This window comes from Patella vulgata, chromosome 2, assembly GCF_932274485.2.
Source record: "Patella vulgata chromosome 2, xgPatVulg1.2, whole genome shotgun sequence".
NCBI classification, from domain to species: Eukaryota; Metazoa; Mollusca; class Gastropoda; family Patellidae; genus Patella; species Patella vulgata.
Genome location: NC_065880.2, coordinates 13,551,712 through 13,795,504, shown reverse-complemented (window position 1 = coordinate 13,795,504; position 243,793 = coordinate 13,551,712). Strand labels below are relative to the sequence as shown.

At 35.7% G+C, this 243,793-nt stretch overlaps 6 protein-coding genes and 2 long non-coding RNA genes across 13 annotated transcripts; 6 read left to right on the top strand and 2 right to left on the bottom strand.

Moving 5' to 3' along the window:
* Positions 1-296: 296 nt before the first annotated feature.
* On the top strand, positions 297-31,864 carry LOC126809739 (cadherin EGF LAG seven-pass G-type receptor 1). The gene is made up of 26 exons (XM_050534488.2): positions 297-571; positions 2,094-2,208; positions 4,326-4,448; positions 6,454-6,747; positions 8,347-8,652; positions 8,922-8,987; positions 9,772-9,876; positions 11,207-11,316; positions 12,717-12,866; positions 13,102-13,203; positions 13,551-13,758; positions 14,259-14,411; positions 15,110-15,179; positions 15,397-15,511; positions 17,109-17,158; positions 17,663-17,786; positions 18,307-18,416; positions 22,023-22,122; positions 23,643-23,811; positions 26,161-26,227; positions 26,484-26,544; positions 27,228-27,313; positions 29,250-29,376; positions 30,587-30,628; positions 30,976-31,089; positions 31,438-31,864. Exons 2-26 carry the CDS (start codon positions 2,151-2,153, stop codon positions 31,540-31,542), a joined length of 3,015 nt encoding a protein of 1,004 aa, XP_050390445.2. The 5' UTR covers positions 297-571; positions 2,094-2,150; the 3' UTR covers positions 31,543-31,864.
* A 1,440-nt stretch (positions 31,865-33,304) lies between these two features.
* LOC126810410 (mannosyl-oligosaccharide 1,2-alpha-mannosidase IA) lies at positions 33,305-63,538 on the bottom strand. The gene is made up of 11 exons (XM_050535460.2): positions 62,867-63,538; positions 55,219-55,431; positions 54,536-54,616; positions 52,471-52,565; positions 47,607-47,730; positions 47,049-47,142; positions 42,608-42,723; positions 40,983-41,091; positions 39,812-39,916; positions 38,573-38,745; positions 33,305-36,873 (listed from the first exon to the last, which is right to left on the bottom strand). The coding sequence occupies exons 1-11, from the start codon at positions 63,521-63,523 to the stop codon at positions 36,664-36,666; spliced, it is 1,977 nt and encodes a 658-aa protein (XP_050391417.1). The 5' UTR covers positions 63,524-63,538; the 3' UTR covers positions 33,305-36,663.
* A 2,660-nt stretch (positions 63,539-66,198) lies between these two features.
* Positions 66,199-123,689, bottom strand: LOC126810414 (beta-1,4-N-acetylgalactosaminyltransferase bre-4). Of its 2 annotated transcripts, none has more exons than XM_050535469.2 (8): positions 123,596-123,689; positions 87,549-88,126; positions 82,394-82,626; positions 79,727-79,914; positions 75,064-75,186; positions 74,448-74,552; positions 72,199-72,337; positions 66,199-71,750 (listed from the first exon to the last, which is right to left on the bottom strand). In XM_050535469.2, exons 2-8 carry the CDS (start codon positions 87,952-87,954, stop codon positions 71,745-71,747), a joined length of 1,200 nt encoding a protein of 399 aa, XP_050391426.1. In that variant the 5' UTR covers positions 87,955-88,126; positions 123,596-123,689; the 3' UTR covers positions 66,199-71,744. The 2 variants fall into 2 exon arrangements, with proteins under 2 accessions (XP_050391426.1, XP_050391425.1); XM_050535468.2 differs by lacking the exon at positions 123,596-123,689 and adding an exon at positions 97,531-97,623.
* LOC126810421 (uncharacterized) lies at positions 82,387-100,187 on the top strand. The gene is made up of 3 exons (XR_008786043.1): positions 82,387-82,467; positions 87,489-87,607; positions 99,966-100,187. It is a non-coding gene; the product is annotated as an uncharacterized LOC126810421 (long non-coding RNA).
* Positions 103,963-127,045, top strand: LOC126810418 (uncharacterized). The gene is made up of 3 exons (XR_007675213.2): positions 103,963-104,211; positions 108,829-108,979; positions 126,900-127,045. It is a non-coding gene; the product is annotated as an uncharacterized LOC126810418 (long non-coding RNA).
* An 8,675-nt stretch (positions 127,046-135,720) lies between these two features.
* Positions 135,721-140,311, top strand: LOC126810413 (uncharacterized). The gene is made up of 2 exons (XM_050535466.2): positions 135,721-135,841; positions 138,195-140,311. The coding sequence occupies exon 2, from the start codon at positions 138,269-138,271 to the stop codon at positions 139,517-139,519; it is 1,251 nt and encodes a 416-aa protein (XP_050391423.2). The 5' UTR covers positions 135,721-135,841; positions 138,195-138,268; the 3' UTR covers positions 139,520-140,311.
* A 56,705-nt stretch (positions 140,312-197,016) lies between these two features.
* Positions 197,017-223,345, top strand: LOC126810412 (cytochrome b5 reductase 4). Its single transcript, XM_050535465.2, has 15 exons — positions 197,017-197,204; positions 198,528-198,859; positions 200,310-200,410; positions 201,375-201,459; positions 202,316-202,366; positions 204,815-204,872; positions 205,445-205,596; positions 206,142-206,174; positions 207,676-207,801; positions 208,728-208,868; positions 210,285-210,437; positions 211,220-211,370; positions 213,454-213,543; positions 214,477-214,641; positions 215,411-223,345. The coding sequence occupies exons 2-15, from the start codon at positions 198,613-198,615 to the stop codon at positions 215,463-215,465; spliced, it is 1,608 nt and encodes a 535-aa protein (XP_050391422.2). The 5' UTR covers positions 197,017-197,204; positions 198,528-198,612; the 3' UTR covers positions 215,466-223,345.
* An 8,155-nt stretch (positions 223,346-231,500) lies between these two features.
* LOC126810415 (uncharacterized) lies at positions 231,501-235,622 on the top strand. 5 transcript variants are annotated; one of them, XM_050535472.2, is made up of 2 exons: positions 231,501-231,555; positions 233,390-235,622. In XM_050535472.2, the coding sequence occupies exon 2, from the start codon at positions 233,403-233,405 to the stop codon at positions 234,429-234,431; it is 1,029 nt and encodes a 342-aa protein (XP_050391429.2). In that variant the 5' UTR covers positions 231,501-231,555; positions 233,390-233,402; the 3' UTR covers positions 234,432-235,622. The 5 variants fall into 5 exon arrangements, with proteins under 5 accessions (XP_050391429.2, XP_050391427.2, XP_050391428.2 ...); XM_050535470.2 differs by having other exon boundaries at positions 231,522-231,646; XM_050535471.2 differs by lacking the exon at positions 231,501-231,555 and adding an exon at positions 231,580-231,711.
* Positions 235,623-243,793: the final 8,171 nt, after the last annotated feature.

Genomic DNA, 243,793 nt, shown 5'->3' with positions numbered 1-243,793 from the left:
CATAATTAAACTGTCAAAGAAAAACAAAATGAGTTGGGCGCCTTCTATCCGGCCGAAAATTCTTTTTCCTATATTTCGGTAGACGTACCCTCTCCCCTCCCCCTTGCTCAATCTCGAACGTATGCCTTTTTTTAAAAAAAAAAAATCCAACATCTTGTGGAACTCTTACGGTGACAAATCTCACAACTTAGGCCCCAAACCTTGCCACAAATGCCGTCCCCGCCCTCCTCCCTGCTACCCACATTCAGGCTCACCAACGAAACACACTTAATCACGCTACTGCTCACGGTTTCCCGCCTTGACGTTTCTATGATGAAGCGGTACCGACTTAGACAGTTATGTACCCCAGCGAATAAATGGATGCGATCGATCGTCTGTAGAAACATGCGCATTTACTGAAGAATCCTGACCAGAATCTATGTATTGGTGAATGTGGATCGATTGTATATGGCACCATTATAGAAATAGGCGAAGAAAAGTCACCAAATGTCACCAGAGATGTTTTAATTTTACGTTCGTAGCATTAGTCTCATCGTACGACGTCTGGTCTCCGTCCTCGCTATACATAAAGGTAAGTAATCAGTGTCACATAAATACAGGCACATTAGATGGAATCCTATAAATTATTAATGACCAAGTCTGCCTCAACGGTTCCAGATATGTAAGACGTGTTAAATTTACACTGTAAACACACAGTTCTACATAGTGAATCTATTTCGACCCCAAGTCTGAGCCATGTTATACGTTGGTAAGCTATTGCAGTATTTTTAAGCAACGCGAGGTGCATAATTTTGATACATGATATTATCAGCTTAGAATTGTATTTGTAACGATTGCCCGAGAGCTTTACATGTATGACATCAATGGTGTATTCTATCGACTTATAAAAAGGCTATGGACACTCAACATTAGAACCTATTGGGCTTATCCAAATATTGAAATGGTGGATCTATATTTCACATTAAACTTAACAGCACTTATTCCATAATTTATATGAACTCTTTGCTACTCGATATGTGTTTTTTTTGTTAAAGATGCATTATGTAAGAGCTAAATCTACTTATTTGCAGTTCTTTATTTTGGCTTCAAATGTTATATAAACTATTATTTAGACATTTATTCACATGACAAGCATATAATCCACTCACTAGCTATATAGACCATTCGATGACTGAGATTTAAATAGATTAAAACACCATCAAGATTTAAAAGTTTAATGATAAAATGGATAATCGTGACTTATTATGTTGCTACGATAATAGGGGGGTGGATGGCCGAATGGTTAGCACGTGCGCGGTGTATCATATAGTCTGTCATTGAGTCAACTGACGTGGTTTCGATTCCCCGGTTGTACGTGACAAGGACCCCTATGTGCAAGAGAATTATGGAAATAAAATTGAACCATATGTTAGTCCCGAAAGGACCAAGTTTATGTCTGGTGTATGTTAAACCCCATCTCTCTCTCTCTCTCTCTCTCTCTCTCTCTCTCTCTACAATAATAAACAATCTACACAATAATAAACAATCTACACTTCATCCTTAGACAGTCATAACATGGCCCAGAACAAGTAATTTGAATAAAATGTTCAATATATCCATTTTTTCATTCAACTTTTTCACACTAACACTATTTATGGAATAACAATTACTTGTTTATTAACATGCAACGTTATATAACGATGATACTCTCGACTTTATCAAGCAAATGATAACATATATGTAAAACATTTAGTATTTATATACAGTAAAAAGAAGCCATAAATATAGACATTATATATAACAAGCACTGATCAAAGCGTTGATGACAAACCCTAAGTAGTTACATTTGCTTGATAAATATGAGAGTATCATCGTCGAAACGTTGCATGTTAATAAACCAGTAATTATTATTCCATAAATAGTTAGTGTGTTACTGTTCAGTTACTTAAAGAAATTCAGCTCTTTATCCAAATCTTACTTAATGCATCTTAAAAATAAGGTTTTTAATTTGTAATGATTCGTTAAAATAATGAATACCTTCTCCTACCCCCAAATTGCAGCAATATCATGGTAGCATTTTATTTTACAGCTCTTTTATGTGTATTTTTTTGCAGAGAAAATGTTGTTGAGTTTGTATGAGATTGCCAGTGTGAAATGACCAGATAGAAAAAATGTTTCAAATTATATTTGTTGTATGTATGATAGGCTGTGTAACTGATTCTGTACTGGGTAAGAATTTTTTATTTTTTATGGAGATATTTTCTTTTAGAGTCTTTATCATTACCCCAGGGAATTGGAACTATTAGGTGTTAGCAGTGAAGAACGTATGAAAAAAGGGTAAGGGGGCGGGGGCAACCCTGGGGTCCTCCGAGAAAATTTGGAAAAATTGGGGTGTCAGTGGTGATAGGTGGCACGCATCAACATTTCAACAGCTACATCACCCCAACAAACATATATTCTTTAAGCGTGGCGTATGTGTGAGGGTGAGAAGTGTCCCGAGGGTCCCCTACTTGGATCCGCTACTGGGTGTTAGATTAATCAATATGTTTAACCAATATCTTGATTAGCTGGTTTGGGGGAGAAAAGTGGGATGTTAAACCCCAGTTCATTCATTTATATATACATGTATCAGAATCATGTCAGGGAGCCACGGTGGCTAAGTGAGTAAGATGCTGGCTTCGTGAGCCTGGAGGTGGCAAGTTTGCTCCCGAAATTGGCCAAGAAAATTCATCGGGATTTTCGGGTGTGGTTTCCCCTTGTCAGTGGTGCTGGATGGAGGACCTGACAAGGACAACTGTCTAGTCGTTTGGATGGTATAAAAAATGGAGGTCGCATGCATGTAAGAGATCCCTTGGAATTCGATATAAGAGTTAGCTATAACGCCGTGGTCCGGGCAAAATTTCCCTCATAGCATGTTGCCTGGCGTATGCCCTTCTTCATTAGCCCAATCAGAGCAGAACAGTAGGACGTTAAACCACAATTTCATTTCATTTTTACTAGAATCATGCCTGTCTTCATTAGCCCAGCCGGAGAAGAACAGTAGGACATTAAACACCATTTTTATATATTGAGATTTTTGTATATAAATGTCAAGTGTGTTAAGATATCAATTGTAGGTGTTAATACAAGCTAATATCTTCATACTACAAGGTTTATAGTATCACATTTACTAAATTGATATTATCCTAGTATGGGAAATAACACAGCAGGATAATTGTTTGATGAACAGGACTGGTTTAAGACCAATAGAGGCTATTAACAATAATAAACCATAAGATAAATTTTGTATTTTTCAAAATAACGTTTTATACTCGTCAAAATTAATTGAGACAAAGAAGGCAACAGTAAGGAAGGAGAAAAACAATAAAAAGCTCATTAAAAGTTCTTTATTAATTTTTATATTTTAAATTTGTCCTCTAACAAAGCAGGTGGTTCACCCCCCTCCCAACGACCACCCATTATGCCCTAAGCATGTGCTTATTTAGCTTATTGGTTAATGCAGGCCTGTCGATGAAGCAAAGATAGAATACACTGTATACAATATACAGAAAATATACTATATTCACAACTTACATGGGTGCCTCATAACAGGTTAAAATTGTAATGAATAAATTAGTGATATGATGATTTTGGAAGTTGATATATTGTTATTCGAGACCATGCCTACTCATAATCTAATAGGTAGTTATGATATCTTTTTACAGGGGATTAGATGGCCGAATGGTTAGCGTGTGTGTGCTGTATCATTAGGTCTGTTATTGAGTCAAATGGTGTGGTTCTATTCCCCAGTTGTATGTGACAAGGAGTAGGGTTGCCTGTCCAACCTCATGGTTTTTCTCCGAGTCCTCCGGTTTCCTCCCACTGTTAAAGACGACCCCTACACGCAAGCCAATTATTGAAATAAAATTGAACCATATGTTAGTTCCGAAATGACCTAGTTTGTGTCGAGTGGATGTTAAACCCCATCTCTCTCTCTCTCTCTCTCTCTTCATCATTAGATTGCTGTTCAATTCAGAAGATAATTTTGCCAGGGCAGCTACATTACTGTCTTCGCTTTCCAACAATAATTTTGTGCATTAGATCTTGCTTTCTTTCAGTGCTAAATTAGAAATCATTAATGTGTTTATCTGTTGTACAAAGTGTGAATCTATCTGTATTTAAAACATGTTTAATCAAAATAACTCATCAGTTCTGTCTAAGTTTTTCTACCTGATAGATACTTTAAGACAGGTTTCCTGAAATTCAAGATGATAACAGGTGAATTTAATTATATAACGAAGCTAATTGAGGTACGCTCACTCTTGTTTATCTCTTCTTTATAACCCATACAATCCTTGTTTTCTCAGGTTTAAGTCCACCGTATAAATGTCATTCCACATATTATACTGATCCTAAATGTATTGATCACCCAGATGGCTATGGATGTGAATGTGGACCAGGATTTCACTGGAATACCTATATGTGCATGTGTAAGTAACATTAATATGCAATAATTTTTTTTTGTATTAATGTAGTCTGCACACCATAGATTACAAATCACAATTTTGCTATTTTAAGACTACCAATAAGAAATTTATCAAATTTTTGTATTTATATGAACTTTCTGTCAAACATGGTAAAATTTCTGTCAAATACCTCACCGACAGAAAAAAGTTACTACTGAGAAAAATGAGCAACGAAATCTTAGTATGCTTAGTATGCATTTTGGAGAGTAATAAGTAATTTATACAAAAATATGATTTGATTAATAAGCCAATAAGAGTCATATGACTTGTAGTGTTATTTATTACATAAAACACCCTTTTCGGGCAGAATGTAAATTATACATTTTATGCATGAAAAATACATAAAAAGTGGATGAAAAATATATGAAAAGTGGATAAATAATACATAAAAAGTGGAAGAAATATACATGTATATATACATTTTAAAGAGAGTACATGTATGTACAAAATATAAACCAAAGAATTAAGTACGTCATAGTCGTCTGAGCTAAACACGATAAAGAGATCTTTAGATTGTTGGTTATTTTTTAGTTTATATAGAAATAGTTAACTTAGACCAGATATTAATACATTTTAATTTGTTTAGAAAGGTTTAAATATAAATAAATAGCACTGCACTATCTTTATTGATTTCATCAATCAATGTTTCAAGATGCATTTAAATATTTCTCAAAATAGAATTAAATTTTTTTTAATAAGCTAGTGCTTATTTTTTAGTTAAATGTAATTCATTTTTCAAATCAAAATCAATTTCCCATAGCTAATCAAATATATGTAATCGTTAAACAGGAAATTAATGAAAGCAAGAAAAAGTGTGTTAAAAGCCAGGGTACTTCAACAAGTAATCAGAAATGTCCTCATATAACACTGTAACCTGGGTATCATTTAATCTTGTGTATTTAGCACTAATTTCTTTCACATTCATTCAATATCAAATCTTTGTTTAATTACGGTGTATGTAATAATTAATTTCTCTATCACTGTTAAAAGACAAACAACCCAATTGATTATTGATGTATAATGACTAATTTTTGAACAGGAAATTAAATACCGGTACTTGTAAATTGGATACTCATTATCAAAATTAATCAGTCAGCTTTAAACTGGACACAAGTACAAATTAGATAATTTTAAATGATTTTTATGAATTTTTAAACAATGATTTGATATTAAACTAATGTGAAAGAAATTAGTGCTAGATACACAAGATTAAATGATGCCCAGGTTACAGTTTGAAATACCCAACAAACAACAGACTAACCAAGTTGATAGACTAACCAAGTTGATAGACAAATTAAAGCGATAGACTATTTAAGTTGATGTACTTAATCATTGTGGGAGGCTTGGATGGCCGAATGACTAGCACGTGCGGCTGTATCATAAGGTCTGTTATTGTATCAACTGGCATGGTTTCGATCCCCCGGTTGTACGTGACAAGGAGTAGGGTCGCCTGTCCAACCTTGTGGGTTTTCTCTGGGTCCTTTGGTTTCCTCTCACTGTCAAAGACCCCTACACGCAAGCGAATTATTGAAATAAAATTGAACCATGTGTTAGTCCCAAGAATTACCAAGTTTGAGTCGAGTGGATGTTAAACCCCATTTCTATCTCTCTCTTTAATCATTGTGGTGGAAAATAGATGTTAAAACAGCGTGCTTATCTAATGTAATTAAATGATACCTGGGTACAGTGTAAAATACCCAACAAACAACAGACTAACCAAGCTGATAGACTAACCAAGTTGATAGACTAATTAAATTGATAGACTTAATCATTGTGATGGATAATACAGCGTACTTATATAATGCAATTAAACTAATGTATTACTAATAACATGTTCATTTTTATTTTTAAAAAGTCAGTTGTAATTATAGAAAAAAAGATATGGCAGGTTGCATTAATTTTGTTGCTCATTTATATCAACCTCATTAACTTCATGCTTTACAGTATTTTATGCTTTAAATTATTTCAGCATCTGCTATTGACTCAAGGTTCGAATTCAAAGCAGTTGATCCACCAAGATATACCTTGCTGTTGAATAAAGCTTTTCCTAAATTAAAAGATTTTACCATATCTTTCTGGATTAATGTCAGCAATCCTGTTCTCCCTGGAACCATCTTATCCTATTCTCATAGTACGGAAAACTTAGTTCGTATGATGAGTGGACCAACTTTACGGTTTGAAGTTTTTAACCGAATGAAAGATACAAATATTAAACTAATACCACATCAATGGTACCATGTCACATGGACTTGGACGTCTACAGGTAAGAAATTCTATATATATTTTTCTAACTTTATCTAGAGGTGTTGGAATGAGGTAGGTGAGGAGATTGGATTGTGAATGGTTCAAGACTTGATCGAATGTTCCTTTGTCAGTTGATCACATTATAAGACTACACATACTTTACAACTTCATAACCTACAGTGGTGAGTGCTGTCTTACCAGAGGGCTACATGGGAACTTACAGGGGCTCATTTCACAAAACATATGTAAATTTACGAAAGCAGAGTTGTGTTATTTGATGTGGCTTACATGTGCTTTGTGAAACTGAACCTAGCTGAATACCCCATTGCACATAGTCGATAATATCAAATTATGTAGGGGAATTTATAATTAATACTTTTTGGTCGAGCAACAAGCCGACCTATACATATATGGTCTACATAAAAAAAACCCACAAATTAAATCAGCTCCAATTGGAAAAATAAAATTCCTTCAAATGACAAAATGTATTAAATATATATGTTGTAGTTGTGTATAGTTAGATGTGGATATTCAGGTAATTTTGGTGAATGTTGGATTGTTATCTGTTACTGATAGATAGATCATGTCACGTATTCTTCACCCTGATGGGGATCCAATGAAATCAGTTGGTCCAAGGGATCTGAGTTACCCAGTCCACCCCTGATTTAACTGCAAAGAGTTCTTATGTGTAGGATAAAGGCCCTCGACCTTGGTTATGCTGGAGAAAGAAAGACTGAAGAAAATAACCGCAGAAAAGAAAAAACGAGCCCAACAGGTTTTTCTTTTGAGGGTTTTTTCTGAAGTCTTTCTTCCCCAGCATAACTGAAGTCGAGGACTTTATCTTGCTTATAAACCGTCTATGTTTACATGTACGTAAAATGAGAATATCCCAGAATTCTCGTAAGAAAAACCATATTTAATGTTTTCTTATGGAAAAAAAAACCTACCTTGGAAGAAAAACCTGTAACAGGTTTAAAGAAAAACTTTCAGAAGAATAACCCAAAATTCCCATGTAGATATCCAAAGCCGCCCCTAGACCGCAAGTTATTCCCCACAGATCAAAGAGATTTACGGTTATAGGTTTATAAATTATTAAATGAGATATGATAAATGTTGTGCCTTCATCCTGCCAGACAGGATGTTTTCTTCTAAAATACCAATGACCAAATCAAGACATTATATGTCAATAGTTTTTAACAATTTTATTTATTCTTTTACAAATAAGTATTATTTAATGTTTGTGAGATGGGTGCTTGGAATAAAAAAGATAGTTTTGGGGTTTGGTTTGTGTTTAATGCATTTTGGAAAAATTATTCTTCCTTTGTTTTAATTAAGGTATGTCATTGAGTCAAATGGCATAGGTTTGATCCCACACTTGTATGTGACAAGGAGTAGGGTTGCCTGTTTTTTTCAGGTCCTCTGGTTACCTCCCACTGCTGAAGAACCCTATGTGCAAGCAAAATATTGAAATAAAATTGTACCATATATGTCCATATATGTGAGTCAGGAAATGAATTACTCTCTCTCTCTTTCTCTCTCTCTCTCTCTCTCTTCCCCCCCCCCCCAAATTTTTTTTTAGAATTATTACTACTGTTATGATTATTGATTATTACAATAGATGGCAGATGGGTTTTCTACATCAATGGTGATCAACGTCAGAGTGGATATCTAAATCGGACATTGAAGCCTATACCGTCTGGTGGTCAAGTTGTTTTAGGCCAGTCACAACCATTTGAAATAGCAACTGCCTTGGATGGAGATCTCTCTCATCTCAACATCTGGAACTATGCTATGGAGAAAGAGGAAGTTAGAAATATAACTAAATCTTGTAATTTTATGTACTGTGGAAATGCTGTTCAGTGGGTAGAATTTCGAAGTGGTACACGAGGGGCAATGAAGATTAGATGGCCATCTGGAATTTTTAGTGAGTTTTTTAAGAATACCTTTTAATCTAATAAGTCGATCTAATTTTTAAAGAATTTATTAACAATGCTTTGTTTTTCACACCTTTATAAACACCAAAGTAAAAACCGATTTCCACTTTCTTCTTCACATGATTAAAATATCAGATTAGATGAATACTATTCATCACAGGTTTAACTTCTTCAAATGATAAATTGTAGAATAAACTAATTAGATATATATATGTTCTGTTTGGGTTTATAATAGTATTTCTATAATTTATCTATTCAGCTGATCAGTGTTTTACAGAGAAAACTGCTGCTATTTCTTGTGATACGTTCTGTAGTGATCTGATAGGTTTGTGCTTATTATACCATTTATAATACATTGTTCCTCTTATACCCTTACATTTACAATACATTGTTCCTCTTATACCCTTACATTTACAATACATTGTTCTTCTTATACACTTACATTTACAATACATTGTTCCTCTTATATACACTTACATTTACAATATATTGTTCCTCTTCTACACTTACATTTACATACATTGTTTCTCTTATACCCTTCCATTACAATACATTGTTCTTCTTATACATTTACATTTACAATACATTGTTCTTCTATACCCTTACATTTACAATACATTGTTCCTCTTATACACTTACATTTACAATACATTGTTCCTCTTTTATACACTTACATTTACAATACATTGTTCCTCTTATACACTTACATTTACAATACATTGTTCTTCTTATATGCCTATAATGTGGTTCTATATTGTTGTCAGCGCTGTAATAATTCATACATCATTTTGGAATTGATATAGGTTGCCTCTCTCAATGAAATGAAGATGTCTACATGGCCACCAAGAGAATTTTTATGTTTCAGAGCAAAATAAATTTTGAGGGCCTCTTATGTTTGTATATATCAAGCCTCAGGGGCATAAAAATAAAAGACAGTTAAAACTTTTATGTGAAGAAAAATATTCTTGATTCAGTTTTAGTGCATGTTGCTTAAAAACAAAAATCCACTAACTTTTAATTAAGTTGCACCTAAGATGATTTGGGCAGATTCTTTTAAACCTATGTTTATAAACTCAAATTATCTTTACTGCTTAATTTATTTAAAACAGGTGCACAATGTAATGAAGAAATCAAAGAAAACATTAAATGGAATAGAACAAAAGCTGAAATGAATATTAGTGTTGACTGTCCAAGACAGGGTGATAACTCAACCGGTATTGAAGGGTTCAAGTTTTCTTTCCATTAAAACTGTGCTCTTTTTTGTTTTTACTCGCATCTTGGTTATATGATTTGAGGGTTGGCCGATTGGTCATATACATGTATATTGGTCATGTATTGAAGATCATATATCTATATTCCTAGTTCTCTAGCACCAATGAAAGATGGGCGAGGGGGGGGGGAAAGTTTTTTTTTCTTACAGGTAAGACAATGTGTATGAAAACATAGACCTAAACCCGAAAATCGAAGAAGACCATCTATTTGGTTGCTTATTTATTTTGGAGACATGTTTAATTGCATTGATGACAAATAAGTAATGAAATGGGTACCATTAATTTGGGGTCTCAGGTCTTTGTCCTAAAAGGGGTGGTGGTGGATGCACGAATGGTTAGTGCGTGCACGCTGTATCATAAGGTCTGTCATTGAGTCAGCTGGCATGGTTTCGAATCCCTGTCCAACCTCGTGGATTTTCTCCGGGTCCTCCGGTTTCCTCCCACTGCTAAAGACCCCTACATGCAAGCGATTTATTGAAATAAAATTGAACCATATGTGACCTAGTTTGTGTCCAGTGGACTTAAACCCCATCTCTCTCTCTCTCTCTCTCTCTCTCTCTCTGTTCCTAAAAACAATAAATCATATTGATGTGGCATAATGAAAGGATTAAGGTAGTTGACATTGTTAAACAAACCTCATCTAATATGCTACTGCTCTGACAAATTTCATTTTAGAAATATTGAACATGGTTGATAAGTAAAAAGAAGGAAAACTCTGTAATACAGATTTTAAAAAGGAGGTTTTTAAATAGCACCACACTGGCAAACATCTCATAATTATTGCTCAAATCTGAATTGAATAAATATATAGTTAAATAAATGAAATGAAATGGGGTTTAATGTCCTACTGTTCTGTTCCGAACTGGGCTAATGAAGACGGGCATACGCCATATAGTGTACTATGTACTATGACGGAAATTTTGCCAGGACAGCAGCACTACGGCGTACTCTTATATCGAATTCAAACTGTCAAGGGCTCTTTTATGTGCACGCCAATGTGTACACAGGGCCTCGGTTTTTCATCCTATCCGAATGACTAGACAGCTGTCCTTGTCAGGCCCTCAGTCCTGCATCACTGACAGGGGAGAACCACGCCGGAAAATCTGGGTGAATTTTCTCGGCCGATGCAGGGATCGAACACCCGACCTCCAGGCTAGCGAGCCAGCGTCTTACCCACTTAGTCACCGTGAATTCCTATAGTTAAATAATCTAGGACCTTAGATGTGTTTAGTTTAATATAAAATATTAATACTTATATTGTTAACATTGATAGGTCATGCTGTAAGGGTGTGTAAATTAAGAGAGAATGCTAATGATGGAATATGGGCGGAACCATTAATTGATGGCTGTATATCAGATCGCTTGTTAGAGATCAAGAATAAGGTAAATTTACATGTGGATCTTAAAACTTTAAAGCCTATATCCTAATTGAAAGGGGTGGCCATTTTGTTTGTATTCAGATGCACGCTGTATTGAATCAACTGGCGTTATTTCAATTCCGTGGTTTTTTGTGACAAGCCTGTCCAACCGCATGGGTTTTCTCTGGGTCCTTCAAATTCCTCCCACCGCCACAGACCCCTACACGCAAGCGAATTATTGAAATAAAATTGAACCATATGTTAGTCTCGAAATGACCCAGTTTGTATCGAGTGGACTTTAAACCCCATTTCTCTCTCTCTCTGTTTTATCTCATATGGTGATCATTTCCCTAAGACACTTTTAATTTAAAGGGTATCATATGCCTAGAAGTAGTTTTGCATTCAGGAGGATGTGTTTCCAGTCAGGGTCATCTTTTTTCCAATTTTCTGTTGACTACTCTATTAACAAATTTATTCCATGTTTGCAGTGAGAAAAATCCCAACATTTACATTTTGAAAGTCATACAATTACATGCCATACTTTTTATATGCCACATTTAATGTGGATGTATATTGTTGTCACCCCTGTCTGTCCATGAAACCAGTCAATATTAGCTAGTGAATATGTTGGAGTTTACAGTTTTCATCCACTTGTTATTGCTTTATATCCATAAGATCTCAATTATCCATGAATCTATAACAGCCCTTCACTTAATTCAATTCATTCTTCTTAATTATATATTCAGATAGTTGCGAAAACTAGCACCTCAAACTAGTCCCAGTTTGATTTCTCCCATGTCTCAAACCTTCAAGTTGGTCACTTTGTTTTAAACTTCGTGGGATTGATCATTAGGAAATATCCTGTTAAAATTGACAAATTATCTCCCTTTTTATATTTAGACTATTACAGCTGGAACTGACAATTTTGCTTCTGTGATGGGACTTCGCAAGTTGTGATCTATGATTTTGCTTGAAGATTACTTAAATAATTACCATATAAAGCAGATTGAACATATTAATTAAACATACATTATGCAAGAGCTGAAATGTTATCTAAATTATTAATTAGACGTTAATTAACTTATCCAGACCATAATCAACTCTCAATGTCATCGCTAGCCTGCGATATTTTCTGGATTAGAATCCCATCTGCTGCTTAATGCTCATTGATAATTAAATCAAAAAATGGATAATAGAGACTATGTTTTTTATCGTACCGACTTTAGTAATGATGATCGAGGCTAGACCCAAAATTTGATCGCTAAAATCTCAGTTCATAGTGGATCAATTTGACTGTAATTTTCAGCTAATTCCCTTTACATTATCTAGTTTTTAACTATTATAGTGAGAACTGCCAGCTCTTTATCTAATCTCACTTAATGCATCTTTAATTTATCTATATACAATAATAATTTATTTTTCTAGTTTCGAAGTATTGGTCAAGATGATATGAATGAGATTATGATACTACAATTAGCTGATGAACTGTTAAATCATACAGAGAATAATAGTTATACCAATCCTATAGATATAGCAACTGTTATAGATTTATTACAAATCATGGTCAAAACACAGGTAGGTTTAATAACTCTTACCCTTGTCAGCGGCGTAGGGTTTGGCAAAGAACAGCATCGATTTGTTTGGATGGGACAAAAAACCAATACAAGGTCACTTAAACACATTGGCGTGTACTTAAAAAAAGAAAACTGTTTTCACTTTATATTTTCGAAGTAGGAAATATTTTCATTATTTTTATTATATTCAAGTCTATTAATAATTTTAATATTAACTGATCTTTTAATTTCCACAGGGTGTAGCACCAAAAACAATTACATGGCAAGATGGTGGTATCAAGTTTGCTAGTGCCAAAGAAGTTTATCCTACATTTGAACAAACCAAAACTTTCAGTCAGGTTAGAGATATTTCACTTTTAATTCTCCATTAATCAAAATATCACACAAGATAACCTCAACATTAATTTTATTAATTTTAAGACTAAAATGATATTACTTCATCTTAAGAGATCTTATATATATATATCACACTTTTCAAGAAAATATATGTAAATAGTTTTGAAACATAACCTCAGACCTATCCTATTGTTGAAAACCAAGCATCTACTTCATTAGCGTAGTGTATTTTCACAAACGTTTATTTTTTTTTTTTTATTTAAAGTGAGATGCATAGGTATTAATCCATAGGTATGGAATATATTTTTATGTCTTATTTCATGATAAATATATAACCTTTTGTGTTTAGATCCTGGGCACCATTATAGATAATCTTTTGAGTTCAAAAAATGATGCAGGATGGAATGCTACTCAACCTGCTGGAGTAGAGGGAGATAACCTTCTAGTGGTTATGCATTTGTTTGCAGACGTAATATCCCGTAGTCTTGTATATCATGTAATAGATGGACTTGTCAGCTATAAAGATGCTGTCATCACGGTTTTTAAAGAAAATATAGGTTAGCTAAATTATCATCTCTCATTCTGTAGGTTGTCAAACCTGTATTTCAACTTTCCTAAAACATATTTTATAATATTTTTATGGACTTTTTCTAATTTTTTATCTTGCATGTCATACGACAACATATCATAACGCACATGATATCCAGAATTTTAAGATAATATCAGAAAACTAAGACATAATTTGATGGCTTATGCGTGTGGTCTTATGTTAGGTGACAATAAAAAAAAACTACCAATAAACATTTAAGTAAATTCCTGGGACCTGTTTCACAAAATTGTAACTAAGATAAAATCCAAATTTTAGTAATTTGATTGGATAATATTAAATTGATTTTAGTGCTTAGCCAATCAAAATTGAAGTACCGGTAACTACTAAAATTGGATTTTATCTTTAGTTAAGATTTCAAGAAACAGGGTCCTGTTCATCAATAAGCAATTTAAAATTTCCTGAAGTAAAGCAAAAAAAAATGTCATTATTGTAAAATTTTAATTATAGAGTTTAAAATAGAAACTTATTGGATAGAAGAGTTTTATGGATCATCTTTTCCAAGTCCAGAAGATCAGAAACATTACAAATTAGATAAGAATAACGGTTTCTTGAGGATAAGACGTGGTGTTTTAATGTCACAGAATGCATCTGAACTCCCAGGTAGGCTACACAACTTTATTGAAATTGCAACACGAAATGAAATGAAATGAAATGGGGTTTAACGTCCTACTGTTCTGCTCCTATACTGGGCTAATGAAGACGGGCATACGCCATACAGTGTGCTATGAGGGAAATTTTGCCCGGGCAGCGGCACTATCGCCTACTCTTATATCGAATTCCAACTGCCAAAGGATCTTTTACGTGCATTCCAATGTATACACGGGACCTCGGTTTTTCGACTCATCCGAAGGACTAGACAGCTGTCCTTGTCAGGCCACCTGTTCTGCACCACTGACAAGGGGAAACCATGTCGGAAAATCCGGATGAACTTTCTCGTCCAATGCAGGGATCGAACACCCGACCTCCAGGCACATTAATAACACTCAGGTACACAACTTCATTGAAATTCACCTAAAAATTTTATCAGGAATTACAGATTGAAAAATGACATTTGATGTCACTTTAATTTCTTAATCAGCCATTCCTAGAATTTTCAAAATCTATTGATATAGTTATAATCTCATCAGAATGTTTGTGGCATAATTTTTTAGAATTAAAGTTATATGTCAAGTTTTGATGCATTTAAATTATTTGAAACTTAGCTAAAGCTTTTTTAGAAGAAAAAATAGAGCAAAACTGATGGTGAGGTGAACTTTTCTTAACTTTGGGAATTTTTTTACATTTATTTCTTTTAACAGTTTTTATTGGAGTGTCCAGTTTCCGGTACAGAAAACTGGCACAGAATGTACCAAATAAGGTTTGGAAAGGGTAAGTATATTATAGTCAGATTAAGATAATTGTGCCAACCATTTTTATACGCCCACAAGGAAATGTGGTCCTATATTGCCCTTGGTCCGTCCGCCATCCACAATTGCTTGTGGACGCTCTAGAGGCTAAAGTTAATATCTGATTGACTTTAGATTTATACACAGGATTAAGGTCACATTATAAACTGTCGATAATAATAATAATATCTATATTGTAGACGTAAAGAAGAAGATCTTGTTAATACACCTATAATGGCTGTATATTTACATATTGGAGATTTTGCTGTGAACAATTTATCCTCACCTATTTTAGTAGATCTACCTATAATAGATGTAAGTATAACTAGACTCATAGGCGTACGAGCTGGGGGGGCTGCCGCCCCCCCATTTTGGGCACCAAATGCTGGAAAAATTTGGGCACACAATTGTACTTTGTAAAAGTTGTATAAAAGAATATTGTGTTCTTGAATGTGTCCAACAGCGAATTTAAATTCAGAGTGTCTATAGTTAGGCAGTTAAATTGAAATCTTAAGACTCGTACCCTCTATTGTTTGGAGTACAGTAAACCACAAGTTACAGTTACATAAACAACTGTTTTTAGTTGTGTATATTACAAGTAAATAAAATTTAGTTCTCTTTTATTGATGATTTAGAAATTAAGAACTTATTCATCGCAAAAGAGATATTATTATTATTATGTAACATACTAAGAACCTAACTACATTTTTTGGGCACCAACCACCACCGCCCCCCCAGTCAAAAATTTCCCCGTACGCCTATGACTAGACTGTCATGAAATATTTATCTACCTTTATTGTTCTATTGATGAACCCAAATTAATAGTTTGATAAAATAAGCATGTCAAGAAACAAAATTTTTTGGTTTTTGTTGATCTACTATAGAAGGAATGTATTACTAATTTTTTTATCAGTTGCCTGTTCTGTTTCATGTTTAATTTACACTTTTGTTGAGTATTATAGTGGTATAGAATTTCCAAATTTTTAGAATTAGAAATTGAATATTCTAATGAGAGGTGGGAACATGTCTGTATCTTAAAGATCAGGACTTTTACCAATTTAAGTAATGATGTGTCATTTTGCTAAAATATCAAATTTTTAACAGTTTAATCCACGCTAATATGTACCCAGATTATTGAACATTTAATTAACAAAATCCAATGTAAGATAATGTCCTTTTTGGATTCAAACGGATTTAAAACAGGTCTACCAATAAATTTTGATCTATACTATATACCGGAAAGCACCGGAAAACAACCGGAAAACACCGGAAAACTACCGTAAAACACCACATTATAATGAATACCGGAAAAACACTAAATACCGGAAAACACACTAAATACCGAAAACCACCCTAAATAGGTAACCCGGAGAAGGGCTATACTATAAACCGGAAACTAACCCTAACCCAGGCACACAGAGGACCAGGCTCCCGGTTACCTATTTAGGGTGCCAGTCTCCGGGTTACCTATTTAGAGTATTTTCCGGTATTTAGTGTGTTTTCCGGTATTTAGTGTTTTTCCGGTGTTTCGGTATTCAGTATAAACTGGTGTTTTCCGGTTGTTTTCCGGTGTTTTCCAGTGCTTTCCAGTTGTTTTCTGGTGTTTTCCTGTGTTTTCTGGTATATAGTATTGCCGTAAATTTTCGCAGATAACAAAATGGCGGCGGTCTTATTACCTAGCGAACAGCATAGATCAATGAAATTTTGATTCCTGATATCTTTATGAATTTATACTTAACGAAATTGAACCATTTTTGGACCGATATTCGTATTAGGGATCCATTTTTCACCATATTGTAATGTGCAAGTGATTCCTATAACACTAAAATGATGTATCAAGATTTACCATTCTTTATAAATAAATTTCTATGATATAGTTCGATTTTATGATACACATATTGGTTTCTTCCAGACATTTAATATATCAAATCCTGAATGTGTTCGAGTTGTTCACAAACAAAGGTAAAAATTAATTTATTTGTTGATTAGTAAAGTAAAGGTGGACCATATCTCACAAAACAAAGAAAGACAAACTCTAGAAAATCACAAGACACACATATTCACCATTGAGATAAAGATATCAAAGAACTGTCAATAGATCCTTGGGCAGACTTGGGCATTCACTACGCTGCACAATCAGGGCTCGTACATTTTTGATGACAATAAAATATCTATAAAAAATATATGCTACTTCCAACTTAAGAGAGAGAGAGAGAGAGAGAGAGAAATGGGGCTTAAGGTCCACTTGACACAAATTAGGTCACTTCGGGACTAACATATGGTTCAATTGTATTTCAATAATTAGTTTGCGCGTAGGGGTCTTTAGCAGTGGGAGGAAACCGGAGAAAACCCAGAAGGTTGGATAGGCGACCTTACTCCTTGACAGACCTTATGATACAGCGCGCAGGTGCTAACCATTCGGCCATCCAACTGAAGATGTAAATATTATATGATGGTTTATTATAGATCTAATGAATGGTATTGGTCCAAGTTAGGATGTAGATTGTTATATTTTGATGGTAAATCTGGTACATGTGCTTGTCACATACCTGGTGTATTTTCTATAACAACAGATATGTATGATGTTAATGTAAGTACTATTACTAAATACTGTTCTGCGAGAATGTCATTATGCAGACAATTTTGACTTTTAGTAAAATTAAGTGGCATGTGGAATGTATTTATCGTTGAAGGTAGAAGTTATTAACTGTTTTATAATAACTCAACACATACTAGGTCATTTCGGGATTAACACATGGTTCAATTTTATTTCAATAATTCGCTTGTGCATAGGGGTCTTTAGCAGTAAGAGGAGACCGGAGGACCCGGAGAAAACCCACGAGGTTGGATAGGCGACCCTACTCCTTGTCACATACAACTGGGATCAAAACCACGCCATTTGCTCAATGACAGACATTATGATACAACGCGTACATGCTAACCATTCGGCCATCCAACCCCCATTTATAATAACTATTATTCTAATTCTATCTTATGTTGCAATAAATCATGCATATTTTACTATTTCTAGAACACCTGATATCACTTATCAATCCCATTTCAAAATCGGGCACATCCCTTTTTTTTGTTATTGTTTGGTTTATTTCTAGTGGGATAAAGGAGATAAGAGACCTCACCTGATGAATTTTGCTTCATATATTGGTTGTGCTGTTTCTGCAACATTTTGCCTCATGACTTTTATTGTGCATGTTTATTTAAGGTAATCCCTTATTTTTTTTAATATATTTATTATAAAATCATAATGATAATATGGACATTTTAAAAACACAAACATTGAACTTGTGTTCATTATCAGAATTCTTACAGTACTACATGGATATGAGGAAATGAAATATATATATAAGAAACTGAAAAAGTTAAGAGTTCTTCTTACAAAAAAGGTGCAGTTATGAGTCTCTGATGTGTTAAATTAATTTAGCAAACAGAAAGGAAATGATGTTCTGGAGTTACCTTCTCAAAATGGATGAACGTTGTTGATTTGGAGCATCCTAGTACTTTCTGTTCCCGAGATATAATTATGTATTCGGAAAAGCTTGTGAATGTGATATAAATTAGATTTCTTATTGGCATAAAGGATCATTAAAGATGCATTATGTAAAATTTGGATAAAAAGCTGATAGTTGTTTCTATAATAGTTTAAAAATAGATAATGAAAAGTGAATATATTGAAAATTTCAGCCAAATTACCTCATTTATGGCTGTTTGAAGAATAGCGGAGTCTCAATTGTCATTGCTACCATTGATACGATAGTAAACAATATCTAATTATCTATTTTTGAATTAAATTATTAAATGACGGTCATGTTTCAATCCATTGAAAATCACAAGCATCTGATGGTCTAGAGAGTTGATTATGGTCTTGCCATGTTAATAAGTGTTTTATTAATAATTTATATAACATTGAGGCCAAAAGAAATATCTGCAATAGGCAGATTTAGCTCTTACATGATGCATCTTTAACAGAAATTGTTGAAGAAAACAGAAAGGTTTAGAATAAGAAACCTGTTAACGCTAGTACACCTAACAGCAAAACCAGTTCCATCTTAGATTTACTGAATCTTACTCAACCTGTTAAGTGTAAACTTTTACTTGGAAATGTCTTGATTGATGAAATTGCCAAATCATACAAGCAAACAAAGAAGAAATCTTCTATTTTGAAAGTTTATGTGGGGAGAGTGGTTAAGATCAGTAGGAAGTTGTTACAATACATTGTTAAAGCGTGGTCCTAGAATTTTTTGACAGAACGGTAACAACCTAACAAATCCTGGCAAGAAAGACTCAAAGAAGATTGAAAATTGTACATGACAGCAGACGAAAGTATGGACTGACCATTTATCGAATCTTGCTGAAAACCCTACATACATGATTTCTCTCACAACCTTCTGTTGCATGCGTCCCAGTAATATATAGACTATAAAGTTTACCAGCAGACTTCCATGTTTTGTGTATCAGACACCAAAATGCATCCCTGAAGATTCAAACACTGAAAATACCAATAAGTGATTGTAGTATGGTGAATTTAATTAATGTTTTATAATTGTATATTATATTGTAAATAAAGTGTATATAATATATGGTGTTGGTTTTTATTTCTGTTCTATATCCTTGTCTTCTAGTTATGTTGATGGCTACCCAAGATATATTATCCAGTCTTGTAAATATGTTCGCTGAGTTGTTTTAAAAGGACAGGTTCCTGAAAATACATTATTGTATATAATTAATGTTTTTGTCCATTGAAAAAATGATATTAATACTTTAATCATGACTTTATATGAAGATACAAATTGGTAGCGAGCACTGACATTGTATCCAAATGTGTGACGTGATAGTGCACTACTCTTGCGTCACCTAGTCAAGACCTAGTTCACTTACCATAAGAAAAGTGTGCTAATCAAGACTTTTTATCCAACTGTCAATTAACGATTTCCTGCACACAACTCTCATTAACGAAAATTGCGATTTTAGCTTGTTGACCCTCTAGATATCACAATTTTTATCTGATTTTGATAAAACATAAAATATGTGTTTATATTACAAAGATCTCAGTTCTTTTCAACATTTGCACATATCAGACCTTAACTCCCTTGATTTAGCTTGTTGAACCTCTGGAGTTCACAATTTTTATCTGATTAAAAAAAAAACCTTTAAATATATCACCATCACACCCTAATGATGGTTGAGTTTGAATTCTGTGAAAACTGGACAAAAAATGCCCCTCAAAATGGCTGATTCTTGTACGCAAATTATGTAAAAGTATGTAATACGAAGGTTGTGGAACCTCTTGAAGTCAAAATTTTTATCCAATCTTGATGAAACTGAAAATATATGTTTATATCCAAAGATCTTGGTTCCTTTTGATATTCGTGCATATCGGGCCGTAAATTCCTGGATTATGACCCTGATTGTGCAAAAAATCGCATTTTATTTTATCTTGTCTGGCAATCGCTGGTCTAATTTCCAGGTATTTTATTTTACTTTAGTAATTTGCCAAAGTTGTATTTATTTATTAAGCTGTATAGCTTCAAATAGGTCCTTCTGTAAATATATGTATTTAGTTTATTTATTTGGTTTTCCTGTGTCCTGTTGTTCTGTTGGCCATTACTTATTGTGGTGTCTTTGTTTTCTTGTAGTTTTATAGAAGTGTTATGATTTAGACTTATTTAGTCTATTTATTAGAAACACCTCAAAGAGGGTATGTTTCATTTATTTCTTCATTTTAAGTTCATATTATTTTATGTTCCTTTTATTTCTGTTCTGTCTGTCTTTTTCGCATTGAAAACATTTGTGATCCTTAATTCAAAGCCCCAGGGAACAGTTTCCTGAAATTTTAACTAAGATAAAATCCAAATTTTAGTAATTTGATTGGATAATATAAGATTAATTTTAGTGCTTAGCCAATCAAAATTGAAGTATCTACTAAAATTTGGATTTTATCTTTAGTTAAGATTTCAAGAAACAGGGCCCTGGTCTCCAGCTACATGATAATCCTGCATGTTCTCTTAAATTCCATGAAGAGATATTCCAGACAATAAAGAAATAATTTCTGATGATTGGAAAAGAGTTGTCTGTGATAGAACTTTCAAGAATATTAAGATTGTTATATTAAGGAAACATAACATCAAGATCAATTTATTCCAAATTTGAAAGTAGAATGGATGAATTTGTAAGCATGTGTATAGGATGAAAGAACAATACAAACAAATGCAACATCTGAAAGAGCATCCTCAAGCAGACCACATAATGGACTTCACAGAGAATTATACATGTCGGTCTATGGATGATATTCAGTATTGGCACCAGACATCAGTAACAATGCATCCCAAAGCCATTTATTACAAGGACCTCCTTATGTTACCTTTCAATCTGATTAAAACACAGAACCTATATCATTTTGTTTTTATAGTTCAAAATTTCGTTTTACTTGTCTTTACTACACTAGGATCTAAAAGAGTTGTTATATTACTGGCGTTCTGGTTGAAGTGAGGGATTAGCCAATGAAACGGTCTGTTACGGCGTGTTCTTGGCAAGTGATTCATGGAACTGTGGGTAAACCACTAGAAACATCAACTCTGATTAATGAGCCAATGTCTGACTTCATAGGGTCAAAAGCCGCTCGTACAACCAACCTTCCAGTACAACCGGTCAGATCTTCATGTAGTGAAGGCCATCGAAAGTATAAAAAACGAAACGAAATATAGATCTGTATTTTAATCAGACTGGTTACCTTTTATTCACAGGAAAAGATGGCTGATGGATGTATGCATGTCTGTAAATAAATATTGATAATTAATTTTCTTTTCTTCAGAACATCATCTGCTTCTGCTGCTTTGCACAAAAATCTCTCACTGTCTATCAGTTGCAGTCAGGTTATATTTATGTTTGGCATTGATAGATATGATCAACCAGTAAGTAAAATATATTAATCACTGTTAACAAGTAAAATGGAATGAAATCTGATCAACCTTCTGGGTTAATGAAAACGGGCATATGCCTTATAGTGTGCAACAATAGAAATTTTGTCAGAACAGCCGCTTTCTTCCAACTCTTCATTAAATTCCAACCTCCAAGGGTTCTAATATGTGCACGCCAAGGTGAAGACATACGCTTAATAGTTTATCCTTCCATTCGAACAGCTACACGTTGTTCCTTGCCAGGTTCTCCGTCCTGCACTACTAACAAGAAAAAATCGTGACAAAATTTCTCAGTGTCTCCTGGCTAGTGAAGCTAGTGCCTTACTCACGGAACCAATGTGCGTCCGTTATTGACAAGCGTCTGAAATATTAATATAATAATATTAGGCATAAGCAAATGTTACAGAACTAGTAGTTTTATCTTGCCTGGGTTTGTAGTACAAACTTTGTACCTATAAAACATTCATCTCTCCCAAGAATTCTCACAAGAATTTTAGAATTTGTAAACTCCTGAAATAGTTTCCTTTGCCATTTCAAAGAAAAATAGATCTAAAATCTTGAACAAACATAAAAATAAATATTTGTGCCTAAAATATATTTTATTCTCTCCTCTGTTATCCCTCTCCTATAGAAAGAAATGTTTATTATATTCGAATTCCAAAGACACAGTGCTTGTCACATTCAAACATTGCTGACCACTGTAGAGATTATCCTGATCTGTGTCAAACTCTGAATATGCAACCACCTTGGGATGCTTCGGTGTGAGTTCAATATAAATAGGAAGTATTGAATGGGTTGTAGAATTTTTTTATATCTTAACTTTGTCTTTGGTAACAAACTACAAACTGTAGTTCTAGATTAAATTTTACTTATCCAACTTTACCCCAATATATCGGTACACTGTCTTACGATACAAATTAATCTTCAGTACTCATATCATTTTTAAAACATTTTATTATTATTATTACAATATATTTATAGTGTACCCTTTCATATAACATGTTCAGGGACACTTTACAAAGTGACAATGTAATCATAAATAAACAACAAGATTATGGACATGTTAACAGTTGTATACAGTGTCAGTTAAAAGCCTGATTAAATAAGGGGGGTTGGATGGCTGAATGGTTAGCGTGCGCGCTGTATCATAAAGTCTGTCATTGAGTCAACTGGCGTGGTTTCGAATCCCCGGTTGTACGTGACAAGGAGTAGGGTCGCCTGTCCAACCTCGTGGGTTTTCTCCGGGTCCTCCGATTTCCTCCCACTGCTAAAGACCCCTACGCGCAAGCGAAATTTTGAAATAAAATTAAACCATATGTTAGTCCCGAAATGACCTAGTTTGTGTCGAGTGGACATTAAACCCCATTTCTCTCTCTCTCTCTCTGATTAAATAAATGTGTTTTAAGTTTGTTTTTAAAAAAGAATATAGAGATGTAAAACGGAGTAACATTCTCAAATTTGATTAAAATTTCACCTAAATAACAAATTATCTATGAAATTTATTGCCTCTGCAGGCTGTGTGTCAAGTGTTTGCTGTTCTTCTGCACTTTTTTTTCCTGTCTAACTACGCCTGGTTGATGAATGAAGCATTCAATTTATATATTGTTATAACATATTCAGCACATAATCAGACAGATTTAAATGATTCTGGTTCCATGTTAAGATATCATATTTTAGGATGGGGTAAGCTTTCTTTTTAATTTAATCCACAGAATTTAATTGTTTATTTATTATTTTGTTCATCATGGTAGAGTAAAGGCAATATTATACTACACACTTTGAAGTTTTTAATGTTAGTATGCATTCTAAATTACATTGAGGCATTGTTGTCGCCATCATCTCTGGCCATTTTGGGCCGCCTAGCTACAAGTAATGATTGGTGTTGTGCATGAGTCAGAACATCGGATATCACTTGCCACAGCCGTCCTGTGGTAGATTCACATATGTTTTATTTTAACATTAAGGTTAATTTTGGCAAGTGTGTATCATGTTTTTATTATTTTATGTTCATATTTGGATTGTATCTGTTGTTCTGTATTGGGAAGTTAGTACAGCACTGTTTGTTAGAGTGTACATTGTTTCACTGATGTTTAGTTTTATGTGTAATGCCTTATTTATATAAATGCATCCAGAATCAACATTTATCACTGGGGAATCACATTGATGGTGTTGATTAGTTGAACTGTCTCTTGTGTGTATCTGTTAGCTGCTGCAGAAATTTATATGAATCAATTTAGAATGAAAGATAAAAGATGAGAAATTGGTTGAGAATCATGACCACTTCAGAGCATTTAATTGAAGTATATGCTTTGGGGATTTTAAACTTATGTATTAACTTTTTATCGTAGTATATTTATAATATTGCCTTCCAACCAGTGATGGGATTTCAAAATTTTTCTTGTCGGACATTTTTACCGGAAATAAAGGGGCATAACTCTTATCATTGTTTAAGCAGGCGGTTCAGACCACAATTAAAAATCATGTGTCAACAAAATATTCAAATTCGTACGTAATAAAAAAAATAGGTGCGCCTCATTATTTTTCATATTTAATTCCAACTCCCTTCCCTCAAAGTGCACATACCGGGTATGACCTGGCCCAAAGTTCACAAAGCATTCTCACCTTATTTTAACTACTATATAGCCCTTTTTATAAAACTTTTTTTGTTTTAATGTATCAAATACATCAATAAAAAACTACAGTATGTGCAACGTTTTATGTTTCTGGATCAAAGATATTTCTCATAAACAGTGATTTAAAGTTGAGTAAATTTTTACTTTAAGTCTGAGAATGATTTGTGAACTTGGGGCTAGTTCTTACTAAAAGAGACCCATGTCACAGTCTACGACTCACAGGTTCCTTATTTGAAATATGGCACAAAATGTAAAAAAATATTTTCAATACAATTTTCAGTTTCCATCATATTTTTCTATAAACCTGACCTGATATTTATTTCCTCAGGCCACACCTTACCTCAGTTGCACAAAATTTGCTGGGTTTTTTTTTTTGGGGGGGGGGGGGGTTGATATGGAGTCTGGATTTGTAAAAATAACATTATGTTTTTTTCAACTTCATAGCTAAATATCTTGACCATTTTTTAAATTAAATGTATATGTTACTTGAAATGTCTTTCAATACAGAATTTAAATTTATACATAGCTGTGTTTGGGTTTTTGACCATTTGTCTGATTTAATAAGTCTGTCATATCTACCATATTCCTGTGAGTGGCTGCTTAATGCAGATTCTACTGTACATAAAATGAACAATTACCAAATAAACAGAAACATAAGCTTCTAACAAACCTGGATCTGTTAAAGATATATGACCTCAGTTTGGGATGTTGTCACTGTTCTCGTGTTGATTTGACCAAATATAGTTTATCTTGACAATACTAATGGTACTGTCATTTCTTTCTGGAAACGGCAGTTGGAAGTCCTCGACTCTACTCCTTTCAGTAATCCAATAAAAATATCTAGTGTGTCACAATATGAATACAAGGAAACTTTCTTACACTAGTCTCACATCTCGACAATGATACCAGATTAACAGACCAAGATTCAAAACTACATGGCTATAAATTTACTAACCTTACAAAGATGAAGTCTACATTTTCTGTAAGAAATAGACCGAGAATTGATGAAGTCAACATTTTCTGTAAGGAATAGACCAAGAATTCGTGAAGTCTACTTTTTCTGTAAGGAATAGACCAAGAATTCATGATGTCTACTTTTTTTTGTAAAAATTAGACCAAGAATTGATGAAGTCTACTTTTCTGTAAAAAATAGACCAAGAATTGATGAAGTCAACTTTTTCTGTAAGAAATAGACTGAGAATTGATTGGTTATGTTTGGATCTAGTGCCGTAGTTGTGCTTGTCACACAACACAATGTACTTCAATGTCACCATTTCATAAATACCCGCCATAATCCAATTCAAGGTAGATAATTCCCATATTGTAGATCTTAACATGCAGTAAAACCTGGTTTTGCTTTTGTAACAGTTGCCTTAATTATATTCTACTTAATTTTTAGTTATTCCTGGAATTTTAGTTGGAGCGTTTATAGGAACTAATTCTGATACCTATTACGCTGAAGATATGTAAGCTACTTTCATTTTTTTTTAACTTTAAAATATTGAAATCTGTTTTCAAAGTAAGAGGAAAAGAATTGCCTTCTATGAAAAACACGTACATTATCCCATATAAATACGTGAATTATAATTTAGACTAAATCTATCGAGAATTCCACGAGGTTCATGCAGAAAAGTGGGATGTTAAACCCTGTTTCATTTTATTTCTAAATGGAATTTCATGAAGTAATAAAACATATATATGAATTTTGTCTATTTTAAAAAGGTGTTGGATTTCTTGGGCCCATTTTTGGTTATTTATTGGTCCTGCTGTTGGAATCATTGCTGTAAGTATAAACGGAATAATCTGTTTTATATTAGTAATTGGGGGGTTAAATGACCGAATGGTTAGCGCGTGTGCACTTTATCATAAGGTCTGTCATTGAGTCAACTGGTTGTACATGACAAGGAGTAGTTTTGCCTGTCCAACTTTGTGGGTTTTCTCCGGGTCCTCCGGTTTCCTCCCACTGCTAAAGACCGTACGTGCAAGTGAATTATTGAAATAAAATTGAATTATGTGTTAGTCCCAAAATGACCTAGTTTGTGTCGAGTGGACGTTAAACCCCATTGCTCTCTCTTTATGTTAGTAATGAAGGATGTTCATTAGCTAGTCATCCTTTTGAAACTTATGTGGTTAGGGTTCTAGAGAGGGACGGGGAGGTGAATTTGGACCAGCGATCCATATGGAGAACAGCCGCAAATTTAAACGTCAAAAGAGCTCAACACAGTAGTTGGCAAATTTCTGTATGAGCATGGGATAAACGTAGGAAAACTTTTGTTATTTATTTTGCCGGGTATTGTTATTATTCAATGATTGGTTTATGTAATTTATGAGGCAAATAGATGACCATTTCAATTCAAACAAATGCTTTTTTCGTATGTGCAAAACATAGCCATTCCAGAATACAGGGGATACAAATGGAACTTTCTTTTTGTTTTTCTTTTTGTACAAAAATATTTTCCTTTCCAGGTTTCAACACTTGTGTTGATTTTCACTGCTAAAGAACATAATGAAAATTCTTATACTAAAAGTGAAAAGACCAATAAAATCATCATGTAAGTTTACCAGTAATTCTCTTTTAACTAACATTCTTGTTAATACAAAAAACACACAACTCTAAAGCGAACGGAAGTTGTGAAAATTTTAACAAATCCTATGGTTTTCCTGTGCTAGGTAATGGAAATCGAATGTTGACCTTTTTATACGCCCACATTTTCATGTGGACGTATTATGCCGTCGCCCCTGTCCGTCCGGACGTCCACAATTGTTTGTGGACTCTCTACAGGTCACAATTCTTATCCAATTTTGACAAAACTTGAAATATAGGTTTATCCCCAAAAGATCTCGGCTGCTTTCGATATTGGCATGTATCGGATCGAAACTTCATGGATTATGGCCCCTGATTGTACGAAAAATCATGTGTTTAGCTTGTGGACCCTATAGAGGTCACAATTTTTATCCGATTTTTTTGAAACTTGAATTGTAAGTTTATAACCCAAAGATCTCAGTTCCTTTCGATATTCGCGCATATCGGACCGTAACTTCCTGAATTATGGCCCCTGATTGTACGAAAAATCACGTTTTTAGCTTGTGGACCCTATAGAGGTCATAATTTTTATCTGATTTAAAGAACCGTATTATTATATCACCGTTACACCCTAAGGAAGGTTGAGTTCAAATTTCGTGGAAATCGGCCCAAAATTGACAGCAAAATGGCCGCCGTTCGTTCTCAAATAGCGTAAAAATATGGTGTATCAAGGTTGTGGACCCTATAGAGGTCACAATTTTTATCCGATTTTGTTGAAAATGGAAATTTAAGTTTATAACCAAAATATCTCGGTTCCTTTCGATATTCGCGCATATCGGACTGTAACTTCCTGAATTATGGCCCCTGATTGTACAAAAAATCACGTTTTTAGCTTGTGGGCCCTATAGAGGTCATAATTTTTATCCGATTTAAAAAAACGTATTATTATATCACCGTTACACCCTAAGGAAGGTTGAGTTCGAATTTCGTGAAAATCGGTCCAAAATTGACAGACAAAATGGCCGCCGTTTGTTCTCAAATAGCGTAAAAAATATGGTATATCAAGGTTGTGGACCCTGTAGAGGTCACAATTTTTATCCGATTTTGTTGAAACTTGAAATGTAAGTTTATAACCTAAAGATCTCGGTTCTTTTCGATATTTGCGCATATCGGACCGTAACTTTCTAAATGATGGCCCCTGATTGTACGAAAAATCGCGTTTTTAGCTTGTGGACCCTAAAGAGGTCATAATTTTCATCCGATTTAAAAAAAAACGTATTATTATATCACCGTTACACCCTAAGGACAACTGAGTTCAAATTGCGTGAAAATCGGCCCAAAATTGACAGACAAAATGGCCGCCGTTCGTTCTCAAATACGTAAGAATATGGTATATCAAGGTTGTGGACCCTATAGAGGTCACAATTTTTATCCGATTTTGTTGAAACTTGAAATGTAAGTTTATAACACAAAGATCTCAGTTCCTTTCGATATTTGCGCATATCGAATTGTAATTTCCTGAATTATGGCCCTTGATTGTAGGAAAAATCACTTTCTTGTTAGCTTGTTAAGAATATGGTATATCAAGGTTGTGGACCCTATAGAGGTCACAATTTTTATCCGATTTTGTTGAAACTTGAAATGTAAGTTTATAACACAAAGATCTCAGTTCCTTTCGATATTTGCGCATATCGAATTGTAATTTCCTGAATTATGGCCCTTGATTGTAGGAAAAATCACTTTCTTGTTAGCTTGTTCTCTATCCATCTCTCGAAAATGTGGGCGTATCCTGCCTGGCAGCCGCTGCTATAAAATTTCTATAAAACTGAAATTTTATACTTATAATTACAGTATAATTATGTGTATATGTAAAGATAATTACAAGAGACAGGATAATGTTTATTGATAAGAGTTTTTTTGTATAGTAGTTTAAACATTAAACATTGATATATGTTTTGTTTTAGGATTCATATGAAGGGGTTGTGGACTCAAATAATTCTTGTCACTGTTTGCTGGGCTTTTGCCTTTATTTCAATCAAAATGGTGGATCAGATATTGAAATATATCTATGCTCTATTTAACTGTTTACAGGTATATATAACATAATAGCCTAAATGACAAGACTAGTCCAAGACCAACATTCACATCGATAATCCATTTATCATAACAAATAATAATAATGATATTTGTATCTTGCAACTATTCAATCCACTAGGGAATGCACTAGGTGCTAGAAAATGTTCTCACTTTAGAGTGTTAATGACAGTAACTAAACCAAGTTTTCACTTTGGATTTAAAAACTGACAGTGTATTCCAAACAATTGATGCGCTGTATCGAAAAGTTCTAGATCCAAATGATTTCAAATTATAGGCAGGTACATCCAACAATAGTTTCCCTTCTGATCTTAATGATCGTTTAGGTTGATACAATGATACTAGATTTTGTTTATCGATCAATAGGTTAACGATAAGATTTTAAAGTTGATCCTTTCTTCTCCTAGTTTGTACATCTTAGTTTTAAAAAGCAGATTACTTGTAGCCAAAATTATTGAATTTCTGCACTAATTAAATTATATCTGAAAACATATTTTTTTTATCATATTTGACAAATGAATATAACTAAATATGTCAAGTATAAGACAATCTTCCCTATTGGGTATGGCGGGGTATCGGTTTCAAAATGCAATCTAGAGTGAAAAGCAGAAAGTCAACAGTAAAAAGTAGAAAAATCTAAAGTAAACGGGAAAATTCTTATCTAAAAGGGTATTTTTATGGTGAAAACCTATAAATTTATGTACTTTGTCTGCAGAAACATCAAGCTTTTCAACTTTCATGGACATAATTTCTACTTTCTATTATCAACTTTTGACTTTCCGCTTTCTACTGTCAACTTTTAACACTCGACTTTCCACTTCAGATTTTCAACTCACGATTTTCTAACGCAGATTTTCTCCAATACTATGGTGGCTGATAGTGACCATGTAATTTTTCGCCATTTTCATAACCCGTCAACACGACATAACGACAGTATTAGTGAGAGCATACATCAAAGTAGACTTGGATATTAGAGACTTTTGGCAAGCGGAATCTTGCAGACAAAGTACATAAATTTATAGGTTTTCACCATAAAAATACCCTTTTAGATAAGAATTTTCCCGTTTACTTTAGATTTTCTACTTTTTACTGTTGACTTTCTGCTTTTTACTCTAGATTGCATTTTGAACCCGATACCCCGTCATAATTGGGTCATATGCTAACAAGGAATAATTGCATCATGTTCAATCTGTTTTTTTTATTTCAGGGAGCATTTTTCATGGTGTTTTATCTGTTACTTCATGAAGAGGTGAATATAGATTTTTCAGACAGTGCTCCTGTATTATACACATTCAGGGTGTCATTGACAAATCTTAAAATCAGAATGACTATTATCATACTTACATGTGCATCATACTTACATGTTTTCAAATAATGGAAATAACCATAACAGATCTTAAATGATAATGTTCCCAGGATTGACTGACTGAGAGAGAAAACAAACATGAGAAATGTTGAATATGTTATTAAACCAAACCAATTAAATAACCATATATTGACAAAAAGTGCAGCAAAGTCTGTTAAATAACAGCACTTAAAATTGATGGTGATAGATGATGATGTATTAATAAAAATTGAAACTGTTTAATATTACAGATTAGAGAGGTGTTTAAAAGTCAAAAGAAAAAGCAGACATTAGTGCTACAAGGCTATGATTTTCCTGATGAACATTCCTTGGATTCCAGTGTTTCCAGTTGTCTACTGGATAAGGTACCATTCAGACATCATTTATAATTTTAACGAAAGTAAATTAATCATTACTGAGATCTCAATTTGATAATTTTTTTAAAAATAAATAAAAGAGCACAATATACTTGTTTTGCTTGGTCACCATTGAGCAACAAATTCTACACACAACAAATGCATAACTAGATTGAGAGTAGACAAATTTGTTTTTTGAATTCAACATAAAGAAAATTGAGATGAAGTTGGACTATCACTAAATAAACTATGAATGGCCAATATTTAAATTTTGCCCCAATAGTCATTATGTTATGAGACTAATTTGTTTATTAATGAAAGCAAATTTAATTTATTATTTGGTATTTCTGCTTGTAGGACAAAGATTCTAGAAAAAAGTCGCATTATTTACGATCTCTTAAAAAGAGAACTAACAACGAAGACGATAAAGGGTCAGACTGTGAAATGATAACTTCCGTCTAAAAAGTCAATTCATATATATTGAAAATATATTATTGGTGTAATTAGTTTGCCAGCCTGTTTAGAAATATTTTTACAGATGCTAATTATCTCTGTGTAATTAATGAATGTATTAGATAATTGTGTTTGTTGAAAGTAGATTAGTTTGAATATCTGTGATTTAATCTATTTATTATAAGACATTTTGATGTAAATAAATAGTTACGTACTGGAGAAGAATTATTTGGACAATTTCATAAACAGTAGTAGTACTGTTGTACATCATGGTGATTGATTTTGTGAGATTTTCCAATCGCCTAACTTGAGACCAAATCTTGTGAGATTTCCTTTTCCCATTTGCCTAACTTGAGAATTGTATTCCATAGAATTGTGACCTGTATATTCCAGTTCAATTACTAAATGTCATTGAAACAATTTAACTTGAAACTAGTTACAGTACCATACATGGACAAATAGTGAAATGAAATGAGGTTTAACGTCCTACTGTTCTGCTCCTAACCTGGGCTAATGAAGACGGGCATACGGGCATACGCCATACAGTGTGCTATGAGGGAAAATTGGGCCCGGACAGCGGGACTACGGCCTACTCTTATATCGAATTCCAACTGCCAAGGGATCTTTTACGTGCATGCCAATGTGTACACAGGACCTCGGTTTTTCGTCCCATCCAAACGACTAGACAGCTTTCCTTGTCAGCCCCGGACAAATAGTATTCTCTTAGCAACATCATAGAACACAAGAACTACAATTTCATATTTTCTAAGAAAGTCAAAACATAATTATTTCTATGTCTTTTGCTCAATAGCTTGTGAACTCACTATTATACGATCATAGGTTATCTTTCTCACACTTAAAAATCTTCACACCGGAAATAATAACACAATTACCTCCCTTGTTTTCCTATTCTCCACTATGGAATAGCTATCTTCAAATGTTTGAATTTGAAGTTGAAAATGATATTTTTGCCAATTTCTCAACTGGCAATAGTGAATTATAGGATTAATAGGATTATTCTTTAACAAGGTAGGACTGTTTATAGATACCATCTATTTTAGGGCTTTATTTTAATACATTTTAAAAATATGAAATTGTAACTTTAAGTGCTATTAACTTACCTGCTGTTATGAGATGAGATAGTACATATACTTTGTGCTTAAAAGGAGCTAAACCTCTGATTCAAGTCAAAATAAAGTATTGAATTTGGTTTATCTGATGTGTTAATTCGATTAGTGATGGGGAAATCTGTATTCAATTAAGCATAAGTCGACTTGTTTACTAATTTTAGTTTAAATTTTGGCAGTATTGTCACTAGAAGGCAGTTAGCTACTGTGGCTCTGTAACTACAATAGTGGCTTGCTAACCCGGTCTTAGGTTAGCCCCTGGTGTTGGCCTAGAAAATTCCTCTTGATTTTTCCGGCATGGTTTTCCCTCATCATTGTCAATGGAGGGAGGGCCTGTCTAGTTATTTGGATGGGAAAGAAAACCGGGGTTCCGTGTAGACATTGGCGTGCAAGTAAATGAAGCTTGACATTTGAAATAAGAGTAGATCGTAGCACCGCTGTCCAAGCCAAATTTCCCTTGTAGCACACTGTATCGGGTATGACATCCCAGTCAGTGTAGAAAAGTAGATTCCCCCCCCCCCGCTTTCCATTTCATTTCACTGGAAGACAAAATCAGGGATATCTCAACACTGGCTTTGTCTATAGACATAAAATATTTTCAACAAAGACGGTTGCCATGCCACAAAACAAATCAACACAAAAAATCCAATGAAATCAACAATTTTATTTAAAGGCAGCACGCAGCTTGCTAAAGGGTATATTATGATCTGTGTAAAACTGGCTTAGTAACAATGATTTGTCATTAGGCTTGCTAATTCTTTAAAGAAATTTTATTGTTCTGCACCTACACTGGGCAAATGAAGATTGGATTTTTGATTCAACCAAAAGGGGATGCATTGTGTGTGAAGTTAACACACAAGAGTTGAAAGTCCTTGTATTACGCCCAATTTTTTCATCAATAGTATTGACGTCAAATTATTTGACATGTTTTTGATTGTGTATGGGGGTGATATTGACGGTCTAAAAGTATTGATGTCAATATATTGATGGAGCTGTTCTACATAGATATTTTTTGCTTAATCCATCTATAAGGCTAGCGCAACAGCCAACCCAGTTGGTCCGTCCCTTGTAACAGTTGGGCTCAAACTAAATATTGCACAATATATATTGAACACGTTGGTCAATACTATTGATGAAAAAGTTTGTGCGTGTATGGGACGCTTAACAAGTTCTGATCAAACTGGTTTTTTTTTTTCAATTATTTCTTTTCTTTCTTTTTTATATTTTACCAGACTCAGTTTTACTCTACATCTTGTGCAGTGTAAAATATCAGAACCATATCCACCAAACAAACCAAATATAGGCTGGAAAGATTATTTTGTTGAGTGATTTAAAGTAACGATGCCCCATTTGCATATTTCATTTAAATATAAAATTTCTCATGGCTTAATCAACACTATGTACTCAGATTTATTATTTAACATTTAATCATAAAAACAAAATCAAAATATCAAAGCTAGATCATGTCCCTGCTTGGATTCAATCGCATTTAAAACATGCCTATTATTAAATTTTGGGGGACAACAAAATGGTGATACAGAACTGCATAGATCGATGAAATTTCAATTCCTCGTATCTGATAATATACTACTATAAATAAATGATTACAATAAGTCAGCATCAACCTTTGTTACTATGGCGATGAGCTGCAGTAGGTGTATAATTAAAGGCACGATGCATCATTTACATTTTTGGCTAAAATATCAAATTTCTCATGGCTTAATTCTTGCTAATATGTACTCAGATGTATTAATTAAGATCATTAAATCAAAATACCAACGCTAGATAATCTCCTGGCTTGGATTCAATATGATTTCAACTTGACCCATCAGGTTTCTCAGCTTCCAATCAAAGATGGCAGCGTCATAACTTTGTACACACTTAATGGAATTTAACCATTTTTTGACTGATATTCCTATTAGAGATTCATCTTTCACAATATTGTAGTTTGCAAGTTATCCCTATATCACTAAATGACGCATCAGGACTTTAACATAAGTACAAGTTTTGATCTGCAGATTTGACTAATTGTAACAATATAACACAAACCCACCCCTTATCTATTTCAAAATAATAAATCAAGAAGGAATATTTTTGACTTTAAATGAATTTAAAATATCTGAAATAAGATTCATCAGTCAGATATTAAAATGTTACAGATATAAGCTAAATATATAATTACATTTAAATGTAGCCATAACAACATTTCTCTGATAAAAAATAAGTACAGCAAACAGCATACTTTTGTATTACTGTATTAGCTTGACAACATTGAGAGAATACTCTTCGAAACATCACCCAAATAAATAAGTAGCTGTTTTTCCATAAGTATGTGTTATAGTTTACTAGCAGAATGCCCAGCTTCGCTCAGGGGTCATAACTCTGAAACCGGAAGTGGTAGACTAACGCCACCTGGCCTATGTTACTCCCCGGTCCGAGCTACCCCTATACCCCAAATTTCAGACTCGGGGCAGACCTAGTGTAGCCGCCAACCCCGAACAGACAGACAGACAGACAAACAAACAGACAGACAGACAAACGACAGTCACAAATATTAGTATAGATAGCATGTTTGTAATTGTAAATTTTCGGACAATATGAAATTTCTCAGGCTTAATATGTACTAAAATTGATTATTTAATATTGAATCAAGAAAAACAAAATCAAAATATCAATGCTAGATCAACTCCCGAATTGGATTCAATTGGATTAAAAACAGGCCCATCAATTAGATCTCGCGAAACATAAAGAGAGAGAGAGAGAGAAATGGGGTTTAACATCCACGACACAAACAAGGTCATTTTGGGACTAACATATGGTTCTATTTTATTTCAATAATTTGCTTGTGCGTAGGGTCTTCTTCAGTGGGAGGAGACCCACGAGGTAGGACAGGCGACCTTACTCCTTGTGTTGTACAAACGGGGAATCGAAACCATACCAGTTGACTCAGTGACAAACCTTATGATTCAGTGTGGACGTGCTAACCATTCAGCCATCCAACCCCGCTCAATGCTAGATGAACTCCCGCCTTGGATTCAATCAGATTAAAAACAGGCCCATCAATTAGATCCTGAGAAACACGAAGATGTGGTGTTGGGATTATTTACATAGCGAGCAGCATAAATCAATGTAATTTTAGTTTATCATATCTTTGTAAATACAGAATGGGGATTGAACCATTTTTGGACTATTAAAGATTCACTTTTAACCAGGGCTTGCAAGGGATTCCTATATCGCTCAAATCACACCCAGAGATCTGAAATCCGTAAAATTCCAGACTAAAAGGCAAATATAGACTTTCACACAATGTCTTACCAAAAATCTCTTTTATTTAAACAATATTACAATTTATCAATCTGATAAAAATACAGATCTATATTTCGTTTCATTTTTTTATACCTTTGAAGGCCTACACTACATGAAGATCTGACTGGTTGTACTAGAAGGTCACGTCAGAGGTCACAAGAGCGGCTTTTGACCCTAGGACGTCAGACATTTGATTAACCAATCAGCATTGATGTTACTGCAAAACATGCCTAAAGCTTGCCGTAACAGACCTTTTCATTGGCCAATTCCTCACATCATTCGGAACATATCAATGATAACAACTCTTCCAGATCCTGGTGTAGTAAAGACAAGTAAAACGAAATTTTGAACTATAAAAATGAAACGAAATAGGAGCTGTGTTTTAACCAGATTGACAATTTATCAATATTAAGGTAAATCTTGCTCATCTAAAGTTCAATTTGTTATTGAACTCAAACCATTGTTTACCAATTATAATATGACTAGTAAAAAAAATAACTAGGTTTTGTATATTTAATAAAAAATCAATATTTTTATAGACAGAACAAGTTAAAGTTTACATATATATTTATATACAATACAGTTGAACAAATAATAATATAAATTTTGTGTAACAGATAAATTAAAAATATGACAATTAATAATATTTACATGTTTACATGTATAGTGTGTGTATATTCTAAAATTGGTATTGACTTTATGACTTGATAGGTAATGGATGTGCTTCTGTATTAAAAACCCATTTATGTAGAGGTATGACCGAATCTTCAGAAAAAATTAAATATAGATACTTTAATGTCTCTGCTAAAAAGAAACTTTGTTGAACATCATCTTTATTAGGATTTAATTGATAAACATCTCGTATTCCTGTATAACCACTTTCTACTCTACACCACTTCTCTAAAGCCTGCAATAATAAATACATAATAATCAGGCCTGGAAATAACGGTTTTAGATGTACCTGACAAAATGTCCAGCACTAATTAAATAGTATCTGACATTTTCAACTTAGTGCCAGACATGTATTAATAATATCAATAAAAAAGACAAATCAGTGCCGGACAAAATGACAGGTGGCAGAAGTTTTGTGTCTGACAAAGTCTCAATTTGTCTGTGACAGGTGCCTTATTTCCAGGCTTGGTTTAGTAATAATTGCTCAAAATAGACTTCCATACAGTAGGTCAAATAGCGCGCTGATAACTTTGTCTGTCTCCTATAACCTGTTTTCATTAGCTGTGTTGGTGTTAGAACAGTTAAACCCCCTTTCATTTCATTACTCTCTTGTAATTGTTTTTCACATTTTTAATAGAAGTTTTCACTAGGGACCGGGTATCATTCAGATTTGATGAAAAAAGGAAAGAAATTGAGCTTACCATCTATAATCTAATACACATATTCAGTTAATAGATTGCCATCCAGAAAGTGTTAAATACCATCAAGATTCATCAAAAAACGTCCAGTTTGTGCTACCGTTTAGTTTGACATCGGTTGTCTAGTTTATGAAACGAAATGGTCATAAACTGGATGACCAATATCAAAACTAAACTAAATGGTCATAAACTAGATGATCGATGTCAAAACTAAATGGTGTTTCTTAAACAAAACGGTAGCACAAACTGGGCGTTATTTGATACTTTCTGCATGGCAATCTATTAATTGAATATGTGTATTAGGTTATAGATGGTAAGCTCAGTTTCTTTCCTTTTTTCATCAAATCTGAATGATACCCGGTCCCTAGTGTTTGAATACCATTTAGATGTTGAAATCGGACTAAATTTATTGCTCAAACTTTTTACATTTGAAAATGTGCAACAATTCAAACTTCCTTTAGTATAAATTTTGAATATCATTTAGATGTTGAAATCCGACAAAATTTATTGCTCAAACTTTTTACATTTGAAAATGTGCAACATTTCAAACTTCATACAAATCTGTTCTTACGTGCACTTTAAACATACTTTTTAATAAACCATTAAAAAATGGCAGGATTTCTCGTAATTTAAAACATCAGTTGTACTTATCTTCTTGCTATAATCACTAACAGTTGGGCACCCGTAATAACAAAATTTCGGAATCTGCTTCAATTTACCCAGATCTTATTTAAGAAATGCTACTCATATCATTAAATGTTTAAGTGTTTAATTCCAATAAAGCAGCTGTTAGCTGTCAACTCATTGAAAAAATTTCAAATTTTAAAGGGACAATAACACTCTTGCTGGCTTGAAAGCTCCAGAAAATAAATAATATCTCTATCTTAGTACTAGATGTTTAAGTGTCCTAACTGTTGTGTAAATTATCCATTACATCCTATTTTACTTGTCCAGAGGGTTCGAAAATATTTTTAAATCCAAGTTTCATTTGAAAAGGTTTACGTTAGACGTTTCAAACCATAATGTTGAATTTTTCAAAATTTTTAAATAAGGTGTGTTAAGATGAAATTTGTATCATTAATTAATTGAAATATTCCAAAATAGTACAATTTGTTGACCAGAATAAAGATTGGGACATATTATTCAGTTACAACAAGAGTGGTATTGAGCATTTAAAGTTGAATCAGCAGAATATTTTTTCTCAAATACATATCTACAAAATCAATGGTACAGTACCTGTACAGCTTCCCAAGCCCAGTCTCTGTATTTTTGCTCTTTGGTTAAACGCCACATATAGAAATATGTTTCTATTACTTCTGGGCGTAAGATATAATATTTTTCATTCTGTCTCGTTGCTTTGGCTTGTGTTGAATCATCAAAACGAAATGCTTCAGGTCCCAATTTCGTTGCTAAAAGGAAAATAAAAAGAACATTTAAATAATATAAATCAACTGTGTTTAAAGTATGGGTTCCATGTTGGCCATATATGCCGGTCGAGACCAAGGGCTATGGAAAATGACCAAAACTAGATCTGACCCATTGGTCATTTTACACACCGGAAAAATAGCACATTTTTTAAAAATGTCAAGACTACGATCGGCCTCCGCTATGTAACTATAAAATTCTACAACCTGTACAGAACAATGCACACGTATTGAGTGTTGTGTTGATAATTTATGAAAGAATGTCTGGTAGTAGAACACTAAAAGTCAATTGTTGTGTGAGAACTCCGAACTACCCTGTACACATCATGACGTCATAGCCTTTGACATCATAAAAAAACAGCATATTTCAGCCAAAAGAGAGAGAGAGATAGAGTTAGAGAAAGAGAGAGGTTTAATGTCCACTCCACACAAACTAGGTCATTTCGGGACTAACATATGGTTCTATTTTATTTCAATAATTTGCTTGCACGTAGAAGTCTTTAGTAGTGGGAAGAAACTGGAGGACCCATAGAAACCCGAAGAGGTTATACTCCTTGTTACATACAACAATGTTTTTTTGTTCATGCGCTTTTTTGATAAGATAAAATTAATTCATCGTTTTTCTTCACAAATATGGATAAATATTATCGAATGCATCACAATGGTAGACAGTAGTAGTAAGCGGTCAGTCGTGAAAATTCCCTTGGGTGGCTGCTTAATGCAAATTCTACTGTAATGGATTCAGGAAGAAGACGATATATAACGAGATGCAACCCCTGTAACCAGTGTAGATTTGACGAACTCCATGGTTAGAATAAACAGGTTTATTGAATAGACGTATCGGACAAAAGGTGTCCTTCTTCAGTAATTCATGTCCGACATTGTCCGTCTGTACTGGTCTAAGTATAGAATTACTTTTTTTGCCAGGGGTTTATATTATAAGTTTTCTTTTAATCATGCCATTAAATGTATTCATATAAAATAAATCTTCTGTTATTTGGTACATAACTTCCATTCAATACACAATAATTTGGGTATATTTTTGACTGACCTGATCTGTCATATGACTCATGACATGTTCTGGCTATTTCAGCGCCAAGGTGTAAATATTTAGTAGGATTTGATGAACCATTAGCTCCCAAAGCCATCATTCCACCTGGATAAAAAAAAAAAATTTACTTTCTCATTTGGACTGTGTAGTTTATGAACTATATCCAAATTAACAAAAATATATAGGAATAAAATATTTTGTAGCAAAAGTTTAAAGTTCTCATTGTATATATACAATTTGAGAGAGAAAAAGAGAGAAATACGGGTTTAACGCCCACTCGATACAAACTAGGTCATTTCGGGACTAACATATGGTTCAATTTTATTTCCATAATTCGCTTGTGCGTAGGGGTCTTTAGCAGTGGGAGGAAACCGGAGGACCTGGAGAAAACCCACGAGGTTGGACAGGCGACCCTACTCCTTGTCACGTACAACCGGGGATTCGAAACCACGCCAGTTGACTCAATGACAGACTTAATGATACAGCACGCACGTGCTAACCATTCAGCCATCCAACCCCCTATACAATTTGAACATTTATACATATATACAGTAAACCTAGCATAAGTCAGATTCGTATAAGTCGGATCTTTGCTCAATTCGGACAAAATCATTTGGACCCTTTAATTGATCCTGCTTGTTTTTCTTATTAAATTTCTGCGCCTAAGTCGAATTTCCTAAGTCAGAGCTTGCTCAACTCGGATCAAAATGTTCGGTCCATTTGATCTAATTCTGTCTTTTTTTCCTTTGCTTAAGTCGGATCGACTGTATGTTCAGAATTTGACTAAGCCAGTTCCGTACCCATGGTCTAAAACGCGGTTAGGTATTCCATGCACAGAGCCCCAAAATACTTCCCCCATCATTTTGACTCAAATCAGCCTATTTCATGCGACGAGACACTTTCCGGGCCAAAACGGAAGTTATCTACTCGCACACACGAACAAAAGCTTGAAATGTGCCTTTGAATTAATTATTATCCGGCTCTTGCAGTTTATTTTTAATCGGGCTAAGATTGAATTTCGGTCTTCGGCTAACTTGGATCTTCGCTTAACTCGAATAAAATTGGCCAGTCCACTTAGATCCGACTTATGCAAACTTTACTGTAGTTCTATTACAGATATACAGTAACACTGTGAACTAACTGTAAGAGTGTACAACGATTATAGATCTACCTGAAAAGCAGGCAAGATGATCCATTTTATGTTCTAATCTTCCTGATTTATACTCTGCAAAATATTTAAGACCATCTTTTGAAGTTTGTAACATTTTATCCTCCATAGCCTGAAAAAAAAGAAGAAAAGTTTTTGTACAGTAATTCAAATAAAACACATTAAGGTTAAAGCCATACAACAGTTGTTTTGTATCATAGTATCCATTTTCTTTACCCATGAGGCGAGAGAGGAGAAAGAAATGGGGTTTAAAGTCCACTCAACACAAACTAGGTCAATTCGGGACTAACATATGATTTTAATTTTATTTCAATAATTCACATGCACGTAGGGGTCTTTAGCAGTGGAGGAAACCGGAGGACCCGGAGAAAACCCACGAAGTAGGACAGGCGACCCTACTCCTTGTCACATACAACCAGGGATTCGAAACCATGCTAACCCTTCGGCCATCCAACCCCCCCTTACCCATGAGGCACATAAGAACTGTTTATAAACAATTCTTATGACAGTATAATAAAACTGTGGTATAAAGATTAGATGGTGGCAACAGAAACTAATGTAAACCTCAAATGACTACAGTCTATGTTTGGACTGATCAATTTGGATAAGTTTTGTACCAATACATTTCCTATCAAAAACATAACAACTATTCTGCTTTAATAATACTTAAAGGCTCAATACCACTCTTGTTGTAACTGAATAATATGTCCCAATCTTTATTCTGGTCAACAAATTGTACTATTTTACAGTATTCCAATTAATTGATGATACAAATTTCATCTTAACACACCTAATTTAAAAAATTGGAAAAATTCAACTAAATGATTTGAAAAGCCTGACGTAAAGCTTTTCAAATGTGACTTGGATTTAAAAATATTTTTGAACCCTTTGGACAAGTAAAATAGGATTTAATGGATAATTTACACAACAGGTAGGACACTCATAGCCGTACGAGCTGGGGGGGGGGGGGGGCTGGCGACTGCCCCCCCCCCCCATTTTGGGCACCAAATGCTGGGAAAATTTGGGCACACAATTGTACTTTGTAAAAGTTGTATAAAAAAAATATTGTGTTCTTGAATGTGTCCAATTTAACAGTGAATTTATTATTATTATGTAACATACTAAGAACCTAACTACATTTTTTGGGCACAAACCACCAATGCCCCCCAGTCAAAAATTTCCACGTACGCCTATGAGGACACTAACATATCTGGTACTTAGAATAAGGCTATTTTTTATTTTCTGGAGCTGTCAAGCCAGCAAGAGTGTCATTGTACCTTTAAATACATGATTTGTTATTTAGCACTAATTGAAAGTTCATCCATCTATGTTCCTCTTTTATTGGTAGCAGAGTTGAAATCATATTTAATCCAAGCCAGGAGATTATCTAGCGTTGGTATTTTGATTTAATGATCTTAATTAATCCATCTGAGTACATATAAAAAGAATTAAGCCATGAGAAATTTGATATTTTAGCAAAAAATGTAAATGATGCATCGTAGCTTTATACACCTTTTGCACCTCATCGCCATAGTAACAAAGGTTGATGCTGACTAACTATAATCATATTGTACGACATTTATTTATAATAGTATATTTATTACAACAGTTATCAGTAATAACTTTACCTGTATGGCTCCATCATACATAGTTCTAGCATCTTTATCTGTTTTTCCTGTTAATAACCATGTTTTTAATAGATATTCATAGAAACTATCTCCTAGAGCACCCATAGATACATGAGCTGTAAATGATAAAATATTCTGCATTACAATTTCATTACACTTAATTATTCTTTTTCCTTACACTGGAATGTCAATCAAATGAAACATAATCTATCAGTACATCTTATTTTAAGTAGACCTACTTAATTTAATGAGTATCTTCTTCCATGTACAGTTATACCCGTGTGTAGGGACAATGCATAGTCACTCGGATAGCATGAAAAAATTGTGGTACTGTGTACACGTTAGTGTGCACCTAAAAGAACCCTTGACATTGAGAGAGAGAAATGGGGTTTAACGTCCACTCAACACAGATTAGGTCATTTCGGGACTAACATATGGTAGGGGACTTTAGCAGTGGGAGGAAACCGGAGGACCCGGAGAAAACCCACGAAGTTGGAGAACCCTTGACAGTTAGAATTCTACATATGTTGTAGTGCCGCTGCCTGGACAAAATTTCCTCATAGCTACTGTATGGCATATGCCCGTCTTTATTAGTCCAATCTGTGCAAAAAGGTAGGACGTTTAAACCCCATTTTCCATAATATTCGTAATTAAAAACACAAATTAGAATTTAATATTGATCAATTTCAATCCTTATTGATGTTATCTTGTCGTGAAACTATAAGATCCTAATATCCAATATTTAAGATGCAATTAACATTTTATAATCAGTACACAAGTCGTGTATTCTATGGTTTCGGGTGCCATTTTGTAATGAACAAATAAAAACATATCCTACAACACAATGTGGAAGTATTAGTAAAGGCTGATTCACAAACGACAAACTCAAAATTTAATAAATGAGTGGAATCGACTAAGGCGAAAACAACTGCTGTTCAATTTGAACTCTTAACATACATGTATTTCACCGAACTTAACTGATTAGAAATTACAATATTTTTTTCAAAAATTGAATATAAATCACTTTACATACATTCATATTACATTCATATGTGCTTTTAGAACCATTTTTGTCTATTTTAAGATTTAAAAAAATAGAGTCATACGCCCTTTCAGGGGAATCTGTGTGATGACATAAGTCTAGACTAAATGTGGACATTTAGACTTTCCCACGATTTTTTAATTTTACAAGCCTTACATTTAGCAATGGAACCATAGCTTTTCAGGAACATTAATTTTAAAACGTCGTCTTTCTAATCAACAGAGTAAAAGTATGTGACAAAAATTGGAAGCTGTGGATTATTTAAAATATTAACAGTACACATATATATATATTAATCTACTTATTAATAACAGCTTATAACAAGCTGTTACATTTTTTACATCCCACTTCTACTCGTTGCCACTGGCAACCTTTGATAAAACTGTCCTGTTTAATTGCAGTACATGCAGAAAAGTATCCGTGTATCAGAAATGTTCAGAAAGAGTACTGTTCATTTCTGATACACGGATACTTTTATACCGTTTTAGATACCTATCAAGCTACTTTCAAGCAATAAATAGCGGACGTTTAGTCTGACCCAGATCGCAATTGATAACGACGGCTCTGTACAATGTCCACGTAACGACTAGTCAAAATCATAGTAACAAAACAAAATGGGGGGAACTACATGGCAGTTCAAAAACATATACAATGACATTAAATTAACATAACAACATATTACAAAAATCAATTATTATACATACCAATTGGCATCTATTTCATAATTTGGTTTGATTTATATTAATATGCAAAATATATAAATTAGAATATTGAATAATTATTTTAATTAATTGTGATGATAGAAGGCGCAGTTCTCTTGCTGGACACTTCACAGGCATTGAAAATAAGCAGGATGAAAAAAAAACGCCTAGAAAGTCATAAACTTTATTACAAATAAATTTCAACGGAAGAACCATCCGCCGATGCATACTTTCACCAGGAATGACCCACGTTTCGCATTTCCTTTACACTACATTTAATAATATCGCAGTCCTCTACGCCATAGACAAGTTTGTTTTGACGATGTGGCCTAAACAAACACGTGAATGTTTTACGCTCCGAGTATCATAGCAAGACGCACGTGTAAATACTACTCAGGTCGTCTCTCCACTGCGAAATCATTCTACCATGAAATGTAATGTGAGGCTCATAAAGGGATAAATAATGAAAGAGCAGAAAGTATTTGTCACTTTTCGGTTGAAACGACTCGATAATAAATACTATTTTTCACATTTTGCTTCACAATACTCGATAGAAATGTGATGTAAGTAACTTATTAGCACCTTTCCTCGGTGTATCGGTGAATATCAGGACAGTTTTGGTCGGGAGCCGCCACGGCTCCACCTCGGCTGGGCCCCTCGACCAAAACTGTCCTGATATTCACCGATACACCTCGGAAAGGGTGCTAATAACTACTACATACAAGTACCTATGTAAGTGTGTTTAAAGATTTGTGTAGATATTATGGGCCTTGTACTGTACATGTATATATATAATCATTAAAGATACACTTTGCAAGAGCTAAATCTACCTATTGCAGGTCATTTTTCTGGCTTTAAATCTTATATAAATTATTATTTGGACATTAATTCACACGGATGGTCAAGATTTAAATGGATTTGAACGCCCCCCCGAGATTAAAAAAATGGATAATTGAGGCTTAGTCTCAGTTGTCAAGTACCATTGCTATGATAATAAACAATCTACACTACATCTTCAGACAGTCATAACATAACCCAGAATAAAGTAATTTGATTGAAATTTTCAATAGATCCATTTTTTCATTCAGCTCTTTATCTAAATCTTACATAATGTATCTAAATCTTATCTAAAGATTTAGATAAAGAGCTAGCCATTTTTGCTATAATAGTTCGAAAATAGATAATGTAACATGAATAATTTGAAAATTTCATTCAAATTACTTTATTGCGATACTAGCCTTTAACAACTTGACAAGACGTGTGCAATAATTTCAACCACCGTACTGGTTGTTCAGAGTTAAGTCTCGCTTCTCCATTTTTAGCTTAAATCAAAATATGGCTGAACTGTTCTAATCTATTTAATATCAGAGAAATTAATTAATAATTTAGAAAACATTTCAGGCCTAAAAAAAGACCAATAGGCAAATTTAGCTCATGCATAATGTATGTTTAATACAATATTTATGGGGAACAATCACAAGTTCTATTGCACAACATTTTAACACGTATCATTATCAAGCACAATGATTACATATATAATCAACCAAGGGGCGTTAGGGTCGCCTGTCCAACCTCGTGAGTTTTCTCCGGGTCCTCCGGTTTCCTACCACTGCTAAAGACCCCTACGCGCAAGCGAATTATGTAAATAAAATTAAACCATATGTTAGTCCCGAAATGACCTAGTTTGTGTCGAGTGGACGTTAAACCCCATCTCTCTCTCTCTCTCTCCAAGGGGCGTAGAGACTCATGACTTTGCATGAGGAATAAGATCCCGTCCGGGCCCAAAAAAACAATATTTATATGTTAGTGCAGGGGGGGGGGGGCTCCCAGTGCAGCCAGTGGAACATGCTACAGTCGATTTGTAGCATATCTGACCCACGGTACATGTTTGACACTGGTTGAGCATTATGATTATGATTATAATGTTGAAACCGCATGATTTTTTGTCATTTGTGAGGGGAAGCAAAAACTCAAAACCATGACACAAAGCTTGTTACTGCATCCCTCTCACTTAGCCCCCTGTCGATCTGTAGCATATCTGACCCATGGTATATGTTTGACACAGATTGAGCATTATGATTATAATGTTGAAAACTGCATTGAAACAACGTTATTTTTTGCGATTTGCAAGGGGCCACAAAACTCAAACCATGACGCAAAGCTTGCCACTGCATCCCTCTCACTTAGCCCCTGAATCAACTTCGTTTCATGCACATACTGGTACTACTTTTATGTGGTTTTTTTAAGAGTTCACTGTGATTTAACTTGTCATCAAACTACAAAAATGGACATGACCAGTCCTTGGTATGAAAGTATACAGTCTGAAATAAATCTATTAATATTAAATCTGATGGTTGGTGGTATAATCTCTCAGCCAATTTTGCAAATTAGTCATCGTCAACATATAATAAAAAAACACATGATTTATATGGTAAAGAATCACTGGTTTGTAGCATGACGTTTCGACAAGAGTTCTCTTATCTTTATCAAGCACAGAAGTGTATTATCCAATGAATGTTTTTCATATAAATTGTGTTGTGTCATTCACTGTGTTCAATCACTAAATGCCACTCAAGGATTACAAGAGACAATCCATGGTGTGCCCTGGTCTTCACTGAGATTTGGTTATATGTGAAAATATCTGTTGTATTAGTAATCCCTTTGTATATCATCATCTATATTACTTGAAAATACTTACTTTGACACCATTTACCAGTTCTAGGATTTAAATAATTTGGGTATAAACCTTGTGGTTTTTCAATATTTTGTATAAAGTTACGAATTTTCATCACCTGTAACATAATAAGTAAATGAATTAAGTTATTTCCTCACGAGAGAGAGAGAAAAATGGGGTTTAACGTCCACTCGACACAAACTAGGTCATTTCAGGACTAACATATGGTTTAATTTTATTTCAATAATTCGCTTGCGCGTAGGGGTCTTTAGCAGTGGGAGGAAACCGGAGGACCCGGAGAAAACCCACAAGGTTGGACAGGCGACCCTACTCCTTGCCACATACAACAGGTGATTCGAAACCACTAATGTTTTATCAATTTTACTTTACTTTGTTTGGAACTAAGCCAAGGTTGAGTGGTTATTACAGAACATTTAAGCTCTATAAACATGGAAATTAATATTATTTACAAGAGACTTAAAATGATTTAAGTGCAGTTCATGTCCTGTTCCTATTATCAATCCATAATGTAAACAACCATGATTAAAGGTTGATCAATCAGCCATGTTGGTTTATACATACCTTATCCATATAGATTTTATCGCCAGTAATTTGAGATAAATATGAATATTCTAAATGTAAAGAACCAAATTCTGATAATATAGAACATCCACCAGATGCCCAACCCCAATTACGACTACTACCACTGGAATAAATAAAAATGTATGATAAGTGCAAGCATATATACAGTCATTTAAAGATGCACTATATAAGAGCTAAATCTGCCTATAGATATAAATTATCATTTCAGTCTGATTAAAATACAGATTTATATTTCATTTCATTTTTTTTTACTTTCGATGGCCTACACTACATGAAGATCTGATCAGTTTTAGTAGAAGGTCGTGTCAGGTGCCATACGAGCAGCTTTTGACCTTATGACGTCAGACATTGATTAATCAATCAGCTTTGACGCTTCTAGTGGTTTACCCTAAGTTCCGTGCAGCTCACGCCAAACACTCGCCGTAACAGACCGTTTCATTGGCTAATCCCTCACGTCATTCAGAACACGGCTACACGGGTTATATACCAACTCTTCCAGATCCTAGTGTAGTAAAGACAAGTTAAAACGAAATTTTGAAATATAAAAAACGAAACGAAATAGGATCTGTGTTTTAATCAGATTGTTATTATTTAGACATCTATTCACATGACAAGCCCATATTAGAGTTTCTAGACCATCGGGTGGCATAGATATTGAGTGGATTAGACAATGTCACTGTCAGTCATATCTTTGTTCAACATCAATATAAACATTATTCACAGAAACTGCAGAATGAACGACTTGGCATCGTGGCAATGGTATTGGTGCTTGACAATCCAGACTATTTGCTCAGAATAAAATAATTTGTCTGAATTTTCAATATATTCACTTCTCATTTTCTATCTTTAAACTATTACAGTAAGAACAGCCAGCATCTTTAATATAGAGAAGAGTGCCTAAAGGGTACAGAAGTAGAGTTAAAACTTTGTGCAAATTTTTTCATCTGGCTTTACAGAAGATTTGGTGCATGAATAATTTGCCTAGGTATATTGAACCACCTAAGATTTCAACATCATTTTCTTCATCTTTATCAGGTAAATGTTCAATAATGAAATGAAACAAGATAAAGATCTTTAATCTCTTTATCCTCACAGCAATTTCAATCAAAAACTGTTATTTTTCTATATCCAGTTTATGACAAAAAACAAACACATATGAAATGGTCTAATATGTGCAACCGGCTATGTATGTTGAATCGAGGAGGGGGGTGGGGTGGGGGAGCGGATACCAAAACTTGACTGACTAGTCCAACAAGTTGCAGTATATACAACACTTAATTTTAAAATAACTTCAACAATATTAATTTTGTACATGCAATACTTAATACATTAAAGAAGTTATTGATTCAAAAGTTTGATACTTTTAAAACTTTTAAAAAATTTCCTTGTTTCAAATTTTGTTGAGTTGAAATTCTAACCATTGTTACCCAAACAGCTATTAAATTTACGACAATAAAAATTATTTTCTTTGTTGTTGTTCTAATCTTATTCTCGAAGGAATACATCTTCAAAACAAATTTTTTAAACAATGATCTTATCAATATAGTCCTTAAAAGCTAGATATCAATAATCATGCTTGGTCGCTTTTTAATAATAGGGTTTACAATAAAACAATCATTACAATTATCAAGGCAGAACTATCACGGGAAATCTCTAGATGTCTTCTATAAAATTTAAACAATGTGAATATACACTATTCAATAATAAATTTAGACAATATCTTTAAAAGCTCAAATAACACACTATTTATGGATAACAATTACTATGGTTTATTTCACTGCGATGTTTCAACAAGATTTCACAAATCGTTTTCAAGCATATAACACAAATATGTTATATGCTTGATAATGACTATTTATGGATAACAATTTCTATGGTTTATTTCACTGCAACGTTTCAACAAGATTTCACAAGTCGTTATCAAGCTTATAGCATAAATATGTTATATGCTTGATAACGACTTGTGAAATCTTGTTGAAATGTTGCAGTAAAATAAACCATAGTAATTGTTATCCATAAATAGTGTGTTATTTGATAATGTTCCAATTACTAAATGTCATTTAAAGAATCTTTAGAAACTATTGTGTGCACAAATCTTCATAGTTAACAAGGGACATACATGTAAAAATAATGCCCAAACAGTGATATAAATCAACAAAAATTATGCAAATTCATGAGTATTTAATTTAAAAATATTGTTTGCAGTGGGGCTAACATCCACGTAAGTAATTCAGCCGAAAAAGAATGAACATAACTTTCCAATATTATCAAAAGGCATTATCAGAAAGCATTAAAATAAATGGACTTATATGTTTCACTTATTTAAAGAATGAACTCCAAGAATGTGATAAATTAACTCTCTACTTAAAGTACAATAAAATGGGTGACTGAATCTCTGGTACCTGATGACAAGAATGGATCCAAGTGATACCGTTGGGATAGGAAGGAAGGAATTTTCTGCAAGTAATCCATTAGTAGTTATCCCCAGTTATTACCCATGCATATTTTAAATAATGTATACAAGTTTAACAGTGGATGAAAGACTGACAGGTCAATGGAGTGAGAGTGAGAAATGGGGTTTAACGTCCACCCGACACAAACTAGGTCATTTCTGGACTAACATATGGTTCAATTTTATTTCCATAATTCCGCTTGCGCATAGGGGTCTTTAGCATGTGAGGAAACTGGAGGATGCAGAGAAAACCCACGAGGTTGGACAGGTGACCCTACTCGTTGTTACGTACAACCAGGGAATCGAAACCACGCCAGTTGACTCTATGAGAGACTTTATGATACAGCGTGCACATGCTAACCATTCAGCCAAGGTGTACACAGGACCTTGTATTTTTGTCCCATCCAAATGACTAGACACTAGCCTTTAGAGCTTCCGCTAGAATCAATGTGGATGTAAAAAATCAAATTCATATATGTAGCTTTACGTCAAGTTAATTTTAAATGTATTGTGTCATAATTTGTCAGAAATAAAAAAAAGTAATTGCCTCTATTATTATGGTATAAAAATCCATACAATATTAGCACAGGAATGTTATATACTGACTATATTCACGGATATTGTGTCAATATTTTTTATAAGCTTGTGAATATAGCTCAATAGTTCTATAATCATGTTTCCTAGAAATCAATAACTGAATAATGTATTATTAATTCATACAATATATGCTACTTAAATGCATGAAAAGTACAGTATTAGTACATGTATATACATTGTATATTCCAAAACAAGAAATTTAAGGGACTATCCTGATTTGAACAGAGCCTCAAAAATAAAAGTCAGAGTACGTATGAAATTTAAACGCTCAAATATAGAAGAATGGTGAATTTACCTTGTCTCAAAATTTCAGCTCAAATATTGAGTCATATGGATATGAACGTTATCCGGACACGTAACCCTTTTAAAATTTTGGGTCAATTTTTTCGTTGGGTGACCTGATAATCGATTCTCGTTTCTTTAGAGGTCTTTACAGTGAATGACCCAAGTGCTGTACTTCATAACGAAGGGTAAATTTCACCTACACATTACTTTTATAAAATAAAAGTCTGGTTTTATCCAAACACCATATAATACAGTTTGGACAACGGTCTCCATTTCCAGATGAAGACAGGCAGGTTTAAATTGTTCGAACATGTATCAGAAACAGTGAGTTAGTTACTCGGCTCTTAGGTAGAGGATTTTAGGGGATTTTAACACAAAATTAAGCAGTTTTATTCTCCAAAATATTATTGGGATTGGCCCTTTAAAGGGAGAGAGAGAGAAATGAAATGTGGTTTAACATCCACTCAATAAAAAGCACAGTATTAGTACTGTATATACATTGTACATTCCAAAACAAGAAATTAAAGGAAGAGAGAGAGAGAGAGAGAAATGTGGTTTAACATCCATTGATAAAATATCATTTTAGAACTAATATTTGATTCAATTTTATTTCAATAATTTGCTTGTGTGTAGGGATCTTTAGCAGTACGAGGAAACCAGAGGACCCGGAGAAAACCCATGAGGTTGGACAGTCGACCCTACTCCTTGTCATGTACAAGAAGGGAATCAAAACCATGTCATTCTCAACTTTTGATCTTAGGATCTAAAGTGTATGCATTTAGTCACTGAGAAATTCATGTGATTAAGAAATTAATGTCTTAAATGTGATCCTTCACTGGTCACATTAATTGCAAACCCATTTCTATTCTTAAAGAAAACGTAGTGAAATATGGGTAGTTGTATGAGTAAAACAGAAATGTCAACAACATCACACTCCTTAAAACATTAATACATATATCCCCTTTCAATTGTACAACTCGGATACTGTGAATACATTCCTGTACATATATAATCAAAATTTTTTCACTGAACGAAAGAACTGCAATGTAACTCTACTATTTAAAACAGTACATTAAATTTCAATAAAATATCCCAAAGTTTCATCTAAAACATTTCGGAAAACCTAATTTTCATTGATTTTAAGTCAATAAATACAGGGTCATAATTCAGTAAAAATTAATGAAATTTCACGAAACAGTAAATATATGTACAGTAGAGTACCAACACTTGATTCAACCTAACATAATTCCAGAATTTTCATTATTTTAAGTCAACATAGGCCTATAATTCAGTCAAAAAATAAATGGAATCCTATGAAATTAAATTGTAGCTCTGCTATATACAGTAGTGTATTAAATTTCAATCAAAGTTTCATTTAAAAAAAAAACATCTGGGAAAAAAATATGTCAGATTGAGAGAAATCCTATTGTTCCATTCTGTTTTACTGGTAGTCAACTAAAAAAGTAACCAGTGATGAATAATTAGTTAAACATAGAAAGTTTTACTTACGTTTTTACATTCACCATACTTTGTGGTATACCTGTAGGTGTATTAAAGGCTGGCATTAGTTTATCTGCTATCATTTTAGCTTTATTTTTAAACATCTGAAAAATTAAAATTAGGTTTATTTGATTTGTTTTTTTAACATTTTATTCAATTTTTTATCTGAGACTGGTATATGTTGTAGTTATGGCATCATACTCTATCAACATCATATGTTTATATTCAGGTCTTAAATATATATGTAATTACCGGTATCATTTAGGATAGATTCTGGATGATTAAATCATGCTCTCCCCAGTAGGATTTTAGCCGAAAGTTTCATAGTGGATGACAACTTTTACCATTGTGGACCAAAACAGAAACTATTTCCTCTGTGCAATTAACCTAGAATTTTACCATCAAAATTCAGCAAACCAATACAACAGTCAGATGAATAGTCTGCCAATCCAGATGAATAGTCTGCCAATCCAGATGAAAAGTCTGCCACTCCAGATAAAAGGTCTGCCAATCCATATAATAGTCTGCCAATCCAGATAAAAGGTGTGACAATCCAGATAAAAGGTCTGAAAATCCTGATAAATACTAATACTAATTCAGATGAAAAGTCTGACAATCCCAGTAAAAGGTCTGACAATCCCGATGAATAGTCTGACAATCCAGATGATAGTCTGCCAATCCAGATAGTCTGCCGATCCAGAAGAATAGTCTGCCAATCCAGATAAATAGTCTGACAATCCAGAAGCATAGTCTGCCAATCCAGATAAATAGTCTGACAATCCAGAAGCATAGTCTGACAATCCAGAAGAATAGTCTGACAAACCAGATGGAAAGTGACAATCCAGAAAAATAGTCTGACATTCTAGATTATTAGTCTGACATTCTAGATAATTAGTCTGACATTCTAGATAATTAGCCTGACATTATAGATAAATAGTTGACATTATAGATAAATAGTTGACATTATAGATAAATAGTCTGAAAATTCAGATAAATAGTCAGAGAGATTTCTGTATGAATTGTTATTTCTATAAATATCACATTAAGGCCACATTAAGGCAAAAGCACATTTTCAAGTGAGGAAAGTTTAAAAACCTGTTGTTGTACATTAACTTTTTGGTTAATTAGATAAACATGTCAATAAACAAATATAACTTTTGGGTTAATTAGATAAAAAATTTTTATATCTATAGCCCAACAGGATGTAAATTAACAAATATCTGTTCAGTCGATTAAATTTGGAAATGCAGTTGTTTCAAAATTTATATGGGTTAGGGTGACATTTTCACATTTTCTTTCATCAGCTGTTAATTTTTTCCCTTTATTTTACCATATCACCATGCATTATATCTTAACAAATATGGTAGTGCTTTACTGTGGGTAGGTATTGATTGTGTCTTATGTAAATATATATGTTAAATTATTTATCTTTCTAACAAGTATGTTCCACAATGGGTTAATACACTGTAAAGTTCTATACTGGTGATCTTATAGCTCATGCATGCTGACTTTACAATTGGAAGCAACTGCTTTCAACTAGTTACAAGGCTGCTTATGTAGATCAAATCATTAACTGATCAACTTATGTCGACTCGGACCCAATAGTGATTACACTTAACGCGTAATCAAAAGAAATGGTGAATGCATTAGAAGATGCAGCCCAAAGAGAGAGAGAGAGATGGGGTTTAACACAAACTAGGTCATTTTGGGACTAACACATGGTTCAATTTTATTTTAATAATTCGCTTGCGTGTAGAGGTCTTTAGCAGTGGGAGAAAACCAGAGGAGAAAACCCATGAGGTTGGACAGGCGACAGCTGGTTAAGATGAAGAAAGTTAACCATGGGCAACTGACTTCAACAGACTGAAAATATTTGCTTTAGTTATAAGAGGTACATGTACTCTGGTCGAAGATTTTCAGTTGAAACACCAGTTCTAAGGTCTACATAAGCACCTATGTACACTCCACGCTAGTCAACCCATTGCAAAATTTTGATTACAAATAAATAATGTGATTTCAATCGAGTAAAAAAAATATAATTTTAGCATCGTGTAATGATTATTACTGTACTTACCTCCTCTCCAGATAGAGCGTATGCTGATAAAAGCCCACCAATAAATCGAATATTTGTCTCAAATACAGACAGATCGGACGACTGTAAAACAAAATCAAGAAATATATTGGGCTATTATAATAATCAACAAACAAATAATATCACAACCAAATTAACCATTATATTACTTCTATACATTCATCTCAATCATATTGGTGCTTTTATTTCATCAATAATAAAGTCATTCATACCAATGAAATATGTGTGGAATATTATTTAAAGATAAATCTTGCATATTGTTTCATAGAATACATGGGTCACGGTGGCTAAGTGGGTAAGACGCTGGCTCGTTAGCCTGGAGGTCTGGTGTTCGATCCCTGCATTGGCCGAGAAAATTTCATCCAGATTTTCCGACGTGGTTCCCCCTTGTCAGTGATGCTGGACGGCCGGCCAGACAAGGACAGCTGTCTAGTCGTTCGGATGGGACGAAAAAAGAAGATCCTGTGTACGCATTGGCGTGCACGTAAAAGATCCCTTGACAGTTGGAATTTGATATAAGAGTAGGCTGTAGTGCCGCTGTCCGTGCAAAATTTCCCTCATAGCACACTGTATGGCGCATGCCCGTCTTCATTAGTCTAGTTCGGAGCAGAACAGTAGGACGTTAAACCCCATTTCATTTCATAGAATACATGTATAATACTTACTCCTTCAAACTTTAAATTTTTATCAATCCAATCTTTAGCTTTTTCAAACTCTTTTTTCATGCCCATAATGTAAAGGGTATCAATTGCATCAACAATTGTAGCACCAAGCGGAATGTTTCCAAATATACTGGCATGTCCATGCCTTGATATGGGTCGTAATTCATTGGCACCCCATGCGTATGTCTCGTAATTATCCCAGGAGTGTCTCATCATCTGCAAAATATAGAAAAAACATAATGTCTTTTAAAAGATAAAAGCTATTTTTATCTGAAAGTGTGATCTATCTAATGACAGTGAAATATCAAATTAGACCAATAAATTCAAACTACCTGTCAAGCCGACAGTAATCAAGATGACCACAGCATCAACATCGATAATTGACATCAACAAAACTGAAATTCAAAATCTTGATCCTTAGTAATCTTAGACAAAACAGAAAACAATTATTCATAGCTCTATGCCGACCAATCGTGTGAACCATTACCCAAAAAATTTCCTCCAGGACAGCGTTTAAATTCAAGACATGGACCAAGCCACTTCAAATACGGACATTACCTAGTTAAACTGGTATCTGCTAATTGCAAATTTCAATGTTGATCGTGTTACATGTACTCAGTACCTGTACAAAAACTGATGCAAAATTTTAAGGTTTCTAACATCAGAACTTTGATATAATTGTAGGCAGGATCATAGCCATTGGACATTGTTCATTTATTATTATGGATATTCATTTGCATTTCTGGAAAACATATTTTCTATAACTTAATCCATGTTAAAATAAACTCAAAATATTCTATCAAAATATTCCAATATATTATTCATTGTAAAATATATTTTTGCATACATGTATATTGATGTATGTGTATGTTTTGTATACTGTTCTTAATGGACGTAATATGCAAATAAAAAGTTGAAGTTGAAATAACACTCAAAATGGAAGGTCTACATGTATTGTCTCCTAATAGTTCTATTTGTCAAGCAATGTGAAACAGTTCCATGTTGAGCTCTTAATCTTATCAAGATAAAGCAAGGACAACAATATCCTGTAGAGTGTAGATAGAACACAGCCTTTATATCCCTTATCAAATTTGGTCAAACACTTTTTCCGGTTTCCTTGTAATAGAAAGCAATACTTTCAATGGTCTGCACTACATGTAGATCTGACCAGTTGTACTGGAAGGTTGCATTGACCCTATGACATCAAACATTGATTAATCAATCAGTGTTGATGCTTCTAGTGGCTTACCCACTGACCATTTCATTGGCTAATACCTTACATCAACTAGAATGCCTGTTATATACCAACTCTTCGAGATCCTAGTGTTGTGAAGACAAGTAAAACAAAATTTTGAACTATAAAAAATTAAACAAAATAGGATCTGTGTTTTAATCAAACTGAACAAAAAACAACACGATCACCATAATGATTTTTTTTACAAGCTAGTATTTGCTTACAAGACTAACAATAATCTTGGCAAAAGGTGTTTGAAAATAAAACTACAAACATAAACAACAACAGTAAAAGGTTGATATCCTCGCCTTCATACCCTAAATAAATAGATGGCACTCATTAAACATACATTATGCAAGAACTAAATCTGTGTATTGCAAGTCTTTATTTAGGCTTCAGCGGTTATAGAAATTATTAAATAGACCTTTATTTACATGACAAGCTCAAAATCAACTCTGGAGACCCTCAGATGGCTTGGAAACAGCTTGGATTTAAATAGTAGTCCATTTGAAATTAAATCAAGAAATAGCCGAGGCCGACCAAGATAACGTTTACTGTTAGTCACTGACGTCACTACAGGAACTGGTGATGAAAAGGCCTACCAAGTGAGGGTACCATAGCCATTGAGAATGTTGCTTGATAATAAAGAATATGTGGGTGGATTTATCGCCTGTCAATTAAACGATCGCCAATTCTCATAGACGGTGCGACACAGTCGATGGCTATTTCTAGTCCAAACTTTCAACAGTGACAACTCCGTTCAGAATAAAGTAATTTGACTGAAATTTTCAATAATATATTTTTTTTTTATCATCTATTGTTGAATTATTATAGCAAGAATGGCCAACTCTTTATTAAACTCTTAACTAATGTATCTTTAATTACTTGCACCAGTCACCTTTTATAAAGTCGCTGCATAAGAAAAGATAAGATTTTATTGTATCCAAACATCCATTGATTGAGGGCAGCATGTACATATATTTATAACAATATGATAAATAAAATAAATATTTACAAACAAGACAAATTTACTAACAAGACAAACACTATGATAATCATCTCAGAATACACATTTACCTCAAACTGGTCTGATAATGACACAAAATTCAACTTAAGTATGATGAATGGGTATAAGTATAAGCGTTGACATGGAAATATGATATAGGAATGCTAGAGGCATTACATGAATTGAGTAATGAAACATGGAATGAAATTTATCACCCAATAATACATGTACATTCTACAGTAGATATAGCTTGTGTGATAAATTTCATAATCTACTGTGATATCTCCTTAGGAGATATCGCTTTACATGAATTTGATTGGTCAGTTAAAAAGGAAGTACTTTCTTGTATTTCAAAGAACAGTTCATTTTTATTAAAAGTAACTCCTTTTTTTTTATTAAAAATGAATTATTTTTATTTAATTGACTTTGATGGAAACACTGGGTCAATATAAAGGACTTTGCAATGGTTGAATTGCAATCAAAAAATGATGTATCACTACGTCGTAATCAGGTTTTAAAAGTGAAGTCTATAGCAAAGAATTATATTTATTTATTTGTGCACGTAAGAAAGGATTGGGTGATAAATAAAATCTCCTACTCGTTTTTTGTTACTTTATCAACTTGTGTTGATATTTTTTGATATCAAAAAAGACTCATAGAAGATTCTCTATATATTAATACATGGAAATCTAGATAATAATTTTGATACAAAAAGGTAGTGATACATGTAGCTCTCAAATTGTTTATCTGTGTCTTTGATCTGGCGAAAAGTGAAAAAGGTGAATGACAATAATATGGAAAACAGGACTAGGTGGTCAGCATTTATTCATTTCCAGACTATTTTTTATTCTCTAATAATTCAAACTATTTCAACTTCACAATTGTTAATATAAATATCGCATTGACTTGACAATTATCATAATTTTCATCTGGCCCTAAATCGAGTTATTGCAAACATTTTGCTTGAAACTCTCTGGATTTGTGTTCCTAGTTAGTTTAGTAGGGAGGACCTTGTAGCGGAACATCACACTAGACATTTTGGCTGCAGGCCTATAACGTCAAGTCCATTATAAATCAGAGATTAAACTCAATTTATTCGGATGAAAGACAGTAACACCAGTCTTTTTTATGGGGTTTTGGGCTCTAAAAATATTTTTTGTGTTCAGTGTACCGGTAATGTTGGTAACAAAACAAAATATACATATATTACGTTAAAAATCACATTTCATGTGGAAGACAGTATCATTGGCCTATTTTATGGACTTTGGCTGTCACAACATTTTCTTTGGTCAATGTAATAGTATATATATTCAATTTTATCCTAACTTTAATAATTAATATAAACTCTATTTATATATCACAGCAAAAATCAAACTTCACCTGCATTAATGTATTAATACATTGTAGCTTCTCTGACTGATATTATAATAGATCAGTCAATTTATCGGAAAAAAGGAGTCGACCCCCGAAAATATCACTTACTGCTTTTGTATTTCATTTTTCATTTATATAATACACACATACACCATTAATTCTTTAATATTAACCAATACATATCAAATTGTAGTTTCAATCGATTAATAGTACAAATTCTATACACCATAAATATAGTAGCATTTATAGTAGTTTATTCTGTTAAATATTTATCAAAAAATTATAGTACAACATGTATATAACTGTACGTTAGTCAAATATGAATGTCTGTCAGTCATAAATCTATGTAATGAATTGTATGCTAAAAACCCCCAACTTGTCATCATTTTAACAAATATTAGTTTATGAAGTATGAAATGGAGTTTAATATCCTACTTAAAGGAGCCATGTCCCTAACTCAATATCATCCACAGTCTACGACATAGAAAACATGAACTGTTGGTCAATTTAAATCAACATTGATGCTGTTATCTTGCTGTGAAAGTGTGGGCTTCTAATTTCCAATATTTAAGACAAAATGAAAATTTTTGTAATATTCAAAGCTACTTTATGAATGCGGCTAAACATATCCCACAGGAGAAAATACTTACGATGCAGCCTGGAAAAACCAGATGCCAAAGATTGCCATTCAATTTGGACTCTTCACATATTTCGTGGAACATACATGTAACTGATTAGAAATTACAGTAAAAACAGAAGTGATTATAATGTAAATCAGTTTATATACTTTCTTATTACAGTATTACATGTACATACATGTACGTACAATGTACATGCATTGTGACCCATTCATTTGTGTCTATTTCTAGGTGCCCAAGAATAGCGATTTACATGTAGCTCCTTTAACCCTTTGAACTATAAGTGCTCACAGGGTTCTATAGGGTAAAATTGAAATTAACCGGCACATACAGTGTGCTACAAAATGTACATGTATTAGGGACATTTTGCCCGGAAAGTCTCTCCTGTCTTCTTTCTTTCAAACCCTGATATAATTTAAGAACAAAATTCCTGAATTCCTGTACATACATTTGTACATGTAACCCTATTTTAAGCAAATTCTATTATATTTCCAAACAGCGATTACCGGTAAAATATTTTGATTTGAAATTTTCAGAGAAGATACATGTAAATGGGCTATATTCTCACATTTTAGTGCTTGATTTTCATACTTTAAACCCACTTTTATTTATGCCTGTTTAAAACTTTGGACTTTCCCTTTAAATTTTCACAATTTTGATCAATTGTGGCTATTTCTACTCATAATATGCTTTTGAATAAATATTTAGAATTTTATTTTGTTATAACCACTTTGACATACCGGTAACTATTAAGCAGCATGTAATTGAGATAATTAAATCATTAACGGACATACATGTATAATGCTTGAGTGACATTAATAGCGACTTAGCACAATAAAAACACAACACAATTTACATGGAATACCAACCCTGGTTTATTACACATGACACAATATTTTGACAGAGAGGGAGAGAGATGGGGTTTAACGCCCACTCAACACAAACCAGGTCATTTTGGGACCAACATTTGGTTTAATTTTATTTCAATAATTCGCTTGAGCATAGGGGTCGTTCGCAGTGGGAGAAAACAGGAGGACTCGGAGAAAACCAATGAGGTTTGACAGGCTACCCTACTCCTTGTAACATACAACTGGGGAATCGAAAACAACGCCAGTTGACTCAAGGACAACTAAAAGCTAACCCTCTTAGTCTTTGATTTAAGTCTTCCAAACACTCTTGAATTAGGTGATGATCTGATGCGTTATTGCAATTAGTGGTTGGACAAGTTTTAAACGATTAAATTACTGTTTCATCAAAAGACTAACAGAAGTCAATTTATTTACAAATTTAGTTCTATTTTTGTCTTAAAGGAGGCAATATTAGCGCTACAATTGATACAGTCTAACAGGCCTTGCGCAAGTACAAATAGGTTCAAACGCATCAATTTCAACACATACATGAATCATTAAGAGTTTGTATTGAAATAGGTAATTCTATCATAGTGAAGACTGGACAACTAAAATAGTTAACAAACAGTTTTTCTTTGTTGAAATGCGCTCTACATTTTGAAGCGATATTTCTTACAATTTACAAATATCGCCAAAAAATCGCTTGCATTGACCCAGCCCATCGCTTCCCTTATAAGGCAGTGATACTAAGCTTTTTCACTATGAAAGCCATATGGAAAGTGACGTATGATCATGTGAAACAGAGTCCACATGCTATTTTTGGCTGGGCGGACATTTCAAGTTGGGTAAGAAATAAATTTCGCATAGCAGTTGGGGTTCATCGAATCATGCCGTACGGTTTCATATTTATTTCAATGAGAATTGGTTTATTATATTTTAAAGATACATTCCCGCGTACAAACTCGGTGATTTAATGGTATATATGGACTAAAAACATATTCAAACTAATTAATTTGTCATAATTTTGCTTCAAAATCCTTCTCAAACATTGTAATTGCGAAGGAATGCCCTGTTATAAAAGATCGATCAAACCAGGTCATGTTTACATCACGTGACTTACCTCTCTTGGAAGTCGGAGGAGAATTCATTGCATACATAAGACGATGTTGTCTTTAATCGCATACTATTTATTACAAATATCGAATCCTAATTAAATTCTCCGATTATCCACTACCCGCGTCTTTTTCCGTCATTTTTATCTCAGAAAGTGTTGTACGTCTAATATAACTCTTCATAAAGTTTATCAACTTATAAATCAAGAGCTCAATGTTCCCGGGTGACCTTTGACATCACGCGTGCAGAAATTCCTAATCGTCGGGCTGTCGATTAGGGGAACCCTTACATTTTTGTCCTGTATACACTCCATGAGTGTTTTTCGGGAAATCCAGTATTTTTCTACTAAGATTGGATATCTCTTCTTTCCATATACCAAAATTGCCATACTTTTATTGGAAATAACCACCCAATAAATACTTTTCTGGGAACCCATCTTTAAGCTATGTTTAGTACACTGGAAATTAAGGTGATCGAAATTAAGGGAGCTATAGGCCAGTAACATTTTTGTAGTCATTTGACTAAAATTGCTCAGAGGAAGTGCTTACTGTGGCTGGAGTAAGATGGAAAACATCAGTAGAACCATATCTACGGGTAGCAATTATAATATTAGGGATAATCAAATCATTAATCGACCTATTCCTGAAAAGTTTCAAATATATACTCTTCAAAAAAAGTAGGGGACAGAGGTTGCAGTGGATCAATTTCGAGTTGCGTAAAAATACGCAGACATTTTCTGCGTGTAAATTACACAACGTCCATCAATATTTGCGTTTATTTTGAAAAAAATGCGTGAAATACGTGGATTTTTGCGTGACTGCGATCTCTGGAAGGGGATATTCAGAAACAATACAAAACTGCAGAAATGCACTGCTGTTTTTATTAGAGGTAACCAGCGTATGTTAATAACAGGTCAATTGCCTACACATGAACATAAACAGTTCATATGGGGTGGCTTATCTGATGGCCCCATTTCACTCGTGAAGAGATACACTTGTGAAAATGGACGTTTTTGATTTTTGTCTTAATAATGAGTAATTGCTCCACCAATCCTCAGACATTCAGCAATTCGTCGTGGCATGCTCAATCTGACCCACTCCTCTTGCAGTGCCACGGCCAATTCTTGCGGGAAAGCAAACAAGGATAGATAAACCAGCACGCTGCAGTTTCATCAACCCTTCCTTGAAGTGTCAAATTTGACAATGAACCCCTCCCACATGTATGGCGCTATTGCGTGTCACATGTGTAGCTCAGTGGTTCTGTTGGGTTGATAAGTTCTTCATCTGTGAACATACTCTCAAAGCATGTCAAATGTCCATGACTATTTATCATATCACAACCTCTTGAACCTGCATAGGTATTTGCATTTCAATATCCCCTACTTTTTTTGAAAAGTATATATAAGCTAACTCAGTAAGTCTATGAATGGAATTCATACCTTTAATACGGTTTCTCTACGTTTTCCGGTTTCATCAGCAGTTGATTTGTCACCCTGTTGTTCCATTTTCACCACATCGCCAGTATCATCATTATTTATCTTTTTTGTTTTATCATCCTTTTGTTTATCATTTGACAGCTCTTTTAATTTATCATTTTTTTTGTCCAATAGTTTGTCACCTGGGACAACTTGATTATTAATTTCCATTTTTTCAACTTTACCTTTTGGCAATGGATCAACTAAAGAAGCCTTATCCATTTTATCTTGTTCCCACGCTGCTTCAATTTTGCCCCTTAACCTAACTTTATCATCTATTCTGTGAGGATCTATATTATATTCATCATGTCTTAATATTTTGGCTTTATCCGAAATTGGAAGACCGTCAGGTCCTATTCTCGCATGTGGGAAAAATATAACATTGCCAGCATCTCTCAAATGTTTTCTCATACCGTCCATAGAAACACGATCACGTAAATCGGGAAGAAAGAAAAATGCACCGAAACATACTGTACCGAATGTCAAGAGCACAAGCATAATAATATATTTTTCACGTAATCGTAGCATTTTACGTCCATTTGGAACGGGAACACCATTAATATAACGTTGAAAATTAGGCAATCCACTTTCGACTGCCATGTTGTTTTCCGGAAGTGACATGGAGGTATCTGTCACGACCTTGACCTTGTCACATGAAAAATGAACGTTACTTTTGCTCTCAACATGAATTATGTCTTATTTATGTATTGGAATTAGCACTTCATGGACTAACAGAGACTGTGGTTTTACCACGGAACTTATAATATAGCATTTTGTGTAACTAGGGACGTACTCGTAGTGTACATGTGTAGACCCTATAATATTAATAATAATACTCTCATTGACATTGCACACTTATGTAAATTAGGGTACCGGTAGGCCCGGCGCTACATGTTCATGTTGTATAAAATGCAAAAGTCGGTCACTTGTTCCGGCTCGTTACGATCCGTTATCTGCAGACAAGTCGGACCAAAGCTCACTCAGACAAATTAGACCAACAAAATGACTAGTCGAACTAACACAAAAGACAAGTCGGACCAAATTATTGCCCAAGACTTACTGATGCACTAATCTAATCTAGGCTATTTTTTTTACCGGTACCGGTATTATAAACAATATCAAATGACAAATGTATTTAAAAAAAAAAACCAAACACTATAAATATTTTACATAGTTTATTAAAACAATTATAGGCTACTTTCTTATTTCAAAAGCATATATTGGCCTGACGTGTCTTTTTCGTTGGTCCAACTTGTCCCGATGTGGCAATGTTATTTCATTTAGACTATATAATTAGACACTGATGATAATATATGATATATAGACTAGTGTAGAGTAGGCCTATATGTAGCCTACATGATTATCGAAAGGAAGATCTCTGTGGTTTTTGAACGATTTTTCAATAATAAAGTTCAGTCTCCTCTAATTTGGTAGGCTACTAATAAAAGTTTCACACCCACTTCCACTAAGGCTTAAGGGTGGTATCGCACAATATAAGTGAACGATGCACCTTAGACTACAATTATGATCTAATTTTCCTGAAATTTGTATTAGTTGCTTAAATACAGGTACTTCCATAGTTATGCCCCTTTGTTATGAAGTTTAGTCAACATCCATCTGTACGTTAGACGTATGTCATTCTTGTTTATGGACAATTGCAAGAAGCTACAATGTAATGTTTTGGAAACTGATCTGGGTTGTCCTATTGATTTTCAAGCTTTGTATAATCTACATGGGTCTACTGGAACCATGGTGGCTCATTGAGTATGACATTGGCTCACAATATAACCAGGAGATCCTAGGCCCGAGAAAGTTCCTCAGTATTTTCCAGTCTAGTTACCCCTTTGCAGTGGTGCAGGGCGATTCTATATATCTTGCATTTTATCATATGATGATGTCATTCTCTATATGTATGTAATTTTATCATTTAGACTTTTATGTACATTTGAATTTTATATTGATTCAATTTATGTTTTTGTAAAGCGCCTCTGAGCATTGCTCTGCAGTGGAAGTCGAGCGCTGTATAAATATCGTTTTAATAATAACAATAAAAGAGAAAAAGTGCCTATTAGCAAACAGGATAGGCCATCTTTCAGAAAATGCCATATATATATCTTATCACCACAAATCATCCAAACCTGAATGGTAAATCACACCATGGTGCTTAAGTCACAGGATGAAATGAAATTGAAATGCTAAAAATGCAGGACGGAGGGCCTGACAAGGACAGCTGTCTAGTCGTTCGGATGGTATGGAAAACCGAGGTCCTGTGTACACATTGGCATGCACGTAAAAGATCTCTTGGCAGTTGGAATTCGATATAAGAGTAGGCCGTAGCGCCGCTGTCTGGGCAAAATTTCACTCATAGCACACTGTATGGCGTATGCCCGTCTTCATTAGCCCAGTTTAGGAGCAGAACGATAAAAAATTCATCTTGATTATCCATTTTGACGTTAAATCATCCACCACAAAACGTATTCAATTCCAGTAAATATCATAGGCCAGCGATGGCATCAAGAGTTGATTATGGTCTGGAAATAAGTTAATTAATGTCTAATTAATAATTTAGATAACATTTCAGGCCTAAAGAAACACCTGCAATAGGCAGATTTAGCCCTTGCAAAATGAAATGAAATGAAATGGGGTTTAACGTCCTACTGTTCTGCTCCTAAACTGGGCTAATGAAGATGGGCATACACCATACAGTGTGCTATGAGGGAAATTTTGCCCGGGCAGCGGCGCTAAGGCCTACTCCTAAACTGGGCTAATGAAGATGGGCATACACCATACAGTGTGCTATGAGGGAAATTTTGCCCGGGCAGCGGCGCTAAGGCCTACTCTTATATCAAATTCCAACTGCCAAGGGGTCTTTTACGTGCACACCAATGTGTACACAGGACCTCGGTTTTTCGTTCCCATCTGAACGACTAGACAGCTGTCCTTGTCAGGCCCTCCGTCCTGCATCACTGACACGGGGGAAACCACGTGGAAAATCTGGATGTAACTTTCTCGGCCAATGCAGGGATCGAACACCCGACCTCCAGGCTATGTATGTTTAACATATGTGACTGTATAGACAGCCTATAAGACATAGATGGCAACGGCCATTCTTCAATATGGCCCAATGAACCCATTAACAACTATATTTCTAAATTTCAATAGGATCCAAAATTAACGGTAATCAAGAATTGGTCGCGAAAGTGATTGAACGTATTGTGGGATACCAACACAAAGGAGACTAGCTATATACCGGTATACGTTGATCCACTGTAAATGTTTGTAATTTGCTAAGAATGAAAATGTTAATTAAAATATTTATTCAGGAATGTACTTTACATAAACAGGGATAAAAAGATACATGTATATGAGCCAGTTAGTACCAATACATAGATAATGGGTTAATGTAATAAAATATACACAATGAATTAATAAATTATATCATTCTTCTACATGACAATGACATAAGCAATTCTTGAGGACCATAGGAAATAATTTTTCAAGCCCAGCCTTCAAATTGTAAGAGGTGGCACCTGTGATAATGACAAGTTAAAGGGTGTAGGACTCTATTTTTTGGAAACTTGAAATAGAAAAAATTGGTTCTAAAAGCACATATTAATGTAGTATGACAATCTCCCAAACAGAGTTGTCTTCCCTTGCAGTCCAAACAATCTCTGCTAACAGCTCATTTGACTACGCCACCAAGATTCTTGGTGTTGATGGACAATGATAAACAATACGATTTAAAACAAATAAATGATAATATATTTAATACTATTACCATATTTAAATAGAAATGGGGTCACGATTGCAAAGTAACAATGTATATACAAATATTACAGGGAACTCTGACTAAAACTCATCAAGTGTTTATAACCGCAGGAACTTTTCTGACAGATGTCATTTTCATCATGTAGTTAATCACTTGAACAATGACCTCTAGGTCAACCAGTTTACTGCTGAGCTTTGGACAGAGTCGAATGCTGGATAGCGAGACTTGTGTGGAGAGTGGTAGTATGCATGTATGTAAAGTGATAATTTCTAATAAATTATGTTCGGTGAAATACTTGTAAAGTTCAAATTGAACGACAATATTTTATGCCTGCTGAGTGCATTCTTATTATTTTGTTGTTTGTGAATCAGTCGTTACTAATTACTTCCACATTGTGTTGTAGGCTATGTTTTTATTTGTTCATTACAAAATGGCACCCGAAACCATAGAGTACACGACTCGTGTACTGATTATAAAATGTTAATTGCGTCTTAAATATTGGATATTAGGATCTTATAGTTTCACGACAAGATAACACCCAATACTGATTGAAACTGATCAATATTGAATTCTATTTGTTTTTAATTTCGAATATCATGGAAAATATTGAGTTAGAGACTTAGCTCCTTTAAGTGTGCCTTAGCAGTCCTTTGAATGGGACGTAATTGAACAGATTACAGATTTTCCATCCTATTCAGATGACTCGGCAGCGCACTCTTTCAGCCCCACACACACACCACCCAAAAAGTGGGAACTGGACATAAAAATTAATGAAGGATTTCCAACGACCACACTCTCTCCCCCTGCCCCACCCATTGGTCAAAAGATTTGGGTGTAAGGAGAATATATGAAGCTTGCTAACCATCTTTGAAAACAAGATTTCAAAATTAATCAGAAAATAAGGAGGTTTTGGTCACTATCTCAATTACGAGGGAATTATTCCTATATGAAAATAAATGATAGTAAACTATGAATAGTAGGAAGACCATACAACAAAAATGAAATGGGGTTTAACATCCTGACAATACAACAACATTTTAGCCTTAAATTTAAATCTATTTGCACAGATATTTAATTATTACTATCATACTGTAAAACATTAACAAATGATATGAGATTTGTCATGTAATCTTATATAAGATTCCGAAATTGCACATTAGTACATGTAATTAGTTCACAGTTTTAATATAATACAGATACATTTGCCAATCAGCAGTAACATCTACAAACAATTTGGAACATGAACTCTTTGAAATTTCAGGACTCTCACTTAAAATTAATATACAAGTACTGATGACTATTAACAGTAATTATGTACATTACCACTTCAAAAAATAAATTATCACATAATTACATAAATGAAGAGCCCTGTGGAAGAACGATCTAAGTCACTTTTTCAATGAACTCCAGTTAATGGCGCCATCTGGTAGCAAATTGTATAAGCTTTCTGTGGAACAATCTATTTCAGGTAAAAACAATTGGAGTCACATCGAACCAAGGCCCTTCTTAAATGGCTCCCAGACAAATACAAGTCCATCGTACCCTTTATTTAACCTTAATTTGCCTGAAAAGTTGAAGTCAGTTGTACTGGTAATTATGATTCGTATTAAACATCATTTTGAAGTTGTAATCAAACCCACTCGTCGTTCTGTTCCCATCAAACATTTTTGTCCAAAAGTCTGTTTTGCCTTTTATGCGAAAAGACAAAAATGTGACTTAGATCGTTCTTCCCCTGGACTCTTCAAATGTCTTTCACATCACAATGAAGACCACTAGGATCTGTTTTAACATGTAATCACCACATATATAATCACATAATTCTGTTCAAAAAATGATTAAGACCTACCCGTGTCTGTTTTGGCATTAAGTATCAACGGACTTGACGTACATTATAACTTTAAATAAGTAATCATAGAATTAGATAATTTCTTTTAAGATACAACTAAGACCAACCTGGATCTGTTCTGAAATTATGTATTCATTTAATAAATAGTTTATTAATCATTTCAATTAAATTTTAAAAACATTCATAATCCCTAATGTGATACGATAAATAACATTATAAAACATTAGTTATTTATAAATTGTTAAGAAAAACAATGGAATAATTTATTTATGCTTATACAAGTATAAAATATAAGTTTTCTAAAGATAAACGTTTATAAAAGTTCTATCAAAGATCACCGGAAAAGCTTCAAATTTTTAAAAAATAATGCAAGTAATTATGTCAACATATACTTTCCATAAGTATAACACGAACCCTAATGTCAATATTACCTGCAACAGGTAAATTTCAACATTAGTAATTTCCCCTGTTCTCCATGAGAAGTCGTAACTTTCCGTCAATAAACAATCTGTGACATCATTTTAGTCCTTCTGCTCATATTCTAGTCTATATTTCTATGAGCAGAAGGACTAAAATTACTAACGTTGAAATTTACCTGTTGCAGGTAAATTTAGGTTCATGGTAAACTGATGGAAAGGATATGTTGACTTAAAATAGAGATGGGACGTCATACTCTGATGTTGGCGTACCATTATTTCAAATAATGGTAGAGGCAATGTGCCAAGCATACATTATTTATACTAGTTGAAATTTTGGACTAGTGTGCCATTATTTCAAATAATGGTACAGGCAATGTGCCAAGGATACATTATTTATACTAGTTGAAATTTTGGACTCGTGTGACATATTTCATTGCAAAGCATGTGCGATTGTCTGTATTTTAAGGTGTTTAATGGTCTCGAGCTTAAGACATTGCGTAATATATTGAAACAACAGCTCAGGACTAACGTCCCTCATGTTGTTTCAATATCTCGCTCTTGACTATTAAACCACACATAATTACTTGCATTATTTAAAAAATAATTATGAAGCTTTTCCGGTGTCCTTTAAAGCTTATAAGTAAAGCTTTTGGATAATATTTAGAAGTAAGATAAATCAAAAGAATAGAATAGAAAAGCACAGCTTAACTGGACAGAATAGATTGTATTTCATCATTGTCAATTAAAAAGGTGTGTCCGCTTCACCGAAGCATTTGGCCGAATATAGAATTCATTAGCCAATCACCACTCATATCGAGAAGTCACGTGATAGATTGAAGACATAGACGCCGCCATGTTTAATCATGTGACGTGAAAGGTGATGCAATTGACAGGTTGAATCAGGCGAAGCATTCGGCTAGTTTGTCCACCCATTTGGCAGAATAAAATTTGTCGCTGATTGATTCGGCCGAATGATTCAGCTAATGTGTCCACTGCTTTAGCAACTATATTAGTTAATTACATTATTATTAATTAAGGTATATCAAAAACACTGTGGATCTTGTTTGTTACAAATTACAGTGTTCCTGCTTGGAAAATACAAAGAGAATAACTCTTACATGTAATGTAGAGGTCCCAAGTTCCCACTCCCAAGGGAAGACATGTTAATTATTTGGGCATATAATCTAAAAACAATTATAGCCCATAAAATACATAATTTTTGATTTTAAATATTAGTAGATTAAAATGCTAATAATGCTTAAAATACCATAATTCTGTTAAAACAATTTAAACAAAAATATATAATGCTTATCGGTTATGTAAAAGGGGGAAGCAAAATAAATTTTTACATCAGGAAAGGTAAATGTCATTATTTATCTTCCATTGTAATGGTAAGAATACTACATCGCAGCAATATTTGAATCCACCTCAGATGTCATCGATACAAAGCCACCATCAGAGTAAGATGCAGCCCGTTTGTTAAACTAACAATATTACAATATAATCCACATTCAATATGAGCATAGAAAGAAGTAATGATTTGTTCAATCAACATATATCTTACAAAGGTAGGTTGCCAGGCATCGAAACATACGCCCACAATGGTTGTCGGTAATGAAAATATTTACAGAACACTAGAAACTGATTAAGAGTAACATCTCATTAAGTAATTATCAGAAATCATTAGAATTTTGTTTGTTTTTTTGTATAAAAAACATGCGATATCATGAATTTTGCTGTTCAAGTTATCAGAAATCAATAGACTCTGTTGTCTCATGACCGTCAAGAGCCATAACTCTGGCAGTAATTATCGGAAATTGCTGAAAATCAATAAGATTCTTCCTCTCATGACCTTTTAAACAGGGGATCACGTGGGTAAGACGCTGGCTCGCTAGCCTGGAGGTCGGATGTTCGATCCCTGCATTGGCCGAGAAAGTTCATCCAGATTTTCCGCGTGGTTTCCCCCTTGTCAGTGATGCAGGACGGAGGGCCTGACAAGGACAGCTGTCTAGTTGTTCGGATGGGACGAAAAACCGAGGTCCTGTGTACAAATTGGCGTGCACGTAAAAGATCCCTTGGCAGTTGAAATTCGATACAAGAGTAGGCCGTAGCGGCGCTGTCCGGGCAAAATTTCCCTCATAGCACACTGTATGGCGTATGCCCGTCTTCATTAGCCCAGTTTAGGAGCAAAACAGTAGGACTTTAAACCCCATTTCATTTCATTTCACCTTTTAAACACTGTGTATAAATTTAAAGTCAATCGGATATTAACTTTAGCCGCTAGAGCGTCTACAAGATTTTTCAAAGTGATCAAGGGCCATAACTTTGGCAGTAATAACCGGAAATCGTTGAAAATCAATAGAATTCTTCGTCTCACGACCTTAAACACTGTGTATGAATTTAAAGTCAATTGGATATTAACTTTAGCCTCTAGAGCGTCCACAAGCTATTGTGGACGGATCGACGGACGGGGGATGACGATAATATACGACCACATTTCAATGTGGGTGTATAAAACGATGTTTTTTTGATATTGTATTCTATTAATTATTGTATATCAACTTATCTGAATATCAAATGCATCATTTTGACTTAGTCAAAATTGATCCCATCAAACAGTCTGTAATTGGTTTGTGTTACCTGTCTTTGTGGAAGTTTCTGACAAGCATTTTTGGATGCTGGACGGACGGACAGGGTTGATAACAATATACAACCACATTTCAATATGTACATATAAAAAGCTTCCTAATCAACTTTTAATATTATGATTTATCCTATCAAACTATTAAATATCACAGTTTCCATAAATTACCCCTGAAAAAGAAAAAAAAGTAAAATGTTACGTACCAAAAAAAAAAAGTTAAAAATAATTTTTTTTTTAAGAGGTAACTAATTTCATATATTCAAACAATTCATTGTATACATTTATTGAAAATATTTTTTCATGAGTGCTCACTATCTTTTTAAATATTGCTTTTCTTGAAAAAAAATTCAATACAACTTGTTTCAAGTCGACAAGAGAATCACTGTTAAAACGTAGCTTTAATAGAAATACAGTCATTGTTAACCATAGAACTGTTGTGTTTATTTTATAATGTGTTCAATTATTAAATGCCATTCAAACAGTATACAATATATATAGTTGTCAAGAATGGTATACTGATTACCGTCTGCTCATTCATCATAATGGCATTCACAGAATTACTTAAAATGGCGACGCTCTGGATGTATAGAATGATGATCATGATATAAATTAACTTACAGCCTCAACTTCTGTCTGATTAATTGTAGTTAATATGTATGTATATGTAGGTAAAAATTCTATTTTTTCCACTTTATATTTTAAACTATTGATACCATCTTTATCTTGACGAGCTTTACCTGTATTAATTAACTTATACCTGTAATAGTAATAACATTGACTGATATAATACCATAGGTCCTGTGTACACATTAACATGCATGTAAAAGAGAGAGAGAAATGGGGTTTAACGTCCACTCGACACAAACAAGGTCATTTCGGGACTAACATGTGGTTTAATTTTATTTCAATAATTCGCTTGCGCGTAGGGGTCTTTAGCAGTGGGAGGAAACCGGAGGACCCGGAGAAAATCCACGAGGTTGGACAGGCGACCCTACTCCTTGTCACATACGTACAACCGGGGATTCGAAACCGCATGTAAAAGAACCCTTGACAGATGGAATTCGAAATAAGAGTAGTGTCGTTGTCCGGGCAAAATTTCCCTCATAACATACTGTATGGCGAATGCCTGTCTTTATTAGCCTAGTCAGAGCAGAACTGTAGTACATTAAACACCATTTCATTTCATTTCATTTCTGATATAATAAATACAGTGTACTTTAATTTGCAGTTCTCTGCAATCTATGACTTCCAATAAACTCAAAGTTGACATAAACATAGTGATTTCCACCATTCTTCTGGGAAATAAGTTTTGATTGACTAGTCCTATTATATATCATGACCCAGGAGGGGTCAAGTTGTCTACAAATTTCACAAATCAGCTCATTTACAAATATTTTATTTCCTAAGTTATAGAGCACTAAACTAGTTTGAGGTTTTGTTATTTAACATTTACATTATTTATGATTTTGATCCAATCCAATTAAAATAGAGATATATATTTTATTTCGTTTTTTAATACTTTTGATGGCTTACACTACACAAAGATCTGACTAGTTGTACTTCGAGGTCACGTCAGGGGTCATGCAAGCGACTTTTGAACCTATGTCAGAAAATGATTAATCAATCAGTGTTGACGTTTCTAAGGGTTTACCCACAGTTCCGTGCAGAGCATGCCAAGAACTCGCCGTAACAGGCCGTTTTATTGGCTAATTCCTCACATCAACTAGAACACCTGTTATATAACAACTCTTCCAGATCCTAGTGTAAAACGAAATTTTGAACTATAAAATACGAAACGAAATAGGATCTGCGTTTTAATCAGATTGATTTTGATCCGTTTTGGAAATATTTTTACCCAATAAATTAATTCTAAATATTAAGAATTAAAATTTAATTTCAGATTAAATTTCCTATAACACGCTAAATGTTGAGTTAAAAGTGACAAAACTTTATTTTTACAATATATATTGTGGAATAGTTGCCGAGTTGACCATAGTTTAAGTTATATTAATAGCACAGCCTTGGGGACGAACTGTTAAGCCTATTAACGAATGAAATCGTACTATAAATGACTTGTAACATTGACCTGTCAAAAATAAAAAGAAGGCGGGAGAGAGATCTTCCTCATCAACCAATCATATTAATGTATGTGCATGCTAACACAGTCTCTTGTATTATTAAATGGTCTATCCCCTTGCTCTTGAATAGTAGTTCGGTGTGCTGAGGGGATACTGTCCATGCTGGCTATTATTGCATAGAAACCCACATCACATCTCTATATAATAGTCTTTTAGAGGCATTTAGTAACTGGATAGAGCAATAAACTATAACACATACTTATGGAAAAACCACTATTAATCTATTTGGGCGACATTTTGAAGAGTATTCTCTCTACGTTATCAATCTAATACAGTAACACAAAATTGTAAGGCAAATATTAGCTTGATAGCGCTGAGAGAATAGTCTATGAAACATCACCCAAATAAATTAGTATTGGTATGTGTTATAGTTTATCACTTCTCTATATGATTTCTATTATCATAAAAATCAACATCATGTTCACATTTCAAGTTCTTGGTGAGTTGAGTGAAAACCATGGTTCAACATATAGCTTGTTACATAACATCTGTGACATAACTTAAAGTAATGTCATACTGCTACATTTTCCAGCTTTAACTTCTTCATATATTAATTTGGTCCATATCCGAATTTCACAAACCCTCTCTCTTTAACTTTGTGATTTGTTTTTAAAATCTGATTGATTAAAACCACTTTCTGCTATATTAATGACCATTTACAGACATTAAAGAAGGCATTTGTATGAATAATGAGCATATCCAGCTACGGTGAGATGTAATAACATTTACCTTTTAGGGTTAACAGGGTTACTTTTTTCTCGTGTATGTTTAATCATCTTGTATCGAGCCACATCAACAGAATATCTTATAACTTTATAACCTTTCCGATGTATCCTGAAATATATAAATTTAGCTCCATTTCACTGGGTTCATGTTCATAGTAAACTCTGGAGCTGTGTGAAATAAATACCGGTAAATCTAGTTCCACTAAACTGGGTTCATGAAATCATGTACATGGCTAGTTCTGGAGCTGTATGAAAATTCTCAAAATTTTAGGAACCTTAGAGGGTTAGGAAAAAGGGACAAAAAAACAAAACAAACCCCAACAGATATTAAGGAAAAGTCAGACTAATATATAGTTCTAAAATATCAAAAAGGTTTTTTTAATTTTTCATAAATTTAATAATTTATTCCATATAATAAATAGAATGTACTTGTCCAGTGTCAAGTAGAAAACATCAGATATGTTATATGTTAAGAGTAGTGGTGGGAAAACCGTGTACCTGTTAGACTAGCTACCCTACTCTGTCATGTAAGTGTGTGAGCTATGACTTTGTGGGCTAAGAAAACCAAATCAGTAATTAATTAAGATGTTCTGGAATAAATTAAAGACACCATTTCATACCGTGCATTCATATCATCATCTTCACCACCCCATCCAAAATAAAGATTTGAATAACCATTGATTTTTAACATCTGTTCTTTTGTTAAGGCACTCACTCCACCAAATATACTTGCATATGGTAACCTATAAAAACAAATGGTAAAAAAAAAATGTTATCTAAATTATAAATTAAACATTAATAAACCTATCCAAACCATAATCAACTCTAGATGGCATCGCTAGCCTGTGATCTTTAGTGGATTATGAGCCAATTTACTGCATAACTTTCCTTCACGATTAAATGGATAATTGAGACTATGTTTTTTATCGTACTGACTTTAGTAATCATGATCGAGGCTAGGCGGAAATATCAATCGCTTAGTTCTCGGTTCATAGTGGAACAATTTGAATGCAATTTTCAGCAAATTGCCTTTCATTATCTAGTTTTTAACTATTATAGGGAGAACTGCCAATTCGTTATCGAATCTCCCATAATGTATCTTTAATATATTTATTATTGCAACTGTTTTTAACTAAAAAATCAAGGATGCATTTGAATCTAGACAGTGAATTTTTGAATTTGTCTTTGCTATCTGCTATCTTATATCTCCAAGCAAGAAGACGAGAGAACCTGCATTGAAACGTCACAAGAAATAAATTTCTAAGTAACTTGCATTCCATATAATTGTGTCATTAGTTAATCTTCAACATGTATGAAAGAGAAACATAACCTAGTTAGTCATTTCAGGACCCTATCATGGTATAGGGGTCTTTAGCAGTGAGAGGAAACCGGAGGACCTGTAGCAAACACACAAAGTTGGACTGGCAACCCTACTCTATCGGAGCTTTAAAATAAACACGATAGGCCAAAATTGATACATTTTTTTAAAAGTGACATCATAAAATTACATTTTATAAAAGAGTGCAAAAGTTTGAAATCAGGTCAAAGGTTGATGGCAAACGACTAAGTAGGTCATTTGGTGCTTTTTTTGAAAGTTTTATCAAAATTGTTCTGTGCAACTTTTCAAATGTTAAATCAGGAAATTTTGCCCAGTTGAAATGATTCTCTTTAAAATTCTTTTTAAGATTTTTGACAAAATCCAGGACCTGTGGACAATGAATATGAAAGTCTTCATATCTGCTTGCAGATCTAGTTTTTTTTTTAAGTTAAATTATGAAATCAACTTTTCATTTCTGTATAACAAGAAGTATCTGATGCAGGTATGTATAAATATTGTCACAGGTATGTTAAATAGTCGGCTCTTAAACAAAAAATTAATGTGTCATGAAATGCAGCAAACTGAGAGTATTGCAGCATAGTCTACCCTAGTCTTATGATATACTGGTAATTATGTGATTGTAAGGTTGTTAATGAGATGTAATCAATCACCATTGATTATTTTATTGCTTTGTAGGGCGTTGAGTTTTAATAACAGAAATGTGAAGGTAATATAACATGTCTATACAATATGTAAAATCTAGATAAAGAGCAGGTGTTTTTTTTCTATAATAGTTTCAAAATACAATATATAATAGAAAATAAATAAATTGAAAATTTCAATGAAATAACTTTATTCTGAGCTTAAAGATCCATTAGTTAAGATTTAGATAAAGAGCTGACCATTCCTACTATAATAGTAGGAAATAGATTATGCAAAATGAAAATATTGAAAATTTCATTTTAATTACTTTATCCTGACCCAATTTATGGCTGTTTGTAGTTTTGACAAGATGTGTGCATTGTGGTAACCAAAGCATTGGTATATTCGAGACTTAGCCTCGCTTTCCCATTTCTAAATTAAATTTTTAAACGACGAACCGTTCTAATCTAGTTAAAATCTCGAGTATTCGATGGCATCAAGAGTGGATTATAGTTTGGATAAGTTAATTAATGTCTAATTAATAATTGAGATAACATTTCAGGCCTAAAGAAAGACCTGTAATAGACAGATTTAGCTCTTGCATAATGTATGTTTAATTATGAATGTTTGAAGTTTTGACAAGATTTAGCTTAAACAGTCTCTATTGTCAAGTATCCTTGTTATGATAATGAACAAAATCTTGTTTGTTGTCCAATATAACAGTAACCGATTATTTTGCACTAATGGTCTAATCCAATTAATATCTAATCCACTGGATGGTCTAGAGATTGATTATATAACAATATGCAGATTTAGAGATTAATGCATCTCTAACTTAAATTAGATAATTCCAGAAAGAGATCCCTAGATACGACTCTACTCATTGCCATCTATCAGAGGTCAATTTTTTAATCTAATATCAAAATATCTCTATCATTAATTAATTAGTGGTTCCTTCAATACATTTTATTAGCTATTTCATTTATCTTCAAGTTAGTACAATAATTTTCAAAAGAAGATTTTAAAGAAACTACTTCAAACGCATCATGCAGGCAATATATTAAGATAGCTCTAAAGTGGTGGTGAGAGAGAGAGAGAGAGAAATGGGGTTTAACGTCCACTCGACACAAACTAGGTCATTTCGGGACTAAAATATGGTTCAATTTTATTTCAATAATTCGCTCGCGTGTAGGTCTTTGGCAGTGGGAGGAAAATAGAGGACCCGGAGAAATCCCACGAGGTTGGACAGGCGACCCTACTCCTTGTCCCATACAACCAGGGAATCGAAACCACGGCAGTTGACTCAATGAAAGACTTTATGAGACAGTGCATACATGCTAACCATTCGGCCATCCAACCCCCAGAAACTACTTCAACGCATCATGCAGTCAATAGATTAAGATAGCTATTAAGTGGTGTTTACCCTTGACGGAGGAATCAGACGTTAAACCCAAGCAAGTAGTAGTAGTATTATTACTAGTAATATCGTGTTTTCTGTTACATTTTAAATTGCTATCAGAACTTTTGCACCAATTTTTTGCTACAACAATAGCTTGACCTCATCATTATTCAAATGTGCAAAACTCTGGTAATTATTAAAGATGCATCATGTAAGAGCAAAATCTGCCCATTGCAGATCTTTCATTCGGCCTCAAATATTATATATATTATCAATTAAGCATTTATTCAAATGCCAAGCCCATACTGAACTTTCTAGACCATCAGATGTTTGTGATTTTCAACAGATTTAAACATGATCTAATAATTCATAATCTAATTTTAAAAAATGGATGATCGAGACTCTGTTTATTATTGTAACAAAGGTAGCAATAACAATCGAGACTACACTATTTTTCAAACGGTCATAACTTCGTTCAAAACAACCCAATTTGACTGAAATTCAATATATTTCTTTTTAATTATCTATTTTATAACTATTATGTTATGGCACAAAGTGTCAGCACTTTATCGAAATCTTACATAATACATCTTTAAGTTGAGAGAGAGAGAGAGAGAGAGAGAGAGAGAGAGAGAGATAAATGGGGTTTAACGTCCACTCGACACAGACTTGGTCATTTCAGTACTAACATATGGTTTAATTTTATTTCAATAATTCGCTTGCGTGTAGGGGTCTTTAGCAGTGGGAGGAAACTGGATGTCCTGGAGAAAACCCAAGAGGTTGGATCTTTATACTGAAAACCTATTTATGTTCTGTACAAAAGAAACCATAATATTTCAACTTCTATTATATTTTGTTCAGGTGTCTCACACTATTGTTAAACATATTATCAGTATTTTATTAAACTAAACTTCTCCCTTTACATTGCTATTGCATTGCATTTAATTTTTAATTATTTTCAGACAGGTTTTGTGGCTATAGTTTCGAAAGGACTAATGGAAGAATAATTACATAGGTTGTTTCATTATATAAAGATTTTTATTATTATAACACAATATTGTGTTTTAAAAGCACTTTATATGAACACCTTGAGCATAAGAAATGTGCTGCTGGTTTTTTTTCAATGGGTTTGTATCAGGGATCTTAACTGACCCAGGGGGGTTGGATGGCTGAATAGTTAGCGTGCGCGCGCTGTATCATAAAGTCTGTCGTTGAGTCGACCGGCGTGGTTTCGAATCCCCGGTTGTACGTGGCAAGGAGTAGGGTCGCCTGTCCAACCTCGTGGGTTTTCTCCGGGTCCTCCGATTTCCTCCCACTGCTAAAGACCCCTACGCGCAAGCGAATTGTGTAAATAAAATTAAACCATATGTTAGTCCCGAAATGACCTAGTTTGTGTCGAGTGGACGTTAAACCCCATTTCTCTCTCTCTCTCTTAACTGACCCAATTCTGGCTGATTCGTTTCAAAATAGATTGAGAACCCCGGTTTGTATCGAACCACTTCATTGAATACATTCAATAGTATGGTAATATTAAAAGTGAGTTTGAAATAGAGTCTTATTGATTGCAAGTGAACCAGCCAGATTTATCATGTAAAGAACAGGTAAGGTATTTTCAGGTTTATTCATATTAATTTGTTTATATTTATTCATTATTTATATTATTACATCAGATCAACACATATATTTAATATAATTACCATCTTTTAGTATCTTTATTCTCCTTCACACCTATTATTACCTCACAACCACTTTACAGTATATCACACAATAACTGTCTGCCATTTTAAATCGTAACATGTATCAAATCAGGACTGACTTAATGAAATGACAGACCTTATGATCTAATAGTAACATACATGTGTTAAATCATTCGGTCAATCAACCCCCCCTTTTACATAATAGATAGTAACTAATGCATTCTTACTTATACTTAAATTTATCTACAGCTACAGACATATGACGAGGGCTTTCTGGACATGTATACAAGTTTCTATCATTTTCTGGTATTAAGTCCACATCATGGAAAATAAAACACTGATAATCATATATCTTCAAAGCTTCCGCAAAACCTATATTCATTAACATCGCTCGATTAAAACTGGTTGGTAATGTCTGAAATAAAATATAAACTTAATTTCAATCAAAATAATCTAGGTTATAAATCTAGGACACATTAAACAAGCCAACAGTGAGAGGCTGATGTCCCCCGCCGAAATCCCAAAATAAATAGATGACACCTATATTCATTAACATCGCTCAATTAAAACTGATTGGTAATGTCCGAAATAAAATATAAAATTAATTTCAAACAAAAAAATTTAGGTTATAAATCTAGGATACAATAAATTATCATACAATTGGAAGTGTGCAAATGAGTCTCCTAGGAGGTTAAATTTTTTATGTTAGACATTGTGTGCATCTTTTGGAATAGGGGGATCACGGTGGCTAAGTGGGTAAGACGCTGGCTTGCTAGCCTGGAGGTTGGGTGTTTGATCCCTCCATTGGCCAAGAAAGTTTATTCAGATTTTCCAGCGTGGTAGGACGGAGGGCCTGACAAAGACAGCTGTCTAGTCGTTCGGATGGTACGAAAAACTGAGACCCCGTGTACACATTGGCGTGCCTTGACAGTTTGAATTCGATATAAGAGTAGGCCGTAGTGCCGCTGTCCGGGCAAAATTTCCCTCATAGCACACTATATGGCGTATGCCCGTCTTCATTAGCCCAGTTCGCAGCAGAACAGTAGGACGTTAAACCCCATTTCATTTCTTTTGAAATACGGTATAATAAAGAATACTGTTGAATGTATCAGTATAGAAAAAATATTCTAGTTAGACCAGATAATCCCACGTCAATTAAAATGCGAAGCATGACCCATTTTTATTTTAAAAAAATAACTAATAATACAAGCCAACGCTGAGGACTGATGCACCCCGCTGAAATCCCGAAAGAGAATACACATTAATTAATTGTATGTTTAACTTTTTCAAAAGTATCGAACAATCAAACTAATTATCAGATAGAACAAAAGTCATAGAAATTGCTTAGCTCTGCTTAACTTTAGCGGGAAATGTTAATCATTACATTCACCTAATGAACATCAACATCAAATTTAAATATTCCATCTCAATTAAAAGCGGAGTTGTTATGTTTCAAAGTCTTGACCAATCAAATTGTGTATCCCTCCTTAGCGTAAGCAGACAAGTCTCATCATCAAACTTAGTCAAGGTAATGATATAATGAATCTATACTCGGAGTGTCATAGCTCTCACTTACTTATAAGCAAAGACCCAAAGTTATTGTGCCCAAAAGCATCAACCAATCAAATTGCTTATCTCTGCTTACTGTAAGCAGACAATGTTCATCATCGAATTCTATCAAGACATTCACCTAATGAATACCTACACCAAGTTAGAGAGAGAGAGAGAGAGAGATAAATGGGGTTTAACGTCCACTCGACACAAACTAGGTCATTTCGGGACTAACATATGGCTTAATTTTATTTCAATAATTCGCTTGTGTATAGGGGTCTTTAGCAGTGGGAGGAAACAGGAGGACCTGGAGAAAACCCACGAGGTTGGACAGGCGACCCTACTCCATGTCACATACAACCGGGGATGTTGTACTACTGTAATTGGGCATATCTTGATGCGTGAAAAAAAATAGAGGATCTTTTCATGCGAGGGATAATTTTCTAAGTTAGATTTGAACATCATGACTTTTATCAATTAATACACCAAACTATAGACAGTCTGAGAAGAACAGAAAGCTAGGTTTTGTTTTATAGTTTTGTTGTTTGCGGGTAAAGATACTTTTGCCGGATTCTAACTTCACCTATCACAAGTACAGGTAAGACATGACTATACAATTTTATCAAACTTTAGGTATACTTTGTGAACCACCAGGGCCCCATCACCGATTTCAAATTATATCCTTCACTCCACCCACATCAAAATGTCTGTATCCCAACTGTTCGTGCAGCCAATTTTGAAAAAATCATTGCATGAAATTTTTTTTTTTAAAAATAGAGACTATTTCATATTTATTACAATATTGAAATTATTCTTTTGTGATTACTTTTGAGTTAGTTAGACACACCTATTCTTGTATCAATATAGAGAGAGAGGGAAATGGGTGTTAACCTCCACTCGACACAAACTAGGTCATTTCGAACTAACATGTGGTTCAATTTTATTTCAATAATTTGCTTGCGCGTAGGGGTCTTTAGCAGTGGGAGGAAACCGGAGGACCCAGAGAAAACCCATGAGGTTGGACAAGCGACCCTACTCCTTGTCATGTACAACTGGGGATTCGAAACCACGCCAGTTGACTCAATGACAGACCTTATGATACAGCATGCACGTGCTAACCATTCGGCCATCCAACCCCCCACCCCTGTATCAATATAGAAATAGAAATAGTTGTCATCTTTAGTCGGTTTCTAAAAATCAATTATTCAAAAGTATAATGCTGTGAAAATAAGCAAGCCAATACATTAAGTTGGCCATTTCATACTGAGTTAATAAAATCAATTAGAATTCTACATCTGTGTATTAATCAATACAATATGTTACTTTATTTATAAGAACTTTACCATATCAACAACATATATTCCATAATCAATCAACTGTCTCTCTAGTATAGGATGTAAATTCTGCAACAGTATCTGTAAGTGTGTTATTCTATCTCTATATGGTATAATAATGGCTACTTTATGTCTTGCTACACAATCTTTTGGTTTATATCTTCCACCAGGTTGTAAATTTGGACTGTTTTTCAATATTTCTTCAAAGCTGATAGCGTTGGTATAAGTTGCTAATGGTCCAACTAAAATCAAAATACAACAAATTATCTTAATTTGGAGAAAAATTATTAAGAATCATAAATACTATTTGAAGAGGTATCAGAAATCTTTAATTACACAGTAAATTCAGTTCTAGGGTGATAAATTAGGATTGATTGTAAAATATTTGAACAATTGGCCAATTAAAGATACTTTCCCACAAAAGCATGGGTAGTTATTTCCAATAGAAGTATGGCAAATTTGGTATATATGGAAAGTAGAAACATCCAATCTTACTAGAAAAATACAAGATTCCCTGAAAAACACCCACGGAGCGCATAGAGGACAACCAGCGGCTGCCAAGCAGGATATGCCCACATTTTGCAAGAGATGGATAGAGAACAAGCTAAAAACAAACAGGAATTTTTGTACAATCAGGGGCAATAATCCAGAAAGTTATGGTCTGAAATACCCAATAATCAAAAGGGACTGAGATCTTTGGGATATAAAGATATGTTTTAAGTTTCATCAAAATTGGATAAAAATTGTGACCTCTAGAGGGTCGACAACCTTCATATTGCATACTTTTACACAATTTGCGTACAAAGAGCAGCCATTTTGTCATGCAGTTTCATTTTGATTTTCCAGAAATTCGAATTCAACCTTCATTATGGTGGAATGGTGATAAATTTAAACGGTTTTTAAAATCGGACAAAAAAAATTGTGCAAGCTAAAAATGTGATTTTTCGAACAATCAGGAGCCATAATCCATTGCATACTTTTACACAATTTGCGTACAAAGAGCGGCCATTTTGTCATGCAGTTTCATTTTGATTTTCCCGAAATTCGAATTCGACCTTCATTATGGTGAAATGGTGATACATTTAAACGTTTTTTAAAATCGGACAAAAAAAATTGTGCAAGCTAAAAATGCGATTTTTCGAACAATCAGGAGCCATAATCCAGGCAGTTACATTCGCATATGCGCGATTATCAAAAGGAACCAAGACCATAGTGATATATTCACAAGTTTTTTTTTTAAATCAGATAAAAATTGTGACCTCTACAGGGACCACAAGCTAAAAACACGATTTTTCGTACAATCAGAGGCCATAATTCAGGAAATTACGATCCGATATGCGCGAATATCGATAGGAACCAAGATCTTTGGGTTATAAACATGTATTTTAAGTTTCATCAAAATTGGATCAAAATTGTGACCTCTAGACCAGATGTTATACACAATTTGCGTACTGGGGGCGTTTGGCCAGATTTTCACGAAATTCAATCTCAGTAAATATTACGGTGTAACGGTGATATATTCAAACGTTTTTTTAATCGGATAATAATTGTGACCTCTAGAGGGTCCACAAGCTAAAAACATGATTTTTCATACAATCAGGGGCCATAATTCAGGAAGTTACAAGAGGGTCCACAACTTTGATATACCAGATGTTTATGTTCCTTGAATGACATTTAGAAGTAGAGGTATAATATTCATAATAACACAACTTTATGGATTTACTACTTCTTAGTTTATTACATGCAATGTTTCAATACTCTTACAAGTATCTTTATCAAGCAATGATCAATAATGAATAATAACCTTACATTTATAGTACATCCATGAGTAAAAACAAATTAACAATCAAAACATAACATTAATAAGACTTATAACAACAACCATTTCCCTTTCAATATGACTTCGCTGTCTCTCTTAAATATACAGATTAATTAGGGGACTGAAGCCACCAACTAGACTAAAATTGCAGTTGTGTTATTATGAATACCAGATGTTTAGACTAATTGTGTACGAGGGGCGGCCATTTTCGTCCGATTTTCACGAAATTAAAACTCAATCAAAATTATGGTGTAACGGTGATATATTTGAAGTTTTTTTTTTTTTTAAATCGGATAATAATTGTGACCTCTCGAGGTACAAGCTAAAAACATGATTTTTCGTACAATCAGGGGCCATAATTCAGGAAGTTACATTCCGATATGCGTGAATATTGATAGGAACCAAGATCTTTTGGGTTATAGACTTACATTTCAAGTTTCATCAAAATCGGAAGAAAATTGTGACCTCTAGAGGGCCCACAACCTTGATATACCATATTTTTTACACTATTTGAGTACTAGGGGCGGCCATTTTGTTTGTCAGTTTGGGTCCGATTTTTATGAAATTCGAACCCAACCATCCTTAGGGTGTAACGGTGATATATTCAAACGTTTTTTTAAATCAGATAAAAATTATGACCTCTATAGGGTTCACAAGCTAAAAACGTGATTTTTCGTACAATCAGGGGCCATAATATAGGAAGTTACGGTCTGATATCTTTGGGTTATAAACTTACATTTCAAGTTTCAACAAAATCGGATAAAAATTGTGACCTCTATAGAAATGAAATGAAATGGGGTTTAACGTCCTACTGTTCTGCTCCTAACCTGGGCTAATGAAGACGGGCATACGCCATACAGTGTGCTATGAGGGAAATTTTGCCCGGGCAGCGGCGCTACGGCCTACTCTTATATCGAATTCCAACTGCCAAGGAATCTTTTACCTGCACGCCAATGTGTACATGGCCCTCCATCCTGCATCACTGACAAGGGGAAGCCACGCCAGAAAATCTGGGTGAACTTTCTTGGCCAATGCATGGATCGAACACCCGATCTCCAGGGACCTCTATAGTGTCCACAAGCTAAAAACGCGATATTTCGTACAATCAGGGACCATAATTCATGAAGTTATGGTGCGATACATGCCGATGTTGAAAGGAACCGAGGTCTTATTGAGATAAACCTATATTTCAAGTTTTGTTGAAATCGGATAAAAATTGTGACCTGTAGAGTGTCCACAAACAAATTTTGGACGAACGGACAAACAGCGGCGACGTCATGTGGACGTATAAAAATGTTTGTGTTTCCCTAACCGGCAACCCAACGATTATTGATGTCTGCTCGAGTGACGTCATTGGTTGCACGCGAAGATTGTCTGAGTTCTCAGCGTTAGTGAGCGTTTGATGTATATATTGATAAACTAGATGGTGAGCTTAAGCATACAACAGTTTCTGAGATAAAAACCATGGCGAAAGATGTGGACTGTGGATAATCTGAGAGTTTAATTAGGCTTCGATATTTATAATAAATGAATAGCAATTAAAGACAACATCGTCTTGTTTATGCAATGAGTTCTCCTCCGGCCTACGGATCTATTGCTATGTACCTCGTCAGCCAAGTCACGTGACACAAACTTAGCCTCTTTTAATATATATTTTTATAGCAGGGGTATTCCCTTGTGAATGAAATGTTTTAAGAAGGAAATGAAGCAAAATTTTGATAGATTAATTAGTTGAATATGTTTTAGTCCAAATGTATCATCAAATCACCCATTTTGTAGGCGGGAATGTATCTTTAATTTGTTAAGTCCGTTGCTGTCAATTTACAATATGTCCAAATTTTAGGTAGTTAATACCTTTCTCCTAAAAATATAAGTAAGGCAGTGCATAGATCCTATTCTTGTGAAAATATCTGAAGCTTTGTGGTACTTTTTCAAGAAATATAATCTTTTAGTTTTCATATGGGGTTGGCCATAAAAAATCCACATTTATCGCAAACTATATAAGAACTTCATGAATAATTCATAGTGATGAATGACCTTTGCAATTAATTAATTCTCCATGAGTGGTCCTTGAGAAGAACTTACCCTTAAAATGTTCGATTTTGGCAGATATTTAGCAGCTCTGAATTGGTTTGAACCATTTCAATTTTTTGGGAAACAATTATCTTTCAACATCATCTTCAGGTTTGTTATAGGCTATTATTATAAGGGATATTGCTAGATACTACAGGTGTGTTTTCGTTTTACAATCCGTTTTTCGTTTTCATTTGCCTTACATTTCATTTTTACCCCACATCTGACAAGTTTTATCAGTATGTTGTGTTCTCCCAGGGGAGTAAGACACTGGCTTGCTAGCCTTGAAGTCCCCCAGGGTTCGCTCCTGGTGTTGGCCAAGAAAGTTCATCTGGATTTTCCGACGTGGTTTCCCTTTGTCAGTGATGCAGGACGGAGGGCCTGACAAGAACAGATAACTAGTCATTCGGATGGGATGGAAAACCGAGGTACCGTTTACACAGGGGCATGCACGTAAAAGAATCCTTGGCAGTTGGAATTCGATATAAGAGTAGGCCATAACGCCGCTGTCTGGGCAAAATTTCCCTCATAGTACACTGTATGGCGTATGCCCATCTTCATTAGCCCAGTCGGAGCTATACATATTCTTTTCATTGTAAATCCTGAAATCAATAGTCAAATATCTCAAAGTCACCACAATGTCCCTTTAAAGGAGCCAAATCGCTAATATTTGGGATATAGAAATTGACACAAATGGGTTGCAACGGATATAATAATGTGATATGAATGTATAAAAACTGAATTACATTCAATCGTTTTGTTTTTACTCTAATTTCAAATCAGTTATTTTCCGTGAAATCAGTGAGAGATCTCAATCGAATGGCATTCTCTAGCATCTGGTTATTCAGTCTACACCGATAGTATTTATTGTGCATGCTCTCCAGATAAGAATATGGCGTTACCGTTTAACATGACTTGTGGAATATTTCTAGCCTTGTTCTTCGAGTCCCTTGTTACAAATAGCGTTGAAACACATTATGATACACGATTCGTGTACCAATGGTAAAATGTTTATTTTGTCTTAAATATTGGATATCAGAAGCCCATCTTTTCCCGGTAAGATCACAAGACCAATGTTGATTTAAATTGACAAATAATTCGTTTTTTCAATGTCGAAGACTTTGGATGATATATTGAGTTAGAGACTTATAGCTACTTTAAGTATTACTGTCTGGTCGCACCTTTAAAAAATATTTTTGGAACTTATTGCAGGTGCTAGCAATCGTAACTTGAATTTATCAACAGAATATATTGAAATGAAAATCAACTCACCTAGTTTTGGAGGTACTAAGGGACATAATGGCAGGGATTCATTTGTAACTCGTTCCTTGGTAAGTAATGATATGTTTGGTGATGTGGGTGCTGTTGTGGGTGATTGGTTTAAAGTAGTTCTGTTTATTTGGCTTGTATTTGAGGGAAACAAGTTTTTAACACTTTCTGAATAAGGTGGGATCACAGATACACTTTTATTAAAAGAACTAAAAGACTTGGACTGTTTACCAAACATTGGAATGTATTGAACTAATGATATGTTATGACGAAACATGAGCTCCATTCCAAAAAATCGTGACACATAACTGTAGGCAACTAAGTTGATCACATATTGTAATGTGACTAAAGTTAAACATGTTACCAGCAGAATTTTCAATATTTTGAGAGTATTGCACTTTGTAGTCATTCTTTTAATCTATAATGACTGTTTATATCGCGTTTTATCTTCAATTACTTTAAAAGATATGTAACCAAGTAACTGGAACATTTAAACATTGCTATGGCTGTTGGAAGACAAAGGGTGGGATCTGATTCTTCTCTTTGACACCTCCTTCGTATTCATCCATTCAAGCAATAATCTAGAAGAAAAATTATATGATTAAAAATTACATTCTATAACTTTTCATTTGTTTTAAAAAAATGTGGGTGTTCAATCTTGCCTCGCCAGTGGGGTAACTTTGAACAACACATAAATTTCCATTTAAAATAATTTAAATACATCAAAATACTTATAGAATTAACATTTCAACAAAATAAGAAAAAGTTTTGGTTTAAAAATATTATTTTTTTCAATTTTCAAGACAAAAAATTAAGGTGTTCAATGTTGCCTCAAAAGTAGGGTTACTTTGAACGGTTCATAAAATTGCATTCGATAAATTAACGAAAATTTAATAAATTTATCAAAATGCAACTGTAAATTCATTTGTTATAGATAATCAAATGCAAGAAACATAACAAATGTTGTGAATAAATGTCTTTTTAAAGACGTTTTACATTTTCAAAGTTGCCCCATTTTACTTTAAAAATGGTGTTATTATTAATATTTTTGTACTTAAATTTTTATTTATATGGTATTCTCGAACAATGATTAACTAATAAACTTAGGCTAACTTAGGCTAATAAAAGTTTATAAAAATCTTAAGTTTAAAATTTAGTCAGCTTTCCAGAATATGACTGGTCAGAAAATCAAATATTAAATCTATGATTAGCATTAATCTACTTTCGAAAATATGGGCCTAAAGGGCTAACAAGATTTTGAGACAAAGGGATATAACTCTGGGGGTGATTATCAAAAAATCTAAGTCCAATTCCACATAACCCTCTCTCAAAACTCTGAATTTTTAAAAACTATAATATGTGTATAGACATGCACTTCAGGCCATATTGACTGTTTAAGTTTCATAAAGTTCTTTCAGGTTTTGGTAGTTATTGAAAAAAAAAAAAAAAGCATGGGCCTTATAATACACAAAACTTTGTCAAAAGTTGACCATGTTAATCTATTATTTATTTGTCAAACAATCCCATTAAGTTTGAAAACAAAATCTGAAAAACTCTGACTTGTAATGTGATTATATGGTTTTAGTTAGAACTTAGAAGCAGGGCCAGGTTAACCTTGTGGGGGATGGGGGACGGTGCGCACGATTCAATGAGGGAATTACTGAATTAAGAAAACAGCATAGGGACCAGTTTAGGTCGAAGTACGAACCTTAAAATTTTGGAAAATAGATTTAATAGGGTGCATTCTGAGCTATATTCTGGATGAGTAACGCAAGTTAAATAAAATAGAAATATTGAACATAAGTTTCAAACGTCAATCAAGGTACAAATCCCTGCCAGTCCTCTTAAAGACAAACGGTCACTAATAAAAGACTATATGAGAAACCTTTAGCCAAAAGTCGATCAAGTTACTAACTTGGATAACTCCAGTCAATCGTATCAATTTTCCTAAAAATTGGCTCCACTATAAATATATATACTGAGCGCCATGGAAAACGTATCACTTAGTTTTTCGTATAACAAAATGATCCTGTAAACATATCTTATTTATTTTGCTTCTTATTGTGAACAATATTCAAATGGGAACACATCAATAACAACACATTTGTACACTTATGGATGTTTAATCTGTAATCAACGGTACAAAGTCAGAGGGGTCAAAACCAAAAGTACGACACAGATGTCAGTAGCGTGTGTGCCCTCCACAGGCTCTTACGCACGCTGTGCAGCGATGTCGCATGGAATTTACCAATGTTTGAAAGAAGGCCTGGGGCAAATTGTTCCATTCTTGGACAAGAGCAGCTTCTAAAGCAGCAATGGTGTGCATCTGTGGTCTCCAATACAGACGGCATCCAATCTCATCCCAGACATGTTCTATCGGTGCCATGTCCGGAGACATCGCTGGCCAGTCCAAGACATTGATGTTGTTAGCAGCCAGGAAGTCCATACTAAAACGGGCGACATGCGGATGTGCATTATCCTGTTGGGAGTGCTGAAGTTGTGGGTGCGCTCAAAACATCGGAACAACAATTGGTTGCAAGACATCATCACGGCAGGCTACAGCATTAACGCGACCCCTGCAAATGTTTAGGGCGGTCCGGTGATGAAATGTGAAGCCTCCACACCATTACACTTCCCCCACCCCATCGATTCGTTTCGAAGACGCAGCAGTCTGCAAGACGTTCCCAAGACGTCTCCACACACGTTGACTGCCAGTCTACTTTTCTCCATGTCTGGTGTCCTTAAGCCCATATCAAATACCGCTGACAGTGATGATCCCTGAGGATATCTCCAAAATAAGGTTGTCGTGCACGGAGTCCTACTTCTCTTAGACGACGTCTTACGGTGTTGGCACTTACTGGTCCTTGTCTTCTGATGACTGCTGCACTTGTTCGAGTCGCTGGGCGTACTCTGTTACGCAGATGAGTGAACCGGATGTAGCGGTCTCGAGCCTAGGTTGGACCAGGATGTTGATGGTCATGTGTTGATCCAGTAACTCGAACACGTTCCACCAACCTTACAATAGTGGACTGATGACAATTGAAGTGTCTGGCAATAGCACATGTAGACATGCCAGCCCTGGACATTCCCATGACTTCATTCCGTTGATTTTCAGTAAGTCTCGGCATTTCTAGCTCGATTCCTTCACCCGTTCAACAACAAATTACGACAGATTGACGTTTCACAGTTCATGTACTGCACATTAAGTTGAAAACATGCTTTTAAAGGGCTCACACACAATGTTGCACGTGAATATTGAGTTTTTCGTGTGCATCTCGTGCATTTTTTTTTTTTTTTGCACACGGGCCGATATTTTTTGCGTTAGGGAGCATTGTGTGAAACAATAGTTCATAGTATTGCATAATATTATACATACAAAACCACCTAGTAATAAAATATTTGGGAAAAAAAGTGATGTGTTTTCCTTGGCACTCAGTATAGATTCTTATCACCAAATTTCACAACAAAGTCAAAATTACCAACAAAACCCTTGTAGACCAAATGAGGGCCCAAGAAATGATCTATATATGTTCAAATCTAAATTAGAATCTCTCGGTCATCAAAGGAACTTTGGATTTTGTATTCAAACCAAAATGTGGGGGGCCTGGGACATTTATCAAACTTTTCCCCCTGTAGATCCAGTACTGGTTAGAAGGGAAGATTTGACTCCACAAATAAATAATTACAACTGTGTATCTTTAAAATAAGATTCATCCTTTAACAACCATTTCTAAACAGTCAAAGCAAGCATGTAAAGGGAGACCACTCTTGTTTTTAATAATTTAACAGTTATAAGGGTGTTTACAGTTGTAATATAAATGTCATTGTGAAACATTGTGATAGTTGAATCTATAAATAAATGGCATATCAGTCTGTATGTGGTAAAATTCTATTAAGTAATTTACAAAGGTATGATTAGATTAAATGAAAATTTGTCAACATGAAGCATCCACTGTTGATGATAAGCTTATGATATTGTCAAGAAAAGCCAATGCCAGTAAAATCTTTATATCGGCCTCTTTTTAATTTAAGGATACATTTTGGGAGATACATGTAGATAAAGGGCGGGCAGTTCTCACTATAATAGTTAAAAACTAGGTAATGTAATCCAGGAAATATGCTAGTGATGACATCGAGAGTTGATTATGGTCTGGATAAGTTAATTAATTTTTAATTAATAATTTAGATACATGTAACATTCAGGACTAAAAAAAGACCAGCAACAGGCATATTTTGCTCTTGCACAATGTATGTTTAAGCTGGGAGATTATGAAATGTTGATATTTTTATTTTGTTTTCTTAATTAAACATACATTACACAAGAGCTAAATCTGCCTATTGCAGGTCTTTCTTTTAGGCCTGAAATGTTATATAAACTATTAATTAGACATGTATATTAACAAAACAAGACCATAATCAACTCTCAAAGGCATCAGATCCTCGAGATTTTAACTAGATTAGAACGGTTCACCATTTAAAATTTAATTTAAAAATGGGAAAGCGAGGCTAAGACTCGAATATACCAGAGCCCTGGTTACCACAATGCACACATCTTGTCAAAATTACAATCAGTAATAACTTGGCTCAGAATGAAGAAATTTGAATGAAATTTTCAATATTTTCATTTTACATTATCTATTTTTGAGCTACTGTATTATAGCAAGAATGGTAAGCTCTTTATCTAAACCTTACATAATGTATCTTTAAATGTTAATAAATCAATAGGAGTACAGTTTAGTGTGTATTAAGTCGTAGAAAATTGATAATTTCCCAAAAATGCAAATGTCACATGGAGACTTTAAATGGGATTTTTTGTCTCCAAACCCCCCACTCTCATGTTGGTTGAAAGCAGGGCCTTGTTTCACAGAAACTCACAGAAACTTAAACATACATTACCGGGTACAAACTAGGCGATTTGATGATATATTTGGACTAAAAACATATTCAAACTAAATAATTTATCATAATTTTGCTTCAAATCTTTCTCAAAACATTGCAATTGTCAGGGAATAGCCGGCTATAAAAAATCGATCAAAAGAGGTCATGTTTGTGTCACGTGACACAACGGGTGCAAGGTCAGAGCAGAGGAGAATTCATTGAAAACACAAGACGATGTTGCCTTTATCTCTGAATATTTATTACAAATATCGAAGCCTAATTAAATTCTCGGATTATCCACTGCCCGCGTCTTTTTCCGTGATTTTTATCTCAGAAGGTGTTGTACGTCTAACTCTTCATAAAGTTTATCAACATGTACATCAAGCGCTCAATCTCCGCATGCAACCTTCGATGTCACGCGTGCAGACACTCCTAATCATTGGGCTGTCGATTAGGGAAACTCGTACATTTTTGTCCTGCATGTGCTCCATGAGTGTTTTTCAGGGAATCCATTATTTTTCTAGTAAGATTGGATATCTCTACTTTCCATATATACCAAAATTGCCAAACTTTTATTGGAAATAACCACCCGATAAATACTTTTCTGGGAACATAGCTTTAAGGTAAAATCACTCAAATAGATTTTAACTAAAATCAAAATGAAATTTTATTCGTTTCACGATGATCGATTGTAGCTTAAAATGTAATTTTAATAGATTTTAGTTAAAATTGCTTGTGCCCGCTCAGTGTACATTTCCGATGCGGGGTCTTGCGGGGTCTTACGGTGTAAGCAAATACACTTTGAAACTGAAAACTGTTGACAGGTTGAACTGATGGGTACAATATCAATGGGGAGAGTTTCATACGTTGTAGTAATGTTTGCACATGGTCAGACAGTCATAGCGAGGTGAAATAAATGAGTTTTTTACCTATTATTATTTGTTTCAAAATTTATCTGTGGGTTGGCCTTGAACTTGGCATTTGATTCGTGACCTTGGCATTTGATTAACTCACAGACTTTGATGTAAATAATGTGTATCGATAAAACTATATTAAATCGCTTGAATTTTGTAGTTTGAGAATTGTCACAAACATGTGATATTTCTGACTCAAACGATTAATCTAAACTGTAAATTATTGTCAAATTTTAAAAGTATTTAACAACTTTTAAACTTATACACGATGCCTAGATTTGAAATGTCAGTCCCGTGGACCCTTTCAATAATACTTTGAATAATACTTTGAAAATGCCAAAGTGCCACACCCTTATTGGATAATGCCTATCTATCTTACTAAATTAAAATGATTTTTCCCCAATATAAAATACCCTTGACTAGTTGGCTCCTATATAAAACTTTTCTGATTTACACTGTGTTATTAACAATAAATTCATGATATTAAAATTTAATTTCAAATAGGCCTATAAAAATGTTTCAATAAACACATTTAAGATTATTGATTATCTTTTTACAAATCATCATAACCTCAAAACCATATGAGTAAATACTTTGCATATGGCGTGTCTAGTATTATAGGACTGTAGGCCTTCTAATACCAAGAAATTGGCAATTTTAAACAAGTGAGTTTAGATTTTTATTTTTTTTGGGGGGGGGGGTCTATTAATTAATTCAAAATTGTATAATTTACACTTGAATTATATGGTAATATATAAAATAAAATAGTAACAAAATTTTTTGTTTACTGGGGGTTTGAGGGTATTTTTGTTCTTGGGGTTTTAATTTGGGGCGTCATCTAATTGCTTATATTGCTTACAATAAAATAAATGGGTGGGCCGCAGCTATATTTCCCATGCAATGAAAAGAAATTAAATGAGAATTATTTTTGTGAATGATAGTATGTAAAAATTATATGACCCGGGTCATTGGCAATATTATCATTATTTCAAATATATCTATATGTTGCAATAGATTTCAAAATGTAGCTTTAATCAATGTTTGTTAATGTTGTGATTTTAAGTTAGGAGATGGTGACGGCTATCCTAAGCTAAAATTGTTCCTAAAATAATTTTGTGAACGCCACTATTTTAAAGGAGCTAAATCGCTAATATTTGGAACCTAGAAATTGACAAAAATAGGTCGCAACGCATATAATAATGTAATATGAATGTATATAAACTGATTTACATTCAATCATTTCTGTTTTTACTGTAATTTCTAATCAGTTATGTTCGGCGAAATACATCAGAAGACTCCTGTGAATGGCAATCTTTAGCGTCTGGTTTTTCCAGTCTACACCGATGGTATTTATTGCGCATGCTCTCCAGATAAGAATAAAGCGTCACCATTTGACGTGACTTGTGGAATATGTCTAGCTCTGTTCTTTGAGTCCCTTGTTCCAAATGGCGCTGAAACACATTATGGTACACAATTCATGTACCAATGGTAAAATGTTTATTTTGTCTTGAATATTGGATATCAGAAGCCCATCTTTCCCCAGTAAGATCACAAGACCAATGTTGATTTGAATTGACAAATAATTTGTGTTTTTAATGTCAAAGATTTTTGATGATAATGAGTTAGAGACTTAGCTACTTTAAGTTAAGGTAAAATGTTAACTTACAATATTATTTTAGTGGATTTTATCTTTGTCACATGGAGACCTTAAATGGAATATGTTTGATTCCCCCGTCACCAAATGCAGGTAGGGGGGGGGTTGGATGGTCGATTGGTTTGCATGTACGCACTGTATCATAAGGCCTGTCATTGAGTCAACTGGCGTGGTTTCGAATCCCCAGTTGTACGTGACAAGGAGAAGGATCGCCTCATGGGTTTTCTCTGGGTCCTGGGCGCAAGCGAATTATTGAAATAAAATTAAACCATATATCAGTCCCGAATTCTCTCTCTCTCTCCAAATGCTGGTTGAAAGCAGGCCTATAGCAACACAGACTGGGGCTTGTCAAAAATAGGAAAGTCATCTTGAAAATCTTTGTCAACAAACCAATTAGAAGAGAAAAATATATCCTAGAAATGTGTTAAAACTTTCTTAAAATATTTCTTTACAATTGCACAGGGGCAGGGGCTTGTCAATCCTCCAATACGCCAATCAAATTCTTTCAAAAAACGTTGAAGACTAAGAGGTTCTGGGTGACTGAGACTAAGTACATGTAGATTGGAGCCCTTTAGTTTCACCTTGCAAAGCCATTTTATCTATTTATGCCCATAATCTTTAAAATAACATAACATTATACTATTATGACTAATTAACCATACCCAGCCCAATGCAGCGACATAACTTTTGCATGACTGAAAAATCTATGGGTTTAATTAACCAAGTGGACTTTTTCCCTACCATAATTTTATTGGCCACTGAAGTTCATTAGTGTGCACTCAAAAAAGCACTGACACACACACACCTCATACAAGCAGAGCTTATTCTGTTTATTCGTCAATGCCATATTTTGTCCTACCATTGTGACGTTTTGATGTGGAAATAAAAATGTCTGGCTGCAATTTAAAAGAGATGATTTAACCCTATGTCAAGTAGAATTATAGATAGATATTCATTGTATAAAACACCCTTTTTGGCCAATGGGCATCATGTAAATTATACATAATATTAATAACATGACATTAGGTATGAAAATACATAAAAAGTGGATGATATAGGCCTATACATGACGAAAATTCTTATGTTTGCGGCCGTCCAATTTCCATAATTTTCCGGGGAGGACCCCGATACCCCGTTTTGTCCCCCTCTGCAGCACGCAAGCTTATAGGCAGCAGCGAGGTAGGCAAGATAAAGTTACGGTACACAGTCGTTAATAGAGTCTCTTCCAACTCAGTCTGTCAAAGCTATTCATGTTTATTGCTGAATCAAACATGACCCAGTGCCCTTATTGTGCACACTAGTTGCCCGCAGATGGCCAATCTTTTACGTGCATGCCAATGTAGGCTATATACGGGACCTCAATTTTGCGTCCCCTCCAAAAAACTTGACAGTTGTCCTTGTCAGCCCCCCCCCCACACACACACACACTGCACTACAAACAAGAGGGAACTAAGTCGGAAAACATGTAAGAATAGTCCATTAATATAGAGCAAAGCTCTAAAGCATCGGATACACTGGAAGTGGATACACTGGGCAAAACTGGCAATGCGCATTCCAACTTTATGCGTCTCATAGATCCATTTCTATGACGCGTTTTTATTCAATTCTCACACTTTTTCGCTCTTTTTTTTCTAAACAAAGTAAATCATACAATTTGGATCTAAATTAAAATAAATGTGGAAAAACAAATTTATTTAACATTATTTGTATCATATGAGAAACTTAATTATAAAGGTTTTATATTTGACAACATCAGCTTCGCTCTACTCAGTCTCAGGCAATGCCTGTTCCATATTAAAGGAGCTAAATCGCTAACATTTGGGACCTAGAAATTCACAAAAGTGGGTCGCAACGCATATAATACTGTAATATGAATGTATAAACTGATTTACATTTAATGGTTTCCGTTTTTACTCCAATTTCAAATCAGTTATGTTCGGCGAAATAAGTCAGCGATCTCAATCGAGTGCAAATTTCTAGCGTCTAGTTATTCTAGTCTACAGAACTCCATTTGATTTGGTGCAATGTGTCTAGCCTCGTTCCTCGAGTCTCTCAATACAACTGGGGCTGAAGCGCATTATAAAAAAAAATTATTTTATCTTAAATATTGGATATCAGAAGCTCATCTTTTCCTGTAAGTTTACATCATCAATGTTGATTTAAATTGACCAATAATTCGTGTTTTCGATGTCGAAGATTTTGGAGGATTTTGAGTTACGGACTTAGGTCCTTTAATATCATGATGATGATTATCATGCTTACGACTCGTAGGGCAGGATGGTAGAAAGGCTTCCACAGCCTAATCCTTTACGCTTCTTAAATAAAGATATTATTATTATTATCATTATTAAGAATAGCCACGGCGTTGTTTTTATATAGCCTAGAATTTAGCAGAATTAGAAAGAGACTTGAGTTGTCAGTTGAACCGTAGTAGACTAGAGTTACCACACTGACTGTAATGACACGATATTATTGAACCATTGGAATGTGGGCTAATTCTCATATTAGAAAATGTTATATTTAACTGTCTGCTACTTACTTTAAGCTCCCTACATCCACAGATACCAAATTCTTCTATTTATTAAATACAATTAGACCTTGACGTCAAAATGGGAATTATTGATCGTCATGATTCAAGGGAAATAACTATTGTTTTATCATTTGTAGTCGAGGTTGTCCAGAAAACAACCGAGGCTATAAGGGTCAACAACGCTTGAAATCGACCCTTTACACCGCATTGTGTGCACAGATGGGGTGTCAAATAACAAGATGACATTATAATGATGTAAAATATATAAATATATAGATTGTCTGTATTCATGATTTAAATAACACATAAAACGAACACACGTAACCTATTAGTAAGTGCAGGATTACCGCACTAAACGCAAAACAAAAATCTGCAAGATAAACCTGCGGACAAGACAGAATGAGAATATAGACATTGCAAAAAATAAATAAATATCAAATCAAGTGAATGGATCCGGGAGAGGTAGGTGGGGGGGGGGGCAGTCGTGAGCGTACACTGCGTTGTACAGTTCCGGGGCTGATATGGTACATAGGCTTCACTCAAAATGAAAACAAATAAATGATTTACAAAAAAGACGTAACAGAAATAATGCATGGACACGCAAGCTAACTTTATATTTTATTGGTTTCATTGCCGTTTTATTCAGCACCAGAATTACAAAATATTTGGTTCCTTAAGAGGACCCCGGGGTGTACCGAAGGCGAAAATATGAGTTGCCAATGGGAAATAAAAAATAAACAATTTTTTAGAGCAAAATTGCGCCCAAACTTAAAAATTGTTTCGTGGGTTTCTGTTACCTAGACCCCGAAAGGATGCTTACTGATAGGCCTACATGTAGTCATGTAGCTAAGAACAGAACGAGCTGCAAACAATTTTAACAACAAAACCTATTCACAATCTTATTGACTATAGAATGATAAATATTTGGTTCCTTTTAGGCAGTTCTTCAAAGGCGAAATATGTCTTGTCATTGGAAACAGAATTTAAGCAAAGTTTAGAGCAAGGTTTAGGATTTTGTAGACGATTTTGCGGAAAAATTGATGTCTGGCAGATCTCCTTCCGATATTCGCGCATATCGGATGGTATATTCATGGATTATGGCCCTTGATTATAAACGAAAAATCGCACGTTTTTAGCTTGTGGACACTCTAAAAGTCACAATATTTGTACCCGATTTTGTTGAAACCTAAAATATAATAAATGTTTATATCCCAAAAATCTTGGTCCCTTTTGATGTCGCATTTTAGCTTGTTCTCTGTCCATCTCTTGCAAAATGTATCCGTATCTTGCATGACAACCGCTTGTTCAAAATCAAATTAAAGTTGTGGCATGTCTGAAGAGGGCCCACAAGCTAAAAACGCGATTTTTCGTACAATCAGGGGCTATAATCCAGGAAGTTACGATCCGATATGCGCCAATATCGAAAGGAAACGATATCTTTGGGTTATAAACATACAGTATATTACAAGCTAAAACATGATTTGTCGTACAATTAGGAGCCATGATCCGCGAAGGTACTGTCCAATACATGGCAATATCGACAGGAACCGAGATCTTTGGGATATAAACTTATATTTCGTCAAAATCGGATAAAAGTTATAGTGACATGTAGAGTGTCCACAAACAAAATGTGACCAGACTTACGGACGGATGGACAGGGTTGACGACAACATACGTTCACATGAAAATCCCACTTTAAAATGTAAATTCTGTTATTAATCGCGACAGGCCCGTAGCCAGCTTGCTAGCTTCGGAGGGGCAGTGGAGTTTTTAGTGGGGGGGGGGGGGGCACACCTGGCACAGTCTACAGTAGCTATATTTTAGAGCTATGGTCGGCAATTTTTTTTTCGGGGGGGCAAAACATTTTTTCGAGGGGCCTGAATCGCGGACATTCACAAACCATATATAGCCTACTCCGCCAATGGCCAATGTCACACTGAATTGCATAATATGGTGTTTGTCCGTTTTACTACAACCACAGTATTGGATGGCACAAAGGCTTTCCTGTGGGCAGATTTTATAATCAATTGATTATGTAACCAGATTAATGGACGGGCAGACTTATCCACCTTTCCAGGACCGTTGAACCAAAAGAGACAGATAACAGGAAAAACCACGAAACAGTTTATTTACAGAAACACACAATAAACGATATTATACTTGACCAAAAAACAAAGACCATGGCAAAGTCGAATGAAATGTGCTATCTGTGGCATAAAAACAGCGTGTGATATAATATGCAGTTTAGTTTGGTTGGTGCCTGGGCATTATTTGGTATAGTAAAGTAGTGGGGCAAAGTGTTTGAAGTAAATTAGAGCCAGACAACATACTCCGATATTCATGGAAGAAAATCTATATCAACATTGTTGCCAAGGCACTCCGTATATTTGTTTTACATGGCAGCAGCCAACAATATAATATATTTACGTTTTGATTTTCTTCAGATGAATCCTGGATTCAGAATATATATATAAATTTACCAGCAGTGAAACGAAGGGCAGAAACGTAAGGTACAGTCAAAAAACAATGGCAGGTTTGTAACTTTTTATAAATTACATGCCCAATCTTATTACTGTTATGATGATAATGCTGATTTGAGAATATGTATGGTATATAATATAATTCTCTTCAAACTATCACTCAATTATAAGAAAAGATTGTATTGAAAGGAGAGAGAGAAATGGGGTTTAATGTCCATTCGACACAATCTGGGACATTTCGGGGACTAACATCTGGTTCAATTTCATTTTAATAATTCGCTAGCGCGTAGGGGTCTTTAGCAATTGGCGGGGGGGGGGAGGACCCGGAGAAAACCCACCAGGCTGGACAGGCGACGCTACTCCTTGTTACGTACAACCTGGGAATCCAGTTAACTCAATGAGAGACCGTATGATACAGGCACACATGCTAACCTTTCGGCCACCCAACTCTACTGTATTGAAAGAACATTGCTTTTTAGTCAAGATAGTTGGATAAAACAAACCCATTATAAACATACTGAAAACAAATAATCATAAAAATAATGCAAAACCAATAAAAACGTTTGACTTTTGTACTTTGTATACACGCTTCAACATTCCGATTTCAAAGATAATTTAAATTGGTTTATCGATAAAGCCTTTCATTGTGCATTTGAAAAGGGCAGAAACTTGATTACCATTTACTCAAAAGAGGTCAAGCGGATTATAAAAATTCTGAATGCTTATACTGTTACTTTCAACAAAATTATACTCCAAATACATCTTCATATTAACAACGCCTCCTTTGAGATTGGGGATCAGGTCTGCTGGTAAATATTTTATGTTCCCGAGGTAACCCAAACCCCAGTAGCTTTATAGTTACGTGATATGTACAAATAATCAATATATACGGCTGGGAGGCAGTTTCAGGGTACAAAACTGCTACAATACCCCCAAGGGCACGGGGGTTATCGGTGATATGGGAGATATTCTTCGTTTATGTGCCTGTGATGTTTTAAATTCCTCGGATATTTCATCAATCTCAACCCAATAGTGTTCTGTCAAACTTACTGATATTTGTATATGTATATCAAATAATGTTGAATAGTGATCATTTTTTTACAAGTTCTTTAACTAATAAAACATATTTAACACGTGGATTTGAGAAGTTAAATTGTAAAACCTCCAATGTTATCTACGGTAAAGACCACACTTTGCGGACTGGTTTATGTTAGCGAAACAAAAGGACAATATATAACATATGCGCATTAATGGTCATCGTCACAATATGAATAATGGTAGAAACCAAATTCTTTAGCAACAATTTTAACCAATCGGGTCACTATCAATAAGAGTGTCTATATTAGAGAACATTTACCACCGTACCAATTACCAACAACCCTACTTTGAGTACTCCTTTTCGCAATAGCCGAGAGGAACATTAATTGGATACGTACATTAGGTACTGCCACCCCTTATGGATGCAATGACATTGTAGCTGGGATTGGTAATTTATCTAGCCCGGCGTGTAGCCCGGTATTCCCCAAGTTTTCTCCTAGAAAACGCAGTCCAATAATTGACGCGTATATACTATTATCCTGATGATGTCTACGACATTCTGTTGCTACTATTCATCATGTACATCATGCACAAGGACAGTCCATTTGCTGATTAGGCTATTTAACCGAGATTTCGCCTAAATGGTTTGGTTGCAACGGACGCCTGTTACCACTCTGGTCTAATTAGTGGTCTAATTTGTGCGCTTTAGGGGGATCACGTGGCTAAGTGGGTAAGACGCTGGCTCGCTCGCCTGGAGGTCGGGTGTTCGATCCCTGCATTGGCCGAGAAAGTTTATCCAGATTTTCCGGCGTGGTTCCCCTTGTCAGTGATGCAGGACAGAGAGCCTGACAAGGACAGCTGTCTAGTCCTTCGGTGAGACAAAAAACCGAGGTCCCGTGTATATATTGGAATGCACGTAAAAGATCCCCTGGCAGTTGGAATTCGTTAAAAGAGTAGGCATTACAAAGCCTATTCCGATATCACAGCTGAAATAAAAACAGAACAAAGCAATAGGCTAGGGTGTTTTGAAAATTAAAGATTGTCGATCCATTAATGTTTCGAGCCTTTAAATCAATAAATCCCTGAACATTATCCGCGGAAGCTGTAAGTAACCTAAGTATAATCTAATTAGATAGCAACAATTAAGACTCTATGTGAAGGATATTAGTTACATCGCGGAAATACAAACAATTAAAAAAACATACAAATCTTAAAAGTTAAAAATGAAAAGCAAATGTCTCCATATTTTGTGATTTTTTACACTGTAACATGTTGTACATTTCGGTTTGACATTCAGGTGTCAACCACAAGAGGCTGTAAATCTCAATGTAGTAAGTGCAGAAAGGGTGTTATTCAGTTTGTAATGGAAATCTACAAACGTTCGTTCGCATATTTAGTATCAATTAACTTGTGTGAAATGCATATTGGGAAGTGCATTTAAGTCAAATGTTTCGTACACAAACTAACTTCACATATCCCTGAAGCTGCTTTTATATTTCCCAAACTGTTCATTGATTTAACAATTGATTCCAACTGATTCCAATTGAAATCTGGCAAAGAAAGATATAACCACCCCATGTTTAGCTTTTATTTATCAATCAATATTTTAATGCAAAAATTCACAATACCGCAACTCTCAAAACAATATTATCGCTTAAATAAAGGCAATATGCAAGAGCTAAATTTGCCTATTGTCGGTCTTTCTTTAGGTCGTAAATGTTATATAATTTATTAATTAGACATTTATTAACTTTCCAAAACCATAATCAACTCTCGATGCCATCAGATGGCCCCGTTTTAATTAGATTAGAACGGTTCAGCCATTTCATGATTTAAATCAAAAATGTAGAAGCGAGGCTCTTACATGAAAGACCAGTGCGTTGGTTACGATCAACGCACACATTTTGTCAAAACTACAACCATCATTTGAATAAAACTTTGAACATATTCATTTTGCATTATCTTTTTTTGAGATATTATAGTGAGAACCGCCAGATCTTTATCTAAATTTTACATAATGCCCCTTTAAGAATACTGATAATCAATGATACGTGCGAGTCGTGTCTTGTTTACGGAAAATTACAAATTTTGGACTTTAAAATAATGCCCAATTCATGTGAGAAATATCTAAATCGTTATTTCTCTAAATACGACATGACATGAACACAGCCTATAAGTCTTGTTTTTTATACCAGTGGAAGTAACTGGCGCAAAACGGAAATGAAATGAAATGGGGTTTAACGTCCTACGGTTCTGCTCCGACTGGGCTAATGAAGACGGGCATGTGCAGTGGAGGGAATTTTGCCCGGGAAGCGACACTATGGCATAATCTTATTTCGAATTACAACTGTCAAGGGGTCTTTTACGTGCACGCCAATGTATACACGGGGCCTCGTTTTTTTTGTCTCATTCGAATGACTAGACAGCTGCGCTTGTCAGGCCCTCCGTCCTGCACTACTGACAAGGGGAAACCACATCGGAAAATCCCGATAAACTTTCTCGGCCAATGTAGGGATCGAACACGCGATATCCAGGCTAGCGAGCCAGCGTCCGTTGTTCCTCGATGCAAAACGGAAAAGATAAAATAAAAGGCTGACGTGAGAGTTTTCAGTGAGTTTCAGTGCAAACTTTGAATGTCACCAGCGTTAAAATGTATGGCAATTTTGTTATTCAGATTGGTCACCGAAAGCTATTTAGGCGTGAGTCCTAATCTTTAAAAACTAAAACTAAACATCACTTTGATTTAAGCGAGAACATGGTACAAGCATACTGACATTCATGATCGCACGGCCGTGTTTTCTATTATCATTATGTCAGCCAAACAGTTAAACCATTCAAAAGTCACGACTTTAAACAAATTTACACAGTGAGACGGCGGAAGACATTGCTCACTTTTTTTCCGCTTTTCGTCTAAATCATATAAAGGTGAACAATGCTAAAATCTATCAGTTATTACGTTCAGGAATTTTGAGTAAAAATGAATACCTTAATGTTCCTCGCTGTCATTGTAGTTCTTTTTATTTCCCATCGTGTAAATGCCTATGGATCATTAAGGAATCAGATTCCTAATGGTTTTTCTGTGAAAAACCCATGTAGTATGTTTGGTCAAACTTGGACTGGAGTTGGACATAGGACAGCTAATGGCGGTGGAGCACTAAATTCGTTTGGTGAGGTACGTTATTCAAATCAGATTTCAAGGTTAATTTATTCTTCGGTTTATTTTAGAATTTCTTACGACGGATGTCCATTTTGGCAAATAAATATATTTCGTACCCAAATTGCTACAGAGTGTAATTAAGATTTATTCTTCGGTTTATTTTAAAATTTCTCACGACGGAAGCCCATTTTGGCAAAAAAATATATGTAGTGCACAAATTGCCACAGTGTAATTATATGTTATTAGCCCAATATTTATTCTCTGTGAAGTTTGTGTGCATAATCTGTGTGTTACACTTAAGAATAATAACTATTATATTTTTTTTTAAATCACGAACTTTCGAGGAACGCCTTGGATCATTGATGCTTATTCAAATACACAATGGTATACGTCAAAGAACCCCAACTAAATAAATGTATGCATAACCTGAATTTTGGATAATTAGTTTTCTGTAGCCTACTTGTAATGAATAATAAACTAGACGATAAAATGAAATCTTGTGAAGGCCAATTTTTCTCATGTTTTAATTAATGTTAATACGTAACTATACGCACTGTCGCAGATATATGAAAGCAAATGAAATGGGGTTTAACGTCCTACTCTTCTGCTCTGACTGGGCTCTGAGGGAAATTTTTCCCGGACAGCGGCGCTAAGGCCTACTCTTATATCGAGGGATCTTTTACGTGCACGCCAATGTGTACACGGGACTCGGTTTTTCGTCCCACCCGAACGACTAGACTGCTGTCCTTGTCAGTCCCTCCGTCCTGCACCACTGACAAGGGGAAACCACGTCGGAAAATCCCGATGAACTTTCTGGACCAACGCCAGGCTAGCGAGCTAGTGTCTTGCTACCGTGTCTCCGATATTAGTTTGAATGAAGCTGTCGGGCGTCATTTGAATAATTTTGAAATAGGGTTTTATGCCCTACTTTTCTGCACCAACTGGGCTAATAAAACTGGCATACGCCTTGCAGTGTGCTATGTGAGGGTAATTTTGCCGAACAGTGACGTTACGACCTACTCTTATTTCGAATTCCAACTGTCAAGGATTCTTTTACGTCCAAGTCAATGTGTACACGGGACCTCGGTTGTATACGCTCCATCCGAACGACTTAACACTGTTTTAGGACGTAAAACCCCATTTCGTTTCGTTTTCAATTTTTACCAGTACTTAATCAAACAATGGGTATAGTCAGGTTTATGCCATAAATATCTTTAAAATACAGATGTGACGTCATCCTTTGATGTTTAGGTACCATTATTTCAAATAATGGTACGGGCAATGTGCCAAGCGTACATTTTTTATACTAGTTGAAATATTGGACCCGCGTGACGTATTTCATTAAAGATGCACGTGCTGGGTAGTGTCTGTATTTTAAGTTGTTTAATGGCCTCGTGCTAAACGCACTCGTGCAATATCAATATATTACTCAATGTATCGCACTCGACCATTAAACTACACTTAGTAGATTCCCTGGCCTTTAACTGACTGCGATATCACTACTGTGGAAGCAGACGTTAAACCACCAACTACAGTTAAACTTCCCCCAGTCAATCAGTCCTAACCGACAAAGCCTCTTTCTGTGGTGTGTGGTTATAGTTGAAACAATCTGATTAAAATACAGATCTATATTTCGTTTCTTTTTTTTATACTTTCGATGGCCTACACAACATGAAGATCTGACAAGTTGTACTCAAAGGTCGTGTCAGGGGTCGTACGAGCGGATTTTGACCCTATGATGTCAGACATTGATTAATCTGGTGGTTTACCAACAGTTCCGTGCGTGGCACGCCAAGAAGTCGCCGTAACAGACCGTTTCATTGGCTTATCCCTCACTTAAACCAAAGCGCCGGTAATATAACAACTCTTCCAGATCCCAGTGTAGTAATGACTAGTAAAAGGAAATCTTGACCTATAAAAAACGAAACGAAATAGGATCTGTGTTTTAATCAGATTGTAGCTGGGAGGGGGCTTTTCATCTTCCGATCTTTTTAAACAGATAGGTAGTAATCACCTTTATAAATTTTAACCGATTTCCTTTAAAACGGATTTAAATGTAAAACATCCGCATTATTTAAAAAGGATATTATATTTTTTATTTGATACAACTGTCTAAACGAAATATATGACCAACAAGGATACGAGATTCATAGCAATGGTATAATCTGACATTAATACCTCGTTGACCATTTCAGACATTAAAGGAGCTAAATCGCTAATATTTTGGACCTAGAAATTGACACAAATGGGTCGCAGCACATATAATAATGTAATATGAATGTATATAAACTGATTTACATGCAATCGTTTCTGTTTTTACTATAATTTCTAATCAGTTATGGTCGGTGAAATACGACAGAAGTTTCAATCGAATGGCAATCTCAAGCGTCTGGTTAGTCCAGTCTATCCTGATAGTATTTATTGCGCATTCTTGCCAGGTAGGAATATCGCGTCACCGTTTGACATGACTTGTGGAATATGTCCAGCCTCGTTCTCGGAGTCCCTTGTTACAAATGGCACTGAAAGGCATGGTACACGATTCGTGTACAAATAGTAAAATGTTTATTTCGTCTTAAATATTGGATATCAGAAGCGTATCGGGACTAACATATGGTTCAATTTTATTCCAATAATTCGCTTGCGAATAGGGGTCTTTGACAGTGGGAGGAAACCGGGGGACCCGAGGAAAACCAACGAGGTTGAACAGGCGACCCTACTCCTTGTCACGTACAACCGGGGAATCGAAACCACACCAGTTGACTCAATGACAGACCTTATCATACAGCGCGCACGCGCTAACAATTCGGCCACCCAACCTCCCCATTTCACCTGGAAGGTGAACCAGTCTGCATGGTGAACAGGGTGATTGTAGATTCATTTTATAAGTCTTAGTAATTAAATAGAATTAAATAGATAAAAAAAAACCAAGAAGCTGGAAAAACATTTCTCTATATATGTATATTACAATAACCAGTCTAATGAATACATAACAACAAGCTGGAAAAACATTACTAAGACTTATAAAATAAATATAAATGTATACAACCGTTTGTTAATTTGCAATATTGATATGTACATATACTATATATGTAGAGTGGTTTTATATAAGTTTAACACTATTCCGGAAGCAATGGCCCGAGAAATCCCTCTCTGGCCATTGCTGGATTGACTTCTGATACTTGAGCTTTTGAGGGAGTGTGTCTATTTCCCGTTCAATCAAATCTCTTCTAAGTACAGCAACATGACAGCTCTTTGTTTAATCTGAGGTCTTCCCTAAAACTTTGGACAGTTATTTAATGTATTTAAAACAGAGAAAGTATCGTTCGTCTCCAAACACCATTGTTTACATTGTAGCCGGTTTTGATAGCCTCGTTTGTCACGCGATTAGTTTTTCTGCAATATTCTGCTATGCACTGGTAATTGGGCGTAATAAACTTCGCGAGGCATGACGTAACGTTATGCAAACATATTTGGAGCTCTGTTTAAACCCGAATGATATTGTTACGCAGTTAGGATTTAGTTGTTGATCGGACTATTGATCAGTCATAATTTGGAACAGTAATTTGCTTTCATTACGGCAGTGTTGAGTGGGATTACTGCGAGGAGTATGGGGTTTAACCTGTTCCCCAGCCCATTTCAGACATCCTGAATGTAATATTGTCGTGATTTGTCTACCACGTTTGATTGCCGAGTAAAACAAAATAGTCGGTGCATCTTGCTGGGATTTTATTTCGTACTTCCATTAGCAGACTATATTGTTATAAAACATTTAAACGGGCATCTAGCTCTTCGATGCATTAGTGCTGATTGTATCAATTTCTAACAACAGAATTCAACCATACGTTAATCGGAATTCTGGGTATATCAGAATCCAGGATTAGATCTTGGTGTCACGGTTTGATTCAGTACTAGGTACCGAGACAAACCGCAACACGACATGGGATCGAGAAGCAATATGTATAGCCAGAAAGGTAACATTATCCCGGAATTATTCCACACACTGGCCTAAGCATGTAATCTTTGTTTCAGAATGAAATCAATGAATTTCGATTCTATGTGAATTTCACGTTCGTTAAACTAGAAAACATCAATACATCTCCCCTGTATTGCAATCTTTGCTTTGGCTCCCAATTCAGCAAAGAATTACGTTCAAGTTACTCCTCTTTATCTTCAAAGCGTTAAATTGCCAAGCTCCATCTTATATAAAAAGTCTTGTAGAACTCTAGACTACCAGCAGAAATCTCCGTTCTCAGAAAAAAACATCTTCTAATATCTCCAGCCATTAACTTAAAACTTTCAAAACGTGCCTTTTCTTATGCTGGTCATACTACCACAGTCAATAAAACAATTACCGTCTGTGGGCCATTTTAAATCTCAACTCAAAACATTCTTATTTCAAAAACCCTGATCTGTAAATAATCAGTGAATATAAAAACCAACAGCGCCTTAATGACTAGAGAAGCCTAATCGAAACGCCGCTCAGTAATAAGCAGTAATTGTATTCCATAGAATTGTGACCTGTATACTCTAGTTCAAATACTTAATGCCATTGAAACAGCCTTAGAGACTGTTTTCTTCAGTATTAACGCGCTTTATAAATGACGATATTATTATTATTATTTTGTTTTGTAGGCCTTTGAAAGAGCTGGACTAGTATGGAGTCTCGAACTATGTTTTGAAGATTCTGATGGTGATGGTTTAACTAACGGTCAAGAATTAGGCGACCCTAACTGTCAGTGGTCAGAAGGCGAGCCAGTGCCTTCTCAAGCGCGAGGGCACCCAGGTAAACCCATCCACTCCCTGTCGTTATACATATTTAGTATGTAAAATGTATGTAATATATCTAATAAGTTATGCCTCCCTTTTTTAAATGAAAAAACCCCAAAAAACAAAAAAAACCCCAACAAATGACTAAGTTTAGTTGTAGACGCTTTCATAAAACATTAGCTTATTTTGTCAAGAATCTACACCGGTGTCGCGGGTTGACTCGGTACCCAGTTTTGCACGGGTCTTGTGCATGAAACTCAAGGAAAATGAGTTCCCTACCGCCCAGAACAGTAGGATGTTAAACCCCATTTCATTTCATTTCCGTTGATATTTAACCTTTTTTTTATATAACGGCCAACAATTAATTTATCATGTTGCGTTACTTATATTTTTATGCTGGTTATATGCAAGAGCTGAGTACAGCAAACAGTCCAACGCTTTGGTTTGGTGTTGTATATTGTGTATACATGTATTATACATGTATTTTCAATTTTACTTATCATTATTTGGGTTTGGCTTAGGCAGTGCTGTTAATTATAATATGTATCTTCTATTTTACCAATCTAATTAAAATACAGATCTATATTTCGTTTCGTTTTTTTATACTGTCGATGGCCTACACTACAGGAAGATCTGACCGGTTGTTGTGAGAGGTCGCGTCAGAGGTCATACGAGCGGCTTTTGACCTATGACGTCAGACATTTTTGATTAGCCAATCAGCATTGATGTTTCTAGTGGATTACCCACAGTTCGGTGCACCACACGCCAAAAGCTCGCTGTAACAGACCGTTTCATTGGCCAAACGCTCACATCATCCAGAACACGTCAATGACAACAACTCTTCCAGATCTTAGTGTAGTAAAGACAAGTAAAACGAAATTTTGAACTATAAAAAACGAAACGAAATAGGGTCTGTGTTTTAATCAGATTGTCAGTTTACTTGCTAAAATATCACTACAAGGTCGGATTGTTTTTGTAACTAAAATATATAAGATATCGAGCCGAAACGCGACACACGACACCACTCCAGTTAATGCCGCTAGTCAGTTGAAACAATGCAGGCTACTTTGAATTATAAAATCAAATCTCATTTAATATATATTAATCTATATGCCGGTACTTGTTAAGAAGCTGGAGATAAATCGAAGGAATCACACGATAAAGGAAAAAAAAAAAAAGCGCCAGCTGTTGGTAAGCAAAGTTTATCCAAATCAATCTAAAACATTCATGAAATCCTTATACGGCATTTAGTAACTGAACATATGATATAAAACACAAATTTATATGAAAAACAATCACTGAGTTTATTTCACACTACGTTTCAACAAGTTCCTCTTGTCGTTGTCATTACTTACTTGAGAACGACAAGAGGAACTTGTTGAAACGTAGTGTGAAATAAAATCAGTGATGGTTTCCCATATAAATTTGTGTTTTATATCATAAAACATTAATGTGATTAATTTCCACATACATTTGGGTTATATACAGTAAACTTCGCGGAGCAATTATTTTGTTTAGATGGCAAACGAAAATGACCATATAAAAATGACCATATAAAAATTTCTTCAACTAAACCCGGGAGGCGAGCAGCTTTTTGATGTTGTTCATTTTTTAACTTGGAAAATCACGTTGAACTTTCTCGGCCAACACCGGGATCCAACACGGGACCTCCAGGTTAGCGAACCAACATCTTATCTGACGGGGGGAGGGGGGGCGGCGAATGGTTAGCATGTGCGCGCTGTATCATAAGGTCTGTCATTGAGTCAACTGGCTGGGTTTCGATTCCCCGGTTGTACGTGACAAGGAGTAGGTTCGCCTGTCCAACCTCGTGGGTTTTTTCCGGGTCCTCCGGTTTCCTCCCACTGCTAAAGACCCCTACGCGCAAGCGAATTATTGAAATAAAATTAAACCATGTGTTAGTCCCGAAATGACCTAGTTGTGTCGACTGGACGTTAATCCCCATTTCTCTCTCTCTCTTATCTGACCGAGTCGCTGCGGCTTAGACATCATACATTAGACAGTTTACATGCCTGAGCCTTACCCCGTTAGGTTCTCTCACTTTATTGGGGGTCCGGGCTCAATAATTCTTTTGAAAGACTGGCTGTATAAATGCCACTTTCTACAACACATCCTGATGTTTCTGTATATTGTGTGGTAATCTTACCAATTCATCAAAAACGACACAAAATCAACATTAAAAGTGCCCTTAAACTATGTAAGAATATAAACTTCTTTAAAGTCCCCCAAGCAACACAAAGTTACTGTACCCTTTAAACCGGTTTGTTGACTCATTGTATCGACGGTTGGTAGCCCTGCAGGCGCAGTTATGGTTGTGTATGGGTAACTTGATCACAGTTGTCACATAAAATATCTTCATTATCAAAATCGATAAAATGAACAATTTGTTGTCATCTTTCTATATTCAACATATGTTGAAGTTATCTGAAACAGTCAGATACTCACAGGGACCTGGAACAAGCAATTATCTTCTAGTGTCATTCTGGCGTATATCTGGTGGTTTGCCAAACGGATAACAAGCTTATCCGGTCATATTAGTGACCATTCACACGGCCATTGGTCGGAAAAGGGTCCGCAATTGGCAAATCTATCGAAAAGCATCGATTTTTTTTTAGCGCCTAACGAAACGAAGATGAAAGTAAAAGTTTCGCTTTTAATTTTGTTTTTAATGATATCGGATACCAGTCAGCCTACCTAGAGCGATCGATAACCTCGTGGATGATCACTTGCGTTTACAGGCCAAGACTATGCCCCGTTTAGATAACAAACCTCATCTCTCAACCCTCCGTATTTTGAGATAAGAGATGGTGCTATATAGTTCCACGTAGCAAAGTCCAACGCAAATCACATCGGGCCTCAGTAAGCAAAATTGACCATATTTTTCATCTAAACAACGATTGATTATTGTTATTTATAATATTTCTGCCACATTCAACTAAATAATCGTATTTAAAATCGAGGCGTTAAGCCGTTACTAGGAGATGTATGACGGTGTATGTCGGATAAAAACAACGCTCCACTAGAACTGCGAAGCAGTAATGACGGGTTTCACCGGTGCCTTTGAACATATGTCACTTCCGGTACCGATGAAACCATTAAACAGGTTTCCATTTAAGCATTGCACACGTCACATAAAATGTACGCAGAATCAACCAAATCGGCAATATCAATTCATTGTATACATTCATTACATGTAAGTGATCCTGACAACATTACATTACTTTCGGTGATAATGAAAATGTTAAATTAGTTTCATGAAATCAGAAATAGCGTAAGGCATCACATGGTGAAAATTTTATGTAAATCAAATAATATTTGCCACTTTTATAGACCAAAATCCATGAAAAGTGACTTGTAGAAAATCGTCTTTTTCTCTGCAACCGTATTTGGTATTTGTATGATCGTGTGGGTTCAATCTATTTGTTGATTGGAATCAAATATCATAATTTTAAAATCAATACAAATCAGACTCATTTGAATAAAATATCTGTTTCGAAGGCTAAAAATACAGTTTTTGCCACAATGACGTTACTTCCGGTAACAGTAAAAGTGTTAAATTACTTGTATGAAATCGTAAATGGCATTAGGTATCACACACGGGGAATTTTATGAAAATCGAATAATAATTGACACTTTTATGGACCAAAAACCTTGAAAAGTTACCTGTTGAAAATCGTCTATTTCTCCGCAACTGAACAAGTTAGAAACCATTTTGTGATATCTATATGATCGTTTGGGTTCATTCTATTAGTTGATTGGAATCAAATATCAAAATTTTAAACAAATAACAAATAAGACTCATTTGAATAAATTACTGGTTTTGAAGGTTATAAATACAATTTTTGCCCAAGTTACGTCATTTCCAGTGACATTGAAAATGTTAAATTGGTTTGACCTTGTTAAAATTGACATTACGCATCAAATGGTGTCACTTTTATGAAAATCGAATAATAATTGACTCTTATACAGGCAAACTAGCGTAAAAAGTGACTCATACAAAATTGCCCATTTCTCGGCAACTGTTCATATTACAAATTAATTTTCACATACATTCTCTTCGTATGGATTATTGCTACTAGTTTATGAAAGTTGCTAAGAAATATTTTAAAATATGAAAAGCCTGAATGGGTTGTGAATAGCTCATTTTTTCACCTTTTTTCACCTTTAAATCGAAATGATCCGAAAACGAAATAATAATTAAAAAAACTGAGCGCGATGATTTCTGCGCATTAACAGGGCAAACCCTTTCAGTCATACCAGATTTGAAAAAAATAATATTTGCTTTCAAAAAGTGGTACCGAAATCTCAAAATTGCAGTTTTTGCTAAATTTATGTTACTTCCGTTGCCGAAAGGAAAATGTACCGGTAACAAAAAAAATGACATATGAACTTTGTTTTATACAAATCGAACAATAAATAATTAATCCAGGACTGAAAAACTGAATTAGCCAATGGGGGCCAAGGAAAAATACGGTGTTGACATTTTTTGTCCAATCAGATGACCCTTTAACTCTTGGTAAAATACCACATAAAAATATTCATTAATAAAAAAGTTTTTCGTAAAAATTTAAATTTTCAAAATTTGGCGCCTAATATCTCAGAAGATTCGTCGAAAATAAAAAATCCAAAGAACCTTAGCTATGTGCCTTGTCTCTGGCTATGTCAAAATGTATCAAATATTACAATTTGACAATTATTGATAACATTACGGCAAAATATCGAAAAACGAAAACTTCGGTGATTTCGGACATTTCGCATTGTCGCAGAACGTTGGAAATAACAAAAACTATAATTTTGACAGTTCGGTACCACTTTTTGAAAGCAAATATTATTTTTTCAAAATTTGATATTAACAAAAGGATGCGCCATGCAAAGGCGCATAAAACATCGGTCTCAGTTTTTTTTAAATTTCGATTTCGTTTTCGGGCTATTTCGATTAAAAGGTGAAAAAAGGTGTAAAATTAAGCTATTTATAACCCATTCAGTGTCTTCATATTTTAAAATATTTCTTCGTAACTATCATAAACTCGTAGCAATAATCCATACGAAGAGAATGTATGTGAAAATTAGTCTGTAATATGAGCAGTTGCAGAGAAGTAGGCAATTTTGCATGCGTCCCTTTTCACGTTATTTTGCCTGTAAAGGAGTTAACTATTATTCGACTTTCATGTTTTTTTTTACTATTTGATGCCTTATGCCAATTTTGACTAGGTCAAACCAATCTAACATTTTCGCTGTCACCGGAAATGACATCATTTGGGCAAAAACTGTATTTTTAGTCTTAAAAAGAGATATTTTATTCAAATGATTATTATTTGTTATGTTTTTAAAATTATGATATTTGATAAAAATCAACAAATAGAAAAGACCTATACGATCATACAGATACCACAAAATGGTTTCTAACTTGAACGGTTGCAGAGAAATAGACGATTTTCTACAAGTCAGTTTTCATGGTTTTTGGCCCATAAAAATGTCAATTATTATCAGATTTTCATAAATTGTCACCATGTGATGCCTTATGCCATTTATGATTTTATAGAACTAATTTAACATTTTCATTATCACCGGAAGTAATGACATTTTGGTAAAATCTGTTTTTTAGCCTTCAAAACTAATATTTTCTTGAAGTGAGTTATATTTATCATTCGTTTAACATTATGATATTTTATTCCAATGGACGTATAGATTGGATCAATAAGATCATATAGATGTCCAAAAATTGCTTCTAGCATCTTCCCTTGTCGAGAAATTTCCATTAGAAAGTCAGCTAACTTAGCGGTAAGTTAGTAACAAATTTTGTCAGGATTACTTTTTTGACATATGTAACACATGGTAACACATGTATAAATGGAATTGATATTGCTAGATTTGGTTGTTTCTTCGACCATTTTATAACACGTCTGCAATGCTTATGTGGAAATCTGTTTAACGGTTTCATTGGTAACAGAAGTGGCATAAGTTCAAGGGTAACGAGGCACCAGATGTGACATAAGTTCAGGGGTAACGTTGGACCGTTGAAACCCGTCATTACTGCATCGCAGATCTAGTAATGATTGTTTTTACCAAAAAATCAATCATCCAACACGTTGGCCGTTTTATTTTCCACTTGAGCATATCTCAGAAACTACTTGTCGGATCGATCTGATATCTTTGGTTATACGGGAAAATTGGCATAGCATAGATATTAAATCTATTTCGAACATTCTGAGACAATGACAAATGTCCGAAATCACCGAAGTTGTGGTTTTTTTTTAAATATTGCCGTAATATTTACAAAAATCGACGGATTTTAACATTTGATACATTTTGACATAGCCGGAGACAGGGCAAATAGCTACGGTACTTTAGATTTTTGATTTTCGACGAATTTTCGCTGATATTATGCGCAAAAGTTTGAAAATTTAAATTTTTACAAAAAACTTTGTTATTGAGGAATATTTTTAATGGTATTTTACACATGATTAAAGGGTCATCTTACTTGAGCAAAAATGTGAACAATTTTTGTCTCAGTAATTTACGTTAGCCGCCATTGGCTAGTTCAGTTTTTCGGTCCTAGAGTAATTATTTATTGTTCGTTCATAGGGTCCGTTTTCGGAAATGTCATTTTTCATGTTACCGATAAAGTTTCCTGTCGGCAATGGAAGTGACATAATTTTACCAAAAACTACAATTTTGACAGTTCGGTACCACTTTTTGAAAGCAAATTTTAAAGGCGCAAAAAACATCGGACTCAGTTTTTTAAATTTCCATTTTGTTTTCGGGCTCTATCGATTAAAAGGTGAAAAAAGGTGTAAAATTAAGCTATTTACAACCCATCCAGCGTTTTCATATTTTCAAATATTTCTTGGTAACTTTTATAAACTCGTAGCAATAACCCATACAAAGAGAATGTATGTGAAAATTAGTCTGTAATATCAGCAGTTGTCGAGAAACAGGCCGTTTTGCATGCGTCATTTTTCACATTATTTTGCCTGTAAAATAGTCAATTATTATTCGATTTTCAATTTCGTTTTACTATTTGATGAATAATGCAAAATTTGACTAGATCAAACCAATTTAACATTTTCACTGTCACCGGAAATTACCTCGTTTGGGCAAAAATTGTATTTTATTAAAATGAGTTTTTTGTTTATATGTTTTTAAAATTATGATATTTGATTCCAATGAACAAATAGAATGAACCAATATGATCATGCAGATACCACAAACTGATTTCTAACGTGTACGGTTGCAGAGAAAAGGATGATTTTCTACTAGTAACTTTTCAAGGTTTTTGGTCTATAAAAGTGTCAAGTATTATTCGATTTTTATAAAATTTTCACCATGTGATGCCATGTGACATTTCTGATTTCATAAATCTAATTTTACATTTTCATTCTCACTGGAAGTAATGTCATTTTGGCAAAAAACTGTATTTTCGGCCTTCAAAACAAATATTTTCTTGAAGTGAGTTATATTTAGCATTCGTTTAACATTATGATATTTTATTTCAATGGACATATAGATTGAATCAATTTGATCATATAGATGTCCACAAATTGCTTCTAGCATCTTCCGTTGCCGAGAAATAACCACTTTTGTCAGGATCCTTTTTTTAAAGATTTTTTGCCTTATTAATTTCAGTTTATTGGTTCTAGGTTACTTATTTACTTCCCGATATTTATAATACAAAGTTCATATGTTTCATGGTGCAAATCGCTAACTTTTTTGTTACCGATAATGTTTTTTATGTCGCCACCGGAAGTGACGTAATTTTGCGAAAATTTTCAATTTTGACCGGGATCACTTTTTAACATATGTAACACATGGTAACAGGTAACAAATGTATAAATGGAATTGATGTCCCTGGATTTGGATGATTCTCTGTCTATTTTGTAACACGTGTCCAATGCTTATGTGAAAACATGTTTAACGGTTTCATTGTTACCGGAAGTGACATAACCCTAACCCTAACCCTTTACTTCACTTTGTCGTATTAGCTGGAACACTCAGAGTTATACAAATTGATTATTATTATTATTAAACGTTAGGACAAATAACGTGGGAAGTCTTCTCTTTAAAGAAAACGTATTGCTTAATGTCACTCCTATTGTACGGTGTATGTGAAGCTTGTAATGTATTACCGACTTCAAATCATTTCTAAAAACAATATTTTTTTTAATTACGACGGACCAATAGGCTTAGATGACTTTAACCATGTTTATATAATATGCAGATTTCGTTCTAAGTATAAGATGTTTAACACATAAGTACAAGTAAGTAAGTAGGCTTATCATCAAATATTGCGATCATTAGAAGTGGAATAATTGCCGATAGTTCATCAAACTGCTTCTACTTTGATATATTAACCAGTGTTTGATTCTACGGGGTGATTGGATAAATTACCCCGATTAAACTCTATATTTATTTATGTAAAGAATAAAACATAAAAACATGCGAGAAAATCAATACAGCTGAGCACATGATAAATTGAAGATTTGGAAAACGTTTCTCACAATCTATTCTCTATCTTTTTTGTAAGTTTATTTTGAGATTTAAATAAAATATTCACTGATTCAATCAATAGGAAATTTTCCATAATGGCTGAATTAATGCTACATGTGCAAAACAACTGTTTTATTATTGGTTAGAAATGTATTGTTTTCTAGACATCTGTCATACAATAACTTGTTGGATGGTGAAAGAAATGTTGTAGTGTTGCTTGTTTGTCATGTTTTTAAAACATTTGGTGTATTGTTTGATTCTCTAGAAATATGTACAAATAAACAAAATCAATTTCAAGCCATGTAAAATTTATTATTAAATGAATCCACGTCAAATGTTTCTACCAAGATAAAAGTTTGAATATTTTTGATGTGTCGTATTTTAAACTATTTTCGAAGAATTCAAATTTTCACCAAATATTCACCAATTCCAGATAAAAAGGTCCTTGGAGCTACCAACAACAATCCAAATCACACAGTCACGGGTAAAACAAGCTATTGGACGTATTATACATTTAGTCTCAGGTTAAAGAAGCAGAGAGAGAGAGAGAAATGGGGTTTAACGTCCACTCGACACAAACTAGGTCATTTTGGGACTAACATATTGTTCAATTTTATTTCTATAATTCGCTTGCGCGTAGGGGTCTTTAGCAGTGGGGGGAAACCGGAGGACCCGGAGAAAGTTAAAGAAGCAATCCAATGTATTATAATAATATACAGTATAATGATCTATACTAAAGGATAAGAGGGCAGAATTCACATAGGTTGATCTTTAAATACCTAACATAAGCACATACACGTGCAAAGAACAAAAACGTTATACACACCAGTCCAATACTTTTCTAAAAATGAGAGAGAGAGAGAGAGAGAGAGAGAGAGAGAGAGAGAGAGAGAGAGAGAGAGAGGGAGGGTAACGTCGACTCGACACAAACTAGGTCATTTCGGGACTAATATGGTTCAATTTTATTTCAATAATTCAAGGGATTGGACAGGCGACGCTACTCCTTATCACGGTACAACCAGGGAATCAAAACCACGCCAGTTGACTCAGTTACAGACCTTATGATACAGCGCGCACGGGTTAACCATTAGGCCATCCATCCCCCTTACTCAAAATGAAAAACAGACATACAATAAGGAATATTTCCCAAATGTTGTATAATAATATTGTAAGTAATAATCGGCTATTTGGCATAGAGCAAGTTCAAAGGTAATGTGGCACCGGTGAAACCCGTCATTACTGCGTCGCAGTTCTAGTTATACATTTGTTGCCATGTGTTACATGAGTCAAAAATGTGATTCTGACAAAAATTGTTACTGACCTGCCGCTAAGTAAGCTGACTTTCTAATGGGAAATTAAAATGCGAAAAAAATCTGAAAAATTGATCCTGACAAAATTGGTTATTTCTCGACAAGGGAAGATGCTAGAAGCAATTTTTAGACAACTATATGATCGTATTGATTCAATCTATATGTCCATTGGAGTCAAATATCATATTGTTAAACAAATAATAAACATAACCCACTACAAAAAAAATATTTGTTTTGAAGGCTAAAAATACAGCTTTTGCAAAAATGACATTAATTTCAGTGATAATGAAAATGTTAAATTAATTCTATAAAATCATAAATGGCCTAAGGTATCACATGGTGAAAATGTTATGAAAATCGGATAATAATTGACACTTTTATGGACCAAAAACCATGAAAGGTGACTTGTAGAAAATCGTCTATTTCTCTGCTACCGTACAAGTTAGAAACCATTTTGTGGTATTTGTATGATCGAATGGGTTTATGCTGTTTGTTTATTTGAATCAAATATAATAATTTTAAAAACATTACAAAAAAAGAATCATTTGAATAAAATATTGCTTTTTAAGGCTAAAAATACAGTTTTTGCCCAAATGATGTCATTTCCGGTGACAGCGAAAATGTTAAATTGGTTTGACCAAGTCAAAATTGGCAAAAGTCATCAAATGGTAACAAAAAAATGAAAATCGAATAATAATTGACTCCTTTACAGGCAAAATAATGTAAAAAGTGACGCGTACAAAATTGCCTATTTCTCGGCAACTGCTCATATTACAAACTAATTTTCACATACATTCTCTTCGTATGCATTATTGCTACGAGTTTATGAAAGTTACGAAGACATATTTTAAAATATGAAGACGCTGAATGGGTTGTAAATAGCTTAATTGTTCACCGTTTTTGACCTTTTAATCGAAATAGCCCAAAAACGAAATCGAAATTAAAAAAACTGAGTCCGATGTTTTGTGCGCCTTTGCATGGCGCATCCTTTTGGTAATATCAAATTTTGAAAAAATTATATTTGCTTTCAAAAATTGGTACCGAACTGTCAAAATTATAGTTTTTGTTAAAATTATGTCACTTCCGGAGCCGACAGATAACTATATCGGTAACAAAAAAAATGACATTTTGGAAAAAGGAGCATATGAACTTGGTTTTAAACAAATTGAACAATAAAAAAATCAATCTACGAGCGAAAAACTGAATTAGCCAATGGACGTCAAGCAAAATTATCTAGACAAAAATTGTTGACATTTTTGCTCAAATCAGACGACCCTTTAGCCTTGGACAAAATACCATAACGAAATATTTTTTAATAAAAAAATTTTTGTAAAAATTTAAATTTTCAAAATTTGGCGCTTAATATCTCAGAAGATTCATCGAAAATCAAAAATCTAAAGAACCGTAGCTATTTGCCTTGTCTCTGGCTATGTCAAAATGTATCAAACCTTAAAATCCGGGAATTATTGTTAATATTACGGCAATATTTAAAAAAAAAAGCAACTTCGGTGATTTCGAACATTTCGCATTTTCGCAGAATTTTCGAAATATATTTAATCTCTAAGTCATGCCATCTTTCCTGAAAAACCAAAGATATCGGATCAATCCGAAGGGTAGTTTCTGAGATATGCTCAAGTGGAAAATAAAACGGCCAACGTGTTGGATGATTGTTTTTTTGGTAAAAACAATCATCACTATAACTGCGACGCAGTAATGACGGGTTTCACCGGTGCCCCGTTACCCTTGAACATATTTCACTTCCGGTACCGATGAAACCATTAAACAGGTTTCCATATAAGCATTGCACACATCAAATAAAATGTACACAGAATCAACCAAATCCAGCAATATCAATTCATTGTATACATTTGTTACATGTAAGTGATACTGACAAAATTACATTACTTCCGTTGATAATGGAAATGTTAAATTAGTTTTATGAAATCAGAAATGGCATAAGGCATCACATGGAGAAAATTTTATGTAAATCGAACAATAATTGCCACTTTTATAGACCAACAACCTTGAAAAGGGACTTGTAGAAAATCGTCTATTTCTCTGCAACCGTACAAGTTAGAAACCATTTTTTGGTATCTGTATGATCGTATGTGTTCAGTCTATTTGTTGATTGGAATTAAATATCATAATTTTAAAAACATTACAAATTAGACTCATTTGAATAAAATATCTGTTTTGAAGGCTAAAAATACAGTTTTTGCCAAAATGACATTACTTCCGGTGACAGTAAAAGTGTTAGATTACTTGTATGAAATTGTAAATGGCATTATGTATCACACGGTGAAAATTTTTTATGAAAATCGAATAATATTTAACACTTTTATGGACCAAAAACTTTGAAAAGTTACCTGTTGAAAATCGTCTATTTCTCCGCAACTGAACAAGTTAGAAACCATTTTGTGATACCTATATGGTTGTATGGGTTCATTCTATTGGTTGATTGGGATCAAATATCAAAATTTTAAACACATAACAAATACCACTTATTTGAATAAAATACTGGTTTTGAAGACAATAAATACAATTTTTGCCCAAATTACGTCATTTCCGGTGACATAGGAAATGTTAAATTGGTTTGACCTTGTTAAAATTGACATTACGCATCAAATGGTGTCACTTTTATGAAAATCGAATAATAATTGACTCTTTCACAGGCAAACTAGCGTAAAGGGTGACTCATGCAAAATTGCCCATTTCTCGGCAACTGCTCATATTACAAACTAATTTTCACATACATTCTCTTCGTATGGATTATTGCTACTAGTTTATGAACGTTTCGAAAAAATATATTTAAATATGAAAAGCCTGAATGGGTTTCGAATAGCTTTAAATCGAAATGATCCGAAAACGAAACAAAAATTAAAAAAACTGAGCGCGATGATTTTTGCGCCTTAACAGGGCACACCCTTTCAGTCATACCAGATTTGAAAAAAATAATATTTGCTTTCAAAAAGTGGTACCGAACTGTCAAATTTGCAGTTTTTGCTAAATTTACGTCACTTCCGCTATCGAAAGGAAAATGTACCGGTAACAAAAAAAAATGACATTTTGGACCACGGAGCATATGAACTTTGTTTTATACAAATCGAACAATAAATAATTAATCCAGGACTGAAAAACTGAATTAGCCAATGGGGGCCAAGGAAAAATACGGTGGCAAAAAAATGTTGCCATTTTTGGTCAAATCAGATGACTCTTTAACCCTAAGTAAAATACCACATAAAAAACTGCTCATATTACAAACTAATTTTGAGATAGATTCTCTTCGTATGAATTAATGCTACAAGTTTATAAAAGTCAAAAAGAAATATTTTAAAATATGAAACGCCTGAATGGGTTGTAAATAGCTCAATTTTACACCGTTTTTCACCTTTAAACCGAAATGGCGCAAAAATGAAATCGAAATTAAAAAAACGGCTTTCGACTTTTTTTGCCCCTTTACACGGCGCAACTTCTTTCTTTTTACTTATTTTAAAAAAATAATATTTGCTTTCGAAAAGGCGTACCTTACCGCCAAAATTGTAGTTTTGGTCAAAATTACGTCATTTCCGCTGCTGACAGAAAGCTTTATCGGTAATAAAAAAGTTGAGACTTTGCACCATGGAGCATATGAACTTTGTTTTATACAAATCGAGCAATAAATAAATAACCTAGAACCCATAAACTGAATTAGCCAATAGCGGCCAAGGTGAATTATCGATACAAAATTTTTTTATATTTTTGCTCAAATTACATGACCCTTTAATTATAGGTAGAGCGCCATAACAAAATATTAATAAATAAAAAAGTTTTTTGTCAAAATTTAAATTTTCAAAATTTGGCGCCTAATATCTTCGAAGATAAATCGAAAATCAAAAATCTAATCAATCGTAGCTATTTGCCGTGTCTCGGGCTATATCAAAAATGTATCAAATGTTAAAATCCGACAATTATTGTTAATATTACGGCAATATTTCAAAAAACGACAACTTCGGTGATTTCGGACATTTCGCATTGTCACAGAAACCCTAATAATAATCCGAACAAAAACAATAGTGTTTCACATTTTACCATTGGTACACGAATCGTGTACTATAATGCATTTCAGCGCCATTTGTAACGAGGGACTCGAAGAACGGTCACGCGATATTCTTATCTGGAGATCATTCGCAATAAATACTATCGGTGTAGACTGGAATAACCAGACTCTAGTGATTGCCATTCGATTGAGACTTCTGGTGTATTTCGCCGAACATAACTGATTAGAAATTACAATATTTTTTTCAAAAATTGAATACAAATCACTTTACATACATTCATATTACGTTAATATGTGCTTTTAGAACCATTTTCATCTATTTTAAGGTTCCAAAAAATAGATACATACAACCTTTAAGGTGCCTCCATTCCGCATCGAAAGTATCAATCACATAAAATGAAATGAAATGAAATGGGGTTTAACGTCGTACTGTTCTGCTCCGAACTGGACTAATGAAGACGGGCATACGCCATACAGTGTGCTATGGTGGAAATTTTGCTCGGACAGCGGCACTACGGCCTACTCTTATATCGAATTCCAACTGTCAAAGGATCTTTTACGTGTACGCCAATGTGTACACGGGACCTCGGTTTTTTGTCCCATGAACATATGAGCATGACACAATCAACATACCAGATATAGTGTAACTCCACCAAAAGGTTGTGGTGATTGTAAGTGTGCACAAGTCTCTATTTGCTCCTTTTAAAACGTGTTGGACATGATGGACGGATACAGACCTATATTATGCTAAAATTGATCAAAAATTAAAGATATGACTTACCTGTGTATGCCACGTGAGCGTATCGAGCCCTGAATGGTACATGTATTGTACATATTAGACTTGTTACGTCTTCATTATTATTGCTGTATACGCATGAATACTCACTGATGCTCTATGATAGTGTAGCCTCCCTGTACAAATATAGATTGATCCAAACCACTACATTTAAAACGCCCCGAATTAATTACGAGAACAGATATTGCCTACAACATATTGTCAACTGATAGAATCGATTCTTTTGATTATTTATTACATATGTAAATATATGTACATAATAATTATACGTTTATGGTCTGAAACCTGATTTATTCCTGGTTCTCCGGTTTCCTTTCAATGTTTAAAGACCCCTGCAAGTTATTCAAATAAACATACAGCATATTCATTATAGCCCAATGATATATATTATGTATTGTTTAATGGTCTAGAGCGAGACATTAAGTAATATAGTGTAACAACAAGAGGGTCGTAGGCCCGAGTGTTTTTACAATATATTACGCAATGTCTTAAGCTCGTGTGTATATTACTTGTGAAATAACGTTTTCGGAATTACTGAAATCAATATTGGGTTCAAAATTTAATTTCCGATAAGATTGTCACACATCAAATTTGTACGTAAGCTAGAAACACCAGGACAAACGATAAAAAACATAAATTTACAGCCAGTTTTTCAAAAGAAATTTCGTGCCGGGTAGGAGAGACCACATCGAGCCCCAATAGAGGCTTATGCACATATTTAACGTGTGGCATTCGTAACAATTCATCAAAAACAACGTAATTTCATGACTAACAGCATATTCCTGAAGCATCTAAGGAGTATGGAATAATAGGGGACCCTAAACATTAACTAGTTTAGAGACCCTTGAAACTACCATACTCCTTTTCAGTGGATCCCTGGAATTAAGGCATGTTACAAGTCGTATCCAAAAGAGGAAAAATAACGATTAACTTAAAAAAATCCGCCATTTTGGATCCCATTTTTGCAGCAATTTTGAATTTCTACCATGTTTGGTTTTCAAAATCATTTTAAAATCGAAAAACACATAGTAAAAGTCATTTTATTACCATGTGAAAAATATATATTTTTTAATTGGCTTTGTCAAATTTGTTGTATTTGGAACATTTCGCCTCTATTATCACTTTGTGGCCATTGTTTCATTTTATTGAACGTTGTGAATACAAATTGTTCAATTCATAATTCATAATATGCATTATTCAAATTGATGGAACGCAGAATATCCACTATTCCGTCAGTTTCTTTGAGAATTATCGCCCATGTTTCACTTTGTTGAATCTTTGAACGCTCTGGCGACAAACATTAAATGGTATGAAATTTATATGCATTATTATTGATGTTATACCGTGTAAAGATCTTACGACGACATGACTGCACATCTGTTGCCATATCTTTGGTTGCCTGGCAACGTATTTTATAGGTGTAAATGTAAATGTAAATATGTACATAAAAGATGTAGGTTTTGTTCACACCAATAGAAGTCGATTCAGATGAAATAATATAGATCTGTCTAAATAGTACGATTAACACAATCTGGTCTGTGGTTTATGCTGAAGTCGCACTCCCGAAAGCGGGTGGGACGAGGCAGGTTTTTAAAAGATAATTTAAATTGTTATTAAAGTAAGATAGTGCCTATTACTATGAACTTATGAGGAACATATGCGGGAAAGTGAAATGTACGCGCAAACACCCATTTTTTGGTCAGCGAACAGGCTTAACTGAAACGTCTGCTGAATGGAAGCATTTTAAAAAATCCTATCCCAATAATCTAAAAGCCGCCGATCGTCATTTTTTGGAGAATATCTATCGCGGCGTATTCCAGGCTAAAATATACTCAAATAGCTTATCTAACATTTTAATTAAAGATATAATATGGGAGATGAGATAAAGAGCTGGCAGTTCTCATTATAATAGTTAAAAACTAAATAATGTAAAGGGAATTTCAGTCAAATTGATCCACTCTGAACCGAGATTTTAGCGATTGAATTTTCGGCCTACCCTCGACCATCAATACTAAAGTCGGTACGATTAAAAACATAGTCTCGATTATCCATTTCATGATTAAATTATGAATGGAAGTCGAACAGGAAATCGGAACCTTATCCAATAAACATCGCAAGCTAGCGATGACATCGAGAGTTGATTATGGTCTGGATAAGTTAATTAATGTCTAATTAATAATTTAGATAACATTTCGGGCCTAAAGAAAGACCTGCAATAGGCAGATGTAGCTCTTGCATAATGTATGTTTAAGAAAACTAAAATCAAAATATCAACGGTAGATAATCCCCCCTGGCTTTTGACAGATCATAATAATCCTTCATAGGTTTCTAATTGCCAGTATGGTAACATATTCGGCTTTTATCGATTATCAAAGATGCATTGTGTATGATTTAGATAAAGAGCTAACCGTTTTCGATGTAATAGTTAAAATATAGATAATGAAAAGAGAATATGTTGAAAAGTTCAGTCAAATAATAATTATTCCATTCTGAGCGGAGTCATCGCCGTTGGAAGAACAGTGTAGTCTCGATTGTCATTTCTACCGTTGTTACGACAATGAACAAAGTCTCGATTATCTATTTTTAAATTAAATCATTAACTGACATTCGTTCTAAACCACCCTAGAGCGTTGATTATGGGCTTGGCATGTAAAAAAAAGTATAATTAATGATTTTTATAACATGTGAGGTCGCTCCGAGTACCACCAGGTAATATTGGGCTGTGTGGAACATGATTTGTAGCATATCTGACCAATGGTATATGTTTGACACTGGTTAAGCATTATGATTATGGTTATAATGTTGAAAACCGCATTGAAACTGTGTGATTTTTTGTCATTTGCGTCATTTTACCAGGGGGCACAAGAACTCAAGGGGGCGCAAAAACTCAAAATCATGAAGCAAAGCTCGTCATTGCGCCCCTCTCACTTAGCCCCTGGTAGTAGTTATAACGACAAAACTCGCAACCTTATATAATTTGACCCCGAGTTCACAAAGCATTGTTGGACTTAAGTTTAGAATTTACTCAACTTTCAATCACTTTTTATGAGAAATATCTTTGATCCAGAAACACAAAACTTTGCACATAGTTTCTTATTGATATATTTGATACATTAAAACAACAAAGGTTTTATAAATGGCTATATCTTAGTTAAAATAAGGTGAACAATTTTGAGTAAATTCTTAACTTACGTCTGAGAATGCTTTGTGAACTCGGTGCTGCGTTAAATGAGCTTTCTGAACTTGATGATTGTAATGATTACTATTCCTTTTGTGTTTTTCATTACAGGTATATGTCAACCAGTTGGATCATCTAACTGCCAGCATCAACGATTGAGGTGCTAGATACTAAATGAAGTAATCTACTAATTGAATGGTTCTAACTAATTACATTGAATAGTGTTTGAATAAATGCAAAGTGTATGTGGCAATAAATAGTTGTATTTTCAAAACACAAAAACATACAAAGAAATGTGTGGTTTTCGTGTATATTTAAAATTAATTTCATGAAAAGATTAAAAACTCAGCATTGTTAAAAGCCAAATTGGTGTGAGAGTAGAAATAAAATGATATGGGGTTTAACCTCTTACTGTTTTGCACCGACTGGGCTAATGAATATAGGTGGTGTGATAGCGCCAGTTTTAACAATGTAGAGCTTTTATCATTTTCTAGGAGTTAATTTAAAGAGTCCAGGGGAAGAACGATCTAAGTCACATTTTTGTCTTTGCGCAAAAGTCAAAACAGACTTTTGAACGAGAATGCTTGACGCGAACAGAACAACGAGTGGGTTTAATTACAACTTCAAAATGATGTTTAATATGAATCATAATTATCAGTACAACAACTGACTTCCACTTTTCAGGCAAATTAAGGTCAAATAAAGGGTACAATGGACGTATTTGTCCAGGAGGCCATTTCCACAGAAAGCTTATACAATTGCTACCAGATGGCGCCATTAACTGGGGTTTGTTGAAAAAGTGACTTAGATCGTTCTTCCCCGGGGCTCTTCATTTTATATACAATCATTGCAATGTCAACAAGTATTATATAGATGTATCGAAGAATCAGCAAGACGAGCTCAATCAAGGATTTCTGAAGAAAATATTAAAGGCCCCATATTGGCCCAACGACTGGGTTGACATAAAAGCCCCCACCCCACCCAACCCCAATCACCTTCAAAACCACCGAAGAATGAAATGGTTCAGTTATCCAAACTAGTCCTGGGGCTGAGGGGGGTCCTGTGTGCAATATTTGAAGTTCATCAAAACAAATGCACATGGACATATCTATTTTTACAGCGGCAATGTTGGACTCAACTTGGGTCCAAATTACCTTTAACCATCATTTGTTTTGATGAACTTCAAATATTTCTTCTAAAAAAAAAAATCAACCTAGGAAATTTATGTGAAAAGTTTTATAGGTTAGGGTTACGGTTAAAATAGACTCATTAATATGCGGCGACCATGTTGGACTCAACTTGGGTCCAATTTACCTCCGGCCATTGATTTAATCATCAATGAACGTTGAGCAGCAGATCGTATTCCAATCCAGTAAATATCATAGGCTAGCGATGAGTTGATTATGGTCTGGATAAGTATATTAATGTCTAATTAATAATTTAGACAACATTTACGATCTTAAGACGGACCTGCATTAGGCAGATTTAGCTCTTGCTAAAGGAAACAGTATCCAGTGAATATAAAAACCATTAACACATTTTTCAAACTTGCTTTCTTTATTTCAATGTTTATACTCAGTTTCCGGAATATCTGCACATGCGTATCTCTCAATTACATGTAATATGGGTGGTATTTATTCATTTCAAACAACATTTTGATAAGAACCGTATCCACACAATGAGCCGGAAATCCTTTAAGTACTGGTACAAGACCGTTTTGTCTGTTATGAAATACATTATTAAAATGAACATAACTCTCCACGGAGCCAAACTGATATTTGATACCGTCTATCCAGGATTTTTCTTTCCGTGAAAAGTTGGTATTGTTAAAATTAACATTACCTTCTTTGTTCGTCCTCTGTGGATACAGAGCAGGTGTGACTTTATACGGATCGTCTGCCTTGATAGTACTGGCTGAGGTATTTAGGCCTGAACTAACCTGAAGGCACTGCCTTAACGACGTCTCACTCTTTTTACCGTTTGGACTATTCGCTCTCATGTAAGTTCGCGTGCAACGTTTTCGTCTCCTTGTTACGTTTTTGGTATCCTTTTGTTGTACACTATTTACTGTATCCACAAGTCTTAAATTTACTTTGTTGGATGTTAGTAGTTTCTTTACTTTATCCTGATCTTTTCTGGACGCTGCTCCTGATCCCTTGCTTACCCCATTTCTTTCGAACTCAAACCCTTTGGTACTAAAACTTCTGGTAGAAGGTACCTCTGTTCTTGCCCTGGGCATGGAAGACTTTAACTGTGGTATAGAAAAGTATCTAGGCTGAAATACAGCGTTAGCAGGGACTGGATGACCTCTGACCATGAAATGGTGATTTCGTGAGTCGGGCAGCGAATTCGTTTGATGTATTTTACCCAAATGATTCATATCATATTCATTTCTTTTGAAATTGTCCATTACAGGAATCGTGCTTTTGATTCCTGGAACACGACATCCTTTAACATTCAACCGTTCTATAGCCAGTAACATCCTTTATTCTTTTCAATTCTTAATTATTTTATATTTTTTCTTCTTTTTTTTGTTTTGGCTTACACCCAATGGTTTGGTATAGATGTATTTTTTTCATTTTATTCCTTAAAAAGAAAGAAAACAAAAATTTTATTCCAGTAGCGATGGTTTTTTTGCCACCAACAAAGTTTTGCAAAGCCAATTCACAAAATGTTACATACTGTAAAGCTACGAACACCTTCTTCCAACACTTTAAAAGATGGCTTGATCTTGAGCTGGCTCGCTAGCCTGGAGGTCGGGTGTTCGATCCCTGCATTAGACGAGAAAGTTCATCCTGATTTTCCGGTGTGGTTCTCCGTTGTCAGTCATGCCGGACGAAAAACCGAGGTCCCGTGTACACACTGACGTGCACTTAAAAGATCTCTTGACAATTGGAATTCGATATAAGAGTAGGCCGTAGTGCCACTGTCGGGGCAAAATTTCCCTCATAGCACACCGTATGGCGTATGCCCGTGTTCATTAGCCCAGTTCGGAGCAGAACAGTAGGACGCTAAACTCCATTTCATTTCATTTCCTTTGATCTTGAAGTCATGTCTCGTTTTGTTTTATTGAACGCGCTATAATAATAGCCTTTTCAGACTACTGTTAGCCATTTAAAACTATCGATAAGATCTTAAAATACACTTAGGCAGTTATATTACCAATACCAATATGTTAAAAATCATTCAAGATGGCCACGCAAAGCCTGGAGATACGCCGAAAATGTGGCAGTGTCCCTCCTCACCGATCCCAGTGCTTCACACTAGATTTGAAAACCAATAGAATCCTTTATGCCTTCAAGAAATCTTATCTTTATCGTTTTCACAAAATTGAAAATATGTTTAAAAATGTAGCCTCTATAATGTTCACAAGGTTTTTGGAAATGGTAACGGGGAGTTGAAAATCGACTCCATCAAGAGAGTCACGGTGAAAGCGGTGGGGATGGAGGCTGTGAATGCCCCTTTCGTCCGCCAATGCCTACCGTGCACTTGAGCTGCCTTTTAATCATAACTGGCTCTTCTGGAAAGTTTCTCCGGAAACAATGTTCTGTAATATGACCATCAGTGGAAGCAATTGTTAACCCCCACTAACCATCTCGCCAACGGTGGTTCAGTAAGTCGTTCGGATGACACGAAAAACAAAGATCCCGCGTACAAGTTGGCGTGCAGTTGAAAGACCTAAATCATATTAATGAGGTCTATTTCCCTCAATACGCAATGTATGGCGTATGCTCGTCCCATTGGCATTAACCTGGCTGGCATAGAAACGTTACAGGGCGTACGTTAAACCTCATTTCATTTTATTTCATTTTTAACTTCATAATGCTAACAACGGGGGGATATAAACACCGCGATAAACAATCATAATGTCACAATTTTGATAGGATTTATCTGGCATTGAATTCCACAAGGAATCTGCCTTGTATCTTGTTGCAAGCTATAAGGGTGGGGGTGGGGGTACAAGCAAGGTCATTCCAGGACTAACAATGATATGGTGTATCTGTATTTATGTAATCCGGAGATAAAAGATAGGAGACTCGTTAGACTAGACAATCACACTCCTTGTCTTTTTATAATATACAAGCTTGGCTTGGGATCAAAACTACGTATACTTGAATCGCAAAATACTGTTCATGTCCCATAACACTCTACCCAACATTACCCTCGCCCTCATAACATCCTTCTCACATTTTCGAAACTTTTGGTATCATAATAACATTTTACTGGAATTCTGAAATAAGATAATTACGTTATTTTAGTGTAGTACGTACCTTTGGCAACCACACGAGAACACGTCGTCCGACGATTATGCCATCACGTCTAAGAGACAATTAGAATAACGTCATAAGGCGCATGCCAAAACATCATCAATATAAATGTTAGTGTTGGTAGACCCATGGCGTAAAAATAATAAATATTCTAAATAACATGCGTGTACATGTCACTAAAAACATTATACGTCATTCTTTTTGACAGTTCGATCAAATAACGTATACGGTATATAGGTAATATGATAGTACTAATCAAATTAACAAAAAGAAATATTTCAACGCTTCAATAAGCAAACTCCGCTAAGATAATCAAACATTCGCAGGGGCGGATCCAGAGGGTGGGTTTGGGGGGTCGACCCCCCCCCCCCCCCCCCGCTCGGCTACATAATTTTTTTTGTAAATCAACACTTTTTATGAGAAAGGTTTCTCGGCCGTGTGCTTTATCCTTTATCGTCAGATTTGGGACAGGATGGGCACTCAAAGCACGAGATAATGATATAGACATTATGTGATATCACAATTAATGCTTTGCATCCATAAAATTGAATCACAAAGTCATTGTATTAATTTCATAATAAAAATTGACGTCAAACGAGGTGTTGAATTTCTCTGTTTAAAAAGCTCAATGTGTATGTATATACGCCAAAATGACGATAGAGACCAAGCGGGAGGGGGGGAGGGGGAGATACATTGTCTCAGGAACATGACCCCCCCCCCCCCTGCAAAAATTACTGGATCCGCCCCTGATTCGGCATATTATGGTAAGACTGATTCGTTTAGTCGTTGACTGTAGCATATACGCATACTGTGTAGGGTGGATAGAGACAATAAAAGACCAGTTTATCAAATAATATAATATAGTAAATTCGTCTTTACTGTCAAAAGTTGTACCCCTGGTAAAGACCTCACATATGGGGGTGGGGGGGGGGGGGAATTATCTAATTGCATACCAGAAATATTCAGAGGGGGCCCCTTTGAATATTTATGGACCAAACCTGTGTAAAGCAGTTCATATTTCAGCAAATAGAGATGGTAGAATTATGATTTTTCCAAGACATATTATAGGGTTTTTCGATCAAATGGAGGGTTGAATGAGGATAAACAAACATTTTACATATAAGTTGATTTAATAAATAGTTATTTAGATAAAAGTATAAGAAATTGTATTTTAAAATTTCTTTAATCATTAAAAGTCAACTGAGCGCAGGCACGGAACAAAAGCATGTTAGGGCCCTGACAATGGAAAATGGGAAAGAAAATAGACTATCAGAACTTTAAACTGTAGTCGAAGCCATCCCCCCCCCCCTTGCAACATCCCCTTGCCCCCCCCCCCCCCATGTGAAAATATTGTCGACCATCAAAACAATAGATATACATTGTCTGTCAAGTTTACAGCACCCCTGAGAACTTTTCCCGCCCCCTCGTTGCTCTGAGCTAGTTACGGCCGCCTTGACTGTAGTTTAAAAACACCGATAAAATGGTCAAATATAACTTTGAATACCAAGTTTCACTAGCAATCAATGTGGGTTGCGATGAGTTGTAACACAATTAAAAGCGTCGTTAATCTCATAAAAATCATATAAAACCGAAGTTAATCTCATAAATTCATATGAGATATGCAAACTTGGGGCCTTTTTATCAGATATTCGTAAATGGTTGGACTCAAATTTATTAAAACTCGACGATGACAAAACAGAAATAATGAAAGTCGGCAGCAGGCAGCAACTATTAAAATCTAAAACAGAAAACTATCAAATTGGCAATATCTCTATTACACCAACAGATTCTGTAAAAAATCTTGGTGTTCATCTTGACTCTAATCTGGACATGAATAGACAAATTTCGGCTATGTGTAAAAGTATTAATTTTCAGATTTATAATATTGGAAAACTTAGACCTTTCATTGATAGTGAAACGACTAAAATGCTGATAAACACTACTGTATATCACTTTTGTACTATCTACCAGAAAATAAAATTAAACGACTTCAGAAACTTCAAAATAAAGCAGCCCGTATCATAACCAAGAATAAACCAAATGAACATATGACACCAATTCTCAAAGATCTCCATATGCTTCCAGTCCCTCAACGTATCAATTTTAAAATACTGTCTATTACGTATTCTGCTCTAAATAATGATTCTTCACCTCAATACCATAGAGATCTTCACAAAACAAACCTTGCAGAACCCTTTGCTCACAAACAGACAACCTCTTAATTAAGTCTTTTTGAGATACCAACTCCGGTGCTAGATCTTTCGAAGTCGGTGCTCCGAAGTTATGGAATTCAATATCAAACGAAACCAAAAGCGCAAATTCTATTAAAGGTTATAAAAATATCTCAAACGTTTTAATCAAATATACAACTGATTGAATACTGTTCTAGCTGTGTTTGTGTCAGACTTTTACCATGTGTACTAAGTAATGTTTCCAGGATTGGGAATATATTTATAAATTTACCAGCAGTGATGCATGGAGTAGAAACGTTAGGTACAAGAAGAACAGTCAAAAAACAATGGCAGGTTTGTAACTTTTTATAAATTACATGCCCAATCTTGTCACTGCTATTATGATAATAATGTTGATTTGAGAACATTTATGGCATGCTATATAATTCCCTTCAAACTATCACTCAATTATAAGAAAAAGTTGTATTGAAAGGAGAGAGAGAGAGAGAGAGAGAGAGGGGGGGGGGGGTTAACGTCCACTCGACACAAACTAGGTCATTTCGGGACTAACATATGGTTTAATTTTATTTTAATAATTCGCTTGCGCGAGGGAAGCGCCTTAGAGTAGCTCACTGCGTTGAATTGTCGGCGCTATATAAATTATTTATCACGTTTCTGCATCTTTGTGTTATATCGTTTTATAAAAGACCACCTTTCAACACCTGTTGAACATGTGCTGTATTTCGTATTTATTTACATCTTCCTTTTTACTTTTTATTATTATCTCTATGTTGTACTGTGTTGTATATTATTTATGGTTACCAGTTTGCAAAACTAGCATGGTAACAAACTGTCGCTATTAAAACTTCAGGTGCCGAGTCAAACCGGGTACCGGGTCAAACCGCTACACCCGAAGGCAACCATAACGCTTGATCAACTACGCATTGAGTAATACGTATGTGTATGTCATATACTTGGCAAGATTTGAGAAACTACGCAAGGGGAATTTGTGGCAATGGACTTTAAAATCCTTAATTATTAATGTAGACATGTGATGTTAAACTCGACAAAAGGCGAGACCGCCAAGTGGAACGAAAAAATTAATTTTATTCAAATTCTTAGAAGCTGTATGGAAACCTTTTATGTATAAATGACCAGCCGAACGGAACGATTTCTTCCAAATGACTTGAGTTTTACTAATACTTTAAACCGCATTTGAAAAAAAAAAATCTGTTAAAAATTGCAGACTCTATCGCATTCACTTTCTTGTACCGGTATATTACATGCTTTGCCTCTATTAGCGTAAAGGGAGGGGGGGGGGCATTTTTACGGATCGGAGAGCTACAGCATGAGTTTTATGCAATTCGAAGTCATTCGCGATTGTTGTATTATGAAATTTTGAATGGTATTTAAAATCGAATTAAAATGAAGGCCCACAAGCTAAAAAGTGATCATAGACTACAATCCAGGAATTTAGGACCCGATACTGCCAAAATGTAACCAATCTTAGATCGCTGAGATATGAACCTATATTATAAGTTTTATCAAAATAGGATACAAACTGTGACATGTAATGTATCCACAAACTTGCGAACGGGCGAACGTCCTGACGTTGGACGGACGAGGGCGACGACATAATGCATTCACGTGAAAATGTAGGCGTATATAAATGGAGATAGCAAATTATACATAATATACACAATATAATGAAATACATGTATTTGAGATGCGCTAATAAGAAAAAAGATTCACTGTACCGATGGAAGTAGCGTTCGTACCTGCACCGGGGGGGGGGGGGCGAATGGTTAGCGAGTGCGCGTTGTATCATAAGGTCTGTCATTGAGTCAGTTCCGCTGTTGTTCGTGACAAGGAGTAGCGTCGCCTGCCCAACCTTGTGGGTTTTCTCCGGGTTCTCCCCCCCCCACTGCTAAAGACCTGAAACGACTATAGTGTGTGTCAAGTGGACGCTACCCCCCTCTCTCTCTCTCCCTCTCTCTCTCTCTCTCTCTCGTACTCGCACCCCAATTTCGCCCCAAAACTTCCCCACGCTATGTATGTGGTAGTTGCACATAATTATCAAATAAGATTCACAGCGGGTCCACACCAGATCGGCCCCTGTATATTGTCGGGCCATAATATCCAAATATAATTATGTCGATTTTATGTAGGCCCTACAAGGAATATCTAAATAAAAAAAGATCAATATTTCGTAACTGTCCCAACCCGTATCCGATTGAGTTATGTGTATTAATTGCCTTTAAATACTGTAACCCAATAACTGTATTTGTAAGTAGAAAATAATAATTCGCTACAGATAAGAAATTAATACCTTGGAGAAAAGAATTAAATACAGATATTTTTTACTACATAATCCCACTCAACGTTCAGATTATATTAATCCCCTAGTCTCTAATCTTAGATAATGGGACTAACCAATGTAAACATGACTTAAATCTTTCAGCTGCGTGTTGTAGGTATACGGACGTATCAGTTGGATGAACACACTTTCACTACACGGACGTCGTTTTTATTTGTGTACGAGTCATGAAAGTCCTAAAAACATAGGATTGCAAGAAATGTGTTAGCCGATCGAATATAACTAACTACTTTCATTGTAAGTATGTCATACCCTATAGACACATAATACGAACCTTGTAGTTGAATCTAGGGTGAGAGAAGGTTAGTGCTCAATTTTTCGTCATAGTTAACGAGATGTAAACAGGGCTAGCGCTAATCCCAATCCTAACCCTGGACCTAGCCTCAATGCTTACCCAGCCCTAACCTACAATTTCGCCAACGATCCCGCGCCCTAACCTTATTTACATCTCAACGACCTTGAGCTGGCCTTAACAAATAGATTTAGGCGGTGAGAAAAGGGGATTTAAAACATTTAGAGTACTGGTTCGCTTTTGATTTGTTGGTTTTTGTTTTTGTTTTTGGTTTGGAGGTGGGTGGTGGATGTTTAAAAACGTGCCATATGTAAACTCCAAACTACCACCCAATTCTGTATAGCCTGGCTAAATCACCCTCGGAGAAAGCGGGCGTTAAAGATGCATTATCCATAGCCAAATCTATCTATTGCATGTCTATGACTAGCGTGAAGTATATAAGCTATTATTTTGACATTTATTCACATGATAAACCACAATCAACTCTTTAGAAATCGGATGGCCGAGATACTGAATGGATTAGAACACCCGTGTCATTTAATAATTTAACGTTAAAATGGATAACCGAGACTATGTTTATTAGTACGTGACAGTTGAGACTACCTCGTCAAAACTTCAAATACTGATAACGTCGCTGAGAATAAAGTAATTTGAATGAGATGTTCAACATATTCATGTCTCCTTGTATATTTCTGAACTAATATGAACGGCCAGTTCGTTTTCTAAACCTTACATTAAACACCTTTAAACCCCACGAACGAATGAACGAATGAATCCAATTCTTTATCGATTACAGGCCAATAACAACGTATAGTCGTTCGGATGGTACGAAAATATTGACGTGCACGCAAAACACCCTTTGGGAGTTGGAATTCGATATCAGCGCCGCTGTCTGGGCAAAATTTCCATCATAGCACACAGTATGACGTATGCCGGTTTCATCAGCCTAGTCTGAGCAAAACACATGTGGCGTTAAACCCATTTCATTTCATTGATAACAAAGTTTTCCATGAGCTAAGTACAATACAATCACTTCCATGGTCTGGGCAAAATTCCCCTCATAGCACACTGTATTGCGTATACCCGTCCACATTAGCTCAGTCTGAGCAATACAGTAGGACGTTAAACCCCATTTCATTTCATTGATTACAAAGTTTTCCGTGAGCTAAGTACAATCTAATCGCCTCCATGGTGAGGCCATGCTTGACTAAGTTTAAATTATGATTAAATAGAAATATGAGTCGCTTATACATCTGTTACCTGTTATCATAGTATATATTACATATACTTGACTATTGATCTGTACCAAGGCTTCACAAGAAAAACAAACAGACTATTTATGATAAAAGGGGAGACGTATATCATGCTCGCAGACCTTCCCTTTTGTATGTTCAGTATTCATGGCACGCACTGTCGTTATAAATGGACATCTTTTTATATTATTTTAGCAAATTGAAACTGAATAGCTTACAAATGTCCCCATATATGAAAATCTCAAATATTTACGGCGTCAATATTCTCTGTTCAGTGTCTTTTGGTAATAATTTTTGCGAATTAATAAAACACGTTTTAGTTGTGGTATAAACCAAATGTTATTCAGAATATTTGAATGGGATTGGGGAACATGCGCAGCCTCTATAAAAAAAATACGCGCCCCAATTAATATGTTCATATAAATATTTAGAATGAACAAAAGGGGTAGATTTGTTTGATCTTTTAGTCCCGAAATGACTTAGTTTGTGTCGAGTGGACGTTAAACCCCATTTCTCTCTCTCTCTTGTTTGATCTTTTTAGTGTACGCATTGCTGTGCATGTAAAAAAACCCCTTGAAAGTTAGAATTCGATTGTAGACCGAAGCGCCGCTGTATAACCCCCATAGGACACTGCTCGTCTTCATCAACCCAGTAGAAGCAAAGCAGTAAGTGGTTAAACCCCATTTCATTTCAGTGGTGGGGGGGGGGGGGGTGGAGGTGAATGGCTGAATGGTTAGCACGTGCGCGTTGTATCATAAGGACTGTCATTGAGTCAACTGACGTGGTTTCGATTCCCCGTTAGTTCGTGACAAGGAGTAGGCTCGCCTGTCCAACCTCGTGGGTTTTCTCCGGGTCATCCGTTTTCCTCCCACTGCGAAAGACCCGTACGCGCAAGCGAATTATTGAAATAAAATTGAACCATAAGTTAGTCCCGCGAAATGACCTAGTTTGTGTCGAGTGGACGTTTAATCCTTCTCTCTCTCTCTCTCTCTCTCTCTCTCTCTCTCCCTCTCTCATTTCATTTCATTTATTTGAATTCTTGCAGGCATAATGCTGAATAGTGTCCAGAAAGAACAAGGCAAGTGGGGGAACACGCTGTAAACTTATTATGAACTGTGAATGTGTCATCACCATTGTCGTGTAAATTATGTAGACCATGTAGGTCATTTCAATAACATGAATACCAGAAAGAATAACGATTTAACGACGCTCCGTCACAGGAAAAGACGGGAAAACTTTGGAGACCGTAAACCAAGCTATACCGGTGAACTTTTAAACGCTTCTGTTTACCCTTCCGGTGTTCGTGCACAAACCTTAGAACAATTACAACAGAACTACGGTGCGCCATGTTTGTTGGACTTCATCCGCGACGAGGAAAATAATATTCCATCAATAAGAAATGAAGCTAATACCAGAACGAAGAGCTTTGATAGAGGCGTCTACAATTCTAAACATATGGACTCTGGTGTCCGAGAACCGACCAATTCCAGCAGAAGTGAAAAGAGAGAAATGAAAAAGACGATGTGGTTGACAACAGAACATAAATGTACAATTCCTGACGTCAGAGACACCGTGTACATTAATACGTTTTGTCCAGAGGAACGACCAATACGATACAAAGAAATAACACTGCCTAGAATAAGTAAAGAACGCCCATGGACAGTGAACGAAGGTACCCAAGCAAAGAGATCAAACGTTGCATTATCTCATGAACCACGAAAAAGTGACCGGGGAGGATACCATGACAGAAGCAATGGATGGGTGGGTTCAACTTCCCCTACCAGACACCCGAACATTGGCGGAATGTCTAACCCTTTACCATTTTGTGATATCAAGCGAATTCCGATAGTCGATAGAATGAAATATACATCAGATCTTTATAATAGCAATTACATGTCATCACCCCGTAATACCAAAAGGCCTTTAAGAGCAGAACAGGGCAAATATCGGCCCTTTTCTACGATTTCTGTTAAAATACCACATGTTTATAGAGAAACGTCTAATTCTCCCAAAATGTTTATATCTGTAGGTCAGTATATGAGATACGTAGAGACAAAAGCCCTACAGGTGAAAGTGAACAAGACACTTACAACCCCGGCATCTAGTCCACAAAAACGGTTCAATACGGCCTTATCCCGATATCACGACCCTGATAATCAAGCCGTACAATTCGTAATGAACGTTAATCGACCACCTTCATCTAAAACAGGGACGCTAGTTTTAGGCAGTGCGTCAACGTCTACTTCAAAAAGTCCTGTGCCTAATGATAAAAACACGCGTGAAAAACATTCAGTTCCAAGTTCTACAACTAGTGCAAGTCAAGAAAGAGGTGGTGAATTTCATAGTGGTGTTAATACTGACTTAAGTTAAGGATGCATTATGTAAGAGCTAAATCTGCCTTACATAATCGAGACTTTGTTATTATTGTAACAACAGTAGCAATGACAACCGAGACTACAATGTTCTTCAAACGGTCATAATCCGTTCAGAATAAAGTAATTTGACTGAAATTTTCAATATATTCCCTTTCATTCAAAGGAGGAAAGTCTCTAACTCAATATCATCCCCAGTTTTCGACATTGCAAACACGACTTATTGATCAATTTAAATCAACATTAATGCTGCTACCTTACCGTGAAAGATGGGCTTCTGATATCCAATATTCAAGAGAAAATGAAAATTTTAAAATTGGCACAGGAATCGCGTGCCAGAATGCTTTCGAGGGCCATTTAATTGAAGAGATTATAGGAAATCAATTAAAGTAGCTAAGTCTTTAACTCAATATCATCCAAAATCTTCGACATTTAAGTCAACATTGATGTTGTGATCTTACCGGGAAAAGATGACCTTCTGGTATCCAATATTTAACACAAAATAAACATTTTACCTTTGGTACACGAAGCGTGTACCATAATGCGTTTCAGTGGCGTTTGTAATAAGGGACTCGAAAAACGAGACTAGGCATGTTCCACAAGTCATGTCAAACGGTGACATCATATTCTTATCTGGAGAGCATGCGCAATAAATACTATCTGTCTAGACTGGAATAATCAGGCGCTAGAGATGGCCATTCGATTGAGACTTCTGGCGTATTTCGCCGAACATAACTGATTATTATTATTATTTATTATTATTATTACAGCAGATTTATAGTGCGCCCTTTCATATAACATTCATAAATAAACAACAAGATTATGGACATGTTAACAATTGTATACAGAGTAGTTAAAAAACTGATTAAATAAATGTGCTTTAAGTTGTTTTTTAAAAGAGAGAGAGAGAGAGAGAGACTGGTGCTGTACAGTTCCAGGCCTCCAGTGAAGGAGTCCTCATAAAAATGAAAACGAACACACAACAATGAGTCCACATTAAAAAAATAAAAGAAAGAGATAGGGAGATGGGGTTTAACGTCCACTCGACACAAACTAGGTCATTTCGGGACTAACATATGGTTTAATTTTATTTCAATAATTCGCTTGCGCATAGGGGTCTTTAGCAGTGGGAGGAAACCGGAGGACCCGGAGAAAACCCACGAGGTTGGACAGTTTTTTTAAAAGAATTTTAAAACTAAATGGTAGATTATTCCATAAAACAGGTGCTTGATAACTAAAATAGCGCTGACCATAAGAGACTAGTTGAACAGTTTGGGGCTTTGAAAGTAGTTTATCTGATGTACGTAATGTTCGGCCAGGTGTATAAAGTTCTAAAAGATCTGAGAGGTAAACAGAAGCTAAATTATTTAAACATTTAAAAGTAAGTAATAAAATCTTAAAATCAATTCGATATTTAACAGGTAACCAGTGTAAATTATATAAAACAGGAGTTATATGGTCACATTTCTTAGTTAAACATACATTATGCAAGAGCTAAATCTGTCTATTGCAGGTCTTTCTTTAGGCCTGAAATGTTATCTAAATTATTAATTAGACATTTAATTAATTAACTTATTCAGACCATAATCAATTCTAGATGACATCGCTAGCCTGCGATGTTAAGTGGATTGTGGGTCGATTTACTGCATAACTTTCCTTCTCGATTAAATGGATAAACGAGACTATGCTGTTTATCGTACTGACTTTAGTAATGATGACCGAGGCTAGGCAGAAATTTCATTCGCTTAGTTCTCGGTTCATAGTGGATCAATTTGAATGAAATTTTCAGCAATTTGCCTTTACGTTATCAAGTTTTTAATTATTATAGTGCGAACTGCCAACTCGTTATCGAATCTCCCATAATGTATCTTTTTGAAGTAACAAGTCTAGCTGCAGTATTCTGTACTTTTTGTAATTTATCTATAAGCTTTAAAGGTAAAGCAACTAAAAGTGAATTAAAGTTATCTAATCGAGAAGTGACCAGAGAATTAACAAGTGACTTAGTGGCCTCTACAATTACAAATTTACGTATTTTACCTATATTTCTGATATTAAAATAGCATCATATCATAGCATATTAAATATCATCATTTAATTTTAGAAAGTTCTTTGACACCCATTTTCTAATTTCACTAATACAGTTCTCAAGTTGCAATTTTGATAAATTGAAAGAAGATGGACAATTAGGTGTAAATGAAATATATAATTGAGTATCATGGGCATATAAATGAATGCTGAGACCATATTTTCTGACAACATCACCTAATGGTGACGTATAGAGGGTAAATAAAATCGGACCAAGAACAGTACCTTGGGGAACCCCAGATGACAAAACAGATTCAGACGACGATTTACAATTAACTAAAATACACTGTTTTCTACCCACAAGAAAACTTTCGAAAAGATTTAATGCAGAGCCACAAATACGGAATTTAAATTGAACTCTACGTAGAAGAATGGAAGGGTCTACCGTATCGAAAGCAGCAGATAAATCTAATAAAATTAAAAATGTACATTTTCTATTATCAATTTCCGTTAAAATATCATTTGAAACCCGGGTTACAGTAAAAACAGAAACGATCGATTGAATGTAAATCAGTTTATATACATTCATATTACATTATTATATGCATTGCCACCATTTGTATCAATTTCTAGGTCCCAGATTTTGGCGATTTTGCCCTTTTAATCGATTTTAGCTGACTATAGTCGACGGCGGGTCATAAAATCAGTTATATATCTGTCGTAGTGCTGTATTCTGGGGGTTGTAGCTTGTAACAACAGGTGTCGCCATAATATAAGAGACATTAAAAGAACAATATTGGTGCCAGTCATTATCACATATGTGATAGAGCTGGTTAAACACATTCCAAATATAATTTTAACACAGAGATCATTGCTACGATAACTGAGTAATACAAGCTTCCTCAATCGGAAGTGACGAACGCCAAAGGAAAACACGAGTCATACCTCTATATAACTGACTGATGTGACGAGTGATAACAGATACACGGCCAAATTTCTGCTCACTAATAATTCCTTCCAAGACCAAAAGTTGTTGTGTGAGCCTGTGAGAGGATATCTGACAATTCATAAAAAGAATTGACTACCACTAGATAAGAGAACACGAAAGAAAAACAGAAAAAGTCCGTGCATTACCAAGGTATACCTTTTTATAAGGTATAGAATGAATATAAACAAGGGAATGTACGGACTATTTCTATTTTTCTCGTGTTCACTTATCTAATGACATTCAATTACTTTATTGAATTGTCAGGTATCCTCTTACAGTCCCATATAACAACTTTTGGTCTTGGAAGGAATTATTAGTGAGCAGAAATTCGGCCGTGTATCTGTTATCACTCGTCACATCAGTCAGTTATATAGAGGTATGACTCGTGTTTTCCTTTGGCGTTCGTCACTTCCGATTCAGGAAACCTGTATTACTCAGCTATCGTAGCAATGATCTCTGTGTTAAAATTATATTTGGAATGTGTTTAACCAGCTCTATCACATATGTGATAATGACTGGCACCAATATTGTCCTTTAAATACATTTAACAAATTTTATACGCGATTTACAATACCGTTAAAACAAGGAGGACATGTGTTACCAAAATGTAAAAAGTACATTAAAATACAATAAATGTATTTCACGCATATTAAAAGATAATATTATCACACAATAACACATTCTACAGTGCATATCGCTTGTGTGATAAATTTCATAATTTACTGCGATATTGCTTTACATGAATTTGATTTATCAATTAAAAAGGTACTACTTTTGTTTATTTTCAAAGAACAGTTCATTTTTTATTAAAAGTAACTTTTTTTTATTAAAAAGGAACTATTTTCATTTAATTGACTTAAATGGAAACACTGGGTCAATTTAAAGGATTTTCCAATGGTTGAATTGCTGACAAAAACTAATGTTTCACTACGCCGTGGTGTAATCAGGTTTAGTAAACGTGAAATCAATAGCAAATGATTTTTTGTTTGTGCATGTAAGAAAAGATTGAGTGATAAATAAAATCTACTACTCGTTTTTTTTTTATATCAAAAGATATCAACACTCGTTGATAAAGTAAAAAAACATTCTCGGCAAATAATTTATCAACTTATGTTGATATTTTTTTATATCAAAAAAGACTCGAAGGAGGTTCTCTATTTATCTTACGGTATATTTTCACACATTACGTATACGCCCGACTATTACGCCACATAATCTGTCGGATTCGTGCATGTTGGACATATCGACATATCGACATGGCTTCAGGTACTTTTTGCACGTGATCCTTTTAGTTTATATATACTTTAGCAAAGTCATCCAAATCACCCACCGCTATCCTGGGATTCATCTTTGTTAAGACATTCTTCAAACGAATGAAATAATTATATATGTTATTTGGCAACTTGGATTTGAGCTATCCACAGAACACATTGTTTCCACCGAAACCAAAGACAACGAATCGGTCTCAAGGGTCACTTCAACAGTGTTAAGCCCGTTTTCCATATACACGTTTTCGCGGCATTCCCGCGCTCGTTTTCCCCGGTTATGCCACCCTCTACACAAGTCTTGCTATCAAGCATTCGACTCTGCCGTCGGCTCACGCACTGAACTGGTTGACCTAGAGGTCATTGGTCACGTGATTAACTACATGATGAAAATGGCATCTGTCAGAAAAGTTCCTGGCGTTATAAACACTTGATGAGTTTTAATCAATTTTTATGGTGGCTGATTGGTATCATGTCGTGATGTCGTGGTGTCGCCCTTCATAAGGCGACAACCCGACAACCCGACATCACGACATTATAACCCGACACCACGACATTATAACCCGACACCACGACAACCCGACATCACGACATTTTTACGCGACAATATGACATTTTTAACCCGACACTACGACATTTTCACCCGACACCACGACATTAAGAATGTCGTATTGTCGCGTAAAATGTCGTGATGTCGGGTTGTCGGGTTGTCGTGGTGTCGTAATGTCGGGTTGTCGGGTTGTCGACTTTATTTATCAATGTTGAAGCGGCCACGAAATCAAGTCAGCCCTCACTATCTCATCCTTCACTAAGAATACTTACCCTTCACTAACTGCGAATCAAGCTGGCCCTCACTACCAAATTACGGGTCTTAATACGAAATTCCAGATATCATGCTACATATCAGTAGAAAGCACGTTCACTGTTCTTTTCAAATATATGAATAATTTTCTGGCACATTTATATTTATATTTACTTGCCTTGAAAAGTGAAAGGGGAAGGGGAGAGTATTTTAAATAAAAATGCGGGGTTTCATCCAAAATTCCGTATATCTATATTGAAAAGTAAAGTAAATCCTCTCTTGAAATGTATTTATTATATTCTCGGGGGAATGCATATAAACTTTTTAAAATTAAAATTGATACAAGTTTGGTAGCCTTCACTGGCTGAATTAAATAGAGTGGTGGGGTGGGGCGAGTGTTTAATGTCAACATACTTGTCTTAATACGAAATTCCAGTTATTGTGTCATACATCGGGGGGGGGGGGCGAATGGTTAGCGTGTGCGCGCTGTATCATATAAAGTCTGTGATTGAGTCAACTGACGTGGTTTCTTTTCCCCGGTTCTACGTGACAAGGAGTAGGGTCGCCTGTCCAACCTCGTGGGTTTTCTCCGGGTCCTCCGGTTTCCCCCCACTTCTAAAGACCCCTACGCGCAAGCGAATTATTGAAATAAAATTAAACCATACGTTAGTTCCGAAATGACCTAGTTTATGTCAAGTGGACTACTTTCAATTCATTTTATTTATCGAAGGCTCGAATTAGCCCATATATGAGCTCGTGATTACACTCAAGTCATGGTCATCCAGCGAATTTGGTAGTGAGGACCAGCTTGATTCGCAGTTTGTGAAAGGTACGTATTCTTAGTGAAGGATGAGATAGTGAGGGCTGACTTGATCTCGACAAGGGACAGCACTCTATTATTCATGGCCGCTTCAACATTGATAAATAAAGTCGACAACCCGACAACCCGACACTACGACATTTTCACCCGACACCACGACATTAAGAATGTCGTATTGTCGCGTAAAAATGTCGTGATGTCGGGTTGTCGTGGTGTCGGGTTATAATGTCGTGATGTCGTGATGTCGGGTTGTCGGTTTGTCGCCTTATGAAGGGCGACACCACGACATCACGACGTGATACCAATCAGCCACCATAAATTTTAGGAGAAAATGTCATCACTTATTACCCCTCCGAAAGAAAACAGTCTAATTTGACATGTTTCGTGTGTAAATGAATTAGGCCTTACGATCGCATTATAAAGGTAAACAGATTCCACGTGTATTATATTCTAAAATTAGCACGACGACATGCGCAGTTCGTATTTCCGATCATTTAACCCTGTAATTTTACGCGAAAGAGTTCCCTGTAATATTTGTAAATACATTGTTACTTTGCAATTGTCACCAGGTTTTTTTAAATTTAAATATGCTAATAGTATTAAATATATTATCATTTATTTGTCATAAATCGTATTGTTTATCATTGTCAATCAACACCAAGAAACTTGGTGCCGTAGTCAAATGAGCCGTTAGCAGAGATAGTTTGGACTGCAAGAGAAGACTACTCTGTTTGGGAGATTGCGGTTATGCTTGGTTTCCACTGTCGTGCGATGGGTTACGAAAGGTTTGTTCCTAAGAGACTTGGCAAACGTAAATTCCTGGTCCGTATCGCGTATTCGTATGGATTTCGCGTGTGACGTCATCAATGTGTGTGTATTTCTCATACGTGATACGGCACACGGATCGACAGCACGTATCGAACAGCTTTCATACGGAAAAGGTCCGTATAACATGGTCTTTTTACCGTCATTTTGCTACTCTTAGGCGCTGAAATGTTGTGTGTCTATGAATCTGTGTGTATCCCAGAACACGAAGGTGTGTATTTGATGTGATTTTAACCATGATAACGACTGGAAATTCATCATTATTTTTGATGGGTTTATCTCGGAATTTCCATACTTTTCCTGTCTGTCTGCATACTGGGGCCTGTTTCACGAAATTTTAACTAAGATAAAATCCCAATTTTAGTAATTTGATTGGATTATATTAGATTGATTTTAGTGCTTAGCCAATCAAAATTGAAGTAAAATTGGGATTTCATCCTTAGTTAAGATCTCGAGAAACAGGGCCCTGGTTGATCTACGTGCTAAATTTAGGGAGGCGGGACCTTGCAAATCTGTAAATGATTTTGTTCTATGGTAAAGGGGTATAAACTTTCTGAAATGATACATTAGTGAAACCAAACATTGTTGTCGATTCGAAGTCGAAGATTTTTAATAAGATTCGACATTATTTTTTTTTTTAATAGCCCAGCGACTGTCGAGCGACTTCACTCCATCCGGGTAATTGTAGGCTATGCATTTGACTAGTACTGGTGGCGGCACTGTAATCTGCCAAAACTCTTAAACTACACTGACGCAACGTATCACGTATCCGACGATACGGATGGGAAAATTCCGCTTGCCAAAAGTCGCTATTGAGTTCACGATCTGGTACGTACAGATACGTTCGGTTACGTTTCGATACGATATGACCTCAATATATGATAAGACCTGATAGGATCACCACGATTACTACACGATTAAAACCACGATTTCAATCGTAGCGCGAATCGTGATAGTGGGAATCTAGCATTACATGGAAATGGCCCAATTACATTTGCATTATTTAGAACGACGGGAAACGGGCCTTAGGCCCTCTAGGTACATCGGCATAACTTCGTTTTGAAGAAATTAACAATGGGTTGATTTGCTAAACTTGAAACATAGGTTCCAGGTTACTGGTAACATGTCCATACACTTGATCAATATGAAATGAAATGGGGTTTAACCTCCTACTGTTCTGCTCCGAACTGGGCTAATGAAGACGGGTATACGCCATACAGTGTGCTATGAGGGAAATTTTGCCCGGACAGCGGAACAACGGCCTACTCTTATATCCAATTCCAACTGTCAAGGGATCTTTTACGTGCACGCCAATGTGTACAAAGGACCTCGGTTTTTCGTCCCATCCGATCGACTAGACGGCTGTCCTTGTCAGGCCCTCCATCCTGCATCAATGACAAGGAGAAACACGTCGGACTGATAAATGTGTATTGTGTTTATTGTGCTCAAACGCTAAATGTGAGTACAGGATTAAATTCGCCAACAAAATTGGCTCAGCTGTGTTTAATATATTTTAAAATTCAAATTAATTATGAGAACGTGGTAACCTAGCTCAGCTGTGTGTACATACATAAAGCTTGTGGTGTTGAACAGCTGTACAATAGCTATGCTAACAAGGTTATTCAATGACAAAGAAATATCGTATCTGTTATTGAAGGGAGAGAGAAGAAAATATCTGTTATTGAAGAGAGAGAGAGAGAGAGAGAGAGAGAGAGAGAGAGAGAGAGAGAGAGAAATGGGTTTAACGTCCACTCGACACAAACTAGGTCATTTCGGGACTAACATATAATTTTTAATTTTATTTCAATAATTCGCTTGCGCGTAGGGGTCTTTAGCAGTGGGAGGAAACCGGAGGACCCGGAGAAAACCCACGAGTTTATTGAAGAGATTAACCAGACGTATTGCACATTGGTACAATAATAAAGACGAACGATATTTAGACAATGCTCTAGAATATGAAAATTGTACCTCTTCCGCCCATCCATTTTCTTCTATCATGGGAAGGTGGTCCATGGAGCCTCTTGAAAAAGGCTGGAGACGCCTAGTCGAAACGTCGCTCAGCAACAAACAGTACGCCTAATTGTAACTTCCATAGAATAGTGTCCAGACTAATATTATGTCATTTTCGTATGTTATAGCGGAGCATCAGGTTCAAGGGGGGGGTCACGGTGGCTAAGTGGGTAAGACGCTGGCTCGCTAGTCTGGAGGTCGGGTCCTGCATTGGCCGAAAAAGTTCATCCAGATTTTTTCGGCGTGTTTCCCCTTGTCAGTGATGCAGGACGGAGGGTCTGACAAGGACAGTTATCTAGTCGTTCGGATGGGACGAAAAACCGAGGTCCCGTGTACACATTGGTGTGCACGTATAAGATCCCTTGACAGTTGGAATTCAATATAAGAGTAGGCCGTAGTGCCGCTCTCCGGGCAAAATTTCCCTCATAGCACACTGTATGGCGTATGTCCGTCTTTATTAGCCCAGTTCGGAGCAGAACAGTAGGACGTTAAACCCCATTTCATTTCATTTCATCAGGTTCAAAATACGATGTGGAAAGCAAGGTAGAAAATCAATAGAGGTGTTATCAGATTCAATAGACAATGTACAAATATATTTCGAAAATCAAATATAAAGGAGAATATCTATATTTAAATGAGCTATTTTTTGGAGGAACCCTATATAGCTTTTATGCATTGATTTCCACTTTTTTAAATTTAAATTGTTAATATCTTTTTTCTGCTAGATCTGTTTGTTATGACCAACTCAATTTTCGTCAAGGTCGCTAAGATGTAAAAAAAAGGTTAGGTCACGTGATTGTTGTCGCGTTTGTAGGTTAGGGTTAGGGTAGAAAATGTTATGGAACAAGGTCTCTAAAAATAAAATATATCTGGGGCTAACACCACCATATGTCAGTTTTGGACTATTTTTTAAATTGTGAGAACTATTCATGTTCGAGCAAAATCGGAAGGCTTCAGTAATTTCCAGAAGCCGTCACAAAATTTTTATATATGCCATTTGAAAGGCGTCGATTTGTTCCTTATTCCTGCCAAGTTTCAAATTGATACCTCAAATAGTGACGGAGATACGCCATCTTGAATGTCGAAAAAATGATGAAGAAAACTTTCTCAAATCCTCGATGCTAAAACTAATCGAGCGAACTTCCGAATTTCGAAATACCGTCAGTCTGAGACCATATGGGATTCGTCCAAAGAATCCAAAAATGAAAACTGAAGAAGATCCTTTGAGAAATAACCGAGATATGGGCAATCTAAGATTATTTTATGTCCCATCCGTAAAACACTTCCTGTTTGTCAAAAATAACCCAATTTATATTAAGTAAATAGATCCACGGAGGCCAATCACATCTAAAAGTTGGCTGAATGTCTGCACCTTGTACAGTTTGGGCTGCAAACTCTACAGTTTTGACTGCACTGCAAACTCTGACTAAATTGCCCCCTCCCCCAACGTCCCCCCACCAAAAAACAATATTTAACAACCGTTTAAAAATATCACCGTGCCACCATAATGCAGGTTGTGTTCAAATTTCGGGAAAATGGCCGTTCCTTGTACCGGCTACGCAAATTGTGTACATGTATGTAATACGATGGTTGTGGACCCTCTAGAGGTCACAGTTGTTGCCCGATTTTGATGAAACTCTCAGTCCTTGTCGATATTCGCGTATTTCAGACCATAACTTCTTGGATTATGGTTCCCTATCCATCTCTTATAAAATGTGGGCGTATCTTGTCTGGCAACCGCTGGTTAAATGGACGAGTACCCACTTTATCGGGTAAATAAGTTATTCTTTACTTTAGATTTTTGTTATTAAGCCCCATTCAAGAGAGGTACAGTTTCCAACACGTATTTATTTATAGCAAAAAGAAATCCTCCTGATGACAATCTAACATTTGATTCAATTTAATTACCATAATTCGCTTACGCGTCGGGGTCTTTAGCAGTGAGAGGAAACCGAGTGACCCTACTCCTAGTAACGTACAGGCAGGGGATCGAAACCACGCGGCTTGACTCAATGACAGACCTTGTGATTTAATGCGCACGCGTTAAACTACTAGACCCCCCCCCTCCGTGAGATTTAGATAAAGTGCTGGTCGTTCTTGTTATTATAATAGTTCCGAAATAGATAATTCAAAATTAATATATTGAAAATGTCATTCGAATTACTTTATTATGAGCGACGTTATCACCGTTTGAAGTTTTTTCATGCATTGTTTATTATCGTAGCAACGTTACTTGTTAATCGATACTCAGCCTCGCTTCTCCATTTTTAAATTAAATCATTAAATGGCGATAGTATTTCAACCCGTTTACATCTGCGCCATCCGATGGTCTAGATAGTTTATTATTGGCTTGCCAAGTGAATATTATGTCTAAATAAAAGTTTATGTAACATTTGAAGCCCAAATAAAAACCTTTTACGTAATACATCCTTAATGTTTTTATTCCCTGCAAACAGACTAGGAAATAATTTCTATAGGAGATAATAATGTTTTAATATTATTTTTATAAATGTTTATATAGTCACACGTTTTTCTGAGCTCAACTATTATATACAAATATGTTAACGAGGCACCTGCTGATTCCAAAATATGTCATTTGGCTATTTCGAATGATATTTTCTAAGTTCCGATAAACCCCACCGTGACTGCTAAAGTGCAATGTGTGATAGCAAAAGCCTTCTGGCAATTGTGTTTTATCAGACATGAAAGGTTTTTAAACATGAATGCATTAGATGTTTAATTTCATAATATAAAGATGAATCGTTTAAGAAACCGGAAAGAAGGTATTTTATCAAAACTGTGAAACGGATACTTTTATTGGATTTTTTCATGCTGTACGTAAGTTACATTTTTTGCTTTCAAGTAAACGATTGATTAAAGGTGCTTTGAGTTCTTTTGCATTTATAAAGACAATATTTTAATACGATCCTGATCTTTTCTTCAAGATTCCTACCCACGTCAGATTGTGTGAGTTGATGACCTATATGGACTATTAACATATTCAAACTAAATTGTCTATCAAAACCCTCTTAAAACAGTTTAATCCGAAGAAAACAACCTAAAGCGACAAAATTCGATTTTAAGTAGCCTTGTATACTCCCTACATTGACCGAGAAAGTTCATCGGAATTTTCCGACGTGGCTTCCCCTTGTCAGTGGTGCAGGAAGGGGGGCCTAACAAGTACAGCTGTCTAGTCGTTCGAATGGGACAAAAAACCGAGGTCCCGTGTATACATTGGCGTCCACGTAAAAGATCCATTGGCAGTTGGAATTCGATATAAGAGTAGGCAAAATTACCCTCATAGCACACTGTATGGCATTAAACCCCATTTTATTTCATTTCATTTCATTTTGTCATGTTACTTGATTGCATGCAAAGGCGTGATTACCGGAACCAACTTTTCGATTGGATGCCCCCATAACTAGCGCGAAAAGTGAGAAATGAAGACATTTTATATTCAAACATATGGAAAAAAAAACATTTATTCAAATTAGATATAAATCAGCCAGATTATTTAAATTCGGGATCCCAATCCTGGACTTAAAAAGGAGTCACGGTGGCTCAGTGATTAATTAAGACGCCGGCTCGCTAATCTGGGGCTCCCGTGTTCGATCCCTGCGTTGGCCGAGAAAGTTCATCGGTGGTGCAGGACAGAATACCTGCACTGAAAAAAAACCCTTGTGTTGGATCTCAACACAAGTACTTGTGTGAAAATTATTCTACACAAACTTGTGTTATTTTCCATTGCATTAACACAAACTTATGTTCTTTTTAATGCATTAACACAAACTTGTGTAGATTTATAAAATCTTGTCTTTTTTCCATATAATTAACACAAGTAATGTGTACCGTCAACAAATATTTTGTGTTTTTAAATATTGAACTCCATACAAAGTCTTAACTCGGGTATCCACAAGTATAAGAAAAGTATTTGTTTACTCAGACAATATAGCCAGACAGACTTGGTGTTTAGATGTCTGTAGTTAAAATAAAGTTTATTGGCCCAATAAACTGGTACATGTGATCATGCCCGGTGTGACAGTTTAAATTGACTCCCGGTGTGTGTCTGCTCCTGGGCACTTGCGCATGTCCGAAACTGTTGTTTGCGTTAACAAGGAAGCTATATCCACTTCCGTCGGTGTGAGATTGTTCCTGATCACTGATCTGTTCAGGAAAAGGTATTACGTATTTGGTTAGAGTTTTGTCATTAATAAACATACTTGTTATCGTAATTAGCTGTTGTTTTAATGATCAGTAGTTACACCATCAACCGATCTAAGTTGATGGGCTTGAAATTGATACTTCTATCGTTCGTGATTTGTTGCCGTTGTTTTAATGGGGTTTAACGCCCTACTGTTCTGCTCCGACTGGGCTAATAAAGACGGGTATATACCATGCAGCGTGCTAAGAGAAAAATTTTGGCCGGGCAGCGCACTATTGCGTATTGTTATATTGAATTCCAACTGCCAAGGCATCTTTTAAGTGTACGCCAATGTCCCATCCGAACGACTTGGCAGCTATCCTTGTCAGGCCCTCCCTCATGCACCACTGACAAGGGGAAACCACGCTGCAAAATCCCTAATCACTCGGTCACAATGGTTCTCTTCTAATTGCTGCGACAGTCAAATCATGTAACAAACAAGGATTTTTAAAATGGATGTTCACGGCTTAGGTTGTTCCTTGGGATTAAAATGTTTATAGGGGATTTGAAACATGTAGATACTTTTGATACATGTAGATACACCAGTTTCAGTTTCATATCACACAGTTTGTATATGGTAAGGTATCTTTAAAGGTTAATTACATGTCATGTATTTTTTCTTTTTCCGTTTCATTATTGGATGCGTAAGCAAATCACCCAGGAACAGGTCATATAATAAAAGAAATTTAATAAGAAAAAAATGGAAGAATAAACGGCTGAAAAAAATGATGATGGGGCAGCTTGTAGATTCCTGACAAGTGTGGGTAACTATTCAATTCTAATAGAAAAGATTGTTGTTATGGTATTTTGGAATCTAAAATTCAGTTTAGTATAGTAAAACTCTAAACGTACATGTATGTGCACAGACAGAATCTTAATAGATATGACTGTCTCATCTGTGGCAAAGAAAACAACACAAGATTCATAAATTTTAACACAAGTTTCCGAAATTTCAACACAAGTTTCAGAAATTCCAACACAAGATTCAGAAATTTTAACACAAGTGTTGTGTAGATTTTCACACAAGTGTCAACACAAGTAAAGTTTGTGTTGTTTGATAAATTTTAACACAAGTTTTGTGTTGTTTCAACATTTAACACAAGCTAGTGTTTTTTCAATACAAGTTTGTGTTGTTAAATAGAGACACCTAACTTGTGTTGAAAATAACACAAGTTTGTGTTGTTTTAACACACGTTTTTTTCAGTGTGGCAAGGGACAACGTATAGTCGTTCGGGTGAGACGAAACCAGGGCCGTGCTGGCAGAGAGTTTAGGAGGAGGGTGTCCTCCCAGGCCCCCATTAAACAATAAGTCCGCCCGTATAAGCGGGCCCCCCTGAGAGCTCTAATTTTCACGCGGAATCCCCTCAAAAAATTGAGAGTGCGCACGCGAAAAATCATACATACACAACGATTAGTAAAATATATTATGCTGACGTGCAAATGTCTGTCACCTTAAGGTGAAATGGTCTTTGATACATGTATTCATGCCTCGATATGTATAAGATGCAATTTATTATTTGGATAGAAATACATGTATTAGCATTATATAAGGCAGACCTGTCATGAGTGCCTTGTGTAGTACAGTAGTATGTCTTATAGTCAAAATAGCAGCATAAATTTGGAAAATATGATACCTAGATTTCTCCCAGAAGTGCTTGCAAAACGCGTTTCCCGTTGTCAAATTTCAAAAATTTTCAAAAATTTTGGGCGTGCGGGAAGGGGCCCGTCCTCCCGGACCCCTTCGGGGCCAGCACGCCCCTGGACGAAACAAACGAGGTACCGTGTAGACATTGATATAAGAGTAGGCCGTAGCGCCGTAAATTTACCTCATAGCACACAGTATATGCTCGTCTCCATTAGCCCTGTCAGAGCAGAACATACGTTGAATCCAATTTGAATTCATTTCATAATGACTTAAATATTTTACTGGGACTTAGAAATAGATTCGTTTGCTCACTAACCAGGTGTTCCCGTATACAGCTGGAATTCGATAGCACACTGTTATAGGTGTATACCCATCTTCGTAAGCCCAGTCAGTGCAAAAAAGTAGGATGTTAAACTACATTTCGTTTCATTTCACAAATCCGAGCTTTATAGATTCTTTCAAATATTTAATCAAAGCTGTCTGTATGTGTTCCTTAACAAAAGTCAGACGTGCCCATTAGTTAGATGCATATTGCCAAACCTCTAAAATGCTGGTAATAAGCGTGAATTATTTGTCTGGCATCGCTTTGTTAATGTAGTCACTAAGTGATTTCCATATTATTTATATTATTATATTATTAGTATTTTAATTGCCTGGAAATATGAGCGTGGGCCCGGTTGGATATTATAATGCAAATTGTGAATCGATTATAAAAGGTAAATGAAATGAAATGAAATGGGCTTTAATGTCCTACAATGCTGCCCCTACTCATAAAGGTAAAGTGAAAATATTCACAAACTACCACCAACCATAATCCGAGATGCCAATTAACTCCGTGACAGCACTAAATATATAAGCATTCATATTATTATGCTAGAGTTTTTACTGAAATGAAAATTACAAATTGTGGATTTTGCTCAAAAGCTCGTGAAAGATCAAACTCCGTTGGTGCAGATCGTTCTCTAATTTATAAAAAAAAACCAATATTATGTCATTCAGCGGCGCGATGCAGAAATGCTTACCCATTCTAGAAGACCTAGAGAAATTGCGGCGAACACATTTGTGTTGTACGATTAATGACTTTATAATATAAACCTCCAATAACCACGTGTTTGAATTTGTGTATGGTTTCTAGCGATTATATTTTAGATCATGGCTGGGGATACTTAAAATGCTGAATCTTGTTGTCTCCAATTGGCAAGGATCATGTATGTGTATATTTAGGTGGGAATATAAAATTAAAAGGGGCTTAATCGGGTGAAGAAGTCAACCTTAATGCTATTAGTATAACCGAATCAATGGTAAACCTTTTTGTTTTATTTCTACAGATTGTTTTGAAGGTCATGCAGAAGGTTTTAGGGGCGGAAAATTATCTTACATCGAGCCAATTAATTCTGCTATCTCCTTGAGGTTCTTTGCGATTTTAATTCAAGCTCAGCAACATTTCAAGTGAGAAGGGAAGGAAACAATCCTGTGGACTTTAATCGGAGCTGGACTGAATATGTTAATAGATTTGGCTATATGCATTCAGAACACTGGATAGGTTTTAAAGGGCTAATCTCGATAATATTTTTGTGAGAATAAAACTGCTTAATTTTGTGTTAAAATCCCTCAAAAACCTCTATCTAAGGGCCGAGCAACTCACTCAATATTTGTGATAAGTTTTCAAACAACTTAAACCCGTCAGTCTTCATCTGGAAATGGAGACTGGTGTCCCAAGCTATATTATGCGGTGTCTGGATAAAACCAGACTTTTAGTTTATAAAAATAATGTGTAGGTGAAATTTACCTTTCGTTATCAAGTACAGCACATGGGTCATACACTTTATAGACCTCTTAAAGAACGGAAATCGATTGTCAGGTCACCCAACGAAAAAATTGACCAGAAATCTTAAAAGGTTAGTGTCCGGATAAGCAGTTTTGACGTTCACGTCCAAACCATTCAATATTTTGAGCTGAAATTTTGAGACAAGGTATAATGCACCCGTCCTTTATAATATGGCACTTAACTTTCATATGTACTCCGACCTTTATTTTTGAGACTCCGTTCAAATCGGGATAGCCCCTTTAAGGACCTCCTTAAAATCTTAAGCAATAATTTCAATTATCGATCCGAGATTATTATAAATTATGTGCATTCACCCCAAACGATCTGTTTGTATGATAACTGTAACGTGACAAACCCATCTTATCAATTTAATGGTGTGTCTGGCTCATGTTTACCTACACTTGCATTGAACTCATTTTCCACTTATGATAATGGTCCACGTAAAGATTGTGGAGGATGGTGGTTTGAAAACGTTCCAAATATCCTATGTTCTTCTGCAAACGTTAATGGCTGCAGTTACACAGAAGTTATAATGCGATTAACACATATACCACCATCATAATTGTATAAACACGCATGAGAAAATTTGCTGTCATAATTATGTTATATAACAACCTTCTCATGAATATCAAATTGTTCAAATTGTATATATAATCATTACTGTCAGCTGTGAGAAAATACTTTTATAAAACATACATTATGCAAGAGCTAAATCTGCCTATTGCAGCTCTTTCTTTAGGTCTGAAATGTTATCTAAATTATTAATTAGACACTAATTAACCTATCCAGACCATAATCAACTCTCGATGTCAACGCTAGCCTGCGATGTTTACTAGATTAGAATCCCATTTGCTACTCCACTTTCATTCTTGATGTAATCATGAAATGGATAATCGAGACTATGTTTATTATCGTACCGACTTTAGTAATGATGATCGGGGCTAGGCTGAAAATTCAATCGCTATAATCTCGGTTCAGAGTGGATAAATTTGACTGAAATTTTCAGCAAATCCCCTTTACATTATCTACTTTTTAACTATACTATTCAAAAAAAGTAGGGGATATTTGATTTTTAAGTGTTATTAAAGTCACCTAATGAAACTGACGAAGAAACAAATGACAAAATGAAATGAAGTTCACATTCATCGATTTATTCCAAATGATCGTTAGACTAAGTAAGGCACAGACTGACCATTATAAGGGTAAAATGATACCCGGGGTCAAACAGCAAAGTTACCACAGCATCACAACCAAGTCAGTAACGGGTAAATCCTCCTCTGTTTGCCAAACAAGCATTGATCCGACGTGGCATACTCCTAATGAGACGTCTAAGGTCAATTTGGTCCAGATTGTCCCATTCCTGTTGCAACGCAGCAGCAAGTTCTTGGACATTGGCAGGACGTTGTTGACGTTGACGTAACCTCTGTCCAAGCATGTCCCAGACATGCTCGATGGGGGAGAAGTCGGGACTCAGTGCTGGCCAAGGTAATGTGGTGATGTTCTGTTGTTGGAGGTAACCTGTAACGATCCTGGCCCTGTGTTGTCATCCTGGAAGATGAAACGGCGGCCATGACGTCGTGCGAACATGGACTGCCAAGATGTTGTCCCGGTAGTACTGGCCTGTAACACGCCCTGCAACAACATGTAAAGCCGTTCTTCCAGCAACAGTGATGCCTCCCCACACCATAACAGAACCACCCCCAAATCGATCATGTCTGATGACGTTAACGTCTTGGAAGCGCTCGTTTCGACGACGCCACACCCTCCTACGTCTGTCCAAAAAATCAACAGTGAACCTTGACTCATCTGAAAACATCACATTGCTCCAGCGTCGATTATCCCAGTGTTGACGATCCCTACACCAACGACGTCTTGCCTGAATGTGATGATCTCTCAAACAAGGGATCACGCGAGGACGTCGGGCGCGAAGGTGACCCCTATGCAGTCGATTCCGAATCGTCTGGCCACTCACTCTCACACCAATGTCTGTTTGAAGACGAGCGCTGATCTGATTTGCTGTGATGACACGATTTCTCAAGGCCAAGGTACGGATAAATCGATCCTGGGCTTGAGTTGTCGCCCTTGGTCGACCTGAGCGTGGTCTGTCCTGTACAGATTGTGTATCACGGTATCTGGACCATAGCCTGCTTATGACAGACTGAGAAACATTCATCGTCCGCACCACAACCGCCTGTGTTGTGCCGATCTGTAGCATGCCAAGGGCACGTAACCTTTCATTTTGGGTAAGCCGACGCATATTAAAATTTGTTTTCTGGTCACTAAAACAATTAAACTGATGTTTCCACCCTGGAATTCAATGCCACAATGACTGTAACATTCAAAGTCAGAGTCGTGCAAATCTTGGGTTGGACCCCCATGATGATCCCAAGCATCACCTGCATTCCATGCGGTAGCTATTGATGCGTTTGGGCGTCACATGTAACTGGAAATGTTTCTTCTGTTAGGTTCTATAGTGATTTTTTTCGTAGTCATTTGCATATTTTAGTATTATGCCCCCAAAATCAAATATCCCCTACTTTTTTTGAATAGTATATTATCAGCTCTTTATCTAATCTCCCATAATGTATCTTTAAATAAGAATTTGAACTGATGAAATTCGGGGATTAGTTGCTCGTGTTTTAGTAATTTAAAATCAGTAACCAAGGCTTTTTTTGACAGTCCATCGAACGACCACGTAAATGTGGTTTCAGCTTAAAATCAGTTTAATTATATATGATAATAGGTGTGTTACCTGGCGTTTCACGGGTAGAATTTATCCATAATAATGCACTAATAAGTAACTGTCATTTGCATTATTAAATACTGCACAAAATACGAAATACATAGCACCATTTTATTTCTTGTCAAACAGCTGGTTATGAATTTATTTTAAATCGTATTCTTTCTTGTGCAAGGTGGAAAACTCCCACGATCCAATTTTGTAAAATGGATTTTTTTCGGTCGGACTTACTGTCATGTCGTACAAAATTGTTAATAATCGTTAATTGTGAGTTTTATTATTACACACTGCAGCAATACATCATTACTTAGGGTGGTTACTGACATAGTATACATTACCCTGATGATTGCGGAAAGATGGCTTCTTTGGTTTAATACCACTGACTATGCTATTCTTATAAAAATTCTCGAGATCCAGCATTGTATATTCAAATACCTTGTCTAAAAAGTTTTGCCTCATACCTAAATAATCAAAATCAATTAATTGTCGGATACTGCTGAATTACATTGGAGGTTCCCCAAGACGCAGGGCAGGGACCTGTTCTGTATCTTCTCTACAAAACTCTGCATCACATATCATCAGTCATAAGCAAAGCCTATTACATCATTCTTATGCAGTCGACACTCAGGTGATGTGACTTTGAACAATCTTTTAAACGGACACCAAATACGTTGAAACTGAATGATGACAAAAGCGGGGCCATCATGATTTGATCAAAGAACTCACTATCAAAATCTGCTGCAGTCGACTCAGAAATGAAATCAGTCAACAAAGTATACACCGCTTCAAAACTCGCTTCGGAATTTCCAAACCTGATTTTTCAACTTTCAGTCTCAGAAACATCCGTTACCTCACATCTAAGGACAAAGTTCATACTCATGTTCGATGTCTTGTTTTGTCAAGTCTAGACTATTACAATAATCTGTCATCTGGTTTAACACACAACCCGATATCAAAAACCGTTACTGTTCAAAAGACTGCTGCCAGAATCATTAGCCCCTTGCCTTGGAACCCTCATATTACGCCAGCATTCAGAGATCTTCATTGGCTACCCATTAAATCCAGTGATTACGTTTCTAGTGCAAGGAAAGATTTGTAATATAAGAATCTTCAATGAAAAAAATGGAATTAAACAGTAAGAAGGTTTAATGGATCCATGTGATTTAAAGCGTCGACACATGGATCCAAAATGTTCACAGTCTACAACAGAATACAATACAGAACAGCTGTATTCATCCGCAAAAAAAAATAGTACCTAAAATTCATGTACATTATATAGGTTTAAACATCAAATGAGGTCAAATGAATAGAGACGTCTTTAATATATACTAAATATTCGTATCATCCCAAATCGACAATAAAACAGTGAGAAAAAGGAAAATCTAAGTAATGGCAATCTAATTAACATAAAATTTACGACATAATCGATTCTTCAATGTTTTGATGGTGATCATGAAGAAAATACATCTGTTCTCAGGAATCCGATAAGATTTTCAAAAAGATCACTAGAATTATAAATTGTTATTTCACAAAGTCGAAAGGTATGTTAGATTTTTCATTCAGTCAAGTTAGAGCGAGTTTATTGCCGTCCTTTGAGCTCCAAACCCGATAGAAATGAAGGCGGAAGTGGCCATAATAGTTTTAGAGATCACTACGTGATGGCGCTCCTGCGTCGCGACAAACGGGGCCGATTTGTCAAGAATAGATTTTTTAAAAGCTTAAAAGCTCTTGTGCATTGTGTTTGATTGTTTTAACGAAAAAAAGGGTCTCCTTAACAGTAGATCTTTTATGACCATATTTTCCAGAACGTGTTCTCAATATGAACACCTTCTTACATGACGACAAAAATTAAACCAGCGAGATTTATATCATAAACATATACTTTATGCAGTATAAACAATATCTCCTGATAGTCCAATCAAAATAACCTAGAACAAATTGCTACATAATGTTTCTTGGTAACATCGTGTTCATGGGATCATCCCCTACAACATATCCACAATTCTCTGATTTTCGCGTCGGGAAAAGGGTCTAATTTCCATAATTCAAAATGGCCGTCAGATAAACCTTTGGAGTCTCATAACTCCTTTATTATTGAATATCCACCTTAAAAATGTATTTAAAAACAGATAGAAACAGAATATCTAGTAAGAAATATCATAAATACTTATTTTGACGTTAAATGCCGACATGTCAGCATAACATTTTCGAAAATCTGACTCGGCGCCATGGAAGAAATTGACTGATAGAAATTCAAATGTACATCTAAATCACCACATGCGTATTAAACTGCAGTGCAGGTCTGGTAAAGTCTATCTGATTCAAGTTCAAAATCTCTTGCTCTTTCAAGACACGTGAAACATCCCGGCAGGCGACACCTTTACATTCACTGCATGAGTCAGGTCACACGACACCTCCCGTTTGTGCATGACACATCTGGGTGTGACACACCATCCGGATTGTTTAGAATTGGCAAAAATAACCCTTTCAAAAATACTCAAGAGGATTCCAACTTCCAGTTCCACAAACACGTTGATATATTTGCCCGCAAACAATCCAAAAATAACGAAATTAAAGCTGTGAGAGAAAAGACCCTGTTATGTTTGTATCATTGCCGAACAAATTTAACCCCAGAAAGTTTAGGTAAAAGGTGGTGAAAAGCTTGCACATTGTCCAGATTCAGAACTTTCCGCCAACTCCAGATGATGAAAAGTATCATAGTCGCTGTGTGTACTACCATGTGCAGTAGTGGACGAGGAGGGGCAGTGAATTAAGCCCATGATAGTAAGGATGGAGACTTGCGAAAGAGATTTTCTGTTTAATTTACAGTCTGTAATACCAAATTTACTCCAAATTTACTACTTTGACCATCACAAAGATTCCAGATGCTGATATCTTAAAAGTATCAAAATGATTACCATTTTAAGGTATATAAAATATTCGTCGGCTGATTATGGATCTGGTTCTGCCCGGTAAAATATAAAAGACTGGCTATTGTATTTACATTTCTGGATCGCATCCGGCTGGAAAAGATGGACCTCTTTTGGAATTCTAAGCTACATCGTTAAAGAAACATCCGTAGTAGTTTATTGTATTTAAATTTCTGAATCGCATCCGGCTGGAGAAGATGGACTTCTTTTGGAATTCTAAGCTGTATCGTTAAATAAACATTCCAAGTAGTTTATGAAAATGATAGAGAATTCTAAATACACGCGATATAGTATGTATAGTTTACGTTTTGCCGGCAGCATAAAATTAAGTTCCGTTGTGGAGACACTGAAAATATTTACTCAATCAGAAGTAGTATATGGAAATCACAGAATTTACGTTTACGTTTTGCCGTAAGATTGAAAGGAAATTCCGATGTTGAGACACTGAACTTAGTTACTAAATAAAAGCAATTGATCCGTGGCCAATGTTTTCATTTAAAACGGACAGTGCGTGAAAAGGGACTTCATTTTGTATTTGCTGTCGTTATAGAATAGACATTATGTTGCTTATGATGATTGTTAAAATTTCTATTTTGATGATTGTTAGTGTTGGGAACTGTTGGTCTATCATGTTTACCAAAACACGTTTAATAGAAGACCGCACACTAACATTTCGTTTATACACAGTTGGGGTTAGAAGTAGGATTGAATGTAGTAATTTATGTGTCAGCAATTATAATTGTCGGAAATATCTGTATTGTGGATCCCCTGGTGGTGATAAATGGTGCACCCATTTTCCAGAAGGAGAAGATTGTGTTGTGACAGATCTTGTAAATGGTACATGTAGCTGCTACAGAAAGGTATATATTATTAAAACAACTGTATCTGTTTGAATAGCATTTACTGAGAAAATGAGAACACAACCGCTGATATAAAAGAATACAAAAATTGCAAAGCGGAACTAGCACCTCGTTGCACTATTATCAACACTTAAGATCAGTGTACACTTCAAACAAGAAGATACGCTGACACGCTGTATACCTATTGGTAAATCCGTTTGTTTTCCCATATTGTCTTTAATGTTTGGTAATGGTAATCATGGCTTTAAATGTCTGAGTTTGTCTTCCAAACGTTGTTTACTGAAATCGCAGTGTAAATGGACTTGATATGCATTACCAGTTCGAAAGTTAATGTCTTATGTCCCTGTCAGACGGGGGTGGCGTCCTTACTGCGCTGCTGCCATCGTCCGGCGACCATAAAATGCACAACGTGAAAATGCCCCAAAAATTATAAACTTGATAAAAGTCGCGTTTTCACAGCTTTCCAGGTCAGATCGCAAAACCTTGGCAATTGTTTTCAACATTTCAACATGGTCTGCGATCACTGGCGACCATGGGGACCACAGCACGATATCTGGCGGTTTCACCACGCTTCCGTCGCCGTAGCAGCGCAGTAAGGACGCCACACAGTTAAAAATAGTTGCCACCTAAATAGGGGTAACTCTTAGCCTTTTGTGGTGTAAACCGGTAACACCCAACTAGTGTAGAACATTACACCAATTTAGATGGAAACTAGTTGCCACGTCCAGTAGTGTAACCTGCCTGATGAACTCATACAGTGAAATGTTACACCCATGGGTGTAGATTAAGCATTACCCCTCAAGAATGGTTTGTAAATTACACTTCCATTTTAATTATTACACCAACGCGGGTGTAATTTGTTTTGTTGGATATTTCAAGCTAACGACTTCTAAGTTCAGAAAACTTGTAATTGGCTATCGGTTTCTATGATAATAAGTATAGGGCGTTTAGCCCGGCCCAGATTACATATAGACCGTCGGCTACTTCGCTTCTTTTAGAATGACATTAAACAGACTGATTCAAATTCAACTGCTGTTGGGCAATTAGAAAATCTGTATCAATTTACAATGGATATAAATCATGAGGAAAAATCAATACACATAATCTTACAAGTTAGCTGAATAATGTGGTTTATTCATTTATGCACCTCACAAGAATTATTAATTAAGATATTGTACTTGGTAATGTTTTGGAACATTTACACGTCTTTAAGTGTATACAAGTAAAACCAATGTATACTTTACTCGTTATGAGTAAACACTCTAAAATGAGTTATAGTTGTGGTACTAGTGCAATCCACGGCATATTTTACAAAAAACACTCAAATTGGAGTACACAAATAGTTTTGTAACGCATGATACGGTGTAAAATTGACACCTTATTCAGTGGAATGTTTCCCTAAAATAATTACACCTGTTGGTGTAAATGCAATAAAACGCATGTAGAGAGGTAGCTCATCCCAAACACCCTTCAGCAGCTACAATTACACTTATCCTGGTGTTCATTAATCATGAATACCGATTACACTTTTGTAACCCAATAAACGCTGTAAAATTAACGCTTTTCTATGATTTATTTCCCAATAATAGTTACACCCTTTGGTGTAAATGCAGTATAACAGGTGTAGTGGTGTAGCGTATCCAAAACACCCCACAATTACACCTATTAAGGTGTTCAGTTATTATGAATATCGGTTACACTGGTTAGGTGTAGTTCTTTTAGTTGGTTACCTTTGGAAAGGTATCCATTTAAAAAACGCTAACTGTGGTGTAAAGTTTACACTTAATTAACACTACTTATAGTTTTTAATTACAACAAAACAGTGCAACCCGGTCTGACGGGGATATTACGTTTATTTTAATTAATAAATAAATTGTCAGTGCACCTCAAATATACACGTTTATTGCTCATTATGACAAATATAACGGAGATACCAGTTATTTCACACACTGTGAAAAAATATATGTTATTCAAATACCCTTTTTTGTTATTTGAAGGAAATTATCCGCATTATCACGGAAATATCTGTGATTTGCGATAAATAACCATAAAATCGGTTGTTTTAGTTGCATTTCTGTCTTTAGACAGAAACATCGGTATTAGTAATCAAAAGACTTGTAACATTCCAGAATAACGTGTAACGGCACTGTTCTGTTAATTCACAACGTTTTACTGTTGGATTCAGTTAACGCATGCGCGTTGCAGACTTTACTTATGGCGGTGAATGTTCGAATGTTTACTGACGATGCAGAAAAAAGAACAGAGGGAAATTAACAATATGATGTGAAGGTAAGTACTCTTCAAAAAAAAAGTAGGGGATATTCAGAAACAATACAAAACCGCGGAAATGCTCCGTTGTATGTTAATAACAGGCCAATTGCCTACACATGAATATATAAACAGTTCATATGGGCGGCATATCTGACGGGACCATTTCACTCGCAAAAAGATACACTGTCAAAAGTGAAAATGGACGTTTTTGATTTTTGTCTTAATAATGAGTAATTGCTCTACCTGATCCTCAGACATTCAGCAATTCGTCGTGACATGCTCCTAATCAACCGTCCAATCACGATTTGGGTCAATCTGACCAACTCCTCCTGCAGTGCCACGGCCAATTCTTACAGTGTTGTCGGTTGACGTTGACGCCGACGAACACGTCTCCAGATCATTTCCCAGACATGCTCTATAGGGGAAAGGTCAGGACTCATGGCTGGTGAAGGCATATGGACAATACGGTGACGCTGGAGGTAGTCATTCACGACACGAGCCCGGTGGGCACCGGCATTATCATCTTGAAAGATGAAACGCCGACCTGCCTAGGATATGGTCACTGTAGTACACACCAGTGACCCTTCCTTGAACTATCGGTGCCTAGGATATGGTCACTGTATTACACACCAGTGACCCTTCCTTGAACAATATGCAAGTCCCCTACGCGCAAGCGAATTATTGAAATAAAATTGAACCATGTGTTAGTCCCGAAATGACCTAGTGTATTTCGAGTGGACGTTAAACCCTCCCTCTCTCTTCCTCCACACACCATAACAGACCCACGCCCGAATCTGTCATGCTGTCTGACGTTAACGTTAGCATGACGCTCATTTACATGCCTCCAAACGCGAGCACACCTATCGGTGAAATTCAGAGTAAATCTGGACTCATCTGAGAACATTACACGCGCCCATCGACGATTACCCCATGTGCTGGCTAGTTAATGGAGCCATAACACGCGGTCGTTGCGCATGCAAATGGGCTGCATGTAGCCGATTTCTAGTTATTTGTGGTGTAACTCGAATTCCTGTAATCGTTTTCCTCGATTTCGCAGGACCTGTGTTGTAGCTCTAGGACGACCTGTGTGTTTGTTGGTACCGGTTCCACAGTCTGCTGATCACAAACTGTGACACATTAAGGAGGTTGGCTACTGCTCGCCGTGTCAACCCATTTGAAGCATGCCAATAGCGCGTAGATGTTCATCATGTTGAAGATGTTTCATTGCAAATTAAGCGTAACACACTAAAGCAATGATACGCTAAACAATAAATCTTATGTAAGAACCGATAGGAAGGCAAACATGGAGAGGATAAACCTGCACGCGGCAGTTTTCATCAACCCTTCCTTGAAGTGTCAAATTTGACAATAAACCCCTCCCACGTGTTTGGCGCTATTGCGCGTCGTCCTTGCAGTTCAGTGTTCTGTTGGGGCGATAAGTTCTTCATCTGTGAACATACTCTCAAAGCATGCCAAGTGTCCATGATTATTTATCATATACTGAGCTCCATGGAAAACGCATCACTTTTTTTTCCCAAATATTTTATTACTAGGTGGTTTTGTATGTATAATATTATTCAATACTATGAACTATTGTTTCATACAATGCTCCCAAACGCAAAAAATATCGGCCCGTGTGCAAAAAAAAAAAAAAAAATTGCACGAGATGCACATGAAAAACCCAATATTCACGTGCAGCATTGTGTGTGAGCCCTTTAAAAGCATGTTTTCAACTTAATGTGAAGTACATGAACTGTGAAACGTCAATCTGTCGTAATTTGTTGTTGGACGTGTGAAGTAATCGAGACATGGAGAAGAGTAGACTAGCAAAGTGTGCTCTTCAGTGATGAGAGTCGCTTTCATCTTTATCACGCTGATGGCCGTCAACGTGTGTGCAGACTGCTGCGTCTTCGAAACGAATCGATGGGGTGGGGGAGTGTAATGGTGTGGGGAGGCTTCACATTTCATCACCGGACCGCCCTACACATTTGCAGGGGTCGCGTTATTACTGTTGCCTACCGTGATGATGTCTTGCAACCAATTGTTGTTCCGATGTTTCGAGAGCACCCACACCTTCAGCACTTCCAACAGGATAATGCACGTCCGCATACCGCCCGTTTTAGTATGGACTACCTGGTTGCTAACAACATCAATGTCTTGAACTGGCCAGCCATGTCTCCGGACATGGCACCGATAGAACATGTCTGGGATGAGATTGGACGCCGTCTGTATCGGAGACCACAGATGCACACCATTGCTGCTTTAGAAGCTGCTCTTGTCCAAGAATGGAACAATTTGCCCCAGGCCTGCTTTCATATATTGGTAAATTCCATGCGACGTCGCTGCACAGCGTGCGTAAGAGCCCGTGGATGACACACGCGCTACTGACATCTGTGTCGTACTTTTGGTTTTGACCCCTCTGACTTTGTACCGTTGATTACAGATTGAACATCCATAAGTGTACAAATGTGTTGTTATTGATGTGTTCCCATTTGAATATTGTTCACAATAAGAAACAAAATAAATAAGATATGTTTACAGGATCATTTTGTTATACGAAAAACTAAGTGATGCGTTTTCCATGGCGCCCAGTACAACCTGCATAGGTATTTGCATTTCAATATCCCCTACTTTTTTTGAAGATTATAATATGTGTGAAGGCAAATCTACAGCATAAGTGGATAGTGAGTATGTTATTGGATTTAAAGACACCGCCTCTGTACTGTCTGTTTATTTTGTTGCTTTGTTATGTTTGGAATCTGTGATCAATACAACAGAGGCCATGCAAATGTATGTTGTATTGTAGAAATATTTGACTCTATGACATGTGCAGGAAAGTTAACACCTTTTAATTTCATGTTTCTGTGTGTGTTTTATTATTTTGTTTCAGGTTTGTATTGAAGATAAAAGAAATTGTAAGAAGAAGATTAGTAGCAAGTAGTAAACCCAGCCTTCAGAAATCACAAAATTGAAAGCCATGTAAAATTGTTTGCTCCTAATTTCTGTTCATTTTTAATATTTTTGTAAATTCATGACTGAAAAAATTACATTTACAGAAAATAAATTATTTTTTCCAGTTTATTTGGTTTTATATTTACCAGATTTGTTTCCTACAATTTTACCGGCTTTTTTTTCAACAGAAACATGCTACTACTGTGAAGTAACAGAAATTGTTTTTTTTTTAAACAAAAAAAATGAATAAAATTTACAGATAAAAATCTTGTAAATCTGCTGCCAGGATTCTTTTTTTTTTTTTTTTACACAGAATTATTTTTAAGGGGGCGAGCTGCAATGCATCCGATAGGTGTTAGAGTACCCCACCATAAATAAATATCTCGCGAACTATCTATATACATACCAAGCCTTAAATCAGTTTCGCACATTTATAGTCACTAAATAAACGGTCATGTTGTACCTAATAAGCTATGATCATTTAACCATCCATAAATAATAGACTGAAAAATGGTTACGAGTGTCGGCCATTACATCCGGGCACTTTTGAGTAAAAAATAGGTTACATGCCCTTGTTTTTAAATTAGTGTCGTTTAACTAGTCTACCGACCATTCTACATCTGATTGTTAGGCCGGGATAATCAAGACTACTTTTTTACGAAACATAACAGAAAGCCGGACCAAGAAATTGAATTTAGAAACACGCACGTTAGGCAACTCAATTATTGTTTTAAGAACCTTGTAAAAGTAAAATGAAACTTCAGCTAGTATCATGTTCTTGCATAGCCCGAGTGTTTCACAGATAGTGGATCACGTGGCTAAAGTTGGAATTCGATATAAGAGTAGGCCGTAGTGCCACTGTCCGTGCAAAATTTCCCTCATAGCACCCTATGCGTATGCCAGTCTTCATTAGCCCAGTTCGGAGCAGAACAGTAGGACGTTAAACCCCATTTCATTTCATTTCTCCGCGGTATAAAGTTTTCTCCGCGGTGGAAACCATTTCTCCGTGGTGATTTACCACCGCGGAAAAAGGGATTACAGCGCGGAGAAAAGGTTTACACCGCGGAGAAAAGGTTTTTCATGTTTTTTTTTTTAATTTATCATAGTTTTCACAGCGATTTCTCATTTAAGGTAAATTACAAGAAAGGGTATAAATCAGCGTATGGCACTAAAAGGCCACCGTACGTTTCAGCAGAATTAACTGTGTTGAATTTGTATCACAAATTTGTAATTTATTGTATACAACAGATAGATTTACGATTTAATTTCTCTAATTTTCACAAACATATGTGTTAATAAATTATCCTTTTTCGTAAACAGGGAAAACAGTTTGTTGATGGAAAATGTGTTAGCCCCATAGGCTACTATGGCGAAAATTGTGCATCAGTTATAAAAGGTACTAGTATAATATGTTTGTTTTTTCGTTATCAATTGTTAGACGGAGAGAAATAAAAAAACTACCGGGAACAAAGACTGGAATCTAGTAAAGGGGTGTCTAAAGGACTCCCAACTCAAAATTGTCCGCTGAAACTCTGTAAGGTTTTTTCATAATTAGCATAAATCCAAGATGGCCGCCAATTGGACTTTCTGGCCTCCATATCTTGGAAACGGCTCGTTTTAGAGCAATAAATGTAAACTAGTGTCCAAAAGAAACGATACCACCTGTTTGCAACGACAGAAAAGAAAAACTAAACAAAGCAGAAGTTTAGGATTAGTGTTATTCTTTTGAGAAATCCTTTCACAATATCTGTACACAAAATCATTTCAATCAAATCTGTACAATCAATACGACAAGCCGTTAAAGATCGATGGGGTTGAAAAATAAACATTTCGTTAGAACACTGATCACAGAAACAACGGGAAATGACACACCACATGTCTAAAAATCAAGTCAGTAGCGGGTATGTCCACCGTGAGCATCAATACATGCCAGAACACGCCTGCGGACTGATGACGTCAAACGTCTGATGACGTTGGAAGTGATTTGTTGCCATTCCTCGAGGAGACATCGTTCCAAGTCCTGCACGTTGACTGGAGGCACAAGGCGACGTCGGATTTGTCGATCGAGGTGGTCCCACAAGTGCTCGATGGGATTCAAGTCCGGTGAACATGCGGGCCATGGCAAAACGTGTACGTTGGCGTTGGCAAGGAAGTTCTGTGTCAATCTTGCTGTGTGTGGCCTTGCATTGTGATGTTGGAAAATGATTCCACGAGGCTGTTGCTGCAGAAAGGGCACCACAACAGGCGGTAAGATGTCATCACGATAACGCTGTGCATTCAGGTTTCCACGAATTACGACAAGCCTCGTTGTGACGTCACCACATATGCCACCCCAAACCATTAACAATCCACCTCCAAATTGCCGGACCTGTAGGACACCGTTAGGCGCCAAACGTTCACCAACTCTTCGGTATACAAGCTGCCCTCCATCGTTTCGGAACATGACGAATCTGCTCTCATCAGAGAACAGAACACGTGCCCAGTCCCGCCGTTGCCAACGTCGAACTCGCCTGGCCCATATCAGTCTGTCGTGCCGGTGTCGAGGCGTCAGGTGCGGTCCGCGGTAGGGATGACGTGGCCGGATACCATACTGCCGTAGTCTCCTGTAGACGGTCTGTCGACTGATCCTGATCCCAGTGCTGTCGCCGCCGTGGATGTCGCTGTTACGGTTTTGTTCCTCAGGTGTAATACCCGGATGTAACGATCCTCACGGGGCGTGGTTACTCGTGGTCTTCCCCTCCTGGGCCTGTCTGACGTATGACCTGTCAGACGGAACCGCTGCATCAACCTGGTGATAGTGATGCGTGCGCAGCCCAACCTTTTGGCGACGTCGACATGTGACGCTCCTTGTTGAACCATTCCAACGGCTCTCTCTCTATCGATGGCTGTCATATGTGGCATATCTTGTGTTCTTTTTGTTGCTGTGATATCAACGTGTCTGATCAGCCGTTTTATACAGTTTTCATGCACGTGCAGAACATCCTAGAGATGTCACTTTCACGAAATTTACGTTTTTTTCCCTCAAGTGATCAAGTGTTCCCGGTATTTTTATGGAATATGCTGTGTTAGGGATGTGCAATACGAATTGGCATGTTTTCATACTAAAAATATCACTTAGAAAAAAATTAATTGGAAAGAAAGTTGGTATCGTTTCTTTTGGACACTAGTTTATTATCATTAGAGACAAAAGTGATATCAACGAATCGGAAAATAAAATTATCACAACGCCAGCAGGTCATAGTGTGACGCCCTGACGTCACAATGACGTGATGACGTCACACTGTCGTTATTTTGACGTCAAAACACTGTGCTGATACTGTATAAGCGGGTTTGACGTGAGTTTTGATGTCTTAGACCTAGTTTGTTTTTGTGACACTGACTGATTGGACTGGAATCCAATCTGGTGATTGGCTTGGAATCCAGTCTAGGTTTTCCCCAGATATTTGAAACTTTCTAATTTTGTGAAAAGAATCTTATTTCGCCATGGATACGTGCATAATTTGCGGGAATAAACTAAATAATGGTGGGGATGTTGTCAAGCTCTTGCGATTAGCTTGGAATCCAGTCTGTGCCGTTGGCAACAAAGGGTTCAGAACCATTGTGTTAAGCTCTGGTGATTGGCTTGGCAATCCAGTCTGGGTTTTCCTCAGATATTTGAAACTTTTTTTTTGCTAATTTTGTGAAAAGAGCCGTATTTCGCCATGGATACGCGCATAATTTGCGACAATAACCTAAATAATGGTGGGGATGTTGTCAAGCTCACCACCAAAGGATCGAATGTAATCAATCAGGCTGCTCAGCTTCACCGGTTGGACATTTCGGTCACCCCTCCTAATGTTCATGTGCATGTACAGTGCAGATAGAATTTCACTCACCAGATTGAATTCCGGTCCAGTCAGTGTTACAAAAACAAACTAGTTCTCAGCCCGCTTATTCTTAGTTCTCGCTTATTCGGTATCAAAAAGCATTTTGTCCGATCGTCAAACCTCAATATTTCGAGAGAATCTGGAAATTGTCTATAAAGTTTTTTTTAGGGTTGATTTTAGTAGCCTATGGTTTTGCGAAATTCAAGATGGCGTCCAAGACGACCGCCATTTCAAATAATCCCCCATAATTCCCATAGTATTTATTCTAGGACGATAATTTTTGGGTTTAAACGTATGTTACTCGGGTCAAGGAATACATTGAAATCATTCATTATGTTGTGGGGTGATTAGATGATAGTAAAATCTAAAATGTCAGACAATATGGGCCATCATTATTTCACCAAACCAAGCTATATCTAGAGACAAACTACATATTTCTAGATAAAGGGGGCACTAGCTGTTTTGTGAACATTTAAACAAACAAATTCTACCCACAAAACACGAAAATAACCCCCACAAAACTAGGCAATATTTAGTTTAATCCTTTGGTTGTATTTCTGGCTGCAACCTAAGACAGTACAAGCACAAAATACTGTACATTCTCCATCCGTAGTGCATCTACAAGCAAGCATTCTTGTATCCGCATCTGATGTGACACATGGCACATGTAGTGTTATCAATTTAGTATCCTTCACCCAGCAATAGCTTGTTGATGAGCTCTTTTACGTTCCCTGTAAATGCATCATTCATTGAGCAAGACTACCATGTTTGAGTGGGGATGATGACTTTTAGATTTCCATACCCACCAACGTGATTCTTGTCAACTTGCAAATCGACGCCTGAAACAGACTGGAGGGTATAGGCATCCGAAACTGAAAATATATCGTCATCATCCACATTTAAACCATGTAGTCTTGCTCCAACGAATGATGCATTCGTATGGAAAGTAAAACGATGTCACCACCATGCTATTGTGTGGCGTTCATTGGAAGATCGCAATCCACCTGAACTTGATCCAGAACTGTATTGCTGGGTCACGGAGACTAAATTGAGAACATTACAATCCGTCAAATTGCTCCTGTGGCTCATCAAATGCGGATGCACGAGTGACGCCCCAAATAGTACGCTTGCTTATAGCTGCACTAGGGGTGACTTAGAAAGTATAGTATTTTGCACCTGTGAAGTCGCAGGTTGCAACCAGGCACACGACTAAAGGATTAAACTGAATATTACCTAGTTTTGTGGGGGTATTTTCGTATTTTGCGGGTTGAATTTGCTTTTTAAATGATCAAAACACAGATTGTGCCCTTCTTTTCAGGGTCGTCCCATGTGGTCCTGGACCCCCTGTTAGGCATGTATGTAGTGTTATCGTATCAATGATATGCTTCTATGTCCATAAATATATAGTTTGGTGCGGTGAAATAATTATTGTCCAAACCGCCGCTATCGTGTTAAAGGGCCATATTGTCTGGCATTTTGCATTTTACTATCATCTAATCACCGCACAACATAATGGATGATTTCGGTGTATTCCTTGGTCCCAAAAACATACGGTTAGACACCAACATTATCATCCTAGACAAAATAGTATGGGGGTTACAGGTGATTATTTGAAATGACGGCCATCTTGGACGCCATCTTGAATTTCTCAAAACGCTCAAGGGTGACCCAGGTTCAATCGGCAGATTCTTAAAGAGGCACCATAGGCTACTAAAATCAATCATAAAAAAAATCTTTGTGTACAACTTCCAGGTTCAGCCATAGTTGTGCCGGACTAAGTGTTTTGGCGTCAACATAACGTCAGTGTGACGTCATTACGTCACAATGCCGTCATAACGTCACACCATGACCTGCTGGCGTCGTGATAACCTTTTTTTCCGATTCGTTGATACCCCTTTTGTATCTGATGATAATACATTTATTGCTCTAAAACGAGCCGTTTCCAAGATATGGAGGCCAGAAAGTCCAATTGGCGGCCATCTTGGATTTATGCTAATTATGAAAAACGCTACAGGGTTTCAGCGGACAATTTTGAGTTGGGAGTCCTTAAGACATCTCTTTACTAGATTCCAGTGAAAGAAATTCTTTTGCAATTTATTCTCGGTACTTGACAAACAGAAATTATATCTCTCCGTCTATGTGGTAAGATTATAACATACACTATTTATTCCAAAATGCGGTTTCACCACAAACCTTGGCCGTAAGTAGCCGTGGTTGTTGTGTACGAGACATGGTAAGTTCACTGTCTAGAACACCTGACACCACTTCTTGTCTTTCAAAATCGAAATATCGCTTAATTTAGATCTAGTATTGGCGAGTCTCACACTACTTCCATTTATTAAGTTATCTCTCAAATATACTGAGCGCCATGGAAAACGCATCACTTTTTTTTCCCAAATATTTTATTACTAGGTGGTTTTGTATGTATAATATTATGCAATACTATGAACTATTGTTTCACAAATGCTCCCAAACGCAAAAAATATCGGCCCGTGTGCACAAAAAAAAATTGCACGAGATGCACATGAAAAACCCAATATTCACGTGCAGCATTGTGTGCGAGCCCTTTAAAAGCATGTTTTCAACTTAATGTGCAGTACATGAACTGTGAAACGTCAATCTGTCGTAATTTGTTGTTGGACGTGTGAAGGAATCGAGCTAAAGATGCCGAGACTTACTGAAAATCAACGGAATGAAGCCATTGAAATGTCCCGGGCTGGCATGTCTACACGTGCTATTGCCAGACACTTCAATTGTCATCAGTCCATTATTCTAAGGTTGGTGGAACGTGTTCGAGTTACTGGATCAACACGTGACCGTCAACGTCCTGGTCCACAACGCGTTACAACCCAGGCTCAAGACCGCTACATCCGGGTCACTCATCTGCGTGACAGATTCCGCCCAGCGACTCGAACAGGTGCAGCAGTCGTCGGAAGACAAGGACCAGTAAGTGCCAACGCGGTAAAACGTCGTCTAAGAGAAGTAGGACCCCGTGCACGACGACCTTATGCTGGAGCTATCCTCAGGGATCATCACCGTCAGCGGCGTTAGATATGAACTCAAGGACACCAGACATGGAGAAGAGTAGACTGGCAAAGTGTGCTCTTCAGTGATGAGAGTCGCTTTCATCTTTATCACGCAGATGGCCGTCAACGTGTGTGGAGACGTCTTGGGGAACGTCTTGCAGACTGCTGCGTCTTCGAAACGAATCGATGGGGTGGGGGAAGTGTAATGGTGTGGGAAGGCTTAACATTTCATCACCGGACCGCCCTACACATTTGCAGGGGTCGCGTTAATGCTATAGCCTACCTCTGACTTTGTACCCTTGATTACAGAATAAACATCCATAAGTGTACAAATGTGTTGTTGTTGATGTGTTTTTCCATTTGAATATTGTTCACAATAAGAAGGAAAATAAATAAGATATGTTTACAGGATCATTTTGTTATACGAAAAATTAAGTGATGCGTTTTCCATGGCGCTCAGTATAATTATAATTATACCTTTGTATCAAGAAAATAACGAACACAGGACAGAAGGTCAATGTGAATGCAGGTTTTCTGTTGTTACAATTCAGCGGGTTAAAGGCGCTGGCTCACTAACCAGGTCGTCTAGGGTTCAATTCCGGTCTTAACCGATAAAGTTCCCGGGAATTTTCCAGCGTAATTTCCTCTTGCCAGTGGCGCAAGACGAGGGCCTGGAAAGAAACATCATCGTTCGTACGGGACGAAAAAAAATAGTTCTCCCATGTACACCTTGACTGGCATATAAAAGAAAAGATAAAGTTCAATTTCTGTTTCGGGTAGAATTCCCCTCATAGCACACTGAATGGTACATACTCGTCTTCATCAGCACGGTCGATACAGAAACATAGCAATTAAACCCCATTTCATTCATTAATTCATTCTAGAACAAAATTCACAAATGTTCTGTGTGTTTCCCGGGGTTCTTAAGATATGTGATGGTAAACTAAAAGTAAAATAATGGTAACATATGGTTAAAATGAATTTCAAACACTTGACCTTTGTTCTGAGATTTCACGATCCCTTTAATATCAAATTTGTTACGTTTTATTTGTTACAGATTGTGCAGACGGCTATTCTAAATCCATGCGCGACACCTACCTATCTTATATTAAGCCGCTGGAATCCGCCAAACCTTTTGAGGTGTTATGTTTCTTTAATCAAGGCTACACAACTATACAACGTCGTAGACCAGAGTACAATGCTGTGGATTTTAACAGAAGCTGGACTGATTACATACAGGGATTTGGTAATATGCACTCCGAACATTGGATTGGATTTCAACATATTCAAGAAATATTACGCACGGGATACACATACAATCTAGTAATCAGTGTGGGATTTTTAGACTTGAACCCGCGTTCTATGTTTTACGAGCAGTTCAATATCACTACTGATTTTCGTTTCACTGGAACTTTCATAGTTCCTTTTAGTGGTACCGTGTCTTTGTCAGTCCCATTCTCTGCTTTTGACAATGGACCTAAGAAAGCATGTGCTCGCGAATTTGGCGGAGGGTGGTGGTATAATGATGCTGAACCTCTTTGTACAAATGAAAACTTAAATGGTGTAAATTATAACCCCGGTGGTAACCCCAATATAGAACATACCAGGTTGCCCTCTTCCTTCAAGTATGTGACGATGTACCTAATGAGAGGTTAGTACCATGGGTCTTTTGTCAAACGTGGAAAGCGGGCCGGGCAAATCCAGTCACCACATCCTACTACATATGTTTTGATGCAATAAACATCAATTTGTCTGTCTGTCTGTCTATCTGTCTATCTATCTGTCTCTGTCTGTCTTACGAGTCTTGTGATCGTCTAGTATTTGTAATTGTCTTCTTTGCTTCCTTTTCACGTTATGTATTCTCTTCTTAATATCTTAGTAGTTAAGACGTTTATCTTATCAGGAATAACAATGCAACAGTTTGTTTTTAAATTTTATATATCAAGCACTGGTTACATAAGATGCAAGCTTAGACTACAATAAAGTCATTCGCTCAATCCCATGCCACCCAGACTCGCTGGGGTGAATCTTCTGATATAAAAATTGCTACATCTTCTCCCTAGAGCAGTGGTTCTCAACCTTTTCTTGCCAACGGCACACCTTGGAACACATGATAAATTGGCGGCACACCTGGCTAAATAAATATAAAATATTTGAATTTTGCAAAATAAAAACATGGCAAGTCATAGAAGGCATACAACCGTATACAGAGACTTGGCATGGACACATACTAAATAAAGAAAAACGCAGCTATGGACTTGTTGTATTGTAGTGTTTCGAATTTCATCAGTGAGAAATTTTCTTCGTGTGCCGTTTAAAATTTCGCGGCACACTTGGGAAGATCTCGCGGCACACTTGGGAAGATCTCGCGGCACTGGTTGAGAATCACTGCCCTAGAGATACGATAGTTTTGTAGCTGTGGATTTGGACTTTCCATTATCTAATTGGTCAAATATTACGTAATTAATTATGATGATAGGTTAATTAGCCTAATGACGTCGAAATGACCCTTATGTCGACAGTGGAAACTTACCACCAGAAGTGTCACACGTGTTATTTTGTTATTAACCCATAATTAAATGTTTACCAAATTATAACTCTTTTTATGTGTAAATCCGTCACACATTATTTGAGTGCATGAGATCTGACTTCTGTAGAATCTGTGAATCCAATAATTAGTTAAAGATACAATATAATACTATTATTAATTTAAAAGAGCAAAAATTCTACCAATAGCTTTACAAGAGTGCCATGATCAAAGATACTGGTAATCAAAGGTCAGATTAATATATTATTCTATTTGAAAACGAAACAAAGATAAACCTGGACGTCACATAGGTAAGACACTAATAATGTCTTCTTTGTTAAGATGTCGGGAAATAAAATAAATGGTATTATAATTAATAAACACTTGTTCTGAATAATCTGTTATTTATTTATGGTTTATGTTTTCTTCAGTTTGGTGACCGAGGAGTCCTCCGTAATACAATGTAAACACCTCAGATGTTATAGAGGAAATAAAGGCAAATTTCATAGCTTTGACTCCGAACTGGAGCAAATATGTCACCAGACACTGTTGTCATCAAAAAAACGATCTTATAACCCGCTTGACGCAATATACCCCGGTTGGTGTTGACGCGCATAAAACTCCATTTTATTTAATTTCTTGTAGCCCATTCGATAGGGATAGTAAAACGTGATATGGGCCGAAACATGGTAAGAAATGAGCATTTAAGGGAAATACTTACAAATACCATCTGCAAAGGCCAGTTCCATCCGAGCTTTTGTAAATGGAGTTAATTCCCTTTAGATACCATTCGGCTAAAGACTGACTATACATGTGTAATGCACATTGTCAGGAATTTTGAATTGGCTTTCCAGAATGTTTCAATTTGACCATTGCAGTCATGGTGGTTTAACATCTTATTCCCAAGTCTTAATATCGCATTCTGTACATCTCTATGGAACATCCAAGAAAATGTATCATTAAAAAATACAATCGTGTGTACGGAAGCGTAATAGGGCCACATATTTTTTTTTATTATTCTATTTTCAATTTTTCAAGTTAGTAACTTGAATTTTCAAGATACTAACTTGAATTTTCAAGATACTAACTTGAATTTTCAAGATACTAACTTGAATTTTCAAGATACTAATTTGAATTTGTGGCCCTATTACGCTTCCGTACGTATGACCTCTTCGTATCCACATTTTTTAAAATAATTTACGTGCTACATTGATTTTCCATATCCGTAATAAATGAGTGGCTCGGCACTAAAGTCAATAATTCGACTGCCTGAAGAAATGGCTTTCGTGTTTTTTATCAGTGTTGTTCAAGAAAGTTCATAGGGATTTTCCAGCGTGAAAAGCCGAAATCCCATGCAAACGTTCGCGTACAAACCCAGACAGAGGGGGCCAATCTGTGTGTGTGTGTGTGTGTGTGTTGGGGGCGGGGGGGGGGGGAGGGCGGGTGCTGAAGCTTTTTTCGATAAAATTTTCTTTGTCACCTGAATTTTGAGAATATGAATCAATCATTAACTACAGGGAATTTTACACAATGCTGTGATGGTTTTTTATTTGGAAATAATTAAACAACAATATAATGTACAGCAACTTTATGTTCCCCATTCTCTGATGTTTGTGTCCGAAAAACGGAAATACATTGGCCGCAAAACAGACGTTCACCGAATCTGGGGTGGGGGTAGGGCCTGCACGTAAAATACCCTTGCCAGATTATTTTGAATTCGGTGATAAGTAGGCGGAAACGCGGCTTACCGGGGTAAAATTATGTCAGTTAGACTGCCTGAAGAATTAGGCCTCGGGTGTCAAGTAAAGTAAGTCATTGTGATTTTCAAGCGTAGCTTCAACTAGTCAGTCATCCAGAAAAATGGCAGTATAGTGTTGTACACTGTCAATATATTGTTCACTTCAATAAATACAATCAAATTCTAAAGTATCATGCGTATAGGGGTGGTTCCAGCAATGGAATCATTCGTGTAAAACGCCGAATGATGTCATCAGTGCGCAGCGAAGTAACTTGAATTCTCAATCGGCAAACCTCAGCAGATTCCAGTACCCTACATCTAGCCACGGCTGTATGACGAAGTCCGCCATTAGAACTACTTTCAAGTTCTCGGATTACCAACGGCGTTGTCCATGACGACGCCTTTGAAGAATTTTTATCATACAAATATTTCAAAGTCTGAAGCTGTTTTTCTTTCAAGTTTATCAAACAAGGACAACTTTGCACTGAAAATTCTACACACACTTCGAACGACACAATTTTGATAACTTCTTTTTAAAATAGGCAAGTTTTCCAACTAAGTAAACCGGTGCCGCATCGCAATTGTATAGGTGTAGGTACATATCACTTACCATCATATAGCCGAGGATAGATGTGGCGTAACGGAATCTGCCGAGGTTTGCCGAGTGTTGAATTCTATTACGAAAATCGTACACAGAAATGTGCATCCGATACCCGATTGACCCGCGTTATTCTACTTGTCTAGTCAAAGGTTGCACTATTCTTTTATAATTTGGACGAGAGTGGAAAATATCGTCTTTCCCCACCCTATGGACTGTCGCTGAAAACACATTTAATTATCCATCATAGAAAACTTAAAATCAATTTAATTATTCATCAGTATCACAGAAAACTCAAATTTAAAAATTAAAATAGCATGCAAATATTCGCGATCAAAATACACACACGTTCTTACCTTTACTTGAAGAAAGATAAGCCGCAATACTTTCTTTTTTCTGAATGAATTTGTGAGCTTGGCTGATTCACATGTTAGGTAGTTGTATCCACAGGCACTTGAAGGGATTAGAACATAAAATAAAACTTCTTACTACTGCTTGACTATATATTATATTATATAAAAGGTATTTAAGCCGCCATCTCTATTTTCACTTCTTCAAGACATTTCGTTTGCTATCATCTCACAATACTCACTAGTTCTAACACTTCCCGTCGTTTTTATTGCCAACGAGGCCTTATTTGATCATTATTCGGCTTCCGATGTAATTAAATTGGTCATTTTACAGCGTTATTAATTACAAATCAAACTTGAAGCGCTATCACTTGGCGACAAGCAACTTCGAGAGACCGAAAATAACACGAAAAGAGGTCTTTGATATTTGTTTATTTAGTGCAATGTCTATTTTCTGTCATGTCCGCAGGTTTATCTTGTAGATTTTTGTTTTACGTGTAGTGCGGTCCTCCTGCACTTACGATTAGAGATATCGCTTTACATGAATTTGATTGGTCAATCAAAAGGGAACTACTTTTATTTATTTTCAAAGAACAGTTCATTTTTTTTTATTAAAAGTAACTTCTTTCTTATTAAAAAGGAACAATTTTTATTTAATTGGCCTTGATGGAAACACTGGGTCAATGTAAAGGACTTTGCAATGGTTGAATTGCCGTAAAAAATGATGTAGCACTACCGCTGTAATGTAATCAGGTTCAGTAAAAGTGAAATCTATAGCAAAGAATTATATTTATTTATTTGTGCATGTAAGAAGGGATTGGGGGGGAAATAAAATCTCCTACTCGTCTTTTTTATATCAAAAAATATCAACATCAGAGCCGCGTTTTTGTTTTTTATTTTTATTTTATCGACTTGTGTTGTTATTTTCGTTGATATCAAAAAGACTCGTAGGAAATTCTCTATTTAACATCACGCTTGCATACATTATTGAGTTTATTACTTTAGAATACACAGACAAAAGAGAAGAGAATTCTGTATGGAAATCTGACTTAGAGAGTTTATTTCTAGAAGAAGTTGTCCGTCTATAAATACAGATGAGCGTAAAACATTTGGTTGTTGTTTGGCTCGGACTCTGTCCTTTGTGGTCTCAACTATGATAGAATGTTTATGAATAACGGCTATTCCCCCACCAGTTGTGTACAAGACATGTATATGACAATATGAGATTCATCCCGATTTGGGTCCTTGTCAATAATCAGATCAAAGATTTATGTAGCCTTATTATTGCGTGTTCCACAGTTTTACTTTAAAACATTTGGGTTGAATAGCATATTTAAATTTGTGAACATTTTCCTCAATGTTTTATGTTCAATCAGGGATCGTACACAGATTTTTGTCAAAGAATTATATTTTTATGAAAGCTTCTAGTGGAATTTATGATTTTTATGATATTTTTATAATGTTTTTTTTTTCTAAATCACATTTCATTACTTTTTATGTTTTTATCATTATCAAATATTATGATTTTTTTTATATATAACTGACAGTAAAAAACTTATCCCCAGTCCATGTTTTTATCATTATCAAATATTATGATTTTTTTTATATATAACTGACAGTAAAAAACTTATCCCCAGTCCATGAAGTAGTGTTCAGCCAGTGTTATGTGCATATGAACGTCCCACCAGTATTAATGGTCGCAGTCATCTCAGGGCCGTAACTAGCTCAGAGAAACGAGGGGGCGGGAAGTGTCCTCAAGGGTGCTGTAAAATGGACGGACAATGTATATCTATGATCGACCCCCCCCCCCCCCTGCGCCCCTCCCCCTCCTAGTTACGGGCCTAAGTCATCTTTTTCTATGTTCATATACCCACATAACAATGATTGAACGCTGTAAACGTGGGGGGGGGGGGGGAGGCGGAAACCCCCTGAACTTAGTCCAGATTGGCCCGATTTCTTTTGGAAAATGGGCTGGATTGCCAGAGTCTGTTGCACAAGTATTGGGGGAAATTACTCCTACATACCGTAGCTACATTGCTCAGTACATACAGGTAAGTAGAAAATGAACATCTTACATTACATGTAAATGATGATGATCACTACTTGTCATTTTGTACTTTATTTCGGAAATAATAAATTTTGAAATTATGCGGGCGATTTTTCCTTTGTGTGTAGAATTTCGCTTCTTGAGGGGGCGGCGTTTTATTGATATGGTGGGCCGATTGGATTTTCTAATGCTGAATGGGCCGATTTTTTTATGGCGCATTCCCCCACATGGGAAAATGTTTGGACACCCCTGACTCTCAAATATATAATGAAAGAGAGCAGCAAGCTGGGCTCATAAAATGTCTGGATGATGTTCTTTATCTTATTCACATCTGTATTTATTAGTATAGAAATTTATTATTGGGAGTAGCTATTTATGATTAATTTTATATTTTGAAAAAATTTTCTTCTCATTTTATGAGAAATAGTGAAATTTTATATTTTTTTTATGATATTTATCCATTTTATGATAATTTTATGAGAAATGACGAATTTTTATGAAAATATAAATGTTTTTGTATTGTACGGTCCCTGTTCAGTTAGCGATATATCACCGTGTTGATATAGGCTTACCACTTTTTTTGTTTAATTAATAAACTCCAAAACTGACTAATAACACACTTTAAATTGATTAGAAGGTCTTAAGGACGTGTTTCAATTTGAGTGACACAAAAGGAAATATTATTACAAAACAATTATTAACATCAATAATTTTGTTCTTGGATATCAATATCAAGAACGTTTTGAAATGAATTCTTGGTTGTTTATAAACGATGATATACTAATAATTCGGTACTTATAAAATATTATGACTGAACTACTTGTAAAAATAGCCAGAATATATAATGCCATGTTATCGACATTGCATCCAAATGTTTTGGAAAGTAGATCCTGCCATTGATTGAGTGCTACAATGATTGTACTGAAATATTGAGTGATCGACCCGAACCTTACTATCTGTGATCTGTGCGTGTATTTACCTATATCGTTTAAATGTCCTCCATTCTTCAAAGGTATAACTTTTCATTCTGAAATGTCCAATAAAACATATTTATATACATAGACGTTCGGGGCACAGTATAAAGTAGTCATAAAATATGAATATTGGTCAAATATTATTAAAATCGACAAAATAATATTTACATACTATAATGGGATAACAAAGGTTAATTATTAAGTGCACGCCAACTTGTAGCACGAAACTAGGTTTTGAACCCAATCCGAACGACTAATGGCTGTTTCTGTGCGTAAGACGCTGGCTCGCTAACCAGGAGGTCCCGTGTTCGGTCCTTGTTTAGGCCAAGAACGTTCCCCGGGATTTGCCGGTGTGGTTTCCCCTTGTCAGTGGTGCAGGGCGGCCGGTCTGTCAAGGAACAGTGTGTAGTCGTTCGGGTGGTATGGTAAACGATATCCTGTGGTACATATTGGCGTGTACGTAAAATAACCCTTGACAGTTGGTATTTGAAATAAGAGTAGGTCGTAGACAAAATTTCCCCTCATTACACACTCTATGGCACACGCCCGTCTTCATTAGCCCAGTCGGCGCAGGACAGTAGGACCTTAAACTCCATTTCATTGATGTGGACTATATGTCTATTAGCTACGAGAACGTAGCTAAAAACGTTGAGATATACTGATGTGTTTGTTTTTAGCTACGATTGGATGCCTTTAGTTCCAAGTGGCAAACTCAATTTCTTTATTAATGCATGTAACATCTTTAAAATAGATAAGTTTATGATATTATGATTAATTAAACTTACAGAGGCCAATGTAGTGGCACAACTGTCGCCTAACTCCAAATATTCGCGTTTAAATTAATGAAGCGTTGTTTTTGTCTGACATTTCATTCACCGCCATCGAAATCCATTCATAGTTACTGTGCTTTCGATTGTCCTTTTGATTGGCTGTTATAAAAGCCTTATATTTAGCCCCGCCTTCATGATTGCAGCGTATCGTTTAAAAAGATGGCGGTCTTAGTAACGGCTTAACGCCTCGATTTTAAAAACGACGATTTGTACCCGTTTCAGGTAGGATTGTATGCTTAATTGTAGTTGGGTGTTGTAGAAATATTATAAATAACAATAATCAATCGTTGTTTTGATTAAAACTATTGTCAATTTTGTTTAAAAATACCGGGTGTGAATCGCTCCCGGAGCTGCAACGTTATAGGTAATGGGCTCATGTCTTATCTCGAAACACGGAGGGTTGAGAGATTAAGGTTTGTTATCTATATGTCTATATGAACCACAAAGAATTTACAAAGAAGCAAAAAGAAGTATGGCATGGAGGAATCCGGGATTATTCAGATATGGACATTGTAATGTTAAGGGTTACTATCGTGAAATATCTATTTGTGCAAATTCACCATACAATCTTTTGTTATCGTTTTACATTATTAATATGTATTCCAGAACTGTGACATAAGTCATGATAAGAAGAATCGCTCGATTACCGTAACAGTCAATGGTGACAGTAGTGAAATCACCTGCGTCGCATGGCTAATCCGGGCCTTCGATAAAGTCATTTTTAGTAATTAGGCAACTGTCTGATAGCGATAAGTTTCTTTGCTCAAAAGAAAGAGTGCTTTATCTTGTCTAAATTATATAATTATGAATGTGCAATGTGCCAGAAAATAATTTTCATTTTTGAAAAGAGAAATTTTACAGTAGTAAATGAAAGAACAGCAGGAATTCAGTATTAAGACCGGATCTGTTGTATAGATAAGATTGGAGAACGCCAAGTTAAAAACTGGACTATAAACGTAAACAGGATCAAAGTTAAAAACTTGAGACCACCGTGAAGCCCCCCGCTCCCCGCCCCGAATGGTTAACGTGTGCGTGTTGCATCATAAAGTTTCGAACCCTCGATTGTACGTGACAAGGAGTAGGGTCGCCTGTCCAACCTCGTGGGTTTTGTCCGGGTGCTCTGGTTTTCCTTCCACTGCTAAAGACCCCTACGCGCAAGAGAATTATTGAAATAAAATTGAACCATATGTTAGTCCCGAAATGACCTAGTTTGTGTCAATTGGACATCAAACCCCAACTGAATTAAAAGTACGCACGGCATGGTATGTTACATAGTTTATGTTTTGCCATAAGCATAAATGGAAGTTCCGTGGTTAAGGCACTGCAGGCTAACAATAGGCGGATCGTGTGATTGATCGGTGGCCAAAGTTTTATTTAAAACGGTTAGTGCGTGAAAAGGGACATCATTTTGTATTTGCTGTTGTTATCGAATAGACATTATGTTGCTTATGATGATTCTTAAAATTTCTATTTTGATAATTATAAGTATTGGGAACTGTTGGTCAGTTCTGTTTACCAAAACACGTTTAATAGAAGACCGCACACTAACATTTCGTTTATACACAGTTGGGGTTAGAAGTAGGATTGAATGTAGTAATTTATGTGTCAGCAATTATAATTGTCGGAAATATCTGTATTGTGGATCCCCTGGTGGTGATAAATGGTGCACCCATTTTTCAGAGGGAGAAGATTGTGTTGTGGGAGATCTTGTAAATGATACATGTAGCTGCTACAGAAAGGTATATACATGTATTATTAAAACGCTTGTGTCGGTTTGTTTGGCATTTATTGAGGCAATCAGAATAAAACCGACCACGATACTTGCAATATCTTAACGCGATTTCATTCTATGTTTTTTTTTGGGGGGGGGGGGGTGTTGGGTTTTTTTTTTGAGAAATGTTAATTTTATTCTTGAACAAAAACCTTTCCTCTTTCGATATATTTAAACCTGTTTGGAGATTTTTAATAGTCATTCACGACACGAGCGCGGTGGGCACGGGCATTATCATCTTGAAAGATGAAACGTCGACCTGCACGTTGAGGAAAAGGCAGAACTATCGGTACACACCAGTGACCCTTCCTTGAAAAATATTCAAGTCCGTTCTGCGAGTCCTGGTGATTCCTCCCACACCATAACAGACCCACGCCCGAAGCATGACGCTCATTAACACGCCTGTGAGGTACAACACGCGGTCGTCGCGCATGCAAATGGGCTGCATGTAGCCGATTTCTAATCGTTTGGAGTGTAAAGCAAGGCTGACACTTGTACTGCAGACTTGGATAGGAATTTCCAGTGGCTAGGAAGCGAAGGTGACAGCTAGCTTGAGTCCAACTTGAAGCGGTTCCCTCGTGAAGGTGGACTGCTTCTTTAGGCGAGGGGTTAACTTCTCAACCATCTCTTGGAACAGGTCAGGTGTGATTCTGAGGTAATTTTTGTAGCCCCTTTGATCTTCCTTGTGGAGTTCAGCCAGTAAACTGTCATACTGTCCAAACTCTTGCCTTCTGGTCCCAGTTCGTGCCCCAAAATGGCACGACTTGCCACGACAAAATCGTGGCCAAAAGTCGTGCAAGTGTCAGCCTGGCTTAACTCGAATTCCTTACCTTGGTACAAGTTTACATAAAGCTGATTGGCCGTTTGTCCTCGATTTCGCAGGATCTGTGTACTAATATAGTGGTTCTAGAACGACCTGATGGAGGACTATCATCAACATTATGTGTTTGTTGGTACTGGTTCCACAGTCTGCTCCCTGCTGGTCACAGACTATGACACATTAAGCATGTTGGCTACTGCTCGCTTTGTAGAGCCCATTTGAAGCATGCCAATAGCACTTAGACCTTCATCATGTTGAAGACGTCTCATTGCAAATTAAACGTAACACACTAAAGCAAAGATACGCTAAACAGTAAATCTTATGCAAGAACCGATAGGAAAGCAAACATGGATAGGATAAACCAGCACGCGGCAGTTTTCATCAACCCTTCCTTGAAGTGTCAAATTTGACAATGAACCCCTTCCACGTGTATGGCACTATTGCGTGTCGCATGTGCAGCTCAGTGGTTCTGTTATGGCGATAAGTTCTTTATCTGTGAACATACTCTCAAAGCATGTCCAGTGTCCATGACTATTTATCATATCACAACCGGCATATAGGTATTTGCATTTCAAAATCCCCTACTTTTTTAAGAGTAGGTGACCATTCATTAGAAAAAAAAGTATATATGTAAATATTATCAACACTGGGGTCGCTTATGGTTTTAAAAGAGCTAAATCCCTATTCTTTTGTACCTAAAATGGACACAAATGTAATATGAATTATAAACTGATTTACATTCAATAGGTTTCTGTTTTACTGTAATGTGTTATAATCAGTTATGGCCGAATTAATTTGACGTATGGTTATTATTAGCTTCGTTCATCGAGTCGCTTCATACAAACGCAGCTCGAAAGCCGTCTGGCAAGTGATTCGTGTGCCATTTTTAAATTTTTATTTTGTCTTAAATATTGGATATCAGAATCCCAACTTTTCAAGGTAAAACAACAACACCAATATTGATTTAAATTGACCAATAAGTCGTGTTTGCAATGCCAAAGACTTGACTCCTTTAGATATATTATATAATAAATACTTAGTGTACGTACACTTCAAACAAGGTGATACGCTGGCACGCTGCGCGACAAATTGATTTCCGTGAACCCTAGGCCTATGACCCACTATGCCTATTGGTAAATCCGACCCTGCTGATAAATGCGACTTATTAATAAGAACAGGTTTGTTTTACATATTGTCTTTAATGTCTCAAGAGGTAAGGTAATTATGGCTTTAAGTGTTTGGATTTATCTTCCAAATTTTGTTCACTAAAATCAAAGTGGACTTGATGCATTATCAGTTTCAAAGCTAATGACTTACGTTTATTTTAACTAATAAAGTGTCAGTGCGCCTCAAATATACACGTTTATTGCACACTACGACAGATATAACGGTGACACCAATGGTGGGAGAAGGGCACGAGCTACAATGCATCCGGTTGGTGTATAATGGTGGAACGTGGCAAACCCGATATAAATTCGGTTCGAAGGGGCATTTATTAAGACGTGGTTTGGGTAAAATGCTATTGGTGTTACAATTACAGGGTTGGGGCTACGGATTCGATCAGCGTAAATAACAAGCAAATAGTTAGGAAGGAAATTCGAACTAGCTATGGACATTTTACACCAACATCGTTTCAGCAGAATTTCGTGTGTTGCACTTGTATCACAACGAAAATTTAATTTGTTGTATACTACAGATAGATTTACGATTTAGTTTACTTAATTTTCACAGACATATGTGTTAATAAATTATCCTTTTTCGTAAACAGGGAAAACAGTTTGTTAATGGAATATGTGTTAGCCCCTTGGGCTACTATGGCGACAATTGTGCATCAATTATAAAAGGTACTAGTATATGTTTGTTTTTTTCGTTATCAATTGTGGTAAGATTATATCATTCATTATTTATTCCAAAGTGCGGTTTCACCAAAAACCCTTACCCGTAAGTATCCGTGGTTGTTGTGTACGAGGCATGGTATGTTTACTGTCTGGTAAGAAACATCATTGTTCGTACGGGACGAAAACAAATAGGTCCCGTGTACACCTTGACTGGCACACGAAATAAAAGTTAAAAAAACGACGTTCACTTTCTGTTTCGTGTAGAATTCCCCAAATAGCACACTGAATGCCATATGCTCTAACAGAACAGTGGACGTATATTGTCGCCCCAGTCCGTCCGTCCGTCCACAATTGTTTGTGAACACTCTACAGGTCACAATTTTTATCCAATGTCAATGAAACTTGGAATATAGGTTTATCACCCGAAGATCTCAGTTCTTGTCGATATTGGCATGTATCGGACTGTAACTTCATGGATTGTACGGGATTGTACGGAAAATCACGTTTTTAGCTTGTGTCACAATTTTTATCCGATTTGGTTTAAACTTGAAATATAATTATAATTATGTTTATAACCCACAGATCTCGATTCCTTTAGATATTCGCGCATATCGGACCATAACTTCATGAATTATGGCCCCTGATTGTACGAAAAATCGCGTTTTTAGCTTGTGGACCCCGTAGAGGTCACAATTTTTATCCGATTTAAAAAAAACTTTACAATACATGACCGTTATACCCTAAGGGTGGTTGAGTTCGAATTTCGTAAAAATCGGACCGGAACTGACGGACAAAATAGCCGTCCCTCGTTCTCAAATAGTATCAAAATATTGTATATCAGGGTTGCAGACCCTCTGGAGGTCACAATTTTCATCTGATTTTGATGAAACTTGAAATCCACATTTATAACCCACAGATCTCGGTTCCATTAGATATTCGCGCATATCGGACCATAATGTCCTGAATTATGACTCCTGAATGTACGAAAAATCGCGTGAATATATCACCATTACACACTAAGATCTTGGTTCATTTTGATAATCGCGGATACCAGAACTTAACTTCCTGGATTATGGCCCCTGATTGTTCGAAACATCGAATTTTTAGCTTGCAGATTCTCTAGAGGTCACAATTTTTTCCGATTATAAATACATCACCATTCCACCATAATGAAGGTTGAATTTGTATTTCAGGAAAATCGAAATGAAACTGTCCGACAAAATCGACGCTCTTTGTACGCAAATCGTGTAGAATTGTGTAATACGAAGGTTGTGGACCCTCTAGAGGTTATAATTTTTATCTGATTTTGATGAAACATAAAACATATCTTTATATCGCAAAGATCTGTACCTTTTGATATTTGCACATTTCAGGCCATAACTTTCTGGATTATTGCCCGTGATTGTACAAAAAATCACGTTTGTTTTTTGCTTATTCTCTATCCATCTCTTCCAAATGTGGGCGTATCCTGCCTGACAGCCGCTGGTTATGGGATACAATCAATAGTTTTATTCTAAAAGCACGACGTTTCGACAAGTATCCTCTTATCGTTATCAAGCACAATGATATCCTATGAAATTCATAATTAAACCATTTAAATAGATTAAATAACAGTAATAACAAAAAGAATCAAAAGGGTAAACAAGACTTTTAACAAAAATGGGGTTTAACGTCCTACTGTTCTGCACCTATAACAGAACATATCGCTTTATTCTGAGATTTTACGATCCCTTTAATATCAAATTTGTTACGTTTTATTTGTTACAGATTGTGCAGAGGGCTATTCTAAATCCATAAGCGGCACCGGCTTATCTTATATTCAGCCGTTGGAATCCGTCAAACCTTTTGAGGTGTTATGTTACTTTAATAACGGCTACACAACTATACAACGTCGTAGGCCAGAGTACAATGCTGTGGATTTTAACAGAAGCTGGACTGACTATATACAGGGATTTGGTAATATGCACTCCGAACACTGGATTGGATTTCAACATATCCAAGAAATATTACGCACGGGATACACATACGGGCTATTAATCAGTGTGCAATTTTTAGACTCGAGCCTGTGTGTTATGCCTTACATTCAGTTCAATATCACTACTGATTTTCGTTTCACTGGAACTTTCATAAACTCCAGTCAACCTTGTTTACAATACCAACCCTTTGATGGTTCCGTGTCTTTGTCAGTCCCATTCTCTACCTTTGACAAAGGACCTAATAAAGCATGTGCTCGCGAATTGGGCGGAGGGTGGTGGTATAATGTTGCTGAACCTCTTTGTACAAATGAAAACTTAAATGGTGTACATTATTACCCCGGTGGTAACCCCAATATAGAACATACCAGGTTGACCTCTTCCGTCAAGAATGTAGCATTGTCCCTAATACGATTGCCATAATCAAAGATACTGGTAATCAAAGGTCAGATTAATATATTATTCTATTTGAAAACGAAACAAAGATAAACCTGGACGTCACATAGGTAAGACACTAATAATGTCTTCTGTAAACAGGGCTTTTAGAGGCCCTAAACAGATTATGGCACGCCCGCACCCCTCCCCGCCACACCATCCCTGTAATTCAAAATAAACACGATGTAAAATAGATATATTGTATCACTGTACACGTCTACACGTAGAATGAGAGAGAGAGAAATGGGGTTTAACGTCCACTCGACACAAACTAGGTCATTTCGGGACTAACATATGGTTTTAATTTTATTTACATAATTCGCTTGCGCGTAGGGGTCTTTAGCAGTGGGAGGAAACCGGAGGCCCCGGAGAAAACCCATGAGGTTGGACAGGCGACCCTACTCCTTGCCACGTACAACCGGGGATTCGAAACCACACCAGTCGACTCAATGACAGACTTTATTATGATACAGCGCGCACGCTAACCATTCAGCCACCCCCCACCCCCCACCCCCCACGTAGAATGAAGATATCGTTATGTTATATTATATATGTATATATTATATCTGTATATTTAATGACTTGAATGGGTTGTATATGTACATGTTGTTAATTCCCCCCCCCCCACAAAAAAAAACAACAAAAAAAAAAAACAGCCCCTAAACACATGATTATGCTTCTTACTAATTATTCCAGAATTAGTTATGCATATAACCATTGTTTTGTCTACAATGTTGGATACTTATGGCATAAGTATAAAAACCATGATAACAGCCCCTGGTGAAACGGATTATTACTATGGGATACGTCTCCGACTATCAATCTGGAAAATAGAATCAGAACTGGCATGGCCTATTCTAAAAATAAAATGAAAATTTTTAAGCAGAAAAGTTGCACTATGCCAGTATTAGACGAAGGGCAATAAATTTAAATAGAATTTGGATGGATATATTGAAAGCAACATGCCAATTCACAATTTTGCGAAAATCAAATAAATAAACTCTGAATTAGTTAATCATAGATTAAACAACTTGCAAGCCGCAATGACCAGGCGAAATCGCCTCTTTAATGTAATGGCGGGAAATAAAATAAATGGTATAATGTGTTATTTATTTATGGTTTATATGTTTTATTCAGTTCGATCAGCGAGGAGTCAAATGGCACTAGTCGTTGAGATAAAGTGTCACGCGAACTGACTTGCGAACCTCGACAAAGCCCGCTCACGAGTGCCAAAGAAAGTGGTCGTTACGGGAAATTTTGAAAAATAGACTGCCGGAAATGCTGTCTGACAGTATTCAGGCACCGTTTGTCGAGATAAATAGGGCTGACCAGATACCGTCCGTCGCCTGAACACTAGTTTATCCGACCAGTGCCTGAAATGCAGTCTGGCAGTATTTCAGGCACTGATCGTCGAGATAAATAGAGCTTACCAGATACCGCCTGTCGCCAAATCACTAGTTTATCCGACCACAGAGGAATGTGTAAAACGAACGGAGGGAGTGAATCAAAGTGAATGAATATTTTCGCCACGGTCTTTTGAAAAATAGACTGCCGGAAATGCAGTCTGGCAGTATTTCAGACACAGGTCGTCGAGATAAATAGTGCTGATCAGATACTGTTCGTCGACAAATCACTAGTTTATTCGACCTTAGACGAAAGTGTAAAACGAACAGAGGGAGTGAATCGAAGTGAATGAATATTTTCGCTACGATATTTTAAGAAATAGACTGCCTGAAATGCAATCTGGCAGTATTTCAATACACTGGTCGTCGATATAAATAGGGCTGACCAGAAACTGTCGCCAAAATCACTAGCGAACGAAGTGAGTGAATCAAAGTGAATGAATAGTCTTGCCGCGTTGAACCCATACCCAAAAACTTTTAGGATCGTAAAAAGCATTTCTCGAGTGGTTCACGTGTTATTGTTTCTAGTAGGTTTACAGCAGGATGGGTTGGGTAAAAAATCACTTGGATTCTGTAGCATGCAAGTTTATGACCGAGTGAAAATATGGGATTTAATCACCTTAGAAGGTATTGATTATCGATCGAAATATGTCATAAATACTTTTTTTCCCTAAAATTATTAGGGGGGGGGGGGGCAAATAGCGGTCAGCAGACCAGGTTTATGGAGTTAATTCACTTTAGATATCAGGCGGCTAAATGTCACACATGTGTAATGCAAATGCCTGGAATTTTGAATTGGCGTCCCAGAATGTTTCAGTTTGACCACTGTAGTCTTGTCATGGCGGTTTAACATCTTACTCCCAAGTCTTAATATCGCAGTCGGGACATATTTATAGAACATCCAAGAAAATGTTTCATTTTAAAATAACATACAATGGTATGATAGAATTGACCAGTTCGTATCCACATGTTTTTATAATTTACGTGCTACATTGATTTTACATATCCGTAATAATGAGTGACTCGGCATTTCGATAGTGTTCATATTCTCAAGTCAATAATTCGACTGCCTGAATCAATGGCTTTCGTGTTTTGATCAATGTTGTGCAAGAAAGTTCATCCGAATTTTCCAGTATGGCGCCACTTTGTCAGTCATGCAGGACGGAAGGCCTGGCAAGGAACATCCTGTCGTCGTTTGAATGGGACGAAAAACCGAACTCCCATGCACACGTTCGCGTACATGCATAGGCATAGGGGGCCAATCAGAGCAGCAAAAATTTCGACCACTTCCGGTTAGCGGTTTTCGAGATATCAGGTTACCACACATTTCATGTGGCACGGCTACACAATGCAATTATCAACCGATTTCAATGAAACTTGCAGATTATAATTACTTTAATAATATTTCAGAGTAGCCAAAATTTCGACCAGTTCCGGTTAGCGGTTTCCGAGATATCAGGTTACCACACATTTCATGTGGCACGGCTACAGAACGGAATTACCAACCGATTTCAATGAAACTTGCAGATTATAATGACATTTATAATATCTCAGAGTAGTCAAAATTTCGACCACTTCCGGTTAGCGGTTTTCGAGATATCGGGTTACCACACATTACATATGGCACGGCAACACAACGCAATTACCAACCGATTTCAATGAAACTTGCAGATTATAATGCCATTAATAGGCCTAATATCTCAGAGTAACCAAAATTTCGACCACTTCCGGTTAGCGGTTTTCGAGATATCAGGTTTTCTATAAATTTCATGTGGCACGGCTACAGACCACAATTATCAACCGATTTCAATGAAACTTGCAGATTATAATAACTTTAATAATATCTCAGAGTAGCCAAAATTTCGACCACCTCCGGTTAGCGGTTTCCGAGATATCGGGTTACCACACATTTCATGTGGCACGGCTACAGACCACAATTATCAACCGATTTCAATAAAACTTGGGTGATTAAAATTACTATAATAATGCCTCGGAGTAGCCAAAATGTCGGCCACTTCCGGTTAGCAGGTTTTCGAGATATTAGGTTACCTCACATTTCATGTGGAACGGCTACAGACTGCAATTACAAACCGATTTCAATGAAACTTGCAGATTATAATAACATTAATAATATCTCAGAGTAGCAAAAATTTCGACTACTTCCGATTAGCGGTTTTCGAGATATCAGGTTACCACACATTTCATGTGGCACGGCTACAGACCACAATTATCAACCGATTTCAATGAAACTTGCAGATTATAATTACTTTAATAATATCTAATAGTAGCCAAAATTTCGGCCACTTCCGGTTAGCGGGTTTCCGAGATATCAGGTTACCACACATTTCATGTGGCGCGGCTACAGACCACAATTATCAACCGATTTCAATGAAACTTGCCGATTATAATTACTTTAATAATATCTCAGAGTCGCTAAAATTTCGACCACTTCCGGTTAGCGGTTTCTGAGATATCAGGTTACCATACATTTCATGTGGCACGGCTACAGAACGCAATTACTAACCGATTTCAATGAAACTTGCAGATTATAAACCGAGGTGCCGTGTACATATTGACGTGCACGTAAAAGATCCCTTGGCAGTTGGAATTCGATATAAGAGTAGACCGTAGCGCCGCTGCCCGGGCAAAATTTCCCTCATAGCACACTGTATGGCGTATGCCCGTCTTCATTAGCCCAGTTTAGGAGCAGAACAGTAGGACGTTAAACCCCATTTCATTTCATTTCATTTACGAAAGGAGATACGCCATATATAGAAGCCTATAACTACCATTCATCTACTTTTTGCCCCTTCAGAACACGAAAGCCGAGAAGTCGAAGTTACGACAAAATGTGAGGCGATCGACAGCACACTATGCATTGCAAGCCAAAATCGACTTGAAAATAGGAAATTAAGAAATAATACACAGCGATAATAGCGCCCCTCGTTTCCTCCTAATTACCGGAATTAATTTTCGACTTCCATTTTGGCTTGTATAATGTCTTGTCAACTTTCAACAGCCAACCCCACTACCGGTAACAACCTATGATACACGCCACTTTCATTTTAATAAACATAGTGAATAAAACAATCTTATCGTATATGGAATATTTAATACCTTCGGTCGAAACATGTAATTTTTGCTACTCTGAGATATAATTAAAGTAATTATAATCTGCAAGTTTCATTGAAATCGGTTGATAATTGTGGTCTATAGTCGTGCCACATAAAATGTGTGGTAACCTGATATGTCGAAAACCGCTAACCGGTCAAAACAAGTATTGTTTCCGTAATTGTTTTTTTAGGGAATTTAGTCAGAGTGTGCAGCCAAAATTGTAGGCCTACATGCTGTGGTTATTTTCCGCGGATCTATTTATTAAATATAAATTGGGTCATTTTTGACAAACAGGAGTCAGTGTTTTATGGATGGGACAAAAAAATAATCTCAGATTCCCCATATCTCGGTTATTGGTCAACGGATCTTCGTCGTGTTTTCATATACATGTAACTACCATTCGTGAGGCGACAGCACGCTATGCAAGCCAAAATCGACTCGAAAATAGAAAATTAAGAAATAATACACCCCGATATATATAATAGCGCCCCTCGTTTTTTCCTAATTTCTAATTTTCGACTTGCATTTTGGCTTGTGTTCCGTCTTGTCGACTTTCGACTTGGTCATATTTTTTTTGTATTTATTGGTGTCAGTAAGAAGGCGCCAAGACGCATACCAAGCCAAAATGCAACTCGGAAAGTAGAAATTAGGAAATAGACACATCGCGCTATTAGCGACCTATCGTTTTGGCTTCTTGTCGTGCTGGCGACTTTTCGCCTCGGAAGTTGTTGTACTCTCGACTTCCAGGTCACATTTGAATACGTGCACACTGGCTTTCATTTTTTTCCCGCCAAAATGGATAATTTTCATATAAAAAAATTGTTCATATTTTTTCTCCGCCAGCTGGAATATTTTATCTGTCAAAAATGTCTATTTTATAACAATCTCGTACATATAGGCCTACAATATACAGCAACTTACAAAATTACATTGTAATTTCCAGTTACAATATATGGCATTCGTTGGCCGTGATCTAGCTGGTGCAAACCTTTTTGCATGGGCACCGAATTCGCCAAAAATTAGCCTATATCGGGTTTAGTTTTCAATCTACACAATAATGACCGTAGAATAATTAATGTTTGGTTTCTTAGGAATATTTCCAAGCTGGGAAAAAATTGCAAACGAGTTCAAAATAGCCAAAATTTTCGGAGATTATTTTACTACTACAAGAGGCACGGATGGTGCAAAATATGAGTTGTCAATGGAAAATGGAATTTAAGTAAATGGAACTGCAAAATGTCTCGGTCTTCGCTGCAAAGAGGGAGCCATGGTGGCTCAGTGAGTAACCATTAACCAGGGGTTCAGGGATCAAGCCACGTTTCCCCATCGTGAAGGGCGACATGTAGTTCGGATGGAACAAAAACCGATATCCCGTGTGTAGTCCTAATTATAAGTTGATGAAACGTAAAATTTAACCCTTACCACACTCACACATTGCATTGTGTACGTATGCCCGTCTCTGACCCAGTTGTTACAGAAACGTTTGATATTGAAACCCCTTTTCATTTCGCCCCTTAGACCCCGAAATAAGATAATATTTTGAACAGGTGCTTACACTATTTTGCTTTAATACACTATTTTGTCTATAACGTTTTTTAGGACTTCGAATTCTGTCTTATGGTTTGGATTGTTCGTACTTGGTTTTATTTTATTTGTTTGGTTTCTAATTAATATCCCATCACACTCCACACTCTCATAATATAACAACTCTTTCGTCTTCAAGAATCAAAAGAATTATAATGGACTGGAAATCTAGCCTATTCATGTCAGTACTTCACTACTTCAGTACTTGTTATTGCTCCCGATTCAGTCGATAATCGCTTTAATTTATTTGCGTCCTGTCTCGATTTTTTGTTACGGATCAACTGTAGCAAAGATCTTTATGGTAAAATTGTATTTGGAATGTCTTTTACCAGTTCTATCACTTGTGTTTAATTGATAGACGTCTGCATTGCCTGCATCCGGATATAGAGTTATTTCCCTTATCAGACGGCTTTTCAAACGTAAAGGTCGAAATGGTTGTAGCTGGTTATCAACATAAAATCAACATTTCTAATCATCTCCAATAAATAAAAAAATTGGCATTTTGTCAAAGTCTAAATATGTTTTATAAGTCTCCTTATAAAATCTAATATGTGAACAACTGATGAGACAGATTATGGTTGAATCTTTTTTTCAATGATTCGTGTTGGTAGCTGTGCAGTCTAAATAGTAAGTACTCCAGACGTCACTTTGACTTAGATTAATGACAAAATGTCATTCATTGACTTCTTGTCATTGATATTGAAGTATGAAATATATAAATTAGCTAAAGAATATCTATTATAAGATATATATAGTAGAATATGGTCGTACTTTTGTTGCTTAGTATTAATGATCTATCCAATAGGCTGTAACCATAACTTGGTCAATAAATGTATAAGTCAACCAACCCTATCTTGTGGACCTCTGACATTTCGTTTATATTTACTACTTATCGGTGCACTTAGTTAGGGGATATAAAAGGTAAGATTAGTAAATCATTTCCTTTTAACGGACAAAGCAGATATGTGATTGACGGCATCTTGCTCCCTGACTGGGATTTAATATACCGGTATTAATTAATGAAATCAAATGTAACCTTTCAGCTTCTGTGTTTAATATTGTGAATGAACTACTGCATAAGGTGTATTATAAAAAAAAAACCAACAACAATAAATTGTTTGGTTATGGTATTCTTATTTAAACAATTATACCGTATCTTATTACATGGACATATAATAATGAACACCTGTAGATTCAAAACACCGAATCAAAGCCAGTTGAGCAGTGTCAAAATTTCATATACAGTAGGCCTACTGATACCTTTAATAATAATCTTCTGAGGACCCACAAGATTTGGAATATTCACTATACTGTCTTTGTGTCAATGTTATTCTAGATATTTTTGTCTTTATTTTTCATCATAGGCCTATAACATATTTGCTATGTGTTGTCATTAAAGCAATTCTCCAGAGAAAGGAATATGCTATAAAACAAATGATAAAGTCTGTTAATCCTGAGTCAGATTCTATTTTTATGAAAGGTTTCCTATAGTCCATAATGACAGTGAATTCTACTTCAATAGCTGGAATATAATGTTGAACCATACATGTATGTTAGTTCTGATATGACCTAGTATGTGTTGTCGCTATTTAGCTAAATGAAAATGGCGCATTTTTCTTGTCACTTACTGCGGTTTGTATGTTAGACTGAAATCAAATCTTCAGCAGAAATTTTCCTTAGTAATTGACATTGCAACATATTACTTATTGATGTGACCCACCAATTCAATTCATTGAAAAAAAGACAATTTTCTCCTTATCAATTACTGTTCAGCTATAGCCCAGGCCCTATATGCTATACCAAAAAATATTACATAAGATAGTTGGCCCGGGGGTTATAGAATTGTACTTGTCTATGGAAAAAAAACTTTATCAACTTAGACCCACTATCACTTGTCTCTGTTATTATTCACAGAACAATTTACTCTTTTAATTCAATTAATTTTTTCAGATCTGCCAAACTGGGGTGTGGGAAGTCAAAAGCTGACTCGCCAGTTCATAGTAGTAGTAGCAGCACTAGTCATAAAGGCGAGAAAATGGCAGGCAATAGTTTAGCAATTCCATCCTTTCCTAGCTCTAATTCTCCTCAGAGGATTGCAGGGGATGGCTCTTCTCCAGCGCGAGTAAAGGTAGCACTTAGTCCAGGGCGATCTTTAATGGATTGGATAAGATTAGGAAGAAGTGGACAAGATTTAACCAGTGTAAATGGTCAGGTATTAGACGTTACAGAAGAGGAATTATCTAAACATAATACACAAGAAGATGGTTGGCTCTCTCTTAGAGGTAAAACTTATATCCTTAAATTCTTATGTTTCAGGTTTGGGCGGGGGGTTGGATGGCTGAATGGTTAGCGTGCGCGCGCTGTATCATACAGTCTGTCATTGAGTCGACTGGCGTGGTTTCGAATCCACGGTTGTACGTGACAAGGAGTAGGGTCGCCTCTCCAACCTCGTGGGTTTTCTCCGGGTCCATGTTAGTCCTGAAATGACCTAGTTTGTGTTGAGTGGACATTAAACCCCATTTCTCTCTCTCTCTCTTTGGGTTTGGGTGGCCGAATAGTTAATGTGTGCTCATCGTATCATAAGTTGCATGGTTTTGATTCCCCGCATGTACGTGAAAAGGAGAAGGGTTGCCTTCCAACCTCGTGGGTTTTATCTGGGTTCTCCGATTTCCTCCCACTGCTAAAGACCCCTACATGCCAGCAAATTATTGAATAAAATTGAACCATGTTAGTCCCGAAATGACCTTGTTTGTGTTAAGTGGATGTTAAACACCATATCTGTCCTTCTTATGTGATGTAATGTACAACAATTTGCTGCTCAGTGGTGCTGTTACATTTTGTATCAATACAAAACACACAACCATACATACATGACAAACAAACCAAAAGTATGATTCCATATGGCATATTCCTTGGATAGGTACTGACTATGAAGGTCATGATTAGACCCCATAAAATAAACCAATCCAATATCTATTGAAATTTAAAGATAAATTCCTGCATACAAACTGGGTGATTTGATGATATATTTGGACTAAAAACATATTCAAACTAATTGATTTATCATAAGTTTGTTGCGAATCCTTCTCAAAACATTGTAATTGTAAGTGAATATCCCTGCTATAAAAAATCGATCAAAACTAAGATGTCATGTTTATGTCACGTTTCTTACCTCTCTCGGTACCTAGCAACAGGTGCGAAGTCGGAGGAGAATTCGATGTTGTCTTTATTTATTACAGATATCGAAGCCCAATAAATTCTCGGATTATCCACTGCCCAAGTTTTCTTCTGTGGTTTTTAACTCAGAAACTGTTGCACTATCAAGTTTATCAACATATACATCAACATTAGAAAATCTTCACGTGCTACCTTTTATGTTACTCAAGCGGACATCACTAATTGTTGGGTTGCCAGTTAGGGAAACCCTTACATTTTTGCCCTGTATGCTCTCCGTGGGTGTTTTTCATGGAATCCAGTATTTTTCTAGTAAGATTGGATATCTCTACTTTCCATATATACCAAAATTGCCATACTTTTATTGGAAATAACCACCCGATAAATACTTTTCTGGGAACCTATCTTTAAAAAACATAAAATAAATATAAATATAGATTTTGTTTCTTTTTTTTTTATATTTTTGATGTATAGATCTTACTAATTTGATCGGGAGATCACATCAGGAGGTCAAACAGGTGAATTTTACCCAATTAACCTATGTTTATATTTTGAAAGGTAAAGTGTATAATGTAACACCATATATGGAATATCACCCAGGTGGCATAGATGAATTGAAAAGAGGTTTAGGAAAAGATGCTACTCAGCTTTTTGATGAGGTTTGTTATTTTTATACTCCCACATTGAAATGTGATCTTATGCTGACATCGCCCTCACCTCTGTCCATCGTCCACATATTTTTATTAAAGGGCTTAAAGCTATATTTCTGATTTCTCATTGTCATATTGTTGATTCGAACCCAAGAAGATGTTCAGTTTAGAATTGACTTTATTATAGTTAGCATACCGCCCAGTCTGCCTTTCTCACTCACCCCCAACATCATAAGCCCTAGGTGAGTCTCCTCACCATTGCTGCTCATTGGCTATTCACCTCTCCTCACTTGTCTCAATATCTTATATGGAAGTATGTTAGGATTACATCATATATCCCTGGGGCTGTATCCACTATTACTGGTGTTTACATTACTGAGATAAATGAAATGAAACCAGGCTATATTGCACCAAAATTAGTGAGTCAAGAAAGTATATCGTATTGCAGAACTTTCCAGAATTATTATAGAATCTTATGAAAGGTCTAACAACAAATGTTATCTCCCGATGGGTTTGAAATTAATATATTCATTATTAAAGTTATTTAAGCCAAGAATCATACTGAATATAAACAATCAACAAAAAATGGTTCTAGAGTTATGGCCCTGGTTCATTTTGCATGGTCCAATACCTGCTTGAAGTATATACATGTATGCATTGTTCTTATTATCGACGCTCAAGAAAATTCTGTTAATTACTTCTAGAATTATGAACTTTACTCACTTTGTAGGAACTTTAACAAGTGATCTGATCTGATTTGAATTTATGTTCTTTGTTTTGATCATTGTGAAGAATAACAATTTCTGATGATTACTTATCAAGTTATTGCCTTTGATTGTAGAATCTTGTCTGTGCGTGACAGTGATGTTATTCATTATAAAGATTTTGACAAGTTATATATAGTATTATGAAATGTAAGTGTATCTGTTCTCCTTATTTGGAATAAAAAATGTATGCGTGATCTATTTTTCAGATTCATAAATGGGTGAATGCAGAATCTATGTTAGAGAAATGTTACGTTGGAAGATTATGTACTTCTGTTAAAAATCAAAGAAAAGGTTGGTGTTAATATATTTATTGATACTAAATACATACTACCTTACATTAAAACCCACAAGGAGTAGGGTCGCCTGTCCAACCTCGTGGGTTTTCTCTGGATCCTCCAGTTTCTTCCCACTGCTAAATACCACTACGCGCAAGCGAATTATTGAAATAAAATTAAACCATATGTTAGTCTTAAAATGACCTAGTTTATGTGGAGAGTGGATGTTACACCTGATTTCTCACTCTCACTGGGTCCTCCAGTTTCTTCCCACTGCTAAATACCACTACGTGCAAGTGAATTATTGAAATAAAATTAAACCATATGTTAGTCCTGAAATGACCTAGTTTATGTGGAGAGTGGATGTTAAACCCGATTTCTCACTCTCTCACATTAAAATCCTGTGCACCATATACTTATGGTCCTAATGAATTCATCCTGAAAATGATTGATTATACAATCTGATTAAAATACAGATCTATATTTCATTTCTTTTTTTTATACTTTCGATGGCCTCTACTATATGAAGATCTGACAAGTTGTACTCTAAGGTCGTGTCAGGGGTCGTACGAGCGACTTTTGACCCTATGACATCAGACATTTAATTAATCAATCAGCATTGATGTTTCGAGTGGTTGACCCACAGTTCCGTGCATGGCATGCCAAGAAGTCGCCGTTACAGGCCGTTTCATTGGCTTAACCCTCACTTTAACCAAAATATTGAACTATAAAAAACAAAATGAAAATCTGTGTTTTAATCAGATTTATTGATTATATTACCAATAACCTACAAATTTCATTAATATAATAACAATATTCCTCTAAATGGCCAAAACAAAAGCTATTATTGATAATAAGATTATTTTTTACAGCCAGTACAGCATCAAAATCAAGTATATCATCCAGTAAACTTAGTGCTAATGGTGAGTTCGACTCTACGATACATATTTATAAATACATATTAGATATCGAAACAAAATGAAATGGGGTTTAACGTACTACTGTTCTGCTCCTATACTGGGCTAATGAAGATGGGCATATGCAATACAGTGTGTTATGAGGGGAATTTTGCCCGGGCAGCCTTATATCGAATTCCAACTGCCAAGGGATCTTTTACGTGCACGCCAATGTGTACACGGGACCTCGTTTTTTCATCCTATCCAAATGACTAGACAGCTGTCCTTGTCTGGCCCTCCGTCCTGAACCACTGACAAGGGGAAATCACATTGGAAAATCTCGATGAACTTTCTCGGCCAGTGCAGGGATCGAACACACGTCTTACCCACTTAGCCACTGTAGCTCCCGCAGTTGATAACCACCACCTTAGTCTTTAGCTACAACAATGCCTTCTAGTCCTATTTTACTCCAACTAACCTTTGTGGAGTCACTCTTGATTGTTCGTTGTTTTAAAAAAAAAAACCTTTAAGAATGATATTGGCACTGTAACCCAGGTATCGTTTAATCTTGTGTATCTAGCACTAATTTCTTTTGCATTCGTTTAATATCAAATCTTTGTTAAAAATTCGTAAAAATCGTTTAAAATCTCCAAAAATCATCTAATTTGTACATGTGTCCAGTTTAAAGCTGACTGATTAATTTTGATAATGAGTGTCCAATTTACAAGTATTTAATTTCCTGATCACTGTTCAAAAATTAATCATTATACATCATTAATCAATTGGGTTGTTTATTTTTTAACAATGATTGAGAAATTAAACACTTGTAAATTGGACACTCATTATCAAAATTGAATGGTCAGCTTTAAACTGGACAGAAGTACAAATTAAACGATTTATGTTGATTTTAAACAGTTTTTACAAATTTTTAAACAAAAATTTGATATTAAACGAATGTGAAAGAAATTAGTGCTAGATACACAAGATTAAACGATGCCTGGGTTACAGTGTGGGTAGGGTAATGAATAATTTATTTAACTTATTTAATAAATTTCATATATAAAAAAGACTTGTATGAGATGCTTTAATATCGATATAATACTTTAAAGGAAAAAAGTATTTAAATCTGTTAAATTTCTGGCAATGTTGAGAGTTCTTTTGGCATAGCTTTAAATTAGTTAAAATGTTGAAAAAATAAATTTGACTAAATCTCAACCAAATTTCAGTTCAGTAAGTCAGTCTATTATTTCCTATCAAGGAAACCAAACCAGGTATCCGTGTATTGACAGTGTATTTTATCCCAGGTTCTCTAAATGATGGGATAATGATCATGAACTGTAAATTGGGTGAGAATGATGTCATAGAAAATAAATTTGGTTTAAGACAAATTAGTATAATTGCTAAAAATTGGTCAATCTTACCTAAATCATACGGCATATAGACTGTAAATGTAGTGAAGACAATGACCCTAATGTAGATGGTTAATATTGATTATGACCACTTTGATATCTTTAAAGCGAGAATTTCAAATTTTCTAAGAAAGTCAAAACATAATTATTTCTGTCTTTTGCTAAATAGGTTATCAAATCACTATTATACGATCATGGGCATTATTTCCCACCCTTAAAAATCTATGACACAGGAAATAACAACACAATTACCTCCCCTGTTTTGCTATTGACAACTTGGGGCAGCCATTTTCCAACGTTGGAATTTGAAGTTAAAAATGATATTTTTGCCAATTTCTCAGCTGGTAATAGCGAATTATAGGATTAATAGGATTATTCTTTAACAAGGTAGGACTGTTTATGGATACCATCTATTTTAATACATTTTAAAAATATAACATGAAAATTTGCAATTGCAACTTTAAGTTAAAATATACTTATTTATTTTTCAAGAGAACTTTTAACATTTTATTTCTTAACGTTCCATGTCCAACAATCAATAAAAGTTTTCAAGATTGCAATGTCTCCCCACAATTTTATTATCTTTAATTGTACCCAGGGCACTATTAAAATGGATCATCAAAACCTTGATTAATCATGAACAGTCAAGGGGGTCACGGTGGCTAAGTGAGTGGGTAAGATGCTCATCCAGATTTTCCGGTGTGGATCCCCCTTGTCAGTGATGCAGGACGAAGAGTCTGACAAGGACAGCTGTCTAGTCATTCGGATGGGACAAAAAACAGAGGTCCCGTGCACACATTGGCGTACATGTAAAAGATCCCTTGACATTTGGAATTTGATATAAAAGTATGCCGTAGTGCCGCTGTCCGGGCAAAATTTCCCTCATAGCACACTGTATGGCATATACCTGTCTTCATTAGCCCAGTTCGGAGCATTAAACCCCATTTCATTTCATTTCTGCTACGTCTAAGCTTGATGCTTTCCAAAAAGATAAATGTGTCATCTATTTATTTTTGAATTGAGGTTGACCTTTATCTGAATTTACCATTGATTTTTTTTTTTGTAGGAACAATAAATTTAACCAATTTAAAACCACCTGAACCAACAGGACCAGTTCCACCAAAGTGAGTATCATACAAAACCCATTTAAAAACCTAGCATAAGACTATACATGTTTTATAAATACATGCGTTTTATGCATTGGGGGGTTGGATGGCCGAATGGTTAGCATGTGCGGTGTACCATAAGGTCTGTCATTGAGTCAACTGGCGTGGTTTCGATTTCCCGGTTGAACGTGACAAGGAATAGGGTCGCCTGACCAACCTTGTGGGTTTCCTCAGGGTTGTCCGGTTACCCCCACTGCTAGATCAAAAATGATACCATGTGTTAGTCCCAAAATGACCTAGTTTGTGTCGAGTGGGCGTTAAACCCCATCTCCCTATCTCTTTCTTTTATTGTTTTAATGTGAACTCATTGTTGTGTGTTTATTTTCATTTTTATGAGGACTCCTTCACTGGAGGCCTGGAACTGTACAGCACCAGTCACCAGATCCATTCACTTAATTTGTTATTACTTTTGTTATGTATGACTCACAATGTCCATGTGTTGTGTTTATATGTGTCTTGTCCACAGAACAAAGGCATGATATATCCCAAATAATACAAGGTTTAATGTGAACATCTCTATATTATTTTAGATTTGATTGGTACCAAACTAATAAATGTGTAACATTGGTTGTGTGTACTAAATGGACTGGAATGACATCAGATATGGTTATAATAGAAAAAACATGTAAACAGCTGCTGATTTCTATATTTATACAAGATTTTACATTTACTGTACATACAGGTAAATATATATTAAATATTAAGCAGTGGCTATTGTTACGACAAGTCGTAAAAATAGTCCTCATTCTATTGTTACCACGATGCTTTCATAGCCCTCCATCGGTGAAGTTAAAAACTGAATAGTCGTCAAAATAGTCCTAACCCTAACCCTTCCCATCTCTTAATTGCTGCCTTCAGTTCGGAAAACGTTGAAAATACTGCTCCTTTTTCAAAGCTGGTGTTGGGGAGATTGGCAGCCATTTTGGAATTTGTTCTAAACTTGGCTCAGACTCAAGGTAACAATAGCCACTTTGTTAATATTATCCCCTTTTTTATATGCTCACATCTCAGTTGGTCTGTCACTCTGTCAGCAATTGGTTCATTAAAGCGATAGTGGCTACAGTTTTTAACAGATTGCTTTCAAATTTGGATGGACAATTTAGGACGTTTGAAATATAGCGTCGGACATGTCCGGAATATACGGGCAAAATCTCATCACTGGTCAACATCCAAGTTTCTGATTTGTTGATACAAAATAATTATGATGTTGTTCATATGTTATTATAGAATTAGAAGAAGAAGTAACAAGTGATTATATTGGTAAGTAATTATATTGAAGATTGGATAAAATATCTCACATTAGTCACTATCCCCATACCTTATTAAGAATACATTATGCAAGAGCTAAATCTGCCTATGGCAGGTCTTTCTTTAGGCCTGAAATGTTATCTAAATTATTAATTAGACATTAATTTACTTATCAAAACCATAATCAACTTTCGGTGTCATGGCTAGCCTGCGGTATTTACTGGAATCGGATCCGATTTGCTGCTCAACTTTCATTCATGATTAAATCATGAAATGGATAATCGAGACTATGTTTTTTTATGGTACCGACTTAAGTAATGATAATTGAGGCTAGGCCGAAAATTCAATGCTAATCTTCCATAATGTATCTTTAATACATTACAATTGTTTTTAGTTATCTGAATTTGGAATATGTTAGCATATTAAAAAATATCACAGAAATTATGTAAATCCTCAACAACGTTCTTGGAGAAAAATACAGAAGAAAATTGCATTCAGCGATATTACGTTCTTATCGAAAATTTAAAAATAAATGCTAGGTATTTCTAAAACTATTTTACCGAGAACTTTTAAAAATCTCAGTATTCCAATGCTATATATTAGCATTGTTGATAACTTACGTGTCACATACTGGACAACTTTGTAAATAGCTACTTTTAATTTGTCATAATTAAATTCTAGGAGGTGCTATTGCTATATGTTAGTTAATCTGCTGTCACTCTGACTGAATAACTAATCGGAACGTTTGCTTAATAAATAATAATGCTGTTTTATTCCTTATTTCAAAATATAAACTTTTATCTATACCACACTGACAAACTGGGATAGACAAGTGAATTCACGATACCGTACCATAAATAAAAACATGATTTATATTACGATTTGCAAAGTTTATTGTAATTGACTGACATTCCAAAATGTTTTTGAGGAAGCTTTTGTAAGGATACACATGTTGATGTTATTATCTTAATTAGGCAAAGGTTACAATGTTACCTGTTCTGAAAAACATTTTATATCTGTATTCCTACACCTGTACTGAAAAAACACTTTATAGCTGTATTCCTTACAGCTTCTTCTTAGTTAGTTGTATTTTACGTCCTTACAGCTATACTGGAAAACTTTTATATCTGTATTCCTACACCTGTACTGAAAAACACTTTATACCTGTATTCCTACACCTGTACTGAAAAAAACACTTTATACCTGTATTCCTCAGCACTTTATACATGTATTCCTTCACCTGTACTGAAAAACACTATATACCTGTATTCCTACACCTGTACTGAAAAAACACTTTATACCTGTATTCCTACACCTGTACTGAAAAAACACTTTATACCTGTATTCCTACACCTCTACTGAAAAACACTTAACACCTGTACTGAAAAATACTTTTTACCTGAGAAACGCGTTGTAATTGTATTCATACACCTGTACTTAAAAACACTTAACACCTGTACTGCAAAACACTTTACATCAAAGTATGTTGCAATATGTTTTCTTTTAATTGTAGTCAAAGTACAGAAAGATAGTGGAAAGACAGAAATAGTTCTACCTAAAGTACAAATGGAGAAACAATGGTCTAGTTTGGGTAAATTACTAGATAATCATTGTTCTTATAAGAAAACATCAGAATCAGGTAGGACATAATTTATATTTCAGGGGGTACCTTTGGGGTAATATGTCCAATCACATCAATTCCCTATAAATTTAACAACTTAAATTTATCACTCTGGTGACTGGTCATCACAAATAACTCTTCTTGGCCCCTTACCTGTTCAGATCTTGTGACAAAAATCCATTTTTTGCAATGATTTGAATTATTTAGACCTGCGACTCTGTAATATAAATGGAAGAAAATAGATACATGTCCATCTTAATGAATGTATAGAATGTGCACCATACTGTGTAAGCAGCTGGGTTCCTATTGTTGTAGACAGTTCATCCTACTGGTTTCTTCCTATTCATAAATTATAACACTTGATTCAGAACTTTAATTATAGAACTTTATGTAGACACAGCGGCAATACTATATACCGGAAAACAACCGGTAAACACCATTTTATACTGAATACCGGAAAACACACTAAATGCCAGAAAATACCCTTAATAGGTAACCCGGAGACTGGCACCCTAAATAGGTAACCGGGAGCCTGGTCCTCTGTGTGTTAGGGTTAGGGTTAGTTTCCGGTTTACAGTATAGCCCTTCTCCGGGTAACCTATTTAGGGTGTTTTCCGGTATTTAGTGTGTTTTCCGGTATTTAGTGTTTTCCCGGTGTTTTCCGGTATTCAGTATAACATGGTGTTTTCAGGTTGTTTTTCGGTGTTTTCCGGTATATAGTATAGTCCTAGACACACCAATAACAATCATAACAGACAATTTACAGAGCGGTATAATAAATAACTACAGAATTATGTTCAACTTAAATAGAAAGATAATTATAAGGTCCTGACAGACCGTGGTGACAGCTGTGAGAGAAATTAAACAAAGTATTGAGTGTTAACTAACTGCTAAGCATTACCAGAAATGAATTATATAATTATGTGTATTTAATTTTATTTCAGGAGTTCGTCAGTATAATAGTAAAATAATATCAGTATCAAAAGTTAATCATGATACTAAACTATTCTGTCTTCAACTACCAGAAGGCTGTAGAATGTGTGTACCTATTGGATATCATGTACATGTACATCATCATATATCAGGTAGGGTTTATACAGTCTACATTATACAAGTCACCTCCAGAATTGACTATTTTATGGTTACTGGGAGGTAACTCCCATAAAGAATGTGCTTGTTCCACTACTATTGTACATCAGTATAGTAACATAGAAATTTTAATCGACATTGAGCCAAATGTCGACAATAACTCTCTTCCTAATTGAGCTAGAATGTTCAAACTTGGTGTATGTGTTCATTAGGTCAATGCCTTGATGGAGTTCGAAGATGAGCATTTTCCGCTTAGGGTAAGCAGAGATAAGCAATTTGATTGGTTGATGCTTTGGGACACGATAACTCTCTTCCTAATTGGGCTAGAATGTTCAAACTTGGTGTATGTGTTGATTAGGTCAATGCCTTGATGGAGTTCGAAGATGAGCATTTTCCGCTTAGGGTAAGCAGAGATAAGCAATTTGATTGGTTGATGCTTTGGGACACGATAACTTTTAATTGAGCTAGAATGTTCAAACTTGGTGTATGTGTTTATTAGGTCAATGCCTTGATGGAGTTCGAAGATGAGCATTTTCCGCTTAGGGTAAGCAGAGATAAGCAATTTGATTGGTTGATGCTTTGGGACACGATAACTCTCTTCCTAATTGGGCTAGAATGTTCAAACTTGGTGTATGTGTTGATTAGGTCAATGCCTTGATGGAGTTCGAAGATGAGCATTTTCCGCTTAGGGTAAGCAGAGATAAGCAATTTGATTGGTTGATGCTTTGGGACACGATAACTTTAGTTCTAATTAAGTGAGATTGATGAAACTTGGTGTATAGTTTCATTACAGTAATACCTTGACTAAGTTTGATAATGAGCATTTTCTGCTCAGGGTAAGCAGAGCGATACGCAATTTGATTGGTCGAGACTTTGGAAAACAATAACTCTCCTACTTTGATTGTTAGACTATAAGTAAAGATATACTGTTTGATTGTTCAATACTTTGTAAAAGATAATTTGTGATAAATTTATATGTGTCCTCTAATTATTTTCCTATTTCGGCGGGGGACATCAGCCTCACTGTTGGCTTGTTCAACAACAAAACTATGTCAGGACAGTCGTTTGGATAGGATGAAAAATCAAGGTCCTGTGTACACATTGGTGTGCAAGTAAAAGAACCCTTAGCGGCCTGAAAAGGACAGCTGTCTAGTCGCTCGGATGGGACCAAAAATCGAGGTCCCTTGTATACATTGGCGTGCACGTAAAAGATCCCTTGACAGTTGGAATTCGATATAAGAGTAGGCCGTAGTGCCGCTGTCTGGGGAAAATTTCCCTCATAGCACATCGTATGGCGTGTGCTCGTCTTCATTAGCCCAGTACGGAGCAGAACAGTAGGACGTTAAACCCCATTTCATTTCATTTTATTTAATTGAATATAAGTTGTAGCTATTATGTTGTATTATTTTTAGGTATGGAGATAGTACGAAGTTATACATGTGTAATACCAAGTATAACGGGAGAAGTAAAACTTTGTGATGTAGAAGATGGACGGGTTGTATATTTAATGATAAAGATGTATACAGATGGAGCATTAACATCTTGGTTAAATACATTAAATATAGGTAAAAACTATTATATTATTTTTTAATATTGTATAAAAAATTATAGATTGTGGATAGAAATGTTCTAGATTGTATTGAGAAATTCAATAGATTGTGGATAGAAATGTTCTAGATTGTGGATAGAAATGTTCTAGATTGTATTGAGAAATTCAATAGATTGTTGATAGAAATGCTCTAGATTGTAATAAGAAATGTTCTAGATTTGAGTCAGACTCTTTAAACGAATTATTACACTACTTATTTCATTGTTCATTGTTATGCTTGTATGATAGCTCAGTGGTAGAATGTTGGACCGTCAACTGCGGGGTGAATGGGTGCCGTCATGGGTTCGATTCCTGTAGGGGTTAGGCAACATTAGACCCACGGCCCGTCCTTTCTGATGGAGAGGGGGTCATCTGTAAAGAACCCTCACCTCCTGATAACCCATTTTTCAAATACTGATGTGACATCATCCTTTGATGTTAGGGTACCATTATTTCAAATAATGGTACGGGCAATGTGCCAAGTGCACATTATTTATACTAGTTGAAAGTTAGGGCCCGCGTGACGTATTTCATTGCAAAGCATGTGCGAGTTTCTGTATTTTAAGTTGTTTAATGGTCTCAAGCTTATATTGTTTCAATATATTACTTAATGTCTTGCTCTCGACCATTAAACCACATATATAGCATACCCTGTTGATTTTTAAAAACTGAATATCATTGACTATTTGTTTTATTATAAACACATTCCCATGATTGGTTTTTTAATCTAATGGTTTACGTTTGGTTATGCATTTACAGGTGATTGTATAAAAATCAGTAATTTTGATGGCAGTTTTAATAGACAATATTTAACCTCTAGTCATCATCTGATAATGTATGCAGCAGGCACTGGTTTTACACCCATGATAAGATTATTATATCATAGTCTTAAACAGGATTCTACTATCAAGTAAGTCAGTTATTACATAAATTAAAAGATATATTCAATAAAGGTGAATACATTACCTGAGTTTACCCTGTTTATTTGACCAGTTTGAACATACACGTAATGTTCTAAAATATACTGAGGCATTTTTCATAACAGAATTAAAGGTTGGTTTATTGTACAGAATTTGACAGATTGGATTTCATTTCATTTAGATGTTTTTGAGTTTCTTCGATCTCATTAGCCATCTGTTTATTTGACCAGTTTGAACATACAGGTAATGTTCTGTGGCAGTTCTCTCCCCTTATAAATTGAAAAATATAAGGGGATGCTCGATTGTCAGTCCAGGACGTTCCAAATTGACAGAATTGCAATCGAGTGATACAGAATTCAGTCCTGTTATAGTTCTGTCAGTCCCAACAACTGAGGTGGTGTGAGTAGAATCGTGACGTGATTAAACCTAATGAATATGTTTCAGCTGTCGTGGTTGGTTGAGATATTTTCCCATGCAGTCAGTGCGTGCATTCTAGCCTAAAATCCCATTCTCACTCTATTGTCACTATTTTGGGGTTTGACAGAATTCAATTGCGGAACGTCCAATCGAGCATCCCGTAAGTGACCAGCTGTGGCTAAATGTGATACATGGGTCAAAAATAATTTTAAATTCTGTATTCATACACTTTTAAATTGGTATGTGACATATGCTGTTATCTTAGCAAATGATCAAGATATTTAGGTTTAAAATTGGTATACACCAAAAGATTTATTTTAAGTAAAAGGGATTTAAAATGGGGAGCCACACTAAACCTGGAGAATGCGAGTTTGATCCCTGCATTCGCTGAGAAAGTTTATCGTGATTTTCCGATGTCGTTTCCCCTTGTTAGGGGTGAAGGACAGTGTGTCTGGCAAGGGACAATGTATAGTCGTTCAGATGGTACAAAAAAGCAAGGTCCCATGTACACATTGGTGTGCACGCAAAAGATCACTTGGCAGTTGGAATTTGATATAAGAGTAGGCTGTAGTGCCGCTGTCTAGGCGAAATTTCCCTCATAGCACCCTGTCTGAGCAGAACAGTAGAACGATAATCCCCATTTTATTTCATAGCAATAAAAAACCAGCAAAACAAATGCATCTCTGTTCAGCTATGGGGAATTAAAAACACAGTAAGTTTAAGATACAAAAGTGTTGCAACAAATGGGGCCAGCAACATGTGTCTCATTTAGCAAGAGCTGGTCACATATAAACAAATAAAGAACTGTTCGCAGTGGTATCTGAGTTCATTTAACAGCAGATACTCATTAAGTTATTCTTTATTATTTTCACTCTTAAAAATTCTAAACTGTTCAATTTATTATCATAATGAATAACTAAACCACGTTTTCTTGTTGCGTCTTGAAAAGGCAACCCAACTTAAAAAATCTGAAGATTTCCATAAACCAGAACAATTCAGTTTTGAGTCCAGTACCTTAAAGTTGCAATTTCATATTTTTAAGTTATATTTTTAAAATTTATTAAAATAAAGCCTTAAAATAGATGGTATCTATAAACAGTCCTACCTTGTTAAAGAATAATCCTATTAATCCTATAATTCACTATTGCCAGTTGAGAAATTGGCAAAAATATCATTTTCATCTTCAAATTTAAACGTTTGAAATGAGCTACTCCATGGTGGAGAATAGAAAACAAGGGAGGTAATTGTGTTATTATTTCCGGTGTAAATGAGTTTTAAGTGTGAGAATGACACCTATGATCGTATAATAGTGAGTTGACAACCTATTGAGCAAAAGACATAGAAATAATTATGTTTTGACTTTCTTAGAAAATATGAAATTGTAACTTTAACCATAGAACTACTGTGGCCACCTGTAGCTGATTTGAATGATAGTGCTGTTTAGCAACAAAAGAATCTAAAAAGGCTTTGTTCATGAAACACTATTTATATAAGAAATAGTTGTCATAAAACTGAATTTATATAAGAGTCATAAAACTGAATTTATATAAGAGTCATAAAACTGAAATTTATATGAGACATAAAACTAAATGTATATAAGAAATAGTTGTCATTCTCCATTTGGCTCTGCTTTTGATTATGTTTTGTTTACTTCAGATCAGTGAAATTATTATTTTTCAATAAAACTAAAGAAGATATTTTATGGAAGGATCAACTTGATGAATTAGCTATTCAACATAAAAACCGGTATAATAATTAATATATCTTCTTACATTATTAGATATCATATATACCCTCTGACATAACATTATTAGATGTCATATATACCCTCTGACATTACATTATTAGATGTCATTATATACCCTCTGACATTACATTATTAGATTTCATATATACCCTCTGACATTACATTATTAGATGTCACATATACCCTCTGACATTACATTATTAGATGTCATATATACCCTCTGACATTACATTATTAGATGTCATATATACCCTCTGACATTACATTATTAGATGTCATATATACCCTCTGACATTACATTATTAGATGTCTTTTTGTTGATTGGAATGGTTAAGCAAATTTTCTTTTTTATTGCTTTTTCTGATTTCATGGCAGTCAATTCTTTATCAAACTATATTTATAATATTCCATAGAACCTTGTCCTGTATTTCAAGATCAAGTGCTAAAGGTCAGCAGAGAGTGAGAGAGAGAGAGAGAAATGGGGTTTATTGTTTACTTGACACAAACTAGGTCATTTTGGGACTAACATGTGGTTCAATTTTATTTATTCACTTCCGCGTAGGATTCTTTAGCAGAGGACCTGGAAAAAACCAATGCGGTTGGACAGGCGACCCTGCTCCTTGTCACGTATCAAAACCAAGTCACTTGACTCAGTGACAGACCTTATGATGCAACGCCCACGCCATAACCATTCATGCCCCCCACCCCCAAATGTCTGCAGCCATTGTAATAATATTACTGCTGTTATATTTCTGTCTTTTTATAATAATCTACCGTATGTTAGATATTTCTGATTGTATTAGGGCAGTATTTGAAATAACCTATCTTTATGTATATATAAATACAGTTTTTGATAAGTATAGATTGTCTACAATTTAGAAGAACGAGCGAACTTCTCAACAGAATGATATACATGTATTTTATATTTATAGGTTTGAAGTAACATATATATTATCGAATGAAGATGATACATGGACAGGGTATACTGGTAGGATTCGACCAGAATTTGTAGAAAATTTTATTCCGAGATCTGAAAATGATGTTAATAGACTAGTATGTGCATGTGGACCAACACCATTTACTAAAGAAGTAATGAGGTGAGATATCCAAATTTTATTAAAATCCAAATTTGTCTCGATTACGGCATACTTCTCGCAGTGTTTCATTTGATTAGACCTAATCACACTCAAACATTGCTGTAATGAAAGCAAATTTCTGTTCCAAATTATAACTGGTTAATAGTTCTATTAACAACCAATACCTACTGCATACCAATATCATTCGGGTTTAAACAGAGCTCCAGATATATTTACATAACATTACATCATGACTCACAAAATTTATTACGCCCAATTAACCAGTGCATAGCAGAATATTGCAGAAAAACTAATTGCATGACAAACGCGGCTATCAAAAAGGCTACAATGTAAACAATACTGCTTGGAGACGAACAATACATTCACCGTTTTTAATACCGTAAATCACTGTCCAAAGTGTTCCGGAACACCCCAGATTAAACGAAGGGCTGTCATGTTGCTGTACTTAGGAGAGATTTGATAAAACGGGAAGAATAGAAGCACTCTCTCAAAAGCTCAAGTATCAGAAGTCAATTTCTCGTGCCATTGCTTTAAGGATATAAGATTATGTTAACCCTTTTAGTGCCAGGGATGATTTATGTCATTGTGAAGTGTCCAGTAGGTCAACTTGTGAATCTGTCGGGAGCAGCAGTGGCTCAGCGAATTTTTGAAATAAAAAAATGAACCATATGTTAGTCCCAAAATGACCTAGTTTGTGTCAAGTGGAACCCTCTCTCTCTCTCTCTCCATTTTATTCAGTATTACCATATTTATTATTATTTTATTATAGATTAGCTAAAGAGTATGGATGTCAAGACAGTGAACTTCATGCCTTTCTTGGTTAGAATAACTTTCCAACAAAAAACAGGCGCTAAAAACAAATACAAGACATCTGTAAAATAAGGTTCTTAAATATTTTTAAACAGTGAAATAGCAATAGATTTTTAACGAGATGATATTCATAATAAATAATTATTTAAATCATGCTAAATCCTAGTTGTAAACATCTTATGAGGTTAATTCTGTTTACCTTAATGGTGTCTGTCTGTTTGTTTCATTCGTGTAAGAAGTGTGCTTGTTTTTTAGATCAGAAAAACTAAGGTATAGTAAAACTGAACCTACATTATACCTACATAGATCTACCTTATGTTTTGTACATTAAGTATATAGAATGTAAGCGTAATGTATATACAAAGTATACTACAAGGTTTCAGTATGTACTAAAACATATGATATCTTGATAATAAAACCAATGATTACTCAGACTTTTGTGGAAAAATAATTGTTAAAACGGTGAAACATACCCCATATATTTATCATGACTTTATTATACAGGTCGAGCGTCAGGACACGACTGACTCTCTCTCTCTCAGTTATTATTTATGAAATCATTTATTTCACGATGGACACCAGGAATTAAAAATAGTTAGTTAAAATGATAAATGTTGTTAATAATGTCAGGGAAAAACTAGAATGTAGTAAGTCAATTGTTTAATCCAATACCAATCTGATTAAAACACAGATCCTATTTCGTTTCGTTTATTATAGTTCAAAATTTCGTTTAACCTGTCTTTACTACTCTGGAGTAGGCCATCGAAAGTATAAAAAAACGAAACGAAACATAGATTTGTATTTTAATAATGTCAGGGAAAAACTAGAATGTAGTAAGTCAATTGTTTAAACCAATACTTTATAGATAGTGCTATTGTTATTGTACATTAATATATAAAAATGGCTAAATACTAGAAACCTATTAACTAGATGTGCATGTGTTTAATGTGCGATTGTTTTATATATTTATTATCATATTCATTTGTTATTCAATAAGAATACAAATGATGAGATCTATTTTAGATTTTTAAAGTGACAGTCCTTTCTAAAATATTTAACACTACTAAGAATTTTATTTATTAACAAGAAATGTTAATTTGTATATTTGAATTTTTTGACAATAACCAACTTCTCCCTTTAAAAATATAAAAATTGAATTTCATGCTGATACTGATGAAAAGTTGTCAATGTAAACTAGTCTTGCTCCCTCTGGGTGATAGACTAAGCAGGACAATGTCGGGGCAGTAATAAGTTTAAAATATTATTAGTTTAATCTATTAACAAAATAGTCTCGGTCACCCAGAACCTCCTAGTCTTGAACGTACGGATTGTCTAGGACCGTTGTCAATATTTGACAAGTTCCATTGCCCATGCGTAACCAGGAGTTTGGTTGGGTTTTTTTTGTGGTTGATTATCTAGTTCCTTTGGCCAAGTCAAGTAAGAGTTGTGCCCCTTACCGCAATAAATCCCTTAATTCTTGCATTATTAAAAATAAACATGAATCGTGACGTCAAATTAGGATTAATTTTAAAATATTGGTATGGCCTTAGAAGACAGAAATTTTACAATAAAAAAAAAATTAAGAGTGTTGAATATTGAACTGGCAATGCAATCAAATGGACATCCTGAAATGGTATGCTGAAATTAATTTCATGGGCCACGACATCTTGTTTTAGGACTAGTTACCTCCCTTAGACTTTGTTTATGATATTGTAAAAGACTGGATAATCTAGCCAATGACCTATTATTCTCAAATGTTGACAACACATCCAGACTAATATTCGTAGAATATTTTCCTGGATGATAGAGACTATTAACAAAGCATTGTGGAGTGTGAACATATTTCAAAGCCAAACCTTCAAGAGCAACTACCTATATATATTGAAGCACCCAATTTATTCATTTACAACTTTAAGAGAAGAGGGACTGTCACTTTAAAATAAAATTAAATATAGAAAAATAGATTACCTCAGTAAACGAAACAATATTTTGTAATTTATTGTTTGATCTCATATTTAGAGAAATATTTTATATGTATTTTGATAAATGAATAAATCACTAGGAATAATCTAATGATATATAAGATGATTATATTATGAGCATGTTTGTTTTGTTTATCTTTTTTTATACATGTAACTTATAACATATTAAAGACAATCCATCATTTAGTTCCCATGCTTTACCTTAAAACACCCAAAATTTATAAATTGGTTCAGGTCGCAGTGGAAGGATAGTTCCAATGCTTTACCTCAAAACACCCAAAATTAAAAATCTGTTCAGATCGCAGTGGAACAATCTGATTAAAACACAGATTCTATTTTGTTTCATTTTTTTATAGTTCAAAATTTCGTTTTATTTGTCTGTACTATACTAGCATCTGGAAGAGTTGTTATATAATTATAACATGCTTTCTGGATGGCGTAAGGGATTAGCCAATGAAACCATCTGTTATGGAAACTTCTTGGTGTGCGATGCACGGAGCTGTGTGTAAACCACTAGAAATGTCCGACGTCATAGGGTCAAAAGCCATTCGTACAACCTCTGTAGTGTAGGCCATCGAAAGTATAAAACAAAACGAAACGAAATATGAATCTGTATTTTAATCAGATTGGCAGTGGAAGGACACCATCCTCAGCAGAAAGAGTCCATCGAATCTGAAAGTATCTGGCACTAATTTAAGTTTCGTCAGGTGCAATAACAACTGATTTATCTTTTTCACACATTTTTATTGATAATTTCTAATTCATGGCCAGTATACAATGTCAGGTTCAAGTCCATAGCGCCTGACATTTTGTTAGATACAATTAAAATCTTTATATCCAGATCTGATGTCACATTTGTCAAGAAATATGTTATCTCGCAATATGTCATTTATTTGACATCGCAAGGTAATAAAACAATGTGTAAGATATTTTTCTGAACACTTTGTTCCTGTTATGCTCTCTTTAACCTACTGAATATATATGGTCATAAAAATCAAAATAACTTACCTGCTGAAAATTAATTTATAGTCATGTAAAGCATTAATTTTAAGTTGTATATATTCACTTATATTTTATTAAAAAAATTCTTTAAACCCATAAGTACATGTATATTCATTGTTCAAAACAAGAAGTGTATGTGACATGTCCTTGTTCACAAAATTTCTTTAGAACATGAAAGTTAACGTTTGTAATTTGGCACTCTTAAAATCAAATATGTTACATTCTGTTTTAAGGTAGTTATGTGGAATAAATCTTGAGGGCATATAAATATGTATAATAGACAATTGTTATTACTTATACCCATTAGTAATGTATATCAAAATATGTATTTACTTATTATTTTTCACTCTCAATACAGTACCCTCTTAACTATTTTATATATGCCTTTAATTAAGGTAAAATCCAAATCTCAAAACTTCTGGTAATTTTATGGAAAAGGGTTTCACTATAACTATGTTACATACGCCTTTAAAAAAGGTAAAATCCCATTCTCAAAACTTCAGTAATTTTATGGAAAGGGGCTTCACTATAACTATGTTACATATGCCTTTAATAAAGGTAAAATCCAATTCTCAAAACTTCAGTAATTTTATGGAAAGGGGCTTCACTATAACTATGTTACATATGCCTTTAAAAAAGGTAAAATCCCATTCTCAAAACTTCAGTAATTTTATGGAAAGGGGCTTCACTATAACTATGTTACATATGTCTTTAATAAAGGTAAAATCCAAATCTCAAAACTTCAGTAATTTTATGGAAAGGGGCTTCACTATAACTATGTTACATATGCCTTTAATAAAGGTAAAATCCAAATCTCAAAACTTCAGTAATTTTATGGAAAGGGGCTTCACTATAACTATGTTACATATGCCTTTAATAAAGGTAAAATCCAAATCTCAAAACTTCAGTAATTTTATGGAAAGGGGCTTCACTATAACTATGTTACATATGCCTTTAATAAAGGTAAAATCCAAATCTCAAAACTTCTGTAATTTTATGGAAAAGGGGTTCACTTTATGCATATTTCATACAGGGGGTTGGATGGCCGAATAGTTAGCGTGTGCACGCTGTATCATAAGGTCTGTCATTGAGTCAACTGGTGTGGTTTCGATTTCCCGGTTGCCTGGCCAACCTCGTGGGTTTTCTCTGGGGCATCCGGTTTACTCACACTGCTAAAGACCCCTATGTGAAGCAAATTATTGAAATAAAATTAAACAAAATGTTAGTCCCGAAATTAATTAGTTTGTGTCGAGTGGACGTGAAACCCCATTTCTCTCTCTCTCATATTTCATACTGGATATTATGTTATTTTAGTATCTGTGAAATTGAAAAGAAGAAAAAAAATGTTTCTTTATGCTTAAATGGAAATTAACTGGATGAATTTAACATTGTCAGGGAATTACCTTTAATAGATACAAATGTAAAATGGTGAAGATGGTACTTTGTCGAGATCAAGATTTTTTTCAATTATTTTATTATGTGTTATTTAATTATGCAATTTTCTTTAAAGTGTCAAATCTTTGTTAAATATTGTAAATAATTGAAGAATGAATTTAAGTCCTTTACTTGAAATATATAACAAAAGGTTATAGTAATATTTTAATTTCAGAAGTCACTGAGTGCAGATTTATTTATAGGCTAAATAATTCTATAAAATAAGCTGTTTGTCTGAACTGACAAAATTGGACAAATTTTGAAGTAACTAATTTTGTAACTGTCTGAAAGGAGTATTTGGTTTTCCTTTTTTATCAGATTTATGAATGACAATTTATATTTTAAGTATAATAATTTGAATTCATTGTTCAATTCTTTTATTTAGATTAATGGATTTGTGTTTGCATTCCAAAATAGGCATTTACTAATTCATCTCTATTGTTACATTACTCTGTATACAGGAAGTTGAATTATAGTTAAGAGTAAGTTTTCTTTGAATGGCATTTAGTAATTGGAACATAATCAAATAACACACTGTTTATGGAATAACAATTACTATGGTTTATTTCACTGCGACATTTCAACAAGATTTCACAAGTCGTTATCAAGCATATAACACATTTTTTTGTACTATACGCTTGATAACAACTTGTGAAATATTGTTGAAACGTTGCAGTGAAATTTACCATAGTAATTGTTATCAATGGATAGTGTGTTATTTGAAGAGTAAGTTTTATTGAGTTGTATCAGTGAAGAGATTTATTAGCAATTAAATTGAGGCCTCTTGCAGGAAATATATATAAAGCTCTGAATACATCAAGGATTAAATGATGTTCCAAAACCGACAAAATATCAATGGTGTATAGAAAATTGGCAAATAATCCATCACCAACAAAACCTGGTCTTTGGTTGCTGCAGCATAGCTGACAAGGAGAGTGTGCCGAGTGGTTCGGAACCATGGAAAACCAAAATGACAATGACCATATGTCAGTCACAGAATGACTAGAGTTTAAACCAGGCCTGGAAATAATGGTTTGAGATGTACCTGACAAAATGTCAGGCACTAACGAAAAATAGTAGCTGAGATTTTCAACTTAGTGCCGGACATGTATTAATAATATCAATAAAAAAGACAAATCAGTGCCAAGCAAAATGACAGGCACCAGAGATATTGTGCCTGACAAAGCCTGAATCTGTGCCTGACATTGTCTGTGACAGATGCCTTATTTCCAGGCTTGGTTTAAACCCTACCCTATTTGTTTCAAATTCATATTTTTAAACTGATGATTATTGTTTAAGTCTTTTATGGAGGCAACTATATTTATTTTTGTATAAAGCAGTCATTTTAAGGTGAATGTTCAATAAATTGGACCATGTGGCATGTAAACATGCTTACCAAGGGAATCCTTGTACACAATATCTGTATGGTGTACACTGGGTGAGAAATTAGACTGTCAAATGATCCTTGATGTGTACAGTTCTTCAAATTGTAAATATGTCATTTTAATATATTATATATCTCTACTGAACAGAAGGTGTAATAAGTAACTTCACTTGTACACTGTGCCATCAGACATTGAATTATTCAAAACGTATTTAACCAGGGTCTATAACTTCCAGATGTTGGTTTCTAGAAATATAATATTGCAAAACGACCATGTGAAAACATTAAAGTTGTACATATTTTAAAACCTTAGTAAATGTTTTATTGTTGTCACTCTGAATATAAACCTCAGCAATAAAATGTTAACATGGAATTATTCTCTCCTCTTCCTATATATATAATTATATAGTTTCTCAACTAATGAATTTGAATTTTTGATATTAAACTTCCCTTGCTTAAACATACATTATGCAAGAGCTAAATCTGCCTATGGCAGGTCTTTCTTTAGGCCTGAAATGATTTCTAAATTATTAATTACTTAGGCATTAATTAACTGATCCAGGCCATAATCAACTTCCGATGGCATTGGATTTCTCCGATGTTAAATAGATTAGAACGGTTCAGCCATATTTTAATTTAATTTAAAAATGGAGGAGCGAGACGTAGCTTCGAACAACCAGTACGGTGGTAATTATTGCACATGTCTTGTCAAAGCTTCAAAGGCTAATATCTTCACTCGCAATAGAGTAATTGGAATGAAATTTTCAAATTATTCATTTTACATTATTTATTTTCGAACTGTTATAGCAAGTATGGCTAGCTCTTTATCTAAATCTTACATAATGTATCTTTAATAGAAAAAACTCCCTCCATTTAACGAGAAACCACCTGATAATAGGTAATCTTGTGTTAGTCCCAAAATAACCAAATTATTATATAGATGAAATGATCTATCTCATTCATTTCATGACATTAATATATAGAGGATATTTGTCGTTTTAGAGTGAATAACATATTTTATTTCATCGAGAAGCAAGAAAACTTATATTTTCACGAATGCGTAGCATGAGTGAAAATAAACGTTTTCTTGCTTAGAGATGAAATAAAATATGTTATTCACGACAAAACGACAAATGTTCTATTTATTTTATGATTTTACAATCATTTTAGGTAAAAACAACTAGCCAGTGGAATAACACTTTTATTTCACTGATAAAACGCGGTATTCCACTACTGATCATAAAATAAAATAGTTTATAATTCTCACAGTTAGTTAGTGTATCAAAGTTCTGAGAAATGTAACACAGGATCATAGTGTGGTCTAATAGAAATATAAATTGTTAGATATACTTTATATGAATCTAAAGTTGAAATAAATGATAATATTTAATGTACCGGTATATGATTTTATATATATTATTTTTAAATGCAATACCCTCCACCCTATAAAAACCATTGTTATCAATACTTTGTTGTTATCAATTTAATTTAAATCAATAAAACATTATCAAACTAATACAAAATGTTTAAATAATTGCAGAATCAGTTCACCTAATTAAAGCAAACTTATACTGAAATTTATTTTTGAATGTAGAGAAATGGTTTTATAAATATAATAAGATAAGTTGATGTATTGATAATGTTATTTATTGTTATTATCTCGACCTGATAACCTATACTGAGTGTAAATATCAAGAAATGATCAGGCACGTAACTAGAGGGGGAGGGGGGAGGGGCAAAGCCCCCCTCTTCAAAAAGTTTCGCTCTCCCTGTGAAAAAATTGTCGACCACAGATATACATTGTCCGTCAATTTTACAGCACCCCCCTAGAACACTCGTTGCTCTGAGCTAGTTACGGCCCTGGAAATGATATTAACTATGTAATGAGTAAGAACCTAGAAATGTTTTTATTTTTAATGTAATAATTTATTAAGACACTCACACACTTAACTGCATGCATACCTACTGCATGTTTGTGTAGTTATTATAAGTTATTACAATTCTTATTGAATCTGTTATATCACAATTTTATATCAGTTATTATTATTATTGTGTATTCGGTTCCTATTAAATTTCACTAAAAGAAACATCATTCAGTGTCTTTATAAATTAAGTGTGTGTTTTTACGACCATAACCATTGGGTTTTGGGGAAAAAAAACTGTAGAAAAAAGGACAATCTGATTAAACACAGATACTATTTTGTTTCGTTTTTTATAGTTCAAAATTTTGTTTTACTCTTCTTCACAACACTAGGATCTGGAAGAGTTCTTATATAAGCCACGTTCTGGTTAATGTGAGGGATGAGCGAGTTCTTGACGTGTATAATGTGGGTAAACCACTAGAAACGTCAGCACTGGTTGATTAATCAATATCTGACGTTATAGGGTCAAAAGCTGCTTGTATGACCTCTGACGCGACCACCCAATACAACCCGTCAGACCTCATGTAGTGTAAGCCTTTGAAAGTATAAAAAAAAAGAAACGGAATATAGATCTGTATTTTAATCAGATTGAAAAATGGATAAATAACCATCCTAAAATATACTATATTATTCGATACGGCAAAGAAAATTGGCCATTGATAAAACCATTATCAACGTTTTTTTAGAAGAGCATAAACGATCATAAAAACCAGGCCAAATCAATAAATATTGATGTATTTTAGGTCAGATAAATGAGGTCACATAGTTTTATGAGATTTTTATTACGACCCGTTTTTATAGCAGTAAAATGATTATCATGGCCACTTGCTGAAAAACTCTAAATATCAATAGGGGTCGTCTTCTTGATGATGCTCCCAATGCTTGGCACCAAGATTTAAAAAAAAAAATTGTTCAAAAATGTAGCTACGTACACTATCACAAGGATTTCTTTGGAGGTGTGGGTAACTCCGGAAGGTCGTGGAATGCCGATTATCGATATGGTGCGTCCCCGAGCCAATCGACAGACGAGCCAATCGAGGACAATGAACATAGAATGTATGGCGGGGTATCGGGTTCAAAATGCAATCTAGAGTAAAAAGCAGAAAGTCAACAGTAAAAAGTAGAAAATCTAAAGTAAACGGGAAAATTCTTATCTAAAAAGGTATTTTTATGGTGAAAACCTATAAATTTATGTACTTAGTCTGCAGAAACATCAAGCTTTTCAACTTTCATGGACATAATTTCTACTTTCTACAATCAACTTTTGACTTTCGACTTTCCGCTTTCTACTGTCAACTTTTGACTCTCGACTTACCACTTCAGATTTTCTACTCCCGTTTTCTAACGCAGATTTTCTCCAATACTATGGTGGCTGATAGTGGCCATGTAATTTTTCGCCATTTTCATAACCCGTCAACACGACATAACGACAGTATTAGTGAGAGCATACGTCAAAGTAGACATGGATATTATAGACTTTTGGCAAGCGGAATCTTTCACATCCGTGATATCGTATACGTGATACGTTGCGTCAGTGTAGTTTTAGAGTTTTGACAGACGTTCGTGCCGCGTACATGACGACGGTTATCTACCAAAATCACCATCAGTGCTAGTCTAGTGCCTAGCCACAAATGCCTAGACTCGACAGCAATTTTTGGTTTCACTCATTTCAGAAAGTTTATACCCCTTTACGGTACAGATTACAGATTTGCATGGCCCCACCTCCCTAAATTTAGCACGTAGATCATTCAGCATGCAGACAAACAGTAAAAATATGAAAATACCGAGAAAAACTTATCAAAAATAATGATTAAATTCCCGTCTTTATCATGGTTAAAATCACATCAAATATACACCTTCGTATTCTAGGATACACATAGATTCATAAAAACGCTATGCAACAACATTTCAGCGTATAAAAGTAGCAAAAATGGCGGTAAAAAGTAGCAAGAGAGGCGATAAAAAGACGACGATGTTATACGGACCCTTTCCGTATGAAAGCTGTTCGATACGTGCTGCCGCATCCGTGTGCGGTATCACGTATGAGAAATACACACACATTGATGACGTCACACACAAAATCCATACGGATACGCGATGCGGACCAGGAATTTACGCTTGTCAAAAGTCTCTAATATCCAAGTCTACTTTGACGTATGCTCTCACTAATACTTTCATTATGTCGTGTTGACGGGTTATGAAAATGGCGAAAAATTACATGGCCACTTTCAGCCACCATAGTATTGGAGAAAATCTGCGTTAGAAAATCGTGAGTAGATAATCTGAAGTGGAAAGTCGAGAGTTAAAAGTTAACTGTAGAAAGTAGATAGCGGAAAGTCAAAAGTTGATAGTAGAAAGTAGAAATTATGTCCATGAAAGTTGAAAAGCTTGATGTTTCTGCAGACTAAGTACATAAATTTATAGGTTTTCACCATAAAAATACCTTTTTAGATAAGAATTTTCCCGTTTACTTTAGATTTTCTACTTTTTACTGTTGACTTTCTGCTTTTTACTCTAGATTGCATTTTGAACCCGATACCCCGCCATAAGACTGGGTCAATCTGTTTCACAGAGTATTACGAAAATATTGTCGCGGCCTAGCGAATATTCACTGCGGATCAATCAATCAATAGTGAGGTTATCTTGCCGTGAAAATTTAGGATTCTAATATCCAATATTTAAGACACAATTAACATTTTATAATCAGTACACGAGTCATGTATTCTGTGGTTTTGGTGCCATATCCTAGATGACTTTGCGGAAGTAATTAGTAATGGCTGATCAAAGGACAAAATAATAATAAAGAAACGTGTAGAATGGACCAAGCAGGCGTAAACGACTGCCGTTCAATTTGAACTATTCACGTATTTCATCTAACATAATTTATTAGAAGTTACAAATATTTTTTTCAAACACTGAATACAAATCATTTTACATACATTCATATTACATTAGTATGTTCTTTTAGAACCATTTTCGTCTCTTTTAAGGTTCCAAAAAATATAGCCATACGTAAAGGAGCTCAACTTGTTGAAACCAGGTAAAGTGGGTTATCAGATACTTTCTTTGAATTAGCGCTAGGACGAGTTCTATACAATTTTACACACTGGATCCTTTGTTCTGACTCGGGTGTTCAAGTTACTGATCAACCTGTAATGTGTTGTTTTAGCACGTGCACAGGTGATCATTTGAGGAAAAGTAGGTGTTCATATAAATGAACACCTCAACATACTAACCCAGTGATTGTCAAAACAGACCACGCATTTTCGCGCATGCACTGTATTATAAATAACAAGAAACACCGTGTTAGTTACAAAATATAAATACATGCAGTTAAAACAATAAATAAATATTTTTTCAATGTAGATTGTAAAATAGTATCATTAGCTAGAAAACGCATCCAATAGTATAAGGAACAAATACACAAAACCTAGCGAACTGGGAGAAATTTCTGTTTGGCCATGTTTTAGATAATTTGTAATCTTGTAAAATACCTTTCCTACATCATCGCACATGCTATTTTTTTTCGCACAAGGTTATTTTGTCGTGAATGTAAAACGTATTCCAGTCAATGCAGCATACCCCATTCACACCAAATAATTATTATATTATTTATTGGCCTGTTGTGGATTTTAAAGATATGTTGCCAGACAACGAAACATACGCCCACAGCAGCTTAAGGGTGTCGCATTTTTGTGGGGAAGGAGAGAGAAATGGGGTTTAACGTCCACTCGACACAAAAGAGGTAATTTCGGGACTAACATGGTTTAATTTTATTTCAATAATTCGTATGGGCGTGTAGGGGTCTTTAGCAGTGGGAGGAAACCGGAGGACCCCGAGAAAACCCACGGGGTTGGACAGGCTACCCTACACCTTGTCACGTACTACCGGGGAATCGAAACCACGCCAGTTGACTCAATGACAGACGTTATGATACAACGCGTACGCGTTAACCATTCGGCCATCGAACCCCCCTTGTGGGTAAGGAAAACATTTACAACACATTAAAATATAAGTACGAATAACAACCCATTAAGTAATTGTCATACTTGTTTGGCTTCTAATTCTGTCCTATACTGACGTTGAGTACTCAAAACATTAAATATGAAGGGCCACAAATCTGGAAGTCATTATCGGAAATCGTCTCATGGCCATAATTGTTCAGCCTCCAGGGCGTGGACACCGGACGGGAGCGACATAAATATACGACATGTTGACGTATAAAAAGTGCCGAAAACCTGAAATCAGCAAATAGGCTTAAAATACATTTGTCTGGACAGCGACACTACGGCCTATACTCTTATATCGAAGGCTAATTCTTTATTCTTTTGAACCTAAACGAGACGAAAATGGGTATGTAATAAGTTCATGTAAGTGTAGTTTGTCGAAATAAGTGATAAGTGAGCAGTCCAAATTGAACGGCAGTCGCTCGCGCCCGGTTAATCCAGTCTAACAAAATTACTATTGAATGGAATGGGCCAATAATGTTAAAGACTCTGGATAATCATGAGTTAGACATTTACCCCCTTTAAACTCTGGATTGTTGAACAAAAGGTCAGTCATATTACAACATCAGCCCTGTATGCAGGCGTAAATTGCTTAATTTCGACAAATATGCATTTAGCAAAACAAATCACATTTTATAAAACCGACACTTTTATTTTCTACTCAAATCAAAGAGATCATATTCTTTTACAATTAAATTGTTTTCATTAACAGACATGAATTAATTCGGCAGCCATGAAGGTCCATCCTTCCGAGCCATGGTACAATCACTGCAATCGTCGGCTATTTCACGGCTTGTCACAATATCTTTCCCTTTTTCTCTTGACGTCTGTAAGCCAACACACATTATATTGCCACATATATTGGCTGTGTCCAATTGAATGCCAGATTCTATAAGCATGTTTTTCACACAGCGATTAATTTGCCTGGAGGAACTTTGACTTTCCCGTTTTCTGAGTATCTTTATAACATTTACAGAATTCGTGACGTCAACCACAACGACCCTTTGTTGTCGTGAGAATGCCGTGAGCAAAAGACTCGTGGCCGTCTCATGTGCAATCATGCTCGGTATATTAGTCCACTCAAACTGACTATTGGTCATATAGATATCACTTGAGCCATCACGAGAATATTTAACGTTGGAATTTGCCGGCATTGATTCTGGAAACAAAGCCTGCCAGGCTGCTTGTTTATCTGGCACAAGTATACTTCGTGCTATCATTAATACCGGTTCCTTTCGTGTAGTGGAACCGCCGTTATTAATTACGCGACTTGCTCCTAGGATATCCGTTGAAACAAACGAGTCCCGATTTAAAAACATGTAAAAGTGACTTCTGTAAGATGTTGAGGCCGTTTCGAACATTCCATTGAGGGTTGGTCGAGTATTGCACATTCGTCTTGTATGTGGCATAACATCAACTTGTGGTAACAATTTCCTCCATTTTTCAACATCATCTGTAAAAAAGATGAATTTAATCCGCTTTCTTGTTGACAACCAATGCGTTGTCCAATTTGATATAAATTCATTGTCATAGGCTGAAGAATCTATACTGGACATGATAACAAAGTCATAATCAGTTCCACTTGTTGAGTTTATCCAGCCCCTTGGCCAATGTAACTCTAGAAAGGTGGTAATGAATAAAACTATTATAACTAGAAAAATACAAAGTAACCATGGTTGACCGTGTCTTAAAGAACTCGTCATTCTAGTTCACTGGAGTGAAAACAGACTGAAAATTACTTTCCGTCAGAACGAACGTCCAATTATTCGCCCAGAGTTGCTTGATAATAACATTGTGTATCCGAGCCAGGGCAGAGAAACCTTATTGTATTTACCTGTGTGGTAGATCGACAGATTTGGATATATTACATTTGGCATGTAACATATTGCCAAGATTAGAAATAACCCCAAGGTAGTCATAAACGTGGATTAAATGCATTAGGCTTTATCCACCATATGTTTTATGGGTGGAAATAGAAAAGGCTTAACGAAATAACCTTATCTGTCGTTTCAAGAAACAAAATTACCAATTGCTCTAGAATTATATTGGACATTTTTCCAGGGCAGTGACATTATTTCATTTCGAGTTTATAAAACCTTCACGTGTTACAGATGGGAACATAAGTGTCTTCGATGATTTTATCTGACGTTTGGTCAGACGATATGTATATACAATATATGTAAGGTAATCAATTCTTCGCGGTATGTAATGTAACAAATACTCCAGGCCAGTGACATCTTGTCTTTATAATTTTAGTCGATTAACAATACTATCTAGGCAGGTCTATCCGGGCAAACTTCGTTCATAGCACGCTGCACTGCGTATGATGGTGCAGAAAGGCAGAATGTTACACCCCGTTATATTTGATTTCACATGACTGTATACGTAGCCATCCGCTGGCTTGAAAATGTTCTATATAGTAGTCTGTATTTAGGGAACCGACAGAACACCAAGCCTGAGCAATTGTAGAAATATTGTCGTTGCGACATTGTTTTCAAATTTATGGACGAGGAATAGAGAAAAATGATGGCATTATATTCTATAATGTCTTTGGCAAGTTGTGGGATTCAAACATATTGTCTAATATGTACTTTAATCAAATTAGTGAATGAGTGACAGATTGTTATATAAAAATGAGTCATATTGTGGTAAACATTCAATACTAGGTTGATAACATGTATCTTTTTGTCAAGATTCTTGAAGATAAGATGGAGAAAGGCCGTTTATAATTTTATAAATGAATTTGAGTTTATGACTTCTGCGTCTCTCTTTTAGCGTAATAAAACCGGTTTCTTTATATAACAGTCTATGGCTCATGGTACCCTTTAAGGCACCACATATGGACCTAAAGTGCATCCAGCTGTAGGTGCTCTAATTTGTTAGCTAGTTAAACTGAATCGGGCAAGCGCCTATTAAGTTCTCTCTAAACAGTATTTCTTCTAGTACAGTTGTACACCTTTTTTAGATAAGAAATGAGGCTAAACCATGGACCTTTCACCTTGTGTATTATAAGGTCCATGTTTAAACTAAACCATGTCACAAGTGTATATTGTTATTGGTATTGAAAGAATCCCTTTTTTCACACCTATTGCCATCGCCATTTTGGATTTTGACCATCATATTGGATCAACTGTTTGTTGGATGAATTAGAAACTAACACAGATGAGTCCAGTGACCAACAAAACCCATAATATGACCCATGTCATTTCGCCAACAATGTTTGTCAAACTCTATTTCATACCATTTTCGGTCGCCAACTTGTATTTTCGACTCTCTTGAAGTTTGCCCGTCGTTTTTACTGGTAGCAAACTAAAATTATTTTAACTAGGGCCACTTCTATCAGAAGACACAGTCAAACCCTGTTACCCGAAAAATGATTACTCAGCTATCTTAGCCTGATTCATTTTTGAAGATGACCATACGGATCTCCTTTGTGAGCTACTGTAACTTGCCCTGTACTTTTCTTTTAATAATTGTCCTGTGGGTATGGTAGGCTCGGATTACTAAGGAAGTTTAGGGGCCCATTTTAGTTTGTGGGCGGTTTTTAGTCTCGAAGTTACGTCGTTTATGATGAATTGGTAATGAATGAACTGATATCTTGCTGATAGTGTTTTGTAGAAAACCGGACAATACTAGTCTAGACAAGTGCTCAATTATTTATCTTCAATTTTCATCATAAACGCTATGTGGATTTAAAGATGAAAGGATATTTAAGATTGTAAAGATGTTAAAGATATAAATTCTGGCTGTTACCAAAATAAGGTAATGCCTCCAATCTTAGTTGTGGGAAATAAAGAGGTTTATTCCATATATGGGATGGAAATTAACGTCAAGGTTATCGAAGACCTGCAGAAATTAGGGGGTATAAATTAGGGTGTAGAGCCGGTTGGATCAGAACTCATTCAGATATTCCTAGCAGCCATTATTATTGAGAAGAAGGGACCTGCAAAGCCATTACAGCTTAGCAATAAAGTTGTAAAACTATTTTATGCTGTAGTCTTGTTACGATCACGAAGAAACAAACACAACAAGAAAGAAGTCCTATAGTACTACATAACCTCTATTGCGTTTTCCAATAAAAGGGCCTTATCGGGCTGATCAGTGGGTCGGTTCTCTCCCAACCCCCAGCTATCGCCTCGCCCGCGCCACATAACCCAACAAAATTCAATCGACCAGAAATATTTCGTGTACAGAAATAAACTGATATAATCCTTTAAACGTGTATTCAATTACTTTGGAAGCATATTGCGGCCACCTCATAATCTCGACTTCTCGCCATTGAGAGTATAAAATGACCACGATTGGTTTCCATAAATTACTGTCAAGTGACCTAATAAAACTAACCGTAATCTACACCCCATTCATTACTCATGGTGAGTGTTGTAATAGTTGAATAACATTGTATATATTTATGAATATATAATTATTTAGGATCCCATCCAAAGGCGGTTCCAGAACATCAAAGTGAGTACGGTTCGGGTAGAAAAATGAGGTACACTACAGATGGTGTCATTTTGAGAGACAATCAAGTTAGTTGAATTTGAAGAGCTTTCATTAATAGTTGAACTTTGTGAGCTACAATGGGGGCATATAATTTACGGACTCGTCGAACGATAATCACAATATTGGGATTCGCTACTTCAAATATTCTTCTTCTATATTTGTTTTTCTGAAAGAAAGACATGCATGCGTTTTAACGAATAGACTCTTACTGTAGTAATATTTGACTTCCTTGTTGTGTTTTCGTTGTGATCGTAAATAAAACTACAGGTTAGTTCGTTTCTACAACTTTATTGTTAAACAGTTTGGCTTCGATGTTCCTCGTTCTCAATAACGCTTAGATGATAGCTGCTCGGAATATCTGGGTGAGGTCTGATGAATTTCGCTCAACACCCTCTTTTATAACCCCTAATTTCTGTAGGTCATAGACTGACTTTGGCGTTACTGTCCTGGGGGGGGGGGGGGGGGGGATTACCTTATGTGGTCTACCAAACACATGTCATAAACAAGGTAGAATTTAATGGATATTTTGACAATGGTAAGGATTTTACCAAAATACCACTGTTTTCTTTATATATAAATACAGTAGAATCTGCATTAAGCAGCCACCCAAGGGAATTTTCACAACTGACCGCTTAACGGGAGTGGCCTCTTAATAAAATCTCGTTGCTTTTTGTGCCGACATAAATTAAATATTACGCTTGGATGCATTGGAAGCGGTAAATTTGGCCGTCGCTGAATCTTGCGCCGAACGAAAATTCTTTACTCAAATCTCGGACATAACTTAACGGGAGTGGCCTCTTAATAAATCTCGTTGCTTTTTGTGCCGACATAAATTAAATATTACGCTTAGATGCATTGGACGCGGTAAATTTGGCCGTCGCTGAATCTTGCGCCGGACGAAAATTCTTTACTCAAATCTCGGACATAACTTCTGTAAACTTGTCATTTTGTACCAACCTTCGATACTACTGTCTGCCATTGTGATGCATTCGATAATATTTATCCATTTTTGTGAAGAAAAGTCGATGAATACATTTTATTTTATCAAAAAAGCACATGAACAAAAAACATCGCTAATTTTATCACCTATTTACAGGGGGTGTAACTCTGTATGTAATATTATAGGAGGCGCTAAGAGAGATACTAGATGATCGTGACAAAACTCGGTACTTTTATTTTATTCAATCAGTATCAAATAATGTGTCGTTACGCGTGAAAACAATGATCAGGTTAGTCGTTTAATAAAACAAAAGATTAATTAACAGATAATCCCGGGTTGATTGTTATGTTTACATTTCTTTTTACCTGATCAGTGGGGGTCCAGTTAATTAACTACTACTCACGGGATTAGCGGGGGTGTTACAAAGAACGACAAGATGCTATCATTCAACAATGGCCGTTGAATGGGCGATGTTTTGTTGAATTTATTAGTAAAATAGTGACCGCTGGCCGCGTTAGAGGAGTGACCGTTGAATAAAGAGATAAAACAACAGAATTTCTACGGGGGGAATTTATCGTGACCGCTTACAAGGAGATGTCGCTGAATAGGAGTGGCTGCTCATACAGATTCTACTATATATCACCCAATTCATTAAGTAAGTGTGAACCAAATGATTAGTTCAAGATACAATATGGTCGTCGCAAGTACCATAGTAATACATCACATGTAACTTCAACTGATTCATATTTTGTTTTGTGTTTCAGGTAATTTTACAATATGGCGACTTTAAAACTTCCAGTGATAGATTTATCTCAATGTGGGGATCAACAATCTCGAGTAGCCGTTGCTAAGACGATGGTAGATGCTCTGAAAACTGTTGGTTTCCTGTATATTGATAACATTCCAGGCTTTGACCAAGAAGAGGTTCTCAAATGGTGCAGATGGTTCTTCGACCTTCCGGAGGAAGTCAGATTTAAACTCTACAGGAAACTTTGGAATCCGGATTCAAAATCTGTTTACAGAGGGTGCTTTCCATTGCAGAAAGGCGAGATCTCGTATAAAGAAGGGTTTGAAATAGGGCAAGACATAGCAACAGATGTATCGATCCACCCTTTCTTCGTTGATAAAAATGTATGGCCCGAAACAGAAGGTGTAGATGACTTCAAGACTTTTATGACATCATTTTATACAAGTATGATGAGGACGGGAAGAGAAGTGTGCCATTTGTTGTGTATTGGGTGTGGATTAAAAGAAGATTTGTTGGATTCAACATTTTTTCCAGATTCCCTTTCAACACTGAGACTGCTTCATTACCCAGTCCGAACGGAACCACCACCAGATGTAGCACGACATGGTAATGTAACGGTATGTTGTGCAGATCATAGTGACTCTGGATTTATTACTCTTTTAACAACGTTTAACTTCCCCGGTTTACAAATCAAATTAGAGTCTGGAGAATGGATGGATGTTCCTAGCCGACCTAACTCACTTGTCATGAACATTGGAGACATGTTGTCTAAAATGACCAATGGCAACCTCAAAGCCACTAGACACAGAGTTCTTGAACCACCTGAAGAGCGATTTTCGGTACCATTTTTCTTTGAGCCCAACTATGCAGCAGATGTGGGATATGTTCTTGACTCTTTCTTATCCAAGTGTGAGGGGGTAGACTCGGGCTCTGCAGACAAGGAATCGAAACTCAAATATGGTCCTTGGCTTCTGAAGAAGATGATGGAATTTTCAGAATATAGGTATATGATCGAGCTTTTTAACCAACAGTCTGATGATTTATTCAGCATCAATTGAAATTTGGAATAGTGTGCCTGTAAAGATACTGAAATATTCTATAGACCATAACCTTTATTAATCCACAATAGTGTGTGCCAATATAAGGACATCGCACACAGTAACTTCAGTCGCATCGAATCGCCACATAAGCCTTCCTTAAAACTTACAAATATTGAGCAATTCTTATTTATTAAAAATCTGAATTTATATTAATTTACTTCTACGGAAAGGCATGAACGATCGATACTAAATAATTTAAAAATGAAAGTTTTGTGTGTAAAATAATTTGACTGTAGTTTTCAATTTATTTTTTTTATTATAAATTCTTAATTGATGTTATAGTATAGCAAGAATGGGCAGCTCTTTATCCAAATCTTACAATTCCTCTTTAAAGGAATTGAAATGAAATGAAATGAGGTTTAACGTCATACTGTTCTGCTCCTAACTGAGCTAATGAAGACGGGCATACGCCATACAGTGTGCTATGAGGAAAATTGTGCCCATACAACGGCACTACGGCCTACTCTTATATTGAAATCCAACTGATAAGGGATCTTTTGCGTGCACGCCAATGTGTACACGGGTCCTCGGTTTTTCGTCCCTTCCGAACGATTAAACAACTGTCCCCCAAATAATTTACAACCACTGTGCCTATATTTGTCACATAAAAAAAGATGAATTTCAGAGTGGAGCAATTTGAATGAAATTTTCAACATATCCCCTTTACATTACCTAGTTTTTAACTATCATAGTGAGAACTGCCAGCTCTTTATCTAATCTTCCATAATGTCCCTTTAATAAAGTTTCGTTTGTCTTTTACTGGTTTGAACCAAATTGTTATCTTAGTTTGACTCTGTATTGAGGTCAAGAGCAATCTGATTAAAATATAAATCTATATTACGTTTCGTTTTTTTATACTTTCGATGGCCTACTCTAGTGCAGTAAAGACAAGTAAAACGAAATTTTGAACTATAAAAAACGAAACGAAATAGGATCTATGTTTTAATCAGATTGGTATTGGTTTAAACAATTGACTTACTACATTCTAGTTTTTACCTGACATTATTAACAACATTTACCATTTTAACTAACTATTTTTAATTCCTGGTGTCCATCGTGAAATAAATGATTTCATAAATAATAACTGAGAGAGAGAGAGTCAGTCCTGTCCTGACGCTCGACCTGTATAATAAAGTCATGATAAATATATGGGGTATGTTTCACCGTTTTAACAATTATTTTTCCACAAAAGTCTGAGTAATCATTGGTTTTATTATCAAGATATCATATCTTTTAGTACATACTGAAACCTTGTAGTATACTTTGTATATACATTACGCCTACATTCTATATACTTAATGTACAAAACATAAGGTAGATCTATGTAGGTATAATGTATGTTCAGTTTTACTGTACCTTAGTTTTTCTGATCTAAAAAACAAGCACACTTCTTGCACGAATGAAACGAACAAACAGACACCATTAAGGTAATTAACCCCACAACTAGGATTTGGCATGATTTAAATAATTATTTATTATAAATGATCTTATGGTTAAAAATCTATTGCTATTTTACTGTTTTAATCAGATTGAAACCAAGAGATTAACGAGCCTATATATTTCTTCTTAATTTAAATATAATACAAATTAGCCTTTTGGCAAAGTTACAGACTAAATATTAACAAAAAGTGAGAGTGACCCAGGGGGTCAGGGCACGCACCAAAATAAATAGTTACTGTTTTTGCGGTATTAGGAATAAATATGCAAAGTTCCAGGATGATCCATTGAGAATCCCAGCCTGTAGACAAAAAACACAATAATTGGGCATGGCTCTGCCCCTGGAGGTTGGACATGGACCAATATCATACTGAATTGGATCCAATTATGTTAATAATTGCAACCTGAGATTCTTTACAGACAAAATATTAACAAAAAATGGGCGTGGCACCGCCCAAGTGGGGATGGGGGCGGGGAGAATCATGCACCAATTAGGGTATAAGGAATAGTATACCAAGTTTCAAGATAATCCAGTCCGAATTTTGGCCTTCCCAATTTGGGCGTGGTTGTCCTCCTGGGGTCGGGACATACACCAAAATTAATAGCTGCCGCCGTTAGGCTATAACAATTACATATGCCAAGTTGGGCGTGGCTCTGTACAGGACATGTACCAAAATCAATCGTTGGCGTCCATTGGCTATACGGAATACCTATACCAAGTTCCAAGACAATCCATTATAAATTGTGACCTGTAGGCAACACACAAGATCTAAATGGGTGTGGCTCAACCAAAAACAATAGGGATCATCCTTAGGGTATAAGGAATAGGTATGCAAAGTTTCAAAAGGATCTGTAACATATTGCGACCTGTAGGCGCTACACCGACACAGATAAAAATTGGGAGTGGCTCTGTCCCAGGGGTCGGGCATGCACCAAAAAAAATGGAGGTCATCCTTAGCGTATAAGGAATAATTATGAAAAGTTTTCAAAACGAGCCATTAAGAATTGCGGCCTGTAGGCGACACACAAACACACACAGAGGAAATTGGCCGTGGCTCTGACCTTGGGGGTTGGGCATGCACAAAAATCAATAGGGATGATCCTTAGGGTATATGGAATAAGTATGCAAAGTTTCAAGATGATCCTTAACAAATGCGGCCTGTAGACAACAAAATACAAAAAAAAATGGGCGTTGATCTGCCTCTGGGAGTCGGGCATGCACCAAAAACAATAGGGATCATCCTTAGGGAATAAAGAATACTGTGCAATGTTTGAAAACAATCCGTAAAGAACTGCGCCCTGTAGGCGACACACAGACGGGGGTGACAGGATAATACGTCCACATTATGTAAATGGGGTGTGTGTGTAGGGGTGGGGGTGGCGGCGAGAAGACGAAAATAATTCTCATTTATTACAGCCATGGGAAATACCTCCCTTTAATACTTTTCATATATATGCATTAGTAATCGCTCATACAGATATTGCACAAATACTAACACACAGCACAACAATGGCAATATACACAATCATCATATTACTCAGGGGTTTTTAAAAAAATAAAACTGTGGCGCATTTAAACTCAAATCCCCCTCAAAACCAACAGATACCGAAATAGTGCACACCATTGCATTTATACAATCAAGCGGAACGGTTAATAACGTGACATCAATATTTACTGAAACATGGGAAAAAACTGCAATTAAAACCCTTCTCTTCTATTCTGGACCAAAAGGTGAACAACAATTGACACACAAAAGAGGAGAAGGGGGAGATAGAGAGGTCAAGTCTATAAAGAAACTACAGAATTGGTGGTCTGTATCCTCTTTGATTGAGTTAGCTCCCCTGAACCATCCTCGTTATAAAAGCTCTTGAGATTCCCAGGCATGTATTTGTCTACGATATCACCTTAGGTGGAAGTGGACGTAAAACCCCAGAAACGAACGAACGAACCAGGCATGCATGCTATTATAATGGAATCCAAATTTTGCGAAAGGTGTATTTGACTGAGGAAATGGTGCAGTCTCGGTTCCACCTGCTGGGAAAACCGTAGATGGGTGACATTGATTGCGTCATTGATTGGGTTTGGGTCATTTAATGTCCATTCCATTTATGTTGTTCAACAGCATGTTCCATTATGATTTAGCATACGTGTACCTGGCGTCGACCGTCACTTAGTACCCAATCTTGCCACGGTATATGAACAAGAGACAAAAGCCGATGCCGAAAGATTATATGCTTGATTTGTCCACTGATCGGCGAGCCAGTTTTTATTTCTACCACGGCGTACACCAGTCAGTATCAATGCAAATCAAGTGACCCGACTGATAAACAAATGGCGTAAACCGGTTACATGATAAGCTATGACATTCAGTAAGTGACCGCAAAATAAGCAGAAAATTATTATTAATAATATTACCGAGCAAAAATAAATGACATATGAACATCTGGTTTTACGAAGCTCCAATTCAACTTCAAAACATTTGGTTTAATTTTAACGCTTTAAAATTAGTGTTTTATGGCATTCCAAAATAACATGAATTTTATCCCGCCATAGTTGACATGTTCACCATCTTGCGCCGGAGTTCGCCGCTGTCGCCACGCCGCAGCCGAACTAGTCAGCCCAATCTGTTTCACAAAGGATTACGAAAGTTTTCTAATATCTCTGTAAAAGATGACTACCTTTAACGCGTGACGTCTCATCACGCGGCGTCAAGCATTGGCTCAATGGCGCATGCATTGTTTTACATAAGAGGTTACTAGTTCGGGCGGAATGGAGTCTTTTACTCATTTTAATACCCATTTACACTAAATAGGAAATCATTTTTACCTACAAATACGTCAAACGACTTTATTTATTTTTCTAATAGAATTTAATTTGTCGGGGGAAAAAAGTTAATATTTGTGGCTCATTAAGTCGCATCGATGTCATGCTTATAAGTAATTGTCGCGGCCTAGCGAATATTCACTGCTGATCAGTGTGTGGTCAGCCTAGTTTAGTAGTTCGTAAAACCGAATAGCCATGCCTTGTTGCTGTATCATTTTAAGAAATCGCATAGCGCTGCTCGTCAGCTTATTTATACAAACAGAAAATACATTTCTAGGAGGCGCTGTCCAGTTTCCATATACTATATTAGATAGCCACACAAAGCGTGTAAATACGCCCACGCCGCAGCTGTGTCTCAACAGCAGATTATAACTTGGATGTTGGTCATCCTTCCACAATATCAGAACACAGTTTTTTATGGGATACAATCACTAGTTTTATTCTAAAAGCACGACGTTTCGACAAGTATCCTCTTATCGTTATAAAAGCTGTGTTCTGTTAATGTGTTTACCGATCGCTAAATGCCACTTACATATAATATCCTTCCACAAATCTAATCTCTATCGTGTTCACGGGCTTTTGGGCTAGCTAGGACAAATAATATATCTCTGTAAAAGAAAATCTTAGATGTCTGAAAAGCAGCTGGGTTTGTCATGGTCGCGGAATACTGAATATCGGTAGGGTTCATCCTATCTTGACCCCAACACTTCAAACAAAATATAAAAAAAAATTAAATCTGTTTTTAAAAAACAGAAATCTACCGCGTTGCATTAATAACAAGGCTTTTAGGGAAGAGCTAGGGTATCTCCCGAACTGAATGTCGGGGGGGGGGGGGTGCTGAATATCGATATCGATAGGGTTCATCCTCTCACGACCCCAATGATTCACACCAAATTTGAAAGAAATAAACTATGCAGCCTCTGTCGTGTTGACAAATTTCTCGGAGAAGGGGGATAACTCCGGGACTCGGTCAGGTTTTTTCCTCTCATGACCCCTAATTGCTTCATACGACATTAGAAAAAAAAACAATCCGTTAAAAACTGCAGCCTCTGTCGCGTTAACAAGCCAATTGCTGGTGGGAGGACGGACATGGGTGATGACATTAATCCGCAGCGCATAAATATAGATTATTAATCTCGGCGAATAGAAATGTTATAAAACCTCACATCAGCATATCCGTATGCGTGAAACGTTTATTCGCATTTATCAAGCTACAAAGAGTTGGAATAAATATATTTGGCTTCCTTTCTTTTATCTTTGTCGGGCGGGGCACGGGGCATCCTCCCCTACTTTAGGTTTCTATTTCCATCTATTCCATGATTGTATTTTCTTGTCAACAGCAAGAAGCCATGAACAATATTAATTTTCACAAAAGACCTCTCCGATCAATGTGGGAATCTTTTTACTGACAGGGGTGGGGGTATATGTCATTGAGTCAAGTGATCCCACCATATGTGACATGGAGTAGGGCGCTTGTCTGGCCTCGGGGGGTTTTCTCTGGGTCCTACGTTTTACTCTGCTAAAGACCTGCGCGCGCGCGCAAGTGAATTGTTCAAAATATATTGCACCAAAATGACCTACTTTGTGTTGCGTTGACGTTGAACCCAATTTATCTCTCTGTCGATTTTTAAACTGGGGTAGTTTACTAGTATGTTTGTGCTGTCCTGTGATCGAGTTTATCATAATATTGTTGTGGTCCATATTTAGTAAAGTTATAACTCGTCTGGCATATGCGCCCACTTATTACTGCCTTTCTAAAAATTTGTACACAATATTCTATTCTTTGATCTCAGATTATATTTTAATAGGTTTGCTATAACAGGGTATAAAAAAAAGTTTGGCGGCATTTGTAGTTTTAAATTAGAATCGTAAAAACAATGATATGCACGTGACAAAAATAATTATCCCATTTATATACTATATTTAGTGAAAAAACAGAATAATTAGAACGAAAATAGTTTAATGATTTTCCTAAAATACCAAAGTGCTGTCAGTAAGGCTGTTGTTATATTAAAGAAGAACTGGTGACATGAAGGATCTTCGCTGGTTGGTTTGACGTAAATTAAAGGTGACAAGTCTACATTCTTCAACCATGCTCTTATGCTGGGCTAATGAAGACGGGCATACGCCATACAGTGTGATGAGGGAAATTTTTCCCGGGCAGCGGGACTATCGCCTACTCTTATATCGAATTCCAACTGCCAAGGGATCTTTTACGTGCATTCCAATGTATACACGGGACCTCGGTTTTTCGTCTCATCCGAAGGACTAGACAGCTGTCCTTGTCAGGCCCTCCGTCCTGCATCTAAATTATTAATTACTTAGGCATTAATTAACTGATCCAGGCCATAATCAACTTCCGATGGCATTGGATTTCTCCGATGTTATCCAGGCCTTAATCAACTCTCGATGGCATCAGATTTCTGTGATATTAAATAGATTAGAATGGTTCAGCGATACTTTGATTTAATCAAATATGGACTTAGCTTCGATCAACCAGTACGCTGGTTGAAATTATTGCACACGTCCGTCAAACCTTCAAAGGCTAATATCTTCGCTTGCAATAGAGTAATTTAAATGGAATTTTCAAATTATTCATTTTACATCATCTACTTTCGAACTATTATAGCAAAAATGGCTAGTTCTTTTTCTAAATCTTACATAATGTATCTTTAAGTTACAAGAAGGAACGTACGTCATAAATGAACCGTATTAAAGCTATAAAGTTTTGTCGATAGGTATAGATCCGTTTGACAGCCCACCACTATAGCGTCGTCTGTCGTCATAATATTGACGATAGATGAATTGGAGAAATGTATTTTGACAGTGGGTTTGCAAGATTTGTATTTGGAGATATGTATTTGGAAATTGGTTTTTCGAAATGTAAATGTAATTTTGTGATTTTCTAAAAGAAATTTAATCATTATAATAAACTACAATTAAATTAAACAACGATACATTATGTAAGATTTAGATAAAGAGTTGGCTGTTCTTGCTATAATAGATCAAAAGTAGATAACGAAAAATGAAAATAATGAAAATTTCAGTCAATTTACTTTATTCTGGGCGAGGTTATCAATGTTTGTTGTTTTGAACAAAAATAACCTAAATTGTGTGAAATGAAATGAAATTAAATGGGGTTTAACGTCCTACTGTTTTGCTCCTAAACTGGGCTAATGAAGACGGGCATACGCCATACAGTGTGCTACGGCCTACTCTCATATCGAATTCCAACTGCCAAGGGATCTTTTACGTGCACGCCAATTTGTACACGGGACCTCGGTTTTTCGTCCCATCTGAACGACTAGACAGCTGTCCTTGTCAGGCCCTCCTTCCTGCATCACTGACAAGGGGAAACCACGCCGGAAAATCTGGATGAACTTTCTCGGCAAATGCAGGGATCGAACACCCGACCTCCAGGCTAGCGAGCCAGCGTCTTACCCACTTAGCCACGTGATGACCCCTAAATTGTGTTTTGCCGATCATTCTCGATTGTCAAGTAAACGAAGTCTTGATTTTGACCTGCCCGGTGTTGTCTAGCCCACTCAGTATCTATGCCACTCGATGTTCCAGAGAGATGATAATGGGCTTGTTATGTGAATAAAATGTCGAAATAATAATTTATATAACATTTGAAGCCAGAAAAAGAAAAGCAATGGCAAGTTTATATATAGCTCTTGCATGATGTCTAGCTCTTTAATCAGTGCAATTTTGATTGTGTGTGACCTTAAAACTGATAGTCCCATCTTATTAGCTCATACAACTTATTAGCACATACAGAAAGCTCTGTGTCTAACCTATATTTTGACATGTTCGGACTTCAATTCAGAGAGAGGGAGAGAGAGAGAGAGAGAGAGAGAGAGAGAGAGAGAGAGAAATGGGGTTTAACGTCCACTCGGCACAAACTAGGTCATTTCGGGACTAACATATGGTTTAATTTTATTTCAATAATTCGCTTGCGCACGAGGTTGGACAGGCGACCCTACTCCTTGTCACGTACAACCGGGCATTCGAAACCACGCTAGTCGACTCAATGACAGACTTTATGATACAGCGCGCGCAATTCAGAGAGAGAGAAAGGGAGAGAGGGTAACGTCCAATCGATACAAGCTAGGTCATTTCGGGAATAACATATTGTTTAATTTTATTTCAATAATTCGCTTGCGCGTATATGGGTCTTTAACAGTGAGCGGAAACCGGAGGACCCGGAGAAAACCCACGGAGTTGGACAGGCGACCCTACGCCTTGTCACGTACAAGCGGAAAAAACGAAACCACGCCATTTAACTCAATGACAGACCTTTTGATCCAACACGCACGCGTTAACTATTCGGGCATCCAACCCCCCTCAATTCAAAGAACATTTTTCGATGAAAGAGGTTGTGTATTTATTGGGGTTTGTTTTTTTGTTTTTTTTTTGTGTAAAATACTAAAAACCAGGTAATCACGAACAATAATTATTATTTACGTCATTTCATAAATACTTCAAATTATCACAAGTCACAATTTAAACTTCCCGTGCTATTTATCCTACTCGAATTATTGATCAATGTCCTTATTGTTAACTTTGTCATAGGGTCTACAAATAGTATTGAATGTTTGATGTCATTGACGTCATGATTTACATTTATATTGTGAGTTAGATCATAGACTGTAAACGATGTTTTTGCCAGGAAGTTATTTTAATAAATGCAGTAGCTTCTACACGGGAGTCATGTCTATTGAACAATTTCACCAAATCATTCAAATGACAAAATATGCCTTAAAAGTTCTACATTTATTAATTTACCCAGTATAACCGGTCTATATTAATATTGTCACAATATTTACACATAGTTATATGTTTCAGATTTGAAAGCACAATTTAATTTTTTCAAAAGTTGAACGAAGAAGGGTTATTTAATTACTGAACCTCATTTCATTTCGCTCCCTGAAATGGGGCTCCTTGCGGGGCCTGCGATGACCTCCGTGCCCTGGGACAGACATTTCGGCGAGTGGGTGGGGTCTGCCCCTGAGGTCGAAATTTTTTGAAAGATATAGGACATGTTCTGTAGCGTCAT

What these genes read in the sequence shown, in the direction of transcription:
- LOC126810412 (XM_050535465.2), top strand. Translation starts at nt 198,613, where the DNA reads ATGGCAGGCAATAGTTTAGCAATTCCATCCTTTCCTAGCTCTAATTCT. An exon ending in TACATTTACTGTACATACAG is followed by an intron (nt 205,597 to 206,141) that starts GTAAATATATAT and finishes ATGTTATTATAG; the next exon opens with AATTAGAAGAAGAAGTAACA. An exon ending in AGTAACAAGTGATTATATTG is followed by an intron (nt 206,175 to 207,675) that starts GTAAGTAATTAT and finishes TTTTAATTGTAG; the next exon opens with TCAAAGTACAGAAAGATAGT.
- LOC126810413 (XM_050535466.2), top strand. Translation starts at nt 138,269, where the DNA reads ATGTGTCATCACCATTGTCGTGTAAATTATGTAGACCATGTAGGTCAT.
- LOC126810410 (XM_050535460.2), bottom strand. Translation starts at nt 63,523, where the DNA reads ATGTCACTTCCGGAAAACAACATGGCAGTCGAAAGTGGATTGCCTAAT. An exon ending in AAAATTTAAAGTTTGAAGGA is followed by an intron (nt 54,617 to 55,218) that starts GTAAGTATTATA and finishes TTTGTTTTACAG; the next exon opens with TCGTCCGATCTGTCTGTATT. An exon ending in TGTATGATGGAGCCATACAG is followed by an intron (nt 41,092 to 42,607) that starts GTAAAGTTATTA and finishes CTTTTTTTTCAG; the next exon opens with GCTATGGAGGATAAAATGTT.
- LOC126810415 (XM_050535472.2), top strand. Translation starts at nt 233,403, where the DNA reads ATGGCGACTTTAAAACTTCCAGTGATAGATTTATCTCAATGTGGGGAT.
- LOC126809739 (XM_050534488.2), top strand. Translation starts at nt 2,151, where the DNA reads ATGTTTCAAATTATATTTGTTGTATGTATGATAGGCTGTGTAACTGAT. An exon ending in GTTCTGTAGTGATCTGATAG is followed by an intron (nt 8,988 to 9,771) that starts GTTTGTGCTTAT and finishes TATTTAAAACAG; the next exon opens with GTGCACAATGTAATGAAGAA. An exon ending in CTCTATTTAACTGTTTACAG is followed by an intron (nt 29,377 to 30,586) that starts GTATATATAACA and finishes TTTTTATTTCAG; the next exon opens with GGAGCATTTTTCATGGTGTT.
- LOC126810414 (XM_050535469.2), bottom strand. Translation starts at nt 87,954, where the DNA reads ATGACTACAAAGTGCAATACTCTCAAAATATTGAAAATTCTGCTGGTA. An exon ending in CTTAGTACCTCCAAAACTAG is followed by an intron (nt 82,627 to 87,548) that starts GTGAGTTGATTT and finishes TTTTGATTTTAG; the next exon opens with TTGGACCATTAGCAACTTAT. An exon ending in GATGATGATATGAATGCACG is followed by an intron (nt 74,553 to 75,063) that starts GTATGAAATGGT and finishes TATATATTTCAG; the next exon opens with GATACATCGGAAAGGTTATA.